The sequence below is a fragment of the Lissotriton helveticus genome, chromosome 8 (genome assembly GCF_964261635.1).
Source record: "Lissotriton helveticus chromosome 8, aLisHel1.1, whole genome shotgun sequence".
In the NCBI taxonomy this organism is placed as follows: domain Eukaryota; kingdom Metazoa; phylum Chordata; class Amphibia; order Caudata; family Salamandridae; genus Lissotriton; species Lissotriton helveticus.
The window spans coordinates 548,348,146-548,636,503 of record NC_136069.1 but is presented as its reverse complement, the minus strand read 5'-3'; the positions used below and the strand labels follow the sequence as shown (position 1 = coordinate 548,636,503).

Genomic DNA, 288,358 nt, shown 5'->3' with positions numbered 1-288,358 from the left:
AGTGAAAACAAGTGTAGTCTGTTCAATTTTTCAGCGCGCCCAAAGAGCAGAGCTGGAGCATCAGAGGTGGTGTTCTTTTCCAGCCCCCCTCAGCCACCTATGGTTGGCAGTCAAGGGCCAACAATCAGCGGGAATCAACAGCAGCTGCTCTTGGGAGAGCAGGGCAGAGAGCAGAATCAGCTGCTCAGCAATTTACAACATAACAAAGTGAAGCAGTACATCAAAGGCAGACAAAGATAACATTCAGGATCAATGCATCATCGAAGCCACTCCACAGGTTCCAAGACTCAGGAGATGACTCAGCAGCATACAGTATGCACTGGGTGGATGAAGGCGTGAGGATGCATAAGCGATGGCCTCAGCCCACCACCATCTTTTTTCCCCACCTCAAATCACAACTGCAAAGGTTCCATCTATCATCCGTGTTCTACTTTGTGTTAATCTTAGCAGGTTATTTTGTGCTGCATAGATTATCATTCCCCAATTGATGTTAGTGCTATCAATCATAAAGGATACTTCACTGTATATTGTAGTAAAGTTATCTGGGATAATTTAGTCTTCGAATTTGTTAGAAGTGGCCGGGGGTTTAATTGTTGTTTTTCTGGTTTGTACGTAAGGTCTTTATAAGTGTGGGATACCATGAAGTTACACTCTAGTGTAGTCAATAAATGTTGGCATTTTTAAAAGTGTTTCTGTAGGATCTGGAGAACTAGTGCTTGCTTTCCTAAGGTATTGTAAAATATTTCTAACTTTTATTTCTGCGACGTGATGACAAGCATTGAAATAATACTTTGCTTATTTCAAGTACATATTTTCTATGCATGTGCTCTCTTGACTGTAAGTATATACCAAGTGGGATTATAAGATTTTTTTTTTTTTTTTTAAATGTGATGAAAGTGGCTCTTTCCACCATAATATCTGTGAATTTTAGAGTTATATAACATTTACATATTTGTTAATTCTACATTTCTAATTTGTAATAATAATTAATCTTGCATGAAATGTATTTTACATTTTATGCTTACAGATCTGATGCTTTTCTTTTTAAGAGACGTTTGTTGAGGTCTTTGTAAAGTTTTGCTAGTTACGGGACAGGTGCTTGATCCTTACCTGTTGACATTTTTTTAATGTTTGTTAGAATTATATGGGTTAAAAAAGGTTTGATGATTTCTAGTGCTTCTTTAATGTTAGTTTCAAACGGCCAAACGGGGAGGGAAGGGGTAAGGGCTATCTAATCCGTGGTTCAACGACTCGCTAACCGTAGCTAAGAAGGGTTGCAAGTAGCTTGAGCGTGCCTGGAGACGTTCATATGCGGATATCGGGTGGCCGTTAAGCAGTACCAGAAGCACATTCGGAGAGCTTGAGCGGAGTTCGTGGCCAATAAAATTCTAGCTAGCTCTAAACCCCATAAGACAGTCTTCTCTCTGCTTAAAGGCATTAAGAGCGCGGGTGGAACTGGGGTTTCTCCCATTTCTTCTAACCATCAGTGTAACGAGCTGGCACAGTACTTTGTGAATAAAGGAAAGAAGATCTACCTGGGCCTATCTTCGGTGGCCTTGCCTGCTGAGGGGGAGGCACCAGGGGAGGGGGACCCTACGGGGAGAAACAGCTTGTCATCTTTTCCTCCCTTTTCACCCACGGAATTGAGGCCCTGTATTTAAAAATCAAATTGGGCTCACCGGCCGACCCCTTGACACCCGCCCACTTTCGCCAGTTTCACTCCGTGATCTCTCCTGTGAGTATAGACCTGTTCAACCTGTCTTTGTTTTCAGCATCCGTACCGGGGCATGGAAATACGCTAAAGTCATCCCACTGCTAAAAAAACCTTCTCTGGATCCTGTTGAGCCAGGCGATTATCGGCCTACCTCCCAGCTGCCTTGTTTGGCAGAATCTCACGTGAATTCCATCCTGTCCAAGTTCATCAAGCAGATCGCTATCCCGGATCCGTCACAGCACGGTTTCCGAGCACGTCACAGTCCGCATTGCTGGTAGTGACGTAAGCCATCCGGGATAACTTGGATGTCGGGGACTCTGCAGCCTGGGTCCTTTTGGACTTAAGTGCCGCGTTTAATACTGTCTCCCACGCGATACTTCTCAAGCGCCTCCAGGAAAGTGGGATCAGGGATGCAGCCATGGATTGGATCCGGTCTTTCTTGAATGGGAGGTCTTTCCAAGTTTCTGTGCCACCTTTTCACTCATAGGAGTTTTCTTTTGCATCAGGGGGTGCTGCAGGGCTCAGTATTGAGCCCTCTATTGTTCAACATCTATGTCAGACCCCTGGTGGAGGTGGCGAAGGCAGGGGGTTGTCGTATGCTGATGACACCCAATTGGTGATCGCTTTCTCTAAGAAATGCAATTCCAATTCGGATAGGTTCAAGAGGACCTCCTTGCAGTCCCTGACTGGATGGCGGCAAACTGCTTACAGTTGAACACTAGCAAGTCCGAGATTTTTCTGTTTGGGAAGGAGCTATGGTCTGAGCTGTGCTGGCCGGATCGTCTTAAACCCGCCCCCACCCCAAGGAGGTTGTGAAGAACTTAGGCTTGTGGTTCGACAAAGGCTTGACCTTCGACACGCAATCGAAAGCTGTTGCAGGGGTCTGTTTTGGACTTCTGCGAGGCCTGATACAGCTGCTGGGTTTCTTTCCTCCCAAGGTGTGTCATGCCATTGTCCAGGCGGCAATCTTGTCCAGACTGGACTATGGTAATTCCCTCTATCTGGGCGGGAAGGCCAGCATCAAGCGCTTGCAGAGGGTTCAGAATGCGGCAGCTCGTATTCTGGTTGCTCAGTTGCGCACGTGCTCCCCAAACTTCATTGGTTGCTTGTTGAAGAGTGCATTCCGTTTAAGGCTCTGTGCGTATCACACAAGATCTTGACCCACCAGGCACCTTTGGGGCTATCTAATCGTTAGAGTTCTATGTGCTTAGGCGCCCATTGAGATCTGCCGACCTAGCGTTGGTCTGTACTCCCTGAGTTTGGAAAGCCAGAGCTGGGGGGGCGTACGTTCCGCTGACTGGCGACGAAACTTTGGAACTCTCTCCCTGCGCCCATTAGAGCACTTCAGAATAATTTGGTTTTTGGAAAAGCCTTAAAGACCTGACTTTTTCTTGCTTCCTCTGTTTAACACCCTGTTTCACTCTTGGGCTCTTGTCTTCGGTCTCCGGTGGCGCTGGGACGCCCCGTCGCTGGGGCAGCTATGCGCTATACAAATCCGAAATAAATAAATTTTTAAGCTATACACGCTCAGGGTTTTTTATTGCAAGGTTAAATTTACTTTCTTGTGATATTTTGTTTGTGGAGTTTGAGATTTAGAAAGGTGGTTCTTGTATTTTAATCTTTAGGTTTTTGTTTTTGCTCCACTGGCATTTCCTATATTAAGAACATATAAATAGAGACCATTATATCAATTTTTGTGTTTACGTTTGGGTGTTGGGATTTTTTAGTTATAATTAATTTAAGATGTATTACTTACTTCTTCGGGGATGATTATGATGTTGTTAGGAAAGCATTCCCACCGAATCAGGTTAGGGATTGCTTTCTGCACAATTCGTATTCAGGGAGACCGACCGGCCGATTACAACTGTACAGATGCTTAAACACTCTGTTTGTTCGGACTTGCATTTACTTGAATGGGAGCCTGGGTCCCGAACGAGAACACCCGCTCCCATTGGAAAAAGTGTTGGGTGGGGATAACCTTGCACCTTGTAGCGGGCACCCCATGCTGCCTGCTACATTATGCATTTTTGGGAAGAGGGGTCCCTTGGGTATACCCATGCGCCACATTTGGTCACCTCCAAACAATGATTTTGAAAACGGTTTTGTCTCTGTCAAACCGATTCGGAACGGCTGAACAAATTGGTCATCGTACTCGCTTGTTTGGAAACCGTCTCCATTGGGCTGTACAATTCGGCTCCAAATGACCCGGGCTGCCAGAGTCCCATTCAGAACCGATTCAGACAGCCTGGATGGCTTCCTTGCATCGTACTCGGTCATTCGGAAAGGTGACCGATTCAGTAGGAAACTAAGGGTTCCGAATCAGATTCAACAATATCGAATCCCATCAGGAGCCCATCCTAACGACTTCGCAATTGGCCCCTTAGAGTTACCCTGATTTTTGGCTGTTGGATTCTCCTTCTTCTGTGTGTAGAGTCCAGCAGAGTGTCGCTGTCTTCAAGTCTTGGTGTTTTTGTTGTAAATTAATGTACATTTTTGAGGGCCTTTTTGTGCCACCGTTCCACTCACAGGAGTTTGCTTTTGCATCAGGGGGTGCCGCAGGGCTCAGTATTGAGCCCTCTATTGTTCAACATCTATGTCAGACCCCTGGTGGAGGTGGCGAAGGGCAGGGGGTTGTCGACATGTCCAGATGCATACACACTCTGTTTGTTCGGACTTGCATTTACTTCAATGGAAGCCTGTGTCCCGAACGAGAACAAACGCTCCCATTGGAAAAAGTGTTGGGTGGAGAAACACCCATGGGCCACATTTGGTCACCTCCAAACAATGATTTTGAAAACTGTTTAGTCTCTGTCAAACCGATTCGGAACGGCTGAACAAATTGGTCATCGTACTCCCTTGTTTGGAAACCGTCTCCATTGGGCTGTACAATTCGACTCCAAATGACCCGGGCTGCCAGAGTCCCATTCAGAACCGATTCAGACAGCCTGGATGGCTTCCTTGCATCGTACTGGGTCATTCGGAAAGTCGACCGATTCAGTAGGAAACAAGGGTTCCGAATCAGATTCAACAATACCGAATCCCATCCGTAGCCCTTCTTAACGACTTCGCAATGGGCCTCTTAGAGTTACCTTGATTTTTGGCTGTTGCTTTCTCCTTCTTCTGTGTGTAGAGTCCGGCAGAGTGTCGCTGTCTTCAAGTCTTGGTGTTTTTGTTGTATATTAATGTACATTTTTGAGGGCCTTTTACAGTGGCGATTTAATTGGAAAAGTGTTTATAGTGGTCAGTTAATTGTAACTTTAATTACATTGATTGTTTTGTTCAATGTTTGAATTTTTTGGCCAGTTCAGTCTTTTTCATGTGGAAACTAATCAGTGTGCATATGTTGATGCTATATGTATGTATACATTATTTTTGCTAGTTATGCTTATTGAGATCCAAGTTAAGTTTTAACATATATTTATTTTATATAGGTGTTGTATTGATTGCTTTGTCTTTTTGTAAACTGTTTTATTATTATCCATATTTTATTTTGATGTTTATTTAATATAATTCACATTATATTTATATTGCTTTGTTTGCGTTTATACATGTTATAAACTAATTGGGCTATTTTGTGTGTTCTTTAATATTCTTATCATCATAAAATATTATTTTTCAAATGTCATCTAAATATAGATAATTTGTATATATTGTTACCAAAATGTTGGTACCTGATACTGTTGTTTTTTTATATTTGGGTAGCATTTGATATCTTTAAGGTCATAGTAATATTTTGTAGATCTTTATTTTGGTTATTGACATTAGGGAATTATAGATAATATTAACAGCAACATTTGTGTAGACAATATTTATGTTGTTTCTTATTAGTACAGGATAACAATACTTATTACCAATATTTTGTGTTGATATTTTTACAAGTCGATATTGTTGTTGCTGATATTATACCTTAGAGCCATGTGCGCTACAACAACTGCTGTCCATTCAAATAATCATAAAGAGGTAGGGAGATAGAGTAGTCTGCTGCTTACTCAGAGAGACAATGTGTGTCCGAAGCTCATAACTACGCGAAGCACAAACAAAAATACAACATTGTCCAGTCAGTGCTTTTACTTTAAAATAAAATAGTTCAAATTCACAAACAAATGTATATTTGAATATAGTTCTATATTCCTACTGGTCTAGACATCTATGTAAAAAGATCTCAGTATAAGATAATAATTTTCTATTTTAATTTACAGAGTGTTTCTAATCTAAAGCCCCTTCCTACTGTATTTGTCATGGTTCCTACACCGTGCAAAGCCCTTTCCCACAGTACCTGTCGCATACTGTCTTTGAAGTTAGTGTTACTGGAACTGCTTCACAGGTGAGGTAACAAAACTACTGCCCATTTGTAAGCTGCTAATCAAGATGGTCAATGTCAGGAGCGGAACCCAATCCTCTCTCTCCTAAACAGATTTTTAATTATTTTTTGTGATTACATCAGCTCTTGCATTCATACATACATATATATGTAGAGGAGAGGAGTTGGCCCAATGGCTAGGGTGGTCAACCTCGAATCTGGGGAACTGGGTTTGAGTCTTAGCAATGAAGCTGAATATCCTGTGATTCTGGGCAAATCACTTAATCTCCCTGTGCCTAAGAAAAATGAACGTGTGTCCTCATGTATTGTAACTGGTGCTATATAAAGCGCTCTGATACCCGATTCGGGTCAAGTTTGCGCTATATAAAAACTCTGAAAAAAAAAATATATATATATGAGTGTTTTAAATTATATACATATATATATATATATCAACCAAACACGAATAAATGTCAATGCGCACTCAGAGAAGGTAAAGCAATCACCAATTTATTCCAGATTACCGCTACGCGTTTCGACACCCGGCGGTGTCTTGACCACACGATACTTTTCGTGAAACACAAACGTGCATAAATAAAGTTAACATACAAGTGTAAACATAAACGAGGTTCAAAATACCATTGCAATGTATCTGTAAACGGAGGCGCCATCTTTAAATGGAGGACACGCTTAAATGTTGCTTGCGTGCTCATTGTTAAACAAATACTTTTTTGTATAAGCAGCAACCAAAATTGTCTTTCCGCATTCTGCATGTTACACATTGTGTTCAGTAAACATAATGTATCATTGGGCTGTTAATCCCGATAAACATTTATTCAGGCTGCCTTTTGCACCGGTTTACAGTCTCTCTGTGCCTTATACAGTAATAAAAACCGAACCAAAATATCGGCTCAATTTAATCCATCCTTTCCCAATTAAATGGAATATACTGAGACCCACTGCAATCACTGTAATGCATGTATATTTTAAACAAAACAAAACAGTACGTTATCATTCAGCCAAAAGTATTGGGACACGCAGATATCCCATACTGGGTTCTGCTACTCACATTCAACTCGGACTAGTGCCATAGATGTGCGCAATCATGATCTCGGACTAGTGCCCACTTTACTATACAATTCATCAAGTACAGTCCTCCTTATGTCATAGATAGTTGGCTTTAACCCACAGATATCATTGTTGTGCAAAAGAGATCATGATTGCGCACATCTATGGCACTAGTCCGAGTTGAATGTGATACATGCCCAAATAATAGGGTTGTATAACAGAATATTGAGACCAACAAAATAATCCATACCATTATTTCTATGATTAATTATCAAGAAATATTTCAATTAATTTAAAACACTCATTACAAATAAAAAACAACAATTCATATTTTCAATAAGTTCCTACTATAATCCATGAATGACGCATTAAAAATCTCAAAATACACTTCAACATTAAAATAATAATAATCAATCAATTCACACAATTAATTATCAGGTACAAAATGTATTAACATAAAATAAAAAAACCGTCATCAGCATCGGTTGGGCTGTGCTGATGACGGAACCGCTCCGTCATCAGTACAGCCCTGGGGGAGAGCGCTGGCGCTCCCCCCCCTGCGCGGCGATTTTTTTTTTTTTGCAGGGGTGGCAGCGGAAGACTTTCCGCTGCCACCCCCTGGCCCCCCCACGCTTCCTGGTGACGTCAGCGCGCACAGCGCGCGCCGACGTCATCAGGAAGCGCTGGACGCGCTGGAAGCCATTTGCTTCCAGCGCGTCCAGAAACAAGGTGGGTGTTTGGTGCTGCGGTGGGGCGGGGGGGGCGTTTTTCGGTGCCTTGAGGCATCGGGGGGAGGAAACTGTGTTTCCTCTCCCCTGATGTCCCAATGCACGGCATTCCTGGTGCACGATCGCGCACAGCGTCGCGATCGTGCACCAGGAATGCCCCACTAGACACCAGGGATTGTGTTTGGGCAATATTTTACTGTGCAGGAAGCGACCCCTTGGGCAAGGGTCGCTTCCTTTTGGGGCCATATTATTTATCAGACTTTTCTGCCCCCCCTGGGGCAGATCGGCCATTTTTTTTGGCCGATCTGCACCCAGGGGGGGGCAGAAAAGCCCACTAGACACCAGGGATTGCTTGTGTTTGTTTTTTTTTGTGCAGGAAGCGACCCCTTGGGCAAGGGTCGCTTCCTTAGGGGGGCAAATAATGTTTTAGACTTTTCTGCCCCCTTGGCCGATCTGCACCCAGGGGGAGCAGAAAAGCCCACTAGACACCAGGGATTGCTTGTGTTTGTTTTTTTTGTGTGCAGGAAGCGACCCCTTAGGCAAGGGTCGCTTCCTTAGGGGGGCAAATAATGTTTTAGACTTTTCTGCCCCCCCTGGGGCAGATCGGCCGTTTTGTTTGGCCGATCTGCACCCAGGGGAGGCAGAAAAGCCCACTAGACACCAGGGATAGTTTTTTATTTATAAAGGAAGCGACCCCTTGGGCAAGGGTCGCTTCCTTAGGGGGATAAAATATTTTTCAGACTTTTCTGCCCCCTTGGCCGATCTGCACCCAGGGGGAGCAGAAAAGTCCACTAGACACCAGGGATTGCTTGTGTTTGTTTTTTTTGTGTGCAGGAAGCGACCCCTTAGGCAAGGGTCGCTTCCTTAGGGGGGCAAATAATGTTTTAGACTTTTCTGCCCCCCCTGGGGCAGATCGGCCGTTTTGTTTGGCCGATCTGCACCCAGGGGGGGCAGAAAAGCCCACTAGACACCAGGGATTGTTTTTTATTTATAAAGGAAGCGACCCCTTGGGCAAGGGTCGCTTCCTTAGGGGGATAAAATATTTTTCAGACTTTTCTGCCCCCCCCTGGGGCAGATCGGCCGTTTTTTTTGGCCGATCTGCACCCAGGGGGAGCAGAAAAGCCCACTAGACACCAGGGATTGTTATTTATTTGAAAAGGAAGCGACCCCTTGGGGAAGGGTCGCTTCCTAGTGGCCCTAATATTTTTTTAGACTTTTCTGCTCCAGGGGGCCCACGTTTATAATGATTTATAATCTTCCCCCCTTGGGGACAGACACCCCATTTGTGACATTCCCATGTGACATAGCATGTTGTAATGTGTGTTGTTTTTGTTTCTTCTAATGTGTTTTGTTTTTTTTTCTCTTTAGATTGTTGCAGTGTGCGGTTCTGTTACTGGTGGTTCTGTTGTGCTGCTGTTTCTGTAGTTGCATGTGTTTGGTAAGAGACCTTATTTTTGTTCAACTGTAATGTAATTGTTTATTTTGCAAAGTGTGTAGTAATACGAGTATGTGTTGTTGCTGTTTGTTGTGATTGTAAAACATGTTTTGCATTTGTTTTTGATGTGTCCTTCTGTAGATGTAAGTTTTTTTTTCTTCTTTCTAGTGGGATATCGTTGCCTATTTGCTGTGTCTTTGCAGAGTAGGTGCTGGTGAGTGTAGTTGTGTCTTGTAAGTGAATTGTATATTTTTTCTAAATCTATTTTTTGGTGAAAAAGTCTTACATTTTTATCTTACTTTGCGCAGTGTTGGGGTTGTTGAGTTGTTTGTGCAGACTCCTTTATTTGTAAGGATAATGGCTAGCCGCCGGATTACTGCTCAGCAAGTTGTTGGAATGCTTTTTGATTCTTCCTCTGACCATGGTCCAGAGTCTGACTCTGATTCTGAACCAGAGGTGGGGGGTGAAGATTCAGGTAGTGAGTTTTCTCTACGCATGGCTTCATCTGATGATGAAGACACTTTGAGTGCTGATGAAGCTACTTTTGGTGTGGATGATGTGCCTGTGGTTGGGGAGGACATTGCTGTGTTTACGGTTTTGGAGGACATGCTTGTGCCTGTGGTTGCGGAGGACAGTGATGTGCCAATTGTGCGGCAAGAGACATCTGGGCTGCAGCCTGGGGCTGCTAGACTTCCAGTTGGTGGTGTGAGACAAGGGTTAGCTGGGCGGCGGCCTGCGGCTGCAAGACTTGACGATGAAAGTTCTGACCTCTGGGTTGCACCAGGCATGGTGCAGCCGGCATTGCCTGAATTTACTGGTGTTCCAGGGTGTAGGGTGAACACTGAAAACTTTTTGCCTATTGATTTTTTCAAGTTGTTTATGGATGATGTGTTTTTGGCAGAGATTGTAGAGCAGACTAATTTGTATGCTGAACATTTTTTGAGGGTGAACAGTGCCAGCCTTAAGCCCCACGCTAGAGCTAACCGGTGAACTCCCACACATTTGGAGGAGATGAAAAAGTTTTGGGGTTTAACTTTTTTGATGGGCTTGCTTAGGAAACCATCAATGGCTTCATATTGGTCTACTAGTCCCTTGATGGCAACAGCTATATTTCCGGCAGTCATGAGTCGTGATAGGTATTTGCTTCTGCTGCGGATGATGCATTTTGTTGACAATAGTCTTGCTTTGCCACGAGATCACCCTGATTGTGACCGTCTTTTCAAGATTCGGCCTGTCCTTGATCATTTGGTTGATCGATTTTCTGAGATCTTTTATCCTGGGAAAGAAATTGCAGTGGATGAGTCTTTGCTGTTGTTCAAGGGCCGCTTGGTATTTCGGCAATACATTCCTAGTAAGAGGGCACGCTATGGAATCAAACTGTATATGCTGTGTGACAGTGAGACTGGATATGTCTCTAATTTCAGGGTGTACACTGGTAAGGAATCCAGGATTAACCCCCCTGGTTGTCCGTCGACTTTTGGAGTGACTGAGAAAATTGTGTGGGAACTTGGTCGTGGATTTTTTAACAAAGGCCATCATTTGTATGTCGATAACTTCTACACTGGTGTGCGGTTGTTTAGGGAATTGGCCAAAGTGGACACTGTTGCTTGTGGCACAATCCGCTCAAACCGTAAAGGTTTCCCAAAAGAACTTGTTTGTCGAAAGCTTGCTCGGGGACAGTGCAGTGCTTTGCGTTGTGAGGAGCTTCTAGCTGTGAAGTTTACAGACAGGAGAGATGTCTACATGTTGACTACAATACATGATGAAAGCACTGAACCACGGAATGTTTGGGGTCAGGTTGCAAAAGTGCGCAAACCTGTGTGCATACTGGACTACAATAAGTACATGGGTGGTGTTGACAGAGTTGATCAGAGGTTGGAACCGTATGCTGCTCTTCGTAAGGCTTACATTTGGTACAAGAAGTTGGCTATCCATCTTTTCCACTTGGCAACCTTTAATGCTTTTATTGTGTTCCAGAAATCTTGTCCCCAGTCAAAGTTGACTTTTGTAAAGTTTCAGGAGTCTGTAATAGGCAGCCTTGTTTTAGTGGAACAGGCAAGTGTTCCTAGAGTTGGAGTGGTGGAGGATGTTGCCAGATTGAAAGATCGCCACTTTGCTGATACAATTCCTCCTACAACCTCAAAAGACTTTCCCAGTCGGAGATGTAGAGTCTGTTGGCGAAGAGGTTTGCGGAAGGAGGTTCGCATGTACTGCCCCGACTGCCCTTCAAACCCCGGGCTGTGTGTACCTGCTTGTTTTAGATTGTACCACACGCAAAAGAATTTTTGGGAGTATCAATGAGTGGTAAAGTGAACTGGTTGGTCTTTATTCTGTAATAGTTATTGTTCAGTTTCAAAGTTTGTATTTGTGTAGTCTTTTTAGATTTAGTTGTCGAGTTAGTAGATTTGTATCAATTTGCAATTTGTTTTTGTTTCTCTTTTATTTTCATAAAAAAACTAATGCATGATGTTGGTTTGCGTGTAGTGTCCATTGTCTGACTGTGTGCATGGTTTGGCGCTTGACTGCCGGTGTCTGTGGACTGATGCTTGTCTGGCGGTGTCTGCGGACTGGTGCTTGACTGGCGGTGTGCGTGGTCTGGTGTTTGGTTGGCAGTGTGCGTGCTCTTGCGCTTGCCTGGTGTTGTGTTTGGATTTGTCTTTGGCTGGTGGTGTTCGTGGAGTGGTGCTTGACTGGTGGTGTGTGTGGAGGGGCGCTTGGCTGGTGGTGTGCATGGAGTGGTACTTGGCTGTCTGTGCACGGAGTGGTGCTTGGCTGGCGGTGTGTGTGGAGTGGTGCTTGGCTGGGGGTGTGTGTGGAGTGGCGCTTGGCTGGACGGTGTGCGTGGAGTGGTACTTGGCTGTCTGTGCACGGAGTGGTGCTTGGCTGGTGTTGTGTTTTTGGAGTGGCGCTTGGCTGGTGGTGTGTGTGGAGGGGCGCTTGGCTGGTGGTGTGCATGGAGTGGTACTTGGCTGTCTGTGCACGGAGTGGTGCTTGGCTGGTGGTGTGTGTGGAGTGGTGCTTGGCTGGGGGTGTGTGTGGAGTGGCGCTTGGCTGGACGGTGTGCGTGGAGTGGTACTTGGCTGTCTGTGCACGGAGTGGTGCTTGGCTGGTGTTGTGTTTGTGGAGTGGTGCTTGGCTGGTGGTGTGTGTGGAGGGGCGCTTGGCTGGTGGTGTGCATGGAGTGGTACTTGGCTGTCTGTGCACGGAGTGGTGCTTGGCTGGCGGTGTGTGTGGAGTGGTGCTTGGCTGGCGGTGTGTGTGGAGTGGCGCTTGGCTGGACGGTGTGCGTGGAGTGGTACTTGGCTGTCTGTGCACGGAGTGGTGCTTGGCTGGTGTTGTGTTTGTGGAGTAGCGCTTGGCTGGTGGTGTGTGTGGAGGGGCGCTTGGCTGGTGGTGTGCATGGAGTGGTACTTGGCTGTCTGTGCACGGAGTGGTGCTTGGCTGGCGGTGTGCATGGTCTGGTGCTTGGATGGTGGTGTGGGTGGACTGGCGCTCGGCAGGCGGTGTGTGAGTAGTTACTTTCTGTTGGTCACTACACACACTGCTAGTTGAGTGACACTCCACACAGTCCATCATTTTGTGTAGTTACAGTGTCCGAAATGTCGGCGTGTGAAAGTGATGGGCCCTTGAATGGCGCTGTTTGCTGGTGTGAGTGTTGGAATGTGATGGGTCCGCGGCTGGCGGTGTGAATGTTTTGTATGTGTCACGCGTACGAAAGGTGTATGAATGGCCTGTAAAGAGGTTGGTGCCTTGACGTGGCTTTACAGCTCACGAGCTGTGAGTCAGTGGTTCAGTTTATCATACTTTCAATTATACACAGTGTATTTCATTTTTGTGAAATTACTTGCGTATACAATTGTATGTACTGAATCATCACTCACCCTCGTGCCAAATCCAACCAGTATGTGTGTGTGCTTGCGGATTAGATGGGTGTGCAGTAATAATTGTTTTTTTTCTCTTTCTGCAGTAGGGTGTACCTTGCCCCTTATTGTGATTGTTGTTATGTGTTGCTTTTCCATTCGGATGGTGTCAATGGTCTGGTTTGTATCAGGTATGTAAGGTGCGTGAATGGCCTGTAAAACGGTTGGTGCCTTGTCGTGGCTTTACAGCTCACGAGTTGCGAGTCACTGGTTCAGTTTTTATGCATTTATTTATTGACAGAGCATTTCATTTTTTTGAAATATCTTGTTAATAAAATTTTATGTACTGAACCATCACTCGCCCTCGTGCCAAATCCAACCTGTATGTGTGTGTCTTTGAGGAATAGATAGCCGTGCTTGAATGTTTGACTTTTGAGTAACTCTGTTAAGGTGTGGTATCCTTTTACTCGGGAGAACAAGGGGAACGCAGGGTGGTAGGACTTTTTTGCCGGCACGGCGATCCCACGCCAAAATGTTTGGAAAAGTGCTATTTTTACCTATTTTTAAGGTTTGCAAGGAGTTCTGGGTAGGAAAACATTGGTGGACCCACACATGCCATACCTCCCTGGACTCTCCCGGGTGTCTAGTTTTCAGAACTGTTTGGGTTTGCTACTTTCCAAAGAATACCACCCATCCCGGGCCAAAAACTCAGGTGCCTCCCCCCCAAAAAATCAAAGTTATATTGCTTCAGGGTATTTTATATTCACCACCGTTAGATTTGGACCTTTTCCTGTTGCAGCCACTATGGCTACCCACGCAAGTGAGGTACCGTTTTTATCGGGAGACCTGGGGGAACGCTGGGTGGGAGGTAATTTGTGTGAGCCCAGTGATGCCACGCTTTCCCAGACTACAACGTGTGAAAAAATTGATTTTTTTTCTGCTAAAATTGAGGTTTGCAAGGGATTCTGGGTAAAGGAACGTTGGCGGATCCACGCAAGCCATACCTCCTTGGAAGCCCCCGGGTGTCTACTTTTCAGAAATGTGTGGGTTTGGTAGGTTTCCATAGATGGCTGTCTCGCACGGGGCCAGAAACCCAGGTAACCCCTCTTGCAAAAGCTGGTGAATGTAACAATGGTGAAAATCTTAAGTCCACCAGCTTTTGCAAGAGGGGTTACCTGGGTTTTTGGCCCCGTGCGAGACAGCCATCTAGGGAAACCTACCAATCCCACACATTTCTGAAAAGTAGACACCCGGGGGCTTCCAAGGAGGTATGGCTTGCGTGGATCCTCCAACGTTCCTTTACCCAGAATCCCTTGCAAACCTCATTTTTTGCATGGAAAAAAATCAGTTTTTTCACACGTTTTAGTGTGGGAAAGCGTGGCATCACTGGGCACACACAAATTACCTCCCACCCAGCGTTCCCCAAGGTCTCCCGATAAAAATGGTACCTCACTTGCGTGGGTAGGCATAGCGGCTGCTTTAGGAAAAGGCCCAATTCATACTGTGGAGACGAAAACATTACCTTTAGCCAAATAATCTTATTTTTTGAGGGGGTCACCTGAGCTTTTGGCCCGGGGCTTGGCAGGCATCTTTGGAAACTACCAAACCCAAACAGTTCTGAGAACTAGACACCCGGGGGAGTCCAGGGTGGTATGGCATGCGTGGGTCCCCCAATGTTTTCCTACCCAGAAACCCCTGCAAACCTGAAATTTTGGTCAAAAAACCCACTTTTCCATACTTTTTTGGGTGGGATCTCGCTGCCGGAACAAATGTCCTACCACCCAGTGTTTCCCTTGTTCTCCCGAGTAAAATGATACCTCACTTGTGTGGGTGGGCCAAAGGCATGTGACTTAGGCTGGGGTGCTTAATTTGTAAAACGTAAATATGAGTAAAAACTACTTTTTTCAAAATTCATTTTTGGCATGTTTTGCTTTGGGGCACCCACACAAGTGAGGTATCCTTTTACTCGGGAGAACAAGGGGAACGCAGGGTGGTATGACTTTTTTGCCGGCACGGCGATCCCACGCCAAAAAGTTTGGAAAAGTGCAATTTTTACCTAATTTTAAGGTTTGCAGAGAGTTCTGGGTAGGAAAACATTGGGGGACCCATGCATGCCATACCTCCCTTGACTCCCCAGGGTGTCTAGTTTTCAGAACTGTTTGGGTTTGCTACTTTGCAAAGAATACCACCGAGCCCCGGGCCACAAACTCAGATGCCCCCCCCCAAAATCAAGGTAGTTTTGCAATAAGGTAATGTAAATTCACCACCGTACGATTTGAACCGTTTCCTGTTGCAGCCACTATGTCTACCCACGCAAGTGAGGTACCGTTTTTATCGGGAGACCTGGGGGAACGCTGGGTAGGTGGAAATTTGTTGATCCACGCAGATTCCAGAACTTTCCACCACAGAAATGTGAGTAAAATGTGTTTTTTTGGACAAATTTTTATGTTTTCAAGGGATCCTGGGTAACAAAACCTGGGGGTAGGCAGACGAGTCACCCCATCCTAAATTGCCCTGGGTGTCTAGTTTTCAAAAATGTATAGGTTTGTTAGGTTTCCCTAGGTGCTGGCAGAGCTACGGCGCAAAAACAAAAGGTAGTCTTTTTGTCCGAATCGTGCTAAATTTCACTGGGAAATTGAGGTGCAACCATGCTGCGTTTTGCGGTTTCATGTCGCAGCCACTATGCCTACCCACGCAAGTGAGGTACCATTTTTTTTGGGAGACCTGGGGGCACGCTGGGTGAGTGGAAATTTGTTGATCCACTTAGATTCCAGAACTTTCCACCACAGAAATGTGAGGAAAATGTGTTTTTTTGGTCAAATTTTTATGTTTTCAAGGGATTCTGGGTAACAAAACCGGGGGTAGGCAGGCGAGTCACCCCATCCTGAATTCCCCTGGGTGTCTAGTTTTCAAAAATGTATAGTTTTGCTAGGTTTCCCTAGGTGCTGGCAGAGCTACGGCGCAAAAACAAAAGGTAGTCTTTTTGTCCGAATCGTGCTAAATTTCACTGGGAAATTGAGGTGCGACCATGCTGCGTTTTGCGCTGTTTCATGTCGCAGCCACTATGCCTACCCACGCAAGTGAGATACCATTTCTTTTGGGAGACCTGGGGGCACGCTGGGTGGGTGGAAATTTGTTGATCCACGCAGATTCCAGAACTTTACACCACAGAAATGTGAGGAAAATGTGTTTTTTTGGTCAAATATTTATGTTTTCAAGGGATTCTGGGTAACAAAATCTGGGGGTAGGCAGACGAGTCACCCCATCCTGAATTGCCCTGGGTGTCTAGTTTTAAAAAATGTATAGGTTTGCTAGGTTTCCCTAGGTGCTGGCAGAGCTACGGCGCAAAAACAAAAGGTAGTCTTTTTGTCCGAATCGTGCTAAATTTCACTGGGAAATTGAGGTGCGACCATGCTGCGTTTTGCGCTGTTTCATGTCGCAGCCACTATGCCTACCCACGCAAGTGAGGTACCATTTTTTTTGGGAGACCTGGGGGCACGCTGGGTGAGTGGAAATTTGTTGATCCACGCAGATTCCAGAACTTTCCACCACAGAAATGTGAGGAAAATGTGTTTTTTTGGTCAAATTTTTATGTTTTCAAGGGATTCTGGGTAACAAAACCTGGGGGTAGGCAGACGAGTCACCCCATCCTGAATTTCCCTGGGTGTCTAGTTTTCAAACATGTATAGGATTGCTAGGTTTCCCTAGGTGCTGGCAGAGCTACGGCGCAAAAACAAAAGGTAGTCTTTTTGTCCGAATCGTGCTAAATTTCACTGGGAAATTGAGGTGCGACCATGCTGCGTTTTGCGCTGTTTCATGTCGCAGCCACTATGCCTACCCACGCAAGTGAGGTACCATTTTTTTCGGGAGACCTGGGGGCACGCTGGGTGAGTGCAAATTTGTTGATCCACGCAGATTCCATAACTTTCCACCACAGAAATGTGAGGAAAATGTGTTGTTTTGGTCAAATGTTTATGTTTTCAAGGGATTCTGGGTAACAAAACCTGGGGGTAGGCAGACGAGTCACCCCATCCTGAATTCCCCTGGGTGTCTAGTTTTCAAAAATGTATAGGATTGCTAGGTTTCCCTAGGTGCTGGCAGAGCTACGGCGCAAAAACAAAAGGTAGTCTTTTTGTCCGAATCGTGCTAAATTTCACTGGGAAATTGAGGTGCGACCATGCTGCGTTTTGCGCTGTTTCATGTCGCAGCCACTATGCCTACCCACGCAAGTGAGGTACCATTTTTTCCGGGAGACCTGGGGGCACGCTGGGTGAGTGGAAATTTGTTGATCCACGCAGATTCCAAAACGTTCCACCACAGAAATGTGAGGAAAATGTGTTTTTTTGGTCAAATTTTTATGTTTTCAAGGGATTCTGGGTAACAAAACCTGGGGGTAGGCAGACGAGTCACCCCATCCTGAATTGCCCTGGGTGTCTAGTTTTCAAAAATTTATAGGTTTGCTAGGTTTCCCTAGGTGCTGGCAGAGCTACGGCACAAAAACAAAAGGTAGTCTTTTTGTCCGAATCGTGCTAAATTTCACTGGGAAATTAAGGTGCGACCATGCTGCGTTTTGCGCTGTTTCATGTCGCAGCCACTATGCCTACCCACGCAAGTGAGGTTCCATTTTTTTCGGGAGACCTGGGGGCACGCTGGGTGAGTAGAAATTTGTTGATCCACGCAGATTCCAGAACTTTCCACCACAGAAATGTGAGGAAAATGTGTTTTTTTGGTCACATTGTTATGTTTTCAAGGGATTCTGGGGAACAAAACCTGGGGGTAGGCAGACGAGTCACCCCATCCTGAATTGCCCTGGGTGTCTAGTTTTCAAAAATGTATAGGTTTGCTAGGTTTCCCTAGGTGCTGGCAGAGCTACGGCGCAAAAACAAAAGGTAGTCTTTTTGTCCGAATCGTGCTGAATTTCACTGGGAAATTGAGGTGCGACCATGCTGCGTTTTGCGCTGTTTCATGTCGCAGCCACTATGCCTACCCACGCAAGTGAGGTACCATTTTTTTTGGGAGACCTGGGGGCACGCTGGGTGAGTGGAAATTTGTTGATCCACGCAGATTCCAGAACTTTCCACCACAGAAATGTGAGGAAAATGTGTTTTTTTGGTCAAATTTTTATGTTTTCAAGGGATTGTGGGTAACAAAACCTGGGGGTAGGCAGACGAGTCACCCCATCCTGAATTTCCCTGGGTGTCTAGTTTTCAAAAATGTATAGGTTTGCTAGGTTTCCCTAGGTGCTGGCAGAGCTACGGCGCAAAAACAAAAGGTAGTCTTTTTGTCCGAATCGTGCTAAATTTCACTGGGAAATTGAGGTGCGACCATGCTGCGTTTTGCGCTGTTTCATGTCGCAGCCACTATGCCTACCCACGCAAGTGAGGTACGATTTTTTTCGGGAGACCTGGGGGCACGCTGGGTGGGTGGAAATTTGTTGATCCACGCAGATTCCAGAACTTTCCACCACAGAAATGTGAGGAAAATGTGTTTTTTTGGTAAAATTTTTATGTTTTCAAGGGATTCTGGGTAACAAAACCTGGGGGTAGGCAGACGAGTCACCCCATCCTGAATTGCCCTGGGTGTCTAGTTTTCAAAAATGTATAGGTTTGCTAGGTTTCCCTAGGTGCTGGCAGAGCTACGGCGCAAAAACAAAAGGTAGTCTTTTTGTCCGAATCGTGCTAAATTTCACTGGGAAATTGAGGTGCGACAATGCTGCGTTTTGCGCTGTTTCATGTCGCAGCCACTATGCCTACCCACGCAAGTGAGGTACAATTTTTTTTGGGAGACCTGGGGGCACGCTGGGTGGGTGGAAATTTGTTGATCCACGCAGATTCCAGAACTTTCCACCACAGAAATGTGAGGAAAATGTGTTTTTTTGGTCAAATTTTTATGTTTGCAAGGGATTCTGGGTAACAAAACCTGGGGGTAGGCAGACGAGTCACCCCATCCTGAATTTCCCTGGGTGTCTAGTTTTCAAAAATGTATAGGTTTGCTAGGTTTCCCTAGGTGCTGGCAGAGCTACGGCTCAAAAACAAAAGGTAGTCTCTTTGTCCAAAGAACGTAAAATTTCACTGGGAAATTGAGGTGCGACCACGTTGCATTTTGTGCCGTTTCCTGTCGTAGGCACAAGGCCGACCCACACAAGTGAGGTACTGTTTTTATCGGGAGACCTGGGGGAACGCTGGGTGGGTGGAAATTTGTTGATCCACGCAGATTCCAGAACTTTCCACCACAGAAATGTGAGGAAAATGTGTTTATTTTGTCAAAATCTTAGCTTTGCAAGGGATTCTGGGTAACAAAACCTGGTGGTAGGCAGTCGAATCACCCCATCATGAATTCCCCTGGGTGTCTACTTTTCAAAAATGTATAGGTTTGCTAGGTTTCCCTAGGTGCCGGCAGAGCTAGGGTGCAAAAACTACAGGTAGGCACTTTGCCAAAAAAGGGTCAATTTGTAACTGCTAAATTTAGGTGTGACCACGTTGCATTTTGCGCCGTTTCCTGTCGCAGGCACAAGGCCGACCCACACAAGTGAGGTACCTTTTTTATCGGGACACTTGGGGTAATTCAGATTTGTAAATCAACTGTTATTACCAATTGAGCTTTCATGCATTTCTCCCTTTCAATGAAAGACATTGTGTAAAAAAAAAATCTTTATGAAAAATGACCAATAATTCTCATGCTAGTATGAGTATTCCCAACTTTGAAAATGTGCAATTATATACTGTTTCTGAACTCTATAATTTGTACCCAATTCAGAAATACATAGGTGTCTTTCATACAGATTATTCCATGTATACATTTTCCAAGACAAAGTGCACTATACCCAGTAAATGAAAAAATACCATTGCAAGTTGCTGCTCAGTTTTTGGATCTGGGTTCGTCGGGTTCTTGGTGAAACTACAAGTCCTATATATCCTCACAACCAGGAAGGTCTAACGAATGTAACGGTATATTGCTTTCCAAGAGCTGTCAAAATTAGAAAAAGTTATAGGTGAAAACGTTGAGACAAAAGGCTGTTTTTTTCAACAAAATTTCAAATATTCCAATATCTAACTGTTAGTTTCTATAACGAAACCTTCATGGATTTAGACAAATGACCCCTTTCTGAATTCAGAATTCTATCTACTGTTCGAAAATGTAAAGCTTTCCAGGATCCATTATTGCTTTCAAACTCATTTCTACCATTAACTGGAAGGAGGTGGAAAGCTCTAAAAATAGCAAAAATAGGCTATGTCCCAGAAAAATGCCAAAACTGAGTGAAAAATTTCGGTTCTCTGACAAAAGTCTGTCATTTCCTGAAAGCTGAGAAAATGGAGATTTCAGCCCCACAAACCCTTTTGTGATACCATTTTCAGGGAAAAGCCCAGAGGCATTCATTTGCAGCCCGTTTTTCCCATTTTTCTGAAAAAAACAAAAAAATCACTATATTTTGGTTATTTCTGGGACCCCTCCAAGGGAATCCACAAACCCTGGGCGCCTTTAGAATCCCCATGATGTTGGAAGAAAAGGACGCAAATTTGGCGCGGATCCCTTATGTGGTCAAAAAGTTACAAGGGCCTAAGCGTGCACTACTCCAAAACGCCAAAAAAAGGCTTAGCACAGGAGGGGAAAAGGCCTAGCAGCGAAGGGGTTAAATATCTCCCCACAGTACTCCCCAACAAACTCAACAACCCACTACTAAATAATAAATTACTAAATAAATTTAAAAAATTTAATTACACATTAACCCTTACATACTATATAAAAAAGTAAAACGATAATCACAATAATACGTATACCTAAAACAATATAACTAATATATATCAGAATAATTAAAAACAATATCTGATGCAATATTATAGACAACAATATTACATACATTTAAAATTATGATATTTTTGGCACGCAAATGTTGCACCACAATATTATTTAACAACATTTAGGTTATTCACCAGCTAAAGGCAAAACACTGAAATATTTTGCGCATCTAAGTTATATTTTATCGGAGAGTATGTGAAAGCCAGTGCCCCCAAGCCTGCAAGTACTCTCAATTTGTTTTCCTTTCATGCATAACTTTAAGTGTTTGGAAACTGGAAAACAAATTGAAAAATAATGTGGTGAGCAAAGTTGTCTATTCATGCCTTACTCGCATAGATTTTTTTCATATTCATGAATCCTTGATGTGCCCAGCTGCAAGCCTGGGAAATCGTGGCATGCCCATCATACAGAATATTTCTGAGGCTGAATTCAAAAAACGTAAAATTGAATACTGTGTTTAAAATTAATGGGAGTCAAGTGCAAGCCAGAAATAATACATACAAATCGTACTTTCACACACTCACCTCAAAAGAACATTATGTTATCATGGCTTGCATGATTTGAAAACACCAACATTGTTAGCCTTCTTGAGCACATTTATTTGAAACAATTTTTATTCAATGATTTAGAAAAAGGTATGTCTTTTATCAAAAAGGGCAGGTCAGTACCAGGAAACGTAGGGCTTTATTACGAGTCACCACCGCACCGGTGGTCCGACCGCGATATTTTAAGTTTGGCAGTCGAACCACCATATGACCACCGCTACCGCCCCTGGCTATGCTGTGGCAGTCAGGTGCTCATAATATGCTGGTGGTGATGCTGCTCCTCCACCATGCATATTTTGAGTTTCCCGACCAGCACCCTTATATGGCGGTCAGCACCACCATGTAAAAGTTGACAGTGGGGAAACAGAGGGAGCCCCACAGGCCCCCCCCTTGCCCCATGCAGGTAGGTGCATACAGGGGGGGCACATGTTGTACCCCTCTGTGTTCAAGCACCCCCCCCCCCAGTTTCAGCACAGCATGGACTTTACAGTCCATGCTGTGCTGAAACGCACTGTGGCGGCCCAAAGGTAGGGCACTTTAAAAGACTCATTGAGCCTTTTTACTCTACCGCCTTAGGCCTGCCATGCTGCCTGCCCAACTGACCACAATTTGTATCATAATCTGGTGGGCGAGCAGCATTCGGGATGGACTGTGTTTGAGCGGGCGGTGGTGTACTGCCCCATTCCCGCACCATCAAACTCGTTATGAGGCCCTTAGCCAAATAAATGTATTTTACATTTTAAAACATAGATGTGCCTAGTAATCTAATGAGGTGTGACTATCACGCAAACCTGTTTTACAAATTGTGTGCTGCAAGCATTTTATATTGTACAAAACACCGTATTTTCTCATAATTTCTCCAAAGAATCCTGATGCCCAATGTTTAGTTTTCCACAAATCTGAGCTAGAGAAAATTAACTCAACTGTTTCAGAGAATATTCCGTGCAGGTCTTCTGCATCAAAGGTGCCAGTTCAGACACAGCACACACACAAAGATTGAAAACTATATTTGACTCCCATACATATTACTTTATACATTTTTATTGATTTTTAGTGTAAAATACAACCAGTACTTAGCATTTTTGGCACAAACATACAGCTCCAGGTAAGTAAAGTACATGGCTTTGACCACTTTTACTTTACACAGAACTTAAATTGCATAAACCATTTAGCATTATGCATTTTTGTGGTGTTTAGACAGAATATCAGAACCAAAAATATTGTAAGACTAAATATTGTGTTAAGAATATTGAGGATAAAAATATTGTGAAGTAAATTTTCTATAGGTAAGCAAAACTTTACTATATATAACTCTACATATATGTACCTTGACGATATATATATCTTGAAGGTACATAGTTGTGGAGCTAAGGATAATGAATGTATGCTTACCTATTTGCATTCAATATTTGGTCCTCGATATTTGTGACACAATATTCTGCCCACAAAATTATTTTGGTTCTGATATTCTGCCAGTGACCCCATATTTGCTAGTCATTGCCCACCTGTCTAAGTTGTGGTCCCTGAGGGCTCTCCCTCTCCTTCCTTTCCTTTCCCTTTCCATGATGCTAAGCACATTGGTTCATGGTGATCCCTCCACACTCTCCATATTTGTTTCTACTTTCCTTCCATCCCTTACAATCTTAATAATATTTTTGTATCTGCCAAACACCAATCAATGTTTAACCACCATTGCGCTATAGTAGTTTTTTTTTTCACCGCCTGACAATCAGGCAATTTTGTGACGAGCGACTAACAGCTCTTAGTCTCAAAGAAAATTAGGAGGAGTGTGACCAAGATAGGGGAGTGATGAGATGCTCCTCGCCATCATCCTTGCCAGCCATAGCTGTTTAGCTGCCCCAGGGAACCACTGGATTGCAACAGATGCCTCAAGTCCCTAGGCAACATGAGATGAAAGGGGCACCAGCATCGCTGATCCTGCTTACGGTGCCTGCAGATGATTGCCAGACCTTTGGGCTGGAGGCAGTGGGTCACTGCAGCGATCTCCAAGATGATGGCCATGCTGAATAAGACAATGCGATAGAGATGAGGTCTCTCTGATCCTGGGGTCAGTCTGAAGCAGACGTTGCATGAGAATTTGGTTCCTTTAGGGCTGCAGGGGCGGACCATGAGGGGATGCCCCGGGGCCTGAGGAGGCTGGATTGACACCTGACTGAGGTGAGGAGTGGGTAGAGTGCAGGCCTGTCCCTATCAGTGTTGGGAGGCAGCGCAGCAGGCTGCTTGCATACAACTTACCCCTGAGCAGTCTCAGAGTGGTGCTAGTGATGTGCTGAAACTGGGCACCTTGTTTGAAGTTGAAAGAGGTTGCACCTAGCTGTGACCAGAAGGCTCCTTCTGAATACCCATCTGCTGGTGGCCCAGGGGGGAAGTAGCTCCAGTGATACAGTGGAGGCCCCGCCAGTGAGCAACATCTGAAGAAATGGCATGTGAGCACCTGTATGAAAACTTAGCAAGCCCAGCTGAGACTGCACAGTGGTAACCAGGCATTGGATGCATTGGATAAGACATATTATACAGCAGAAAGGGGCCTTCTTTCTCCCCCCCGAAAACATACCCACAGCAACAAGCCACTCTCTTAACATATTTAGACCACCCTTGGCCTGCCCAGAAATGCAGCAGAAAAACACCCTGACCTCAGCAATGTGGATGACAAAGTCTGAGCTCCTGGATAGTGTTTGCATCTTTAGGGCAGAGCTCAAGGATGAACTTAAGCAGGATCTCACGCTCTGCGGCCCACTAGTGGGGGTCACCCTTGGATCGCATGCTCCAAAGACATTCAAGGGAGGGGTGTTGATTTTATCTGCAAATGGACCTTGAGAATCACATTTGGTCACTTGGGACTCATATTTTTAACTGAGAGGTGGACTAAGGGGAGGGAGATTCACAAACTGTGCTGCTGAGGTCTGGATTAGATTGGGCGTGACGCATGGTTGGGGGGCTCAAACCGGGCCACAGAGATGGACCTCCTGCCCCTCTGGTGTTCACGGGAGCTGTCACCCTCCCCTTACTCATTGGGGTTGGGCGGTGTCTCCTGATGGAGACAATCAATCAGTCACTAATGGATTTGTAACACGTGGCAAATAACCTGTGAGGTTCTCAAGGCGCTATTGATTTGCTCTGGTTTGACTATGTCCTGTTATTTTCTTGTTTTCTATGGTTGGGGGATAACAGGGAAAGGAAGGAGTACCACCAGGCCCACCATGCTGACAGCTTTCCATTGCCCACCAGCACTCTTACACAAATGCAACTACCGCTTTCACAGTGCAATGTTACAGATTGTCTCACTTAATGCACAGGGTTTGAAATCCCTGAACAAACGAGGAACTATATGGAGCACCTTTAAGGGCCCCACACCTGATATAATCTGCTCAGAGGAAACTCATCTACTGTATGTGGACCAGGGTAAGCTGAAACACAGCCCCTACCTCACAGCTACTACTCCTCAGATGCCACCAAACAAACACGCAATTCGATAAATATTTTGCTCCTCAGTTGATCCCCAAACTCACTACACTCTTCAATGACTCTGCAATGTGTCCTTGAGAATATGCCCCTTTGTGTTTTAAAGACCTGAGAAGTACTCAGCATTTTCCCACTAGGGGTCCACGCTGTGAGCCACGCACCCTTTATATTCACACTAGGGGGCCGCGCTGAGAGCCATGCACCCTTCGTGTTCACACTAGGGGGCCGCGCTAGTATTGTGACTACAAACACTTTTGAAAAAAAAAGCGTTCACTTTCATTAATTTACATTCGCCTCAGGAACCCCATACCCCGAGGCATGCCCACAACTACATAATTATTTATTTATTTTAAAGGGGTTCAGGGTCTTATGGACCCCCTCCCAGGCCACTTCTGGCCCTGGGGAGCCCATCCCCGGGGCCTGGCCTCTCTTTTGGGGACACTAGGGGGAGTCACAATGCCCCCATGGTCCCGCCAGCTCCCGCGCCTCCTGCGGGAGCTGGCATTGCTTTTGGGCAACCGTAGGTGCTAACATGCAGCTTCCCTTGCCCAAAAGCAATTCTCCTTTCCATTATTGAAGGGAGAGGAGGCTTTCCTCCTCTTGCTTCAATGATGCAATCCAGGGTTTGCTATCACAGGGTAGAAGCCATTCTTCCGCCCTGTCAAATTGCAATGTCCTGGTTTTGCGTACCCAGGGGGTCAGGGTGTCAGGGTGTTTCTGCCCCGCCCCCTTTTCTTCATTTTTCACTTCCTTTTACTGTTTTCTTGAGACTCGGTTCTACCGAGTCACAAGGTGGCTGCCAACACTTCCTGGTTTGGAGTGTTGGCAGCCAATTAGAATGAAGCTTGTTGTTGGGAAGGTTTGCAAGCCTAGATATCGATATTTTCATTTTTTTATTTTCTCAGCAACTACTGAATGGATTTATACAATTTAAAAAGAAGGTCGCTTTCTGAGCCAAGCACTACCTTTTTGCTAATTTTGGTGTTTTTTCGTTCAGCAGTTCGGGTGTAGCCTTGGCTAAAGTTTCCTATGGGAAATTGATTTTCAGACTTTTATTTTTTTAATTTCTGAACAACTACTGAACGGATTTACACCACTTTAAAAAAAGGTCGCTTTCTGAGCCAAGGGCTACCTTTTTGCCAAATTTGCTGTATTTCCGTTCAGCAGTTCGGGCTATAGTCTTTGCTAGAGTTTCCTATGGATATTTACATGAAGAAAACACTTTTTGGGACCCCTCAAACTTTCAGGATAGGAGCAGACGTGGGGAGACCTTTTTTAGGAGAATTTCACAAAGATTCATCAAAGGACGTTATTAACAAATCAAAAAAAATGCTTTTCCTAGGAAAACTAGGTTCTAACTATAACTACCTACTGGCGAAAAAAAAAAAAATATATATATATTATTATTTTATCAATTTTATTAATTTTATTAATTCTATTTTCCACTGGAAAAATTTTGATTTTTCACAGCCTGTTGGGCAGAAAATATGGATTTTATTAAGGACACGATTATGCAAATCTCCTTTATTGCGCAGCTCACAGCAACAACAATGTAGAGATCTAGAACTTCAAAAAATATTCCAGCATAGTATATGGTCCATGCACATGTAGTCTTCTTCCTTCTTTGTGCAGCGAACAAGATAACTTTAACATTTAGGGGCCGATTACGGTGAATCGCTTGCGCCGGCCCGGAGGATGCGGATTCACCGCTGCGGTGACTGAAAAGATCCCCGCCACATTAGGATGGCTGGGTGGGTCTGCGGCGGACAGCAAGACCGTCTGCCGCTTTTCCGCCGGTCGCCTTCGCGACCGCCGGAAATAGTGCATACATATGGTGGCGGTGTCTGCGAGACACTGACAGCCATATTATGATGCCCGCGGTCCCATGCCTTTCCACGGCAGCATTGCCGCCGTGGAAAGGCATACGGTCTTTCCTTTGGGGGCCCATTGCGGGTCCCCAGGGTGAAGGGTGGGGTGGGGGGTGCACATGGGGGGTACCTATGGTACCCCCCTGCATGTGCATGCACAAAGCGGCAGGCACCGCGCGGTGCCTGCCGCTTTGTGCATGCACATGCAATGCATGCATTTTTAACCTTGCCGCGGGTGCTGCTTCAAGCAGCACCACCCGCAATGTTAAATATACAGGATGTGACTGCCAGGGTGGCGGTCACATCCTAATTCCGACGGAGGGACCTCCGCTGCCCCTGCGGACGGTCCCTCCACCTTCGGGGTGGCGGACGGACGCAGGTCCATCCGCCATCATAATAGGCCCCTTAATCTTTAAAGCTCCAGTGAAGTCATCCATAAATTCTTTTAAATATTTAATCTGCAAGAGAAAAAACCAACATCCACTTCAGTTAAATTCCCAGGGTAGGATTATAAGTGGAGGGGTAATCTTAGCGTCCGTGTCCTTAATACATTTTCTGCCACGCAGGCTGTGAAAAACTAAATTTTATGGCATGACACGGAGGCCAACATTATGCAAGTTTAAAGTGTGTTCAACACATTATCAATAACATGTGTTACTGGTTTAAAATAACAGCTTTTGAAAATACATCCATTTGACCAGTCCGCAGCCCTAAGGATGTCTTGAAGGCCACCACCCAGAATAAAAGCTTTGGAATCCATCTAAAAGAGTGTGCACCAAAAACCAAAATATCTATACCAGCTTATTTTATAACATCTCTAACCCATCTTGCTAAGGTGGGAGATGAAACCGCTCTATGGTGAGTCCATTGAGATATTAATATGTGCTCAGCAATTCCTCTTAACCTTAAGGTTCCTCTTTCATACTCCAACAAACACTTCTCTACACACAAGGTTTCATTCTGTGGATAAAAATGGGTAGAAAACAGAAGTTTACAGTGTTTTTTAAGAAGAAACAAACTCGCGCTGTTTGGTAAGCCGTACTGGAGATATCTAAGGCTTTAAAATCTGACGTTCGTCTGAAAGAGACACAGCACAATATAGCAGTGAGTTTATAGGATAGTTTCTTTAGTGAGAGTGTAGAATTATCTCCCCAATTAGTAATTACTCCAAGAACATCCCTCACATCCCATAAGGCAGAATATTTGGGAAAAGTTGGATTTAAAACATGCATAATTTTCATTCGTTTTTTAGTTAATAAGTTTTGACCTACCGAGGTACTGTCTACCAAGCAGTGCCCTGCTGCAATGGCCGATCGGTAGACATTAACAATTCAAAATGCCAGGCCTGATGCAAAAATTTCAGATAAGATGTTGATAACTTGAACTTGATCAGCTGACGTGGGATCGTAGTTCCGTTGAAGGCACCAACAAACCCATTTAAGTAAAGCCAGTCAATAAGCTTTCCTTGTGCCAGGCACCCACGATTCTGATAAGAGTCTGAAAGCACTCTCCAAAATTCTGGGAGCTGCCACTGTCTCCTGAAATCCTCCATGCCATCAGTGACAGAAGGCCGAGAAGTACAAGGGGTGATATTCTCCCTGTGGACCTGAGATTATTTCCTCGAAGTTAGGAACAATGATTGGAAAATCAACACTCATTTCCATCAGGATTGGAAACCATGCCTGGGATTTCCAGAGGGGAGTTATTATTACTACTATTTTCTTGTTCCTCCGAACTTGTAGTAGAAGTCATGTGAGCATGGCAAAAGGAAGGAAGGCATAGGGTCCTAAACTGTGCCAATTCTGAAGGAACGCATCTACCCCAAAGGCCTGAAGGTCCAGCCTCCAAAGGGTCCCTATATCAAATGAATGGTCAGAAAAATGTCCCTGTCTACTTTCCAGTTGAATCTTTAAAATTCCTGGAGAACCAGTCTGCTACCCCATTGTTCAAAACCGGAAAATGTTCGGCAATCACTGAGATGCCCTTGCCGAGGCAATATGTCCAAAATGTATTGGCTAGATCTGAGAGCCCTTTGGAATGAGGGCTCCCCATCTTGTTCACGTATCTCACCGCAGATACATTTTCCGTGTGAAGCATGACTGAATACTTCATCAAAGCCTGGACAAAGCTCTGGATTGCAAACAATCCCAGTAGTTCTAGGCAGTGCATATGTAACTCCTTCTCCTGAACTGTCCAGAGTCCCCCTGTCGATGGGTCCCACATGTGGCACCCCTTCCCTCTAAGCTTGCATCCAAGTCTATTATTATGTCTGTTTCTTCCCCAATAATGGACCTGCCGTTCCACACCTCTGCATTCCTCAACCATCAGAGTATCTCCTTCCTGGAGTCTGAGTCCAGGTGAACTGTCTGAAAATAGGATTGACTCGATCTCAAAGCTTTGGCTTTGATTCTCTGAAGGGACCAGTAATACAGGGGTCCCGGATATATGGTTTGGATAGTCGAGGATAATAGGCCCAGTACCCTTGCTAATGTCCTTAGCGGGAATCCTTGTTTCTTCAGAATTTTCCTTAACTCCTTTCTGAGTTTACAGAGTTTTACCCCTGACAGTTTCAATTCTGCTTGAATTGTATTTACTGTAAAACCCAGGAACTGGGTGGCCTGGCTTGGAGTTGTGGATGATTTTTTGGTGTTTATAACAAACCCCAGGTGTTCCAAGAGTTTTATTGTGAGGTCTGTGTGTTGTGATGCTAACTCCTTAGATTGAGCCATTATCAAAATGTTGTCAAGATATAGAATTAGTCTTACTCATTTGCTTCTTAGCAACCTGCCATGGGGCACAGTGCCTTGATGAAACACCAAGGGTCTGATGAGAGACCAAAGGGGAGGCTGCAAAACTGCCATAGTTTTCCCTCCCAGAAGAACTATAGACATTTCTGATGTGGGGGACAGATAGGGATGGTCAGGTTTGCATCTTTCAGATCTAGTCAAGTTAGCCAATCTCCTTTCCTTAAGACATCTCTGAGGAGATGGATTACCTCCATTTTGAAATGGCGGTAAACCACCCATTGGTTTAGGTCTTTTAGATTTATAATAGGTCTCATCTTTTCATCTTTCTTTTCTACAAGCATTGCTGACAAAGCCAATTTCTTTTCCCTCTTAAATTACCCCATTGGCAAATTGATCTTTTACCTCTCGTGTCACCAAGGCAGAGTCTTTTTGGAAGAATAGTATTTCTCGGGAAAGTCTCTCCTGTATAGGCAAATCTATTAATTCTATCTTGCAACCTTTGACCGTATATAGTACCCAAGGGTCTTGGCTCACCATGTTCCAGTTCCCACAAAATTGAACTCGTCTTCCTCCCACCTTTATAGTGATATCTGAAAAGTCTTTGGTTAGTCTTACCTGCCGAAAAACCTTTTTGCCTTCTTTCACCCCTGAAGCCTCTTCTGCAAAATCTTTGTCTTTGGCGGTAGAAGGTTGATTTACCTGCAAAGGCAGATTGGGAGGGTCTTTCTCCTCGTCCCATGAAGGGTTTTGTTGAAAAATGTCCACCACCGGGGAACCGACCACGTGTTATCCCAGCCCTTCCAAAAACCCTGCTGTTGAAAACTCTTTCATTATCTTTTTGGGATTTTTGAATGGAGTTAAAAACTCCTACATATTTGGCTATCTCCTAGATAAATTCCCCCTCAAAAAGGAGGCCTTGAGAGGAAGCTCCCTCTTCTTTGCTAGCAAGTTTGACACGTTTTGGGTCTATTTTTAAAAAGACACTCTTTCTCCTCTTGTTTGAGAGTGCAGTGTTTGCATTGCTGAGTAGGCAAATTGTCCTTTGCACCCACTTGCACAGCTCTTTTTGGTCTATGGGTGTGTAAACAACGTATGATTTTTCAGCTACCTCAAACATTTTTGTCAGAGGGCCCGTGAAATCCAAGGGGCCGATTCACAGAACTAATCAGAGATAAAATCCTGAACTTATTACTTTTGGTATTCACAGAAGGCATGTGGTAGTAGTAAAGTTAGGACTCCTAACTTTACTATTACTAGACTGAGATGAAATCCTAAACTTACTACTTTTGGTATTCACAGATTGCATTTAGTAGTAGTACAGTTAGTAGTCCTAACTTTACTACTGCTAAATGCCATCCTTGAATACCAAAAGTAGTAAGGTTTTTAGGATTTCATCCCAGATTAGTTCTGTGAATCGACCCCGATGAGTCTATCTTGGCAAGATTTTAAAACGTTGTCAATGCCTTTTCTTGGATCTCTCCCACTCCTGCCGATGAACGCCACTACCTTATTATCCAGATCTGGTGTTGAGACTACCTTGTCAGGGAGAGAAGGGTGAGGGCACTCAGATCTCAGCCGGGATCTGACTTCTTTGGGAATCTCTTTACGGAGCCTGAAAGAAAGGTATTCACCAATATGTTGGGAGCGATTCCCATTTTAGACCCTGAGACCCTTAATGCCTCATCTGAAGTATCCACATTCCTTACTTCACCTTCTTCCTCTGAATCAAAGTCAGAGGAACAGGAGAGGTTAATCTCATTCTCCGGGCCAACGCCACTGTCGTTGTGAATTGATGGAATTGTGCCTTTTTCTTGCCCATCCATTGTGCCTGAGGCACTGTCCTTGTCACCGCCACAGCGTGAAGACAAAATGGTAGGGAGGGGCTCCTAGCGTTTTTAGTACCTTAAGGAGGGTGGTCGCTGGTTGGTCTTTTTCTTTGCCCTCTACTAGATTCCATGGGCTCCTCCTGAGTTCTTGAGGATGGCCATACTTTTTTTGATAGGGCTTCCAATGTTTTATTAATGGTGTCATCAAGTGATCCCATTACCCTGTCAAGGGCTTTATTAATTAGTCCTTATCATTTATCCTCCATTGAACTTGTTGAAAATTCAGAAGACATAATTAGAGAATAGGTCAGTCAGTAACAGCTAAAGGATTAATGATGTTCCAACTGACAAAACAGGTAGAATGTTCTGTAAGTAAAATGGCTGTTTTAATTTGTATGGCAACCTAAGTTGGTTTGACAAAATGGATGTCATGTTTTGCTAAGGTTCTTTCCTTTAACTGAGGGTATTCAGTGATTACTATCTAGGTCCTTCCATTGTTTCTATGGACCTTGACCTGCTCTGTCCTATCTCTCTCGTTTTAACATTTTTTATTTTATTTATATGAGCACTGCAGTCCAGCCGGTAACCAGTGAGAAGAGTAGAGGGTTAATCGGCGCAAGATGAGGTTAGTTTGACTATTTATTTAAATGTTTACACGTTCTAAAGATCCTTTAGTTGACATGCAGGAGCTAAATGCTTAAAATGCTTTTTATTTGTAAGTGCGAGACCTCCGTGCAGCATGTTCGTTAATCTGGCCCATACGGAGATCTCCGTTGTTTGCTGTTGCTATGATAACCCTGTGCTGCCCCAACTGAGCTTCAGCTGAGGTCGCAGGGTTATCATAGAGACGCAGTAACAACGCGTCTGTCAGCACTGGATCACCATTTGAAAAACGCAGGTCTCATGAGAGAAGGGCTTTCCTCGGCCTGAAGGAGCCAGAAAAAGCCACAAAAGAAGAGTTGGATGGAGGCGGGAATGTCTCCGCCTGACTCCCTAAGGGGGACAAGTATCACGAGGTGGAGACGGAAGCGCTCCATCTCTTTAAGGCTATTTTAAGGGCGCAAGAAAGAAAGGCCTACATTTGTAAAAGGCAGACTCAACCATTGAAGGTTCCAGCATAAGTCATAAAGAGAACATTAAAAATCTAAATTAATTCTAAATAATTCTTAAATTTAATGTTGCTTAGAGGGTTTGGAGGGGGAAGGGGAAGTAGTCACCCAATCAGCCACCACCCAGTCTATTCAAATGACATGTTCAATCAGGTACATATAAAGACAAAAAAAGTATGAGTACTGATCTTGTGAGCAGCAGCAACAAAGAAGGAAAAAGACTAGGTGTGCATGGACTATATGCTATGTTAAAATGTTTTTTTAAGTTCTGTATCTCTTCATTGTTACTGATGTGAGCTGCACAATAAAGGAAAGTTGCATAATGTTGGCCTCCATGTCATGCAATAAAACCAGGGTGTCAGGAGGAGCATCAGATTATCTTGTGGATGATGTCCTCAGTGATGTTATCAGTGATGTCATTTGAGATGTAATCAGTGATGTCATCAGTGATGTCACTGACCATGTCATGAATAATGTAATGTGTGGTGTCATCAGCAGTACATTGCGCGGCGGGAGTTATAGTTATAGTAGCTCAACTAACAATAACGGCCCAATTTCTCTGGTTTTGTACAAGTTAAAAGTCCAATTAACTATAACGTCCCAGAAACCTGTGTTTTTTTCAGTGAATTTTTATGGGTTTTTTTTAACGATAATTTTTAACTATAATGTCCCTGAAACCAGTGGTTTCATCAGTGAATTTCTTTGTTTTTTAAATGCTAATTTCTAACTATAAAGTCCCTGATACCTATGGTTTTTTTCAGTGAATTTCAAAGGTTGTTTAAATGCTAATTTCTAAGAATAATATGCAAAAAATTCTTATTCTTAGTTTTTTAATTTGTATAAAAATAATATAATGTTTTCTCTTTTCTAAAATATAAATATACATTTAAAAAAACAATTAAAGTGGATTTCCGTACCCATTGTGTACCAGTCTCGTGGGTGTGCGAATCCAAGAATGTTGCTGCCATATTGGTGAAGTTGTGAAGGATGTTTGTTTGGTATGCAAAGGGTGCGTGAATCCTAGCTCCGCGCAATGTCACATACGTATTTCCGGGGGTTGCGTCAGGTACGCGAAGCCACCACAACATTTTATGTTTTAAAAGTATATGTATAAAATGTTAATACGTATAATATAGCAAGATAGCAAGAGAATATTTATTCTAATTATAAATTCAATGAAAAAACCATAGGTTTGAGGCCTGATATAGTTAGAAATTAGCTTTTAAAAATCCTTTGAAATTCACTGAAAAACCATAGGTTTTCGGGGTGTTATAGTTAAAAATTAGCATTTAAAAAACCTTTGAAATTCACTGAAAAAAACATAGGTTTTAGGCTGCAGCAGTCGGCAGTAGGTGTTTCTGTAGGGCGGTGACGTGGGCAGGGGGAGGGCAGGGTGGGGGAAATAATGTATGGATTACGGAGTTTTACAGGTAAGTAAACATTTAAAAAAAGAAAACGAATTTCGTTGCGCGCACTGCATCACATTTGGGGTCACATATTACATCATTCATGACAAGGTCAGTGAGTTGATATATAAGTGTCTGGATGGAGGATTTAGTAGCACTGTGATTGACTGTCTAAGTGACTAATTTAAAGTGTTTCTTTAAATATATGGGATAGTGATCAAACAGTGTGAATATCTATATCACTCTATCTCTTGTTGCATAAACTACTACATACGTTAGTTACCAGCTATTTGAAAGTCTATGGATCATTTGTATCAACACCCTGATTTGAGATTCTCATATAGCGATTTTTTAGAAATCGCAATTTGAGAATTGCAAATAGGGATGTATGTAAAAAGTTGCAATTTTTTAGCGATTTCCTAATATTCCTTAATTGCTATTAGCAAATTGCGAATCGCAATTAAGGAATACTTTCCCATTTATTTCAATCGGCCAGGAGGCCCATAGGAATGAATGGGAAGTTATTCTCAATTTGCGATTCGCAATTTGAGAATCGCAAATTGAGAATAATTTCAAGGGTGCAGGGGTGTCAAAAGGACACCCTGATGCACCCCTGAAATAAGCATGGGTGCACATGTGGTGTACATACATGCCCTAAGGGCATGTATGTGCTTCACATTGCACTTTGAAAAATCCAAAAAAGTGCATTTTTCGAAGAAATCGTAAATTACCACCAACTTGAAATTGGTGGCTATTTGCGTTTCCTTAAGGCCAAATTGCACTTTTTGGTGCTTCTTACATTGCATTTAAGAAATCGCAAAATTTACGATTCCTTAAATGCAATCACAAAATAAGGAATCACAAATTTTGCGATTCCTTATTTTACCTTAATACATACTATTTGGCAAAATTGCATTCGCAAACCGTTTGCGAATGCAATTTTGCTTGATACATATGGCCCTATATTACTTATTAATTAGTTAAGTGAGTATTTGTATGGGATAGTGAATGTGTGTGTAGTTGGGTGGGAGATGTGTGACTGTCCAAAGATGTGTAAATAGTTGATTTAGTAGGTATATGAGGTTAAGACTGTATGTGGAAACAGTTGTTTGGATGAGTGAATGTCTTTATGGGTGTGGTAATGAGCAAATATATTTCTCAATGATACATGTCCAACAATCGATGAATATAAAAGGCAGTGTATGTGACAGTTGTTGTATATTAATAAGTACATAAGACTCACTGATAGTATGAGTGACGGTATCTGTAAAATAGTGATTTTATAACACACTAAGTATGACTTTCTATCTGAGTTACTATATGAATATTTGAAGTGGTGTTTGTCTAAGTGTGTAGCTGAGTAAATGTAAGTATGATCAATTATTTGCATAAGTGAGTAGGATGACTGCATAAGTCAATATAATGTGTGCTGGTGTGTAATGTCGATGTTGGTGTATAAGTATATTTAATAGTGTTCTATTGATCATTGTTACCATGTATGAGTGAATCTGTAGGTAAGTGTTTAGATGTGTGTGTAGATGTAGTAATTACTGAGTGGGTTTTTAGAAACGTATTGCTGTGACAATGGTTTCAAATATGATACTCCCAATTTTATAATGAGTGTTGAAAGGTTATACTAGTGTATGGTCAGATGTATCAGATTGTCACATGGATGATGTAATCAGTGATGTCATCAGTGATGTCATTTGAGATGTCATCAGTGATGTCACCGACCATGTCATGAATGATGTAATGTGTGACATCATCAGCAGTGGATTGCAGGCACGCTAGTTATAGTTAGTACCACTAACGAGAGAAATGTCCAGCTAACTATAACACCCCTAAAACCTATGTTTTTTCAGTGAGTTTCAAAGGTTTTTTAAATGCTAATTTCTAACTATATCAGGCCTCAAACCTATGGTTTGTTCAGTGAATTTCAAAGGTTTTTTAAATGCTAATTCCTAACTATAACATATCTGAAACCTATAGTTTTAAATGTATTAATTGTTATATTTATCTTTTGATACTGATTTACTACATTTTTTTACACTATTTATTTTTAGATATTTTATTTTTTGAATTAAATTATAATTACACTATACATTACATTACAAAATATACCTTCTCAGAATGAATTACTTTAGTTTAAATACTTGGAAATAGGCAATTCAACATTGAGCTCAATGTGAATTTTTTAGTTAAATGCAATTAGTTACTTTATGCATTACTTTTCTAACCACAGGACTGGGTCCTAGATTCAGTCCTTGGACATCTCCTGTAAACAGTTGAGTAATAGCATTTTGGTTACAGTAGTGATTTTTAAGGAATAATATTGTATTTTAAAAGTTGACAGGAAATTCACTTAGCAGGTAAGTAGTGTTATTGTTACTTTTTCTTACTCAGTGGTGGATCCTTGATCCAGCACTGGTGCATCTCCTGTAAACAGTTGAAAGAATGCGTTTAAGTCATACAGGCGATTTTTTGGGAATATTTGTAGTTTGTGAAAATAGACACTTAGAAACTTTTCTGGTGAAAACCAGATAATGAATTCCTAAGGAAGGAAATTCAAGTTACTGGTAAGTACAGTTAGAATTACTTTTCAGGGTCAGTGCTGGGCTAAAAGATGCAGCACTGGGTTCTCTCCTGATAACAGGTGAGTAAATCTGAATTCGATTTTCCGATATTTTTAGGTGAATATTTTAAAGTTCGAAAACTCTACACTTAGAAGAATTTCCAAGTTAAACCAGTCAATGTTAGCCTATGGAAGGAAATTCAAGTTACTGGTAAGTATTTTTAGAATTACTTTTCAGGATCAGTACTGGGCTAAAAGATGCAGCACTGAGGTCTCTCCTGATAAAAGGTGAGTAAATCGGAATTCGTAGTACATCCAATAAGCGCCACAGAGACGCGTATCAGAGAGATATAAAAAGAGGCACGACCTGCACCACCTCTCTGCAACGCAGCGCAATGGCACTTCCTGGAAGTCCATGGGGGCTACTTGGCCCCCACTGTCCCTCAGGTATGAAGTGAAATTTTTTCCTCCATTTAAAACGCGCCACAGGGCGTGTTTGCACACATCATTCAGGCCCCATCCCCTCCCTTCACCATTGTGTAAACACACCCTGTCACCATTCTAATTCTTGGGAGATTAAGTCCCCTTTAATCCTAAGGATCCCTAGGGTCAAACTAGTCCACTAGGTACATCCAGTAAGCGCCACAGAGCTGCGTTACAGAGAGGTGTAAAAAGGGGCATGGCCTCTGAACACCTGTCTGCAACGTAGCTCCCTGGCGCATACTGGAGATACCTGTTGGGCTATTTGGCTGTCAGGGCCTCTCAGTAATGAAAGAGAATTAATTCCCCAACTTAAAACATGCCACAGGGCGCGTTTGCACAGTGATGAAGGAAGGGGGCGTGGCCTGAGGTGATATGTGTGCAAACACGCCATGTGATGCGTTTTAAGTTAGAGGATTAATTCCTCCTCAATCCTGTGGGTCCCTTGGGGCCAACTTTCCCACCAGGTACCTCCAGTATGCGCCAGGAGGCTGTGTTGCAGAGAGGTGTTCAGAGGCCATGCCCCTTTTTACAACACTCTGCAACGCAGCTCCGTGGCGCTTACTGGAGGTCCCTGGTGGGCTAGTTGGCCCCCTGGTTCCCTCAGGATTGACAAGGAATTATTTCCTCAACTTAAACCACACCACAGGGTGTGTTTGCAAACATGTGAACTCGGCCCGCCTCCTCACTTCACCACTGTGTAAACGCGCTTTGTGGCGTTTTAAGTTGTGGATTAACTCTCCTTGAATACTGAGGGTCCATGTGGTGCAACTAGCCCACCAGCTGCCTCCAGTAAGCACCACAGAGCTGCATTGCATAGAGGTGTAAAAAGGGGGGTGGCCTCAGAACACCTCTCTGCAATGCAGCCCCCTGGCGCATACTTGAGGTTCCTGGTTGGCTAAATGGCCCCAGGGACCCCCAGTATTCAATGGGAATTTGTTCCACCTCTGCAAACCCACCAGGGGGCGGATTTGCAGAGTGGTGCAATGAGGGGGTGTGGTCTTCGGTCGCGATCGCGTAAAAACAAAAAAATGTAAGAAGGGGGGCTGTATAGCCCCCCTTTTTTTTCTATTTTTTTGGCCCTGGGGACACAATCCCCCAGGGCCTGCCCCAAATTTTGGTTTTTTAATTAAAAATTCGGGAAGGGGGCTGTGTGGTCCCCCTCCAGAGGCAATATTCGCCCCCCAGGGCATGAGCCTTTTTTATAAATATTCTTTTTTTGGACGGGGGCTTCCTTGCCCCCCTCCTGTGGCCATGCTGTGGTAGCAAGTCTCAGCCAGGCCTACTAGTGCAAGGAATTCGCCCTTCTCTGCTTAGAGTCCTTTGACCAATAATTAGAATTTGGCACAGAAACTGGAATAGAAAAGACAAAGTTTATTAAACCTCATGAGGTGGAAATACATTCACACAACACCCTTCGGTAGAGAATGAGGTTGCACACTGACTAGAAGGAGCTTGGTCCTTTTATACCCACACAGGGGCTCAGATGAAGGCGGTACAAGGTACAGAATGCGGGTTTCTCATTCATATAAGGTCATACAGAGAGTGTGCTAGCAACAAGTGGGACGGGATGACAGTTAGCTAATTCTGGTGGACACATCTTGACAGTTACAAGTTGGCGACAGTTGTAAGCTCAACTGGGCATGTGGAAAGCAGAAGTGGATGAATATATCTTGTCTCTAGGCAGATTTCAAGAGCAGTTAACAGGGAGGTAGGACAGAGCACATGGCAAACAAAATGGCCGACAGAAATATAAAATGGATTCTGTAAACCGACAAGATAGTCTCTAAATACAAGATGTCTTCTGCTAATGCTTAACCTAATCATTGCTAAATTACAACAATGCCACTTATGGCCCGGGGACCCCATCCCCCGGGGCTGGTGTTTTTTTTATTTATTTACAATTTGGGGAGGGGGTAGTGCCTGGGTGATTGGAGGAGTCCATGCTTACTGCATGAGTGATTGAAAAAGTGCATGGGTAGTGCCTGGGTGATTGCATACGTTCAAGGGTAGTGCCTGGGTGCCTGGAGGAGTGCATGGGTACTGCCTGAGTGATTATAAAAGTGCATTGGTAGTGTTTGGGTGATTTCATAAGTGCATGGGTACTGCCCGAGTGATTAAAAGAGCACATGGGTAATGGCTGGGTGATTGCATGAGTGCCAGGGTAGTGACTGAGTGATTGGAGGAGTGCATGGGTACTTACTGAGTGATTGAAAAAGTGCATGAGCCATGCCTGGGTGATTGTATGAGTGCAGGAATAATGTCTGGGTCATTGGATTAGTGCATGGGTACTGCCTAACTGATTGAAGGAGTGCAAGGGTAATGTGTGGGTGATTCCAAGAGTGGAAGAGTAATGTCTGGGTGATTGGAGGAGTACATGGGTACTGCATGAATGATTGAAGGAGTGCATGGATACTACCTGAATGATTGGAGGAGTGCATGGGTACTGCCTGGGTGATTGAAAAAGTGCATGAGTAGTGCCTGGGTGATTAGATGAGTGCAGGTATAATGTTAAGCATGAGCACAAAATCCGTTCCGCTCACGGATTTTGCGGATTTTCGGTAAATTCGCAATCCGCGAACTCCCGCGAATTTACAGAAAATCCGCAATTCCGCAAGCGGCGGATCCGGGGGGCAAAAGTTCAAGCCTTCAAGCTTGAAGTTGTTGTAACTATTTTAGGATGGCGCCGGCAAGCTGCCAGCGCCATCCTAAAATAGTTACTAAGTTAGCTTCAACAGGAAGCACTAATAGATAAAATAAAGCAGGTGCTCGAGCACCTGCTTTATTTTATCTATTAGTGCTTCCTTATGAAGCTAATTTAGTAACTATTTTAGGATGGCGCTGGCAGCTTGCCGGCGCCATCCTGAAATAGTTACAGGATGATGGACAGCTCACTCAAGGGACCCCTGCACCCTTGGGCACGATTGCATAGTAACACACACATGGTCGCTGGAACTAGTTGAAGCTCAATTCAGTGACGCATTCATCATCCCAAAAACAATCGTGAGCGTTGAGGAGGCTGGGCAGGTGTGCTACCTTCCCAAATCTACCGTCGGAAATCAGCAGTGATGCTGGATAGAGGCCTTTGCATCCTTGACTTTCACGAGCGCAATCCCCGTGCTGTTCCTGTGACCAGGAGCTTCTTTCTCTTCATTTGCTGCTCTGATCTTTCTCTGACCTTTTATACACACAAGAGGCATGTGAACTCGCATGGAAGCCCCGCCAACACACTCGCGGTGTGCACAGTCTTCCCGCCATTTACCCACTATGATGGACAGCTCACTCAAGGGGCCCTTGGGCGCGATTGCATAGTAACACACACATAGTCGCTGGAACTAGTTGAAGCTCAATTCAGTGACGCATTCATCAGCCCAAAAACAATCGTGAGCGTTGAGGAGGCTGGGCAGGTGTGCTTCCTTCCCAAATCTACCGTCGGAAATCAGCTGTGATGCTGGATAGAGGCCTTTGCATCCTTAACTTTCACGAGCGCAATTCCCGTTTTGTTCCTGTGACCAGGAACTTCTTTCTCTTCATCTGCTGCTCTGATCTTTCTCTGACCTTTTATACACACAAGAGGCATGTGAACTCGCATGGAAGCCCCGCCAACACACTCGCGGTGTGCACAGTCTTCCCGCCATTTACCCACTATGATGGACAGCTCACTCAAGGGACCCATGCGCCCTTTTGCGCGATTGCATAGTAACACACACATAGTCGCTGGAACTAGTTGAAGCTCAATTCAGTGACGCATTCATCAGCCCAAAAACAATCGTGAGCGTTGAGGAGCCTGGGCAGGTGTGCTTCCTTCCCAAATCTACCGTCGGAAATCAGCTGTGATGCTGGATAGAGGCCCTTGCATCCTTAACTTTCACGAGCGCAATCCCCGTGCTGTTCTTGTGACCAGGAGCTTCTTTCTCTTCATCTGCTGCTCTGATCTTTCTCTGACCTTTTATACACACAAGAGGCATGTGAACTGGCATGGAAGCCCCGCCAACACACTTGCGGCGTGCATAGTCTTCCCGCCATTTACCCACTATGATGGACAGCTCACTCAAGTGACCCCTGCGCCCTTGGGCGCGATTGCATAGTAACACAGCTGGAACTAGTTGAAGCTCAATTTAGTGACGCATTCATCAGCCCAAAAACAATCGTGAGCGTCGTCGAGGCTGGGCAGGTGTGCCTTCTTCAAAAATCTACCGTCGAAAATCAGCTGTGCTGCTGGATAGAGGCCTTTGTATCCTTGACTTTCACAAGCGCAATCCTCGTGCTGTTCCTGTGACCAGGAGCTTCTTTCTCTTCATCTGCTGCTCTGATCGGTCTTTGACCATTTATACACACAAGAGGCACTTGAACTCGCACAGAAGACCCCCCCCCCCCCGAGTGGGGCAGAGGGCAGAAGACCACAAAAACGAGTTGGGCAGAGGGCAGAAAGGAGTGGGGCAGAAGGCAGAAGACCACAAAAACGAGTTGGGCAGAGGGCACAAGACCACAAAAACGAGTTGGGCAGAGGGCAGAAGAGCACAAAAACGAGTGGGACAGAGGGCAGAAACGATTGGGGCAGAGGGCAGAAGACCACAAAAACGAGTGGGGCAGAGGGAAATAGGGCACAAACACGAGTGGGGCAGAGGGCAGAAAGGCACAAAAAACGAGTGGTACAGAGGGCAGAAGGGCATAAAAAACGAGAGGGTGGCAGTGATGAACCAGAGGGCGCATCACGGTCTCGCCCAAAAAAAAACCCGCGAACACGCAAAGCGCCCCGCGAACATGCCAAAACGCCCCGCGAACACGCAAAGCGCCCAGCGAACACGCCAAAATATAAAAATCCGCAAATTCACACAAATTCGCAAATTTTGCGGATCGCGAATTGGCAAATTCGCGAACCGCGAATTCGCAAAATTCGGCCATGCTTATATAATGTATGGGTCATTGGAGTAGTGCATGGGTACTACCTGACTGATTGAAGGAGTGCTTGGGTAATGCGTGGGTGATTCCATGAGTGCAAGAGTTATGTCTGGGTGATTGGAGGAGTGCAAGAGGACTGCCTGAGTCATTAAAGGAGTGCATGGGTAATGCCTAGGTAATTGCATGAATAGAGGGGTAATTTCCAGGTGATTGGAGCAGGGCATGGGTACTGCCTGAGTTACTGAAGGAGTGCATGGGTAATGCCTGGGTGATTACGTTAGAGCATGGGTAGTACCTGGGTAGCTGGAGAAGTGCATGGGTACTGCCTGAGTGAATGAAGAAGTACATGGGTAGTGTCTGGATGATTGCATGAGTGTACAGGTAATAACTGTTTGATTAAAGCAGTGCATGGGTACTGTCTAACTGAATGAAGGTGTGCATAGGTAATGCCTTTGTGGTTGCAGAAGTGCATGGGTAGTGCCTGTGTGATTGGAAGAGTGCATGGATACTACCTGAATGATTGAAGGAGTGCATGGGTAGTGCCTGGGTGATTCAAAGAGTGCAGGAGTAATGTCTGGGTGATTGGAGTAGTGCATGAGTACTGCCTGAGTGATTGAGAGAGTCCATAGGTAATGGCTGGGTGATTGTTAAGTTCATGGGTAGTGCCTGGGTGATTAAAGGAGTGCATGGGTACCGCCTGAGTGATTTGAAAAGTGCAATTGGTAGTGCCTGGGTGAGTGCAGGTATAATGTCTGGGTCATTTGAGTCGTGCATGGGTACTGCCTGACTGATTGAAGGAGTGCGTGGGTAATGTTTTGGTCATTCCATGAGTGCAAGAGTAATGTCTGGGTAATTGGAGGAGTGCATGGGTACTGCCTGAGCGATTCAAGGAGTGCATGGGTGATGCCTGTGTGATTGCATGAGTGCAGGTTAATGTCTGGGTGATTAGAGGAGTGCATGAGTACTGCCTAAATGATTGAAGGAGTAAATAGGTATGGCCTGAGTGATTCAATACGTGCATAGGTAGTTCCTGGGTAATTGGAAGATTGCATGGGTACTAACTGGTGACCGCATGAGTGGATGGTAGTGCTTGGGTGATTGCATGAGTACAGGTACAATGTCTGGGTCATTGGAGGAGTGCATGGGTACTGTCTGACTAATTGAAGGAGTGCATGGGTAATGCCTGGGTGATTGCATGAGTACACAGTTATGTTATGTTATGTTATGTTATGTTATGTTATGTTATTTGTACACTTCTATAGCGCACGGCCACTCCACTGGAGTATCCCGGCGCTTTGACGAAGACTCCCAACCGAAGATGGGAAGAAAAAACAAAAAAAAAAAAAAGAAAAAATGTCAATGTTAATGTCTGGGTGATTGGAGGATTGCATAGGTACTGCCTGAGCAATTGAAGGAGTGCATATGTAATGCCTGTGTGATTGCATAAGTGCATGGCTACTGCCTGAGTGATTCAAGGAGTACCTGGGTAATGCCTGGGGGATTGCATGAGTGCAAGGGTAATGTCTGGGTAATTGGAAGAGTGCATAGGTACTGCCTGATTGATTTAAGGAGTGCATGGGTAATGACTGGATGAATCCATGAGTGTAAGAGTAATGTCTGGATGATTGGAGGCGTGCATGGGTACTGCCTGAGTGATTGAAGGAGGGCATGGGTCATGCCAGGATGATTGCATGAATGCAGCAGTAATGTTTAGGGAATTGGAGGAGTGCATTGGTACTGCCTCAGTGACTAAAAGAGTACATATGTAATGCCTGTGTGATTGCATCAGTGCATGGGTATTGCCTTAATGATTGGAGGAGTGCATGGGTACTGCCTGACTGATATAGTTGGGTAGTACCTGAGTGACTGCATGAGTGCACAGTTAATGTCTGGGTGATTGGAGGAGTGCATGGATTATGTCTAACTGATTGAAGGAGTGCAAAGAAAAATACCTGGGTGATTGCATAAGTGCATGGGTAGTGCCTGGGTGATTGGAAGAGTGCACGAGTAATGTCTGTGTGATTGTATGACTGCAGAGGTAATGTCTGAGTGATTGCATGAGTACAAATATAATGTCTGAGAATTATAGGAATTCATAGGTAATGCCTGGTTAATTGTATGAGTATGGGGGTAATGTCTAGAGGATTGGAGAAGTATGTATGTAATACCTGGGTGATTGGAAGAGTGTATTGGTAATGTCTAACTGATTGCATGAGTGTACCTGGGTGATTGAAGGAGCACATAGGTAAGTCTGGGTGATATTATAAGTTTATGGGTACTGACTATGTGATTGCAGAAGTGCAGAGATAGTGCATGTGTTATTGGAGGAGTGTGGGAACAGTGCCTAACTGTATAGATGAATGCAAGGGTAGTTTTTAAAAAAATGGAGGAGCGCAGTAAAAGTCATTGTAAACATTAGTTCATATTATCATGCTTAATACATTATTTCATCTTACCTTTTTTATTAAAGAAGATACAAAACTCAGTGGATTTATTTTAGAGTAGGTTTGTTGTAAAATGAATTTAAAATCTTTTCAAACTTTAGTTTTACCTTCTGTAAAAAAAGGAAAAAGTGTTATTGCATATAATATTATAGCTTTAAGAACAGAACATAATTTTAGAATTATATAACATATTCAGTTTCTCTTTTTTGCTGTTCTCAGATTCTACTGAATTTCACCATACACAGTGCTATAAATGTAGATCATCATACAACAGAGGGGAAAACAATTCCATAAATGAGATTGTAAAAAAAACAAATTGCGTTGAAACTATCTTTTTTTTTTTTTTGCAGAGTTTTATATAGCGCGAACTAGAACCGAACCGAATCAGTTATCAGAGCGCTTTACATAGCACCAGTTACGTTACATGAGGATACTTTCATTTTTAGGCACGGGGAGATTAAGTGATTTGCCCAGAATCACAGGGGGTTTTTGGCGTCGTTACCGAGACTTGAACTGAGTTCCCCAGGTCCGAGGTCGAGCGCCTTAGCCGTTAGGCCAACCCCTCTCCCCTATCTGTTTAGCTATCTACAGTTTGTAAATTACATTCTTCAACAACATAAAATCTTTTACTTCTCTCAAGTACATTTTGTAAAATATACACTCTCATTTACATCACGTATAATATAAAGATCAAATATATAAACCACTACTTTCAAACACAATTTTGCAAATGCAATAAGAATTAACAACTACAATAATCCAAATAGTAATTGTTCACATCTTCCCAATAGGCGGAATAATTTTTCCAAAACCATTTGCATTGAAAATATCTAAAATAAACTTGTTAATACATGTTTACATCTTCCCAATAGGCCAAATGATGTTTTCAAAACTTTGGCATCAAAAGTATCAGATGTAACTTGGGTAATTCATAAGGCAACCAACATTTGAATTCCAAATGGGCATCATTACAATGAGTCCATCCTTTGTTGCAGTGTCCAGATGCTGTATTAGGCCGATCATGAAAAAAATAGCAATTGCTTTAAAAGTTCTTCCTGAAATTGATACTTGACTTGCCACAAAGTTTTTAATTTTGGTTTCCAATTTTCTTCCATCTGCTCTACAATGTTGCACCATTAAAATGACATATTGTCCAAATCTTTCTATAAATAATGGTGACAACATTTCTGATTTGCAATGAGAACATTTCATATCTCGATCAGTTGTTTTTACTAATTTGTTAAAAGACACTGTTTCGCAATCTGGTATCGTCAAATATATGAATCATTCAGTGTCTCTATCAGTGGTCTAAGAACATGAACACTCTTCACATTTAAGGACATAGGGATATATGCAGTTGGCACATTACAGTCTGACTGTGGCCTCGGATTTTGCTCTAGGGGTTACAAGGAAGACATGGCAGGTTTAGAAGTAGCATTGCAGTACTCCTCTCCATACCATTCCGACAGAAATTCGCTAGTGGAGAGGAAAAACCAGGACTTAAAGCAGTCTTTAACAGCAAGAGTATTAGGTTCGGGTGGTAGCATGGCCAATCACCTATATGGGGTGCAGCGTGCCCTCAATAACATACCAAGAATTTCTCAAGGGGGTGTCACTCCTTATGAAGTCCTATTTGAGACGAGAAAGTGGGTACTTGATCTGGTTATGAAGTCACAGTAGCAGATGAAAAACCATTTGACATCAATAAATCTCTGGCTGTTTTACAGGATCAGAATTAATCCAGAGCACTACTAAGCAATTTGCAAGTAAAACGGACCACCACTGGGGAAGTCAAATAAGTCGCGGCAAGACCGGTCTGGGTCCCAAATCTCGGTAATCTGGTCAGAGAAACAATTGAGGACAAGAAATAATTTGGGTCATCCTACAGAAACCAGTACCTGTCCTGGGTGTCGAAGGAACAAGAACAGTACTTCTTCCGCCTCTTGCCGGCAAAAAAGAAAATAGATTTGTCTCCATTGATCTGATCGATACCAAATGGTAGGCCTTGTGGGCTCCTGGGTAGTCAACGCTCTCCTCTCACTACCAACAGGAAGTTCAGACAAAATGACTTATAACATTCGAAGAGTTATCAATTCGAAGTAATACAATCTCCAACAATGAAATGGAACTCGTACCTCTGGAAATAGAACTTCAAACTACAAATGAAAGACATACATCAATTCGGCCTACCACAGAGGTGTACATCAATATGCCTCAACAAGAGACACCTGCCGGTCCAACACAACCTGCCGAGCTACCAAAGATTGATCAAACTCATCTGGCTTCTTCATCAATTTTGATACCTTCTCTCTTGATCCCATTGAACCTAAGACAGCTCCAGTTTCCCGTAAGCAAAACATTCGTGAATTCTACACTATTCTGAAAAAGACTTATTTAGTATCACCTTGGCTCCAGCTCTGGATCATAATTGGAATATAATTTTTTCTGTTCTGGATTGGCCTAGTAACTGTCTTAGCTTACTTGTCAATGGAAAGTATCTCCCAGAACGCTCTGCAGTATCCGATAAGTACTTGGCCCTGAAACCTCATACATCATCTCATCGTGACAAAGAGACTTGTTTTCCGAGAACATTACAGCTGTTCCAATTCCTATAGTATAGTTTGGGACAAGATTAATTATGATGTATTTGGGCCCTACTGAACCTTTAAAAATACCACATTTATTTAAAATATCTCTCAATGATGTCATTACTGCCTTTACATTTTCCGATGATTGGGATTTTTAAACTGTAAATAATATGTTGGGAGCATTGCCCAACACCGCCGAAAGTTACTTTGAAAACATTTGCACAGGAATTCTCATATTTTTCAGGGTTTAACACTTCTGACCGGACCTCATATTACTATAAGGTTGCATGTACACCTGCACAAAAATATGTTGACAAACACCAAACAGATTTATTCTTCATCTTTAATTGCCCAACTGTCTGAACAGGGTGGTGACTTATGGAAGGACACTATAGACCCAAAAGAATGGAAAGTTCAGGGAACAGAAGCACGATTTAGAGTGTGCCTCATTCCGCAACAAATAATATTTCTGAATGACACTGTGCAACAGACTTCCTACCTTGGCTTAGCCAAGAACAAGAATTTGAACACATCACAGTTTCCTACCTCTTCACTCATCACTGTTACATCGCATGGAGGGGATACAAGAGATAACATCATGCAGTACAATACTTCAGATCCCAAATGGAAGTGATGGCTAGTTTGGCCCACAGACACAAACAGATGTTAATCAAGATTCAGGGGTACAACAGAAGAGTTTAGTATGAATAGGCCAGATCCACGATATGTGCAAAGAGAACATCCTGGGGTAGTGACTTCATACAGTGTTGTGAAGTTGCGCCTCGATTGGCTAAAAACCTCAACACCATCCCAGGTAAAACAGCACTTATCCCTATTCTCAGATAAAGTGGATTTCAAGGGATTTTTTACTAGGTTCCTGAAAGCCAAGTCCTAAACGTTTCTATTATGCTTTTTATAATGAACTCTGGAAAATCTCTCAACATGAATCTGCAGAGAGACTTAGTAAAATAGATAGAATTGACCTACAAAAGGCATTAGTTGTAGTTGACAAAGGTATGACTACATTAACATCCAGGATTTATTCACTGGGCAACATTGTACCTTCTGTTATAAATATACAGGAACAGGACTTGCCCATACTACAACAAGCACAATCTCAACTATGTTATATTATGTTATTAAACTGGACGCTGCAGTCCAGGTTACGTGCCTTGGTGATTTCTCAACAGTACGTTTCTATTTTCAGTGTACTATCTAACTGAAAAAGAAATTATAATAGCACAAAGAGGATCAAAATATACAATGCTGCGTATTGAAAAATTCGACAAGTTACCTTTTACTGTGGCAGAGTCACCACCCACAGAATGGTTAATTCATGGCCATATAACACTACCGGTCACAACTTTCCAGTTTCCGTATTGCCTAGAAGAACACCACGCAGGCAGATGGATAGAGAATTAATCAAGGAAACTTGGGAATTGCGTACAAATTTCGATGTAGGAATGGGGACACAGAAGTGTTTCTTAGCGGTTTCAACTGCAAGAATTCATTAAGTAGATCTCTCATATGCCAGGATATCATGTTTCATGGGGCCTGCAATGGTTCAGTTGCTAACGTATCCTGCCACTTGAAAGTTTCCCCAGCTGGTGTGATAATCTCATATTTGAGTGGGAGTCACTTGATGCTGAATGATCCATGTTGTTGTGGAATTCTCTCGGGCATCGAATATTTTGTCACTGTAAGCTGCAGGGTTACTTGCTATATGCAAGTATTTTTTCCACCGCCCCCCACAATCAGGGAGGCGCCAATATGGCCTTGTTGAATGTTTTCTTTATACGGTTTGATACTCCGAGCCGAATGAAAGCCATGTTTTTACAGCAATCTGTGCCCTTAATCTCCGCCTGAGAAACTTATGATCGTCAGTTTGCAAGGTCATCGGCCGAGACACAGGCACTGATACGAACAAACTGCCCTTTCCATTTCACAGAAATGGTACAATGTATCTTTAACAAGTCTGATACAACAGGTATTGTCCAATTATTTAAGACCATAGTCTCTGGGCTGTTAAGCACCTTTCAGACAATCTTTGGAGTTGGTTCCAACTTTATACACTCTGTATTGGGAAGCATTTTTGGAGGGTTTCTGCGGATCCTGTTTCTAATAGCAGATATCCTGGTGTACTTTTTCTGTTTTGCAATGGACTTCCTAGTCACCAAGGAGTTGGAACGCACGCTATTGGAGCGCTGATACCATGATCGCATGGTAATCCATCTGGGCACACCTCATCTTCAAGAACTAAGCAGCTTTTGTCATTTAGACCAGTCTGGTTCTACTGTATTCTGCCTGTCCTCCAATGCCTGTACTGCGGACAAGAATGCGTGTTGGATCTCTGTCTAACACTTCCAACAATTGCGCCACCGGACATTGATGCTTTACTGGACCCAATAATGGCCCATGTTCTGCAGTGTCCTCAGCCTATACTAGTTTGGATGTCTGCATTCTTAGAGCCACCACAGGATGATTGAGCTCCTGTCAGGAAGGATACCGGTTCCCCAACAAGTACTCAGGCCTTGGATGACATTAGTACATCCCCAGCAGTGGCTGTGGTGAACACAGAGGAACATCTGTGCTTGATTGACCTGATCAGTGAGGTGTTGCAGGGACTGTCATCTGTGATTGCAGGCAACAGTGATGTTGCATCTCCCAGCCAGGACACATGAACATTTGGCTCATCGTGTGTTGGGAAAATTGGTCCTTTTTCAAAAATAACTCAATTTGTAATTCTAAACTGCATGGCTTTCAGTCTTTCATTGTTTCGGACTATATAAACAAACTTATTTTATGTACAGACTTCTATCGCATGCACTATTTTTCCCTTTTTTAAGCATTTTTTTTTAGAAATTTTACTTTTTAAAGTATTATTTTTAATGGACTCATTAATAATTGCGTACCACGTTTTGCGGTACGTAGAAATTTTAGTATGTCGTCCAGTCGGATGAGGAGTGGGTGTTATGTTCCATATATGTACCCCGATATAGGCTCAGATAGTCACCTAACATTTCACCTATATTCTCCCCTACCATTACACTGCATAACTGTTCTTAGTACTGACCTTTTGACTAGTTACAGTAATGTCCAAAGATGACATGGGGTTTTCTCCAAAAAGTTTAAGCTTCATTCATTATGCATGAGGATTCTTGGAACCACAGTAGGACAGCAGGCCTACCTTCTCCCGCATAATAACTATGTATAAGGGTCATTCCTTCTGTCATCCCAACCCGACATGACACATCAAGGTATACTTTGGGTATATATACATCATCTCTTGCTGAGATAGTCAGATGAGCAAAGGACTTTCATGCCGACACAGTGATGCAAGACGCTGAGGCTCGAGACCAAGACGGGGTCCCACAGCCTCTCACTTCAGGTAATGGGGTTGACTTTATCCTGGAGGGATTTTTGGCCTTTATACCCACATACATGCTAGTTACATTCAGATACATCTAGTTAGGGATGCATCATAGGAGTACGCGTTTAAGGCTGTCATGTATTGTATATACTTGCCTGTATTTATTGTTTTAGCATGATGGTAGAACTCTACTATCATTTTACTCTGTTAGTGCTTCTAATCATTTATAGTTGTTACTGTCTAATGGTTATTTCAGCTGACCTATTTTACACTAAAATTACGCTGGTTCAATACATGCTTACTAAAACGTCCCCACTGTTTATTCTGTGTATCTCTCTGAGACAAAGTGAGCATGAGAGACTGAGCGAAAAGTAGTACATGATCTCTAATGGGACAGGGTTGTCATGTTTGATAGTTGCCAATAACTATTCTCTCCTTGGTAAGAGGGTTTTCTAGTGGCACTGTGAGCTAGATGGTATACAGACTAAGCTATTCGGTAGGGGTGTCTAGAATCATTCTGTCTCCAATCCAACAGTAAATGTTGTCTAAACCCGCAGATCCCATATAATCATAAACATCCTACACAACATTACCTACTATCAGTCGCTAGTTTCCAAACGAAAAGCGGTTTTTGATTTGCCAATAACTTTGGCGTCTTTGACAAAACTTCGTGGAATTTTCATAATTAATGGGGCGGCCAGGTCAGCTACTGCGTTGAAAGTTTTGGGTTGATTCGTCAAGAGGGTGCCGAGAAAAAGGGGGGTCCTAAAACGCATTTATGTTAATTTCCATAGGAAACTTTAGACGCAGCTACAGTCCGAACTGCTGAAAAAGCAAAAATAAGGAGAAATAAAAGTATTCTAGCGCCTGCTCTTGCAAGGCATTGTTTTTTTTGTTTGCTGCCTCAGATTTACACATCTTTTTAAATCAGGAGCAGTGTCAAAAAGCAATGGATGTTGCAGTGAAATTCCCACAGCAACACCCATTGCACTCTCCGCTCATTCTGAAAACTGTGTGAAAGGGTACCATATTTGCAAAGCAGCATGAAGCCACAAAAAGGGTCTTATCCCCACTTTGTAAATATGGAGCTGGACATTGCGTCACAGAAATGTTGGTAAAAGTGGTGTTCCTATGGCACAACCCCCTTGTAAATATGCCCCATAGTTGTTTGTATCATTTCACAAAATCCCCGTCTTACCATGCCTCGGAGAACCCTGATACCCCCTATATTTATCCACTTGTGTGAAATTTACAGGTGCGGAGATATTGTGGCAGAAATTGCTGCATGTGTAAAAGGGCTTACATGTGCCAAGAACCCCTTAGTGAATTTCTGCCAGGCAGAAGTAACGAAAATTCTGTTGTAAAATTATGTTTACAACCGAATTTATTGTTTTGAATAGGCTGCACAGATTTTTAAATTAACGCGTGTAGTCAGTTCTTCTCAGATTACCATGTTCTCTTCCTTTCAGTCTTAAGCGTAATTGATTTGTCTCAGTGGTGTGGCCTACTATACAGTACTAGCTCTGAAGGTCGGGAACCAAACATCATTATTAAGTCTATCTTAAGAACTATCATTCAAACTCTAGTCGGCAACACATTCTGGATGCCCACTGACTACCTGTACATGGTTTGCTTATCCTTCACCCTAATTATGAATAAAAAGATCCTTGGTATCATGAAAGGTTTACTTCATTTTATTAAATGCTCACACATTTATATATAGTGACCGTTCTCATTGAAATTGCAATACTTCAGCACAGATTTATTTCCAAAAACTATGACAACGTTTGCCGTCATATTTTTTATGGTGTAGGATGTTTAATTGCAATCTTATAATATGCTCCTCTGACAATAACAGAATGTTCTCTAATCCTAGTCATTTTTAAATTGGAGAATGAGATGCTTATATTTAGAGTAACATAATTGGATCCACGAATATAATGTTCAAAACACAAACTGTTCTAAGGAACGTCATTGAAATAAAAAATAGCATGATACTGAACTGTCCCTTTCTTGAATCAATCTTCAGAGGGCACAATGTTTAAAAGGCTTGCTAGCAAACAAGTGGAGCTTTCTGCAAACTACGAGCAAGATGTGCTATTTCACAAAATACTGTTTGTAGTTTGCGACGAGTATTTTTATGAGCAGTAAATAATTGTCTGAACCGAACTATTTACCAAAAGGTCGGTTCAGAAAGTTCAGATTCATGGTGGGTGACAGTGCAACCTTTCTCATTAACATTAATTAGGTAGGATGCAAATTGAAACATACTCTAATGGGAAACCATCACAGAGAGGGCAGCCTGTTGAGGTCAACAGAGGGCCATGTCTTTGATCGCCTTTCAAAAAGTAAACTTTTTCTTTTTAAACACAGCTCGTTTTCATTAAAGAAATGGCCTGTTTTTAAATAGAAACGTTATTTTTTTCTTTTGTTTGTTTGAGATTTGGCTGTAGTCAGGACCACTGCCTACTCAAAAAACTTTTTATTTTAATTCACAATGAGTAAGAGGTACTCAAGGGACCACCTACTCTTTTCCAAATCAGTGCCAGCCAAACATGGGGGTTTGTAATATTTCATTATTTAATTGCCATATTTGACTTACCTATAAGTCCATAGTAAATGGTAAAAAGTGAACCCAGCACCTGCAACTTAAATGTCCCCTGTGGACTACAGAACATGTTGTGCCGTCTATTACAGTCACAGTGAGAAACACGGCTTCAGGCCTACCACTGTATCCTGACTAATGCAGCTTTTAAACTGCCATTGGACCTTGACTGATTCAAACCTTCCTTTTAAATATGAATTAGTCACCCATGGGGCAGGGTACATGGTATTTAAAAGTCAAAATGTAATGTTAAACATGTCCTTACTGTGAAAATGACCCAAAAATGATTTCCTTGATAGCAAGGCTGGATGTTTCATAGAAAATAACATTATAGCATTTAATAATGTACATTTCAGCTAGAAAACAGCTTGAAATATAATTTAAGGACTCTTTTTAATAAGTGTTCAAAATTCAATTTAATGACAAAAATGAAGGTTTAATAATTAGGAAAGTGAATTTTACTCACTTGAGGTCCATTTGCATGAGAAGAAATGTCCCCTGGCAACAGAATAGCCCCCTGATGAGGTGAGAAAACTGCTCCCTGAGAAAAGACAAAGGCCTGAAGGACGACGATGTGGCCATTATTAACCTGGCATTTCCCTCCGATTATTTGGTCTTTACTTTAAATCGATCAACCAGAGGGGGGGGCATCGCTCTCGCAGTAAGAGCCTGCTTTTCATGTCGTTGGTCCGCCTCTAATATCGCAGGCTGCGAGAGTGCCGCTTTCAAAATTGCGGTCAACCCTCAGTTCTCCCTGTCAGGAATGGTAGTCTACCGTCCGCCGGGAAGTGAGGTGTCATTTAAGGCTGCCTTCCCGGATGCTGTTAGTTCACTGGCGATGGGATGTGCCAATTTCTCTATTCTGGGAGACTTTAATTTGCATTTTGAGAATCCGAGCATTCCCACGGTGCTTTGTATACTAGCCGATTTGGAGGCACTGCAACTTCATCAATTAGTGCAGCACCCTACGCATACTGGTGGCCATACGTTAGACCCGTTCTTTACGAACTTGACCGGGGCCACAGTTACGGCTGTTACTCCGCTCGGCTGGACGGACCACTCTCTAGTGGCCATTGAGGTCCCCGTGCCGGGAATCTTGTCATCTGCGTCAGCAAGGATGGTCTCCGCACGGCATTGGAGCAAATTGAGACTCGAGGACTTTCATAGAGTCCTCGCTGCAGTGCCGCTGGGACCACTGGAGGATGCAGATGCAGGTTATGACCGGTTCTGCTCCTGGTTCACCACTTCTCTTGACTCCCTGATTCCTATTTCAACTAGGAAAATTAGTTCACGGGAGTCTAGCCCATGGTACGACAGTGCATTACGTGCACTCAAGGGCAGCTGTAGGCGAGCAGAGAGGGAATGGCGGAAGGTGTACGACAGTGGTAAGAAGGTCATCTACCTCGCTGCCGTTAAAACTTACCATCGGGCTATATGCAAGGCTCGGGCAGCGTTTTATGCTGCGGAATTTGGCAACAGTCCTAATCCAGCTAAAATCATCTTTAAGGTGGTAAAAGATCTGGCTATGAAGCGGGCCTCGGCAATTACTACGAGCTCTACGGCACATTGTGAGGCTCTCGCCCTGTTCTTTTTGGAAAAGGTACAGAACATCTACCTAACATTCCCTGAGGCTAGGCCATCGGCAGGTACCCCATGTAATATGGATGGTGATTTCATGCTGTCTGTGGTGCCCCCGTTAACAACTAAGGGTTTTGACATTCTGGCCCAGCAGGTGAAATCCGGGTCGCCCACCGATCCGCTTAAGCCAGCCCTTTTCAGAGACCATTTGTTCATGGGTCGCACTTCGATCCTCTCTCTGATGAACATTTCACTAGTCTCAGGCACGGTTCCAGCTAGTTGGAAGCGGGCTGTGGTTTCACCCATCTTAAAGAAACCCTCCCTGGACCCGGAAAAGCCGGAAAGTTATCAGCCTATCTCCTTGCTCCCTTGGCCGACCAAAGTTTTGGAGGCCCATGTGAATAAGACTCTTTCCGACCACCTCTCCCGTCTGAACATCTTAGATCCCACCCAGAACGGTTTCCGTGCTGGACACAGCACGGAGACCGCCCTTCTCACCATGGCTGAACACCTTCGCACAGTGATGGATGGAGGACAGACGGCGGCGCTGGTATTATTAGATCTGAGCGCCGCCTTTGATACTGTCTCCCATCCAATCCTGTTGCAGCGCCTGGTGGAGATTGGAGTGAGTGGGTCTGCCCTCCAGTGGTTTCGGTCTTTCCTCGAGGATAGTTTCTTCAGCGTTGCGGTGCCACCGTTCCAGTCCAAGTTCCATCCTCTGAAACAGGGAGTACCGCAGGGATCCTCGCTGAGCCCCACGTTGTTCAACCTATACGTGAGACCGCTGGCTGAGGTTGTCAGGCAATGGGGTATGACCATGGTGTCATATGCCGATGACACTCAGCTAGCGGTTACGATCAGCGGGGATGTAGATCAGGACGGTCCCAAGTTTCAGAGTGGACTTAGGGCGGTGGCAAGCTGGATGGAGACCAACTGCCTCCAGCTTAACGCGAAGAAAACCGAGGTCATGATCGTCGGCAGACGGGCGGACCTGTGGGGAGATAGGTGGTGGCCTCCGGAGCTTGGGCCGGCCCCCCTTCCGGTGACGGAATTGAAGAACCTGGGAGTGTGGATGGATCCCACTCTCAGTTTTGAGGGGCACACAAAGAAAACGGCAGCTTGCTGTTTTGGAATCCTCCGGTCCCTGCGCCCAGTCCTAAAGTTTTTTGATTCACGCACCCGGCAGCTGGTTATACAGGCGACTGTTATATCACGCCTGGACTATGCCAGCTCTCTTCTGGTGGGTGTTAACCAGGCCGAAATCACCCGCCTTCAGCGGGTGCAGAACGCCGCTGCAAGGGCAATTGTCGGTCTCCCCCGTTTTTGCCCTGTCTCTAGTACTTTGAAAGCTCTTCACTGGCTGCCAGTCAGAGCCAGAATTCAATTTAAGGTACTATGTCTAGCTTTTAAGATCTTAAAGGGTACGGCTCCTCAAAATCTGATGGATCTCCTGACCTGGTATGTCCCCACTCGGCACCTGAGATCTATGGGGCAAGCTCTCACCACTATCCCCAGATACAAGTTGTGCCGTGTTGGCGGCCGGTCTTTTCGGGTCAAAGCAGCCGAATTGTGGAACTCCCTTCCGGTGGGGATTCGGTTGTCGGAGGATCTCTTGTCCTTTCGTAGGGCGATTAAAACTTTCTTATTTTAAACTTGCCTTGACTTTTCTTTAGCTGTTGTGTTTCCCGTGGTTGTTGCGTGGTACCTTGCCGTGCGCCGGGACGCCCCTTGGCTGGGGCAGCTGTGCGCAGTACAAATTCACGTAACATAACATAACATAACATAGCCTGGGGGGGGGCAGGGGGGACTGCCTTGACAGGATGACCCGAGGGCTATGCCTAGGAACTTGATAAACTCCAAAGAAAGTCTACCCTGTCACAGGCACATGTTAACTAACACCTGGCCAGGAACCTTCTGTTTTCCCCAGCAAGACAGTGGGATGGATGAGCCCACTAATAAGGTATAGAGTGACCACAGAGCATAGGTTTCTCATTTCCCTGGCCACACCTCTCGGGTGGGCACACAGGCTCTGCACAGGGAAAAAAGGTTTTGCCTTGTTGGGGTTAGGCAGGGAGGGAAACTCTGAGATTGTTTATTGTAGGGCACACAGGAACTGCTTGAAATGTGGCTAGGAGTACTCCTGGAAACCTTTGCTCTATTGGCTAGGGAGGTGCCAGAATTGACTGTCACCCACAGGCAGGTGTCAGTCATAAATGTGCCACCTACTGCCCCCCTCTTACCAGTAGCGGTCGGTGGTGGGAGTGGTGCTAGGCGGTCACGTGGGGTGGGGGGTAGTAAACTATGGAATATGGCCAAATACAGGTAAGTAAACATATAAATAAATAAAACCAATTTCGTTGCACGCACTGCATCGCCAAATTCGATGCAGTGCGCGCAACGAAATTTGTTTTATTTCTATATATGTTTACCTGTATTTGGCCGTATTCTGCCCCTGCCCCTCCCCTGCCCCACGCCACCGCCCGGCAGCACTCCCATAACCCACCACGACTGCCTCATACTGCTGCATGAGACCTGAGAAAAAGCCTTGAAGGACTGGAGCCGGTCTCCCTCTTTTACCAAGGACATAGATGAGGACTTCAAGGGTCAAAAGGCTGACCTCCTGTTTAAACTACAGGGATGAAACAGGCCGCAAGAGGCCCTTCCTGCAACTGACTGGCTTGACTACAACGCCGGTTCATTTGGACGAGGAGTACTCTCTGTCGCTCTGGGAACAGACCACTGATTCTGTTAACCTCTCATCGTATTTGGATGATTACTTGAAAACGAACGTCATAAATGATATATTATGCTGAGAAATCTTCTTCCTGAAATACGGTGTATATGGTAGATTATCATGTGGATGGATATCTGAATAGCAAAGTTCTTTTGTTATATCTGATTATAGCCCTGAAGAAGTCAGAGATGCGGAGGCATCACAACTGACGAAAAACATGTTGGCTATGGAGGATGTGAAGAGGGTCTTTTGCGATGAACAGAAGATTTTATTGGACTTCAAGAATAAAATCGCCATGAGAAAAGAAGATAGACTGGACTTCTTTATATTATATCTGGAGTTGTGCTCAGGACATTCTACATTTGTCCTTCCTGCAACTGGCCAGCTATCACGTTCCAACCAGACCATACCTCAACCCTTTTATTGGCCTCAGCTCAAGTTAATCTTGACCCCCAAGTAATCTGACCCTGTGAAGACCTTTTCAGCTACAGATTGCAGCCTGCTCCATTGGAGGAATTCAAGCTTCAAAAAAGTGACTACATGTGAAATTAGAAATCCTTAGAGGGTGAAGGACCCAAGAATATATGGCCAGTGTGGAACCTTACTTCATCACTAAATTGAAATTTCTATTGTTTGGATCTTTCCAGCCTAAATTAAACAGCTATACTGGGACTTTTCTTTAACTGCTATCTGACCTCCTGGAACTCTTCTTGGCCACATCCAACTGCTTTGCACTGCAAAGGATTTTGGACTTCCATTTAAAAAAATGTCATTTTGGGTTGAACATTGTTTCTGTGGCCGCCTCACACTCCATATAAGTCAGTCTCAATGTGTGACTACATTCTTGTCTACCATGATCAATTGAGTGCAGTTGGCACTTACCATTCCCTGACATTAGTTTTAACCTAAGCGGCTAAACATTTATATTTTCTGTTCCCCTTATTGGATTTTTTGTCATTATGTTTTTATTTTATTGATTAAAATCTACTTTCTTTTTCTAAATTTGTTTGGTATTTTTTGGGTGTTGTACTTTGAGTTATTGATGTTTTGGTATTGGGTTTATATTTTACTTATTGCCTCTAAGTTAAGCCTGTCTGCTCTCTGCCACAGCTATCAGGGGTTTGCTCTCAGGTTAATTTAATGACTTTAGTGGCTCAACCTGATAAAGATTGTGAGTATTACTTGAAGTAGGTTGTCCCCCCCACAACTAATTCTCTCAAGTTTCTACATGCTAGTTTCCATAAATCCAGCACTAAACTTGACACCTTAATGATTTAATGCCTTGCTTCTTTCGTAATCTTGCACAGAAGCTCCCAGTGACGCAATGGAACCTTGAGGCTTAAACACTGAGTCCCAAACCAGAGACTATAGAAGCACTACCAAAGACCCATCAACAAGTACAGAAGATTTAATACTGTAATGACTGGTGAGCACAATCCATCCGTGTGACCACCTGTTTTTCTTTATCCTCATGAGACCCACTCATCTTACTCTCTAAGAGCCTGTGTATGTGTGAATCCGAAGAAATACCCATCACTACCCTCAGTTGCCTTAGATCCAGAAGGAATACTTTGAGACTCACTCAATTATCAAGGAACCTGCATTACAAAGCTGGATTCAACCACCTTGGAGGCATGTGTGCTAGCTATATTCTGAGGATCAAAGAGATTCTCCATCTTGTCATACAGATCAAAAGTGAATGAATTTCAAGCCTATGTTAGAAGGTATTATTCTTGTGGGAAGACTGTGATATTCCATCTTCATAAACATGAAGTTTGTGATCAACTAGTGATACCAAACATTATTTATATAATGCAACATGCATATTCTAATTTGCTATTGTATTTCTTTTCTGTTATTCACTTTTTAATTTCTTCCCAGTTGTGTGCACTTTTGGTCACTGTAAACATATTTACTCTTTAGGTTTTAATAATGAGATACTTTTAACAAAAAACTCTAACTATATATCTATATTTATTCTACTTGTGTCAATCTAGTCTTAACTTCTGTTTTCTTTGAGTTATGCCTTGCCTGAGCAATCAAACTAACCAGTTAAGTTGAGGAGGCTTAAGAGGTAAATATTCTTTTCCAGACCATGTACTTAGTTTGTTGTCTTGTAAGGAACACTTACGATCATCTATTTCATATTGCAAAGTAGCCCTTATGTCTTCAGTATTTGTGGAAATGACCTGGGATCAAGCTGTTTGGTAAGGACCTGGCCTAAAGCACCTGAGAAGTTTGAATAGAGCTAAATGTTTGTATCTTATAGTGGGAGCCAGATTAGGCATCTTCTTCAGCAGCAATCAATAGACATTTACCCTACTGTAATTACCATGTAACATAGACCCAAGCTAACCTTCATACAACTACAGTACAACGAGATGCACATTACAGTTTGCATGGGTTTTAAGACATATTATGCAATGCTATGTTTTTGAAGAGGAGATCAGGCATACATTTATGCTCTCATAGCTCTAAGCTAGAACATCAAATAGAAATGCTGAGCACTAGAAAGCAGTCGGTTGAATAATCATGTTTTTCAATCAATTAGGCTTTGCTGTATCATAGATACATATGAGAGGTTTGAATCTGCTGTGGATATAGCATGAGTGGCTTGTACAGAGATTTGCCTGGAAAAGGTGTAATTTACCTCATTAACCAAAAGCACAATGCACAATGCACTAGATCTTACTTCATACCCAGCCTTAAACGTTTGCTAGCAGTACTCCTTGTAGCTGTCTCAAAGAGTGTGAAATATGATTGTTAATTAAAGTGCTTGATAATAATTCAGTTACGGTATTTGGAAACTAATGAGATCACATTATTAAGAGGGCCTGGATATCTAGGTATATACAATTGCCATAATCTGGAACAAATAATACCAACAAGATCACAGCTAGTATCTGTTTAGGGTCATAGAGGTACCTAAAAAGGATTCTAGTGAAATAAACAAAGTACACAGCCTCTCTCATCAGAGTTTTATGTGAGGCCAATGACAAGGCTGAATTCCAAGATCTTCTACACCTAGCAAGAGTAGTTGAAGGATCTAATTTTACACAGACGTGTGCTCAATTTAAGCTAAAATGTTTCTGACATAGACTATCCCAGCCTTGGAGGAATTGGTGTTAGTAAAATACTGATTCAACCAGACATCTTCACCATTTTGGTTCCGGTTGCTGAAGACCTTGCTCTTTATTTACTGCTAGAAATCAGCAGGAAATCACACCTTCTTACAATTAAATCTATCTGGATCGGGCCCATAGATTCTGTGAGCAAGGCTCTGCAGTTACTGCGCCTAAGGGTATTTACTCACAGAAGAATTAGTGTATCACAAGCGTACTTTACCAGGTTGAAAGAAATGCACTGACAAGTGCGACAATATAAATATAAATGTTAACAAATGATCATTGACAAAGAAGACCCTGGTGGAATGCCATCTGTCCTCTCTAATGCATATAACGGGAAAGAAAGGAAGGACACCTGTTCAAATCCATCATAAATACATGACAACTGGCTCTCATTAGGAGTGGACATGTAATTATGTTAGGGCCAGTAATAGGAGGTATCAACCCACATGGAATTAAAAAATTCACAGTAACACCTGGATCCTATTAATTTCATCAGGACTCTTCTGCTGCTGAAATCAACCAAAATATCTGGGTGAATCTAGAAGGGGGAAAAGGCAACGACTTGGTGAATGGGCTGCAGTACTAGATTCCTCATCTCTGTAGGAAACATCAATATACAACTTGTAATACTTGGTAACTTCTGCCATTCTTCCGTGTAGTGGGCCACCAGGACTTTTGACCTTCCCTCATCCGGATATGCACCAATTACATCCTCAGGCCAGGCGTGGCTATAAAATAAATGGGCGCAGACTGCACATGGTCTTACTGTTGCACTGTAGCCCCATGTGAGCTTTTGTTTTGTGGGCAGTAGAACAAGGGAAAGGCCTAATCAGTGAGGCCCTCTATCACAATCAATCAATCATTTGTAAAGTGCACTACATACTCGCAAGGGTCTCAAGGCACTGGGGGGGGGGTGCTACTGATCGAACAGCCAGGTCTTGAGTATCCTCCTGAAGGTCTGCAGGTCTTGGGTCTGTCATAGGCTCAGTGGGAGGGTGTTCCATGTCTTGGCGGCGAGTTGGGAGAAGGATTTCCCACCGGTGGTTGTTCTTTGGATGCGTGGGATGGTGGCGAGTGAGAGGTCGGCGGAGCGTAGCTGGCGGTTGGGGCTGTAGAAGGAGAGCCGTCTGTTGAGGTAGGCTGGGCCAGTCTTGTGGAGTTCCTTGTGTGCATGGGTGAGGAGCTTGAAGGATATCCGCTTGTTAACGGTGAGCCAGTGCAGGTTTCTTAGGTGGGGGTGATGAGGCCGTGGTGTGGTACGTCGAGGATCAGTCATGCTGAGGTGTTTTGGATGCGTTGTAGTCATTTGATGAGCTTGGTCAGGGCTCCCGCGTAGAGGGCGTTTCCGTAGTCGAGTCTGCTGCTGACGAGGGCCTGGGTGACTGTCTTTCTTGTATCTGTTGGGATACATCTGTAGATCTTGCAGAGCATGCAGAGGGTGTTGAAGCAGGAAGAGGAGACAGCGTTGACTTGCTTGGTAATTTAGAGCGTTGAGTTGAGGATGATTCCCAGGTTACGTGCGTGGTCGGTGGGTGTCGGGGCTGCCCCCAGTGCCGTCGGCCACCAGGAGTCGTCCCCGGCTGAAGGGTTGGAGCCGAGGATAAGGACCTCTGTCTTGTCCAAGTACAGCTTTAGATGGCTGGTCTTCATCCAGTCGGCGACAGCCTTCATTCCTTCATGGAGGTTGGGTTTGGCTGTGATGGGATCCTTGGTGAGGGAGAGAATCAGCTGAGTGTCGTCGTCGTAGGAGATTATGTTGAGGTCATGCCGTCGGGCTACGTGTGCGAGCGGGGCCATGTAAATGTTGAACAGAGTCGGGCTGAGGGAGGATCCCTGGAGTATGCCGCAGTTGATCTCGGAGGTTTTGGAACGGAATGGGGGGAGGCGGACGCTCTGGGTTCTGCCGGAGAAGAAGGAGGTGGTCCAATACAGAGCCTTGTCTGGATCCCTGCGGCATGGAGGCGTGCGCATAGTGTATGGTGACAGACGGTGTCGACGGCGGCAGAGAGGGCTAGGAGGATGAGCGCTGCGGTCTCGCCTTTGTCCAGCAGGGTCCTGATGTCGTCGGTGACGGCGATGAGGGCAGTCTCGGTGCTGTGGTTGCTGCGGAACCCTGACTGAGAAGGGTCCAGGATTCTGTTTTCTTCGAGGTATCGGGTTAGCTGTCTGTTGACGGTTTTCTCAATGACCTTGGCCGGGAAGGGGAGCAGAGAGATGGGCCGGAAGTTCTTGAGGTCTTTTGGGTCTGCCTTAGGTTTTTTGAGTAGGGCGTTGATCTCGGCGTATTTCCAGATCTCTGGAAAGGTTGCGGTCTCAAGGGAGAGATTGATGACGTTGCTCAGGTGGGGTGCGATGGAGCTGCTTGCTCTGTTGAAAACGTGGTGCGGGAATGGGTCCGACGGAGAGCCGGAGTGGATTGAGCGCATGGTCTTGATGGTGTCATCAATGCTCACGCTGGCCCAGGCTAGCAGGGGGTCGTGGTCGATGGTGTACGGAGGGTCTGTTGTGTTGCTGTCTGTTGAAACTGTCTGGGTGTTGAAGTTGTCATGGTTGTCTGCTATCTTGCAGTGGAAGAAGGTGGCGAGGGAGTCGCACAGGGCTTGTGACTGTGGGATGTCGTTGGTGTTGGACCTGGGGTTGGAGAGCTCCTTCACGATGTTGAAGAGCTCCTTGCTATTGTGTGGGTTGTTGTCAAGGGGGTCTTTGAAGGAAGTCCTCTTGGCCGCCCTGATGAGGTGGTGGTGGTTGCGGCTGGCATCCTTGTGTGCTGTGTGGCTGTCGGGAGTTTGTTCACTGTGCCATTTCTTCTCTAGTTTCCGGCAGGCTTACTTGGAGGCTAGGAGTTCTGGGGTGAACCAGCTAGCCCTCTTGCTGGTGTCTCTGTGGGGGAGGGTTCTTCAGCGGGGCGAGGGTGTTGGCGCAGTCCTCGATCCAGCGTCTGAGGCTGTGGGCAGCGTCGTCAGTGTTGGAGGGTTCGGTGGGTCGGCTGACAGCAAAGTTTGTGTGTAGTTGGTCTTTGGTGATTTTGCTCCAGCAGTGATGGGGGATCTGTTGGGTGCGGAGGTGTGCAGTGGGTTTCTGGAAGGCGAAATGGATGCAGCGGTGGTCGGTCTAGAGGAGTTCGGTGGTGTGGCTGATGGAGATGTACGGGCTTGAGAAGAAGGCTGGGTCGAGTGTGTGGCCGGCAGAGTGGGTGCGGGTTGTGACGAGTTGCTTCAGTCCGAGTTTGGCGAGGTTATCGATCAGGGTTGTGGAGTTGTTGTTGTTGTCGTTGTTGTTCTCAAGGTGGAAGTTCAGGTCTCTGAGGAGGATGTAGTCGGTGGAGGTCAGGGCGTGCGTGCTGATCAAGTCGGCGATGGAGTCGCTGAACTGGGGGTGGGATCCGGGGGGTTGGTAGACAAGGGTGCCTCTAAGGGTGGAATTAGGGTCTGTGTGGATCTGGAAATGCATGTGTTTGGCAGTGCTGAGCACCTCGTTGGTGCTAGTCGAGACCCTGCAGCTGTTCTTGTGGACGATGGCGATTCCTCCTCCGACTCCGCTGGTGTGGTCTCTGCGGGTGATCTTGTAGCTGTCTGGGATGCCTATGGCAATGTCGGGTGCCGAGGAGTCGTTAAACCAGGTCTCTGTCAGGAAGGCGACATCCGGGGATGCTGTGGCAAGCAGGTTTCAGAGCTCGACGGCATGCTTGCGTGGGGAGCGGGTGTTTAGGAGTATTCATCGGAGGTGGTTGGGGTCTTTCTTGGCGGGTGGTTCGTCGGCTCCGAGGCTGGTGTAGCTGCATTTCCGGGAGGTGAAGGGGGCCGTGTGTGGGTTTCGGGGCAGCCTTGAAGCAGGTGTGAGTTGAGAGCGTGCAAAGTGCTGGGGTCATAGTGGCAACAGTCGTCGTGGCGGGTTCGGGGGCCAGGGGTTCTGGTGCTGGGCACAGTCCAGCCGCGGACGGCCCAGATGGGCTTGTCTTAGGCGTGCCTTCTGCGCACCAGCGGCGCGGCCGCGCAGCGGCTGGCATATATGGGGAGGTGGGATGGAGGAGCAGCTGGGAGGCAGGAGGCGGGGGCTGCGAATGGGCAGTGGCCAGTGAGGGGGGTGGGGATGCAGGGGACGCAGCGGCGAGGGCAGTGAGGGACAATGAAGGTAACAGAATGAAAAGGGGCACAAAAATCGAGGGTCACACGAGTGGCATCACCACCCCCTTTTGAAAATACAGAAGGCAAAAGGGCAAAAAAAATGAGTGGAATAGAAGGCAAAAGGGCCACAGAAACGAGGGAAAAACGAGTGGCACAGAGGGCAGAAGGGCGCAAAAAAACGAGTGTAACAAGGGTAGAAGGGCACAAAAAAAGAGTGAAACAGAAGGCAAAGGGGCACAAAAATGAGGGAAAAACGAGTTGCACAGAAGGCAGAAGGGCACAAAAAACCCACAAAAAAAACAAGTGGAACAGAGTGAAGAAGGGCACAAAAAAGGAGTGGAACAGAAGGCAAAAGGGGCACCAAAACGAGGGAAAAACGAGTGGCACAGAAGGCCGACGGGCACAAAAAATGAATGGAACAGAAGGCAAAGGGGCACAAAAATGAGGGGAAGACGAGTGGCACAGAGGGCAGGAGGGCATAAAAAAACGAGTTGAACAAAGGGCAGAAGGGCACAAAAAACGAGAACAGAAGTCAGAAGGGCGCAAAAAACAAGTGGAACAGAAGGCAACGGGGCACAAAAATGAGGAAAAAATGAGTGGCACAGAGGGCAGAAGGGCACGATAAAAAAACAAAAAAAACAAGTGGAACACAGGGCAGAAGGGCACAAAAACGAGTTGAACAGAAGGCTAAAGGGGCACAAAAACGAGGGAAAAACGAGTGGCACAGAAGGCCGACAGGCACAAAAATTAAGTGGAACAGAAGGCAAAAGGGGCACAAAAACAAGGGAATAATGAGTGGCACAGAAGGCAAAAAGGGCACAGAAATACCGGAATAACAAGTGGCACAGAGGCCAAAATACAGAATACAGAAATACAGGGGCATCTAAGAACAGTAGGCCGAACCGGCAGAGAGGCACGGGGGCAGCAAGGGGAACAGAAGGGAAAACCGGGCAGAGACACGGGGGCAGCAAAGGGTACAGAAGGAAAGACCGGGCAGAGAGAGCACGGGGACAGAGAGGGGAACAGAGGGAAGAAAAAGGGGCATGGACCACGTACATGCAGCAGGGGAAGACAGATAACAGCAGTCACAGGCACAACAATGAAAATACAGGCAATACAATAAAAGCAATAAAATACAGAATACAGAAATACAGGGGCATCTAAGAACAGTAGGCCGAACCGGCAGAGAGGCACGGGGGCAGCAAGGGGAACAGAAGGGAAAACCGGGCAGAGACACGGGGGCAGCAAAGGGTACAGAAGGAAAGACCGGGCAGAGAGAGCACGGGGACAGAGAGGGGAACAGAGGGAAGAAAAAGGGGCATGGACCACGTACATGCAGCAGGGGAAGACAGATAACAGCAGTCACAGGCACAACAATGAAAATACAGGCAATACAATAAAAGCAATAAAGCGGATGATGAACAAACCTACACATGGCCTACCACTGGCCACCAGGGATGAGGCGCAGGTGGTAGCCTGCGGGTGGTGGAGGGCCTCGAACTTCCTCATCAGCAGCAGCTGTGGCAGGGAGGCACAGGCACTGCTGTGCTGAGGGGGCCCTCATTACCACAAGGATGGCCCACCAAACTAGCAATGAAAGTGAGCCTCCCCCATGCTCCTGAGCTGCTACCGCATGCACCTGCTGCTGTGCAAGGCCTGCCCCAGCCTTCCTGCGGGCCCTTGCCATCCTTCGTGCTGGTAACTCCTGGACGTGGCCAGCATGCCACTTCACTATGCAGCTAGGGGCTCGCTGGTCCAGGACACTGTCTGGACATCCCAGCAGGACTGCTGACTGCTCCGGGTCAGCCCATCTTCTAAACCCCACCGTGCACTGGTCCAACTCACTGTGAGTGTAGTTTCCAGCCCTGGACTGCTTGCTGCCTCACCCTGTTTCCTCCAGTTGGCTGGTTCCCCTCTGCACGTACGCTGCTCCAGCTGCCTCTACAGAAGCTAAGAGTCCGCACCACTCCGAAAGAACTGAGGCTCTCTCACAAAGGGAGGGGCATGGCAGGTCTGAAAATACCAACAAAAAGAACAGAACAAGGATGAGAGTGAGAGAAAAAAAAGAAAAAGTAAGCATTGAAAAAAAAAAGATCTTCTATAAAGGATATGGATGGCAAACAATCAAGAATTGGCCCCTCCATCAAAACAGAGCAAGCTGATGCCATCTGCATGAAAATAAAATTATAACGCTGAGAAACGTGGATCACCACCCATGAAACCTTGAAGAACACCAAATGGCGAGTGCCCTGCACAAGGCTGCACATGCTCCAATTGCAGAATCAGTAACCACTTTGCATCTGTTTGCCAGAAAAGGATCAGAACAGAAGCTCCTGTGGAGGTAGACCAACAGCGAGAGCATTGCATCAACTGTCCCTGAACAATTTGGCACTGTCAGAAGCAATCAAACCCTCACAATGCCAAATTCGCCGGCTGGGGGATTAATCGTTCACAAGAGTTTTGAAACATTACCAGAGACCACAGCCGTAGTGCATCCTCCATATTGCCAGATCCAAAGTGAAATCTATTATCGATACAAGGGCATCAGTTAATATCCTGGGAGCCCAGCAATGCAGTCACCTCTGACCTAAGCCACCACTTACCCTCCCACACACCAAGATCTTTGCATATGGAAGCCAATCACCACTGAGGACACATTATGGTGCAAGTCAAATGAAATTACCAAGAGGTCACAATGACATTCCATGTCATAGATAAGGAAGCTGACACACTGGTGGGGAGTCACACTGCCGAAGATCTAGGCCTTGTGTCATTCGTCAGTAACATGAAATCTCACCAGCTTGACTATCTCCTTGATCAATTCCTTGAACTGTTTAGTGGGCATGGGTGTTTGCAGGCACCACCAGTTAAGCTGTACATCAACCCTCCCTTCACACCAGTGTCACTATGTCATCACTGTGTCCCCTTCCTTCTCCGGCCACTAGTGGAACATGATCTGGAGAGGCTCTAGAAACATGGGGTTATTGAGACCAATGCCTTGGATCTCCCTAATGGTGATTGCTGAAAAAACCAATCAATCTGGGAAAATACATCTGTGCCTCAAGCGAGAACGCCACATAACACTGACTATGGATATCATAGCTGATGTGAACAGTTTACAGTGGTTCTCAAAACTGAACCTGAATGCTGGCTATCACTAGTTGCAACTGGCTGAAGAAAGCAGATATATTATTACCTTCAGTACTCACATGGGGCTACGTCTTCACAAATGATTAAACATTGGCATATCATCAGTAGCCAAAGGTTTCAGAATGCAATAAGAGAGACACTATCCGAACAACCAGGCGTTATGAATGTCATTGATGACATTCTCATACATTCAACCACAGCTGCCGAACACCACAGCCACACTAAAGCACCTCTGGGAGCACAGAGTTACATTGCACAAGGAAAAGTGCTCATTCTTTCAACCATCTATTGAATTCTTTGGCTATGTATTCAAGACGGGGTAGAAGTCGACCTCTGAAAATCGCAAGCCATCACACAAGCCCACGCACCTATCACAGTCTCAAAAGCACGTAGTGTCCTTGGCATGGCCACATACTGTGGTAGGTTTTTCCAGGCCTAGCCACCTTAGCGGACCCTCTGAGAGCCCTGACTAAAGCGGAAGCAAAATGGGTGTGGAGCCAAAAGGAAGAAGACACCTTTCAGAAAATGAAAAGCACACTTCTCAACAACATCACTATGGCATATTTTTACCCTGTAAAGCCTACAGAACTACTAGTAGATGCCAGTCCAGTGGGGTTCGGAGCAGTCCTCACTCAAAAACATGAGCCTGACAGATGTGTGCCACTGGCGTTTGCCAGCAAAACATTGACAATGATTGAAATACGCTACACCCAGGCAATCAAGTGGACGTGCAGGCACTTTCACCTTTACCTGTGATTCAAGCCTTTTAAAGTCCTTACAGACCACCAGCCTCTTGTTCTGCTCTTTTGAGGAGCCACCCCACATCCACCACCATACAATGAGAGGAGGGCCATCCAGCTAACACTACAGAATGTATGTGATATATCAACCTGGGGCCAAGAACCCCATTGACTTTCTCTCCAATCATCCTACTTCAACAGATGATCCTAATAACAACAAAATTGACACAAACAAGATTATGTCAATTTGGTCTCAGAAACTGCATGGTCCAAAGCACTGAGTCTGGATGACATCAAAGATGCTACAAAGACAGACGCAGTGATTGTAAAGGTGGAAACTGCCATTCAAAAGAGGACCTGGTGAAATTTCCGGTATGATGCCAGTGACCTCCGTGGCCAAGACAAGGAGAGACTGGCGAAAATGTGGAGAGTACATGATCAATTTGGCACCACACAGGAAGGCTTCCTGCTATGAGGGCACTGCCTTGTAATCACAGCTGCATTACAACATCAAGTGACGCTACTGACGCATGAAGGGCACCAAGGCACCATGAAAATTAAGTCCCGCATGTGACACAAAATATGGTTTCCTGGGCTAGAAACCATGTCAAGGAAATTGTTCAACAGTGCCTGCTGTGTTAACGTATGAGCCCTCCTGAGAACCTGGCACCCTTAATCACTGAATATCCATGCACCATCCTGGTGTCCAAACTAAGTCTTAACTTTGGGAGTTTACCGGATGGGAGGACCACAATGGTAATAATAGACAGTTACTCCAACTATCCTATCCTCAAGGTAGTCGAGGCAACTGCCTTCCTGCATGTGGTCCTCCCCAAGAGAAAACATTCACCATGTTCGGTCTACCATCCGAGATCAGACTGACAATGGGATGTCTTTACAAGTTGCGGAATTCATAGACCTTCTCAAACAACTAGGAATACATAATTACCGCATCACCCCGCAGTGGCCTCTGGCTAACGGTGAGGTTGAAAGGTTTATGCAGACTTTGAGTGAAACTCTCCAAAAGGGCATAGCTGAACAAACCAATCCTGAATAAAGTCTCCAGTTGATCCTCCATGAAAACCACGGAACACCTCATTACACTATTCAACAAGCCCCATAGACTCTGATGTTCAATGGCCCCCCACAAGATACCATCCCAACATATCCAGAATGTGCGACACTGGCATAAGACCTACATGAAACCCATGCTCGACGCACACAGGGCAATGCTCGCACAAGGCAAAGGCGAAGAGCAAGGACATGAACAAATACTCCTGGGGACATGGTAGACATTAGAAATCGCAGGCCAGGGTGGCAGTTCAGGACACCTTATGAACCTGTGGTTTAGACAGAACTGATGTCCACTGTATTCGTTAATCCAGGCTGGGGAAATATTAGGACTGAAACAACTGCCTTCTCAGTGAGGCTCAATCTAGCCTAAACTGTGTCCCATTTAACCTTTGCAATCTATGTTGGAGTTAATTTATATCTTGACCTTACAAACAGTTGGGCGCTTTAAAGTGTATTTTAAGCAACATGAAAAATCCACCTCTCTGCCTCTCACAGAAGCTCATTATACATACAGCAACCAGTGAATGAAGGTAATTCGAAATGACAGATAGAGAAAGTGCATCACTGTATGGAAAGAACAACAAGACAACAAGTAATGGAAAAGCCACATTAGATAAATAAAATATCCCTGAGTGAACATGTCACGTCCCATCCTTTGACAGAGTTGCAGTTCGGTGAAGCAGATCAGAAGAAAGTGGTCAGGAAAGCAGAAAGCACAACATTTGCTTTATTTCTGCAGGTCTCTCTTCTACCGAACTTGATCTAAAACAGACAGATATAGGTCAGCTTATGCAAGAAGCTTATCGATCAATCTCAAAAAGGGGCTGGTGCATTTTCAAGCACTGGGTGAAACAGCTCGCTCCCACATTCTCAGCACGTCAGCAGTGTAGTCTCAACTGAATTGTTTTGATATCAGTACCTCCATTTTGCAACACAGTTCAAAGGAATAAGGATCCAGACCAGGCTCTGGTACATCAAGACATTTAAGCTCATTGCCTGTGTGTCCTCTCAGAAAGCCGTGAATTTTCGGTGGAATGTAGTAAAGTATAGTGCACAATTATGGTTAGGTTTCCTTAAAATGCATTTCATAATTTGCTTACAATGTGAATACCATTATAATTCTGAAACCAGCATAGCAAGGTATTTTTTTTATGTCAGCACAATGAAAGATTTGTGTTCACTGTTATTTCCTAATAAAACTATTAAGGAGATGTTATCCATTACTGCCTAAGGATGCTCATTTTTAAGTTAGTCATGGCATAGTTGGATCCAGACTGGATTACTTTATTTAGATTTAGGGTTGACAAATTATCAATTACCAAACACCATCCTATAGTTCAGAACTGTGCGGCGTACATTTTGATCAGTCTTTTTAATCACTCCTATATCTTCTTGCATTTAAAAAATGCCTGTGAAAAATATGACAAGGTGAACTTAATATTCCTATCAAATATGCGGGGCTTGGAAATTCCTTCCCATTCACTTCAGTTTCGTTGGTAATCAATTTTTAAAGGCGCTGAACACCTGACCTTTTACCTTGTAGTCTTTTATTCGACTTGCCTATCTAGCACTTGTGATGCCAGGATGTGGTTTTGATAATGTGCTTTATAAAGCTCACCATTATACAAATAATAAACATTAGTATTTCCAATAGGAATCGTCTTTGGGGCCTATTGACTTTGCCAACTGGTTTTGGTGTGCTGTACTATGTTTGAACACTGCAGTATTGTCAAAATTAAAACGTTAAAAGAGAGCTGCAATGGTGCTGACATTATTACACTGATGCATTAGAACACATGTGTGTGCCTTAGGAATGATAAGAGAGACAGTTACCTTAAATGTGTATCTACTGATCAAAGATAATGAACACTACTTGGATCAGTAGAAATAAAAAAAAAAATTTAGCATGAAAGTGGCAATTTAAAATAAGGACGGTGTTATTGTGTTGAGGGTAATGGAAGAGAGGGTGGGAGAGAAAGAGGAAACTGGGGTGTGTGTTACGTCAACTGGGGGTCTGGCCCAGTTCTAGAAGATTTGGCTATCCTGCTCACACATGCCCGAATTTAGTTCAGTGCACCAATACTTTAGAAAGAAAGTTCATGTTATTGTAGCCCCATGCATCCTTACGTGAGATATGTGTCGGTGTGGTGTTGGTACTTTCTGGGTTACTAACAGTACCGTACAGTGGTTAGGGATGCAGTGGTAACTCAAAGCCAATTCAATTCATTAGAATATGATAGAACACACAAGTACTGCATAGGAAAATACACCATTTTAAGAAATTAGATTACTGGTTGACTGGGGGTGCAAGCCCAGCTCAACAACCAACTCGAATCCTAGTCAGGGTAGGTTACAAGCAAACCCCACATTAACCTAGGCTCATCCCGCTGTAGCCTGGCACACATTAGTCAGGCTTAACTTGGAGGGAATGTGTTTAGTATTTGTGCAACACTTCCAACAGTAAGACAGTTAAAGCACCACACAAATTGAATCCCACACCAGGTTAGAAAAAAGTCCTTAATTTAATAAATGAAACAAGTCAAAAATGACACAAAATTCAATATGTAGAACTGGAGATATAGAATGTTTGAGTTTTTAATGACAATGGCACCACAAAGTGTTATTGATGTTATCTGGTCACAGTGGACCGGGTCAAAGTCACAAGTTCAGTACCTTAAATGCTGGTTGTGGATCACCATGTGGATCCACGTCAAAGATGCTCTGCTCAGCCTAAGCCATGTGTTGTTCTGGGATATGGTGAGTCTGGTGTGTGAGATCCTTTTGCATCATTTTGGAGGACCTCATTGGCGGGGCTTGCGATGCAAAGTCTGGCATCAGGGATGTGGCGCACAGCTGGAGATGTGTTAGCTTGGAGGAGTTGCAAGACTGCGATGTGGAGTCTGGCATTGCCATCGAGGTTGCCATCAAAGAGAGATGCAAGGACCTGGGCTGTGGATTAGCCATGCTGTCGGGGCGAAGCATCGGTTCTTAGGACTGCAGTGGTGACACAGGTCTCTGTGACTGGTCCAATCCATGCAGTAGTGATTCATCGGTTCAGCTCGGAGATGCACCCCTCAGCCATAGAGATACATCAGGTCTGGTCAGATCCATAATACTAGTCCAGGATATCTCAGATTAATGAATTTAACTTAACAGTTTTTGTGAGTGCTATATGGTCCTGCTCTTTCTTCTCTGATATGGTACTGACTCTGCCATTCTAGGAGTCACAGAACATGTGAGAAGGCTTCTGTATAATGTTGGATTGGCTGCTTTGATCCTACTTGAACTAAGTGCAGCTTTTGATACTGTATCACACATCATTCTACTAAAAAGATTGGAGAACCTGGGTCTCCAAGGGGCAGCTCTATCCTGGATGACCTCATTCTTGCAAGATCTCACCTTCCAAGCATTTTCGCCCAGCTTTACGTCAAGGTCTCACTCTTTTACTTCTGGAGTGCCTCAAGATTCGGTCTTAAGCCAAAACTTATTTAACATCTATGTTCATCCTCTGGCAGATACTGTGGAAAGCTGAGGCCTGTTTTCTCATGCTGATGAATGTCAGATCATCTTTTCCTAGCCATTTGCTCAGGGCCACAACTCCTATGCCTTGATCTCTTGTCTGGGTAAGAGTTCCACCTGGATGAAAATCAACTCATTAAAGTTGAATGAAGACAAGACCAAGGTGATGGCGATGGATAAGAACCCCCTATATGGGGCCCCTAACACTGGTCTTAGCCCTTTGTACCCTTCCAGGGCAGGTCACTAAATTCAAGAAACTGGGTTTTTGGATCGATATCAAATTTTCAATGAAAATCCAAAACACCATGGTAGCCTTTACCTTCTTCGCGGTCCTGGAATGGGTGAAACAAATCATTTGAATGCTTCCATTTCAGCTCAGAGGACAGTCATCCAGGCCAACATATTATCAAGACTGGATTATGGAAACATCCTTTACTTAGGGGCAGGCAAGGTTTCTTTTAGGTACCTGCAAGTCATTCAGAACTCTGCTGCCAGGCTCCTATATGATCTTCCCAAACGTGCCTCTGTGTCAAATCATCTTCACACACTTCACTAGCTTATGATGGACAAGCACATACAGTTCAAAGCCCTATGCTATATGCATAAAGTTAGGTCAGATAGTGGTCCACTCAAGATCTGTGACTGGGGGTGAGAGTCTGAAAGGTTTCAGCGCTTCAACCATCATCTCCTTGTGTTTCCTTTGTTCACTAAAAATTGGCAAGGTATGCCCAGTTGTGGGTCCCTTGCGCACTTTGCCACTGGAATCAAGCTGGCCTGGCTGCTGAGGGGTGTTACCCCAAACCCGGCGCCCTGATGCTTGTTACCAGTCCAGGGAAGACCTGTCTTGGCATTTCGGTCTGAACTGTTTACATGAGGCACAGGGTCAAGACTGATTTACCTATGGCTGAGTCTGAATTGGGATGGCGAAGTGAGCTAAAGAATGATGATGGATTCAACCCAGATCTGTGACTCGGGGTTAGTGTCTGCAAACTGTCAGTGCTCCGTCCATCATCTCCTTGTGTTTGCTTTGTTCTTCCTAAGTTGGCAGAGTATGCCCAGAGGTGGGTCCCTTGCTCACTTTACCACTGGATTCAATCTATCTTGGCTGATGAGGGGTGTTTCCCTGAAACTGGTCCCAGGATGCTTGTTTCTGGTCCAGGGAATACCTGGTTTGGCAGTTTTGTTTTGGACTGCTCCCATGAGGCACAGGGTCAAGACTGATTTGCATATGGCTGGGTCTGAACTGAGGTGGCAAAGTGAGCTACAGATGCTTGGCTTCATTTTATTGCATGTTTCAAAGGGATGATTTATTTCAATAAGAGCTTATTTTATTTAGCCTTTTTGTGCCATCATAAGACATCAGGACTCTGCATGTGAGGTGCACTTCACATGGGTTTCTCTGGCCAGGTCCTACCCCTAGGACAATGCTTTTTTCTTGTCCAGTGACCAGACCTCTTGTTGTGACCTTCTTCATTTCACGACCTCTCCTAGGACTCCTTCCTTTGACTTTTTGCAAATCTTCTTCCCGACCTCCCACAGGTCTTCCTCTCCGACCTCTCACAGGTCATCTTCTCTGACCTCTCACAGGTCATCTTCTCTGACCTCTCGCAGGTCATCTTCCCTGACCTCTCGCAGATCATCTTCTCTGACCTCACAAAGGTCTCTTTTCTGGCCTCTCACAGGTCTCTTCTCTACCCTCTCGCAACGTTCTTCTCTTGAGTACACACACCTTGCACCTCAAGACTCCGTCAACGTGACACTCTCATCAGCCTCCACTCAGGCAGGCTTTGTGGGTCTATCACACCCTGTAATGAAATGGGCCCTCTTCTTTGCACGGTTCTCACTCTCGGGCTCCAGCCGGTGTAATCTGCTTCTCTGGGTCAAACTTCTGTTCTTGCAGCCTCTGTTTGTCAATTGAGGGGGCTCTTTCTTCTGGCACCCTGCACACCTGTTTCTTCCTCTTGCAATGTAGTCGTTTCGCCATAGGGCATGCATTTATTTATTTATTTTATATGCTTCTATAGCGCATGAATAAACCCCCGAAGGGGTATCTCCGCGCTTTGCCTTTCAGAGGGAAACAAGGACTGTGCCAAGTCATTAGGAAAAAGTTGCTGGAAGAAGGGAGGGGGTTTAAGTACTGTTAAAGAGATATGTTTTAAGGGATTTGCGGAAGGATAAGTGATTGGTTATTTGTTTTAATGTGAGGGGGAGGGAGTTCCACAGAGCTGGTCCAGCATATGCCAGAGCACGTCCTCCTTGTCGGCATTTCTTTATTTTGGGGACCTGTAATAGTTGCAAATTACTAGAGCGCAGAGAGCGGCTTGGGGCATAGGGTAGAAAGGCTTTGGTAAGGTATTTTGGGCCGTTCCCTGCATACATTGCACATTCTTCAGTGCTGCATGGACTCGCTGCCTGGGGCTTTGCTACATGGCTGTTCTTGCCATCAGTTTATTCTTGTCAACTTTCCTCGGCTTGCAACCTTGAACTTGTTGGGGTTCCCTGCATCAGGACATATAGAACTTCTCCTTCACAGTTAAAAACACGGGTTGCTCTTGGATGCTCCCCCCCATGCTTCAATCAATGCCCAGCATCCTTCTCAGCTTTTGAGGAGCCTTTTCTCTGTCTCTTGAGTCCTTACAGCTGCAGTGACCACCTATGGCAACTAGGTTTCACTGCTGCCCTCCTCATAGACCCTTACAGTAGACCTGGGTGGTGAACCCCTCTCCATTTGCAGAGTTTTCTGCACTCTGCGAATCTCGCAGAGTGCAGAAAATTCTGCTATGCGTAGTGCAGCTGAGTTTTTTCCCCACTTGTGCTCGCGAACGGTAAGTTGGTGAGCGCAAGCTGCCGCTCGAGTATAAATTCTACCGAAGCGGCAGGAAGATCAGCACCACTTGCAGAACTCCGCAGAGTTTTTTGGGCACTTCGTGAAGTTCCGTGTAGCGGAACTCTGCGAACTACGCCCAGGCCTGCCTAACAGCTTGATAGGAGCATCTGTGGGCAGCATGGGGTGCTTTACTACATGTTGTACTCAGTCACTCATTATCTGTATTCCCCAGCTGCCTTCCCAGTGCTGTGAGCCATTCCTCTGGGCACTGATTGTTCTCTTTAGTTTTTTTTGTTTGTTTTCAGCACAGTACCACCAAACAACCACCAGGTGGTACTATTTCAGTTTTTCTAGGCCCCAGAAGTTTCCCTGGAGCAGCAGGTCTCTTTTTTTACTCTCATACAGTTTTTTGTTGTTGTTGCGCGAGGAGGGGCTATCTTTGCTGCATCTGGCACAGTCCCTGGCACTCCTCATTGCCCCTCTTTCAGACAATATTTTCTTTTATTTTTATTTAAAATTTTTGTATTTTGTAGCCACATGTATAAATAGGTTACATCAACAAAAAAAGAAGGAACTAAAATGAAATACCAATGATCATTAACAGAACACATGAGAACACCGAGAGCCGAACAAAATTATAGACATATCCATAGATTCCTGGTCCCATTGGAGAATAGACTACACCATTTTAAATTTTAACCAGGACCGAGGACCTTTAGCTTTGGATTATGGTATCTCCAATTCGTAAATTTCCCTTAGTAAAACCCAAAATTCATTAATATTTGGACTCACTCTTTGAATCCAAGAACGAGCAATACATAAGCGGGCACATGCCAAAATAATTGAAACAAGTGATTTCATGAGACAACCCCCTTCTGAAAATACCCCTAACACATCAGACCAAAATGTTTGCGACATTGGACAGGTAATGAACATGTGATGCAAATCTGCAGCATATTCTTGACACTTCGGACAATCTGACTTAAGAGCTGATTGAGTGTTGGCCCACTTAGAGATTCACTCTGAGGTATAATAAAGCATAAATATAGTTCTATATTTCAGATTAACTGAAGTCACTACATAGTCCATAATTTCCAAAGATTCCTTTACCTCATCTTTAGTTATATTAAAATTGAAAATCTGACTTAGCTTGGCTGCTATCTTTATACTGTCATCACTAACAGCTGCAATAAGTTCCTGATACTTTTTGCCAATATTTCCTCGCCGTGTAGTATGAAAAAATACAGATAGTACCTCAGAAGGATTGGATAGCTCTAATAAGCCCCGACCGCAATTGAAAAAAACCCTCACTTGAAAATACTTTAAAAAATGGGTCTGTAACAACCCAAATTCTTCTTTCATGGATAAAAGAGATCCCTGTTTGTCATACAAATGACAGAGCTGAGTTATACCCTTCTGCTGCCACTCTTTCCCAACATAGTCATGAAATATGTTAGGCAGCATAGGGTTTCCCCATAATGCAGTATATACATGCATATATACATACATATTATTCCACCATCTAGTAATTGGGTCCGGAATTGTAGTCTTTGTTCTCTTTTTTTTTTTCATGGCCCAGGTGGGCTTCGACGTCCCACCATTCGGTGTCCTTCGTGACGTCTGCGCGCTTCCTGCGGAAGCTCCCACCTTTGGTAGCCATCTTCGGACTCTTTTTTTCTTTGCTTGTGTTATTATTGTTTTTCCTCTAATTTCTCAATTTATGTCCATTTTCCAAGCCCCTTCCTCCTTCCTCATCTTCTGGCAGAGGAGGGTGGGTTCACTAGTCCTCAAGCTGCAAAACTACACCGAAAGGTAAGAAACTTTACGTTTTGCAGCATGAATCTTTCTGGATTCACTATGCTGTGCATAGACTTTGAAGCGGTTTGTCCTTATTGAGGTGGCTGTGTGGTAGATGAGCACTGGTTAATGAAAATGTGCTGTAAGACCTTCAGTACCACTTGCGCTTCCTTGTTCATTTGAATATCCACACAGTAGTGCTTCGTGAACGTGTGCACTGAAGACCATGGTGCGGCTTGGCAAATGTCTTCAATTGGTATGTTAGCTAGAAACGCAATTGTTGCTCCTTTCTTCCTCGTTGAGTGAGCATGAGCTGCTGCTTCTAACTGTTGCCCAGCTTGTTTGTGGCATAGTTGTATGGTTTGTGCAATTCATCGTGCAATGGTATGGTTGGTAACCGGCCGTCCCAAGAAACTGCTTGGGAAGGTAACAAAGGGGCATATTAACAAGCCCCTTATCGCCGCGTTATCGGCACTTTTCTGCCGATAATGCAGCGATATCTGCATCGCCCTATTATCAAGGCAGAGTTAAGTCAATTAACATGGCTTAAAGCCACGTTAATTGACTTAACGCTACTTTGATAATAGGGCCCCTTTCATGATAAACTCATTGTCAAAGGGGGTGTGCAGTGGGTGTTGCGGTGGGCGTTCCTTCGCAACACCCATTCACTTTGACGCTGCAACCTATTATCAAGCTTGGCGATAATAGGTGGCAGCGCCGAATTTAAGAACAGATCAGACCTGTTCTTAAGGTGGTGAAACGAGGAAAAATGCTTCATTTCTCCTCGTTTTTGCTTTTTCCATGTGTGATACCTTGTGCAGCACACATGGAAAAAGAAAAATGCCAAGGTTTGTTTATGTACAGGAAGGTGTCCCTTCCTGTACATAAACAAACCTCTTTTTAAAAATGCCAAATTGTAACTTACATGTGTGCTGCATAAAGCAGCATACATGTACGTTACAAAATGGCATTTAAGCTTTGTTTATGTGCAGGAAGGAACTCCTTCCTGTACATAAACAAACCTTCCCTGCCTGCGCTGGCGTTAAGTTGTAAAACATATCGCCATCGCAGGGGGAAATGCTAGGCTGCACCATATCATTGGTAATATGTTTCAGCCTAGTGTTTCCGAAGTAGCGAATAGAGGCGTTAAGCCGAGACGGCTAACACCTCTCTTGGCCACTTTGTTGCTAATATGCCCCAAAGAGCTGCTTTGTCTTTCTGCACTTCTTTGTTCTTTCTATGTAGTGCATCACTGCCCTTCTGGCGTACAGTGTATGCAGTGCTCTCTCTGTGCTTGTTGTTGGTTTTTGGAAAAACTAAGTATTTGGATTGTTTGGTTGACGTGGAACCAGGACACCACCTTTGGCATGTAGTGTGTGTCTGTTCTCATTACAATCCTATCATGGTTCTTGAACGTTAGGGCTTGCACTAGCTACTAAGAAGGCCGTCTTTAGTGTGAGCATTTGCAGTGTAGCCTTGTGCATGGGCTCGAATGGTGCCTTCATCAATTGTGTCAGTACTACGTTGAGGTTCCATGCTGGTGCTGGCATTCTGTTTGTGGGTGCAATCCTATTCACCCCTTCCAGAAATCTCTTTACAACTTGGGAGGTGAAGAAGCTCTTTGCCGTTTCTCCTCTAGTATAAGCCACAATTGCCGCTAAGTGTACCCTTAGGGATGTGTAGCTTAGTTTGATTTGCAGCAGATGAGTTAAGTATTTTAGCACTGTTGATTCCCTGAGAATCTCTTCCACTTTGCTATGTAGCATTTCCTTGTGGTAGGCCTTCTTGCCTCACTGAGTACTGCCATTTTGCTCACTGGTAGCTTGAGGTGTGCAAACTCTAGGTCTTCAGGAGCCAAACTGCCAGGCTGAGGCTCTCTGGCTCAGGGTGTAGCACCCTCCCGTTCTGTAATGTTAACAGGTTCCTACTGTTTGAGAATTTGTGCGCTGGTGCCTGCGCCATCTCCGCAACTTGCAAGAACCATGACTTTCTGGCCCACTGAGGTGCTATCAGTATTAGCGTCATGTTGCTGTTGTTGCATTTGCTGAGTACCCTGTGTATCAGTGGGATCGGCCATATCCTGGTAATGTCCCTGACTACCTTGACTCGAACCAGCTTATAATAATTAGGGTCAGACGTTTTGTACAATAAAAACCCAGTATTTGGTCCGCAAGCCAGCTGGCATGAGAGCCAATTAGTACTATTGGGCCCCTTAAGTACACTCTGTATTCGACTGGGAAATAGCCGCAAATAAAACTGCTAATGACACCATCTAAACGCTTAAAAAACGTCAGCGGCACCCTTAAGGGAATCATACGTAAAAAATACAAGAACTTCAGAAGAATATTCATTTTAACAACATTGCAGCTCCCGTATACACTAAGCAGAAGCCGGTGCCAGCATCGCAATTCTGCCACCACCTTCTTCAGCAGTGGTTCATAGTTTAGTGTGATCACATTGTCAACTTGGCTACTAAGACAGATTCCCAAATATATTGCCGTTCTTGTAACCCCTAATGCTGCTGGAGACCTTTCTAGCTGAAAATTCTAAATCGGCTGTGTCTTTTTCAAATTTAGGTTATAACCTGAAAATTAACCATATCGCTGGGCCTCTTGTGTAATTTCAGCTAAAGCGATGACTGGACTAGTAGAATAAATTGAGATATCATGCGCGTATGAGTTAGTTTTAATTCCAGCCCATTAAGAGGAACCGAAGAAATATCAGCATTACGCAGCAGATGATTGATAAAGGCTCAATATAAAGTGCAAATAATAAAGGGGATATGGGCAACCCTGCCGCATACCCCTTTGAACAGCAAAATAAGATGAGGGATGTTCAATTACCTTTGACCGAGAACTATTGATGACTTGTTACCCATAAAGCTCCCCAAGATACCAGGTCAAAGGCCTTCTCGGCATCCAACATCAATCAATCAATCAATCAGGTGGTTTATAAAGCGTGCTACTCGCCCATGAGGTTCTCAAGGCGCTGGAGGGATAGGCAGCTCCAGCTCAGTTGAAGAGCAAGGTATTGAGGTCCTTCCTGAAGACGTGCAGGTTCGGGGAGCATCTGATGCTGACTGGGAGCTAGTTCCAGGTCTTGGCTGCAATGTAGGATAAAGCTCTTCCTCCTGTCCTGCTTCTGCGGATGCGGGGGATCTCTGCTAGGGCGAGGTCGGCGGATCGGAGATTTCTTTTGGGTGCGTGGAAGCAGACACTCTCGTTGCGGTATTTGGGTCTGGTGTTGTGGAGAGGTTTATGGGTGTCGGTGAGAAGTTTATCGGTCATTCTCTTCTCGACGGGGAGCCAGTGGAGGTCAAGAAGATGTTGAGTCATGTAGGATATAGGGAGGGAGCACACTCCTGACCTCTCAGCCGGGTCGCCCCTTCGCATTCTGGTACATGCAGTTCGTTTGATTCAGGACAAAGTTCGTAAGTGTTTCACCAAGGTTGGTGCAAGTCGGTGCTTGGTATAAGGTATCTCTAGACACGAGACATGGCTCGTGTTTCTGGATAGTATCCTTCATCAGAAGAGATCAGTTTGGGGTGGCTAAGAGGCTGCCAAACAATCCAGGCTTCATTGCATCTCGGGCGCGGAGGTGCTTCGCCTATAGCTCGTCAGCTACGGAGGCTCACGGGAGCCCTAAACAGGATACAGGGAGGGAGCACACTCCTGACCTCTCAGCCGGGTCGCCCCTTCACATTCTGGTACATGCAGTTCGTTTGATTCAGGACAAAGTTCGTAAGTGTTTCACCAAGGTTGGTGCAAGTCGGTGCTTGGCATAAGGTATCTCTAGACATGAGACATGGCTCGTGTTTCTAGATAGTATCCTTCATCAGTAGAGATCAGTTTGGGGAGGCTAAGAGGCTGCCAAACAATCCAGGCTTTGTTGCCTCTCGGGCGCCGAGGTGCTTCGCCTATAGCTCATCAGCTATGGCGCTCACGGGAGCCCTGAACAGGATACAGGGAGGGAGCACACTCCTTACCTCTCAGCCGGGTCGCCCCTTGGCATTCTGGTTCATGCAGTTCGTTTGATTCAGGACAAAGTTTGTAACTGTTTCACCAAGGTTGGTGCAAGTCGGTGCTTGGCATAAGGTATCTCTAGACACGAGACATGGCTCGTGTTTCTGGATAGTATCCTTCATCAGTAGAGAACAGTTTGGGGTGGCTCAGAGGCTGCCAAACAATCCAGGCTTCGTTGCCTCTCGGGTGCAGAGGTGCTTCGCCTATAGCTCGTCAGCTACGGAGGCTCATGGGAACCCTAAGCAGGATACAGGGAGGGAGCACACTCCTGACCTCTCAGCCGGGTCGCCCCTTCGCATTCTGGTACATGCAGTTCGTTTGATTCAGGACAAAGTTCGTAAGTGTTTCACCAAGGTTGGTGCAAGTCGGTGCTTGGTATAAGGTATCTCTAGACACAAGACATGGCTTGTGTTTCTGGATAGTATCCTTCATCAGTAGAGATCAGTTTGGGGTGGCTAAGAGGCTGCCAAACAATCCAGGCTTCATTGCCTCTCGGGCGCGGAGGTGCTTCGCCTATAGCTCGTCAGCTACGGAGGCTTACGGGAGCCCTAAACAGGTTTCAGGGAGGGAGCCCACTCCTGACCTCTCAGCCGGGTCGCCCCTTCGCATTCTGGTACATGCAGTTCGTTTGATTCAGGACAAAGTTCGTAAGTGTTTCACCAAGGTTGGTGCAAGTCGGTGCTTGGTATAAGGTATCTCTAGACATGAGACATGACTTGTGTTTCAGGATAGTATCCTTCATCAGCAGAGGTTGGTGCAAGTCGGTGCTTGGCATAAGGTATCTCTAGACACGAGACATGGCTCGTGTTTCTGGATAGTATCCTTCATCAGCAGAGATCAGTTTGGGGTGGCTAAGAGGCAGCCAAACAATCCAGGTTTCGTTGCCTCTCGGGAGCGGAGATGCTTCGCCTATAGCTCATCAGCTACGGAGGCTCACGGGAGCCCTAAACAGGATACAGGGAGGAAGCACACTCCTGACCTCTCAGCCGGGTCGCCCCATCGCATTCTGGTACATGCAGTTCGTTTGATTCAGGACAAAGTTTGTAACTGTTTCACCAAGGTTGGTGCAAGTCGGTGCTTGGCATAAGGTATCTCTAGACACGAGACATGGCTCGTGTTTCTGGATAGTTCCTTCATCAGTAGAGATCAGTTTGGGGTGGCTAAGAGGCTGCCAAACAATCCAGGCTTCGTTGCCTCTCGGGCGCGGAAGTGCTTCGCCTATAGCTCGTCAGACTTTTCCTGCAAGCACACACGCTTGGTTGAACCGCATTGACCACAATGCTCAGGGGCGAACCCGCAGGGAGGTGAAGGGGTTTACTCCCACATTGGTTTCCTGTTTAAAAGGCTCCCTCGAGCCGGTTGAGCTGACGAGCTCATGGAGAGGCACCTGCGCGACTTGAGAGGTACTGTGACCCGAGAATATTTTGGCAGCCTGCTCAGCAACCCCAAATATGATGGTTCTTGATGCCTAAGCTCTACTGACGACAGATAATGATCCAGAAACACGTGTCTAGAGAAGGCAAACACACTTGTGTAATTATTCGAGACTTTTCCTGCAAGCACACACGCTTGGTTGAACCGCATTGACCACAATGCTCAGGGACGAACCCGCTGGGAGGTGAGGCGGTGTGCTCCCACATTGGTTTCATGTTGAGTCATGTGTTTGTGCTTAGGGGTCCCGAGGATGAGTCTGGCCGCGGCATTCTGGATGGTTTAGAGCTTGTGTGGAAGGGTCCTGTTGATACCGCTGTAGAGGGCATTTCCGTAGTCCAGTCTGCTGGTTATGAGTGCATGGGTGATGTTTTTTCTGTGCTCGGGGGGATCCATTTGAAGGACTTTCAGAGGTTGCAGAGGCAGTTGTAGCTGGTGGAGGTGATGGCAATGATCTGGCGGGTCATGGTGAGAGAGGAGTCAAGGATGTTGCTGAGATTTCGAGTGTGGTCTTTCGGGTTGGGAGGGCTCCAGTGTTGTTCCAGGAGGTGGTCGAGGGTCCCAGGATGAGGACCTCTGTTTTCTCTGTGTTGAGCTTCAGGCAGTTGTCCTTCATCCAGGCCACAACAACCCTCAATCCTTCCTGGAAGCTGAGCCTGGTGTCTTCGGGATCCTCTGTGAGGGAGAGGATGAGCTAGGTGTCTTTGGCGTAGGATACCATATTGAGCCCTGACGATGGCAGCAAGGGGGGCTATGTAGATGTTGAACAGCATGGGGCTGAGCGATGATCCCTGTGGTAATCTGCAGTTGATCTCTGTGGGTTTGGGGATAAAAGGTGGAAGTCTTGTCCTCTGAGTTCTGCCGGAGAGAAAGGATCGGATCCAGTTGAGTGCGGTGCCTTCTATCTCTGCATTGTGTAGTCTGGCTGTGAGGGTGTGGTGTGAGACAGTGTCGAAAGCAGCGGAGAGGTCTAGTAGGATGAGGGCTGTGGTGTGTCCCTGGTCGATTAGCATGCAAATGTCATCAGTGGCGGCGAGGAGGGCCATCTTGGTGCTGTGGTTGCTGCAGCATCCGGACTGGGAGGCGTCTAGGATGGAGTTCTCTCCGATGAATGTGGTCAGCTGGGCATTTACGTGCCTCTCAGTGACTTTGGCAGGAAGGGGAGCAGAGAGATGGGGCAGTATTTCTTCAGGTCTGTTGGGTTGGTTGTGGCCTTCTTAAGGAGGGGCTTGACTTCAGCCCACTTCCAGTCATCAGGGAAGATGCCGGATTGGAGGGAGGCGTTGATGGACCATCCTAGTTTGGACATCTTTGGTAGATGTGTGGTGGGCAGGGGTCTATGGGGGCTCCAGACCGTGTTTTCATCATGGTCGTAGTGATGAGTTCCACTGTGGCGGGAGTCCAAGTGCTGACAGTCTGCTGGTGGTCGGTGGAGGGGGAAGGCGTGGTGAACGGCATCTGGACCCTGAAGTGGTCGTAGTGGGCCTTGATCTTCTGATGGAATTATGAGTTGCATTGTTCCTGGAATGGTGTGATGTCCGTGGCCTCACTGGGGGGGTTTTGTGAATTGCTGTATTACGTTGAAGAGTTCCCTGTCATTCGTTGCATCGGTGTTGATTTTGCTATTGATCAAGGTCCGTTTGGTGTCCCTTAAGAGCTGTTGGTATTCCTACAGGGCGCTCCTATGGTTGTTTAGGTCTTCTGTGGTTTTTGACTTCGCCATTCTTTCTCGAGACGTCTGCAGGTGCACCTGGTGGCTTGGCGTTTGGTGGTGAACCAGGCGGCCTTCAGGGGGCAGTGTTTGCCCGGGTGGGGGAGGGGGGTAATCTTGTCGGGATGCAATCATTTTGGAAAGAAGTTTTGCATCAGCTTTAATCAGCTATATGGGCCGATAGGAGCTCATATCATCTATTGGTTTCCCCTTTTTTGAGAAACAATAATATTAGAAGTATATCAAGAGGAGGGAACATCTTCCCTTTGCATAATTTTGTTACATAATGTAAGAAAGACGGGAATCAATTTTTAAAGGAATTCAGGTGGAATGTTATCCTCAAGAACTGCCTTACCGGCAGGCAGAGCTCTAATCGCTCCCTTGACTTCCCCAACATCAACATCTTTTTGCCTTGGCTCGGAGAGCAGTGGATTTAAAACAGGCATTGCACTCTCCTTTATGTAATCCATGGCAGTTTGTTGGCTAAAACATATTGTATCGCCATATAAGCCAGCATAAAATAACCTGGATTGTTCCACTATAGATCAAGATGTAGACCTAGTTTAAGCCAAACCGTCTTACCCTTTAATTTATTTAATATGTGATCTGGCCCATTTGATCAGCAATCTGGTTAGCTAACACACGGCCCACCCTTTCCTCGTATTCATATTGTTTGGATTTGTACTTATGATAATTATTTGCTACTTAGTTCCTTAACCTTATCCTGAGCATAGCTCTTGCCTCAACAACATGCTGATAATTCAGTTGTTCACCTGCATCCTTTAGTGCAATGGCTCTTGCATGCTGTTACTCCAGATCTAAATAGAGCCTGTGTTCCTGCTCAGGCATGCAGGCACCATTCCGATTCTGTTTTATAATATATTGCAACGTAACCCCTCTTACATGGGTCTTCAGACAGTCCCATACTATTATAATAGGCGCTGTACCCCAATTATTTTCTATTTACTCCCCTAGTGCTGCTCGCATTAGTTCCACATACTCTGAGTTACTGGTGGCTGTGTATCAATCTATTTTGCAATCGCAAATAGTGTGAATCACTAAATTGGACTGTTTGCGAATGCAAAATAGTCTTTCCAGACGTATGAAAGGCTTTGGCAGTGCATTTTAGGTAATCACAAATTTTGCAATTACCTAAAATTGTGACTAAAAATAGGGAGTCACAATTTGAGATTCTCTGAGCACATGTCCAAGAATTTTCTAAATACAAACTGTGCTTTTAGGAAATGCTATTGCCATTGTTTTTAAGTTAATAGTATCCATGTGCAATTTTTGTAAATACACAAAAAAATCATTTTTCAAAGTGCCATGTAGCTCACACATGCCTCTAGGGCATGTGTGCGCTTTACATGTTCACATTTTTTGAGGGGTGCTTCAAGGGGGCCTTAGGCCTGTGGGCACCCTTGGTTTTGCATTACCTAATTTGCAATCAACAATTAAGTAATCACAAATTAGGTAATATAAAACCATTTACACTTATGGGCCTTTCGACCCAAAGGAACAAATGGATTAGTTGGCTAGATGTATCAAGCATTTTTCTGCTTGCAACAGGAAAAATGCATCTTAGTATATATCATTCCCAAATTGCGATTCGGTAACATGTTCAAATCACAGTTTGGAATTGTGCATACATACTAATTCAGTATTAGGAAGGGGCATGCTTAGGGCATCCCTTCCAAATACCGAATCGCTGTAGTATGTAAGTCGAAATGTGGTAGCTAAACATTAGCATTTTACCACCTACTTCAAGTAGTCTTTGCAAGGGTCCCCTTCCCTTTTGTAAATTCTCATAAAAATGTTTTTTAAGAGCTGGCAGTGGCCCCGCGGACCACTGTCTGCTCTTAAAAAATGAAATGAAAACTTTTATTCTTTAAACAAAAACTGTTTCCCTTTAAGGAAAGTGGGAGGCATTTACAAAAAAATTGATTGCTCTATTTAAAAGCTATCACAGACATGGTGGTCTGCTAACTCCAGCATTCCACCAGCCCTGTGATTTTACAGATTTCGAATGGGTCGCAAATTGCAACCTACCTCATTAATGGTCATACGGTAGGTCTATTTGCGACACAGTAGGAATCACTGAATGAAACTCTATGAGTTTCATATATTAGGAATAGCGATTACCTAATTGAGATTCTCAGTAAATCTCAATTAGGTAATCGCTATTCCTAATAGTGATACATCTGGCCCTACCAGGTCCCTTTAAGAATAGGCGTGCCCAGTTAACTTAGCCAATCAAGACCAGGCTTATATAAACCCATAGGAAACAGATTAACAAACTGTTTTGAACCGCCACTGACCAGAGAAGAGGAATCACCAGGAGGCCATCATTGCCCCTTGAAGGTATGCTAGCTGTATGCCCCTGTTTTTAAACAAATTTAGCCAACAGTAACCCTGTTTATTAGTAAGACCTCATTGTTAATATATTCTGCACTCCATTTCAAACAGATATGTTTTGAAATTGCCAACAGTGAGGCTGACCGCGATTCATCACCGCGCAGATCCTTGTTATTTCGGCAATATTTAAAAGTTCCAAAGGTCTATTTGGCCTATTAGAGATAGGTTATAATATAAACTGTAGCTCCCTTGATGTTTATAGCTAACACACCTTTAACCATTACTCTAGTTACTTACTGGCGCACTGTTTTCCTTACCAGATTCGTGCCCTTCTTTTAAATCGACAGCCAGAGTGCTGCACAATTGAATGTCCGACCAGCCCCATTAACAGCGGAAACTCTGAACTAATATTTTTAGGTATGTGCTAAGTTAATTTATGCAACCTTAACACAGTTGGTTGGGTTTATTTCTCCATCTTGAATACACACTGTTGCTTAACTTTCGCAGATAATATCCATGATGCTATAGTGCATCTGTTAATCTGTAATGTCTCTGCTCAACAGAAAGTGACCTGCCAGTGCGCAAGATATTTGTTTAAACATAACAGGAGATTCCATTGGCAAATTCGATTTTATTATCTGCTCTCCGCTAGGATAATGTTTGAATTTTATTAACCACATTGTTCCTGTAGTAAGGACAATACAAACGTTTTCTTTCCCCCCTCCTTGCCTTTTATATAAACTTTATCCATTCATGTCTTTTTGATCTTAGCGTTTTCATAGTGATTGACACGCTCGCCCTATTACCACAAATATCACTAAGACAAATCAGAACCTGGCGGTGCAGTGCCGTAAGCTCAATTCTTCAGGTGAGATCACTTATAAACTTATAGAATCGCATCCTTGTTCTCTCTACCTTTAGTCAATTGGCAGGCACAATTGAAGCGGGGTTATAAATACAATTTGTGTGAAGGTTTTATAACACTGACACATGTGCACCTTAATGTTTAGTTCTTATATATCAGAAGACACTTTTGCCTTGAACAAAATGGATATCGAAATGCGGCCAGCCCCCATACTGTGTTTTGCTGCTATAACAAGATTACAGTACCGCCCTATGGACAAGCGGTTATTTTTACTGTTAGCTCATACAAAATGTTATCATCTAATAATTGGCAAGATTCAGTCTTAGTTACCTACATCTTGGGTATCTAGTTCTTGGCCTAAATGCGCTATCTCTTTACTTATACGCTTTGTCTTGAATTCTGTTTCCATGAAGCCCACTCTAGGGTACTTCCTAATGTAAATTCAAAAACTGTCATTGTTTTTTTTAAATTAGATCTATGACTATGTATGTACCGGCAATTAATAATGTACTTAGGTAGAAAAGTCTGTAAAAATCTGTATTAAAGACTGTCTATTCTAATTTTAATTTTAGATTAATTATATGATGGTACTTTCCTGACGAAGACACTTGGTGTCAAAACGCGTTGAAGAAACCGTCACTACTTCACCCTTACCATCATTTTTAAATGTTATGTTTATGTCTGTTTTAATTATTATGTATATGGTTTTTTAGAAAATATGTGCATTTTTTGTGTAATATGTATTAAGAAAATTATTAAATACTCTGATGATTTTTCATAAAAATGTTTTTTTAGTAAAGTGTCATTTTTAATTTGCCGGTTTTCACTATACTTTGGAATTTTGGTTTGCCTGGGGTTGTTACTTGTCATTACGTCTGGCCCTTGGTGCACACTATTGAAAGGTGTTGTAAAGTGTAAAATTTACTTTGTGTAGATCGAAAGAATCTTGTCAAGACAAGGTGCTTTGCCCTAGTTTCAATAATCTTCAAGAATAGACTTCCAACTAGGGCGGCCTTCCCCTTCAGGTTACACACATAAAAGGATGTCAAGGCAGGGGAGGTTGCCATTTCATACAGTTAGAGCAAAAACATTATTCATTTGGACAGGGGAGGCCAAACTGATGATCCACTGTGTTCAAACCTGAGTTTCCAACACCTGGTCATGCATAGTAGGGGGCTACATTTGTTGGAGAACACATCCCCAAAAAAATCACAAGGTTCATATGAACAATAAGGGGCAGATTTTCAAAGAAGCCATGCAACACAGGAAAGCAGCCAGAAATGCTGTGCTACATTGTGTGACAGGGAGGGAACAGGAGACAGGGCCGGACTGGCAGTTTGGAATGCTGCCGAGCTGCTGCCAGATTTTACCTCAGTGGGGGCTGATTTCATCCATGGAGACCTGCGTGTGCTTCGAAATACGAAGCACCATATCTACAGAGAAATGGCTTTCTCCTCCCCTCTCCCTAGCACTGATGCTGATTTCAGGCACTGTGCACCAGGCACACACTTTGGCGCCATAGAGCTAAGGTGCGTGCTTAAGTCTAGCATAGGTTTTGTACAGGAAGGGTACCTTTTCTGTACAAAATGCTATGCCTAGACAAGTTTAAACTCTTTTCCCACTTTTAATGTGTGCTGCACAGTGCAGCATGCATGCAAAGTAGGAAAAGAATGGAGATATGAAAAGTTTCTCCTCTTAACACCTCCTTTCAGATGACGTTAACTTTTGGCGCTAAACCCTATCTGCAATTGTTTGTGGACAGGGTTTTGCATGAAAAAGCATTGGTGGGTGCATGGTAACGCCCAAGTAGCACCCATCAGGGCTGGACTGGCTACCGGGCGGTTGTGTGTGCTGCAGAGCTGGGGGCTGATTTCGTTGATGGGGACCTGCGTGTGCTGAACAAAATTCGTTTTGCTTTTTTTATTTCAAAACGCACGCAGGTCCCCATCAACGAAATCAGCCCCCACTGCAGAGAAATCAGCACGCAGCTCTGCAGCACACACAACCGCCCGGTAGCCAGTCCCATGTAATTCCCCCTTGGCTCTAAGTAAAGCAAAGCAATGTTTTGCACTCTGTTGTGTTACTTGTAGGGTAGTTTCCAATGCAGAACAAGTTTTGCGCTGCAAAGTAAATTGGTAAAAAAACATTTTGTTCTGAGTAGCGTTACTTGTGTGATGCTAACACAGTACAAAATGCTTGAAAATCTACCTCTAAGGGGCAGATTTCTAAACATGTTATGCAGTGTAGCAGCCAATAATGCTGCACTGCTTTGTGTGACAGGGAGGGAGCCTGAGAGCTCCATATCTAGAGAGATATGTCTCTCTCTCTCTCCTCCCTTCTCCCCAGCGCCAGCACTGATTTCAGCTGCTGTGCGCCAGGCACACACCTTAGCGCCATAGTGCTAAGGTGTGTGCCTGAGTCTAGCATAGGTTTTGTAAATACTTTGCCTAGCCAAGATCAAACACTTTTGCCACTTTATATGTGTAATGCACAGTGCAGTAAACATGCAAAGTAGGAAAAAAAGGAGAATAGATAGCGTTAATCCTTTTAATGTCTCCTTTGGGATGTTATAACCGTTTGCTGCTAAACCCTGTCTACAATTGTTTGTAGATGTTGTTTTGCATCAAATGGCATGGGTGCACACATGGGAACGCCTATGTACCGCCCATGTAACTCCCCAATGGAGCTAAATAATGTAAAGCAATGCTTTGCGTTAATTGTAGGGTAATTTCGGAAGCAAAACAAGATTTGCATTGGAAAGTAATTTGGTAAAAAAAACATTTTGTTCTGGTAAGCGTCATTTTTGTGACGCTAACCCAGCATAAACGTTTTGAAAATCTACCTCTGTCTCACAAACTTCTACATTCTTGATTGAGGTAAGCAAAAACAGCTTCATTTTATTTTTATTTAAAATTACGGTATCAAATGGTATTCACAGGGCCTAGATGCACTATAGCTCTTCTAGGGGGACCCGAATCAGCCCAAAGTTTCTGAATATTTGTGGGCTATAGAAGACACTGGTCCCCCGTATCATTTTCTACAAGGGGGCCCATAATTTTGCATTATGCCACTGGGTTTTCATGTCTTAAAGGATAAGCGTTTCGGTTTTTACAAAATACACTTTTGATTGAAGGTAGTGATGGAAGGGTTGTTGATCAGTGCTGCAACCAAAATGTAGCATAAGATTTAATGCTTTCATTTTAATTTAATCTGTAAATGCGGAGACGCAGGAACATATTTTTAGACAGCAATCTGCAAAGGAAATTACTGATTTTCTGTACTTTTAATAAGCATAGCTGTTACTATTGCCAAGGTAACACAATAAAAGGTTTAACAAGGCCTGTTGCGCCGCTTAATCTCACCAGTATTTTCTGCTGCAGTACACAGCATTAGAAAATGATGATTTAAACAGGTGAAATGATTGACAGAATGGGTCAGAGTGGTCCGAGTGGTCGAAGTGGAGGTTCTGACTTCAATGTTATATCACCGAATTCATAGGGACTGTGAAAAATTCAAAAGTTAATGAGCCACTGCCATTCATACACTTCCGGTGGTCCATGTTGGAGCCAACTGGTGTGTGTGGCTATGGATGACAAAATCACGGCATGGTAGTGTAGTATCATTTACAGATAACATTTTTTCATTAAAATGGTCTCTTGAAAGTACTACTGAATTTGCAACAGGCATGTAGTTTAATGCTAAACTGAAATGGCTCATAAACTGTGTGTGGAAATCGAGTTTCAGTGAACATTTGACTTTAGCACAACTCAAACATAAAATATATTCACAGAAAAAACCATAGGTTATAGACCATATATAGTTAGGAATTAGCATTTACAAAACCTTGAAAATTCACTGAAAAAACCATAGGTTATAGACCATATATAGTTAGGAATTAGCATTTAGAAAACCTTATTTTACTCACACAAAACCATTGAAATTCCATATATAGTTAGTTGCACTAACTATATATCGCGCACCTGCAATCCACTGCTGATGATGTCACATATTACATCATTCATGACATGGTCAGTGACATCACTGATGACATCACTGATGACATCTCAAATGACATCACTGATGACATCACTGATGACATCTCATTTGACATTACTGATCACATCACTGATGACATCATTCATGTGATGATACAATGAACCTCTTCAGACTCTAATATAACCTTAGATACACTCAGTGTAAACAGACACTCACAGACTGTCACTCATCCATGGAGTTACTCACACACCTAGTCAGTCTTGCAAAGAATCAATCACACCTCGATTTCCTCAACTATATAGTTATACACACCTTACTTATTGGAACATATAATAACACATATTTACTCTGTTATACAATCCCTGATACAAGTTCACAATAATCCATACAGCCACTCACACATTCACTGGCTCTTATGCACAGTTATTTATATATGTCAACTATCACATGTACTGTGTTTTACATATGTACTTACTTTGACATGTAGCACTGAGATATCCATTCACTCACCAATACACTCATGCACACAGTCAACCGCCCATACAGATGTTTCCACATGCACTTTTGAACCCATACATCTAGTGAATCAACTGCTCACACATCTATGCACAGAGTCATACACCTCCCAGACACCCACACACACACTCAGTCTCCCATACAAATACTTGGGCAACTAATCAATAACCCATATAGTTAGTCATATAGCTAATGATCAACACATGCATCAGATTACAAAACAACAGACACAATGATGCACAATTTAAAACAGTTTAGTCACTAACCCATGCACTCAGTGAGACACATTTAATCACTCACTTATACAGTCAGTCATGCACCTACTAAATCCTTCATCCAGACACTTATACATCCACTCATTCTTCAATATGTAAGACATATTTTAACTTTACAGAAGCATACAGTCACTGGATGTTGTCATCAGTGATGTCATCAGTGATGTCATTTGAGATGTCATCAGTGATGTCATCAGTGATGTCACTGACCATGTCATGAATGATGTAATATGTGACATCATCAGCAGTGGATTGCAGGTGCGCGATATATAGTTAGTGCAACTAACTATATATGGAATTTCAATGGTTTTGTGTGAGTAAAATAAGGTTTTCTAAATGCTAATTCCTAACTATATATGGTCTATAACCTATGGTTTTTTCAGTGAATTTTCAAGGTTTTGTAAATGCTAATTCCTAACTATATATGGTCTATAACCTATGGTTTTTTCTGTGAATTTCATTGGTTTTTTAACAGCTAATATCTGTAGCTGTAAAATGTATTCTTCTTTAAATCCAAAAATATATTTTATATGTTTATGAATAATTTTTTTTTTAAATATTTTTTTTTCTTCGTTCCCGCTTCGCGAATCGGGAAGCTTCCCGTTAGCTGACCTTGATGCCGCGAAATAGACCGCGAGCCGGTAAACGTTTCTTTACCGCAAGTGCCGCGTTAGAAAACAACATCGTGACGCCTCCCGTCCGCATGACGTTCCACGTTGTCGCGTGATACGTCATATGACGTGCTACGTTAGCGAACTGGTACGCGAAGCGAGTGCCAAAGCGCAGGTTTCTGGAAGCAAACCGGGAGGCCCTGCAAAGCGCTTAACGTAAACACAGCAAGTCATGTGACTTGGTAATAACACTTTTCATTGGTTCATTTCACTTTTGGTTTCCTAATGATGTAAGACTAGGTCATATAATCTAAAATGAACACTTTTGATTGGTTGAGAACTCTTGTTTTTCCCAAATGATGAAAATCCCTCCTTCTTTCCTCACTCTGACTTTCATCATTGTGAGAGAAAGACCCTTTGTGATCACTGAGCAATGGCTTCTTTAGTAGCTTCAGCTGGTGCTTCCCCACCACCTCCACCACATCCAAGGAAGAGTGGACCACCTGCTCAAGTTGTAATTCAACAAGAAGAAGAAGAAGAGGAACAGGAGGACGAGCACGAAGAGAGGCAGTTTTTGCCTGAGCAGCCCAAGACGTCTCACCGGAAAGAAAACTTCATTTGGCAATTTTTTAAAATTCCCAAAGGTCAGAAAAAAGTAAATGCAAGATACGTAACTTGCCTTATATGTCAAGATAGACTGTCCAGAGGGACCGACAAAAAATACAGTTTCGGAAACTACACAATGCATCGCCATATGACTAGGTGGCATCCTAACAACTACAGTGCTGCACAGTTTCGGAACGACCTAGATAATCTCCCTATTATGGCCAGAAGATCTGTTGTACAGGAAGTAACGGGACCAGAGGGCAGGGAGATGGTGCCAAATATACAAATGAGATTTGGTGAAGTAAAACACACCTGCGTATTTTGCGATGGATTCATTTCCTACGGAGAAAGAAGCATCACTCTGATCAACAGAGCTATTGACTATCATATGCAAGTTTGTCCGAAACGCCCAAAATAATAAATACTTCTTTTTTTTGTTTTGTTGCTCCTGTTGAGCCCTTTACAATGAATCGTTTTCATTGCCCCCTCCAAGAAAAACCCAAAAAAATATAAAACTGTTCCGAAAAATTCAAAAACAGTAAAAAAATGTTCAGAAAAATAAAAAAAAAAGTTCTTTTCAGAACTACCTCCCCGTTATTAAAAAATTGGTACAATATTTGGAACTGTGCCAACCTCTATTTCTCTTAGTTCGCTTCCTAGTTCGCTCGCTGGTACGCGAACTGGAAGCGAACCAAAAACAGTAAGTATAAGGGAAGGAAACACACACTTATGTTAAAAGAAAGACAGCTATAGGGGAGTAAACTAGAGATACTATTACCCATAATCCACTACTGATGATGTCACATATTACATCATTCATGACATGCTCAGTGACATCATCAGCAGAGGATTGCGGGTTTTTTGGCAACATGCCTTATCCACGGTTTAATAACGCTGCCTTTTGCTTTATATAAGTTTTCAAATTGTATGAAATATATACCAATAGGTCTTTATGAACCTTTAGGTAGTGCTTTTGTTCATGAGGTCTGGTCGCTTCCATACACATACAGATGTTTCAAAGATGATCAAGAAGTTTATCTGAATGGAGAGGAATGCACTGAGACGCCAGATCATTCACTAATGTGTAGGCACATACAGTTACACGATTCATGCAACAAACACCGACCAAATATGGCTTGCGTGTTGCAAGGCACGCCAGTTCCTGCTATCATCCCCACGTTCAAGTTGTTGGAAAATGGTAGTTATTTGATGCTCAATAATGAAGATTGTTCTGAGTTAATTAAAAGTATTCCTTTTATCGTAACAGTAAGTGAACGGGTTATTTGCTGCAGAAATGTTCTATTTCCTCCCACACATGAACATAGGGAGTTTTCAATCTGGCCACAAATACCAACCTTGGGACACGTTTCAACGGCATGACAAGAATAAGAGCTCTTTTGTCTCAGAGAGAGGTGGCCTTGAGTTCGGCCCGTGAAACTTTCGTACTTCACATAGCGAACACCCGTACACAGGTTTGCCTTTCAATTTCAGCAACATGTTTCCGACTATCTTTAACGCATCCTCCACAAAATCCCTGGCACACTTTTTTAAAGTTGTTACCAGTGGTCTCGTGACTTCATTTGAGAAAATCTTTGGAGTCATCCCTGCTCCCTTTCATTCCATTTTCTCCACTCTGGTTCGTGGATTGCATTTTTACTTGCATTACCAGCGGACGCTCTTGTGCTTTTTTACATTTTTAAATATGGATGTCCCTCCTATGCAACCTCCGACCCTGCAGCTGCTGACACTGTTCCGCAATCGCATGCTAGAATATTATGGCACAATGCCGTTGGCGATATTAAGCACGGCATATGGATTATCTTTTCGGTTCTCCTACTTCACCTGTGTCCAGCCTGTATTTCACTGCCTGACCTGTGATTTCGATTGGGCCATTGATTTGTGTCTCTGCGGACCGGTTTCTCCTGACGTCGACTTTAATCAGCTGATGACTCCTATCATTACTCACGAGTTGATTTGTCCTGGCGAAAGGATTATGGCTGTGGCATTGATGCATGGACTACTTGGTCCCTGGAATTTACTGGCGGCAGCACAGTCTTTCTTGGAACACAGCTTTCTTGAAAACCCACCGAGCTGTCCTCTGATGGTGATAGAGGATCCGGTGCTGGGAGAGCACGTATGTTCTTTTCCGCTTTTAAATTGGATGGCTGAACTGTTTTCGGATGAAGACGGTGACTTCCTATTGGAGGCTGTTGCAGCTTATTTTGCATACACAGTTATGTCATAGACCTTTTTCATGTTTGATATGCTGAGTACTAGCATTTCATTGACAATTCATTGACTTATTTGTCAAGTTTTTATTATTTACCTTGCCTATTGGCTTAAGACTCGATAAAGTACTTGGCTGTTTTATTTTTCTTTAGCATTGAATTTTCCTAGTTTTTAATGCTTTACCTTGCGGACCGTCCACATATAAACTTGCAATCTGCTCTCATGAGATGGCACTTCTATTATCTTATTCAGTTCGTTTCCGGATCATGAGGAGGTGTCATCTAGGTCCTGGATATCTTTACACCGTGTTAAGTTAGCATGGGCTCATTACCGGTTTAAACGCCAGTTTTCCTTTTTTGCAACTTCTGCACACGACACTTAGTTGTTGCTTTAGCTTTCCACCTAGTAGTTCATCGTGGTTTACATGAGAATAATATGTTATTGGTCTACTATCTGCTTTACTTGTTAAACTATATCTGTACAGCGAGTGCTAAAGTTTCAAGAACAACACGATACAGAATTGTTATGAGGTCTGATCTCCACGACTTCATACTCATAACATAAGTGCAGCTTCTGCCAATTCTGGGCATGAGGCGGGTTTTATATTGCTTTGCCGAACACACATACACAACAGTTGATGCGGTTCACATGAAGAGAGAGCTGGTGTATGCTGATGTGATTCCTTCAAATCTAAGACACTAAAGTATGGACACGCCCTAAACCAACACAAAGAGACCTTCTTAGCAAATAATATAATATGTTTATTAGGGAGGGTGAGATATAAGCAGCCGCGGGCCGTGGAGGGAGTTACGATGGGGCAGGGAGGCGGGGAGGGGGAGAAGCAGGGTGGAGCCCTCTCTACCTTGCCCCTCCCCCTCCCCGCCTCCCTGCCCCACCGTAACTCCCTCCACGGCCCGCGGCTGCTTATAAGTGTTGCTAACTCTTATTCATTTACAGCATGTTAACATACTGTCACCATTCGCTTTTTATGTACTAGTAACTATGCTGGTAATTTTGCTACTGATAATATGTGTACTTGTATTCTCCACCCTGCTTCTCCCCCTCCCCGCCTCCCTGCCTCACCGTAACTCCCTCCACGGCCCGCGGCTGCTTATAAGTGTTGCTAACTCTTATTCATTTACAGCATGTTAACATACTATCATCATTCACTTTTTATGTACTAGTAACTATGCTGGTAATTTTGCTACTGATAATATGTGTACTTTTATTATCTAAGGTACTACGCCTGAGAAGACGGCATTAGTAAATAAACATTTCAAATACACATGTGTTCTTCTTAACTCCATGTTCTGGTTTCTAAGAAATATATAACGACCGACTGTTCATGAGTTCCACGTATCCTGAGGTACTATAAGTTCATATTCTGGATTGTCTAAACATTGAGAGTTTGTTATATCCAATGTGACACTGTACCTAGCTTGCTAAATAGTTTTTGATTACTAACGTGAGTTTTGGGACACCCTAATTCGCCGAGGTTCCAATCCTCTGTCCACAGTTCTGTGTGAGAACAGAAACCCTGCGACAGGGGCACCCCCGACCCTTGCTGGAGCTTCATCACACTTGCGATACAACTCCAGCAATGCGCCACCTTTACGGCACAGATACATCACGCATCTGTGCTGTTTTTGCCCCATGATGCGCCGCATTGTAAATGCAGCACACCATAGGTGACGGAACAGCGGCACAGAATGACTAACACATCCCTGGTGATGCGCCAGTCATCATAAATCTATCCCTATGCTTCTTATCTTGTTAGAGATGAACCGCCATATGTATCATCAAAGTTATTTGCATTTCCTAAATAGCGAACTTTAAGGAATAAATAGCGATTCTTTACCATTCCTAGTTTGCGATGAGCTATTTGCTAATTAGCCGAATGTAGCCCAATGAAGCCCAATGTAGCCCAATGTAGCCCAAAGATGGCCGCCAGACACACAAAAAAACAAATGTAGCCCAAATATCAGCCAGATGTAGCCCAACTATAGCCCAGTGACAGAATGACCAATCAGCTTCGCAAACCTCCGTTACGCGAAGCGGAGCGCTGTTACAGATATATATCTTTTTTTGAACGTTAATTTCTCAAAATCCACTGGAGCACATATATTGAGACCTAGCAAAGGCACATCGGGCTACCAGTCCCTAATATTTTGCCAAGTTTCGTGCAAATCCATTCAGCCGTTCAATTATTATTTTTATTATTTTTTTTTGCCCCGCGGGGCCCTTTTAAAACCTCCACATCAAACCTAGGGGGTCAGCGAGGATCTACTATGCCCCCTTATAGTTATTTCCCCCTTTGTTTTGACCTCCTCTTGTCTCTCGATCCTACCGAGAGACAAGATGGCGGCCGCTACGGACTGTTTGGAATGTTGACAGACGCCGGAGAACCAATCAGCTTCGCTTCACAAAGCTCCGTTGCGCGAAAAGTCAGCGAACCAGAGCGCTAACCGGTCCGCTGTTACAGTATATATCTTTTTTTAAACGTTAATTTCTCAAAATCCACTGGAGCACATATATTGAGACCTACAAAAGGCACATCGGGCTACCAGTCCCTACAATTTTGCCAAGTTTCGTGCAAATCCATTCAGCCGTTCGGGCTAAAAGTGAGGCCAACCGCCCTATGGAAAACTCAATGTTAAAAACACGTTTTGGGACCCCCCTTTTTTCTCGGCCCCCACTGGACGAACCCCCCCCAAATTTTCAAGGGCTGCTCAGAAACAAAATGTGCCATTTTCCTGAAAATTTCAGCCAATTCCGTCCACAAACGCCAAAGTTATTAGACATAGAATTTTCAAAAAACCCATAGAGAAAAAATCCTAACTATATATACCTACTGGCGACCGCCAGTAGGTAATGAATGTGTTTTGATCCTGTTAAAATCAGTTTTTCCATTACACAGAATTACAATGAAAGTTTCATTTATGTTTTTTTTGGTGCTGATGTATTTTTAAATATTTGTCTGTTCCCATGAGGCACAGGGTCAAAAAGGATTTGCATATGGCTGGGTTCAAACTGGAATGGCATGGTGAGCAAAAAAAACGATGGATTTAGGCCCAGATCTCTGTACTGGGGTGAATGTATGACAATGTTCTGCATTCTGTCCATCAACTGTTGAGTTTGCATTTGTCACCCCGAGTGACGTCCCAAGCTATCCTGGCTGAATGCTTGGTTTCAGTCCACGGAGGACTTGGCTTGGCAATTCGGGCTGGACTGTTCCCATGAGGCACAGGGTCAAGACTGATATGCAAATGGTTGGGTTCAAACTGGAATGGCATGGTGAGCAAAAAAAACGACAGATTTAGGCCCAGATCTCTGTACTAGAGAGAATGTATGACATTGTTCTGCATTCTGTCCATCAACAGTTGTTTTTGCATTTGTCACCTCGAGTGGGAAGGGTATGCCCAGACGTGGGTTCCGTGCTGTCCATGCCACTGGAATCAAGCTATCCTGGCTGAAGAGGGATTTAAACCGCTCCTAGGATGCTTGTTTCCTGTCCAGGGAGGACCTGGCTTGGCAGTTCGGCTGGACTGTTCCCATGAGGCACAGGTTCAAGACTGATTTGCATTTGGCTGGGTTCAAACTGGAATGGCATGGTGATCAAAAAAACGATGGATTTAGGCCCAGATCTCTCTACTGGGGTGAATGTATGACATTGTTCTACATTCTGTCCATCAACTGTTGTTTTTGAATATTTCACAGTGGTGGCCTGTAATTTGAGTGGGGGGGTAGGCAGCCCACACATGCACACTCACTCACGCCCATGCATTCACACATGTGCACACATTCACCCACCATTCACAGGCACCTACACTCACATTCCCTGCATGAACTCACAAATAAACATTAATTCATACACATATATATATATGTGCACATGCACATCAGACATTAAAACAAATATATTTACTACATTGCAGCAGTGATCTCAGGTGTGTAGGAGGAAGCCTTGTGGTTCTTGAGGATTGGGGCTGCCGCTTCCTCTCATTGGTTGACATTCATCCAATGAGATTAGATGGCAGTCCCTACCTTCTCAAAGAGTGGGATGCGGTTTGTGAGACTGCTGACCCCAGCCCCCTCTGTGATGAGCCTTACTGTTAGACACTCAGCTCTGGACACCTAAGGACTTAAAACGGAAATGCCCAGGTCAGAGGCTATCAAGGAAGCTCCCCCTCATCATGAGGGAGAGGACCACCAAGCACTTTGATGAGCTGAGGAGGTCACACACACAGGGCTGTGTCACCTTTAGCCTGGTAAAGCTCAGCTCAGGCAGGTGCCTGAATGTACATTTAGCGTTAGTGTGGCACCTGGCTACCTGACCAGAACATGAATAGTGTCTGTCAGACTGACCTTTGCTCAGCCTGACAGACAATCTTCTAGTTTGGAAAAAAGGTGTTGGTGCGGACCAATCCACCTGTAAGGGTAGGGCACTGCTGCTAGTTCATTTACAAGGATTCTAATTTTATTGGGTGTTAGAAAACGTTTGACATCCAGCGGCCTTTCAATTAACAATCCCTCTATCCCAGCGAGATTGTCACTTAGTTCACATTACAAAATCCTCTCGTTTTGTAGTCAGAGAAAGAAATGGAAATAAGCACCAGTCTCCTCCTTAAAAAACATAACAATTTGTCAGAAGGCATTCCCTTCCATTTGACCTCTGTTTCCAAAGCACATCAAATATAACAAGTAAAAAGATGTAGGGTCTCGCTTTGGCCCATTCAACCACTCTGAAAAAAGTGGCAAAAGTTGCCATATATAAGGTATTTTACTACTATGTTTTTCTTAAAATTGTTCAGAACTGCGATGAGTTTCCCGAGGTGTAGCTCCAGAATTTTTTTGCTATTACACAAAATATTCTTTGAAATAATAGACTGCAGTGCGCTGCATTTGTACAATTGAGAGCATTATAGTAACCGAAGCAAGACCTGAGCCATATGCTTAGCGAGCCATTAACCAGTCTGTGACTGGAGGGAAATGTGCTGAGAAGCTAACGGAGGATTTATTGCACTAATTCAGTGCACGCCTGTAGTTCCATTTGGTCCCCGAAAATACACTTTAATACTGCGATCCGTCTGATTTATCATCTGAGCTCTTTATTGTGGTAACATGACATCCAGTTATAAACAGTAAAAGAAACATTTTAAGCATCAACATACCTTGCATAGAACATTTCTGTTGTTTTACCGTGTGGTATTCGGCTGAACAGTAGACTTAGGGGTAAACCTTTGTATAGCGTATATTTTCAATGTGGATTTAACTTAGCATAGGAAACATATAACACCAAATAAATGGAGATTAAACACACATAAACAACCGCTTTGCTCGTTTAGAAACAGATTGCTGTGTCAAAATCTAAAAGGAACATAAAAAGGCATGGGCCAAGTTAGTTCATGCCAGCTAGTGTCAGGAGACCACATTTATGTCCGTTATATTATTTTAGATGTTGAGCCCTTAAGGCTAATTAAAACATTATTATTTCCTCAGTCAGGAAACAAAACCATTTTTCTTGTCCTAACTATGATAAAGAAGTTGCCCCCTCAGGATAATGTTAAAATTGAAACTGCAAATCAATAATACTGCACCATTTCGTACAGGCAAATCACATTATTAAATGGTATTTTCAGGACGTGGTGGTGTTCCATTCATTGCATTTCAATGTGAGCAGATGTGTGTAGTGAGCAACCCGTTAAAGCAATTCTTAGGGCTTTCAATATGTGTGAACTAAGCTCCGTGCTGACACCTTCGTTTAAAGGGATTTCTGGTGCATTTCTAAAGAGAGACAGAGCATTTGAGTAGATTTTTTATTATCATGCTGATGGTGCCAGATATATCTTATAATTTGATATTGGATCTTTTGAGGTGCATAATACAACCGAATAGGGTACTGATAATTTACCAGACTTCCCCTCCTCTATGGCTGGAGTCAGAGTTGCACACATGACCTGAGCAAGAGATGGTGAGTGGAGCTTCTACCACCACGCCTCAACTGTCTGCTGCTGACAGACCATACGATACTTTTAGACATGGTATACACTATCAAAACGCTGCAAAAACGTCTACAGTGCCACTACCACAAGTTGTCGTTCTCATTCAGATTTACCCCTCACTCAGAGTGCCCTCAAAATAGAGAGGCATTTCGAAGTATTGAAATTGCAATATAAAAAACGCAACAAAAAAAAGCGTCAGCAGCTGGGAACGCCAAGTTCACACATTAGTGCACACCTTATAAGACTGAACAGCTTAGTCTATAGTCGGGTAGACTTTGATAGCCTTCTGCTTGGATATGTAGAGCGATGGTACCATTGATGTATCAGAAGAAAGTGTTTGTTTGCAATACCCGTTTCATCACACCGTTTTAGGTTTAGCAGAAGAAAGCCCTGGAGTGGTGTTTGTATTACAAATTATTTAGGACTACAGCAGTAAATAATTGCTCATGGTGATTTCTGTGGAATTCCTCTGGAATGCATTTCTGATCATCTACATTCACACTGAAGCATGTGCTGTTTCCATTGTTTGATGCTGTTGGGAAAGAATGTGGGTGGCCAAAAAGGGCTCAGGAGTTGTTTTAGTGCTGCTAAACCTATCAGAGGTATTTGATACTTTAGCTTCCGGAGATAGGCACATGATCATGCAACACACAAAGTTTGGTATTATACATCTCTATTCCTCAGTGTGCAACCGTTAACTGAAAGTTCTACATCATGAATTCTATCACCCACACTAACGCACTTATGTCACTGTTCTACAGAGTCCATCAGGAACAAAAAGGGTTCTGTAATCACTAACACAAAAGACATTACAGATACTATCAGCCATAGTGCACTACACCATTTGTCCAATGTGGTTGAAGCTGATAAATCAATCATTATATGGTTAAAAAACTACCTAAAGGATGAATAAACGAAAATGTAACGCACGGAATTTCTAGAACCATGGATGTGTTCTACATGTGTTCTACATATGATGTTTTACAAAGCTACACCTCTCATTGGTCCAATTTAACATCTATATGCAGCCACACCACAAGCTACTATAGGACAGGGCCAGCTTTAGCATTGGTGGTGCCCTGTGAGCCAGTCTTAGTTAGCACCCCCAATGACTTCTTCATGGATTCCTTCACTACCACCCTCCAACAATGTCTCTCCATATCCCTCCGTACCATGCATTTAATTTTTTTTTAGTGCTACTCATACCAATGTAGGGTGTCAGAGCCTTTTACATCACATACATATTATACAGAGGCAATAAATCATACAAGTGTGTAAATCAGTGTACAGGAAATGTTACATAGGACAATATGGACTACTATGAGTCACATGCCATGACAGTGTTAGGCCTGGAAAACGACTATTTATTGAAACAAAAGCACTGACTGACTGAGCTATCGAAATAAAATTCTGTGGTCTGTATGTTAAACATGCAGAGCAATTATGTGGTCTGTATGTTACATGGGCAGAGCTCATTAACCCTCTGAGCCACTTTATGAAGAGTCAAAACTGGACGTAAGCAAAACTCAGATCTCTCCAGCAGGTACACAAATCACCAAATTTATCTTCACATGTTTATTACATTTAATTTTTTTAAGTTCTTAACTCAAAAATTCTTACAGTATATAAAGTAAAAAGTTTGGCTTTCGCCTGGGACTCCCGTCTTTCTTTAGATGAAAAGGTAAATGTGTTAGATGTGAACTATGCTTGTGAAATTTCCAACATTCATGAATAGTGCATTGAATGAAATTTACAATATCTTTGAAATTTTGCCTTCCTCAATTTTGCATAATTTGTTTCAAGTGAACATGCAACACATAAAAAACTCTGAGGAGATAAAAGTGTCATCTGGTGACTCTGTGACTGGATTGCAGAGAACATTTGAAGAAACAGATTCTACTCAAACTGGACTCCGGCCAATATTTTTCAATACCGTCCTAAGGAAGATGAGGATAATCATATGGACTACCAAGGGGGGGGGGGTTCTGCTGACAGAGCAGGGGAGAGTGTTGGGCACACTGAAGTGCACATGAAGCTTTGACCGGCTAAACAGTCATGTGCTTTTTAACATGTTCTCCAAATAGGCTGCATTATAGTCTGCATGGAGACCATGTCCAAGCACACAGATCCACAGTCCCCGTCTGAGCGATGAACCAGGGCACTCAGACCAATCCCAGCACAGCACTGCATTGCTGCATTGTGATTTGCTCATGGAAGCCTGGCTGCTTCCTGTTCGGTGGAGGAGAGACAATCTGGGACAGAGCGGCAAGGCAGTAAATTAATTTTTCTTTTTTACAATTATTATACCTCCTTATCCTCTCGCCGCACCACCCTGGATCCGTGCTGGCTCCCACTGGTCAGGTTCTGTCATACGTTAACCATTTATTGCGCAAGAAAGAGTCACACATCAGCAACGTAAACCCTTAATCTCACATTATTTAGGTGTAATAGCTTTTTTGAACTGGATAATGAAGGCTGTTTTTGCTCACCAATGTCACTGGGGATGATTCCAAGCAAAGGGAGTGTAGGACTTGGCCCTTTTTGGCTAAAGTCCCTAAACTTTTTACTTTCCCCTAGACCTTTCTTCCGACATGGTGTTGCCAACTTAGATGCTTAGGACACTTTGCCCCAGCTAAATGGTAATTGGTTGTCCATGATTGGTATGTTTTCCTTACTAGTAAAGTCCCTAGTAAAGTGCCCTATGTGTGACTGGGCTGGTAATGCAATGCTACCAGTGAGCCTGCAGCACTAATTGTGCAACCCACACAAGTAGCCTTTAAATGGGTACACAGGCCTGCCATTGCAGGGCCTGCATGCAGTTTGTTAAACTGCCATGTTGTTCTGGCAAGTGCACCCTCTTGCCAGACCTTACCCTTCCCTTTCTATGCACATCAGACACCCCTATGGTAGGTCTGGGGTACCCCCTGGGCAGGGTGCAGTGCATCTGGAAGGTAGGACATGTACTAAGGTGTGTACCATGTCCTGACAGTGAAATAATCTCCAATTCGTTTTTCACTGTTGAAAGGCCATCTTGCCCATAGGATAGAATAGGAAGGCTGTGTAATATGTTTGCCAGCCTATCTTCCCAAAGGCTTAAGATGGAGAGGTGAAGTTTAGTATGCCTGAGCTCACAATGTAATAACACATCTTTTTAAGAATGTTGATTTGGCATTATGTGATTATAAGCCACTCCTTAGAAGTGACTAGGGGCCAGATGTAGGTCACGAAATACCGGTCGGTAACGGCCGAATTCGGCCGTTACCGACCGGTATTTAGGATTTGGCATGTAGGGGCCAACGTTTTACAGAATCGGTAAATTTACCGATTCGGTAAATTTACCGATTCTGTAAAATACCGAATCGGTAATTTTACCGATTCGGTAAATCCCAGATGTAGGTGACACTCCTAAGAGTGCCACAGGCCCTTAAGAGTCGGTATTTTACCACCCAATCCTATTGGGTGGTAAAATACCGAATTCAGGTGTGCATGCACATCTGTGCATGCACACCTGTGCCATGTGACACACAGACATGCCCTTAGGGCATGTCTGTGTGCCACATGTCACACATGCCTGTATTTGGGGTACTAGAGGGTGTCAAAGTGACACCCCCTGCGCCCTTGCAGGATTCGGTCTTGCCCATTGATTCCTATGGGCTTCAAGGCCCATAGGAATCAATGGGCAATACCGATTCGGTATTTACCGAATCGGTAAATACCGAATGTTACCGATTCAGTAATTGAAAATTTATTTTTACCTACATCTCCCACCTTCTATTTTATCGATTCATAAATACCGAATCGGTAAAAATCGGTATTTATGAATTGGTAAACTAGAATTACCTACATCTGTCCCTAGGTGTTTGTGCTCTAAACATTTCTGTATGTCTCTGCCTGGCTGTGGATTGAAAGCCTTGATTTGAAAGCAATAGGATCTGTGGAATGTCTTGACCCATGGGAGGAGGTGGGACATCAACAGGCTGACCTGCATCTGGAGTGTAGGGGGAGGAGTAGCCCAAGAGGTGAAAGGCCTGGTTTGCTGCTATAAAACAAGTGTCTCATCTCCTGCTGAGTGATTGAGAATCCAGACCCCCACTAATCAAAGGAAAAAGGTGTCACTGGCAGGGAGGCACCCATAACTGGGTTGAACAGGGGTCAGTACCCCCTGAAACACAAACACTGTAAAGCCATTGAGGGGTATAACTATGAGAGCTGAAGCCCCTCAACTTTGGAGAATGTCTTGATCAAGATTGAACAAGACTGGAGCTACTTCGTGGTCATGAAGAACCTTTGTCAAAGAATAAACAACTGAAGAGACTGAGATAAGGACTGACCCTTGCTGTGTGTTCTGAGGCTGGCCTGCAGTCTGCTGTTTTAATCAAGGAGAGGCTAAAGGGATTTAGCTGTGTGCAGTATCCCCCTGCTTGAAAGGACTTGGCTTTGCTGTGTCCTGAAGTAACTTATCCCAAAGGTCCCAAGGTGAGGCGGCTCCCTGTTTCAGAAACACAGGAATACAAAAGGTTCCATGAGAGTCTTACCGGCGCTGTGTATGCGTGCCTGTTGCAGCCTGAGACCCTCATAAGCTGTGCCCTGTGATCGCGGGCACCTGGAGTCCAAGCAAGGATCAGCGACACGGTGTGCATGTGCTTTTTGCAGCCTGAACCCCTTTGTGAGGATTGTCCAGTTATCATGTGCACCGGAATTCAAGTGAGTCCCATCAACACTGTGTGCATGTGCTTTGTGCACTGTGAGACCTTCATGAGGATTTGTCTTGTTATTTTGTTCACTGGAATCCAAGTGAGTCTCATTGACGCTGTGTGCGTGTGCTTTGTGCACCGTGAGACCTTCATGAGGATTTGCCTTGTTATCATGCGCACCGGAGTCCAAGTGAGTCTCATTGACACCGTGTGCATGTGCTTCATTAAACGTGAGACCTTTGTGAGGATTTACCTTGTTAACGTGCACCCGGAGTTTAAGTGAGTCTCAGCTACACTTTGCACGTGATATTCATGCAGCCTGAGACCTTCGTGTGGAGAGCCAGGTGATTGTGCACCCCAAGCTCAAGGAAGTCTCAGCGACACTGTGTGCGTGTGCCCTCTGCTTCGGCTCGTATTGTGGCCCGTATTGCCAATGGCGTGGCAGTACAGAGGCCGGAGTGCGGAACTGCACTTTTTGATTACACCGTACCTGTGTTAGGGGCAGCTGTTGAGAGGCTGACTGCAAGACAGAATGAGTGGCTGAGAGGCCAAGTAAGGCACAATGATCGGTGCCAGAGTGTATTACGCATTATTCCATTCCTGCACAACAGAGTACCTGACTGTCGTATTACATATTGCATCATTTCTGCATAACAGAGTACTGCGCATGGCATTATTCCTACTTAACAAACTACCTGATTAGTGTATGATGCATGCCATTATTTCTGCATAACAAACTACCTGATTGTCGTATGACGCATTGCATTGTTTCTGCATAAAGAACTACCTGATTGGCGTATTTCGCATTGCATTATTCCTGTATTACAAATTACCAGATTAGCTATTACGCATTTCCTTATTTCTGCATAACGACGTACCTGATGGTTGTATTACGCATTGAATGGTTTTTACCTTGCAAAGTGCCTTATTGTTGAATTATGCATTGCTTTCTTTTTACATTGCAGAGTGTTTGAATGCTGCGTTACACCTTACATTATTTTTACATTGCAAAAGTGCCTGAGTCTAGTCTTACAAACTATATAACATGATGTTAGGTTTACAGGAGAAGGTTTAGAAGTGCTCATTAATACCGCCAGAACTTACAAGGGCTGGCTGGCCTGACAACCGCCAGAAGAGATAGTACATATATTCATATGTTGGATTTATATTGTGTGGTCTTGTCGTGTATCTTTTTATATAAAGTTTATACTTGTTTTTATAAAACTCCTGTGGAGTCTATTTGTGGTGATATCATTGGGTTGCTGTGAGTTTGGTTGTACATACTTTATACATTTGCCTTGAAGATAAGCCTGGCTGCTCGTGCCGAGCTACCGAGGGGGTGAGCGGGGGCTATCTCAGGAGGTGACCTTCCTTACTCTGACATGGAACCGCAGGTCCCTATGTGCCCGAAGGTACCTACGTCAGCCAACCAGGGATCCCGGGTCTAACAGGGAGGAAATGATCTGAGATGGAAAGTGAATAAGAGCATGTGATCATTGGTGCCTTCACAGGAAATCTTGTAGAGGTCTTCATTCTGATGATATGTGTATGAGATTAATATCCTTCAATGAACTGATAAGAACAAACCCTTGACCCCAAAGGGACATGGTGTTACTGACCAAGAAAATCTACTTCCCCCAGGCACTTGGAGAACAATTTTGTGGGGCAGATTAATGAAAATTTGGCGTAGGGCAGTGCAGCAAAGTTACATTGCTGCACTGCACTATGTCATTGTGAAAGGGCAGGAAGCACTGTATGTATTCAATACTGTGAATTCCTTTCCTTTCCCCCTGAGCCTGTACAGTTTTGGCAGCCTAGCCCCAATGCAGGCAGCAGTGTACCATGGTGCAAGCATTGCCCGTGTTCTTGTTAGGATTGTTTTTGTGCATAAAGGGGCACCTTCCTGCACACAAAAAATCATGGGAGACTTTTTTCTCTATCTATGTATGCTGTAAAATCCAGCACACATGGAAAAGAGACAAAAACGTGAATACATAAAGGGACATATTTACAAGCCCCTATTGCCACAGGAGCATCACTTTTATCGGCGTTCCTCTGGCGATAGGGGCTTTTCCTTATTTACGAGGCAGCGTTAAGCACTAAAGGGTAGATTAGGATAGCGGTTTTTCAGCATCCTCCGCGCCGGCGGAAGCCACCGCCGGCCCGGAGGATACAGAAAAACCGCAGCGGACCCACCAAAGACCCACCGCCACATTAGGATGGCTGGTGGGTCCTGGTTTCCGTCCGCAGCTTTTTCGCCGCGGTTGGCTTACAACCGCGGCGGAAAAGCACTAATATGGTGACGGTGTCTCTCAGACACCGTCAGCCATATTAGGATGCCCAAAAAGGAAATGCTTTTCCACGGCGGGTTTTCAGCCGTGGAAAAGCATACGGAGCTTCACTGCGGGGGCCAGTTGCGGGCCCCCTGGGTGAAGGGGGGGTGGGGGGTGCACATTTGCATTTGTATGCAGTAATCGGCAGGCACCGCGCGGTGCCTGACGCTTTCTGCATACAAATGCAATGTATGCATTTTTAACATTGCGGCGGGTGCAGCTTGAAGCTGCACCCGCTGTAATGTTAAAGATTGAGGATGTGACCACCACCCTGGCAGTCACATCCTAATCTGCACAGAGGGACCGCCGCAGCCCCTGCGGACGGTCCCTCCTACTCTATGGTGGCGGATGGACTCAGGTCCGTCCGCCATCATAATCGGCCCCTTAATGTGGCTTTACGCCAACTTGTAAATAAGGTACCCTTTCACGCTATACTTTAGTACAAAAGGGATGGGCAATGGGTGTTGCAATGGGCGTTCTACTGGAGCACCCATTGATATTGATGCTCCCCTCTTTTTACAAGGGTGGCATAAATAGGAGGCAGCGCCAAAATTAAGACCAGGGAAATCCTGGTCTTAACATGGCAAAACAAGGAGAAATGCTTTATTTCTCCTTGTTTTTGCTGTTTTATGCAGCACACAAAGACACAGCAAAATGCCATGAATGATTGTTTATGTGCAGGAAGTTGTCCCTTCCTACACATAAACAATAATTTTAAATATGACGCTTTGCAACTTGCACATCGAAGTTATAAATCACTATTCTGGATTGTTTATATGCAGGAAGGTGTCTCATCCTGCATATAAACAATCATTCCCTCAAATCAGGCCCTCGTATCTGTGCTGGTGCTAGACAGCTGAGTTCAGCGCCAGTGCTAGGGTCAACGTAGGGATACACCATATTTTATGTAAATATGGTGCATCCCTGCATTTTCAGAATGGCAGAGCGTGAATATAGCTGTTTTGCAGCCGCACCTGTGGAGGGAGATGCGGTGGGGCGAAAGTTGGGGCGGGGGAGGGGCAGGGTGGGGGATTCTAAAAACCGGTGTATGGATAATTGGAGGTAAGTAAACAATTTAATTAATAAAACGAATTTCGTTGCGTGCCCTGCATCGCAAAATGCGATGTAGGGCGCGCTACGAAATTTGTATTATTAATTAAATTAAAGAAACAACTGTATTATATAATTGTTGGTAAGTGAAGAGGCTCGAGACGAGTGCTCACGGAAAGAAGCTGGCTAGGGAGCTTTAGCGTGGCACGCCTCAAGCTGTCTCCGCCTCATCACTTACCAACAATGATGTAATACACTTGGGGCCTTATTTATGAAGGCCTTGCGCCGCCGGTACGTCACTTTTTCCCATTTTAAAAGTGATGCACCGGCGGCGCAAAGCCTTCATAAATAAGGCCCTTGTTTCTTAAATACCAGAGGATACTATGAATGGAAATGTATGAAATGTATGATATACAGTGGAAAGCCACAGCGACAACCTACATATCTTGAAGACTATTACTCTAGTCCTGATGACATTCACATGTGTGAATGCCTTTGATGACATACCACAAGGGTGGACTTACATTTGTGAACACTAGTTGTGTGGTGCACTCCATGTATATCTGTTGAACTTTTACAACCTGTGCAGGCCGTACCTTTTGAAACAGCAGGAGCAGTGGTGCTGCATGCAATGTTTTTCATCACGATCCATAACCAAATGGAGAGGTGATAAGTAGGGAGATACAATTATTGCTTTGGCTCGCTGTTTCATTGTTGTGCATTTATACCTGCTGGATATTTCAAAACAGGTAGGTCAACATGTTTCTGCAAATAACCCTCCTTCGAGGTGTTGCAGCATTGTTCGGGATGATGAGGATGGGGGATACATCCAAACTCAGCGGCTGGCAATAGGTGACGAACACACATTGCGCAACAGTTCTTCAGCTGAGTCACATGTAAAGTGAAACTATATCTTGAATGTTCAACCGGAAAATAAATGTTTGAATCTAATCTTTGTCTTTTTGTTCATGTCACAGTCCCAGTAGACATCGACTTACTCACCTCTCGTCAACTAGAAGTAGGCCTTAAAAGTTTGCAATCATGTCATTAGATCTGTTGAGCAACCTGGGCCCATGCCGCACATCTATCAACTTACATATACAGAAATGCTATGTGAAACTGTGTTCTGCATCAGAGGGACTGGCCAGGCATGCCACATTTCCATGTAAAAGTTGAATGCTATTCTCCACTTGGTCTTAAGCAGTGCTGATCTGCATAGCTAGCTGACTTGCAGTGTTGTGCATCAGCAAAGTGTTCAATAAATGGTACTCAGTAACATTTGGAACACAAACCACCAACTACCAGACCTGCAAATATCTACAAAATGTGTCATCATGCAGATTGAATGCATCTTGCTGGAAATCATCCTGTTGTAGATACCATTAGAGATAGTGACTGACAGTTGTCATGGACAAAGGCCTTGTGTCGTGCTAACATGCAAATCTGATACTTCTAAAGATTGTATACATGCATGTGTGGTTTCACACATAACATTTGACATGTTAATTATTCACTGCCAACATTGTCACATAAACCACATCATGATACAGTGAGATAGGACACGTTTGCCATGCATCACATAGCAATGCTATGAGGAACAAAGGCTTGTAAACAGAAAGTAATGAGCAGATGACAATATACACTCAGTAAGTAACATGAGCAGCATCACATTGAATAGGTAACATACACACATCTGAACACTTGATTACTACAGAGATGTCAGGAGTGGGAATACCCTTCGATAAGAAGGCAGCTTAACCTGTATGTGCATACAGACAAACTCAGTGGACATGGTAAGATGGAGGGCATTGGATTGGAAGGCAACTCTGCATGGTAAGAGTTGTCTCTCTCTGACCTACATTTACAAGTGCATAGTAGAGATGGCCACTAACTTGTTGTCACCCCAAGGTGAAATGTAAATTTTGTGTGTCCCATTACATAAGCCCGGTGTCAGGGAATGTTGTAACCTAGACCTTGAGGCACTCACACAGGCTGTGTCTCTGAGGAGATGTACTGCAATTATTGTTGACATTAAGTAACACATATATCATGTGTCAATGCCACCATCATGTACATTGTACATCACAGCCATGGTAACATTGTGTCCCATTAAGAATCACAGATGTAACACAACATGATTCCTACATGGCTTGGCCACTACACAGGGTGCACGTGAGGGGGTCATTACAATGAAGTAGCTTTTGCTGTTACATATGCAAATCATTGCATACTCTATATGATCTCCTCAGATTGGACATAGAGGCTCTTAACATGGCAATGGCCACACAGTGCTGAACAGATGGTACATCCACGTCGCAGCTATGTTTGCAAGCAGATTGAACGATTTGCTCATGTAGCCAACATGATAGTTCTTGCTGTTGACCCTTGTCCTGTGTGGGTCTTGGAATGGCCACCTGTGGACCTTGCAGGCACTCTTTTCCCTTTAGTCAAGGATGCAATTGTTACATGCAGGAATGTTTGTCACCGTGAATCTGTGTATTACCCTAAAAAAAATGCTATGACTCCTACCACCCCATCTATGTGCGTTGATGAAAACATAGCACAAAGAGAATTTAATAGGGCAAACATATGTCAGGGTAGAACTGCATGTAATATTATCCGTGCACATGCAGTACACATAGAGGTATTCCATGTTAGAGCCCTATACTGGCAGTAAATGCACATATGGCCATCTGGTGTAAATGCCTACACACATAAAATGTTCACGTAAGCCATCTCTTTTGGGGAATGATCTGATGCACGGCAAACATATTCTTACTTGGAAGTTGTCACACTTGTTTGGCCTACTCAAGCTGGCCTCATGATGATCTTAACATTGGTGAATATATTTCCCAAACACTTTTCTGCATGTGTTATGTGCATGTGCCACACACATACTGCCAGACACCAAGCCCAGATAGCAGATTTGTGTGCACTGCAACATGAGATGCTGGTCTTTATTTCTCTTTTCTGCTAAATTATGGCATGCACATATGAACTGGAGCCATATAGGCCAAGCAACATGCTTTTCATATTTAGGCAGTCAATATGTGAGCTGGGTGCCAGATACACTGTAGACTGACTGTAGCAGCCAGTGTATGGTACTCCCTGAGCGTGTATTATATCCGCAACACATCTTATGTCCAGAACGCAGCCAGATAGTACAATATTCAAGTATGAACATAATCATGTATGAAAATGTATATCTCTTTTGCATTGGAGTGCAATTTCTGTGAACCATAAATGCCTACTACGTTGATACCTACATCAATGCTAGCATTATACAAACTGCAATGCATACTGATAATGTGAAATATGCACGTGACAATATGTCTGGGTATCTCACAGCAAATTATTGCCTGTCCTAGTGTCCACATCAGGATGCAAGGAGTCACATATATGCACACTGTTATAGTACACATGCAAAACACCCCAAGTCTACAAGCATGTCAACAAAGATATTTTGTGCAAGAAACGTGATCCCTGGGATTGTTTACCCACATTGCACCAATCAGTACACTGCACCACACAAAAGGCTAGTTGCATCAATGAAAACACACAGATTGGTCCATTGCGGGACAGATTGCACCTGGAGTGTTGGACAGAAGCAATACATCAATGTCAAAGTGTCAAAAACAATGCACTGTGCATTGTCATGTGTTGTGTCTAACTGACGCTTTGGCTATGTCTCTAGCCATGTGTCAGAAAAAACTACGCTTTGATAGGAAAAGTGATGCTTTAGTAGGAAATGTGAGGCATCCGCCAAGGAAATTATGCAATGGCTAAGACATGCTGCAAACCAGGAAGTGTGAAGTTCTTTTTGCTTTTATTTACAGTCTTTTTCACTGTCCTGGCTGGTGGAAAGTGGTTGATGTGTGCTCTTGTGATATATCGCATATTCAATGTATCAACTGAAGCACCAGTGGGCAGATGTTGTCATTTGGGAAGCAGATCTCCTCGATCACCTGAGAATTGAAGTTGGTGGGCCTTTTGGCAAGTCCCTATGATCCATGAGCTTGTAGCAGTGTAGCTTTAGCAAACATCTTTAATTGCTTTTCAACTGGAATGGCCGGATATGTAGATGGGGTAGTATGGCATGATACAGGCTAACTCAGTTAAATCAACAGAACATGTCACAGGCACCTGTTCACAGTGGCATTACAGTAGCCAAAATAACCAAAACAGTTCATGCAGTGCAGGGGAGGCCTATTGCTGCTGGGGGACCCTTCTGGCACTGTGCAGGGAGGGTTGACACCTGGCCTTCTAGGTCATTACTGACTCTAAACTGTAGATGCCACCGCCATGTTGGTTGCAGGAGAGCATACTCACAGTTCATCAGGACATAGGTTGGACAGGATTTTTGGCTTCCACCAAAATTGTTACACATACATGTATTTTCTAAAAAATTATCACATTTCCTTAAAGAGCAATTACAGGGCTTGTATGATAATTGTTCTTTTACAGTGCCCAAGTAACATGAGGAGTAAAGTGACTTAGACAAACAAGCAAGGGTACTGTCTGATGTGTGTAGCATTGTTCAGAACATGTATTGACTTGAGAAGGCCCCAGGAATCTCATATTATAGTGTGGTCTGTCCAATTGGTCAGTTCACATAGCCATCAAATCTAGGCACCCTTGCACCATGTAGCAAGGTAGGCTGCATTTTACTTTCTATGCACTCTGAGCACCAGATACATGATGTGCCTGATATTATCTGAAAAATGGAATATGTCATACATATGTTCATCATTAGGGCTTTTTCAGTTTGCCATTTGCTACGTGTCCAACCCTACAGACCATATCAGACATTTGTAAATTCAATGTACTGTGCTTCATATGTACACATTGTATACATGTTTAGCTTTCACAGAGCAATGCACCATGTTTTTGTCTTATAGATGAACCACATCCATGCACCCTTGGCGAGGTCTAGAGGATCAGAGAATGTTTCACCTGAATGTTTCTGCTCTCTGTAAGGATTGTGTGTGTTCTCGTATATTGTTTGCATTGAGATGTAGAACGGGAATCACCAATATGCGGAAACAAGCATTTCCCTACATGTAGATTCACTACAGAAGTAGGACAAAGTTGCATGTGCAATTGATAGGGGCAAATGGCAATGTGAATACATTGGCAATGTATACATCCCCACATGATAGATGAGTCATAATGAGCTAATGTTGGGCCAGCTTTGGTGTGGATGGTTATGGCACATGTGCTATCACCTGCCCCCAAACCCACAGATTGTCATATGTTAAAATGTCTCTCACCCATACTATGGACAGAAAGTGATAACGTTACCCAAATTATGAGATAAAATGTTGCATGGGATACACTGTTATTTTCCTGACATAGCATGTTTACCTAAGTCCAAATTAGAGTCGGGCACAAGTGTGTTTGGGGTCAAACAACCAGACAATGCTACCAATTGCCAACAGTACATTTTTATGTAAAAATGTGCACAGTGAACATCTTTTCCAATTTAGTAGTCCTCCTACTGTGTGTTCACATCATACCAAGCCCATGCATGTGGAATATGTCTGTCATCGCTACAGAAATTGTACAGTGTAAATGATTGAAGGTATGGCAGACATACATGCCATTCAAATTGCAAATTTTGTGTGATGCATACATGCACCAGTAGCTTGGCATCAAGCCAAATTTCAGATTTCAATGAACAAGTGAGATCTTGTGTGCAGGCTCTGCATACCGAAACATTATTCCTTCCAAGTATACATTTTGCATATGTATTTATGAATTTGCATAGTTAAAAAATGAATCATTCATTATAGCAATACCAGAGGTCAAGTTACATATCCAAATTTGTTGTTGTAAGTCTATGAGTCCATTGTCTAAATCAATTACTTGCTTGGCTTCACCCCATAGCCTACAGTTGCTAGGTAAGATGAACAATGATCTCACTTTTACCATTTACCATGGCATGTATAGCTTGATTGAGGGATGTGTGCCCTGTCTCTTAACATTTTATATGTGTGGGTGCATTGTACAATTGCTGTCATGTGTGGTTATAATCACACTCAATGCATGTGAGGACTCTCATGGGTAGAGGAACATATTGACTGAACACATGGCATTATGGCCTAATACACCATTTGTCAATTACCACACAAACCAAATTACTTTGTAGTTGCAACTCGTGCTTACTTACATCCATGGTGTAGCACTGACCTTCTACAGCCCTCTGTGGCAGAGCAGCGATGTTGTTTAGGAGTAGTCTCACCATTAATCTTTGTATGTTCTAAGTGGATGGCCTATGATGGCTCTTATACATTTAGAGGCAGACATATATGCATGAGGACATTGTCATGATACCTATGCTGGTTATATGTGAATGTGTGAGCATATGTTTGTGGCTCACATGCATCACTGGCCCAAATAGTAGACTTGTGTTTTTGAGAGATCTATTTTACTGTGTGCAACACAATGTAGCAATTATAATTGTCCCACAACGACTGTCAATATTTGACAGTAATTTGGTACGGATTGATATGGCAGTGGAGGTGCATGATGCTTGCACTTGTCATATCTGAGCATGTGATAGGGCCAGTAGCACATTTAGCAAGAGTTGTTGAGTAGTGTGTTTTGTATGTACACACCAACCATGGTCAGCTTTGTCCTATCCAAAACAGGCATGCAACAGGCTGGTTCATTGTTGTGTTTTTATTTACATGTGAGCCAAGGGGCAAAGAGCAAGTGGAAATCCTTGCAGCAACAACCCCAGCATAGATTTCGAGCCATAGGATTTCCAGCCAAAGTTCATGGGGGATACATATCATGTACATGCTAAGGAGAGGAGTGTTGCAGCGAGGAGGCGGTCTAAATTTCCGTTATTGAAGTAAGGCTATATTAACATTTCCATTATTGAAGTAAGGCTATGTTAACAGTTCACAAATGGCTAAGATCAACAGGTGGAAAATCACTTAGGGGACACCAGTTGACAAGTACACTGTTATAATCATAAGCACATCTCTAATAGGAAACTGACCATGTGGTACAGACAATTTTGTATCGGGCAGTTAGTCTTTGGAAAGTGTTACAGTCCACATCTTTGTCCTCTTATGTGTGTGGTGCATCCCCTGAGAAGGGTGTTGCTAATGCGGGAGCCAATGGAGGCACACACATCAGAGGCTGAACATGTGGACCCCTTGTCCCCAGCAGTAACTGCCTGTGCCACCAAGGAAGGCAGCACAGTGCTAAGAAGGGCCTGAGGGCTTGCCTGCATGGAAACAACTTTGCGGTGTAAGGTACCCACTGTTGTTATTTTGGAGTCCTGCTTCCACTCCACAGATTCAAGGATGGTGCAGATAGCCCTAGCTGGTTGGCTACCTCATGGATGCCACTTTGGCAGGGCAGTTGTTATTGTCTCTGCCTCATGACATCAGCAATGAAAGCCTGGGACTGATCCGTGGAGCAGAGTGTAGGTCTTTGACTGCACGCCATTGGAATTCATTTTCGGGGTCCTCAGAGTCCAGGGCTGGACTTGGGCTGGCACATGGGGTTTGTCTGGTGGCAGATGGATCCTCTGGAGACCCTGTGACGCTGTAGGCCCTTCCTGCAACCGGAAATAGTTTATCAGTGGAGGCCAGGATTTCCTGGAGGGTGTCTTAGTCCAGTATTGGCAGGCTGTCCTTCTCAGCAGGTTCCTCATTCAGGACAGGCAGCTGGATAGGAGGTGTTGTTTCATCCTTTGCAATGGAAAAAATATATATGAATGATGATCTATGTTGGCATGAGTTATCTGGTTGACATACAGACTTTCTTCTAAATCACTTTCAGTTCAACATTGACTCGTTGGACATATGTTACTCATAGGTATTGAGGCCAAGTTGCACTTTAGTAGCCTATTAGATGGCAGTACCTATGCATTGTTTGCACAGCCACTCTGTAACATGGGTGCCTTCCCATGACATGACACACATTGAAACACATTTACACAGCATGCTGGGCCGACCATGCCTGCACAGCTGATTTGAGGTAAATTCCACATCTTCCTGGGTGATTAGCTTACTTTTTCTAGCAGTCTATACTGATTGTGCTTTGACGTATTGACACAACTAATGTGCACAGTTCATAAAGCCCCCAGGATCCCTACATTCCCTGTGGCCAGTACTCAGCCCACTCCTCCTGAAAAGGGTGATGTGGTTTTGGTCATGTATTGTATTTGATCCTGCAGTCTACCTTTCACACAGTAAACCACAGTGCTGTGCCGTGTTGTACTGTCTTGCATTTACATTGTGCATTCCAAGGGTTCCATTTTTGACACTCAACCACACAAAGTTTGTTCCATAGTTGTGGACAGTGGACACTATGTAGCAACTTAGGGGGGATGGTCCCTATCAAAGTAGCTAGGTTGCTAGCACTAATGCCCACCCCATTGATAATTGCCAGAGGTGGGTATCTGCAGAGTTTCACACATCTTGGACGTAGGACTGCTCACTTGTACATGTACATTCTTCCTCTGGTAATCCTCATTTAGGCACAGGGACTCAACTTACTGGCATACAATGATGGCACCAAGATCATCATGTGCCTACAACATCAACAGTTTGCATGAGCATATCCAATTGAATGACATGAGAACCTTTATTTGAGAGCTATGTGTTAATCTGTACCCCACATGCTAGCAGTGCTGTAATTGGTGGCATACCTACCCAGGTTTGCCACACAACTAGGCCCAGCGACTTCACCCTCTAACAAAACCTTACTCTTGCCACTTGTAGTGGCCCTCTAGTTCATCCTTTACCTTCACATATCCCTGTTTTACTGCCTCCAACTTTGACATATTTGGCACAGTGAGTCCTTTTCCCTTCATACTCCCTCCTGCCACGTGTGATATCTTCATCCAGGTCCACCTCACATGTATGATATAGTACACCATTGGTGTCTTCAATGGCATGCCTTCTCAGCTGCAGTACACGTGTGACAATGTCAGACACAGCACTGCATACATGTTGTTCATGCTGGTTTGCGTTATACACATGCCTTCTCAACTCCTTGCAATGCAATGTCTCCCCATTCTGACACTGTGTCATTTCAATGTGCTCAGCCACACCTACAAAGCACCGCACTCCGAGGAGTCCACCAGTACAACACACACAGCTTTTCATTCAACAATCATGGTCCTCTGGTGTCTCTCACTTGCATTCACCCCCACACCCAGTATGAATTGACACATGACAGAAGTTTAGGTGGTCCTTATCATGGCAGGTGACACCTATGTGCTCTCACCCTGCATGTCAGGACAGCTGCATGAAATGTAGATTCATGCTAGTGATTATACACATGGCTTGTTACATGTTCCTATGTGTTGATACTTGCATGCCCCACACCTGTGCACCCTCTCAGGTGAGTAGTCTTTACTCTGACAAAGCCATTCTATTGCATAGCTTTACGGTCCTGATTTGTGTACATGGGCCCAAGTAAGGCAGACCAGCCCCATGGTGCAAAGTGGCTTGCATTGCCGCAGTCAGGTTGGGCATGTATCCCTTCATGATGTGTTGCTCAAGTACATGTTTTTTACTTTGTTTTGTGGGACCTGTATTTCTGGTGAATCCTGTTCTACATTCCACTGCAAGTCCCAGTATACAAAGGTAAACCTGGACTGGTGCTGCACATTACAAATGGAAAGGACAAACTTGACGGAAGTGGGCTGAGCTGTGCAATATGTGACTGGGCAGTGTGACTCACATTTAGGTGATGTTGAACAGTGCATGAATGAGAATTCTACCCTTACACTTGCAGACAGCACAGTGGAGTACAGGAATATAGCTTGGTGCGCTGCACAAAATGACAATTTTACCCCTATTGCCCTATATTGGCACTTACCCTGTAGGCTGTGGTGGTCCTTATAGCCAGCATTGTCCTGTCATGGAAATCTTGCCACCAACTCTTCTGGGATGCAGCTACCACCCGCTCCTCCAAGGCAACCAGCTCCTCATTGCACCACAGGGCCTCATCCTCTGGTTTACATTGCTGCCTGCAACGATTTGGCCAGAGTCTCCTTCATCCTGTGCTCATAGTCATGCCAGCATTTCTTGCAGTTGTTGCCTGCCCTCTTGGCTTGTCCCTCACAGATGGCCTCTTTCTTGCCTAATGGCAATTTGTAGGTGACAAAGAGGTGGTGTTCGTGCTTTGTCACCTCGGTGATCAAAATGTCATTCTCCTCCTCACTGAAATTGCACTTCTTCTTCCTCTGGGAATTTTTCTGGACATCCTGGCTGGTGCTGGGGTTGTTGGGGTTGTTGCCCTAGCTGCTCTTCTCTGCTCACTGCTCCATGGCTACCTTGTATGAGGTGTGCAATTTTTCTGGCCTCGAAGTGAACATTTTTTATGTGATTTCTGATGCTTGACACACTCAACAGTGACATGTAGGTGGTTAGTGCCGCTAAAAAGCCTTATATCAGGTTTTCTGCACATGCATCAGTTTGCGTTGTGACATTCTGCCCATGGATGCATCAATTTTCTTTGATGCAAAGTGCGGGCTACGCCATGGAGTGCCATATTGTAAATATGGCACATCCATAGTGTTTTAAAATGACACACCTCAGCACAAGTATTTCTGTTGCAGTGCTGTCTTGATTACAGTATTGTCATTTTTTATGTGATTTCTGATGCTTGATTCACTCAAAAGTGATGCATGGGTGGTTAGCGCCACTTTATGTGCCTCTAAAAAGCCTTACGCCTCTTTTGCTGAACAGGTCAGTTTACGTTACGACATCCCGCTATGGATGCATCCATTTTTTTTAACCCACAATGGGGCTAGGCAAATCGTGGCCTCCATTTGTAAATAGGGTGCATCCAAGGTGTTTTAAAATGGCGTACTGTAGTGCAAGTATTTCTGACGCATTGCTGTCTTGATACAGCAATGCGTCTGTTCTTGTAAAAGAAGCCCAAGTATGTAATGACCAACAAAATAAAATAGACTCAAGACTCTGTGCGTTCAGTGGTTCTCTTCATCCGGCCTCTTGGATTGGGTGCCTTGTCAGCAACATTGAGCTGTGGAACTGTTGAAATGTCAGTTCCAGAAGTGTTTCAGTGTGAATGCCTGGAACTCCATGCCTCCTAAATGTGCCACTGAGGCTACAGCCCTCTTCACTCTCAGGTGGCAGCAGGATTTTGGGGATACATAGATTGTGTGTCTGAATATTCTCAAGGTCTGTGGTCACTTTCAGTAGCCCACGTGCAACATGCTGACAGCAATGCCCCATGTCAGTCTGTATGTTGACAGTTTGCCTTGCTAGTGTGTTTGTGGCCACTACCAACTGGTTGATGAAATGCGTGAAGGAATGAAAGCATGCCAGGTACTTCTTTTGTCTCTGCACATGGTGCTCCTTCTCCATGGCAGCAATCTACTAGTCATGCCCTTTTTCAATTGTTGCATCGACCCTGATATATTGTAGCAGATGCCTTTTAAAAGTCCTTATTTGTTTTATTTGTAGGCACTGTAAAGGTAAAGAGATGATGGAGTTCTCCAAGCCACCAAGCATAGGAGAATTCTCAGACATATCATCTGACATATTATCATTCTAGACTGTTAATAGTTGGCCTCTGCACTGTCTTTGTATCCTACCCACAGATGTTGTGGTGTCCCTCATCACTTTTCACAAAGTCAAGTTTTGGTGAGACAGTTTCTCTCCTAGTAGTTGGAGTTGAGGTGATGAGCCGAGAAGATGGTAATGTTGTTTCCTCAATTTCCCCATGTGTGTGAGTAGCCTTTTCAGCATCAATTGTTTCTAGCATGCCCTGGTTGCGGTGCATGGAAATGCATGTATATATTTAGTGTAAATAAATTGTTCATGTTTGTTCACAATATTGTTGTAGCTATGCCTTATGTGTTTGTGTCATGTTTATGATGTACAGATGTGTTTGGTGTAGTCATCAGCAAACAGTACAGCACGCAACTTATGTGTACTACAACTCCCATGACGCATTCCCAGGGCAGGGAAAGCATCTCAATGGAGGTATTTATGCTGTGAAGTCTGATGTATGGATTTGCTAACATTATGTTATGTTGAGTAAGTAAAGGGAAGATGACTTACCCTGGATGGTGCCTGCAGGATTGGAGGTATCAATGTCAGACACTCCCACCACATTTTCTGTTTCCAGGGTCCCATCAATGATTGTCTCCATTGGAGTGGGAGAGAGTGTTTAAACAGTTGGATCCTTCTGTTGGGAGCTCTAGCTCCTGTTCTGAAAATGTCACCTTCCTCTCCCTGCTCCCTGAATCCTTGTCCCCAGCTTCTTTGAACATGGTGTTCACCAGGAATGGTGTAATATACTGGCAGTAGTGATGGAGGAGCACTTCTTATGTCCAGCACATTCCTGGATTTCTGGGTTGTGGCCACACCCTGTATTTGTAAAGTTTCTGATCTAACATCATCATTCTGCATCCAGAATGTGACTTTTCCCATTTGGCAATTTCCTACTAGGAAATCACAATTTTGCTATTTCCAAAATAACTATTTCCCAATTACAAATGCAGATCCATCGGAATCATTGTTGTTACATACATACTTTTTTGTAGATTACTATATAGCAATTTCAATGTATTTGCAATTTGGAAATCACAAACACGAAATTTTGTACATATGGCCCCAAGTTTTTATGCTCATTACACCAATTGTTACAGATTTGTGATTTACAACTGCCTTTAGGTCTTCCAGGAATGTTGTAATCATGGTGCCTTTAAATGTCTCTAGAGGAATGATAATAAGGCCTGTGTCTTTGCATTTACTTCACGGAACGAAAAGTAATAATACAATCAAAGTGATTGTAGCACAAGGGCCACCTAAGTTGTTGTGCTGATAAAGAATGGGACAATTATTAAAATCTGTAAAATCCGGTGATTGGTATTAACGGTTTTAGGATATCGTGCCTCCAGCTAATACTGTTGCCATTCTTAAAAAAAGCATTGGAAATGCAATAGGTCTCGGATATATTTGAGTTAGAGCTAATGGCATTGTAAATGGCAATGTCTTTTAGCCATGTGTTATGGAGTGTATGCATGTGGTGTGTAATGGAATTATGTGGTTTGGATTGGAATTGTTCAACCTGCACACTCACAAACTGTTCACTCTGCACACTCACAAACTGTTCACTCTGCACGCTCACACACTGCTCACCCTGCACGCTCACACACTGCTCACCCTGCACGCTCACACACTGTTCACCCTGCACGCTCACACACTGCTCACAATTCACACTCTGCACTCGCACTCTGCACTCGCACTCTGCACTCTGCACTCTGCACTCGCACTCTGCACTCGCACTCGCACTCACAAATCACTACTTTGCACTCACTACACTCTACTCTGCACTCACTACTCACTACTCTGCACTCACTTCTCACTACTCTGCACTCACTACTCACTACTCTGCACTCACTACTCTGCACTCACCACTCTGCACTCACCACTCTGCACTCACTACTCTGCACTCACCACTCGGCACTCACCACTCGGCACTCACCACTCGGCACTCACTACTCGGCACTCACTACTCGGCACTCACTACTCGGCACTCACTACTCGGCACTCACTATTCGGCCCTCACTACTCTGCCCTCACTACTCTGCCCTCGCTACTCTGCCCTCGCTACTCTGCCCTCGCTACTCTGCCCTCGCTACTCTGCCCTCGCTACTCTGCCCTCGCAACTCTGCCCTCACTACTCTGCCCTCACTACTCTGCCCTCACTACTCTGCCCTCACTACTCACTACTCTGCCCTCACTACTCACTACTCTGCCCTCACTACTCACTACTCTGCACTCACTACTCACTACTCTGCACTCACTACTCACTACTCTGCACTCACTATTCACTACTCTGCACTCACCACTCTGCACTCACCACTCTGCACTCACCACTCTGCACTCACCACTCGGCACTCACCACTCGGCACTCACCACTCGGCACTCACCACTCGGCACTCACTACTCGGCACTCACTACTCGGCACTCACTACTCGGCCCTCACTACTCGGCCCTCGCTACTCTGCCCTCGCTACTCTGCCCTCGCTACTCTGCCCTCGCTACTCTGCCCTCGCTACTCTGCCCTCACTACTCTGCCCTCACTACTCTGCCCTCACTACTCTGCCCTCACTACTCACTACTCTGCCCTCACTACTCACTACTCTGCCCTCACTACTCACTACTCTGCACTCACTACTCACTACTCTGCCCTCACTACTCACTACTCTGCCCTCACTACTCACTACTCTGCACTCACTACTCTGCACTCACTACTCTGCACTCACTACTCTGCACTCACTACTCTGCACTCACTACTCTGCACTCACTACTCACTACTCTGCCCTCACTACTCTACCCTCACTACTCTGCCCTCACTACTCTTCCCTCACTACTCTGCCCTCACTACTCTGCCCTCACTACTCTGCCCTCACTACTCTGCACTCACTACTCACTACTCTGCACTCACTACTCACTACTCACTACTCTGCACTCACTACTCACTACTCTGCACTCACTACTCACTACTCTGCACTCACTACTCACTACTCACTACTCACTACTCTGCACTCACTACTCACTACTCTGCACTCACTACTCACTACTCTGCACTCACTACTCATTACTCTGCACTCACTACTCTGAACTCACTACTCTGAACTCACTACTCTGCACTCACTACTCTGCACTCACTACTCTGCACTCACTACTCTGAACTCACTACTCTGAACTCACTACTCTGCACTCACTACTCTGAACTCACTACTCTGCACTTACTACTCTGCACTCACTACTCTGCACTCACTACTCTGCACTCACTACTCTGCACTCACTACTCTGCACTCACTATTCACTACTCTGAACTCACTACTCACTACTCTGCACTCACTACTCTGAACTCACTACTCACTACTCTGCACTCACTACTCTGCCCTCACTACTCTGCCCTCACTACTCTGCCCTCACTACTCTGCCCTCACTACTCTGCCCTCACTACTCTGCACTCACTACTCACTACTCTGCACTCACTACTCACTACTCTGCACTCACTACTTTGCACTCAATACTCTGCTCCCACTACTCTGCACTCACTACTCTGCACTCACTACTCTGCACTCACTACTCACTACTCTGCACTCACTACTCTGCACTCACTACTCACTACTCTGCACTCACTACTCTGCACTCACTACTCTGCTCTCACTACTCTGCTCTCACTACTCTGCTCTCACTACTCGGCACTCACTACTCGGCACTCACTACTCGGCACTCACTACTCGGCACTCACTACTCTGCACTCACTACTCTGCACTCACTACTCACTACTCTGCACTCACTACTCTGCACTCACTACTCACTACTCTAGACTCACTACTCTGCACTCACTACTCTGCACTCACTACTCTGCACTCACTACTCACCTTTCTGCACTCACCATTTCTATTTTTTTTCTATTTTTGGGCATTTGTAAAGCGCCTGGTGACGCCACTGGCGTGTCCCCGCGCTGTAGTAAGTGAGCAATGACCACCCTCCCGCCCATAAGTAGTTACCTGCTAAAAAGGTGAGTTTTGAGCTTTTTTCTGAACAGGGTTTCAGAAGGTTCAAGACGTAGTTCTGGAGGCAGGATATTCCAGCATTTGGGAGCGAGAAATCTAAAAGATCTCCCTCCCATACGAGCCTTCCTAACCCTGGGAACCGTCAGAAGTCCGGTCTGAGACGACCGTAGCTTACGGGTAGGCTCGTAGTGGGACACCAGATTCTGAAGCGGTACAGGGGCTTTACCACTCAGGATCCGATGACATGTGGAGAGGGTTTTAAACTCAACCCTCTCCTCCATAGGAAGCCAGTGGAGGGCTTGAAGAGCAGGAATTGATGGTGATCTCCTAGGGAGCCTGAGTACAAGCCGTGCTGCGGCGTTTTGAAGGACTTGAAGGCAGCCCATGACCTTTTTCGTGGCCCCCAGATAGAGCAGGTTACCATAGTCAAGTCGTGAGGTGACCAGGGCGTGCACCAGGGTCCTTCGAGCGGAAATGGGAAGCAGATCTAAGACTTTCCTTAAGGCTCTTAGGACCCCGAAGCACATCCCCGTCACCCGGCTCACCTGGGGACCGAAAGCCAGGTCTTTGTCCAGCCACACGCCGAGGTTCTTGGCCTCCTGACAAGGAGCCGGGACCTCACCCAGACAGGGCGGCCACCATGCCGACGATCACGCAGAGGGCCCTCCCCCCACCACGAGCACCTCGGTCTTGCTACCGTTCAATTTTAAACAGTTAGCGGACATCCACTTTGCAAGATCTTGCAAGCAATTCCTGAAGATGTCCGCTTCAAGACCGGGTGCATGCGATAGGGAGACGACCAACTGCGTGTCGTCGGCATACGACACCAGGCGGAGGCCGTGACCCTCCACTATGGCCGCTAAGGGGGAGACATAGATATTGAATAAGGTTGGGCTCAGGGACGAGCCCTGAGGCACGCCCTGGCCCAACTTGATCTCCCTCGAGTAGCACTCGCCCAGCCTAACCTGGAAACACCTGTCAAACAGGAAAGACCTGATCCAGCCCAGCGCAGCACCTGCAACCCCTCCTCCACTCAGACACTGTAGCAAGATGGAATGTGCTACAGTGTCGAATGCTGCGCTTAAGTCAAGCAAGATCAGAGCCATAGTGTGGCCCTCATCCACGCCCTGTCGCAGTGCCTCCACCGCCACAAGAAGTCACTCTGCACTCATCACTCTGCACTCACTACTCACTACTCTGCACTCACTACTCAGCACTCACTACTCTGCACTCACTACTCTGCACTCACTACTCACTACTCTGCACTCATTACTCACTACTCTGCACTCACTACTCACTACTCTGCACTCACTACTCACTACTCTGCACTCACTACTCACTACTCTGCACTCACCACTCTGCACTCATTACTCTGCACTCACTACTCTGCACTCACTACTCTGCACTCACCACTCACTAATCTGCACTCACTACTCACTACTCTGCACTCACTACTCTGCACTCACCACTCACTAATCTGCACTCACTACTCACTACTCTGCACTCACTACTCTGCACTCACTACTCAGCACTCACAAATACGGGTCAAGCTAGCGCTATATAAACTTTTAAAATAAAAAAAAAAAAAAAATACATGCCAAGTGTGTACGAAAGATGCAGAAATGGGGTGTGTTAACATAAGACATTTGAAGAATGGAATATCAAATTGATACATCGAAAACTTTCTAATGAGTAGAGTTGTGCGTTGGATTTACAATATTTACCCATGCAGTGTATCAGATTTCTTTCGCCCTTATCTACCCACCACCAGCCTAGCCACGTTTCTCAGGTCCATGAGTAACTGCTCTAGAGCAGTTTTTTTCTTTGCATTCTTGGACTGGTCTCTTGTTTATCCCACTACTATAAAATCAGAACGACATCCCTGCATGCTAGGAAAAAAACTGGCACGGGAGCAGCTAGCTATTCGCGCATGGACCGGGTTAACTTTCCAGCTATGCACCAACCTCCGGTTTAGAAACAAAAAAACCTTTTAAAACGAACTTTTATATTTTACCTTTCGCACTTCATCCAGCACCACGTCAAAGGATTTCTTGTCCATTGTTGGACATCTGCTAGCGGACTCGCAATTGTTTCAATGGCTCGACAAATCAATATTCTAGGAACGGTGGTCAAAAACACGATCACCGAAGACTGGATAAATTAAAATAATAGACAGCACCCGTGCAGTGCCCTCCTATGTTCGTGGCACATTAGATGCAAGATGCTTCGTTTCTCCAGTCACTAGCCGTGTGGTGCTTAGGTATTCTAGGAAGCAATACAAGAAACTCTAAACGAGTTGTGTTTTTGTATTCATCGGTGCAGGACATTCTTGACAAAAAGCTGTCTCCCTTTCTGGACAATGGACAGCAAAAGCGTTACCAGGGTTTCAAAGCGATGGACACAGAGACTGCTAGCTGTCCGAAAACAAACAGTTCAATGTGGGAACATAAAAACAAAGGCAGCTTTAGGAGAGCGAAGCAGAATGAAGAGGTGAGGGCAGCTGTCAGGATAGAGCTCCAGCACTATACTTCGTTAAGGTGGTTCCCATTTCCAACTGCGTGGCGCGAGACAGAAGGCGCGAGACAGAAGGCGCGAGACAGAAGGTGCGAAAACACTTTCCAGGAACCACTTTGCTCCAGACTGACAGTGCACGAGAAAATAGCTAGTTTATTACCAGAGTAGTAAAGCAGTTCCCAGACCTGGAGTTAGCTGTGCTTCCGGGTTGCGTAGGCGGCTGCAAGTGGGATTGTCGATCAAAGTGACAAAAAATACTACATATAGGTATCTGATGTAGACTTAAGGCCAGTGATCATAGCAGACCCCCTTCCAATATGGCAGCCTACCTCACCAGAAGCGTTGGTGGACGCCTACAGCAAAAGTAAATAAACAAGCACGAGCACGGAATCGAAACCGGCCGACGCAGGAATAGAAACCAGTGGTGCGCGCGCACCAGAGGAGCGGGGGCAAGGGAGCGCGATGACAAGCCGAGACGAGGTAGGAGATTTGTGCGTGTAAGGGGGGTTCTGTGTGTGAATGCGCGGCGGTGTGGGGTGGGGGGGCCTGTATGTGTGTATGCGCGGCGGGGGGGGCTGTATGTGTGTGTGTGTGTGTGGTGTGAGTCTTCTTCCAAGGAGCCATGGGAGACAGGAAGCGCGCGCGACCTGATCCCAGTTCCAAGGTTGCGCGTGCACCTCACTTGTCTCCTGTCTCCCTTGACTCCTTGAAACCGAGAATGATTACAATAGAGTCTCGGAACGACTTATGTTCGCAGTTCCGAGACCTAAAAACTGCTTTAATTACCAACAGCTCACGCTTTGCTATGGCAACATTGTGTTCTGCCTTAAAGCTTGCAGGAATAGTATGTCAGTTGATGCATTTGGCAAGTATGTTTTGTCTCTTTGTGATAAAAGTCCCCCATAGCCATTTGGGACGCATCTGCTTCTACAATAAAAGGGGTTTTGGTATCTGGATCAGCCAAAATAGGGGCAATGGTGAACTGTCTTTTGAATTTTTGGTAAACTTCATCAGCCTCTGTGTCCCATAAAAAGGTTACACCTTTATGCAGTAGTCTGGTAATGGGAACAATGGTTTTAGGAAATCCATCAATAAATCGCTGGTAGAATTTGGCGAACCATAAAAATTACTTGTCTTGTTTTATGCTAGTGCATGATGGCCCTTGCAAAACTGCTTTTACTTTTGTGGGTCTTTTTTAACACCTTCAGGACTAAGGACATACCCTAGAAATTCCACTTGAGTAGGGTGAAATTCACTCTTTTCCAACTTGACATAGAAGTTGTTCTCTTGCAGTTTTAGAAGTATAGCACATACTTGCTTTACATGGTCTGGCATGTATCGAGAACAGATTTATATATCATCAATTTATATGATACAGCAAACATCAATGAACTCACAGAGCACCTCATCATGATGAGGGATCACCTCATGATTGCTACCCAGAACCAAAAGGCAAAACTGGGGTGGCAGAAGTTTTATATCAGAATCAATCAAACTCTGGAAACGCCTACCGAGCCACATAAGAGTCCTGCCTACTTTAACGGTCTTTAGGAAAGATCTTAAAACCTGGGTATTTATTAACTAGGGCTGGGTTGTTTTCTTGCTCAGTACACCTAGCGCCAAGACATCTCTGGTATATGTGTGCTCAATAAATTGTTCTAACATAACATCAATAACAAAGTTGAAATAATAAACAATTGAAAGGTGGCAGGGGTGTTGCAGAGTCAAAGAGGCATGACTTGGCATTCAAACAAACCAAATTTGGTTTTGCATCTTCGACTCATCACCATTTCGGTCCCGCACATAACCTGGTCTAACAATGTACAAATAAGGGGCAATGGATGTTTGGTTTTCACTGTGATGTCTTTGAGTGCCTTACAGTCAATGCAGGATCTCAACTCACCTCCTTTTTTGAGCACATGAAAAGAATGGTGAGGAGACAGTTGCATTGGAGTGTCTCATAAACCTGTTTTCCAGGTGCTAATCTAAAAACTTAGCCCCAGGTATGAATTTAAATCTAAAGTGACTACTCTAGTTTTCCAGTAATTTGTTGGTTGCACTTAATCAACCATGGAGGGCCTAGGATCAGCTGAATTTAAGGGGCATCCAAAATGTCAAAATGCACTTTCTCTTGATGTCCATTATTGCATGTCATTACTAAGGTTTCGGTATTGAGCTTAATGAGGCCAGATGTTAGTTCTTTACCATCAATTGCTTTAACCACTTCTTGTTAATTTTTCTGTTGTCTCTGTATCCCTAACATGAGTACGGAGGAGGTGTCAATGAAATGTCTGCTAGCCCCTGAATCTATCCAGGCTTGTACTTGCCATGCATCCCCTGACTAAGCGCATAATGTAACTGTTGGTAAACAACCTTTACAATGCAACTTTTACCACGCAGTGCCTTTACAACGCAACTTTTACAACGCAAACCATTACAACGCATTGCGCTGGGGGACGCTCTAGGATAGGGAATAGGTTTAATGTACTATCCAACACCTTCCCTACTATCCACTGGGACTGGAGTTGGAATAGTAAATTAAACAATTCACTATCCAGCGCCTAAAAGCACTATGCGTTGTAATGGTATGCTTTGTAAAAACCACGTTGTAAAAGCTTGCGATGTAAAAGCTTGCGTTGTAATGTCATACATCCGTAACTGTTATAGTCAAATAATGATGCATTGCACATGGATGTTTTTCAGAGATCAAATTGAGGGACCCACTCAATAGTCTGACCTTCTCACCAACTGAGCTGATTTATTTTCTGTAGATCACTTATGGCTACTGAGGCTGTCACTATACTCGCTTTTTCCTTGGTGGGCTGAGATGGAAATCCTTTATAAAATATTCTGCCTTACCACAATAAAGGCACTGATTTAACTTTCCCAGTTTATCTTTATTCTTGTTAGATAATGATTCTCCCTGTGTGCTTATTTGCCCTGAGGTATCTTGGTCTTATCAGTTGTTTCACCCTTGTTTTTATTGTGAAACTGGATAACCTTGTGGTCCACGTGTCTTCCACATTCAGATTTTCTTTCCATCAATCCATAATTAAGTTTCACTGTGAGATTTATCAAATCTGCGCAATCCTCATGTGGTTCCAAAATCTGTGACAAGAGATCCTTATGTTCATCATTTATGTCTCTGTAGAGGAGCAACACCTGCTTGTCTTCTGGCCACTTTGTTTCTACAACAAGCCAATTTAAAGAGGGTGTATAGTCAATAAATCTGAAGAGCCTTGCTTTAATTTCAGTAACTCATTATCTGTGGCCTGACCAATGGTATGGCGAGAAAAAAGACTTTTCATGGTGTCGCTAAAAATTGTGGAAGTTGTATAGTAAGGGGTCATCTTGTTCTACAAATGGGATAGACTACAGGGCTGCATCGCTTCTGAGGTATGAAAGGACAAAGGCTACCTTAGTGCTGTCATCAGCAAAAGCAACAGGTCGGGACATGAAGTGCAGAGGACACTGATTCATAAAGATTGTGAACTTATTACTATCTCCAGTTAAGCGCTCCAGAGGAGTCAAAGGAACTTAAACAGGAGTGACAACTTGAAATTTCATAATACACAGAGTCGTATTAGCAAATGCTGTGACATCTCCAGAAGGTGGGAAGGTAGCAGATTTTAATATTGGCTTTGGTTTCCCAGGAATAGGAGGAGGACGCACCTACAGATAATTTTTCTTTTGCACTACTTGGCCCTGTAAGATTGCCATATTTTTTCTAAAGGCAGCATTTTCTGCCTGATTATGTTCCAACACAGTGGCGAAATACTGCAACGTTACATTCTGTGAATCCATATCATCTGGGAAAAACAGTTAACTTGGGCCTTGTCTTCTGTCAGACTATGAACACAAGCTTCACCATGTTGCTTCATAATGTTTGTTGCAGAGACGATATGGAGCCACCTCCACTATGCCATATGTGTCCTCTACTAAAAGTAAAAGCTCTACCAGAAAAGCAGTTGAGCTCAGGGAGGAGGGCCTGGTCCACTGTGTGTCTGACTGATGTGAAGTCATCCACTGCACTCTGTTGTCAAAGCTTATGTAGGAGAGGGATTCTATTAATACTTAGGTCCTGCCTTAAGTCCTAATTACTCCTGAGCCCCTGATACTGTTGTGTGTGTAAGATTATTGAATTCATACCTGCAAGGCAGTAGACGTGATGGTATCTCTAGGGAATCAGATGACTGCTCTGCCTCTCAATCAATAGTGATCTCAAAACAAGAATGGATGGACCCTTCAGGCCACAATGAAACAAAGGAATACAATCTGAGACCAGAGATTAATAAATGGTATAAACACATACAGCACAGAATAACCATGTCACGTAGTTATGACTGTATGTACTCTTTCAATGTAAAACATAAACACCTAGCTCAGATAGCTTTGCATGTCTACTCACTCAATTATTTCTAACCATGGTGTTTTCTTCCCACCCTCTTTTCTGTAGTTTTTTTATGCCAGTATCCCATGGTTAAGAAATGTAATAGTTATTTGATACAAATTTGAGAAATGCAACAGTTCTGTGTTAAAATTTCAGTTTAGGTAACACTTTTTGAGTTAATGTTCTGATTGCATTCCACGCAAGGGTTAGTTCTGTAGTAGATATAAATAATTGCTCTTTATTCCTGTATTTTGCATTGGTAAGTGCTTACTGTTCTTGTTTTGTCTTTCAGATGCAGTTTTCCAGATGCAAGGTGCAGTGAGTGAATCAGATTTGGGATGCGACGAGATTAAGGAGGGAAGTCCTCCTCGCCCGAAGGAATCAGGTAAGATGCGATGCAGCAGAAACAGAGAGCAATCCCCGCTCTCCAAGACACTAGAGCCAAAGCACTTGTGTTAGGCTTGGACATGGCTTAAATACAAAGTTGTGCCCAACCTCACCCACGATGGCTGCTGAGGTTTGCTAAACCCTCAAGAGAAGTCAGCAAACTTCTGTGTTTGCTGGTGCTAATATTGTGGCCCGTAGTTGAGTATGTGTAGCATAAGTAATACTATGATTTACATTTTAGTCAGATTGATTAGTGCTAGTAACACTGTAATTTAGATTTTCAGCCAGCGTGGGTCAGTGCACAATAAGGTTATAACAACATGCACTTCAAGGATACTGAATGTATTACCTGGTAATTGGGGGCGGGGGCTGCGATCCCAATCAGGAGGTGGTGCAAGAGCTAATGAGAGAAAAAGCTAATAAAGGTTGGAACGCAGCAGGGAAAGGGAGGTCCTAATGATCAGAAGATAGAGCTCTCACACATCCAAATGAGTGCCATGCTTCATCATTGGGCTTGCTCCTCATCGGGCCGGCACTGCAATGTCCGACTGGTCCCGCAGGAGAGCTCTTTGTCGGAGATCTTCTGTTTTTACTGCAATGATGTGTGAGGAAAAAGTAAGTTCAGGATACTGTGCTAGAATAAGTGCTTTGTGAATTAAAACTGCTCAAGGGTTACCTTACCTTTTTTATTAACGTGGCTCATTTGACAGCGATAAAAAGAATGAGCGAGTGGTGGTAATTGAGATCTATGAATCGTGACAGCCTCACAGTGAGTGTTTTGGGTCAACATGTTTCTTGCATTGTTGGCCAAGGATCGATGCACAGTGTTTCTTCAGGACCAAGAAAATCCCTACCTTACACCTACATGGGGCATGTGACATGAAGTAGGTATTCTTAATGAGACTATTGTTTGCTATACAAGCTGTATGCAAAAAAAGAGTGAAATGTTAAAACAAATGTATAAGTTTAGAAGGGGTGTCACCTAGCAATCATATAGGTTGACAGTCCCAACAGCATCCACATTAAGCCTTATATGTAAATGTATCAATGAGTAGACATACCATGCCAGGAGCGCAAAAGCTTCCCTCATGTGATTAGTGCACAGATGACACTGCAAGCCAGGCACATGACTCAAACGTGACAAATGCAGTACACAAAACGAACCACACAATTAAGGCACATGTGGTTAATCTCTACCAAAAGGTTAGAGTAGGGCTCTTACCCATAGGTCTAGGCAGAGTACTGCATATATCTGTGGATAAAACTCACAGTATACCCACTAACCCATTGAGGGAAGAGTTGCAAAAGTCAGCAAGAGTAATGCTGATACTGTGATAGTGATCATGTGGTCCCATTGAAGTTGCTCCCATAACATACCCCTCACTGCTCGCCTGGGAGTGAAGAATGAAGGCATGGGGAGGGCATTGTAACGGTTGTCAAATTGAGAACAGGTGCGGGGCAAATCATACCAGCTGCGGCAGGACTAGATCAAGATGAACTGCCGCGATATTTGAAATATAGCGTAGATGCGCTATAACTTCATCCAGGTGCTTAGGACTCTTCAAAGATTGACTGGGGAGAGCGGCCAGCATCCTCTGTAGAATGTGAAGGGCTATGTAGGTTAAATGCACAAGTGTGTTTTTAATTCAGGAGCGGTACTTGTAAAATGACTAGACCGCAAAGTGCGGCTGTCATCTTGGGGTGAAAAGAGCCTGGCGTTAAAGTTATTTATGGATTAATCCAAAAACAGGAGGTTTATGTGGTACAAAAGAGTACATACATCAAATTGGCAATCCCGTTGTAAGGATGTAGCACAAAGGGTATCATATAGAGGCAAATGATTGCAAAAAATGAATGGACATTTATCCTTATAGGTCATGAGGCCAAAGAACAGAGAGGTGCCGTAATCATGGAAATTACACTTTCATTAATGAGGTGTTTGAATATTTTTTTTTTATTACGAAAGTTACTTGTAAAACCATAAGGGAATCATGTAATGAGTACATGTAAAATGTACATGAGTGAATCAACTTTTTTTTCTGAATATTCCAGATCCAAGATGTGGTGATTGTGATTGCCTAGATACCAGACCTGAAAGAGATTAGTTGCCAGCAGGACTTTGGTCACCCTTTGTGGCTTTTAAAATAGTTGATCATTCGAGGTTTTCTTACAAGAGATGAACATACATCTATTTAGTGAAATCATTTATTTAGTGAAATCATTAGACAGCCAGGATCGATAAATACAGGCTCATTTGTGTATTTTGGGGTATACTTAAGGTATGGGCATGACCATCCATTTCTTATATTTGTTTGAGAGGAGGGTATGTATGAAGTGGAGAAGTGTGGCTCACTGGTTAGAGGAGGTAGACCTGGAAGCAGAGTTCAGCCCGGGACCAGGGTTCAATTCCCGCCTCGGCGGGGTCTTAAGTCCTAAAATGTCCATGGACTCGACAATTCTCGCTCCGGTGCCTACTCGATTCACGGGTTCACACTCTGCGACTCTGGGCAATAGCTTGCTTAATCTCCAAAACGGCCCCTCGCGGCGGGATGCCTGGCTTTCACCTTGCGGATACCCTGCCGGGGTTATCTCACAGGGGAATACCAGGACGGGTTCCCTAAGCAAGCGCTTAGAAACCGCTTGGTGATTTGCGCTATATAAATTCCTGTACATTTACATTTACAAGATGTCCTGGGGCATGGGTCAGTAGCCTAGGCAATGTAGAATTCTCCTGTGATGAGGATTCTGGGGAAAGGTGGTTTCTGTGTGGTGTGGAAGGGGACTAGATGTCTTTCTCTGTGCCGGGGATGCTGAACTGGAATGGAGCTAATTGAAATAAACCTAAGTAAGGTTACTGCGCAGGGGGCAGGTACAGGAATCTCCACCCCTGGAATAATATTCCATTTTATATATTGTAAAACAATACATTCATTCAACTGAAACGCCTACAGTGAGTACAATCTTCTTTATTTCAAGTGGTGTGACTTTACTGAACTTATTCGGGTCTACTTAATAATTTCCAGTTAACTTTAACTCTAATTTCAAGTGGTCAGCGTTTGTGGTAATTTATGCGCACAACGCGGCCTGCTTTCAAAATGTTCCTTTGTAACCTTGGCCGTGCTGGAGCTCGTGGATGCAACACAGCTTCATAAACATTCATCCATTTCCATGCAACTTCAGCCTATGCGGTGGCTCGCACACGCAACGCAGCCTGCGTTCAAAGCGTTGCTCTGTAATCTTAGCTGTGTTGGAGCACGTGCACCAACACAGCTTGTTGAACATGAATCCATTTCCAGGCAACTCCAGCCCTGCCGCGGTTCACACATGCAACGCAGCTTGCGTTACTAAACGCTTCAGTCTGCGTTTGGAATTCGTACAAAGGTGACACGTTCACCAAGTAATCAGCTAATTAGCCCAGTGCTGAAAAACTCTACTGAACTCTTGTTCAACCACCCTCAGAAGTGAATAAATGCACTTCTGAAAGTGTTAAAAAGGAAAAGATTAAGAAGGAGGAAAAAATAATATTAAATGGGAAAAAAACTGAACCTCTTACCTCTAAGATCCACTCCAAAGACATTAGCAACTTTAGGAAATTGGAAGCAAGACACGGGAAGTTTTCTAATTAAACATAGTAGACAGATTAGATCCCTCAACAACTAGAGTGCATACCATTTACAAAATAAATCTACTTCAAAATATCCAATGATTTGTTATGGTAGTTTGTTACTTTCCTTAATTTTTTTAACTTCTTACTTTAAATTATTATTTTAGATATTTATTTTAAAATGTTCTTGCAGGTATAGAAAAAAATAAAAGAAAGGAAAGGAAATGTCAGACCAGAATATGTCTTCCCCACCACTGTTTTTGTCAAACCCCGGAGACCTAACAATACATTGGAAACAATGGGGAAATTTTTTTTTTATCTTGTATATTAGCTAGGTGGAGTTGTAAGGACCAGTACGGCGTCAGGCAATATTACTTCCTCATCTAGGTGTTCAAGGAAGAAGAATTTATGAAGAATTGCCTGAAATATCTCTGGGAATGGGCAGGGCTGGACTGGGAACCACAAACGACACTGGCAAAGCGCTCGGCTGCCCTTGCCCCCCCCCCGGGGGTTGGGGGTGCCTCTGAGCTCTTTGCCGGGGCCGGTTTTCGGGGGATTTTGTTACAGGGCCGATGCTGCAAAAACGGCCCTGTAACAAAAACGGCCCCTAGGGGCCCAAAACCGGCCCCCACCCTTGCGGAGGTCCAGGGGATTGCCCTCAACGGCCAGTCCGGCCCTGGGAATGGAGGAAGGACGACCCAACAATATTTAAGAATTGTCAATTTGGATGCAAGAATTACATTTTACCCCTAAAACTAAAGTAGTATTGGAACACCATACATCATTCACCAGACATGATGGAGATATTGCTTCCTATATGGCTACCTTAAGGAGTCTAGCTCTGACATGTAGGTTTGAACAGTTAAGTGACTCTTTGAAAATAATTCAAGTTGTACATTGTACTAGTAGCAAAAGAATGAAAGAGATACTTTTAAGGAAGAAATATATTCTGGTAGAAGCCATACAGATAGCAAAAGGAATTGAACATACAGATATGGAGTTAAAAGAAATGGAGGGCACATCAAATGTAAAACAAGATAAGATAGAAGTTGTGAGAGAAAAATGGAGGAGTAAAAGGATGTTGTAGCAAGCAGTGATTCAAGGAAGTTGCAAATAGGGGAGAGACATGTTCCAGTTAGATACATTAAATGTTTCTGAGGGGGCATTTTGCAAACGTGTGCAGGACAAGGATGCCTTCAGAGGAAAAAAATACAAGAAGTAGATGATATTTGTGAGAATGTGCAAGAAAAGGTATTAATAATTGAGGAAATGAAAAATTATTTTAAAGATGCAAATGTAGATTTCGTTTTGGAAACTTTAAATGTGAAAATGTAAAGCATCAATATTTTAGATACATTATGATGTTTCTTTTGAAGGAAAAGACATAACCGTATTAGCAGATTCTTTAACTCTATACACGCTAATATCTTACAAATCCTATGTGAGACTTGGCCTATGAGAAATGGTTCACGGTTAAGTGACAGTGACATTTGTGAAGTAGGTTATGCGGGTAAAAGAATAGAAATAGTTGGTATGTGTTTGATGAATAAGGGGAGGCTGTGTAAGGGATAGTGTATTTCCAAAATTGTCGATCTAATCTGCTGGGGTAGCGCCACCAAAGGGACTGGAACATAATAATAGATCCAAATGCAAAAGAAGCTGTAATGGTGATAGAGAAAATGAATGTTAAGGAAGTTAATTGTTGTGCTGAAATGGAAAAAAAATACTCCAAGGAGTTTAGTTCTAAGTTAGGTTTGTTAAAAGGGTTTTCACATAAAATAAATGTAACTTATAATGCTAAGTCAGTAATCCAAAAGAAGAGGAATGTTCCTAACTTGATGATAGAACCACTGCCTCAAGAATTAGAAAACTTATTCAAACAGGACATCATGGAGCCCAATGAAGCATCAGAGTGGTTGGCCCCTATTGTGATAGCCCCGAAGGAGGGAGGGAGAAGGCACCTCGGCATAGGCTTAAGTGATCCTAATGAGAAGATTTGGGTTGATAGGCAACACCTTTCGAATATATCTGAACTGTTATCTACAATTGAAGGTGGGCAGATTTTTAGTGTCTTAAACATGTCATCTAGCCTATCACCAGATCAAATTACAGGAGAAATCAAAATATTTGACCTCTTTTGCAACACTGTTAGGTGCGTTCAGATACAATAGAATGCATTTGGGCTTAGCATCGGCCTCAACTGTACTTAATTGCATAATAAAGAATATTTCTGGGGTTATGATGCACGTGTGGTGTTTCCAGGATGATATCTTGATTGTGGGGAAGGATGCATGTGACCACAATAAGACATTCCGAGAGGTGATGGAACGTTTAGAGAGGCATGGTTTAACTATAAAAATTTACAAGTGCCAATTTAGGAAATAACAAGTTGATTACCAAGGACATGACATAAGTATGAATAGAATTAGACCAAAGAAGAGCACTGTGAGTGGTGGCCATGGCTCATAAACCAACAAGTAAAGAAGAACTGAAATCCTTTTGGGGGTTAGCAGAATATTGTGCCAAATACGCTGAAAAGTTTTCGGAGGGTGTAGAGCCTTTAAGAGAGGTCATGAAGAAACATGTTGTATTTGTATGAGAAGTATAGGCAAGCTTTTGGGAAGAACAAAGTAAATATCAGTAAGCCACCTACGTTGGGACGTTTAGATTTCACAGGAATAACTCAGCTTACGACTGATACTAGTGGTGTAGGAATTGGAGCAGTGTTAATGCCGATTGTGAAGGGAGAGGAAAGTGTTTTTGGGTTTTCTCCCAGAAGGGTGTAGAATTTTCAGATTCAGTCATTTAGAGAAAAGCTTTAGCTTGTAAAAATGTATTTCAGAATTTTTGTGAGGGGTCTTCCATTTAAAGTTTGGACAGATCATAAACCATTAACTTATGTGTTCAAGGGGAAAAGAGGGTTAGAAGAAAGTGTGACTTCAAGAATATCTAGGTGGTTGTTATCTATTATGGATAATAATTTTATGGTGAAATATGTAAAGGGCAGCAAGAATGTAATAGCTGGTTGCTTATCAAGGATGCCAGCAGAAGAAAATTGTGATGAAACATGTAATTACGTTGTGGTAGAAGGGGACAAAGGTGAAGTGACTTTATGCAGTGAGGAATGGGATAGTGCGGTGGAAATGGATTCTGTATTAGGGGAGATGAAGATTATTCAAGGTTGGAGTGATGAAGATGCAGTGGTTTAAGGAGTTGAGAGAGTTCTTTAAGGTAAAAGACTAGATTAGTGTGTGTGATGGAAGGATCAAAAGGAGGCAACTGTTAGTACATCCTAGTGGACTTTGCAAATGAATTATGGATATAGCACATGAAGAGCATCCTGGGTGGAATATGTCCAAACGCAAGATCAGAGAAACATTTTGGTGGCCTGGCATGGATGGCGACATAAATATTTTAGTGAATGATTGCCACATGCTTGATAAGGTTCTTAGAGAAGATTTTTGTTCAGGAAGAGTTGCCTGATCTATTGTGTCTGAGAATGGAGTACAATTTTTATATCTGAGGTATTGATGGATTGTCTAAAAAGTATGGGGATTACACATGAAAAACACGCTCTTTTCAGGCCGATGGTTTGGTAGAAAGAATTAATCATCTGGACTTGAGAAGTATGATATGGACTCACATTATTATTCAGCATTCTGTAATGGGGGTGCCTCTGTTTGTGTCTTTAAAACGGGAGGTAGCCGGTAAAAAAAAAGAATGTCCAGTGTGGTTGAACAGTAAAAGTAAAGTTTAGGTTGATCAAGAGGAGAGGAGGAAGAAAGTGGAAGATGGGCAGAAAGAAATTAACAGGCGTATAATCCGAGGAAAGGTGTGAAAAACAATGGATTGGGTATTAGTGCATAGGAATACATGGGTTAGTAGAGGTAAGACTGAGTATAAAGGACTTTTCCAGGTTAAAGGTTATGAGGAATGTGGTGAAGTTTGGAAATGGAACAACATGGGGCTTGGGGAGGATGTGTAAGGTTTGTAAACCATGAGTTCAAAGTTTCATCTAAGCAAAAAAACATTTATAATTTTGCCTTTGCTTTTATGTTTCATTGGTGAGTCTATTATCTCAAACATGTAAATGCATCTTATATTGTTCTTGCACTGGTGTATGCTGGTGAGGTAGTTTGTATTTTTTTCTTCTGTAGGCATATAAGGGGAGGTGTGTGGAGATGTCCTGGGGCATCGGTCAGTTGCCTGGGCAGTGCAGATTTCTCCTGTGATGAGGATTCTGGGGAAAGGCAATCCCTGTGTGGTGCTGAAGGGAACTGAATGTCTTTCTCTGTGCTAGTGATGCGGAACTGGAATAAAGCTAATTGAAAGAAACTTAAGGAAGGCTCTTCTTTACAGTATAGTTTATTTCTCAGCACGGGTATTGATAGTATATTTTAAATTATTAATTCAAATGGAATCTTTAAGGATCCTCTGATGGTTAAAAGAGAGATGATGTGGTGATAGTAGGCATAGCATGAATAGTTATAAGTGTGAGTCTGACAATTTAAGATATTCTTGAACGTGAATGACTGGAAATAAGGGAATACATAATGTATGTCGGTTATAGTTTTATATAGTATTTAGGTATTGAATATAGATGACAAAAAATGAGTATGATGGTAATGTTGCTTCTGTTTTCTAGATTCTGCATTTGATGTCTAAATATAGGATCAAATAAATGCCAATTCTGGGAAGAACATTATTATAATAAGTACTGAGGTAGGTTGTCTTAATGTTTTTTCCACTGAAAAGAGTCAACAAGAAATTTTGTTCCTAATCCATTTGCATGGATCATTTCGGACATGAGAAACTAATTCATAAGTTGCACAGTGACATGAAATAATGAATATGTGTTTTAATAGCCAGTTTTACAATTTTGTTCCCTATGTCTTCCTATGTGCAAATAATAAATGGAGCTTTTGAGTATTTAAGATTTTTAGGTTTGTGATTGTTTTGTAAAAGGTGATGTGTTCATATATAATTGTAATATAATTTGTTATCAGATTTAAATGGTTGAGGTATTATTTTCACAGAGTTCAAAGCATACCTTTCGAATGAATTTATGTATGATTGTTTTGATTGATTAATGAGTGGGTATGAGTACCTGGGGAAGCAAATTTTCTTTATGAGAATAATGTGCTTCACAGTGCATCTCAAAAGATCTGTGAAGCCAATATGATGTAATATGGTTCTGTCAGGACACCTTCTGCAGAGAGAGAGACAGAAGTCATGATTACAAAACACAGTACCATAAAACACTTATTCTGTAAATATCCTAAAACATGCTTTTAAAATTGGAGAAAAATCAACAGTTACAATAAAATGATATTGTACAACTATTAGAGCAATGACTGTGGAGACAATACACTTAATGCTACTGTAGTATGCACCTACTCAAAAAAGTTAGGCCTGCGAGGGCACTGTTAAGGCCATGGTTTGGAATCATTCTGTCTATTACGATGAACACCTTTGTAGGACTTGAAACCACTGATGTGACAAAGAGTCAGAAATGTTTGTATTATTGAAATAACCTAGGAGACATCCTGTGTGAAAATATTGCTGCTAGTTAATGGAAAAATGGGCCGCTCTAACAAACAGAAACGAAACAAAAAATGATCATATAATATGATCAACACTGGTTGCTGGAAGAAGAGGGAGATGCAGTGGCAATTATTCACCACAATCTCGAGAGGATTAGTTTCTCCAAAGATGATGTTCAGGCTTCTAGGTTGGCAGCATCATGATGATTATAACAGTAAAATTAAAAAACACTGTCACTAATTTCCCATGGATTCCTGCTCTTCAGTCTCTTCATTCTTACTGATATATCCTGAAATTTTTGATCATTTTAATATTGATCAATCTATAACAGTAATACTCAAAGTACGGCTTGGGGCTGCATGCAACCCTGTTAATCTTTAAATGAGGCTCCCATTTTCAACATCAGCATTGGGCTGCTGTTTACTTGACTCAGCATGACCACTAACAAAAATGTTAAATAAACTCACAAGTATTTGTTTGAAGGTTAATTCAAGTTAAAGAAAGGAAGTAACTAGGGTGTCCTACACCACTTAACTTTCTTTAGAAACAACTTAATTTTTAAAGACATCTTGCAGCAAAGGTGTAAAAGCATGATATTGTCGGTTCAAAATTAAAAAAAAACATATTTCATTAACATGCAGAACTGTTTCCACTTAGTGGATCAGTGCATTGAGAATTATTTTTTTGTAGAAGTGATAGATTTCAAACATGAATTTAGAAATCTTTCTTACCCCAACCCTGACAACGATCCCTATAGTAAACAAAGAGCCAAGTCAGTTGTTATGTGCACTCGTTGGGTGGCCTCGGTTCCTATTTACATGACAACAATACAGTGTATTGAATCAAACACAGCAGCCATCCTGAAGTCATGTATTTCAAGGTCCTCTTATATGTGATAATGAAGAAGAAGGAGCGAAAGTGCAATAAAACAATTGTCTTGGATCACACAATGTGGTGAAGAGGAGGAGCTGGGATTAATCCCAAGTTTTCTAGTTTCACATTGTGCAATTCAGTCACTAGAAATTTTATTCTTTCCTTCCCTCACACCCACCTTACATGCAACCACCCCATAACCCCGCCCACCACCCTGCTGGCATCACTGTGGCCCTCAGTCACATCACAAACCAAACATTTTGGCCCCTGGAAAAATGCATGTGAGCACCCATGAGGTATACTTTCGAAATATAAACATCCAATGTTAAAGATCATGTTGTAGTCTTTAAAAATGTTATTTTCAAACTAAGAGTGTTTGTAAAAAGCTATCTGTGTCACTGTGATAATTAGTTTAGTTGTAATTTAATAAGATACTCCAGATCTCCACTAGGGCAACTCCTTTCACTTTTTTTTTCTAGACTCTCCTCAACTCTTTTTGTCTTCGTTGAACAGCAGACTCTCCTAAGCTTCTTATCCTCAAGGATAGGCTTCAAAAGAATCAATCAGCAATGGTTAGCTTGGCCAAATGGCATCCTCAGGATTAGAATACACCCCTGCAGTTTGTGGCATATCACCAAGGCTCAATAATGTCTCTAATGATTTACATTATCTGCATGAAAGATATGATAAAACACCTGCCAATAGGAAATTAAAGATTAAATGATCTGCAAATAATACCTAGCTTTCGTAAAAGCTGCCTTTTGGCATTAGACATTTTAGAGCCTGAATGTCAACATTCAAGTCAAGATATTGAATGCTTAAATACAGCGTTTTCCAATAAAAATTAGTTTATGCTCAATGCTTGTAAAAGAAAGCTAGCACAAGTTCATGATTGTCTTTATTAGAAGAACTAACAACCTATCTTCTCAACGATCTGACACCATTAAATTCCAGAGGTTTCAAATTGATGCTAACCTCTGTTTCAGAACAAACATTATAACAGAGTTTACAAGCAGTAAGTGTAAACACAATTGCAAATTCACATTATTTGAAACATTGTTTTTACTGATTGGCAAAGAGCAGATCTTGCAAAATTTAAAAAGAGGTCTTTCAAAACAGTGGCTGAGAGGGGCCAGTCAGGACAATCACTTTTTTCAGAGTTGTCACCACTTGATAGCTTCTACTTTGATTTGCTCCTAGCTCTCCACCCTTGCTGCAGAGGTCTAAGGCCTTCTAATCCATGGTCCTTAAGCCCCATAAGTAACTATCGGTCATCACCCACAAGCCACCCTGAACTACAGGGGGGCCTTAACCCTTCCAGGTTCTCAGCTACCTTGTTGTGCTATACCTCCATGGGAACACCTTCAACGCCCTGCCTCTGTCTCACTTTTTTAAGGCATTGTGTACTACAGTTTGCCCACCAGCTCACCCATTAGGTACATCACAATATTGTCTTGGCCCCTTGTACCCCACCATGGCAAAGACCCAGAGCTCCCAACTATCCCCAATAACTCTCTCAAGGTACTTCGCTCAACTGCACAATATTTGCCCCAACCATGAGGTGCACACTGTCCCATACAGATCCTGATCCTACATCTACTTTTCAAGATCATCCTTGCTGGTCATACCACACACCTCCCACTGCCTTTTACCAAGAAATACATGGAAGGCTGCTAGCTATGAAAATATACTGCTCCGTAATATTTGATTTCAAAGTATTCTGGCGCACAGGAGGTGATTATTGAGTTCACTTCAGTGTGTCAGGCAAAGCCCTAATTGAGCATTACTGGGAGGGAATGGGAAAAATGCTGCCCATTGCTGAATGGCACCAATTTGTCTGTGACAAAATATCAAAGGCTTTCTTTCTGTACTTGCCTTATAAATGTATGAACATTCAGCACGTTTTATACCACTCATTACTTTCAGGTCTGAAATGGAATTGAGATTCAATAGGCAATACTGGTACATTCTTGAATGGAAAAGACCCTGCTGAACCTCTGACATAATGATATTTCTTTACTGTGGTGATGGTAATTTGGACAGTGGGTTATCCATTGGTGTAGAGACCTCCTACTAACTATATACACTTTTGTTGCAAAAATCTGTGGATTTCCTGTCACTTCCACATTCTAATCAGATCCCCACTTTGGATGTTTCTGATAGTGTATTATAGAACACCGCTTACACCTGATTTCTTGGGGTCATCAATTAAAATGAGTGAAAGCAAAACAACATTAACATTGGTGGGATTGTACAACCCCAAAAAACAGAACACAGAGTCATTGCATGCCACTATTATTATGACCTCTTTGATCTAGGAGGTTGAGACATTGTTAGGCTATTTTTCACAATCAGTGCAGCTTGTTGGCAGTGAGACTCCATCATTGTCAATTGTTAGCTATCTTTCAAACCCAACTTCGATTTGACAGAGAACATGTACAAATATTTTTCGCAATCCCTTTTCAACTCATTTTGCTATCATAGAATCGTGTGTATTACATCGGATTAAAATAATAGCTTTCATTTGTATCCAATCCTAATAAAAAGATCAATGTGCTAACATGACTTTGATTCTCATAATAAACACTATAGTAAAATGTAATTGTTTTGGAATGGCATTGACAAAACAGAGCATGAAGAGAAGAACTTAAAAACTAAACCAAAGTGGTATTGCTTCTCTTTCAAATATTCTTATGCTGTCAGTCATTCTCTAGAATGTATTCCATCCCCATGAGATTTCTGTTAATTCAATGGGTGAGGAAATAATGGTAACTAATGATTAATTTTAGGGTAAATAGGAATTACCATGCATATTTCTGTATGTTTTTTCACTGGTATTCTACCCTTAGCCTTTGCCTGCTTGAAGCAGGTAAAACCTCCACCAGAAATGCCACTTTTTATCTAATTTGTGAGAAAATGGGTTGTTGGTTTACAGGGGTGTGAGCCCAGGTCCAGCAAAGGCCACAAACCCTTGCAGAGTGAACTACAAAAAGTCACTAAATTAACCAATGCTCAAACCTGGTACAAAAAGCAGTCAGATTTAACTTAGAGGCAGTGCTTAAGTATTTATTCAGCACTCAAACAGTAATAAAGAGAAAACACAAAGAAACAACCCAAACCGTATGATGGAGTACAGTGTGGATATAAGAAGTGGGCTAGGCCCAGTCATCGCTTACCTTCGTACTTAAAAAGAATAATGAAGAAAAATGCCTAAAAAGAAAAAGTTCAGTGGAGAAAGGACTATAGGAAGTGTCCTAGGAGGGTGCCTCACATTCACGGCTGCTCCAGCGAATCAGTAGTGGGGAGGGCGAAATAAGGGATAAAAAAAATTACTTACCTGCCGCTGACTCTCTTCCGTCCTCTTCCTGGCTTCTGTTGGAACAGGAAGCAGGAAAGGCTCCCATAAGCCAATCACATTGGTCTAAGCACCATGGTTTGGTGCGGAGATGGGAAATGGAAGTCTGGACATGTTCTGCAAAGTGCGAACGAATGCTTGGCTGGCCCCAGAGGTCAGTAGGCAAAACGTTTGAGGGAAGACCACATTAAGGCTGACAGGTATAACATGTGTCCCCCCGGGTCAAAGTGGGGAGAACTAAGTAACCTACAGCATTGCAGTGGTCTGACCCACGTTTGTGTTCCACTGCAAAGCCTATTCCCTGTAGGGAGATAAGGGGCCTCTGGTCTGCCTGGAACTGAAAGTGAATCCCAAATAAGTATGGTCTGAACTTCTTCAATGCCCAGACCATAATAAAGTTTTCCCTTTCAATCGCACCACACCTCTGTTCCCTGGGAAGTAACCTTCTAGAAATGAAAGGTACAGGTTGGTCTCAGCCCTCATCTATGATCTGTGAAAGAACTGCCCCAATTCCATGCTCTGAGGCATCTGTGGGTACTACAAATTGCTTGCAAAATTCATTGGCCTTGAGCATGGCCTATTTGGGCTAGTCAAAGTCTTTCTGGCAAGCCTCTGTCCAGATCAACTTCCTTGACTGCTTCTTGGAAGTCAGCTCAGTCAAGGGGGCAACACAGATGCCATACCTCCTGACAATTCTCTAATCATATTCTGTGATTCCCGTAAAGGATCTCATCTCAGTTTGAGCTTTTGGGGGCTCCCAGGTCAGGATATTCTCTATCTTGGACTGGAGGGGCTGCACCTTATCCCACCCACCATCTGTCCCAAGTACACCACATACCCCTGCGCTATCTGGCACTTACTGGCCTTGATAGTCAGGCCTTCATTTTGCAGGCCCTGAAACACTCCCTGCAGGTTAGAGAGATGATCCTTCCAGCTGCTACTGAAGACAACTATGGCATCCAGGTAAGCAGCCCTGAAGGCCACCATAGAAGTAAGAACTCGGACCACCAACATTTGGAAGGCAGTGTGGCATTTTGCAGCCCAAAGTGCACCACTTCAAAATGAAAGTGGCCATCTGGAGTGGAAAAGGCTGACCTCTCCTTAGCTCTTCAGTTATAGCAATCTGCCAGTACCCTGAAGTTAAGGCAAAGACACTCAGGAACCTGTCAGACCCTAACCTGTCAATGAGCTCATCAGCTCTGGGGAAGGGATGAGCTTTCATCTTAGGGACTGAGTTGTGCCCCCTGTAGTCCAGAAAGAATAGGAGCTCTGGGGCAATACCCTGTGGGGCAGCCTTTGGTACCAGCACCACTGGGCTGGACCAGAGACTACTGGAGAGATCACTAACCCTTAAGTTCAATATCTTACATACTTCCTCCTTGAGGCTGGCCATTGTAGGAAGGTGGATATCTGACTATGGTTACCCCCAACTTTTTGCCTGGTGTTTTGCTGTTTTTTTTTTACTTAGTTGGCCTGGGATCCTGCTATTCAGGACCCCAGGCTTCCTGCTATCTCTGTTAAAATGGACTCCATGTACTTTAGGTGCATTTACCAATTGGTACTGGGCCACCTTATCAGTCCCTGCACAGTATACCTTAGGTATCCAGGGCATAGGTGTACCCAGGGCCTACCAGGGGCTGAAGCATGTATTATGCCACTCTGGCTGGCCATCTAAATCTGACACAACTGGCTGCATGACAGCTGGGGCAAGGTGGTGTAAACACCCTTTGCTGTAGATATAGTATACCTATATCTAACCCTAAAATGGACACATATATTCCAATCAGTCACTTCTATGGAAGGCCTTAACAATCCTGAAGGCAGAGTGCTTGGAAGTATGTGAGATGGTGCTCTGGCATGAGCTGAGCCCGTTTGCAGCTTGCTGAACCAAGTCCTAATAGCTGTTCCATGATAACGGTATACCATATACTCTTAAGTGCATTATAATCCTCGCGGTTAAATGCTAACTCTGGTATAACATTATCAAAACATGTCGAGTAAGGTGTCATACGATTTGGAATACTAACCCCTCGCCAATTCTGGCAACGGGGGTAGCATTCCACCCTTCTAGAGGGACACGACATGTATGTAACTGTGAACCCCGGTTAAAGTTAACTTGAGCCTCAGCATCACAAAATGGATGCTGCCACCACAGACACAAGTCTGACCTCCTGCTGCTGGGAGTCCTTCCAGCGAGGATGGCTTGGACAAAGGGGTTCCTGCCTTGGGAGGTGCTAGCACCACTCCAGACAGGACTTTGTGTATTGAGGTAGGGAGGCCTGAAAGGAATAAAACATGCCTGGGGCACACAAGGTGCCCTGTGCATACACCGGTTCAAACCAGTTGCTGGGGCATCCCAGCCCCAGCTCTGGCGGGAAACCGGACAAAGGATAGGGGGTGTAGCCACCCCCCTTCCTGGTCCCACCCAGGAGAGGGACCTAGTCAGTAGTGCAGCCCCTTTAGGAGAATAAAGGTAGGAGCTGGTCCCATTCCAAATTAGATTATCCTGAACTATTCAACAAGAAGAAACTCTGCCTTCGACGTTCTGCTCCACAGAAGACTGAAGAATCTCCCTTGTGGGCAAGGAATGTCCACCCTGCAACTGCAGGCACCATCAAGCGTCCAGCGGCTTCACTTTGTCGTCTTCCATCAAGGATCCAGACTTCAGAGCCCGACGAGACCCGGATTCCCAGACCTCTCCGACCTCAACTCACATCTTCAGCAAAGCTGAGACCCGTGGGTGCTACGAGACACGTGGGACCGGCCATCTGGGAAGAAACTGCACTTCGCTTCCAGCACGACTCCCGAGGTAAACTCGACCAAGTGCTATGGGGACTGAGAAGCCCCAGCCCCGAGCATCTCCTGCACCGAAGATCAGACCTCCAGCCTCCACGAGATCTGCGTGGGGCCCTTCTGTTTGTTTGCTGCTCGACGCGTTGTCTGGTCACTTGCCGGCTGGCTAGTGGCCTCCTAGACGACAAACCTTTGAATTTTCACTGCTGATCTGGTTGCTCCAGATTGGCCCTTACTCCCTTCCAAAAGAGGGGCACCCCGGACTCTCCTAGTCCACACCAGACGCTTTCTTCACTCACCGCGTGGGTTGCCTTTGCCAAGGCTTGTTGCCTCCAATCCCGGATCCAACACCGCCGACAGCGAGAGCCTGCGTGGGACAGCTTGTGCCTCCATCCTGGTTGTCGAAGACACCTCCTGGTCCACGTGGCTGCAGAGTCAAGCGTCCACTCTTCACCTGATCGTACAACGACATCTGGTTCCTTCCTGGTTCCACACCGGTCACTGGCTAGTGACTTTGAACATTGTCCCCTCTGCTTTCAGGTCCTCTTCTTCACCGATCCACCCTTGGATCGCACCGGACATCTTCCTCCTGGTCGCCTGCAGCATCTTTTCTTTCAGGCTCCATAGACTTCAACGCGAAAACCCAACGCACTTTGACACCTATGCACCCGCAGCCCGTGGGTGAGGTAACAAGAGCATTTTGGTGCTCAAGGGTATTTTAACTGTCCTAGTGTCCAGTTCCACAGTCGTTGTTGTCCTAACTAGTCAGGATTGTCCGTACTCACCTTTAACTTGAACTGTACTGTCCATAGACGTTGTTACGCATCTAGCGTGCGAGTTCACACTCTGTACACGCGTTCCGTGGGCCTCCTATTACTTACCTGAAGTTAGTGTAGCGTGGTCCCATCGATCCTACAGCCTCTGGACAGCTCCATTCCTCTTATCGACTTTCACATTCCACTTACTTAGTATATGGTTTGTCGTGCCCCTAGGGCACCATTGTAATTTTGTGCAACTTATCGTATTTTTTCGTAAGAGATTGTCATGTGCTTAGCCCTCTGACCTCATAAAGAGTTCAGAGGTGTTGTTATTAATAAATAGACTATTTATTTTCATAACAACCTGTGTGGTGTCCTTTCATCTGGTATTCAATGGGTTATATTGTGGTAAAACATCTGGCTTCACATGCCAAAAGAGTTTAGCCTAAGACTGCTTTGTCCATGCTACCATTAGGATAGCTGGTCTATAAGGTTGACTTACAACTAATCACCATAAGGGTTGTTTGGACTGATACAAGGTGATCACTAGAACTAGTGAGCATCATATATCAGGCCAACTTCTCACATTGGTGTGCAGCGGTTGGGATTTGAGCTTGCTGTTGTTTTTACCACGTATAATCTTGAAATATCATTTGAAAGATCACATAAGGTACTCTAGGTACATATAACAAGCTTAGAAATACTCTGAGTTCTACTGAACCAGCTTTTGTAGTAGAAAGGGCCTAGCACACCCTGACTACAACTCTTAGCAAGGGATCAGTAGGAAAACCCATAGTGTAGGTAGGTGCATCACTTACACCTCACTAGAAGCATGTCTACCCATGGAGAGTCTTCAGAGACTCCCCTAGTGGTTAGTGACCCTCCACAGGTCCTTTCCAGATATGCAGCTCTCAGTTTCCAGGAGATGAGACAATTGTGTACCTCCAGGAAATTGAAACAGGGTTTTAACCCTACCACTCCTTTTCTGTTAGGTCTCTTAGAGACATATGATGCCAGAAGGGCTGCCAACACAGACCCCTCTAATTCAGATAGGAGCATGCCCCCCTTAGAAGGTACTCTTGGTGATCCAGATCTCCCTGAAACAGAGAATGTAGAGGAGGAGGAGGAAGAAGAAGGGGACACCTCAGGGGATGAGGCAGACAAAGGTCCTGTGGTAGTCAGCAGACTCACAAGGGCCAACTTAGACATGCATAGGGAAGGATCTGGGGGACCCCCAGTACTGACCCTAAGCAGGCCTAACCATGGAGTTAGAAGAGATAGGTCTCATTCTAGGGACTCCATTAGATCTGTGCACTCTCGTGCCTCTCATGCATCTGCTCAGAGGAGGATGAGTTCCCCTCAGAGGAGAGAGCATGAGGCCAAGATGAAGGAAGTTAATCTGAGGATCCAAAGGGAAGAACATGCCCTGGCCAAAGAGAAGCTTGCCTTTGCTAGAGAGCAACAGTTGAGTGGGGTAGTACCCACTGGTGGCAGCAATATCCCTAGGGATAGAGACAGGAGTTTTGATAATAGACACCTGAGTAAAATAGTGCTCTCCTATAAGACAGGAGATGATAACCACAAGTGGATAACTGCTTTGGAGAGAGCCTGCAAAGTACAGCAGGTACCCCAGAGTCAGTGGGCAGCTATATTGTGGCTCACCTTTGAAGGTAAAGGTAGAGACAAGCTCCTCACTCTTAGAGATGAGGATGCAAATGATTACCAAGTCTTGAAAACTGCTCTGATTGATGGGTTTGGCTTAACCACTGAACAGTACAGGTTAATGTTCAGAGACACCCAGAAAACTCAGGCTCAAGATTGGACTGACTTTGTTGATTGTGACACTAAGGCTTTGGAAGGCTGGCTACTGGGAAGTAAGGTTACTGATTACAAAGGATTGTATAATCTAATTATGAGAGAGCAAGTCTTAAATAATTGTCAGAACCAGTTATTACACCAGCACCTGGTAGACTCTGATCTGACCTCTCCACAAGAATTGGGTAAGAGGGCAGACAAATGGGTCAGAACCAGGATTAGGCCTAAGAACCAAGGTGGTGACCAAAAGAAGGAATCAACCAAGCCTCAAGAGAAGGGTGGGAATAAATCTACAGATCAAACCACATCAGGGCCCCATAAATTCTCTGAGGGGGGTGGGTCTCAGAATCCTTCCAATACCCAGAAGAAACCTTATTGCTATACCTGCAAACAGGTAGGCCATTGGAAAACTTACAGCAGTTGCCCAAGGGCCAACAACAATTAGGAGAACATACCCCCAAGTAACACTCCCAAACCTCCTGTTACTACTAGTAGTAATCCCCCAGGTGGTGGGAGTGCCCCCAAGAATTTGGGTGGATTTACTTTGGGAGTTCCTGGGGACTCTGGCCTAACCAGGTCCCCTAACTCAGATACTCTTGTCTGTGAGACTGGCATGGGGTTTGCCAACTTCACTGATTGTCCCAACACTGTGGGCAAATACAGACAGGAGCCCCTCATCAATGGTCTGAAAGTTGAGGCCTATAGAGACACAGGGGCTAGCATCACCATGGTGACTGGGAGCCTAGTCCCCTCAAGGCAACTTTTACCTGGTGCCACATACCAGGTGACAAACATTGAGGGAGTGCAGAAACATCATCCCATGGCAGTGGTAAATCTCAGCTGGGGAGGTGTCACTGGCCCAAAGAGAGTGGCAGTGTCAGCAAACTTGCCTGTAGATTGTCTACTGGGGAATGATTTAGAAATCTCAGCCTGGGTTGAGGTGGAACAAGAAACCCATTCTAAAATGGTACATCTTCCTGAGCAGGTTAAGAGGGCTGTGCCAGTCTCAGCCCAATCTCAAGTAGATTCCTTCCCTGAAAAAGTTAGCAGGGCTGTGATGGTAACAGCCCATACCCAAACTGAGTCCCTTCCTGAAAAGGTTGGTGATGTTGTGATGGCCACAGCCCAAACTCAGACTGATAATAGTGTTGTGAAGCCTGAAACTATGGATCACTCCACTCAAACAGAGAGCACTGAGAAGGAAGAGAAATCTCCCTCCCACCAGACTTTAGGAAAGGATCATCCTCCTCAGGGAACTGATCTTACCCCTTATGAAGAAACTGCTCCAGAGGTAGTCAGGCCTAGCCTGGCAGAGCCCCTGATGTCAGTGGACCCTTCCAAGGTGGGACCCAGTCTGGAGCAGGTAACCTGCCCCTCTCTACCCTGCCTCAGTCAGCCCAGGGCTGTAGAGGTCAGGGAGGCCAGTGGTGGACCCCAAAGGGCCCCCTGTCCAAAAGAACTCCCCAATCAGCAGATTAAGGGCACTGAAGCTAGTAGTCCTAGCCAAGTGAAAACAAAACAAACTCCTGAGGGATCCCCCTTAAAATTAGTTAGGGACCTCCCACAGATGGACACTGTTGGGCACAGCCAAACCTGGGACCTAAGGGCCCCAAACCTGGCCTGTTCCTCCAGTAAGCCAAACAGAGGGACCCAGCCTCCAGCTTTAGGTAGCCAGAGGTTGACCCTGAGAGCATACAGCAACTCAGTCCTGGAAAGAAAGGCATATATGGTGGATAGTGATTGGAGGAAGTTGAGCCCAACATTAGTGGAGCCTCACTTCAGTACTCCATCCCAGCACCAGCCTTTTACTTTGCCAAACCACACCACAGGTAGAGATTCCCTATGGTGGAGACCCTCAGATACCCTTAGGGTGAGGGATTGCTCAGTGGACCATGAGATAGGGGGTAACCATGCCAGTGCATGCACTTCCTCATATGGCCACTCAGGCAATATAGGCTTACCTGGTCAAGGATAGCCTTATCTCCTTTCGTTTGGGGGGGTTATGTAGGAAGGTGGATATCTGATTATGGTTACCCCCAACTTTTTGCCTGGTGTTTTGCTGGTTTTTTGACTTAGTTGGCCTGGGATCCTGCTATTCAGGACCCCAGGCTTCCTGCTCTCTCTGTTAAAATGGACTCCATGTACTTTAGGTGCATTTACCAATTGGTACTGGGCCACCTTATCAGTCCCTGTACAGTATACCTTAGGTATCCAGGGCATAGGTGTACCCAGGGCCTACCAGGTGCTGAAGCATGTATTATGCCACCCCTGGCTGGCCATCTAAATCTGACACAACTGGCTGCATGACAGCTGGGGCAAGGTGGTGTAAACACCATTTGCTGTAGATATAGTATACCTATATCTAACCCTAAAATGGACACATATATTCCTATCAGTCACTCCTATGAAAGGCCTTAACAATCCTGAAGGCAGAGTGCTTGGAATTATGTGAGATGGTGCTCTGGCATGAGCTGAGCCCGTTTGCAGCTTGCGGAACCAAGTCCTAATAGCTGTTCTATGATAACGCTATATCATATACTCTTAAGTGCATTATAATCCTCGCGGTTAAATGCTAACTCTGGTATAACATTATCAGAACATGTCGAGTAAGGTTGGAATACTACCCCCTTGCCAATTCTGGGGAGGGGGGTACCCCGGTTAAAGTTAACTCGAGCCTCAGCATCACAAAATGGATGCTGCCACCACAGACACAAGTCTGACCTCCTGCTGCTGGGAGTCCTTCCAGCGAGGATGGCTTGGACAAAGGGTTTCCTGCCTTGGGAGGTGCTAGCACCACCCCAGACAGGACTTTGTGTATTGAGGTAGGGAGGCCTGAAAGGAATAAAACATGCATGGGGCACACAAGGTGACCTGTGCATACACCGGTTCAAACCAGTTGCTGGGGCATCCCAGCCCCAGCTCTGGTGGGAAACGGGACAAAGGATAGGGGGTGTAGCCACCCCCCTTCCTGGTCCCACCCAGGGGAGGGACCTAGTCAGTAGTGCAGCCCCCTTTAGGAGAATAAAGGTAGAAGCTGGTCCCATTCCAAATTAGATTATCCTGAACTATTCAACAAGAAGAAACTCTGGCCTTCGACGTTCTGCTCCACAGAAGACTGAAGAATCTCCCTTGTGGGCAAGGAGTGTCCACCCTGCAACTGCAGGCACCATCAAGCGTCCAGCGGCTTCACTTTGTCGTCTTCCCTCGAGGATCCAGACTTCAGAGCCCAACGAGACCCGGATTCCCAGACCTCTCCGACCTCAACTCACATCTTCAGCAAAGCTGAGACCCGTGGGTGCGACGAGACACGTGGGACCGGCCATCTTGGAAGAAACTGCACTTCGCTTCCAGCACGACTCCCGAGGTAAACTCGACCAAGTGCTTTGTGGACTGAGAAGCCCCAGCCCCGAGCAGCTCCTGCACCGAAGATCAGCCCTCCAGCCTCCACGAGATCTGCGTGGGCCCCTTCTGCTTGTTTGCTGCTCGACGCGTTGTCTGGTCACTTGCCGGCTGTCTAGTGGCCTCCTAGATGACGAACCTTTGAAATTTCACTGCTGATCTGGTTGCTCCAGATTGGCCCTTGCTCCCTTCCAAAAGAGGGGCACCCCGGACTCTCCTAGTTCGCACCAGATGCTTTCTTCACTCACCGCATGGGTTGCCTTTGCCAAGGCCTCCAATCCCGGATCCAACACCGCCAACAGCGAGAGCCTGCGTGGGGCAGCTCGTGCCTCCATCCTGGTCGTCGAAGACGCCTCCTGGTCCACTTGGCTGCAGAGTCAAGCGTCCACTCTTCACCTGATCGCGACGACAACATCTGGTTCCTTCCTGGTTCCACACCGGTCACTGGCTAGTTACTTTGAACATTGTCCCCTCTGCTTTCAGGTCCTCTTCTTCACCGATCCACCCTTGGATCGCACTGGACATCTTCCTCCTGGTCGCCTGCAGCATCTTTTCTTTCAGGCTCCAAAGACTTCAACGCGAGATCCCGACGCACTTTGACACCTATGCACCCGCAGCCCGTGGGTGAGGAAACGAGAGAATTTCGGTGCTCAAGGGTAGTTTAACTGTCCTAGTGTCCAGTTCCACAGTCGTTGTTGTCCTAACTAGTCAGGATTGTCCGTACTCACCTTTAACTTGAACTGTACTGTCCATAGACGTTGTTACGCATCTCGCGTGTGAGTTCACACTCTGCACACGCGTCCCGTGGGCCTCCTATTACTTACCTGAAGTTAGTGTAGCGTGGTCCCATCGATCCTACAGCCTCTGGACAGCTCCATTCCTCTTATCGACTTTCACATTCCACTTACTTAGTATATGGTTTGTCGTGCCCCTAGGGCACCATTGTAATTTTGTGCAACTTATCGTATTTTTCGTTAGAGATTGTCATGTGCTTAGCCCTCTGACCTCATAAAGAGTTCAGAGGTGTTGTTATTAATAAATAGACTGTTTATTTTCATAACAACCTGTGTGGTGTCCTTTCATCTGGTATTCAAGGGGTTATATTATGGTAAAATGGCTGGCTTCACATGCCAAAAGAGTTTAGCCTAAGACTGCTTTGTCCATGCTACCATTAGGATAGCTGGTCTATAAGGTTGACTTACAACCAATCACCATAAGGGTTGTTTGGACTGATACAAGGTGATCACTAGAACTAGTGAGCATCATATATCAGGCCAACTTCTCACAGCCATCACTTTATCAGACAGCTTGTATATTTTGTTTTTGACAAACGGGCTGTCTCTATCAATGTTCTAGGTACACAGATGTGTAAGCCAAGGTGTGAGGGGAAACAGAGAGACAGACTGCCCCAACAATTGGTGTCAGCCCTCTGCTGGGTCAGGTTAGGGGAGAGGTTGACACTGTCAACTAACCATTCTTTCTATTTTGATGACAGGAGGTCAGGAAGCGGTTCACTCTCCTCCTCCTCTCCATCATCTTTTACCAGCTGTATGTGGACGTCAAGCCTCTCATAGTGTGGTTTTACATTGTTGATATGGAGGACCCTTAAGAGGTGTCTGGAGGGTCATGAGGTCCACCAGGTAGGTGGGTCCCCTTCCTGTCAACTATCTCATGAGACCCAGTCTAACTGTATTGGAGTGCTCTGGGCTGTACTGGCTCGATCACCAGCACTTTCTGCCCAGGCTGGAATTCCACTGGGGTAGCCGTCTGGTCATACCACTGCTTCATTACCTCCTTGTTAGCCTCTAAGGGCCATATTTAATAAAAAGTGGCACAGAGGAGCAGGTTACCTTGCCCGCTGCTTCACTGGGAAAGGAAAGAAATGTGCCATATTTATGGCACATTACTGTACTTTATCCAGCACTGGTACACACTAGGATGCCTGCATTGCATGCTGGATTGATTTTGTACAGGAAGGTGCACCTTCCTGTACAAAGCACCTCCCTATGCAGCACACATAGAAAGAGGAAAAATCAATGAGAAATAAAGATATTTCTCCTCATAATGGTTCTCCTTGGGAGATGTATCTTTTTAGTGCATTCCCATGTTTACCTGCTTTTGTAAATCTGGGGATGCATCAAAATCCAAGGATGTTGTTTGGCAACACCTATGGAAACGCCTCCCTGTTTCAGAGTAATACATCACAGTGATTTGCTCTGCATTACATTACTCGAGACTTATAAAGCCACGCAGGGCTACGCATTGTGGCCTCACGTGGCTTCATAAATCTCATTTCTTTTTTGCATTGCTGTTGCACCATGTTGCGTAGTACAAGAGGGCTCATGAATATGACCCATAGTTCTCAAAAGCGTTTTTCTAAAACTTGGCCATCTGGTTCCTGAGGGCTAGCATGTAGCTAACCTCATCCTGGGAGGCTTCTTGAGAGCTTCCTCCCTCCCTTCCTTAACTAAACTGAGAGGTCCCCTAACAGGGTGACCATACAGGAGGTCAAAGGGGGAAATTCAATTCCCTTTTGCGGTACATACCTGTAGGCAGACAGAAGGCACGGTAAGAGGGCATCCCAGTTCCACCTTATGGGCTCAGGTAGCCTCATAATCATACACTTCAGGGTCTGTTGAATTTCTCCAACAAGCCAATTTATTTGTGTATGGTAGGGTCTTGAAAACCTGTAAGTAACTCCACACTCCTTCCATATTGACTGCATGTATGCAGACATAAAGTTGATGCCCCTGTCAGATGCCACTTTCTTGGGGAAGCTGACTCAGGTGAAAACCCATCAGGGACCTGGCCACTGCAGGTGCAGTTGCACTCCTAAGGTATGGCCTCTGGGTACTTAGTGACATGGTCCACCATGACCAGGATAAAACTGTTAACAGAGACTATCTTGGGGTGCAGAGGCCCTACAATGTTGATGCCCACCCTGTCAAAGTGGGTGTCAATGACAGACAAGAAATTCGGGCGAACTTTCAGCGTTTTCCCTATTTTCCCATTAGCCTGGCAGGTGAAGCAAGTCCAACTGGACGGATGTTAGGAAATCTTCATCCAGCATCAATACAAGTAGGGACATACCTGGCAAAGGTCTTGTCCTGCCCCAGATGACCTGCCAGGGGTATCATATGAGCAAGACCCAATAAGGAAGGCCCTGCAGCATTGGTGAACTAGGAGTGCCCATGCAGAGGTGACTTAGGCTCACTATACAGGAGGAAATTCCTCCAACAGATGAGGTGATTTCCAGAACTTGCTGCCTGATATCCTCCAAAGTTTTGCACTCTCTAACTTTCCCCTTTGTATTCATTTGTCAAAATAACTAAATCAAACTTGCATTTCCTTCTTCACAGCAACACCGGAGGTCGCAATGACATCAGTATCTGACAAAGGGTAAAACAGATATATAGACATATTTTACACAAAGTTTAAGTCTAGCTGTTTAGTAACATATTGGTTTACCTTTATTTTAACACATATATAAAAAAACAATAGTTTAAAAAAATAACTCAACATCTGAACTTACAAATAGAACATAACTACCAAACACCCATCAAACTTCCCATTGTTATCCAAACTCATGGGGACATAAAATCTGCTGCAAAACTAGTGCAATGCATAATCCGGAGAAATCAGATGACCAGGAAAGTAAGGAATATCATTGGATTTTATAATTTTCAGCAAAATGAATAGGAAGTATACACCCACTCCTCCTTCTTGGATCTTATTTTCCAGAAGTTTATTATGAGCAGCTGGTAGATTTTGGCTGGAGACTGTTTTTGAAGTCATGGTGGAGTAGTGTGGCTCACTGGTTAGAGGCGGCAGACCCGGGAGCAGAAGTCGGCCCGGGACCAGGGTTCAATTCCCGACGCGGCAGGGTCGTGGACTTGGGTCAGCAGACTCGATAATTCTCGCTTCGGTGCTTAATCTAATCAGGGGTTCCACTCGGCAACTCTGGGCATTAGCTTGCCTAATCTCCAAAACGGCCCCATCAATTCCGGGGATGCCTGGCTCCACCTTGGGGACTCCCAGCAGGGACCATCCCACAGGGAAAGCCAGGACGGGTTCCCCAGAGTTATACAGCGCCAGGAAACCTACGGACGGGTAGCAGTGCGCTTTACAAGCTCAAATACATACATACATACATACAAGTCATGTGAGATGACATTCATGTTTTATCATCTTACAACTTATCATAGCAAATGTCACCACTGCTGATTACGCAGAAGGAAGCTGGAGGGGCAGCCGCAACAATTCCAGTCCAGAAAGTGCCTTCAGAGGTAGAGACTACTACCACAGATATGGCTCCAGAGTTTTCCAGAACTGCTATGTATGGCATGGAGTGTAGTGTTGTTATAACAACGGGTGAGCAGTGTGTGACATCTATTCGTAAAGCTGTCAAAAATCATACAATGTACTTTTTCCCCATTTTATATTTTTTTGCAAATTTGTCTAAGATGAGTTCATAGTGAGCAGCAAGAAAGCAACGCAAAGCTGAAGGGCCCTCGACTTCAATAGCAGCACAACAACACCAAAGCAGAGTCCATTCAAAAGTCCAATTGCAACTTCAAGATTTGACTCCACAGTTTTACCCAATGGCATCCTACTGTGTGGATTGTGGAGTTGTAGTAAGTGCTGGAGAACAGTCACTACAATGCAATGCTGCAAAAATTATTAAATGTTGATTTATTTTTATTTTTGGCCCTTCATAGTTGTTTTTTACATTAGCAGGCAAATTGTTATCTGAGTATCTTATATCTATGTGTTTCACTACTTACATATAACTTGCTGTATAGACAAGTCAAACCATCCCTCGACAAATAAATACACAGGTAACTTTTGGCAGTTATCATAATTTACTTTTTCACATTGTGAATATAGGTCTCGAGTCTGTGTTTAAATCTTCCAGTACAAACATACTCTGTTTTTTTAGAAAACCCTGTGCTAAATGTTGTAATCTCTTCTTTAAAACTATAAACTCTAATATATGTGTCTTGTCTGGAACTCCTCCTCTTAACAACTCTTTATTTTTTCTAGAAACCTGCTCAGGACCAAGGAAACCAAACTGCCCCCCACCCCAAACTTTTTCACATCTGCCACAATACCATGCAAAAGTGCTCTATGTATTTCTCCTATTTATAAAGCAGGAGTTTTCACATAATACAGTCTCCTACCTAAATCTTGTATTGTTGAGTGATATCACTTATTTTGTGTTTTAAATTTCACCTTGGAAAGATACATATGAATTTTCTGAATATATCAATAGATTGCTGTCTAATAGTAGAAACACTACTACAATTCCATTTGTATACAGTACCCTGACTAAGCCATCCTTGTACCTCTTCTACAATAACTTCTTCTCCATTTCAAGGTACCATCACCTCTTTTGCTATAGGACTACCATTCTTCATTTCATATCATCATCCTCTTTAACCCGTTCAGTGCGTTGGACGTCACAGTGGGCGTGTGGGGAGGACGGCCGGGGGCCATCCAAAACATGCCTACTAATTAAATCATCTGCACCTCAGTGGAATTCGCGCCGCAATCATAGGTTAATCAATAGCATGAACTAATCGGTTGTCCTGGAGATACTGTGATTGCTAGAGTACATGTGTATTTTCTGAGTAATTGAATAACTCAATGGAAAGAGAATCACTGGTTTGACGACTGCCTGAATAGTGGCTGGGTGATTGCATGAGTCCCTGAATACTGCCTGACTTACTGTGAAAGTACCTTCATTGCTGTTAGATAAATAAGAGTTGTCACTTTTTCTCTGACTCATTGGTTATCTCCTTCTGTCAGTACCAAACTACCTGTTTTGCTGTATATATGCTTTTCTTATGAGCTATGTTTCAGTGAAATCTAGGTAACACACTTGATATATAATTGCATGTATGGCTCTCTAGAAACATACATTGATTTGTACCCGATCATGCACATGCATCAGTAAGTTTCTAAAACAGAAAACAACATTTTTGAAAAATTTCAATGCACAAAACCTTTTGTGAATGGCATACCTACATTATTTCTCAAATGCTTCTTCTGCTTCTAAAACAGACATTCAACATATCTCAATCCAAAGCTACACTTAGAATTAAGCAAGCACAAGAACTCTCAATTAATTCTGCACTATCAATCCTTCTCAATTTTAATCAAACTATGTTTAAAGGAAACCGCTACCCTCACCATATATATGACATTTTCCGCAGCCTTACTCAACATAGATCACCATGTAAACATAGATGTGATTTCTTAATAGATGTACACATTCAAGCCATCTTTCCAAAAATACATACCTCTCTGCATCTTTAAATAAACTCAAAGGTCCCACCGTATTTCTAGTTATGTGCAAGCACAAAACCGTACCTTACCATCTAAACCTATGCAAAGCAGTCATATACCTTAAAAACCAAAATGATAATACTTCCCAATACATATCTAACAAGTATTACATCTTTCTAATTAGTACAGGTGGACAACATGTTCTCGTCTTTTATTTCTCACTAAACTATTAGGGGGTCATTAGGATGGCGGGCGGACTTTGCCCGCCCGCCATCCTGACGGGGATTGGGAACGCCAGCCATAAGGGCAGGGGTCCCGTGGGGGGCATTAGGATGTGCCCGCCACAGTGGCGGGCACATCCTGCATCTCTAGCATTGTGGCGGGCGGTGCTCTCAGCACCGCCCGCCACAATACTAGAAATGAATTTCAGCATTTGCATAAACAAAGGGGCAGGCACCGCGCGGTTCCTGCCACTTTGTTTATGCAAATGTGGGGGGGTACCACAGGTACCCCCCGTGTGCAGCCCCCACCCCTCCTTCACTCTGGGGGCCCGCAGGGGGCTCCCAGAGTGAATACCGCATGCCAATGTCGCCACGGAAAGGCATTGTAAAATGCCCATTGTTATATGGCTGGCGGTGTCTGATAGACACCGCCACCATATTATTCCTATTCCGCCCGGCCACAAGGTGACCGGGGCGGAAAAGCGGCGGACGGTCTTTCCGTCCACCGAGGTCCCCCCGCCATACTAATATGGCGGGGGGAAACGAGTGAGGATGTCGGGCGGCGCCAGTCTGGCGGGGGCAATCCGCCCGACATTCTAATGGGCCCCTTAGTGTTTAATAATGTTACTAAAAGTACTACAACTCCCAGAATGCAAATAACAGATGTATCCATTCTGCACATGATTTTTTTGAGATTTAAAACATTCTTAGTTACTCATTGCAACTTTCCACAAGACTATACTGTTATTTTTCAATAAAGTATACAATTTATTAAAGAGGCACTACTTATTTTTTCTGTTACTTCCAAAATATTCACCACTAACCTCGTAAACACATACCCTCTAATAGATACAGTTCATCTCATACATTTTTTCACATCACTGTGATACTCTCATTAATCAGACTCCCATATACATCTTCATTAATAATTTACATATTTAAAATAATAAAGTAATTTAAAGGTGAGTGGAGGGGGTATCTGAAAATAGATAACAGAAAATAAAAATTCACAGGGTTCGCCCAAATTAATATTATTTCTTTTGCACAGAGTTTCTAATTAGCCTCTCTGGTTTATGAGGAGAAGATTATACCCATCACTGATAGTGATAGACCTTAACCCTTTCGCTGTGGGGGTATTTCCCCCACGGTGCAGGGGGCGGGGGGTGAGCTGTTATCCGACATCCAGCATCCAGCATCCAACCAACACACGCCACAACCGCAGCAACGCAACCCACCACCACCCTCCGCACCTGGACTCCGATCAGCACCGAAGACACCATCCGCACAATGAACTCCGTCCACTCCGGATCTCCGACTGACCCGTGCCCTCACCACATCTTCAACAAGGCCGACGCTGTCATCGCACCCCACCTGCGGGACATTATCAACACCTCCTTCGACACCGCCACCTTCCCGGAGAGCTGGAAGCACGCAGAACTCAGCGCTCTCCTCAAGAAACCTACAGCGGACCCCACCGAACTCAAGAATTACCGTCCCATCTCGCTCCTCCCGTTCCCGGCCAAAGTCATCGAAAAGACAGTCAACAAACAGCTGGCCGCCTTCCTCGAGACGAATGGATCCCTCGACCCCTCACAGTCTGGCTTCCGAGCCAACCACAGCACCGAGACCGCCCTCATCGCTGCCACCGATGACATCCGAACCCTGATGGACAACGGAGAAACAGCGGCTCTCATCCTCCTGGACCTTTCCGCGGCTTTCGACACTGTCTGCCACCGCACCCTAGTGCAGCGCCTCGGCAACATCGGAATCCAGGAGAAGGCACTGGAATGGATCACCTCCTTCCTCGACGGAAGAACACAGAGAGTCCGCCTACCACCGTACAAGTCAGAGGCCACCAAAGTCATCTGCGGCGTCCCTCAAGGATCCTCGTTGAGCCCCACCCTCTTCAACGTCTACATGAGCCCCCTCGCGGCCATCGCACGCCAACACAACCTCAACATAATCTCCTACGCCGACGACACCCAGCTGATCCTCTCCCTGACCAACGACCCCGCCGCCGCCAGAGCCAACCTGCACGAAGGGATGAGAGATGTAGCCGAATGGATGACGACCAGCCGCCTGAAACTGAACTCAGACAAGACGGAGGTCCTCATCCTGGGCTCCTCGCCCTCCGCCTGGGACGACTCCTGGTGGCCCCCCGCCCTGGGCACCGCACCCAAACCGACGGACCACGCACGCAACCTGGGCTTCATCCTGGACTCCTCCCTCTCCATGACCAGACAAGTCAACGCCGTCTCCTCGTCATGCTTCAACATCCTACGCATGCTACGGAAGATCTTCTGGTGGATCCCCACCGAGACCAGGAAGACTGTCACCCAGGCCCTCGTCACTAGCCGACTGGACTACGGCAACGCCCTCTACGCCGGAACCACCGCCAAGCTCCAGAAGAGACTCCAGCGGATCCAGAACGCCTCAGCCAGACTCATCCTCGACATCCCACGAAACAGCCACATCTCCGGACATCTGAGAGACCTGCACTGGCTCCCCGTCAACAAAATAATCACCTTCCGTCTCCTCACCCACGCACACAAAGCCCTACACGACCAAGGCCCGAGCTACCTCAACAACGGAATCAACTTCTACACTCCCAAGCGCCACCTCAGATCAACCAGCCACGCCCTCGCCGCCGTCCCCCGCATCCGGAGAGCGACAACAGGAGGAAGGTCCTTCTCCTACCTGGCCGCCAAGACCTGGAACTCACTCCCGACCGACCTGCGCCTGACCCAAGACCATCTCTCCTTCAGGAAGAAGCTCAAGACCTGGCTGTTCGAGCAGTAACGGCACCTCCCCCCTCCTAGCGCCTTGAGACCCTACGGGTGAGTAGTGCGCTCTATAAATGACTTGATTGATTGATTGATTATGACAAGTCCAGCTGGTCATAAGCACAGCTCCACCGTGACTCATGACGAGCTGGTCTCGTCACGAGCACCGAAGGGGTTGAAAAGAATAAACCATATCCCACCATAATGTGATTAGTGATTTAAAATTCTTCCTTGTATGTGCTAACTTACACCTCGCTAGTGCAGAAAAAGTGTGAAGTATGACTGCGTGAAGAAAAACGCAAAAACTTTGGAACTTATAACCCAACAGTACTAACCACTGACCGTCTGGCTGCCGACAGCTTATTGTAAATGTCCTCAAATAATTCACGAGAATCCTATCAATGAGCCAAATATGTCCACGACATGGACAGGAATTCAATTTCAAAATGTCTGTGACATAGGTGTCCTATAGGTGGCACTGGTATCCAAGATTACATCTTGGAAATGCCATACCACAAGGACTCAGTGTCTTGGAGAAAAAGCAGTGGATGGACAAATAGAGAAGATATAAAGTTGTTTAATAGGCGTGCTTCAAATCTTACCTCTGGTTTAATAGCCAACATTGTATTTGATCCACGCACCCAGATACTACAACTGCAAGATGATTATTAAGTGATACTATTGCATTGTAGAAGCCTAAAAACGGATAAAAGAAAACTATATAGACTACGACCCAACCTATGTGTGCATAAATAGTTTCTGAATGCAATGCTAAATTGCACTAAAGCTATGCACCCAAGGGCACTACTTCCTAGGCGTCCTAATCGATATAATACCTACAACTTCGCGGGTGGGAAGTGTTAATAATTCTATGTCTCCCCCACCTATACAAAGCTATTCAAAGCTTCTGAAATACTGAAAGCTGAAGAATGTCACTTCACCTAAGAGAGAATAACAACTCCTGCCTCCTCTTTGAAGAGCTACCAATATAGCTAATCATAATTGTCGCAGGACCTACCTTTCCATAGTAGAGGTCAATTTTAAAGTAGAATTTTGAGAGCACCATCTAAGAATATATGGTTGACAGATAGTACAATGAAAACCAGAAAAAGCTTTTAACTCAACATCAACAAAATAAACTCCAGATGGTATAATGTTATACTTATTTTGCTCCCAGCGCCATTAGGAGGGGTGTATGGAGGACAGGAGCCTACCCTTGTAGACCTCTAATCTCATGCCAGTATGATGAGTGACAGAAAGAAAAAAAGGGGAGGAAAGAGGAAACCAAGCGATCTCATGGTGGAATGTACATGGATAAAGCTTTCTTATGGGACAAACAAGAAAAATGTCAAACTATTTCTTCATTTAGTCTATATTTTACCGTATTAAGGGAAACAATCCAATAGGTTTCCCTTTCCTTGCGTATCTCACAGGTAGAACACCTTTGATTAGGACTAACTTTTTCTAAGATGAGCCATTTAAGATCGTTTTTAGTAGGTTCTTTATCGTGGCAGAGCTGAACCATGGGAGGTTGGAGCTTCTCAGTCCTAATTGCTGACTCACAAAAATGAGTTCTAAACTCTCTCCCAATTTCACCAATGTACCCTAGACCGCATGGGCATAAAATAAGGGACAATATATTTTTGCTTTTGCAGTTAGTCATATACTTAAGAGTACCAGTACGACCTCTAAATTCCCATAACTCGGTAGTAAGAGCTAATTTGCATGCATGACAAGTACCAAACCTATGGTCACCTTTAATAGGAGTCAAACCTGAGAGGGATCTTTGTAAGGAATAATTTTCTTGTTTATTCCTTGCATGGACCAACTTAGTTTTTCCTCCTCTTCATTGATGTTTAAAATCTTCCAATTCTTGTAAAAAATCTTTTTTATCTCAAAATTGAGATTGGAATAACACAAACCAACTTCTCTTCTGTCTTCTGGTTCTGTCCCTGTTTAAGGGCATCATGGTTGTACTATTTAGCTCTTTTAAAAGATTTCCTAACAGGATGTCTCGGGTAACCTTTCTATGCCTGGGCGGTAAATTCCGTTCCGCTCATAGAATTCGGGTAATTTCACATTCCGCGGAGAACGCGGAATTGCCAAAAATTATGGGGCTTTGCGGAATTTTTTGCTTGTTCTCGCTTCCAAAATGCGTGTTTGCAAGATATTTACCCCAAGCACGCAAACAGCGTTCGCGAACAGGAAAAAAGCATCGCGAACAGGCAGAACAAGCAATTCCGCGTGTTTGTGGAACTCTGCTTCCTCATGGAGATTTTTTACGGTTTTGCGGATCTTTGTGTAGCGCGACTACGCAAATTCCGCAAATTCCGCCCACCCCTACTTTCTCTACGATTCTCCTTGTGAGTTGTTCAATATACATGTCATACTTGAATGTGGAACAGTTTTACCTGATTCTTAAAAATTCCCCAAAGGGAATTGAATCTTTTTGACAGTTATGGTGAAAGCTATTATGTTGCAAAAATGGTAGTCTTCAAAGTAGGTTTTCTATAGAAACTGACTTGTAAATCCTATTACAGATGTCTAAAAACTCAACTTTCTACTTGCTGTATTTAGCTGTGAATTTTAAGTACTTATCACTCAAATTAATCCATGAGACACAATATTGTAAGGCTGAGTCGTCCCCTGAGCATACAATACAATTGTCAATGAAACAATACCAATGTTTAACATTTACAAAAAGGTGCAATCTCATTGAAAATATGCTTGCTTTCATACTCTACCACAAAGATGCTCACTATACTCTGGGCACAGGATGCTCCCATACTGATGCTTTTGAATTGTTGATAGGTGTTTCCAGTAAATTCAAAGAAGTTGCAATATTTCCAAACATTCCAAAATGAAAAGATCTGAACGGTCCCATGGACTTCTAGTAGGAAGAGCTGTCACTGACTTTATAGCTATATCAAGAGTGCCTAATACTTCCCTCTCTGAGTTGAAAGGCTTGTTCTTAGTTTTAGCTATGATTTTGCAAGAGTCTCTAATATAGGACTGATAATTCCTAGTCAGGGGGCACAAAAATGCATCCACATACTTGGATAGGGGTTCAGTGCTGGCATTGATGGATGAGATGTATTTTAAAATTAGCAAATAGTTCACGATTTCTTGGCATTCTTAAATGCGATTAGCAAATTGTGAATCGCAATTAAGGAATACCTTCGCAAATTGAGAATAATTTAAAAGGTGTCATATGGACACTCTGATGCTCCCCTGAAATGAGCATGTGTGAGCATATGGCATGTATGTGCGCCACATGGCACTTTGAGAAATGCCAAAACGTGCATTTTTCTCAGAAATCGCAAATTACCCCCAACTTAAAGTTGGTGGTAATTTGTGATTTCTTAAGGAGAAATCGCACAACTTGGGTGCTTGTTACATTGCATTTAAGGAATCACAATTTGCGAGCCCTTAAATGCTTTTGCAAAATGGAGAATCGTAAATTTTACGATTCTCTAATTTGCGATGTCTTCTGGGATGATTCATCCCAAAAGGCCTTTTTCCATTCGCAAACGGGCTGATTCTGAGAATCGGCCCGTTTGCGAATGGGAAAAGGGCTTGATACATATGGCCCTAGGCTCTGAATCTTCCAAGGTGTTTTGCAAAAATAATTTTCTAAGCCTTACTATCCTGAAAAATACAAAAACATCCTGATGCTACTTAAAAATGCTGTTCCTAGTGCTAGGCACAAAGGACAAGCCCCTACTAAGCAGAGAACACTCCTCCTAACTTAATGTCAGGGGAGATAAGTTGAAAATATGGATAATGTCATCTGAGCCTTGTGCTTTCCTCGTGATCTCCAATATTGCTGGTTCCTTGTTTTCAGCAGTATGTACATGTTTATGATTAAATAAATTGAGTTATGATCAGCCCATGGAGCTCTAATAAGCACACATAGAAGAAATACCTGTCATGTGGGAGGTTTGCTAGATTCTGATTGTTTTTTCCTCCTAACTCCTAGACCTACAAAGTATTTTTAGGGTGTACCTTTTCCTTGTTAAGGTCCAATGCAATGCATTTGCTTCTCCTGTTTCCACACAGTTCGCATGCTCCGCAGAATCTTCAGATGGATCTAAACCAACACCAGAAAGACCGTCACTCAGGCCGTTGTCACCAGGTCCCTCGACTTCGGCCACTCCCTCTATGCCGGCATCTCCACCCATCTCCTCAGAAGACTCCAGACCATACAGAATGCTGCAGCCAGACTCATCCTGGACCTCCCCAAACAAACCCACATCACCCCCCACCTGAGAGACCTCCTCTGGCTCCTCATCCAGAAAAGATGCCAGTTCAAGGTCCTCACACATGCCTACAATGCCATCCATGACTTCGGACCTGCCGACAACATTCGTCGACTGAACTTCCACCAACCCTCCAGATACCTCCACTTCTCCTCAGTCGCCCTCACACACACACCCTGCATCCATTCCTGCCACACCAGTGACTGCTCCTTCTCCTACATCGCTGCCAAGACCTGGAACATCCTGCCCCTCCAGCTCTGCACAGCCTCCTTGCTGGCAGACCTCAGAAAGAGGCTCAAGACCTGGCTCCTCGGCGGAGACACAGGGCCCAGATACCCCTAGGGTAGCAGTCTTGCACTTTACAAATACTGTTTGATTTGATTGATTGATTGTTTGAATGGAGCCAAGATAAAACAATTCATGGTTTAACAATGACATTGTGTTACATCCTTCAGATAAGGGTGAGAATGTGCTTGTCCTCTCCAGGGAGATGGACTTCACCATGTCATGGATAGATTGTGTTATATTTCTATTTATAAAACAACTGTGAATAAGTATAATGCAGATTATATATAACTTCCATTGGACAGGCAGAAAACAGGTGTGATTGACTGGGATGAATTTCAGTTCCTGAAATGTGAGAATCCCAGAATCCCCATCTGTTATTTATTACCCACAATTCACAAGGATCTTGTCAATCCTTCTGGACGCCCACTTGTATTTGTGATTGGTAGCCTATTGAAGAATACACTTTTTGCACATTGATATCTTCCTAAGACAGTATGCCTCCTCCCTACCTTTGTATATACTAGATGTCAGGGATTTCCTTTCATGTATAGAAGGCATCCACTGAGAGAAGAATTACCTACTGATCACATTAGATGTGAATAGTCTGTACACTAACATTGTACATAACTCTTGAGTATAGGCTTGTCAACAGTTTTTTGAGATCAAGAAAATATTAGACAATATATTTCTTATTTGACAAAGTCTGGAGAGTGAGGCACACAAATTCAAGATTAAACCAAAGTTATCTCAAACTGCATTTTAGTCACTATCAAGTTGATTTCCTTGACTTCAGGGTTACTGCATGTCGAGAGCCCATCAATTGTTCAGGAATTAAGCTTCAGGCAATAGCTTGCTACCTGCAAACAACAAGCACCCCAGGGAATCTTATTCAAAAGTACCCCATGCGGTGAGCTCTTTAGTGCACCATGGAATTGCAGCACTGAGGGATATTTCTTGATAGAGTAGGAATAAAGCATGGAACAACATCCCTCTCAGCATCAGAACCTCCTCCTCTCTTCTTAAATTCTGTAAGAACTTGAGCCCTGGTTTTTTACATTAACCAACCTACCATAGACACACACACCTGCCCAGTGCCAGGATACCCTCACGGGTGATAGTATGGTTCACAAATACGCATAATACAGCATGATGTAGATTTAAATGTCGGGATTACTCCAAAGCACGACTGAGAGATGCAGTAACACTTGTGCAGACAACCAGGATTGAATACCTTCTTTACCGAGATGCCAGAAGGAGATTATGAATGGAAGGATAAAATTGAACTGAGTTTATGACGCATATAACAAAAAGGCTTGAAAGATAAGGCCCTTCTTTCATGGATACTGCATAAGATATGCTTTATTGTGCATGGTTAATTAAAACCTTTACAATATCAAAGAAAGAAAATTCAATTTATGAAAAAAGAAAAAGAAAAAACATAAATCAGATTTAAACATGTTAAAACCAAAGATTCCGTCCATAAAACAAACAAGAATACATAGTAAGGTGGCAGTAACACAATTAAGAAAAAGGCTAACATATTATCGAACGATCTATTTATCCTGGAAAGATTTTTAAAATGCTAAACTACCTCCCTAGCGGCCAAAAGAAGATAAAATTATGCCATCATACAAAAGAAAGTGGTTAAGTTATAATAACAGATCAGAATGTCCCTATTGTATGATCTGTGTCAGTCATTGTAAAGGAGAGTCAGAGATGTCGCTCTGGACGTTTGTCGTCTGGGGTACCATTGAGCTCGTCCCTTTGACCGTTTGCAGTGCTACTCAATTTGTTCGGTTCTTTCTGAATTTTGAAGCAAGCCTCAGCTGTTTCAAGAAATTTTACCATTCGGCAACTCAGTTGGATGTCATCCCCTTTGAAGCAGGCTAGCACTGCTTGTCTACAGGACCGTATCTTACGGTTGTTGAAAATTGGTCGCAGGAGGACGTGTCGATTTTGGGTGAGCTTGGCACAAGTAGTGATCAAATGGACTATATTTTCCTTGCCGTTACCACAGAGTCGACATGTTGTTGGCAAATGTGGCCGTAACCATGGGGGTAGGTGGGCCGCTGACAGCAGTAGCCCTAAACGATATTTCAAGAATTTCTCCTTTATTTTTTGGGTAAAACCTATCTGTAGGTATGTTTGAGGCAAAGGCGCGGTGTATGATTGGACTGTGAGCCAACCATGGGCCCGCTCTGTTAGGGCGGCTTTGTCTCTCAGCAATGATTCATTACGGACTGTCTTGTTGACCATCTTTTTGAAAACTGCTGTTGAGCATGGAAGTACCCAAAGTTGCTGTAGGCCAAGGTCCTCAATGGCTGCCTCCAGGTAGCGCCTTGCTGGGCATGTTTCTTTGTTTTGAAGTTCCTTCCACAAAAGAGCATTTAAGGTTTTCGGGTCTCCTCTGCTTAATTTATGCCAAGTTTTTATATAAGCTCCCTTGCGTGCCAGCTCTTCTTTTTGTAACCCGAACTCTAGTCTCATTTGGGCAGGCGATGAATACTTTGGGAGGCCAAAGATCATACGTAGCGCTTTTGCCACTGTTAGGTCTAATAAAGGAGCGTCCCTCCCTCTCATGGCTTCACTACCGTAGGTAATGGCTGGGATTAGCTTTGCCTGTATAACCTTTATGAGAGGATGTAAGCTGGGACCAGAGACTGTGTTTTTTAAGTTTCTGAGTGCCACCGCAGCGATTAATCCTCTCCTTTTTATGGCTTCGTGTTGCGGCAAGTAATTGCCCTTATGATCTATGATGACCCCCAAGTATCGATATTCGGAGACCTTTTCTATCTTTCTGGATGACAAGAGCCAGTTACGTGTTGCTTTCTTCTCGGAAAGGTTGATGCACATAACTTTTGATTTTTCGCGGTTGATGTTAAGCCTATTGGCAGCAGAATATCTTGAGGTGATGTCCAACAGCCGCTGGAGGCCAACCGGGGTCTGGCTGATAAGTAGCAGGTCGTCTGCGTAGAATAAGTTTGAGATCTGAGAACCCCCTAGCTTTGGAGCGTGGGAGTTGCATTCGTTCAGTAGTGTAGATAGGTCTCCCATAAAAAGATTAAAAAGCATTGGGGCAAGTACACAGCCCTGTTTTACCCCTGTGTATGTTGGAATCTTTCTTGTAAGGTAGTTGCCTATGCCCAGCCTAACTTGCACCCATGTATCGCTATGAAGGAGAATTAATTGATTTAAAAGCAGCGGGGGAATGTTCAACTTATGTAGCTTTTCCCACAGAAGGTTTCTATCGACATGGTCGAAAGCCGAGCTATAATCAATGTAACACAGGTAGAGTGGGCGATTCGCTTCCTGGGCTGCATCAATTAATAAAGAAAGGGCTAGGATGTTAGAGTTAGTTCCCATGCCTTTGCAAAAACCTGTTTGGTTGTATGGGATTGCAGAAACCTCGGCTGCCCAGGATGTCAGTTCCTCTAGAAGCAGACCCGCAAAATATTTTGCTTCGTTGTTGAGCAGAGCCACTAGCCGATAGTTCTTTGGGTCGCTTTGGTCTCCCTTTTTAAAGATGGGCGAAATAATGGCTCCCCTCCATGATGATGGAATTAATGATGTTTGCAAAATCTTGATGAACATTGGTTTAAGGGCAGCCGCCCAAAAGTCAGGATCTTGCTTAAACAATATGGGGGGATCCCGTTAGGTCCCGGGGCCCCCTCGCGTCTTCCCTTCGAAATTCTTTTGCAATTCAAATCGCATTTAATTATAATTGTCTTGTCAAGTTGCTTGGACCCGTGGCGGTCATAGCTGAGTGTTGAACAATCCTCAGTATGTTTTATAAGTTTAGGCGATCCTTGGATGTTGATATCGATACCCTTGAAGTGCGTGCTAAGAAAAGTTATCCAGTCTTCTTCTGGGACAAAGGAATTGACGCCTTGACTCCGCGTCTTAGACAAGTTGTTGATCATTCTCCAAAATAGGGCGCTATTGTTTGATTTAGCGTCATATAAGAGTTTGGCCCACAAGGACTCTTCTGCTTCTCGCTTAAGACGCCAGAACAGCCTCCTGCAATCCTGTTTTAACAACCTCAGTTCATCCTTGGCAACAGGGTCTGTCCTTACCCTTCGTAATTTTTGGCCGATGAGAGTTTTTAGATTTTTTAGGTGAGCATTGTTTTTAAAGGCGTGACTGTAGTGCTGAATTTGATTGGGAGCATTGGCCCCTCCTTCGAGCTGTTTTTTCCTCTGTATTTTTCCCATATTTTTGCGTAATATTTCTGCAAAGTTTTCCCAGCTGGTAATTAGATCTGTTGTTTCATTATGGGCTTCACCTAGAACTTGTTTGGCGTAGAGCAATAGGCCCGGAGGATCATCTGTTCTGCACTTTAAGCGCCTATCATTTGCTGCATAAACCAGTTCGTTTCCGATGGCACGCATTTGTCTGTGCGCTATAAAAGCCTCTAGTACCACTTCCTGTGGTAAATGGTCACTGTAGTCAATTGAGCCAATGTGAAAGTCATTTGTTGCTTGAAACAAACTGCCTGAGAGGAAAGTGAAATCAATTGTTGAACTGGTCGTTGTGTTATGAAATGTTGCTGCTTGGGGCCGATCCCCTGGGAATCTCCCATTAAGCGCTCGAAGACCAAGTTCTTCAAGAGTTATTAAATCTGTTGTTTCATTATGGGCTTCACCTAGAACTTGTTTGGCGTAGAGCAATAGGCCCGGAGGATCATCTGTTCTGCACTTTAAGCGCCTATCATTTGCTGCATAAACCAGTTCGTTTCCGATGGCACGCATTTGTCTGTGCGCTATAAAAGCCTCTAGTACCACTTCCTGTGGTAAATGGTCACTGTAGTCAATTGAGCCAATGTGAAAGTCATTTGTTGCTTGAAACAAACTGCCTGAGAGGAAAGTGAAATCAATTGTTGAACTGGTTGTTGTGTTATGAAATGTTGCTGCTTGGGGCCGATCCCCTGGGAATCTCCCGTTAAGCGCTCGAAGACCAAGTTCTTCAAGAGTTATTAAAAGTCGCTGAGCTGCTTTTGTGCTTCTTCCCCCTGAAGAGTTGTCCTGAGGGTATTGTTCCAATGCAAATTAGTCCTCGCCAGTGATGACTTCAGTGGCCGGCTTATTGAGCATGTTCTGGTTGAAGTCGCCGCTAACAATCAGATTATTTGTATTCTCTGCGGTTAGTAGCTTAGTGAGCTCTTCTTTCAGTTGCACGGCCCCCTTCTTTTTCCTTTGGGGATGTAGATAAAGGTTTATTAGAATTATCTCCTCCGTCTTTCCCTGACCATGAATAGAGATTCGTAATACTTGCATTGCATTCGGAGAGTCTAGGTTGTATTGAAGCGGCTCCACCTTCCGCGTGCTTTTTAATGAACTGTATATGGCAAGGCCACCTTTTTTGTGGCCAAATCTTGCATACTGGGTTGGAGGGATAAAATTCATGGCAAAGCCTGGGAGTAGAGGCGGGGAGTCTGACCAAGTTTCTTGCAGGGCTATGATGTCGAAGCTTTGCATGTAAACTTTTAGTTCTGAGTCCGCGATCTTATCCCCAATGCTGTTGATGTTCCAGGAGCAGAATCTGAAGTTTTTGAAGGACTTCCCAGTTACTGACTTATCATGTCAGTGTTTTTCGGACTTATTATTAATTGTCCTGGACAACCATGTCCAGTCTGGATTGGTACGCTCTACAGCGGCAAGTTTCCTTCTAACGCCGAGTTCTTTTCGTTCTGAGCCGTTGGGGGTGTTGCTGCGAGCCCCTCGCAGTACTGAGAATGAGTGAGGGTCATGGTTGGCCTGGTTTTGTGCCTTCCGATGTAGGAAATCACATGCCAAGAAATCTGGGTATCTTGGTTTAACAAATGGGCGAAGTATTATGCCCCAGCTATTAAGCTTCGCTTGTTCAATGAGCACGCTCTCGGCCAACTCTATTGTGGCCCATGTTGTCTTGGTAACTTCCACCCCTGGATGTCCTGGTGAGACTATAAATTCTACTAAGTCCAGGTCGTTGGAGGATATGTTTGTTAGGCTATCTATGGAGTTTAGCAAGCGTAGAATGTTACCCCTGTTTAGGATATCAAAAGCGCCCCTTGAAGTGTATTCCGGGATTAGTAATATTGAGGGGTTGCTGAGATACGTCTTTGACCTGTTAAGACCACTCTGTGGGCTTGCGGGGGTGGTTTCAACCCTGGTGGGTTCCTCTGTTTGCATTCTCTGGTCATCGGCCTTTGGTTGTTCAGCTCCTTGTAGATCCTGGTTTAGATGGTTTCCTACTGATGTGACATCTCGAGGCTGCTCTTCTTGTGCCCCGTTGCCTGCGTTGGGAGGTGGTTTTTTGTTTCTTGTGGTGCTCTGGTCACTGGTGGCTTCTTCCCCACATTTGTCCAGGACCTTGCTGTTGTCAGGATTTGTAACTTCTGCGCTGCTCCTCAGGGCTGGGCCGTCAGCTTTCTTTGTAGTCGTCGTGTTAGAAGAAAGTGTTTTCTGACTCTTTTTCCTTTGGACCCTATGCCAATGATCCTGGTTGGGGAAGGGACATGCGTCCAATTCCGTATCTGTCTCAGGACTCGTTGGAGCTGACTTGTCCAGCTTTGGGTCTGAGTACAAAATACTGACTTGGTTAATCCCAGCTTTACCATCACCTAAAGCCCATTGCTTTGACTTGCGGCCCTTCCTCTTTTGTTTTCTGCCCCGCTTTGGGGAGCGACCCTGATTCCGTAGGGCTTCATTTAGGTTCGGATCCAGAGTGAGAACTGGGTCACTGTTTGCTGATATTGGAGTGTCTCCTCCCCAGGTGTGTCCTTTTGCTCTTAAGAGCGCTGCATTTTCCTTATCCCTTGTCACCTTTTCATCTTGTGATTGAGGGGGGGGCCCTCGGATGATGTCAAGATTCCCCGGTTGATTGTTTCCCTTGCACTATTATTCCTCTCAAGTTGAGCCATTGGTGAGCTGCTTTTAACTGCCTCATTGATTCCTATAAGGAGATTGTCCATTGCTTCAGGGAGTGTGGCCAGCTTATTCACAATTGCTATGCCGGGGCAGTTTGATTGAATGAGTGCTGTCTCCTCTTGCGCCCTTTTGACCAGACTGTTCAGTTCGGCTAGCTTGTTGTCGATGTTGGAGACAAAGACTGACAGTGAGTGCAAGACTGATAGCTGTAAGTCCATTTTATCCGATTGGTATTGGATGGCATTGACAGACAGTTGCATTGTGTGCAAGAGAGATTCCCATATGTCTACCTTAGCGTGTGGTGTTGGGGCCGTGGTGCTAGATTGTGTGGCGTTTCGTTTTGGGTTTGTTGCAGCTTCTTTTGGGCTTGTTGCAGCTTCTTTTGGGGCAGCTTCTTTTGGGGCTGAGTGAGACGGTGAAGTGTACAAGGCGACCAATTCTTCCCACTCTTCTTGCGTGGGATACAAGGCCTCTGGGACCGAAGCTTTTGGTTTAATGGGGTCTGAGCAGACCGGCACAGGAAGGTTAACTCGAGGAGGGGTTAGGGGATACCTGAACTGAGCCGGGTGGTGGACTTGTGCCTGGGCCACGAACGGCTCCGGAGCCGTGGAGAGATGCCCGGCGGGCGACTGCCCCTTTATTTTGTTATCTTGGGCTGCGGTCGTTCCTGTGCCTTTGCAAGGTTCTGGTTGCTCTTGATTAAGATTTTGTGATGAGGATGTGTTTTTCTCAGACTTAAGGTCCCGTGGTAGACCTCGGGAACCTTTGCCATACATTTGTTACCGGACCTGAAATCCACGAATTCCATGAATTCAAATTATTTGGTGAGCTGGCTACTGAAGGCGCTGTTGCTGGGGCTTCTGAGTCGTCGCATCTGCTGGGCACCTTAGACGTCATTTGAGTTTCCTCAGAGTCTCTGGCGATGTTGAGCCAGTCTTCTGGGAAGCATTTTACTCCCTTTGATGTGATGGTGTCCTTTTGGATCCTGTCTGTTATTGGACCTGTGGTATTGGCACTCCGGTGGAGATTTTCTGCTTACTCAATGATGCCGTTATTTTTAAATTCTGCGCCTGGGCCGGGGTAAGGCCCGGGTTAGGATCGAGGACAGAGCCCCACTCCCTAGTGGTCTTCGGCAAGGTCACCCCTCTGTGATACTCACTGCAGGTTCCACTGTGATTTTCCATCTATGTGGTATTCTTCTCCTCCTTCTCCTTCTCTGTTTTCTCTATCTTCGTCGTCCATTGCCTCTGGAGGGGGTTTTCTCTTCACCCCTCTCGTTGGCTCTTTCATTTGCTCTTCCTGGGTTTCTTGTACTGAGGCGTAAGAAACCGGTGATATCGGAGTTGGCAGGTTATTGGGCTGCCGGGTGTTCAAGCAAAGGACCGAGCCAGCGTCCTTTATGAATGAAAATTTTGTGTAAATTTTTGGTTGGAAGCTTGACCCTTTATGATTTCGCGAAAGGTCAGGGCTAGGGTGGCCTGGAAGAAAGGGGGTCAGGGGGATCAGACGCTCATTTCCACCACCTTCTTTTTCGCCTTCCACCGCCCCTTTCTTCGATTCATCTTTGCCAGCACTCATAGAGTCTATATTTAGTTTCTTGTTGGCTTTATTTGCTCTCCTAGATCTTTTAGTTGGGTTCAGGGGCACTTGAGGATCCCTTGATCTCCCGGATCTCATAGTGATCTTCTTCTCTTGTCTTGTCTTGTCTTATTGTCTCCCTTTCTATGTTCCTACTCCCGGTTGTTGCTTCTTTTCCTTTTTTCCTTTTTTGTTTCTCCTTGCTGTTTTTTTTCCTTTGCCCTCGCCCATACAGCGGCACCCTTGTGGTGATGGGAAGGCAGGGCAGTGGAGGTAGATTTCCGTGCTGTTAACCCAGGATTGCAGAAGGTTCCAAAGGGTACCAGAGGCTCACAGTCTGCTTTCCCTGGCTACCGCTTTCAGCCGCCTACTCTTCTGCTACCTCTGGCCGCTTTCCCTTTGGCACTGTCTCTTTAATAGATCCTGTCCCGATGCAACAAACGAGGCATCTAAATAACTGGGCTGAGAAGAAAGAAACTGTACCAGAACTCGTCCCTGCGCCCTGCTCCCCGCTCGACACTCTCTGTATCTCGCTTCCCCCAGCACACTCACCGGGCAGCGGAACAGCGGAGCAGCGGGGTGGGGTGGTGGAGACAGCAGAAAAGTCCTCGGCTCCACACCACCTTCACGAAAACGCCACGGAGCCTCGCTTCTTGTAGGTACAGCAGGGCAGCGAGTAAAGTTCACGGACCACGGACCTGAAAGTGTCCGGTGTTCAGGGGCCTGGAGGTTCAGGGTTCAGGGGCCACACCACAAAAGTCTGTTTGGATAGTGTGTACAAACAGCAACAGCAAGCGGCAGACGAACGCCGCTGCGGTCTCCTCGCTGCTTCTCTCGCTTCTCTCACACGTGTGCCTGATTTTCCAATCAACAGAAAGCATGGGAAAACAATGATGTGATCATGGATACTGGTTTTTACTAAAAGCATACATGGTAATTGGTCAACAGATCTCGACCAGTCTGAACATTTCATTAGGTAAGAGCACCAGTCTTAAAGACAAATTCAGTAGGAATATATTAATAGCAAATAACCACTCTGTCAAATCACAGGGCTTCTTTTTTTTATTAAAAAATATATATATAATTTTTTATTTTTTACGTAAATCAAAAACATAACGCAGAGATGAGATGCAAATGCAGCAAAGAGCAAAAATGCAAATACATACAATTCAAGATACCATATTTCCCTTACATCATTCAAAAAAGAAAAGTGAACAAACCTATGGACCTGAAATTAAGCAATCCTAAGACTAGGCTACTAAGATCTTCCCGTTTTTGGTATTTAAAGAACACAGGGTGCCATGGAAATATCTAGGATGTTATAAATGGTAATGCAGTACATACACCTGTGCCATCAAAATTCATACAAATTCATCACAAATTTTTAAAATACAGACAAAAAGGACCCTAATCAAACGTTTGGTATTCATACTGCCGGGGCAAGTTGAGCCATTCATATGATAATTGCCCCAGATCCTCTTTCCTTTAATCTTACTTAGTACTGAGCACTGCCATTGCAGGACATCTTCTTTCAATATATGCCTCAGAAAGCCCGCTATTTCTCAACTAATAGGTTCTATTTTTGGGCATGTCTCAAAAATATGAACTAGATCCACACCATATGTCTTGCACCTGAACCACTGGGTCCCTTCCACTCCTTCCCACTTTGCTATTTTTGCAGGCATGATGTACAAATCGAAGAGGGTTTTAAAATGTTGAGCCCGCAGTTTTGTAGAACATAGTATAGAGTTGCCCATCTCCAGTGATTACAAAAAATGAGACTCCTGGACCCAGAGCCTGTCGTTCCACTTCCGTCCATGCCTATCCACACCGACCGTCACATCTTTCAGAATACAGTTATATAATTGTGAGATCATAGTACTAGAGGGCCTTATTAATAATTCCACCAGGGATACTTTTGAGAAGCCAGCGGCTCCGCCTGCTTTTTTAAGGAGAAAATCCCTTAATTGCAAAAATTTGAAGAGGTCCCGATGACACATGTTACATTTTTCCCTAACCATTTCGAACGATGCTATATGGTCCTCAGCCAGCATATCCTCTATCCCAAACCACCCTTTTTCCACCTTGGCAGACAGTCATCCTGCAAAACCTTTGGTAGTTGATCATTACCAACCAATGGGGTATATCTACTAAACACACCCATTCCCAGCTTTTTCTGGACACATGCCCAGAAGCGGAATGCGGTAATCAGAGTCTTGAACCGTGTTCTTTTAAAATAACTTGGTTCATAGACCTTTAAGACCTTTAAGAGGTATCCATTAGCCCGTGATCTGATCATCATCTCATAAATTAATGAAATAAAACTGGGGCCATATTCTTCTCTAGACCTAGTACTGAAAAGGGGCAACTAATATTGCAGAGATGCGGCGAGGTTAAACAATTTAAAGTTGGGAAGCACCAGCCCGCTTCTGCCCTTAGGGAGGGACAAATACATTGGATCTTCTGGTTCTACCATACAACCAAATGAATCTCGGCACTTCTCTCTCAATTAACCTGAACCAGTCATTATGTATTTCTAAAGGAATCGCTCGAAAAATAAACTGTAATTTAGGTAAAATCATCATTTTAAGTGCATCGTTCAAAAATAGACAACTTTAAATTATCCCAACACTGCAATCATTCTTTGTTTTCCCCTTTATAGGAGCCAAGTTTATGTCGACAATATCATCTAACGTTGCAGTGATGTGTATTCCTAATAAAACTGCGACCTCCACAATACTAATATCAGTGGCAGTGATAATCTATGTGTCAAGATCTGAGTCTTTATCTTGTTCAAAGAAAACCCTGAATGTGTCCCAAACTTTTCTGCAATGGTTTCCACCGCAAGCAATGCCCTATCAGGGTCGGTCATAATAATTGCCACATCATCGGCATAAGCCAATAAATTCATATCCCAGCCATGTAGAGTTATAGGCAGAATATCTGGAGGTGCCTCCAGCCGTCTAGCGAAGGGATCTATATATGAAGTGAATAGCAAGGGAGATGAGGGACACCCTTGTCTAGTTCCCCTGCCAATTGAAAAGGTCCCGGACTCTTCACCCATTATCTGCAATCCTGCTGTAGGAATAGAGTACAGAACCCGATAAAGGATCCCCCTAGACCATTGGCTTCCACGACCCTCGACCCTCCATAGATACCCACATAACACCCTAGTGAAGGCCTTCTCAGCATCCAAAAAGGCCACCCACATAGGTTTTGTGAGGACCTCAGTAGCATCCAAAAGTGAAATGACACACATGGTCAACAGTCCCCCTCTCCTGAATAAATCCGTGCTGCAATACTAAAACCAGATGGTGCATTACCTTATTCAATCGAGGAGCGAGGATCTTTGAGTAAAGCTTAGTGTTGCTATTTAAGAGTGTTATAGGCCTGTAGGAGCCCAGATTCATGGGATCTTTTCCTTTCTTTAAAAAAATAACAACATTGGCAGTACCCCATGTATTTGCTGGTGCCGCCCCTTCCTTCACCTCTTTAAATAATCTAAATATTTCCTGGGTGATTTAATTGACAAAGGATTTATAACATTTTGACGGAATACAGTCAGTTCCTGTGGCCTTACCTGATGGAAGAGCTTGAAGAGCAAGATGAAACTCCTTCTGGGAAATGTCCGACCCCAGCAGGAGGTACTCTTCCTGGGGGACCCTCACCTTTGGAGCAAACTCGCCCCATTCATCCTGCCTATGAGGCTCACTACAGGTAATGCAGTATTTAATTCCTCATAGAAAACCACTGAACACCTCCCTAATATCTGTGGGGATTGAGACTATGTCACCCTCCCTGCTCATAACCTGCTTAATATGTCCTGCAGCAATTTGTTGCCTGGCCCTGACTGTTAACAATCAACCAACATTCTCGCTACATTCATAACACTGCTGCCTTTAAGCAAGATATCTACCTGCTGTCTTCTCTGCATTTAAATAATAATTTAAAGAGGCTTTAGTAACGGCTATTAGATTCATAATTGAGGTGCTATTGCCTCCTTTATTCACAGTATTAATTAGTTCTATTTTGAGAAGGGTGAATCTTTGATAGAACCCTTTAACCTGGCTGCTCCTTTTTTCTGTTTAATCAAACTATATCGAAGCGTCTTGCCAGCATCCTAAATCATTACTTGAGGGCTTATTGTTGCTGAAAAACTCTGCATTCCACCCCTTCATATACTCAACGTACTCCTGATCTGAAAGGAGTGCTCTCCCAAAAGTCCACCTCTTGTGCTCCTTTCTTAGCCCTTCCAGGGAGAATTAAAAATAACAAGGGGGTTGTGATCTGACATTACCCTCGGAAAGAGCTCTAACCGGGCCTCCTGGAGAAGGGATGGTGAGATTAAAAAATAATCAAGCCTTGCAAACTTGCCATGGTGTGCCGAATATTAAGTATAGCCTGGCTCCGAAGCCCTCAGACTAGGCCATACATCCACCAGACCGATATCCCTTAAGAAGTTTTTCATTGCCCTGGTTGACTTCGGTATCCGCCCTTTGTGGGATTCCTCATTCTTCTCTGTATCTCCTATAGATCAATTAATATTAAAGTCACCCCACGCTACGTAAGGAGAAGGCCAAGATGGTAGCTCTCTTGCTAAGAAATTTAACAGCCCACGATCGTCCAAAACTGGAGCATAGACGGAGCATAGTGTAAATGTTTCTGACCCAGCGCTGCATTCCATAATAATCCATCTACCATTCTTGTCTACAGCCTTTCTCCCATGCATAATGACCACACATTTCATAAGAATGGCAACCCCCTTATTTCTCGCTTCTTGCGTTGTATGGGTGGGAGTTTTAAGCCTAAGGAGTTAAGAATACTACTGTCATTGCAAGCTAGGTGTGTCTCCAGAAGACGCAACAAATCTGCTTGTAGAAATTGAACATTGTCGCTAATCATCCTCCTTTCAGTCCCATTGTTTAGACCACAGATATTTATAGAGGCTCTGCATATCTTAACCATAGTGGCAATGTATCCTCTTGCCTGTACATACACCCTTCCTCATTGCACTGTCTAAATAGTAAATTTTCTGATTGACTTTCATATATACATTGTTCATCAATTTTTAATGGTTCCCAAAATTCTAATAAGCACAAGACACTCTTTAGCTGCAAATTGCATACTAACTTTTTACTGAGTAATCCCCCTGCCCAAGACCCCCCCTTGTACCCCCTTCTCCCTTATCCCTCCCCCTACCCTTGAAAGCATCCAGACCAACCGTGTGATAGAGTTAGCGGGAAACGCTGTAGCCCCTCACCCCCTTGCCTCCATATGCACCAAGCCGTGATTATGACCTAAATTATCGAATTATAGCATGAAGACAGCCTCTGGAGCGCAGATTCCTCTCTTTAATTTAGAGGCCCATAGTGAGAAGAAAAAACAGGAGCTGCCAAGAAAGAAGAGAGATAAACCCAGAGAAAGAAAAGAAACAGATATAGCTATAACAACGCTCCCATATACCTGGTATCTATTGAAACTCCCCTGTCTTAAGCACTTCGGCCCGGACACCTTTGGCCGACTGGGTATACAGTTCTTTTCTCTGCATGAGCCAGCACCAGATACTCTTTGGCATGTATCTCAGAGGTAAAAAACTTTACCAAGCCTTTCACAATAGCTTTCAGGCTGGCGGGGGGGAACAAAATTGCCTCAAAGCCAGCGTCTTGGTACGGTTTGATTAACTGCCATAAACGCCATCTGCGCTCAATTGTAATGTGGCAGTAGTCCCTGCGGACAAAGAAAGATGACCCTTTGTACTGCCTTCTTGCATCAGGATATGCTTTCTCGAACATTTCCTGTATCAAATAATAATTACTGAAAAAAAACAAAATGACCCTCAGCTGCGTTGATTCCTGACTGTGGTTTTTATTTCAGACAAATGGAAATCTTTGAGCCCCCTGTATTTCCCGCTCCCTTCCCGCTGAGAGATTGGGAAAGGCAGTTCTAAGGCGGTTCAGAACAAAGAAACAAATATCATCCCGTTCCAGGACCTCCTTAATGCCCAGGAAATGCAGGTTATTTCTTCTCTGGTGGTTTTCCAAGTCCTCTAGTTTCCACATGATGTCCGTAAGTTGGGCTTCATGATTCGTCATCTGTTCTCTTACAAAGACCATATCTTTTTCTACCAGAGAAGTTCTTTCTTCCATAGTATCCAACCGTTCTCCAATCTCCAGACAGGTACTCCCCACTTTCCGTACTGTGCCCTCCAGTTTCTTTGTGACTTGACTTGCTTTCTTTCCATCAGCCCTGGCTATTGTCCGATGTTCTCTAATTGATCTAAAATCAGACTCAAAGCAGGGTTTATATTTGCAGCAGCCTTACCCTGTTGTTCGACTAAGGAGCTTCCAGCCTGCATAGACAATTAATTCAGGTGTCCCATGATCCTTGAATGGGAGAAGTACCATTTCAACCCTGCGCCAGAGCTGTGTTTTCCTTTCTTTTTTGGGGCCTCAGAGTGGCCTTAAGATCCTTTAGAACTCCTTCTAGATTTCTGGGGTTTAAGAGCAGTCTTGGGTGCCTCAAGCATGCGCGAGCCAGAGGCTGATGCTCTGTCCTCTGTATCACTATGTCCGGACTCAGAAGTTCCTGAGTGCGAGTACTCCATAAGAGAAAATAATTTATCTATACCATCAGATATGATATCAGCTTCTAATAAACAATCAGAGGCTGTACTGTAAGAGTCTTCAGGCTCTAGAGGCTGCACATAGGGTTGCTTGTGTGCCGTACTGTGGAGTTCGACCCTAGTGCCACCCTGCGGTCTACCTCTCGGGTGCCTTCTGGATTGGCTGCTGTTTCATAATCACTGACCCCAGTTTGAAGGGGCCTCCTTGAGGTATTGCTTAGTGATGTTCATTATCCGTCCCACTTTGTTTCCTTCTGTTACTTCGTGCTCCAGTAATGTTGCTCGTATTTTCACTTGAATTTGTTTTGGGTGTCTCAAAGTCAGTTTTATGTAGAGATTCCCTGCGCATCTGACCCCCTAGACTCTCCTTAGCCTTAAAGAAGTCTGTGATGGCTGTTTGAGGTTGGAAATGGATGGTGGTTGCATTATCTACATCCGATATTGCCCCTAGATCCTCTGTGGTGTTAGGTGCAGTTGTTTTCTTACCCACGCTCCATTATATTCCTCCACTTCCCGGCCCCCATATTATCCTGTTGTTTTCTTAAAGTACGGGACGGGGACTCGCCTGCCTTACCTGCAATAGCTTCGGGATTTGCTGGTAGGGACTCCAGGAGTCCAGTCGCGATCCCTGTAGCTGGGCTAGATTCCGCCCCAGAGTTTTGTTTTTACTTGCCTCAGTGCTTTTGGAGGCATTCCTTTGCCTCCAAGTATCCTGCTGGTGTCAGTTGCAGCAGCCCATGTCCTACAGGCAAATACGTAACGGACAGAGGCAGCGTGTTGTGCAGAGATCGGGTGAGCCTAGCAGCCAAGACGCTAATCACACCAGGTCTCTGCCTCTTTGCCGTGATAATCACAGCGCGCACCCCGAGGACTCCAGTGCAGGAATGCCGGGTCTGCCGTAAGCCTCCGCTCAACATCAAGAAGACACACAAACTCCAGTATCCACCAACTAGGCTGCATCCATGTCAGGTCCCTCCGCCGTTCTCTTCTGCAGGTAAAAGCCAGCAAACCGTGAGGGATCTTTCATGGTGCTTCGGGAGAGTGAGGAGAGTGCTCCGCTACAGCGAAAACTACGCTAGCACCATCTTGCTTTCCCAAAAGTGTAAACTCTTCGAGTCACAGGGCTTCTACACTAGCCAGCGTTACAAATCCTACAGATTTAATGACTCTGAATATGATGTTCCTTTTGAGGGGACCAGAAAGAAAGTGAATATATTACATGCTCTATTGCTTACATATCTTATGCCGTAATATGTCCGTATAAGAAATTGCACATTATTTGCACTACACACCCATTGAATAAAAGGGTTCATGCTACTCAGAATGTGGAGGAACATTATGCTTTAGCAATGCATTTCAGAAATAGACAAGTTGTTTTCATTGTTTTCATTGACTATGTTCGCAGATCTGTAAGAAGGGGAGATTGAGAAATTACTCCGGAGGAGTCTAGAATGTTCTAATATAATAATGTTGGATTCTAAAATCCCATGGGCCTTAATACAGAAGAGCATATTAAAATATAATTAGGAGTAGCCTAATCTAACATAGTGAAATCACAAACACCATCAGCAAATATGTAAATAATATCCTGCAATAAATATGTAATGTATGTATACTTATAAAGCGCACTGTTACCTCGTTACGTGGTGTCCTGGCGCTGTATACCGCTGGGGAACCCATCCTGGCTTTCCCTGTGAGAGGGCACCCCAAGGTGAAGCCAGGCATCCCCGGCGTTGCTGGGGCCATTGTGGAGATTAAGCAAGCTATTGCCCAGAGTTGCAGAGTGGGACCCATGGTTAGCGTAGGCACCTAAGCGAGAATTATCGAGTCCGCAGACATTGACCCAAGACCCTGCCGCGTCGGGAATTGAACCCTGGTCCCGGGCTGACCTCTGCTTCAGGATCTGCCGCTTCTAACCGGTGAGCCACACTTCTCCACAATCTATTTCCTGGTCATTGGTTTAAGCAATGTTTTCAGAGAAGTTAAGATTTTTTTTTCTTTCTCAATATTATTGTAACATGTGTCTAGTGACATTGGCTGAATATTTGCTTTATTTCAACAGTTAGGAGGGTGGGGGTAGAAGGGCATACTGTAGAAATTTGAATTGAATGTCATAATTGGGAAGAATAATGATAATTGGAACAATACCCACTGAGGTTTAATGTGTTGTCCATACGTTGACTAAATCAAGAGGTGTATCTAAAATGTCCAGTTTGTGATGCATGTGTGTACATTTCAGATTGAGTTTTTTAGAGGAATGGACATGGCCTTTGATTTCACAATGCCCCTTCTATATTGTCACTTGTATCACTAGTAAATGGTAGTTCACATAGAGAACAGTGTAACTCATTGAATATGTATAAGAGCATAAGTGAAGGACTGTTTTTTTATTTTAAAATTGATTGAACCAGTGTGACTATTTAGCTTGGAAAATAATAAAATAATGTTTGGGTCCAGTTTACTTGGGCATATCTTAGATACCATGCAGAAATGCATTTTAGTAATTAGGTGGTTACTGTGTTCATCAGTGGGGTTGAATGAATGTTGATAATTTGAATTGAATTGCCACTGGGCTTGTTTTGACGAGTCTTGGTTTGATGCAGCCCACATGGGTTGTATAGGTGTAAGATAGCCAATGCAGCTCCTTTGTGGATATGGTATTATATTAAGCACACAACAGGGATGTTTTTATTGTTGAAATTGAAATGTAGGAAACAACTTTATTTAAGATTATATTCTTAACATCAGGGAATAATATTGTACCAACTGTCACATGTGAAGCTTTGATTTGTTTATCTATCCTGCATTAATAACGTCTGCAGGATGAATTAGTTTGCTTATGCTTTCATTTCCTTCATTGTATATATTTTAAGCATTGACATTTAAAGATGGCACACATACTTTCTACAGTTTAATAAACTCCTTGTGTCGTAGTTTATGTTTACACATTTTGTGTCTACATAATCTGCACTGTTGAATGTTTGTACCACCCTAGAGCATGGCTACATGACAGAAATGCGTAGGGCATTTATCTTGCCAGACTAAATACATGCTAGAACACTTAGACTTTAGAGTGTGGGTCTTGTCTGTTCTAAAGGGGACTGTGTACCTGTATATATACATATATTTAGTTATTGATTGACCTAGTTTCCATAGGAAACACATTTTTAGACTCGCCTATATCTTTGTCGTCGATAATAAATCTTGAGAGGTCATCAGTGATGACAACAAAGAGGGGGGAACCAAACAGGGCTGTTTTTAATGGGGTCCGGTGTACATGCCCTGACAAGACATAAGACAATGAGAGGTACACAGTTCACCGAAGGGTGTGGGCGAGGGAAGGAGGAAGAGAGAGAAAAAAGAAAAAAGAAAGGAAACCAAGTGAAAGACAGAGCAGAAGGGGAATGCCCCTTTCGGAACTAAAACCCTCACACACCCAGCAAGCTAGGTGTCATGCTTCATCATATGGGTTTTGCTCCTCGTCAGACTGGTGCTGCAATGTCTGACGGGCACCCACGAGGGGGCTCTTTAGCAGAGATCTTTTGTTCCTGCCAGTTGTTGCATCTGGGTATGAGGGTAATAGAAGTATGCCGACGATACCCAGCTGATCCTCTCCCTCACCAACGACCCCGCCACCGCCAGAGCCAACCTACACGAAGGGATGAAAGACGTAGCCGAGTGGATGATGAACAGCCGCCTGAAACTGAACTCAGATAAGACGGAAGTCCTCATCCTGGGATCTTCGCCCTCCGCCTGGGACGACTCCTGGTGGCCCCCTGCCCTGGGCAGCGCACCCAAACCAACGGACCACGCACGAAACCTGGGCTTCATCCTGGACTCCTCCCTGTCCATGACCAGACAAGGCAACGCCGTCTCCTCGTCATGCTTCAACACCCTGTGCATGCTACGCAAGATCTTCCGGTGGATCCCCACCGAGACTAGGAAGACGGTCACCCAGGCCCTCGTCACCAGCCGACTGGACTACGGCAACTCCCTCTACGCCGGAACCACTGCCAAACTCCAGAAGAGACTCCAGCGGATCCAGAACGCCTCAGCAAGACTCATCCTGGACATCCCCCGACACAGCCACGTCTCCGGACACCTGAGAAACCTGCACTGGCTCCGGATCAACAAGAGAATCATGTTCCGACTCCTCACACACGCACACAAAGCCCTGCACAACCAAGGCCCAGGATACGTCAACAACCGACTCAACTTCTACACTCCCACCCGCCAGCTTCGATCGACCAACCACGCCCTCGCCGCCGTCCCCCGCATCCGAAGAGCCACCACAGGAGGAAGGTCCTTCTCCTACCTGGCCGCCAAGACATGGAACTCCCTCCCCACCCACCTTCGCCTCACCCAGGACCACCTCGCCTTCAGGAAGCAGCTCAAGACCTGGCTGTTCGAGCAGTAGCGGACCCCCCCCCCCCCCCCAAGTGCCTTGAGACCCTCTGGGTGAGTAGAGCGCTATATAAATGCCTTGATTGATTGATTGATTGGTGTAGTCAAGTGATGTGTGAGAGAAATTAAAAAAGGTTAGGTAATCCACGGATTACTTTAATGATGTGGTTAACTACCTTATTAATATTAGTGAGGGAGAAATACACACTGAAACAATGATCCAGTAGTGTATCTACTACCCGGAGGTCGACATGTTTCTTGCATTCATTGCAATTCTTCAGGACCTATTTAGATGAAAAAACTGTACTACACATATTTAGGGGGTGTATACAACATGCCTCAGGTGGTGAGTGCATGCGCAGGCCGCCTGGTCCTGCTCCCTATTGTCCGACCTAGAATACAGTGACATAGAACATGAGAGTTAATGCTCACTATGTGCGTAATTCTGGGTCACAAGCGCTTGGTTACATAAGTAAAAGTATGCACAACCCAATATGGCTAGGGGAGTATATATCGTGATTGTGTAGGGTTAATTAAAAGGCGTTAGACAATGTCATTAAAAACGTGAAGATGCCACATGTAACACTGAGCCACAGCAGATGAGCGTAGCTGTCAGAATACAGATAAAAATTGAAAATGAAAAAAGACAACTTGGTTGCTCACCCTAATGTATCTGTTTGCGTGCTTCAACGGTCCGTTCCCATGTATTGGCACCTTAGAGTAGGCACCCTGCAAATAATTGGAACATAACATGGGAGAAGTTGAAGCCTGTATTTCTCGGGCAGCATATTAGCAGTGGCATCCAAGTACTGGAAGGTGTGCAATCACGGATAGATGAACCAGAAAGATGTCGCCATCCTGATATCAGGTGTATACATAAGTAGCTACACGGCTGAGTAGTGCTGCCGATGTTTGGTGTGCCATCTGGTGTTTGTGAATGCGCTATGGGAGGCTACAGTGATATACAGCCCCCCAAGTGTTCATATGCTTTCATGGCAGTTCCTTATTCGATCGGTTTCATATGCTTTAGTGGCACACTTACTGCTACTTATGTATACACCTGATATCAGGATGGCGGCAGTTTTTTTTTATCGGCAAGATCCGCGCACTCTGCGCGGATTTTGCCGATAAAAAAAATATGTATTTTTTTTTGGGCCTTGTGGGTCCTTGTGGGACCCCCTGAGCAGGCCTAGGGGGTCAGGGTGTTTCTACCCTGACCCCTTTTTGCGTTTTGCAAGTTTTTTTTATTAGGTTTATGGTGCCTCGGTTCTACTGAGGCACAAGATGGCTGCCAACACTTCCTGATTTGGAGTGTTGACAGCCAATTAGAATACAGCTTTTGCACGGCAGGGTGCGCTTAGGGTGCGCATATCCACTGCGGCCATTGACATATATGTACTTTTAATTGTGATTTTCACTGGAACTACTGAACGGATTTACACCATTTAGGCAAAAGGCACGAGTCTGAACCAAGGACTACCTCTTTGCCAAATTTGTTGTAATTCCGTTCGGGATGTAGCCGCGATGAACGGTTCCTATGGAAAATTGCATGGGGAAAACACGTTTTGAGACCCCCCTTTTTTCTCGGACACCTCTTCACAAATCACCCGAGACTTTTAGGATAGGAGTGGACTGGAGCTGGCCTTTAGTTTTGAAAATTTGGCGACGAAACGTCAACCGGCGCCAAATTTATTTCAAATAGAATGTTGCAGATTTCCTATGGAAAATAGGTCCTAAGTATAACTACCTACTGGCGACCGCCAGTATGTTATTTCACTGAAAAAAACAAAGGTTAAATGACATTATAGTTAGATAATAGTATTCACAGAGACGTTATAGTTAGGGTCAGATTTTAGCCACACAAATCCTGAGAAATTCAGACGTCATAGTTAGCTGAGTTAATTATAACTGCGCCCAAGCAATGCACTGCTTAAGACCTCAGATAGTACATCACTCATGACATGGTCAGTGACATCACTGATAACATCTCTAATGACATCACTGAAGACATCAGTGATGATATCATCCACAGCAGGCCTGACACACTTATTCACGCCCCTATGGAATCTTTTTTACACCCACTGCCACTCCCACACAACCATCCTGCTGAATTTGTTTTTTATTATCATTTTTTGGGCCGTGCTGGTTCCTGTAGGAACCCCCTGGCCAGGCATAGGAGGTCAGGGTGTTTCTACCCTGCCCCCTTTACTTTTTTCTAAATATTTTGGTGAAAAGACTTGAGAGTTACTAGGATCACTGTCATCCAAATAACTTGTCTGTCATGCGTAGTAACCAACCTGCAGGCCACAAATTGTTTACTGGCTCTCCCATCATGTGCTCTGAGACACCTGTTAGACATGTCAGCCTTAGTGTGAGAGCCAGAGTTGTTGCCTACTGACCTCCATTGTTGGTGCTGAAAGTCGCTTTTTTTGGCCTTAGAACTCTGTGCACTTTACCACTGCTAACCAGTGCTTAAGTGATTGTGCTCACTCCTCCAAACATGTCTCAATTGGTCTTCACTTGATATTGTGTATTTTATTTCTGTATAAGTCCTTTATGGAGTCATATACCATATACATAGTTCCTGTAAATTAAATGATATTAGTGGTCCTATAGCACGTAATGTGTCACCCGATAAAGTAGCACCTTAAAATGTTCCCCAGTCCTGGCACTTCAGCCTGAATTCAGTTTTAAAGTGCCATGTCAACTTGATATTTAAACCCCTTGCTAAGCCTTTTATTCCTTATAAGGCATTGCTAGGGTAGGCCCTATGTAGCCTATAGGCCAGGTAGTGTAATGAAAAGAGTGGGCATGCCTGCAGCCTGTTTTAGTTCCTCCCAGTCACCCACTATATGGATTAGGTGGGTGGATTAGGTGTGTCTTAGTTGGCCATCTGCTGGCAGGTTAGAGGCAGAGCTGAGCACTGCCACACTTGCAACTGCATAGGAGTTGTTCTGCCTTCAGAGAAGTGGCAAAATTACCTCATATTGTTACTGCAATCAGGTTGGTGTCTGGGGAGTCAGGATGTTCAAAGTGGTAGAGGGGGTGTTGGTGGATTAGTAAAAAGGCAGTGAGAGTAGGGGTTGCAGTACAGTGAAGAAGTTAAAATAAGGGACCATTTGGAGGCCCATCAATCTTCAATGAATGCTGTTCCTTTAAGGACAGCCCGTCCAGCCAATAGAAACTATAACAGCATTCTAACAGCTGAAGTGGGTTTACCAAAATCTCACTTTTCTCTTGAATGTATATATAATTGTGTATTAGTGACAAAAGGTCTCTGACAAATGACTACAGCTGCCTGTAGACCAGACCTAAATAGGGATGAAAAGCACCGACTTCTTCCTTTAGAAACTTAGCCACATAAACTTCCAATTATACAATTAGAAAGTATAATTGGAAGATTACATAATTTCATAAAGTTTCTAATGTTTTAGAATTGTAAGTGCAGTGCTCCAGAGTATGATGGTTTCATCACAGTGAACATGTTGTTTGTGTCTTCTTCAAAAAACAAGCAAGCTATGTATTGTGCTCACTTATAGATAACTCTCTGAGTAGCTTGTTACCAAGTAGCCAAGCTGGGGTGAGCGAACATCTTCGGCTCCCTATACAATCAGCTCTAAATAAAAGTGTTTGCACTCAATTAGCCAAGTACATGTATACATTTTCACACTCTTGCTGACTAGAATTATACAACCAAGAATAATGTGCCATTTGGAATTCTGTTATATATTGCAAAACTGTAAGTGCTGCCCTTCCTATGGCTGCACTTTTAATGACCGCTGATTCTGTAGTGTTCCCAAAGTGTAGTGGTGAGCCTCTTCATTAGTCAAAGTTTACATGAAGATCCATGAGCATTCACTTTACCCTTTCTTTTTTTACAGATGTATTACACTCTCTAGGATGTCTTTTTGAACAGTGAGCTATTTCTTCGCATTTTCTTATTTTCTTCCACCATCTCATTCCAATTTAATACTTTTACAGTTTTGAAATAGTACAAAATGTTCAATGACCTTTTTTCTATGCATAAACGGGGTATGACTCACAGTTCTTTTGTGTTCTTTAGAACACCTTCTAAATGAAACAATTTACATTTGACAGTCTGACTAATGTCCTTTGTAAGTTCACTTTTGCAATGTTCAATTAGATTATATGTACCGAATTCGATAGAAAAACTTTTATTGTAAATGTGTCTTTTATTTAGGGGTAGCTACAGCCAGCTATTCATGATTTCATGTTTATTTATGCATTTGCATACATATCTTTACATAATATGTATTATTTATCAAACATGGGTCGGTACAATTTTTGGGTTGTTGAATTTATGATCATCTAGATATATGCAATGGTTTCTTCAAATATTTTCCATTCAGTGACAAATGACATTTGTTAGATTACTGAAAAGATTAACATGTGACTTTTGGCTTCTATTTGAATAATCTGTGTTAGTTATAACGTTGGAGGCAATGGGCATGTTGTGCATTGGGGCAGTGTGCTTCTTCAGGCTCACCGTACAATAGGGTGTGGAAGGGGTAGCAGGTCTGTTATATTATTTAAATATAGGGTGGGACAGTATTTTGGAGCTCTGGCATGCATACAAAGTAGCGTGTTGGAGGTGTGACACTTTTTAGTGGTAGAAATCACCTTAATAAAAAAACATTATACGCAGTAATGCCACATACCCTAAAGTGTTTGATGTGGAATGTCAACAGTGTGAATAATAGGATTAAAAGGAGAGTGGTACAACCAATGATGACTAGAGGTAGGTGCGGTGAATAAAGTTAGGCCCACCAGTGATGCATCCTCCTAAATGGTTTGGCTAGCATTATGGTCCTGGACTTCTGTAAGTTCTCCAGGCAAAAAATTATGGAGAAAGTTTCTAAGTCACATGTTTTAGGGTTAGGCAGGAGGAATGCACTCTGACACTTATCTTTTTTCCCCAGGACCTTAGAGATACCACTTAGGAGTAAATGTTCACTCACGTAGAAAGGATCAGCAGGGCCTGGGGCACGTAAACAGAGCCCTCTAAGGAGCACTTCCAGCACTTAGAGCTCTTTTCATAGGTCACAACAGCATGGTTAGTTTGTCTTCTGTGTTCCACAGGTCCAGAAGTATTCTGAAATTGGTGCTCACGGGTACCTATGGTTGGGGTTAATTCCTGGCTCATCATTGACCTTTGGGGCGAAAGCTTCCAGGGTTAACTCTTCCAACCTTAGCAGCAGTTCCTGGGTGCCCTACTTAAAGCAATTCCAAAGTGCTGCTATCTACCTAAAACCAAGATAGCAAAACCTTTCTTCCCCTGTGCAGAACTCCTGTGCCCACCCTAGAGGAGTGACCAGGGCAATGAGCAAACCTTCTACTGGGGTCACTCGATTCTAACCCATGAGCTTCATCTGTTCGTGACAGGGTTGGCCCTTTGAAGATAATTAAGTTCATTGGCACTGCCTAGTTGGTTATCTTCACAAAAGGGGGTGGTGATGGACGGAGCATCTGAACTCATCAAACACTCACACCCAGTCAAAAGATCTGGGTTTAATCCATCACCGTTCTATAGCCCACTGTGCCACCCCAGTTCAGACACGGCCATAAGCAAATCAGTCTGACCCTGTGCCTCATGGGAACAGTCAGCCCGAACTGCCAAGCCATGCCTTCCCTGGACCGGAAACAAGCTTCCTAGGACCGGTTTCTGGCATTTCAGCCGTCTTCAGCCAGGCTTGCTTGAATCCAGTGGCAAATTGAGCAAGGGACTCACGTCTGACCATAACCTGCCAACTTATGGCGAACAAAGCGGTAAAAAAAGGGGGTGGTGATGGACGGAGCATCTGAACCAATCAAACACTCACACCCAGTCAAAAGATCTGCGTTTAATCTATCACCGTTCTTTAGCCCACTCTGCCACCCCAGTTCAGACATAGCCATATGCAAATCAGTCTTACCCTGTGCCTCATGGGAACAGTCCAGCCCGAACTGCCATGCCATGCCTTCCCTTGACTGGAAACAAGCTTCCTAGGACCGTTTCTGGCATTTCAGCCATCTTCAGCCAGGCTTGCTTGAATCCAGTGGCAAATTGAGCAAGGGACTCACGTCTGAGCATACCCTGCCAACTTATTGCTGAGTACAGCTGCAATGCCGCACTGTGACCCAGGTCTCACCGACGATGCCGGCTGATGCCGCCACTGAGCCGCTGCTCGCACCGTGACATGTGGACACTGCACTCCGCACCGCCTCGCTTCACGACAACGCCTTGATATCCCCGACGCCACCGCTCAATGCCATACTTGATGCCGCTGCTTGCACCGTGGTTAGGGGGCACCGCTCGTAACACTATACGATGCACTGCCCTCATTTCACACTGCAGCCTTGGACTACTTACGCCTGAACCATCGACTCCTGTTGTCGTCTGACAGCAGCAATACAGCGACGCCGCTGCTGCACCGCAACCTGCCAGCACTGCGACGAGCACCGCCTCACCTCACACTTTGACCCTGGTCCCACTGATGACTCCATCTGATGCCGCCACTGAGCTGCTGCTAGCACCCCAACTTGAAGGCACCGCACGCCGCACCACTGCACTTCGCACCACAGCACCTGACGCCTGCCAACACCAGCGCTCCTGATTCCAATTGACAAGGAGAGGTCATTGACGACCTGCATCCCTGAAAGGTACTGTTGATGGGTCTTCCCGACACCTCAGCTGACCCCCAACGCCGCGGCCAGCCAGAACTGTCTGGACTTCCTTGTTCATGACACCATGATAGCCCAGACGGAGCTATCAACATCAAAGAACTGTGTTTTCAAGACATCTTGCAATGCAACTATTTTAAAAGTACTGTACTGTGGATTCTTATCGTATTTGGTCTTGTTTAAGTATATAAAAGTATTGGATATTTTTCTAATCTCGTGTGGTGTCCGTTTGTAGTGCTTACACTGTATTTCTGTTGGTTATGTACAAATGCTTTACACACTGCCTGACAGCTCCTGCCAAGCAACCACGGTTGTGAACAGGGGTTATTTTATGAGTGTAACTCCCTTAACCTGACTAGAGTGGTGGTTCCGGCCTGACTTCAGTGCAAACCTTAGCCAACCTAGAATCCCATTTCTAACAGTTACAAAAAATGTAAATGTGCGAATCAGTTTGATGTGAGAAATCATCCCATTTGCAATAGGGAGGTTATTAGTGGAGTGAATACTAACAGGGTGGCCCAACATGCATTAAATGCAATTAAGGTGAAACCTTAACAGAATAAACCGGTGCTGTGGAGTTGTTATAAACTCCAAGTAGGAGAGTATCCCCTCAATCTGCAATGGGCCTTCAATGTATTCCCTGACAGTCGATTTATTACAGTGTGAATTTGTTCTCCCCTCATTAGCAATGGTTATAAAACGGGTCTTTAAAGCTTTTTTCGGGACGGAGACACATTTTCCTTGGAATTCAAATAAACTCCCTAAATCTAGGGTATGTAGGGTGCCAAAATGTTGTGGCCCCCCTCGCAAATTACCTCCTAATCCATTTTTAATTTTACCAACCAATATTTTGAATGAAGCAATTTTATTACACAAAACTAAACATTGACAATTATTAATGTAATTAAACTTTTTTCCAACTTTAATAAACCAACAAAACCTTACTCAGAAAAGCTCACTTAGGAACACAGACATTGGGTATATATATTTGTCGCTGTTCTCGAAGCTTCTACTGAATAGCATTCTACTAGGGTCTGGAGTTGGACTGAGCAGAAACTCTTTTTTTTTTTTTTTTTTTTTTTAAACCTTTATTGTACAAAGAGTGCTCACAAATACGGGCCTACAACCCAACGGGCTGGCCACCACATAGCAGAAGCATAATTAGCAGTACAAAGTTGTCCACAGGATATGACAGCAAGAACACAGGAGATACACCAAAAGCCATAGAGCAATCAGCAGGGACAGGATATTGGAAGGTTGAATTTCTTTTTTTTTTTTTTTTTACGGGAACGGGGAGTACAGGATCATGACGGGCAGTGAGTCAAACAACAAGGGAGGGGCCGTGGTGAGCCGCGATGCGGCGATCATAAAAATACAGGATAAAGCCAACACGAAGTAAACATATCAATAAATACAAGCACAATTGGAGTACCACAAGGAGAGGCAATAGCGTTCGCCGTCCAGCGCCCACCCACCACAGCAACAACCCGACTTAACAAACATAAGTAAAAAAGACCCCATCGTAAAAAGCAATGCGATACGCACCCCAACGAAAGGAAGGAAATCCCCCATGAAGAGGGAGGGGAAGGAAGAAAAAGGAGAAAGGAAGGGACTCCTACCCAACCACGCGCCCCCCGGCGACAAAGCAGGAAAACAGAAACCGGTACACGGCATCCATTAAAGGTCGATGACAGAACACATAGCGAGCCATGATCACAATACGACCGGAAGGTCAATGCATCAAAAAACACCCCAGGGGGACACATGACGAGACAGAGTCCCGAAAAAGCGAATACTCAAGAGCCATAGAACAAAAAAAGGGAGAAAAAAGGGGGGGGAAAAGACCCCCCAAAGTGACAGACCCCCCCACCCACCCCACAAGCCCACCCTGCACCCCTGCAGAAGGCTATGGCCAACCCCCCAGCAGCGTGCCTGTCGCCCTATTTAGAACCCGAAATATAGAAGAGCAAAGACAAGACGGAAACAGAAGACAAAAACGGGGGAGGGGGGGGAAGGGAAAGAGGGAAGAAAACACACACGGGAGAGGGCCAAGGGACAGTATTATCTGCACCCACCCACCCGCCTGAGAAAAAGGGCAGAGCCCTCGGGAAGTCAAAAATTATCAGGATACACTCCAGGAGCACCATAAAGTCACACATAATCATACCGTTACATGCCGATCATCCAACCAGTACAAGACTACCGTACACAGAGGCAAATTTGTATCAGCCCTGTCCTTGTTTGTCCAAAGTTGCAGCCGTCCGATCCACTAAGAACCAGACCACGGAGAACCGAAGGCATAGAACAGGGAGATCAGACGGCAGTCCAGATAAGACACATGGAGTAAAACACGGAAGATCCAGGAAAGTCATGGAACATCGCACACAATGCAGGCACAGTTTCAGGGACAGTTCAAGAGAGGCCGACCCAGCTGGGTTGGCACAGGAGCCATGGCCGGTCAGTCGAGGCAAAAAGAGGCAGGAAGAGTCCTCGAGTCCAGGCCAGACGGAATCCGGCCCCCGGACCAGCGGCAAAGGAGACAGCACAGGACGATGAAGGGCAACGGAACTCCGTACACCCACAGACGCGGCTGTCGCCAGGGCCATATTTCCTAGGATAGTTCCAGCCGCACCCTGCAACGGTGAAGCCACACCCGGTTTTGGGGGCCCGAACGGCCCGAAGGGAGGATCCACCTCCAGGATGAAGACGGGTGCAGCCACAGAAGCTCGCCAGGAGTGCAGGGCGTCCAGGATATCCTTAAGTGTAGGAAAACCTTTACAGTATCCGGCACCCGGGCCATGCGGCGGGCCTCCAGCGCTCGTCCAGGCCCGGCTGAGACACTCAGGGTCGGCCGCCATCTTGGAAGCCCGGCGAGGCCGCGGCGGCCATCAACCTCCGTCGGGGCAGCAGCGAGGCAAATGAAGACCAGCCGACCGGCGGCATGGCGCCCCGGGGCAGGAAGGGGGGCCACCAGAAGATGGGGAATCGCCGGGTCCCCAGTGCCGCCGGTCCCGTTCTCCGAGTCCGGGCGGAGGAAATCAAAATGGCCGGACCGGAGAACAAAGGGGGAGCAAGCCAGATATACTAGTAGCCCCGTCAATGGAAGGCAGCGCCTCCACCCAAGGCCCCCGGCCCACCGGAGCCGGCCAGCAAGCACAGCCGGCCTACACGCACAACGGCCTCCACGACCATGTCCACTGCGCCATCAAGGGCCGATCATCATGCTCCGTCCCGTCCGGGCGCCGCCGAGAAGGTCCAGGCCAGCCCGCCCCGGAGGCCCCGAAGCGAGCGGGAGCGCTGCACAGGATCCACGGCACCCAGGACCACCGGAGCAAAAGGTGAGTGCCTGCAAGGCGTCTTAGCACTACAGCACAGCAAAGAGGGCTTCCCGGGGCAGGATAACGGCAGGATAGACGATAAAAACAGGCAGGCGAACGGAGCCGAGCTAAAACGCGGCCATCTCGGACGCGAGCTTGGCTCCTCCCTCTGAGCAGAAACTCTTGACATACAAACTCACAGAAAGCTTCATTACTGGAGGTTTCTCATGCGCGCACTCTAGTGGAATAACATTGAGCTACGTAGTGTGCATGTCAGAGGTAAATGGAGATGACCTTCACTACTGTACCTTACATGAACGTAGTTTCCACTGGATTTTTTTACAAATTGACAGCTGCCAGAAGATGAGCTTTTAAGAGACAAACTGTTATATAATTCTGATGTCTCTGGTGTATCTATTTGTGAATGTGTACATTACATTAATATAGTATTGTCTCTATAGAGCCTTTAATGTGAAGTTTGCATTCCTTTGAGTTGATTTTTTTTCTCTCTTTTGGAAACAATTTAAGAAAGCTTGAATGTAATTTTCTTTAAAAGATCAAATCACTATTATTTTGATCCATTGTTGAGGGGCTCCTAAAAGGAGTGGGGCTTACAAACATGTGCCTACTTTGCCTATTTGATAATCCAGAACTGAGTCTTTCACAGTGGCATGTTGATAAATATTCAAGAAAATAATAATTTATTAATCCTAACCAAAAAGTTATTATTATGCTCATTTAGGCACATTCTTTTAAATATTCTCAAACTTAAAAAGTAAATCTCCCCACTGTTGAGAAAAAATCACAATTTTCAGTACAACGTGACCCAAGCTAGCACAGACCATTGGATCAAAGGGGTGATAGAAAATAAGTCATCAAAATATAATGCATTTCAATAATGAGGTTTACCCAATGTCCATTCGCAAGTGTGCAGCATAATTTTCTTGGGCTGTTCCAACTTTTTTAAACTGTTCATATTAAATAAACAAGTGAACAACTCAACTCAGATTAAAAGCTGACAGCAAATAAAAATGGGAGAGCTTAAAACAAAAATTGGAAATTCACATTATCCTAATAGAGCTAGGATTTCCCGAGAAATAATGCCAGGTGGTAAATAGCAAAAAGTTTAAAAAATGCACTAAAGTTAATTTTTCAAAGCTGCATGTTACACACACACACATGCCCTTGGGGCAAGTGTGTGCACAACATGGGTGCACATCACAATGTCAGGGGTGCAACAGGGTGTCCTTTTGACACACTTGCACCCTTGCAATTGCATGCGCAATTTGCGAGTACCTATTGGTACTAGCAAAGTGCGCATGCAATTTCCCATTCATTCCTAAGGGCCTGTAGACTGCCAGTGACAGGCTGTCACTGGCAGTGTCACCATCATTGTAATCGGGCCCTATGTTTTCAAAGTTTTCTTGGGACTGACTTTGTTAAGGAAGGCAGGCTCACTGGTTTTGTTTGTTGAAATCCAGCTTTGGCCATTGTCCTTGCAGACAGCAAGCAGTGCCAGTGGGATAAGTAGTATGTGTCAGTATATAAATGTCTTTTGAGATGTCATGGGTGTAGTCACTGACCATATCATGAGTAGTGTATTATGTGACATCATCAGCAGTGCATTGCAGGGGCACAAGTTATAGTTATCTCTACTTACTATAATGGCGGAATTTCTCTGGTTTTGTAAGAGTGAAATGTCCAACTACCTATAACATCCTTGACACCTATGTTTTTTTCGTGAATTTTTAAGGTTTTTTAAATGCTAATTTATAACTATAACGTCCCTGAAAGCAATGTTTTTTTCAGTAAATTTCAAAGGTTTTTTAAATGTGAATTTCTAATTATAACATAGCAGTCTCGTTTTCAGAGTGGAGGAGAAAGGTGAGCTTGGCCTCTAAACACCTTTTAGCAGTCCCACTGTGTGGGATTTCCTGGAGGTAACAGGAGGGGTACTAAGCCCCCAACCTCAGCCTTGGGGGCCAACTACCCCTTTCATTACCTACAATAAGTCCCACAAAGCAAAATTGCTAACTTTTTAGATCAGGCCCGCCCCCTACCTGCACCACTGTTCAAACACACACCCTGGTGCGTTGTAAATTAAGGGATTAACTCCCCCGGAATCCTGAGGGTCCCTGGGGGCCAACTAGCCCACCAGGTACCTCCAGTAAGAGCAACAGAGCTGTGTTGCAGAGAGGTGTTCCAAGGCCATGCCCCTCCTTACACCTCTCTGCGACGCAGCTCAGTGCTCAGATGTCGAAACACCAATTAAAAAAAGGGATCTTTCTGAACTAAGACCTCCCTTTTTCCAAATTTGGTGTAATTCCGTTCAGCAGTTCGGGCTGTGGCTTTGTCTAAAGTTTTCTATGGAAATTAAAATGGGGACTCTGCGTTTTGGGACCCACCTTTTTCTCAGCCCCCCTCCCTTGACGAATGACTCCAATAGAAGCTGACTGGATTGGGCCACTTTTTTTGAAAATTTCGTGAAGATTAATCAACTGGCGCCAAAGTTATTGGGAAAAGAAAAACGCTTTTCCTATGGAAACTAGGTCCTAACTATAACTACTTACTGGCGACCGCCAGTAGGTAATGTAAAATATATAAAAATATAAAAATATAAAAATATGTATATATATACATATATATATCTTACAAACCTCGCTGCAGGAGAAAGGAATGAGCCGCACTCTTCCCTGTTTTCAAAGCTTTTATTTTCACGGTGGCATTTCCTTTCCTAATGCATTTCGGTCATGTCTTTGACCTCCATCAGAGGGGGGCCGCCACAGCTCGAGGTGAAAAACAACCCAACAACACGACAATTGCCTCTTGAAAAAGCTTTATTCGACTTTAAAACACATAAAATCAAAAAAGCAACATATTCATTACAATCACAATATAAATTAAAATGCATACATTTTAGCATAAAGTTAAGCTTTTCCGTTTTTTAAAAATACTTTTCAAGAAACCCAGCATGACAGCTACACAAGTCACATCATTCAAGGATAGCAGGAATAGCAAAGCTGGGCGGCATTGCCTCCAAGTACCATATTTTGTTAAAAATGGTTTGATCCATCTGGACCTTTCCAATATATAAAATTTACAGAAGCATATAGCATGTAACGTGGATTGAGTAGATACATTGTCACATGGGCATTTACACAGATTTCTTCCCCAGTCATTTACTTTCGGGAAAGAAATTAAACGAAAAAATATATCAAACCTAAATCTTGTCAGCAGATATCGATCAAATGCCTCCAAGCACCATATTAAATAGGGCTGAATGCTATATGTGACTACGGTGAGCTGATGCTGCATTACTAGCTTTTTATTCATTTCCACACCTAGTCTCAGAGATTCAACGTGGTACCAACACAGCTGCTTCAGAGCTTTTCTAGATATCTTAAGTAATGAATCAGGTTGTTGGTAGAACTCTGGTCTTCCTAGATCCCTGGTGAATTTAAAAATATACATCAGCCAGGGTATCTTGTTGGTCTTATCCAAGCTCATACAGTCTTTAATAATATCTCTATTTAGCACGAGCTCGGGTGTGGTCCAGATTCGGTGCCAGAGCAAAACAGGTTGCATACTGATCAGGTCAATAATATAACAGATCCCCAACTCAGCATGACAATTGAATACTGGGGAGCTTGCAGGAGTGGCCAGAATGAATCTTAAAAACGCATTCTCGACCTTTTGTATCTGACTGCACTTTTCGTTTCCCCAGATACCTGCACCATATGTTGCTGTGCTAATACACTTGGCCTGGTAGATTTTGAGCAAAATTTCTGGAGGTCTCTTACCCATTTTTTTCGCGAATGACATAAGTGCCGCAGTAGCTCTCTTAAACATCAGGGAACTATTTCTGATGGCTAACCCCCAAGACCCAGTTTCTTCAAGTACAATGCCCAGGTAGGAAAAGGATTTAGTAGTTGCTATTTTTTCCTTCCCGGCAAACAGACGACAAACTTTATTCCCAGATCTACCACTCGTCATTACAAATGTTTTTGACACGTTAAGTTTTAGACCCCTACCATTCATAAAATCTAAATAAGTGTCCAGAGCCACCTGTAATCCTACTTGGGTCCGTGACATAATCACGGCATCGTCTGCATATAAGAGGGACGCAAGTTGTTGGTGGTTTGCCTGTGGAGAGTCGCGCACTTTAGCCACTAATTTCTTTTCTAAATCATTGGTGTACAGGTTGAAAAGAAATGGGGCTAGAACGCACCCTTGCCTCACTCCCCTCTTTACAGGAAAGGACTTGTTACATTCACCTTGTGTGCCGAACCTCACTTTAGCCTTGGCTCCGGCATAAAGTTGTCTCAAAAATGAAATTAACGTTTCATTCACCTTCAAATCCCTCAGGATCTCCCATAAGCGGTCATGTATGACGCAATCAAACACCGCGCCTAAGTCAACGAACACGGCATAAAGCTTGCCCTCCTTGGATTGGGTATATTTTCCTAGGAGCATAGTGAAATTTAAAACCTGTTCTACGGTACCACGGCCCTCCCTAAAACCATATTGTACAGGGGATAAAATATTTTCGTCATCCGCCCATTGTTGAAGACGATTTAAGACCACCCTCCCGATAACTTTCATAAAAGAATCCAGGAGGGATATTGGGCGATAACAGGCGGGATTTTCCCGGTCACCTTTTTTAAATATGGGAATGATTATAGAGTCCGCCCAGGTTTCAATAAAACCCTGATCACAGCTCGCATCAAAGACTCGCTTAAGTAAGGGTGACCATAACTCGGGCTGATGTTTAAATAAATCAATTGGAATACCATCAGCACCTGGTGCTTTATTACCCCTGCTCTGGGCTATGGCAACCTGTATTTCAGTTACAGATACCTGTAGATTAATTGATGCGAAACCGACCTTGCCATGTCCTGTTGAATTTTCATCTATAATAGCCAGTTTATGCACTCCTCCCGGATTATAGACCTCAGCAAAAAAGTCTATCCAGGCATCTTCTGCTATTGCCACTACCAATTTTGCATTGTCTGCTAGATTAAAAAACGGGGCCTTCACTGCCGTCCAAAAGGCACAGCTATCCCTTTTCAAAGAAGCCTCATGTAGGTTTACCCACGCTTCGTTTTTGATAGTACGTTTCCGTGCCTTTCTTGCCATATTGTAATTTCGCCTACACTGGGTTATTTCTGCTTGGTTTCTTGGGTTTTTACTCAATGCTCTCTTGAGTTGTACATGAGTTTTCGAGCATATTGAGTCAAACGACCTATTTTTAGTGGATTTCCTATTTCCCGCTGGGCGAATAAGGTTCGTTTGAATAATTCTAGTAATATCAGAAAAACAGTCCAAAACCTCTGTATGTACAACCTCGTCCTCAAGACATCTGGTGATGGGTACAAGTGCTTGTTTAATTATTTTACTATTTATTACTTCTGGATTGGTTATTGACCACTTAAGGGCATAACCGTTCTGTCTATTTAAAACATAAATATTTGTCCAGGCCAATCTTTCAATCATGTAGCAATCTCTATTTACAGGAAGATGTAATCCAAAACAAAGAGGGAGGTGGTCGCTCAAGCCTATAATGTGGGTATCAAAGTCGGTTAAACAATTTGAATGCGAATTGGTAATAGTTACAAAGTCTATCAGAGTACTATGCCCTCTTCCCACATAGGTGGGGCTAAATTCTACTGGTGGGCTACATAACAAATTGACAAAACCCAAATCGTATGACGCCATCATGTCGTTAAAGGCGTCACCTCCATTATTGTGCTGAAAATGGGGTTGATTATCCGAATTATACATTTCATGGTCCCCACATCCACTTAAATACTGTTTACATAGATGATGATTGAAATCACCTCCCCAAATCAGAATAGAGTCCCCAGCTGTATTGTCCATGAGCGTTCTGATTTCCTTATTAAGGGAATATATCATGTTATTTACCAACCCTTTTTCCATATTGTTATACATGTTGGTGATAATTACTTCAACCTTGTCGGTCACCTGTATATCCACAATTTGAAACTCGCTAGATGAGCCTACTAATTTCAAAGAGGATACCTTTAATAGGTTTTAAACATAAACAGTCAATCCACCTTTACACTTCCCATGTCTAGAAGGGCTTGCTGGTACAAAGAATGTTTTGAAGCCGTTAATGTGAATTGCTTCACGCGACCAGGTCTCCTGTAGGCAGAGAATATCTATGTCTTTAATAAAATCCAACCAATAAGGATTGTTTAGCTTTGAAAGAAGACCAGCAATGTTCCAAAAAGCGACCCTAGTTCCTTTCTGCGGAGATTCTTCAGGAAGATCTTTGGGCGTATTTTCTGGAGTGCAGACAATCTCGCTTTGTGCCGTTAGATGTTCAGTCCTTATCAAGATAGGAGCCTCAAGGTGCTCCTTCATGGATTTTTCCTTATATGGTCCGCACACACTCTGTTCCCCATCTTGTACTACCACTGATTCTAAATCCGTACATAAATCCTCTCTGTCTGCAATGGTTCGTCGTCAATCGACTCCCTCTAGCCCCATCAAAGCCGAATAGCGGTTTACCCCTTCAAAACTGGGGGTTTGTCCATTCGAACCTCTATGTTGTTGATATGAAAAGGATTTAGGATATTCCCATCCCTGTCTAGTTGGTCTTTGCACGTATCTATTATAACTCAGTTTGTTTTCTCTGCTGGGATTAGATCCATTCAGCTCTCTATAAAAATATTCTAGTGGGTGAATCTCAATAGACCTTTTTTGTAACTTAGCATGAAACAACACCTCACTCAATATACGTTTGACAGGGTCAGGTCTTTTAAAATTCAGGACAATACAGTCCCCTAATTTATTCTTTTTTGTTCTCCCTTTCCAAGATACTCTGCGGACCATAATTAAGTCTTGCCAGATATTATTTCCCTCAGATGTATTATTAGTGATCCAATAAACTACCTTATTTTTTAGTTGAACAAAATTTTCCCTTGAGCCCTCATTCAAAGCAGGAACAATCCCTAGCACCAGTACCAGAGGTGCTGATTCTGGCGGAAGATTTATTACTGGTAGGGACGCCGTACTTCTTAGGTTTAGTTCAGTGGTTTCCTTCCCCCTATCCTTGTTCTTATCTAAATCTGGTGTTTGTGTTGTGAGTAAGTTTTGTTCTTGAGGTCTACTCACTAGTGGGGGCAGACCTTGAGTAGTGTTTCTTTTGCAACCTGAGTGTGTCTTGTTTATAGAAAGTGAAGTAGACGCTTTAGGGTGCGAATTAATACTAGGCGTGTTCCCCTTTGCAGAAACAGACTTGGGTAGTGTTAATATATCAAGTCTGCGTGTATTATCATTAGCGAGCTCATTAAGGGCATCAATCTTACTATCAATAATTTTGAGTCTCTCAATCAGGGGTAGAGTAAATGAAAGTAATAGATGTGTCAGGTTTTGGAAGGATAACACAAGTTCTTCCCCCTCCTTGAGTTCTGTAGTTATATTTGCCTTCTGTTTAGTATTGGCGCTAGCGACAGGGGGGATTGTGGTGGATTTTTTCAATTTTTTAGATGTATTACTAGGTTTCTTTAACATAATAGTACTCGGACAGCTGGAAGTTCTAGAAACCTTGGGTTTTCTGCCAACGTGACGTCCCCCACTTCTCTTCCTTTTCCATTTTAGCTTCGAGCATGGTGGAACATTATCCAATACCAGTGGAATATCTGGTGGCTGGAGGCTTTTCCTTGGCTCAATAGGATAAAACCCCTCTGATGAAGCAGTGCTACTAGAAGAGATATTCAGGGAAGGTGCAACTTCGCCCCCAGATTTTTAATCAAATTGTAAGTCCAGTTTTTCTAGGTCAATGGGGCTACAGGAAAGTAGGGTAGTTGTACGGTGTTGGCTGGTGAGACTGCATTTATCAGGCCACCTATAGAGGAGCGTTTAGCACTCAAAAGTTCAATAGACAGTCGTTTCTCTGTCAAAGCAATTTCTCTGCCCAAGACTCCGGCTGCTCTGGTAAAAAAGTCATCTAGAGTCCCAGTAGGTCTGTCCCCTGCGGGGGCAGGTGTTAAACAACGCTGATCCTCCATGGCCACTGAGGATATCAGATGTTATCAGAAGCGAGATGAATAGAATACGAAACGCTTACCCGGGGAAGTAGCAGTTAGAGGGCTGGCCCAGCCCAGCCTTGGTCGGCTCTGGACGGCCGTAGACGGCCCGCCCTTAGCCCGGGCTTTGCCCGGCGTCCTGCGAGACGGGGCTGTCCCAGTAATTATGCGCCTCCTAGCGCGTTGATTGGGCATACGTGGCAGCAGGCCGCCCGGGATGCTGGGAAATGTAGTCCCGCACGCCACTCAGCGGCCGCACCGTAGGTCTTGAAGGTGCGGCGGCGGGCGGCGGGAATACAGCGGCGGAAATGCCACGGGTCTCCGCTCCTGCGATTCCCATCAGGACCCGGCACAATCCTCACACACTGTGTCCCTCGACGAGTTCCCCCGCTCAACAGGGGCTGTCCCAGTAATTATGTGCCTCCTAGCGCGTTGATTGGGCATACGCAGCAGCAGGCCGCCCGGGATGCTGGGAAATGTAGTCCCGCACGCCACTCAGCGGCCGCACCGTAGGTCTTGAAGGTGCGGCGGCGGGCGGCGGGAATACAGCGGCGGAAATGCCACGGGTCTCCGCTCCTGCGACTCCTGTCAGGACCCGGCACAATCCTCACACACTGTGTCCCTCGGCAAGTTCCCCCGCTCAACAGGGGCTGTCCCAGTAATTATGCACTGCCTAGCGCGTTGATTGGGCATACGCGGCAGCAGGTCGCCCGGGATGCTGGGAAATGTAGTCCCGCACGCCACTCAGCGGCCGCACCATAGGTCTTAAAGGTGCGGCGGCGGGCGGCGGGAATACAGCGGCGGAAATGCCACGGGTCTCCGCTCCTGCGACTCCCGTCAGGACCCGGCACAATCCTCACACACTGTGTCCCTCGGCGAGTTCCCCCGAATTGCCTCTTAAATATACAGTGTTTTGCCCCCTGGTGGGCGCCTCGTTAGGCTAATCTTTAGGCATGCTGGACCATGTAGTGCGAAATATATAGATATATCGATATAGATATATATATATATATATATATAAATATATATATATATATTACCTAGTTACAGTAAGGACCTAGTTTCCATAGGAAATCCGCAACATTCTATTGGGAATAACTTTGGCGCCAGAGGACAAATCTTTGCGAATTTCTCAAAGAAGATGGCCCGCCCCACTCCGCTCCTTCCCTGAAAGTTTGGAGGGATCCGTCAAGTGGGGGCTGAGATAAAAGGGGGGTCCCAAAACGTGTTTTCCCCATGTTATTTTCCATAGGACGATTAGACACTGCTACAGCCAGAACTGCTGAATGGAAATATAAGAAATTTGGCAAAAAGGTAGAGTACGGTTCGCAGATTACGCTTTTCTTTAAATGGTGTAAATCCCTCCAATAGTTGCTGAGAAAATTAAAGTTTAAATCAATTATATATCTATAAGCGCGCACGGGTGCGCGCCCTGGTGCACCCCTGTGCGCGAGCGGAATTCTGATTTGCTGTTTGACATCTGTCAACATTCGATTCGGAGGATATCAGGAAGTGTTGACCGCCATTTTGTCAGTGCGAGTCAACATATTGTAGAGAACTAAGGGGCAGAACGTGGAAAGGGGGCAGGGTGGAGAATCTCTGCCCCCAAAGGCTTTCTTAAGGTTGCGAGGTGCGCGCACCCGGTCGCGCACCTCGATTTACAAGAGTGTGAAAAACTATAGTAGAGATCGTGGAAAGGGGGCAATGTAGAGACTCCCTGACCCCCTAGGATTTCTCAGGGGGTCCATTAAGGACCCCCAAGGCCAAAAAAAACATTTTTTTTCTAAAAAGTTGCGAGGTGAGCGCACCCGGTCGCGCACCTCGATTTACAAGAGTGTTAAAAACTATAGTGGAGATCATGGAAAGGGGGCAATGTAGAGACTCCCTGACCCCCTAGGTTTTCTCAGGGGGTTCATTAAGGACCCCAAGGCCAAAAAAACAATTTTTTTCTAAATAGTCACGAGGTGCGCGCACCCGGTCGCGCACCTCGATTTACAAGAGTGTGAAAAACTATAGTGGAGATCGTGGAAAGGGGGCAAGGTAGAGAAAAAAATACTGCGAGGTGCGCGCACCGTGCGCGCTCGTCCACAAACAAACACAAAAAAAATATAGTTAAATAACATGTTTGAGAGTTTAGATGTTGGTTGGCACTAAAAAGAGCCATTGTGTTTATAAAGTGTTTTTGGTACCTACAAGTAAGTACCGATGCAGAGTGGTAAATTCAGAAGAAAGACTCTGTTCCCGTCATCTGTGAAATGTACACCGTCTCCTCTGTAAATGCCTTGCATGTTGTAACGCACCATTCCATAGTCTCTGGGGAAAGCAGAAACAGACTTATTCACATGTTTTCTAGCTTTCTCAATCTGTGGACAATATTAGTTGGACCAATTCCATTTTTGTCTTTGGCATATATTTGAATATACAAAGGCAGTTTGTGGAAAAAGTGACATCAATTGCCCAAAGGTGTCCTTTAAAAGCATTTCCAGACCTACCCCAGTCAAAGTGCCCAGGTCATTTACACCACAGTGCACACTAATGAGGTCAGGGTGTGGCAGATGTAAAAAGGATTTTACCAATGGCATCAATTGGTGACATTTTAATCCTCTCTGGCCAATCCACATAATATCCACATTTGGTAAATCAAGGTTGAGAAAGCATCTATTTGCTGCATACCTTTTATTCCAGTATATATAGCTGTGTCCTATAACCCAAACTTTTAGCATTTTGAAGGCAGATCCAGTAGTACTCAGATGGGCTCCGGAAGTGAAATGGCAGTTAGAAGCTGAGAGTTTAGAAAAAAATGTGGATGAGGTTCAGTGCACTTGAAAAACTAGAAATGATTGGTTGTTTCTTAAAATTCAAGATTGAAAACTAGGGTGCATGGTAATGTTTTTTTAAAAGGAAAAATGCTATTGGTTGAGAAAAAATCATCAAAACTAACAAAGCAGTGGATAAGCAGGTGTATTTGAAGGTCAAACAGCCTTGTTGGTTTTATTTGCAACATTGAGATATGAACTTCTGACCTGTGTCTTCAGCCAGGTGCAGTATGAGGTGTTGCCATGGTAACAGGCAGAGAGGGCAGAGGGGGGTGGTTGAAGTTTATGTGACTTTGAAAATATTGAAAGGTAGAACCAATTGAAATGTTAGTTTGATTTTGAATTTGTGTGGGAAGAAATTTGATTGGTTATGTACATGAATATGGGTCTGAAATGAGAGGGAATCTGTGCCATTATTCTGAGGCTGCAGTGACAGAAGCATTATTCAGAGATTCTGCATAGGAAAATCTGGTTTGTGACTGCCACTGTTCTAAATCTTCAAAAGCATTTTTAAAGGTGAGCCTCTAACTCTTTTTCACTGCATTTCTCCTTTTATTATGCCTTAGTCACTATAACTGTTTCACTCCCTCACTGTCCTTATTTTTTCTCTCTCACTGTTTTCTTTTCTTTCCACTACTCTTCCTTTTCTTTCCACTCTCTTTCTATAAATGATTTCCTCTCACTTAGTACTTTTTATTTTTTCTTATTATGTTTTTTTCCTTACTCCTCTTCACTCATCCTGATATCTATCCCTTACTGTTACTGCTTTTCATTCACTCTCAGTACTTTTTCCTTATTCTCCTTCCTCGCTTTCTTTCCTTCAACTCTCTTTCTTGACTTCCTCACTTCCTCACTTCATCTCAGTTATAGTGCAAGCACTATACTGTCCTTGTAGCCTGTCTAGAGACAAACTATGTTTAACATACTCCACTTCACACATGCCCAGAAGGGCCTAACTAACAGAATGCACCTACTTCTCTAGTATCACTCTCAGACTATTTTGACCAGGATCACAGAGAGTGTCTGGGTAAAAGAAAGAATTATATTTGCATGTTTTTCTTTAATCTGTAAAGATGGTGCAGGGAGACAGTAAAATGGTATGAGCACAGACAGACATACCTTTTCATTTATTCGTTGTCTTTACTTTTTCCCTCTTTTTCTTCCTTACAACTGTTAGAATTGTCAGATTGTCACCTTGCAGTTTTGTAACCATTTTTGGTATTCTGTAGAAATGCCATGGAAAATGTTTGAAGAGCAGATAGTAATTATTTTACTGATTTGCTAGCTATACTGTCATGTGTCTAAGATCAAACTGTGAGTAAAGCTTGATTTTAAATGAATCTGGGTGAATAATTTGCTTAGTTGATGTGTTTAAAAATATGGGAATACATGTATTCAGGAAGACAGTTAGGCTTTAGGATATGTACTGCTAGATAATCTTAGGCAGCATGTCTGTCAGGCCTCTTAGTTCCCAAATAGGCTCCATGCTGTGCAATAAAGATCCAGGGTGTGCTGTTGAAATGAAAAAGGAATGTTATGTCTTGCTTCTATATATATATGGTCTGTTTTTTGCCAGTAGAGACGGTGAGATGGTATGAGCACAGACACAGATAGTGCAAGCAGACACAGACATGGTAGGTTACATGTAAAATCCTGGTGAAAAACTTTAAAAGTGCTCATTTTAATAAAACCATTTATTACAGTCATTTCTTTAAAACAGAGAACACAGCCCATGTGTTGAATATAAGAAAGATTTATTGGCATGGGCTGGAAGCCATTTTGTATTTCTGGCAGCCATTTTCTTTCCCATGTGCTCTCTCCTACCTTTCTGTTAACTGTCCTTGTAACCTGTCTTGAGACAAACTATGTTTAACATACTCCACTTCACACATGCCCAGAAGGGACTAACTAACAGAATGCACCTACTTCTCTAGTATAACTCTCAGACTATTTTGACCAGGATCACAGAGAGTGTCTGGGTGAACGAAAGAATTATATTTGCACGTTTTTCTTTAATCTGTAAAGATGGTGCAGAGAGATGGTGAGATGGTATGAGCACAGACAGACATAGTGCAAGCAGAGTCAGACATGGTAGATTACATGTAACATCCTGGTCATGTGTCTAAGATCACACTGTGAGTCAAGCTTGATTTTAAATGAATCTGGGTTAATTATTTTGCTTAGTTGATGTGTTTAAAAATATGGCAATACATGTATTCGTGAAATCAGTTAGACTTTAGGATATGTACTGCTAGAGAATCTTAGGCAGCATGTTTGTCAGGCCTCTTAGTTCCCAAATAGGCTCTATGCTGTGCAATAAAGGGTGTGCTGTTGAAATGAAAAAGGAATAATATGTCTTGCTTATATATATATATATGGAACAAGCTCAAGAGGATGTAATAAACTTAGAAGAATTGGAAAAACAACTAAATCTTGAGCAAAAACAAATATATGATGAAGTGACAGAGCAGATTGAGCATGGTTTACGTCATAAGAAAAAAGAATGCTCATGTATGTCATTTCAACCTGTCCGACTATACATGAGTGGAGAAGCCAGAACCGGTAAAAGTTTTCTAATTTAAGGAATTGCAACATATCTACAGTACAGAACTGAGTTGTCACTCACCTGTGTTGTCACTGTGTTGTCACTGCTCCAAATGGTGGCGGAGTGGGCTAAAGAACGGTGATGGATTAAACCCAGATCTTTTGACTGGGTGTGAGTGTTTGATTGGTTTGGATGCTCCGTCCATCACCACCCCCTTTTGTACCACTTTTGGCCACCATAAGTGTGGCAGGGTATGCTCAGACGTGAGTACCTTGCTCACTTTGCCACTGGATTCAAGCAAACTAGGCTGAAGACGGCTGTAATGCCAGAAACCGGTCCTCGGAAGCTTGTTTCCGGTCCAAGAAAGGCATGGCTTGGCAGTTCGGGCTGGACTGTTCCCATGAGGCACAGGGTCAGAATGATTTGTATATAGCCATGTCTGAACTGGGGTGGCAGAGTGGGCTAAAGAACGGTGATGGATTAAACCCAGATCTTTTGACTGGGTGTGAGTGTTTGATTGGTTCGGATGCTCCGTCCATCACCACCCCCTTTTGTACCGCTTTTGGCCGCCATAAGTGTGGCAGGGTATGCTCAGACGTGAGTCCCTTGCTCACTTTGCCACTGGATTCAAGCAAGCCGGGCTGAAGACGGATGTAATGGCAGAAACCGGGTTCGGAAGCTTGTTTCCGGTCCAGGGAAGGCATGGCTTGGCAGTTCGGGCTGGACTGTTCCCATGAGGCACAGGGTCAGACTGATTTGCATATAGCCATGTCTGAACTGGGGTGGCAGAGTGGGCTAAAGAACGGTGATGGATTAAACCCAGATCTTTTGACTGGGTGTGAGTGTTTGATTGGTTCGGATGCTCCGTCCATCACCACCCCCTTTTGTACCGCTTTTGGCCGCCATAAGTGTGGCAGGGTATGCTCAGACGTGAGTCCCTTGCTCACTTTCCCACTGGATTCAAGCAAGCCGGGCTGAAGACGGGTGTAATGCCAGAAACCGGTCCTTGGAAGCTTGTTTCCGGTCGAGGGAAGGCATGGTTGGCAGTTCGGGCTGGACTGTTCCCATGAGGCACAGGGTCAGACTGATTTGCATATAGCCATGTCTGAACTGGGGTGGCAGAGTGGGCTAAAGAACGGTGATGGATTAAACCCAGATCTTTTGACTGGGTGTGAGTGTTTGATTGGTTCGGATGCTCCGTCCATCACCATCCCTTTTTGTACCACTTTTGGCCGCCATAAGTGTGGCAGGGTATGCTCAGACTTGAGTCCCTTGCTCACTTTGCCACTGGATTCAAGCAGGCCGGGCTGAAGACGGCTGTAATGCCAGAAACCGGTCCTCGGAAGCTTGTTTCCGGTCCAGGGAAGGCATGACTTGGCAGTTCGGGCTGGGCTGTTCCCATGAGGCACAGGGTCAGACTGATTTGCATATAGCCATGTCTGAACTGGGATGGCAGAGTGGGCTAAAGAACGGTGATGGATTAAACCCCGATCTTTTGACTGGGTGTGAGTGTTTTATTGGTTCGGATGCTCCATCCATCACCACCCCATTTTGTACCGCTTTTGGCCGCCATAAGTGTGGCAGGGTATGCTCAGACGTGAGTCCCTTGCTCACTTTGCCACTGGATTCAAGCAAGCCGGGCTGAAGACGGATGTAATGCCAGAAACCGGTCCTCGGAAGCTTGTTTCCGGTCCACGGAAGGCATTGCTTGGCAGTTCGGGCTGGACTGTTCCCATGATGCACAGGGTCAGACTGATTTGCATATAGCCATGTCTGAACTGGGGTGGCAGAGTGGGCTAAAGAACGGTGATGGATTAAACCCAGATCTTTTGACTGGGTGTGAGTGTTTGATTGGTTCGGATGCTCCATCCATCACCACCCCCTTTTGTACCGCTTTGGCCGCAATAAGTGTGGCAGGGTATGCTCAGACGTGAGTCCCTTGCTCACTTTCCCACTGGATTCAAGCAAGCCGGGCTGAAGACGGCTGTAATGCCAGAAACCGGTCCTCGGAAGCTTGTTTCCGGTCGAGGGAAGGCATGGTTGGCAGTTCGGGCTGGACTGTTCCCATGAGGCACAGGGTCAGACGGATTTGCATATAGCCATGTCTGAACTGGGGTGGCAGAGTGGGCTAAAGAACGGTGATGGATTAAACCCAAATCTTTTGACTGGGTGTGAGTGTTTGATTGGTTCGGATGCTCCGTCCATCACCATCCCTTTTTGTACCACTTTTGGCCGCCATAAGTGTGGCAGGGTATGCTCAGACGTGAGTCCCTTGCTCACTTTGCCACTGGATTCAAGCAGGCCGGGCTGAAGACGGCTGTAATGCCAGAAACCGGTCCTCGGAAGCTTGTTTCCGGTCCAGGGAAGGCATGACTTGGCAGTTCGGGCTGGGCTGTTCCCATGAGGCACAGGGTCAGACTGATTTGCATATAGCCATGTCTGAACTGGGGTGGCAGAGTGGGCTAAAGAACGGTGATGGATTAAACCCCGATCTTTTGACTGGGTGTGAGTGTTTGATTGGTTCGGATGCTCCATCCATCACCACCCCATTTTGTACCGCTTTTGGCCGCCATAAGTGTGGCAGGGTATGCTCAGACGTGAGTCCCTTGCTCACTTTGCCACTGGATTCAAGCAAGCCGGGCTGAAGACGGATGTAATGCCAGAAACCGGTCCTCGGAAGCTTGTTTCCGGTCCACGGAAGGCATTGCTTGGCAGTTCGGGCTGGACTGTTCCCATGATGCACAGGGTCAGACTGATTTGCATATAGCCATGTCTGAACTGGGGTGGCAGAGTGGGCTAAAGAACGGTGATGGATTAAACCCAGATCTTTTGAGTGGGTGTGAGTGTTTGATTGGTTCGGATGCTCCGTCCATCACCACCCCCTTTTGTACCGCTTTTGGCCGCCATAAGTGTGGCAGGGTATGCTCAGACGTGAGTCCCTTGCTCACTTTCCCACTGGATTCAAGCAAGCCGGGCTGAAGACGGCTGTAATGCCAGAAACCAGTCCTCGGAAGCTTGTTTCCGGTCCAGGGAAGGCATGGTTGGCAGTTCGGGCTGGACTGTTCCCATGAGGCACAGGGTCAGACTGATTTGCATATAGCCATGTCTGAACTGGGGTGGCAGAGTGGGCTAAAGAACGGTGATGGATTAAACTCAGATCTTTTGACTGGGTGTGAGTGTTTAATTGGTTTGGATGCTCCGTCCATCACCAACCCCTTTTGTACCGCTTTTGGCCGCCATAAGTGTGGCAGGGTAAGCTCAGACGTGAGTACCTTGCTCACTTTGCCACTGGATTCAAGCAAGCTGGGCTGAAGACGGCTGTAATGCCAGAAACCGGTCCTCGGAAGCTTGTTTCCGGTCCATGGAAGGCATGGCTTGGCAGTTCGGGCTGGACTGTTCCCATGAGGCACAGGGTCAGACTGATTTGCATATAGCCATGTCTGAACTAGGGTGGCAGAGTGGGCTAAAGAACGGTGATGGATTAAACCCAGATCTTTTGACTGGGTGTGAGTGTTTGATTGGTTCGGATGCTCCGTCCATCACCACCCCCTTTTGTACCGCTTTTGGCTGCCATAAGTGTGGCACAGTATGCTCAGACGTGAGTCCCTTGCTCACTTTGCCACTGGAGTCAAGCAAGCCAAGCTTTATACGGCTGTAATGCCAGAAACCGGTCCTCGGAAGCTTGTTTCCGGTCCAGGGAAGGCATGGCTTGGCAGTTCGGGCTGGACTGTTCCCATGAGGCACGGGGTCAGACTGATTTGCATATAGCCATGTCTGAACTGGGGTGGCAGAGTGGGCTAAAGAACGGTGATGGATTAAACCCAGATCTTTTGACTGGGTGTGAGTGTTTGATTGGTTCGGATGCTCCGTCCATCACCATCCCTTTTTGTACCACTTTTGGCCGCCATAAGTGTGGCAGGGTATGCTCAGACGTGAGTCCCTTGCTCACTTTGCCACTGGATTCAAGCAGGCCGGGCTGAAGACGGCTGTAATGTCAGAAACCGGTCCTCGGAACCTTGTTTCCGGTCCAGGGAAGGCATGACTTGGCAGTTCGGGCTGGGCTGTTCCCATGAGGCACAGGGTCAGACTGATTTGCATATAGCCATGTCTGAACTGGGGTGGCAGAGTGGGCTAAAGAACGGTGATGGATTAAACCCCGATCTTTTGACTGGGTGCGAGTGTTTTATTGGTTCGGATGCTCCATCCATCACCACCCCATTTTGTACCGCTTTTGGCCGCCATAAGTGTGGCAGGGTATGCTCAGACGTGAGTCCCTTGCTCACTTTGCCACTGGATTCAAGCAAGCCGGGCTGAAGACGGATGTAATGCCAGAAACCGGTCCTCGGAAGCTTGTTTCCGGTCCACGGAAGGCATTGCTTGGCAGTTCGGGCTGGACTGTTCCCATGATGCACAGGGTCAGACTGATTTGCATATAGCCATGTCTGAACTGGGGTGGCAGAGTGGGCTAAAGAACGGTGATGGATTAAACCCAGATCTTTTGACTGGGTGTGAGTGTTTGATTGGTTCGGATGCTCCATCCATCACCACCCCCTTTTGTACCGCTTTGGCCGCAATAAGTGTGGCAGGGTATGCTCAGACGTGAGTCCCTTGCTCACTTTCCCACTGGATTCAAGCAAGCCGGGCTGAAGACGGCTGTAATGCCAGAAACCGGTCCTCGGAAGCTTGTTTCCGGTCGAGGGAAGGCATGGTTGGCAGTTCGGGCTGGACTGTTCCCATGAGGCACAGGGTCAGACTGATTTGCATATAGCCATGTCTGAACTGGGGTGGCAGAGTGGGCTAAAGAACGGTGATGGATTAAACCCAGATCTTTTGACTGGGTGTGAGTGTTTGATTGGTTCGGATGCTCCGTCCATCACCATCCCTTTTTGTACCACTTTTGGCCGCCATAAGTGTGGCAGGGTATGCTCAGACGTGAGTCCCTTGCTCACTTTGCCACTGGATTCAAGCAGGCCGGGCTGAAGACGGCTGTAATGCCAGAAACCGGTCCTTGGAAGCTTGTTTCCGGTCCAGGGAAGGCATGACTTGGCAGTTCGGGCTGGGCTGTTCCCATGAGGCACAGGGTCAGACTGATTTGCATATAGCCATGTCTGAACTGGGGTGGCAGAGTGGGCTAAAGAACGGTGATGGATTAAACCCCGATCTTTTGACTGGGTGTGAGTGTTTGATTGGTTCGGATGCTCCATCCATCACCACCCCATTTTGTACCGCTTTTGGCCGCCATAAGTGTGGCAGGGTATGCTCAGACGTGAGTCCCTTGCTCACTTTGCCACTGGATTCAAGCAAGCCGGGCTGAAGACGGATGTAATGCCAGAAACCGGTCCTCGGAAGCTTGTTTCCGGTCCACGGAAGGCATTGCTTGGCAGTTCGGGCTGGACTGTTCCCATGATGCACAGGGTCAGACTGATTTGCATATAGCCATGTCTGAACTTGGGTGGCAGAGTGGGCTAAAGAACGGTGATGAATTAAACCCAGATCTTTTGACTGGGTGTGAGTGTTTGATTGGTTCGGATGCTCCGTCCATCACCACCCCCTTTTGTACCTCTTTTGGCCGCCATAAGTGTGGCAGGGTATGCTCAGACGTGAGTCCCTTGCTCACTTTCCCACTGGATTCAAGCAAGCCGGGCTGAAGACGGCTGTAATGCCAGAAACCGGTCCTCGGAAGCTTATTTCCGGTCCAGGGAAGGCATGGTTGGCAGTTCGGGCTGGACTGTTCCCATGAGGCACAGGGTCAGACTGATTTGCATATAGCCATGCCTGAACTGGGGTGGCAGAGTGGGCTAAAGAACGGTGATGGATTAAACCAGGAACCTTTGACTGGGTGTGATTGTTTGATTGGTTCGGATGCTCCGTCCATCACCACCCCCTTTTGTACCGCTTTTGGCCGCCATAAGTGTGGCAGGGTATGCTCAGACGTGAGTCCCTTGCTCACTTTGCCACTGGATTCAAGCAAGCCGGGCTGAAGACGGATGTAATGCCAGAAACCGGTCCTCGGAAGCTTGTTTCCGGTCCAGGGAAGGCATGGCTTGGCAGTTCGGGCTGGACTGTTCCCATGAGACACAGGGTCAGACTGATTTGCATATAGCCATGTCTGAACTGGGGTGGCAGAGTGGGCTAAAGAACGGTGATGGATTACACCCAGATCTTTTGACTGGGTGTGAGTGTTTGATTAGTTCGGATGCTCCGTCCATCACCACCCCCTTTTGTACCGCTTTTGGCTGCCATAAGTGTGGCACAGTATGCTCAGACGTGAGTCCCTTGCTCACTTTGCCACTGGAGTCAAGCAAGCCAAGCTTTATACGGCTGTAATGCCAGAAACCGGTCCTCGGAAGCTTGTTTCCGGTCCAGGGAAGGCATGGCTTGGCAGTTCGGGCTGGACTGTTCCCATGAGGCACGGGGTCAGACTGATTTGCATATAGCCATGTCTGAACTGGGGTGGCAGAGTGGGCTAAAGAACGGTGATGGATTTAACCCAGAACTTTTGACTGGGTGCGATTGTTTGATTGGTTCGGATGCTCCGTCCATCACCACCCCCTTTTGTACCGCTTTTGGCCGCCATAAGTGTGGCAGGGTATGCTCAGACATGAGTCCCTTGCTCACTTTGCCACTGGATTCAAGCAAGCCGGGCTGAAGACGGCTGTAATGCCAGAAACCGGTCCTCGGAAGCTTGTTTCCGGTCCAGGGAAGGCATGGCTTGGCAGTTCGGGCTGGACTGTTCCCATGAGGCACAGGGTCAGACTGATTTGCATATAGCCGTGTCTGAACTGGGGTGGCAGAGTGGGCTAAAGAACGGTGATGGATTAAACCCAGATCTTTTGACTGGGTGTGAGTGTTTGATTGGTTCGGATGCTCAGTCCATCACCACCCCCTTTTGTACCGCTTTTGGCCGCCATAAGTGTGGCAGGGTATGCTCAGACGTGAGTACCTTGCTCACTTTGCCACTGGATTTAAGCAAGCCGAGCTGAAGACGGCTGTAATGCCAGAAACCGGTCCTCGGAAGCTTGTTTCCGGTCCAGGGAAGGCATGGCTTGGCAGTTCGGGCTGGACTGTTCCCATGAGGCACAGGGTCAGACTGATTTGCATATAGCCATGTCTGAACTGGGGTGGCAGAGTGGGCTAAAGAACAGTGATGGATTAAATCCAGATCCTTTGACTGGGTGTGAGTGTTTAATTGGGTTGGATGCTCTGTCCATCACCAACCCCTTTTGTACCGCTTTTGGCCGCCATAAGTGTGGCAGGGTATGCTCAGACGAGAGTACCTTGCTCACTTTGCCACTGGATTCAAGCAAGCTGGGCTGAAGACGGCTGTAATGCCAGAAACCGGTCCTCGGAAGCTTGTTTCCGGTCCATGGAAGGCATGGCTTGGCAGTTCGGGCTAGACTGTTCCAATGAGGCACAGGGTCAGACTGATTTGCATATAGCCATGTCTGAACTGGGGTTGCAGAGTGGGCTAAAGAACGGTGATGGATTAAACCCAGATCTTTTGACTGGGTGTGAGTGTTTGATTGGTTCAGATGCTCCGTCCATCACCACCCCCTTTTGTACCGCTTTTGGCCGCCATAAGTGTGGCAGGGTATGCTCAGACGTGAGTTCCTTGCTCACTTTGCCACTGGATTCAAGCAAGCCGGGCTGAGGACGGATGTAATGCCAGAAACCGATCCTCGGAAGCTTGTTTCCGGTCCAGGGAAGGCATGGCTTGGCAGTTCGGGCTGGACTGTTCCCATGAGGCACAGGGTCAGACTGATTTGCATATAGCCATGTCTGAACTGGGTTGGCAGAGTGCGCTAAAGAACGGTGATGGATTAAACCCAGATCCTTTGACTGGGTGTGAGTGTTTAATTGGTTTGGATGCTCTGTCCATCACCAACCCCTTTTGTACCGCTTTTGGCCGCCATAAGTGTGGCAGGGTATGCTCAGACGTGAGTACCTTGCTCACTTTGCCACTGGATTCAAGCAAGCTGGGCTGAAGACGGCTTTAATGCCAGAAACCGGTCCTCGGAAGCTTGTTTCCGGTCCATGGAAGGCATGTCTTGGCAGTTCGGGCTAGACTGTTCCAATGAGCTACAGGGTCAGACTGATTTGCGTATAGCCATGTCTTAACTGGGGTGGCAGAGTGGGCTAAAGAACGGTGATGGATTAAACCCAGATCTTTTGACTGGGTGTGAGTGTTTGATTGGTTCAGATGCTCCGTCCATCACCACCCCCTTTTGTACCGCTTTTGGCCGCCATAAGTGTGGCAGGGTATGCTCAGACGTGAGTTCCTTGCTCACGTTGCCACTGGATTCAAGCAAGCCGGGCTGAGGACGGATGTAATGCCAGAAACCGATCCTCGGAAGCTTGTTTCCGGTCCACGGAAGGCATTGCTTGGCAGTTCGGGCTGGACTGTTCCCATGAGACACAGGGTCAGACTGATTTGCATATAGCCATGTCTGAACTGGGGTGGCAGAGTGGGCTAAAGAACGGTGATGGATTAAACCCAGATCTTTTGACTCGGTGTGAGTGTTTGATTGGTTCGGATGCTCCGTCCATCACCACCCCCTTTTGTACCACTTTTGGCCGCCATAAGTGTGGCAGGGTATGCTCAGACATGAGTCCCTTGCTCACTTTGCCACTGGATTCAAGCAAGCCGGGCTGAAGACGGCTGTAATGCCAGAAACCGGTCCTCGGAAGCTTGTTTCCGGTCCAGGGAAGGGATGGCTTGGCAGTTCGGGCTGGACTGTTCCCATGAGGCACAGGGTCAGACTGATTTGCATATAGCCATGTCTGAACTGGGGTGGCAGGATGGGCTAAAGAACAGTGATAGATTAAACCCAGATCTTTTGACTGGGTGTGAGTGTTTGATTGGTTCGGATGCTCAGTCCATCACCACCCGCTTTTGTACCGCTTTTGGCCGCCATAAGTGTGGCAGGGTATGCTCAGACGTGAGTACCTTGCTCACTTTGCCACTGGATTTAAGCAAGCCGAGCTGAAGACGGCTGTAATGCCAGAAACCGGTCCTCGGAAGCTTGTTTCCGGTCCAGGGAAGGCATGGCTTGGCAGTTCGGGCTGGACTGTTCCCATGAGGCACAGGGTCAGACTGATTTGCATATAGCCATGTCTGAACTGGGGTGGCAGAGTGGGCTAAAGAACAGTGATGGATTAAACCCAGTTCCTTTGACTGGGTGTGAGTGTTTAATTGGTTTGGATGCTCTGTCCATCACCAACCCCTTTTGTACCGCTTTTGGCCGCCATAAGTGTGGCAGGGTATGCTCAGACGAGAGTACCTTGCTCACTTTGCCACTGGATTCAAGCAAGCTGGGCTGAAGACGGCTGTAATGCCAGAAACCGGTCCTCGGAAGCTTGTTTCCGGTCCATGGAAGGCATGGCTTGGCAGTTCGGGCTAGACTGTTCCAATGAGGCACAGGGTCAGACTGATTTGCATATAGCCATGTCTGAACTGGGGTTGCAGAGTGGGCTAAAGAACGGTGATGGATTAAACCCAGATCTTTTGACTGGGTGTGAGTGTTTGATTGGTTCAGATGCTCCGTCCATCACCACCCCCTTTTGTACCGCTTTTGGCCGCCATAAGTGTGGCAGGGTATGCTCAGACGTGAGTTCCTTGCTCACTTTGCCACAGGATTCAAGCAAGCCGGGCTGAGGACGGATGTAATGCCAGAAACCGATCCTCGGAAGCTTGTTTCCGGTCCAGGGAAGGCATGGCTTGGCAGTTCGGGCTGGACTGTTCCCATGAGGCACAGGGTCAGACTGATTTGCATATAGCCATGTCTGAACTGGGTTGGCAGAGTGGGCTAAAGAACGGTGATGGATTAAACCCAGATCCTTTGACTGGGTGTGAGTGTTTAATTGGTTTGGATGTTCTGTCCATCACCAACCCCTTTTGTACCGCTTTTGGCCGCCATAAGTGTGGCAGGGTATGCTCAGACATGAGTACCTTGCTCACTTTGCCACTGGATTCAAGCAAGCTGGGCTGAAGACGGCTGTAATGCCAGAAACCGGTCCTCGGAAGCTTGTTTCCGGTCCATGGAAGGCATGGCTTGGCAGTTCGGGCTAGACTGTTCCAATGAGGCACAGGGTCAGACTGATTTGCGTATAGCCATGTCTTAACTGGGGTGGCAGAGTGGGTTAAAGAACGGTGATGGATTAAACCCAGATCTTTTGACTCGGTGTGAGTGTTTGATTGGTTCGGATGCTCCGTCCATCACCACCCCCTTTTGTACCACTTTTGGCCGCCATAAGTGTGGCAGGGTATGCTCAGACTTGAGTCCCTTGCTCACTATGCCACTGGATTCAAGCAAGCCGGGCTGAAGACGGCTGTAATGCCAGAAACCGGTCCTCGGAAGCTTGTTTCCGGTCCAGGGAAGGCATGGCTTGGCAGTTCGGGCTGGACTGTTCCCATGAGGCACAGGGTCAGACTGATTTGCATATAGCCATGTCTGAACTGGGGTGGCAGAGTGGGCTAAAGAACGGTGATGGATTAAACCCAGATCTTTTGACTCGGTGTGAGTGTTTGATTGGTTCGGATGCTCCGTCCATCACCACCCCCTTTTGTACCACTTTTGGCCGCCATAAGTGTGGCAGGGTATGCTCAGACATGAGTCCCTTGCTCACTTTGCCACTGGATTCAAGCAAGCCGGGCTGAAGACGGCTGTAATGCCAGAAACCGGTCCTCGGAAGCTTGTTTCCGGTCCAGGGAAGGGATGGCTTGGCAGTTCGGGCTGGACTGTTCCCATGAGGCACAGGGTCAGACTGATTTGCATATAGCCATGTCTGAACTGGGGTGGCAGAGTGGGCTAAAGAACAGTGATGGATTAAACCCAGATCTTTTGACTGGGTGTGAGTGTTTGATTGGTTCGGATGCTCAGTCCATCACCACCCGCTTTTGTACCGCTTTTGGCCGCCATAAGTGTGGCAGGGTATGCTCAGACGTGAGTACCTTGCTCACTTTGCCACTGGATTTAAGCAAGCCGAGCTGAAGACCGCTGTAATGCCAGAAACCGGTCCTCGGAAGCTTGTTTCCGGTCCAGGGAAGGCATGGCTTGGCAGTTCGGGCTGGACTGTTCCCATGAGGCACAGGGTCAGACTGATTTGCATATAGCCATGTCTGAACTGGGGTGGCAGAGTGGGCTAAAGAACAGTGATGGATTAAACCCAGTTCCTTTGACTGGGTGTGAGTGTTTATTTGGTTTGGATGCTCTGTCCATCACTAACCCCTTTTGTACCGCTTTTGGCCGCCATAAGTGTGGCAGGGTATGCTCAGACGAGAGTACCTTGCTCACTTTGCCACTGGATTCAAGCAAGCTGGGCTGAAGACGGCTGTAATGCCAGAAACCGGTCCTCGGAAGCTTGTTTCCGGTCCATGGAAGGCATGGCTTGGCAGTTCGGGCTAGACTGTTCCAATGAGGCACAGGGTCAGACTGATTTGCATATAGCCATGTCTGAACTGGGGTTGCAGAGTGGGCTAAAGAACGGTGATGGATTAAACCCAGATCTTTTGACTGGGTGTGAGTGTTTGATTGGTTCAGATGCTCCGTCCATCACCACCCCCTTTTGTACCGCTTTTGGCCGCCATAAGTGTGGCAGGGTATGCTCAGACGTGAGTTCCTTGCTCACTTTGCCACAGGATTCAAGCAAGCCGGGCTGAGGACGGATGTAATGCCAGAAACCGATCCTCGGAAGCTTGTTTCCGGTCCAGGGAAGGCATGGCTTGGCAGTCCGGGCTGGACTGTTCCCATGAGGCACAGGGTCAGACTGATTTGCATATAGCCATGTCTGAACTGGGTTGGCAGAGTGGGCTAAAGAACGGTGATGGATTAAACCCAGATCCTTTGACTGGGTGTGAGTGTTTAATTGGTTTGGATGCTCTGTCCATCACCAACCCCTTTTGTACCGCTTTTGGCCGCCATAAGTGTGGCAGGGTATGCTCAGACATGAGTACCTTGCTCACTTTGCCACTGGATTCAAGCAAGCTGGGCTGAAGACGGCTGTAATGCCAGAAACCGGTCCTCGGAAGCTTGTTTCCGGTCCATGGAAGGCATGGCTTGGCAGTTCGGGCTAGACTGTTCCAATGAGGCACAGGGTCAGACTGATTTGCGTATAGCCATGTCTTAACTGGGGTGGCAGAGTGGGTTAAAGAACGGTGATGGATTAAACCCAGATCTTTTGACTGGGTGTGAGTGTTTGATTGGTTCAGATGCTCTGTCCATCACCACCCCCTTTTGTACCGCTTTTGGCCGCCATAAGTGTGGCAGGGTATGCTCAGACGTGAGTTCCTTGCTCACGTTGCCACTGGATTCAAGCAAGCCGGGCTGAGGACGGATGTAATGCCAGAAACCGATCCTCGGAAGCTTGTTTCCGGTCCACGGAAGGCATTGCTTGGCAGTTCGGGCTGGACTGTTCCCATGAGGCACAGGGTCAGACTGATTTGCATATAGCCATGTCTGAACTGGGGTGGCAGAGTGGGCTAAAGAACGGTGATGGATTAAACCCAGATCTTTTGACTCGGTGTGAGTGTTTGATTGGTTCGGATGCTCCGTCCATCACCACCCCCTTTTGTACTACTTTTGGCCGCCATAAGTGTGGCAGGGTATGCTCAGACTTGAGTCCCTTGCTCACTTTGCCACTGGATTCAAGCAAGCCGGGCTGAAGACGGCTGTAATGCCAGAAACCGGTACTCGGAAGCTTGTTTCCGGTCCAGGGAAGGCATGGCTTGGCAGTTCGGGCTGGACTGTTCCCATGAGGCACAGGGTCAGACTGATTTGCATATAGCCATGTCTGAACTGGGGTGGCAGAGTGGGCTAAAGAACGGTGATGGATTACACCCAGATCTTTTAACTGGGTGTGAGTGTTTGATTGGTTCGGATGCTCCGTCCATCACCTCCCCCTTTTGTACCGCTTTTGGCCGCCATAAGTGTGGCAGGGTATGCTCAGACATGAGTCCCTTGCTCACTTTGCCACTGGATTCAAGCAAGCCGGGCTGAAGACGGCTGTAATGCCAGAAACCGGTCCTCGGAAGCTTGTTTCCGGTCCAGGGAAGGGATGGCTTGGCAGTTCGGGCTGGACTGTTCCCATGAGGCACTGGGTCAGACTGATTTGCATATAGCCATGTCTGAACTGGGGTGGCAGAGTGGGCTAAAGAACAGTGATGGATTAAACCCAGATCTTTTGACTGGGTGTGAGTGTTTGATTGGTTCGGATGCTCAGTCCATCACCACCCCCTTTTGTACCGCTTTTGGCCGCCATAAGTGTGGCAGGGTATGCTCAGACGTGAGTACCTTGCTCACTTTGCCACTGGATTTAAGCAAGCCGAGCTGAAGACGGCTGTAATGCCAGAAACCGGTCCTCGGAAGCTTGTTTCCGGTCCAGGGAAGGCATGGCTTGGCAGTTCGGGCTGGACTGTTCCCATGAGGCACAGGGTCAGACTGATTTGCATATAGCCATGTCTGAACTGGGGTGGCAGAGTGGGCTAAAGAACAGTGATGGATTAAACCCAGATCCTTTGACTGGGTGTGAGTGTTTAATTGGTTTGGATGCTCTGTCCATCACCAACCCCTTTTGTACCGCTTTTGGCCACCATAAGTGTGGCAGGGTATGCTCAGACGAGAGTACCTTGCTCACTTTGCCACTGGATTCAAGCAAGCTGGGCTGAAGACGGCTTTAATGCCAGAAACCGGTCCTCGGAAGCTTGTTTCTGGTCCATGGAAGGCATGGCTTGGCAGTTCGGGCTAGACTGTTCCAATGAGGCACAGGGTCAGACTGACTTGCATATAGCCATGTCTGAACTGGGGTTGCAGAGTGGGCTAAAGAACGGTGATGGATTAAACCCAGATCTTTTGACTGGGTGTGAGTGTTTGATTGGTTCAGATGCTCCGTCCATCACCACCCCCTTTTGTACCGCTTTTGGCCGCCATAAGTGTGGCAGGGTATGCTCAGACGTGAGTTCCTTGCTCACTTTGCCACTGGATTCAAGCAAGCCGGGCTGAGGACGGATGTAATGCCAGAAACCGATCCTCGGAAGCTTGTTTCCGGTCCAGGGAAGGCATGGCTTGGCAGTTCGGGCTGGACTGTTCCCATGAGGCACAGGGTCAGACTGATTTGCATATAGCCATGTCTGAACTGGGTTGGCAGAGTGGGCTAAAGAACGGTGATGGATTAAGCCCAGATCCTTTGACTGGGTGTGAGTGTTTAATTGGTTTGGATGCTCTGTCCATCACCAACCCCTTTTGTACCGCTTTTGGCCGCCATAAGTGTGGCAGGGTATGCTCAGACATGAGTACCTTGCTCACTTTGCCACTGGATTCAAGCAAGCTGGGCTGAAGACGGCTGTAATGCCAGAAACCGGTCCTCGGAAGCTTGTTTCCGGTCCATGGAAGGCATGGCTTGGCAGTTCGGGCTAGACTGTTCCAATGAGGCACAGGGTCAGACTGATTTGCGTATAGCCATGTCTTAACTGGGGTGGCAGAGTGGGCTAAAGAACGGTGATGGATTAAACCCAGATCTTTTGACTGGGTGTGAGTGTTTGATTGGTTCAGATGCTCCGTCCATCACCACCCCCTTTTGTACCGCTTTTGGCCGCCATAAGTGTGGCAGGGTATGCTCAGACGTAAGTTCCTTGCTCACGTTGCCACTGGATTCAAGCAAGCCGGGCTGAGGACGGATGTAATGCCAGAAACCGATCCTCGGAAGCTTGTTTCCGGTCCACGGAAGGCATTGCTTGGCAGTTCGGGCTGGACTGTTCCCATGAGGCACAGGGTCAGACTGATTTGCATATAGCCATGTCTGAACTGGGGTGGCAGAGTGGGCTAAAGAACGGTGATGGATTAAACCCAGATCTTTTGACTCGGTGTGAGTGTTTGATTGGTTCGGATGCTCCGTCCATCACCACCCCCTTTTGTACCACTTTTGGCCGCCATAAGTGTGGCAGGGTATGCTCAGACTTGAGTCCCTTGCTCACTTTGCCACTGGATTCAAGCAAGCCGGGCTGAAGACGGCTGTAATGCCAGAAACCGGTACTCGGAAGCTTGTTTCCGGTCCAGGGAAGGCATGGCTTGGCAGTTCGGGCTGGACTGTTCCCATGAGGCACAGGGTCAGACTGATTTGCATATAGCCATGTCTGAACTGGGGTGGCAGAGTGGGCTAAAGAACGGTGATGGATTACACCCAGATCTTTTGACTGGGTGTGAGTGTTTGATTGGTTCGGATGCTCCGTCCATCACCACCCCCTTTTGTACCGCTTTTGGCTGCCATAAGTGTGGCACAGTATGCTCAGACGTGAGTCCCTTGCTCACTTTGCCACTGGAGTCAAGCAAGCCAAGCTTTATACGGCTGTAATGCCAGAAACCGGTCCTCGGAAGCTTGTTTCCGGTCCAGGGAAGGCATGGCTTGGCAGTTCGGGCTGGACTGTTCCCAAGAGGCACAGGGTCAGACTGATTTGCATATAGCCATGTCTGAACTGGGGTGGCAGAGTGGGCTAAAGAACGGTGATGGATTAAACCCAGATCTTTTGACTGGGTGTGAGTGTTTGATTGGTTTGGATGCTCCGTCCATCACCACCCCCTTTTGTATCGCTTTTGGCCGCCATAAGTGTGGCAGGGTATGCTCAGACTTGAGTCCCTTGCTCACTTTGCCACTGGATTCAAGCAAGCCGGGCTGAAGACGGCTGTAATGCCAGAAACCGGTAATCGGAAGCTTGTTTCCGGTCCAGGGAAGGCATGGCTTGGCAGTTCGGGCTGGACTGTTCCCATGAGGCACAGGGTCAGACTGATTTGCATATAGCCATGTCTGAACTGGGGTGGCAGAGTGGGCTAAAGGACGGTGATGGATTACACCCAGATCTTTTGACTGGGTGTGAGTGTTTGATTGGTTCGGATGCTCCGTCCATCACCACCCCCTTTTGTACCGCTTTTGGCTGCCATAAGTGTGGCAGGGTATGCTCAGACGTGAGTCCCTTGCTCACTTTGCCACTGGAGTCAAGCAAGCCGGGCTTTATACGACTGTAATGCCAGAAACCGGTCCTCGGAAGCTTGTTTCCGGTCCAGGGAAGGCATGGCTTGGCAGTTCGGGCTGGACTGTTCCCATGAGGCACAGGGTCAGACTGATTTGCATATATCCATGTCTGAACTGGGGTGGCAGAGTGGGCGAAAGAACGGTGTTGGATTAAACCCAGATCTTTTGACTGGGTGTGAGTGTTTGATTGGTTCGGATGCTCAGTCCATCACCACCCCCTTTTGTACCGCTTTTGGCCGCCATAAGTGTGGCAGGGTATGCTCAGACGTGAGTACCTTGCTCACTTTGCCACTGGATTTAAGCAAGCCGAGCTGAAGACGGCTGTAATGCCAGAAACCGGTCCTCGGAAGCTTGTTTCCGGTCCAGGGAAGGCATTGCTTGGCAGTTCGGGCTGGACTGTTCCCATGAGGCACAGGGTCAGACTGATTTGCATATAGCCTTGTCTGAACTGAGGTGGCAGAGTGGGCTAAAGAACGGTGATGGATTAAACCCAGATCCTTTGACTGGGTGTGAGTGTTTAATTGGTTTGGATGCTCTGTCCATCACCAACCCCTTTTGTACCGCTTTTGGCCGCCATAAGTGTGGCAGGGTATGCTCAGACGAGAGTACCTTGCTCACTTTGCCACTGGATTCAAGCAAGCTGGGCTGAAGACGGCTGTAATGCCAGAAACCGGTCCTTGGAAGCTTGTTTCCGGTCCATGGAAGGCATGGCTTGGCAGTTCGGGCTAGACTGTTCCAATGAGGCACAGGGTCATACTGATTTGCATATAGCCATGTCTGAACTGGGGTTGCAGAGTGGGCTAAAGAACGGTGATGGATTAAACCCAGATCTTTTGACTGCGTGTGAGTGTTTGATTGGTTCAGATGCTCCGTCCATCACCACCCCCTTTTGTACCGCTTTTGGCCGCCATAAGTGTGGCAGGGTATGCTCAGACGTGAGTTCCTTGCTCACTTTGCCACTGGATTCAAGCAAGCCGGGCTGAGGACGGATGTAATGCCAGAAACCGATCCTCGGAAGCTTGTTTCCGGTCCAGGGAAGGCATGGCTTGGCAGTTCGGGCTGGACTGTTCCCATGAGGCACAGGGTCAGACTGATTTGCATATAGCCATGTCTGAACTGGGGTGGCAGAGTGGGCTAAAGAACGGTGATGGATTAAACCCAGATCCTTTGACTGGGTGTGAGTGTTTAATTGGTTTGGATGCTCTGTCCATCACCAACCCCTTTTGTACCGCTTTTGGCCGCCATAAGTGTGGCAGGGTATGCTCAGACGTGAGTACCTTGCTCACTTTGCCACTGGATTCAAGCAAGCTAGGCTGAAGACGGCTGTAATGCCAGAAACCGGTCCTCGGAAGCTTGTTTCCGGTCCATGGAAGGCATGGCTTGGCAGTTCGGGCTAGACTGTTCCAATGAGGCACAGGGTCAGACTGATTTGCGTATAGCCATGTCTGAACTGGGGTGGCAGAGTGGGCTAAAGAACGGTGATGGATTAAACCCAGATCTTTTGACTGGGTGTGAGTGTTTGATTGGTTCAGATGCTCCGTCCATCACCACCCCCTTTTGTACCGCTTTTGGCCGCCATAAGTGTGGCAGGGTATGCTCAGACGTGAGTTCCTTGCTCACTTTGCCACTGGATTCAAGCAAGCCGGGCTGAGGACGGATGTAATGCCAGAAACCGATCCTCGGAAGCTTGTTTCCGGTCCACGGAAGGCATTGCTTGGCAGTTCGGGCTGGACTGTTCCCATGAGGCACAGGGTCAGACTGATTTGCATATAGCCATGTCTGAACTGGGGTGGCAGAGTGGGCTAAAGAACGGTGATGGATTAAACCCAGATCTTTTGACTCGGTGTGAGTGTTTGATTGGTTCGGATGCTCCGTCCATCACCACCCCCTTTTGTACCACTTTTGGCCGCCATAAGTGTGGCAGGGTATGCTCAGACTTGAGTCCCTTGCTCAGTTTGCCACTGGATTCAAGCAAGCCGGGCTGAAGACGGCTGTAATGCCAGAAACCGGTACTCGGAAGCTTGTTTCCGGTCCAGGGAAGGCATGGCTTGGCAGTTCGGGCTGGACTGTTCCCATGAGGCACAGGGTCAGACTGATTTGCATATAGCCATGTCTGAACTGGGGTGGCAGAGTGGGCTAAAGAACGGTGATGGATTACACCCAGATCTTTTGACTGGGTGTGAGTGTTTGATTGGTTCGGATGCTCCGTCCATCACCACCCCCTTTTGTACCGCTTTTGGCTGCCATAAGTGTGGCACAGTATGCTCAGACGTGAGTCCCTTGCTCACTTTGCCACTGGAGTCAAGCAAGCCAAGCTTTATACGGCTGTAATGCCAGAAACCGGTCCTCGGAAGCTTGTTTCCGGTCCAGGGAAGGCATGGCTTGGCAGTTCGGGCTGGACTGTTCCCATGAGGCACAGGGTCAGACTGATTTGCATATAGCCATGTCTGAACTGGGGTGGCAGAGTGGGCTAAAGAACGGTGATGGATTAAACCCAGATCTTTTGACTGGGTGTGAGTGTTTCATTGGTTTGGATGCTCCGTCCATCACCACCCCCTTTTGTACCGCTTTTGGCCGCCATAAGTGTGGCAGGGTACGCTCAGACTTGAGTCCCTTGCTCACTTTGCCACTGGATTCAAGCAAGCCGGGCTGAAGACGGCTGTAATGCCAGAAACCGGTACTCGGAAGCTTGTTTCCGGTCCAGGGAAGGCATGGCTTGGCAGTTCGGGCTGGACTGTTCCCATGAGGCACAGGGTCAGACTGATTTGCATATATCCATGTCTGAACTGGGGTGGCAGAGTGGGCTAAAGGACGGTGATGGATTACACCCAGATCTTTTGACTGGGTGTGAGTGTTTGATTGGTTCGGATGCTCCGTCCATCACCACCCCCTTTTGTACCGCTTTTGGCTGCCATAAGTGTGGCAGGGTATGCTCAGACGTGAGTCCCTTGCTCACTTTGCCACTGGAGTCAAGCAAGCCGGGCTTTATACGACTGTAATGCCAGAAACCGGTCCTCGGAAGCTTGTTTCCGGTCCAGGGAAGGCATGGCTTGGCAGTTCGGGCTGGACTGTTCCCATGAGGCACAGGGTCAGACTGATTTGCATATAGGCATGTCTGAACTGGGGTGGCAAAGTGGGCTAAAGAACGGTGATGGATTAAACCCAGATCTTTTGACTGGGTGTGAGTGTTTGATTGGTTCGGATACTCCGTCCATCACCACCCCCTTTTGTACCGCTTTTGGCCGCCATAAGTGTGGCAGGGTATGCTCAGACGTGAGTCCCTTGCTCACTTTGGTACTGGATTCAAGCAAGCCGGGCTGAAGACGGCTGTAATGCCAGAAACCGGTCCTCGGAAGCTTGTTTCCGGTCCAGGGAAGGCATGGCTTGGCAGTTCAGACTGGACTGTTACCATGAGGCACAGGGTCAGACTGATTTGCATATAGCCATGTCTGAACTGGGGTGGCAGAGTGGGCTAAAAAACGGTGATGGATTAAACCCAGATCTTTTGACTGGGTGTGAGTGTTTGATTGGTTCGGATGCTCCGTCCATCACCACCCCCTTTGTACCGCTTTTGGCCGCCATAAGTGTGGCAGGGTGTGCTCAGACGTGAGTCCCTTGCTCACTTTGCCACTGGATTCAAGCAAGCCGGCTGAAGACGGCTGTAATGCCAGAAACCGGTCCTCGGAAGCTTGTTTCCGGTCCAGGGAAGGCATGGCATGGCAGTTCGGGCAGGACTGTTCCCATGAGGCACAGGGTCAGACTGATTTGCATATATCCATGTCTGAACTGTGGTGGCAGAGTGGGCGAAAGAACGGTGTTGGATTAAACCCAGATCTTTTGACTGGGTGTGAGTGTTTGATTGGTTCAGATGCTCCTTCCATCACCACCCCCTTTTGTACCTCTAACGACACAAGGCAAATTTCTTTCAGCTTTTTCCTTGAAATTGAAGTTAGAGAAATAGGGGAGTCAAAATATTCGGGGTGTACAATCTGTGTTAATAAATCCTTAACATATGTAAACCAATCAATGTTATGGGCCCCCTGGAGTTTTAAACAGTCCTGAATTATTTCCCTGTTAAGCTCAGTTACTTGAGATGTCCATACCTTATGCCATAGCAGGACAGGGCTTACTTTAATAAGGTCTGAAACATAATCCAGTCCTAATTCCTTATGGCAAACATAAGTAGATGTTGAATTAGGAACAGCTAATAGAAATCGCAGAAAAGCATTTTCACAAGCTTGAATTTCGCGGCAATCTGTGATCCCCCATATGCCTGCTCCATATATTGCAGTGGACACACATTTCGATTTGTAAATGTCCACCAAAATGTGCACCGGCCGCCCCCCCAGTTTGTTTGCAAAATGGCGAACTGCGCCAATAGCACGAGCAAAGGCTAATTTCCTGGTGTTGGCAGCTGACGACCAAGTACCCTTGTTATTAAAAGTGATCCCTAAATAAGAGAATGTGTTTGTTAGTTCTATCTTTGACTTCGCTAAAAAGGTATTACATTGGACATTTAACTTTAATGAGCAGCACATACTAAAGGTTTTTACGATGTTAATTTTTAAACCTCTAACTCCCATATAATCTGAGAAGATAGTAAGCGCTCTCTGTAAGCACACTTGAGTCCTGACCATGATTACCGCGTCGTCCGTGTACAATAAAATAGGGGCTGGGGTTCCTCTAATTTGGGGAAAATCAATTTTTTCTCGCGTTAAATGGTTGGCCACACTGTTTATATAAAGATTAAATAAAAAAGGCGCGAGAATGCAGCCCTGACGGACTCCCTTATTTATGGGAGAGTTACGTGTACATTTGCCCTTACTTCCAAAACTTATTTTTGCCCCAGCCCCCCGTTACATTTCTTTAATAAAGTTCAGGATGTTAGGATCAATACCAAGTTGTCTCAAGGTATCCCATAAGATTTCATGACTCAGGCAATCAAATGCCGAGCTCAAGTCGACAAATGTTAAAAATAGATTATCCTTTTTTACTGCCACATGCTTGCCCCTAATTATTGCGAGGTTTAACACTTGTTCCACAGTACCTAGCCCTGCTTTAAAAACGTACTGGAACTTTGAGAGAGCACCTGTTTCTTCTGCACCACGACTGTAACCTATTTAAAATGACTCTACCTGCCACTTTCATCAGGCAATCAAGTAAAGAAATGGGCCTATAGCACTTTGGATTGTTTCGGTCCCCCTTTTTAAAAATTGAGACCACAATTGCTTCTTACCAAGTCTGAGGGAACCCTATTTTGTTGCTGACATTCAGGACATTGGTCAGAAGGGGTGCCCATAGTTTAGTATTGGACTTATAAATATCTATCAGGACCCCATCCGGCCCTGCAGCTTTGCCGGCCGAACTTTCAGCAAGTGCTAATTCAACCTCTGATAAAGAAAATTCTATGTTTACTGGGAGCAAATCCCCCGAATTAATCTCCAAGTTTCCACATGCTTCTGCATACCTATGGTCCACTTGCTCTTCTTTTTTATATAATTCAGTGAAGTAATTTACCCAGGTGTCTTCATCTATAGCGATTTCTATTGAATCTGTTTTTTATCGACAAAGAAAGGGGCATTTACCGCCTTCCAAAAGGCAGTATTATCTTTCAGAATGCAGGCTTGATGTAAGGCTCGCCACGCCTCCTGCTTCAATTCCTTTTTCCGGTTTTTAATTGTGGAGTAATAGATGGCTCTAGCCTTTCTTATCTCGGGGACATTTTTCGGTTCACTTTTAAGGATCGTCTTTAGAGCCGAATGCGCTTTGCTACACGCTGAATCGAACCAGCCCTCCTCTTTAGTTCTCGAACCTTTCCTTAATGTTCCAGTTAGGGCTTTACAAATTTCATTAGAGATGTTCTGAAAGGCTACAAGATCTGAAGAACAATTTGTATTTTCAGTTAGGCAGGTCGTGAAATCTTTATGCCGATTTTTTATTAAGCTTTCAAGAAAGGAGGTAGGCTCTATTCTATTCCATTTTATAGAATAACCATTCACTTTTGCTAGGGCTATCCTATAATTGTAAAGATTTTCAGTTACATCATTAGTCTTACTATTTCTCGAGTTAAAATTTAGAGAAATGCTAATAGGAAAGTGGTCGCTTATTGCAATGTCTCCTGTTTTAAAACTGAGAACGTTGCCGGAATAGCTGTTGGAGACCAAGACGAAATCTATCACCGAGCTGCACCCCCTACTATTAAACGTGGGCCAAAAAGCAGCTTGTGGGCAAGATAACTCATTAGCAAAACCGAGATCCAGTTGGGATGCAAACTTATTAAGGAGGATTCCAGTTGTGGAATGCTCAAAATGGGTGCAAGGGTCACCCTTGAGGTTTTCCAGCCCACAAATGCCTGAGTGACTATGAGAACATAGATGGCAATTTAAATCTCCCATCAATATAACACAATTCCCAGCCTGGCTATTTTCATATGAGATTTGTGAAATTTGTATAAGTTCATCAAATACCTTATTTATTTCAGTTTTTGGGATATTGTTATAGAAGTTGATCAAGGTAACAACTTGATGACCTCCCATTGTAAGTAGCAGGGACTGGTAATAATCAGAACCCATATTATATTGCCTGACCGTAACATTTGTAGTATTAGATATATAAATACAAAGACCTCCAGAATTTCTACCCCTCCTTGACTGCTTGGCGGGTGAAAAGAAAGTACGAAAGCCATTTATATGAATGTCTTCCCGCTCCCAGCAATCCTGTAAACAAATAGAAAAGTTATCTATAAAGGGTAGAAAGGCTGATTCCTTAAGTTTAATTGATAGGCCCGCTATGTTCCAGGATAATAAGGAGATTTTATCGCCCTTATCTATAATCTTGCTTAGGACAGTTTCCTGTTTTGAAGGAGTTAAACCGCCTCCACGGGCTATTAGCGCAGGGCATCCCTCAAGGTCCCGTTGATAATCTAACATAGCATGTTCTTGATCGGCCCCATGTACTCTGTCCGCCAGGTTACCCATAATCTCTACAACATGCCCAGTAGTATTAGGGGTGCTATCACCCCCTTCATCTGGTGCGATACATATACTTCGGTGATCTTCGCCAAGGTTACCCGCTACATCGCTTCTCTTTATCAGGTCGCAAATTTTTACATAATTTTGATCGCCTTGCCCCTCATTGGCAACAATTGTATTCTCTTTGATCGACCGTAGTCAGTCCACCATTTCTAGGCAGCTAAACCTATTTACGGCGGGTACAACTCTCCAGTTATTTGTTTCTTCACTCCCCCCATTTGCCATCCCACTCCGCGCGCGGTGCCTAACCCGTGTCCATTCGCCTCCACTGTCAGATAAGTCAGTCATAGGGTAAAAATATGAGAGTGGTCTAGCTTCTATAGCTGCCCTTATGTTTTGGTTTCTCCATGTGCAAATATAATCCACCGTGCGTGGGTCTTCGAAATTGACCAACACGCAATCCCCCGGGATTGTTTTTGTGCTGTTCCCCACCCATGCAATTCTGCGTACCATTAAAAACTTACTCGTCACATGTGGGGGTAGGGGACGATTAAAATTAAGCCAATGTGACACTTTGTTCTTCAAAGACAGAAAGGATTCCTCAGTGTGTTTTCTCAATTCAGGGACCCCTGTCAATACTACTAAGTATGGACTAGTTTCTGGTGGTAGGTTAATAGTCCCCCCTGAGGTTCCCCCACTGGCAAACCCGCTCTTGGATTTTTGGAGGATACATTACATAGATTTGTTTCTAATCTAGGGAGCTTGTTAGGTCCAGTGGTTTTATCGGGGATTTCCTCGTCGATGCATTCGTATTATTTAAGTTCAAATGCTGGGCAGGGAGAGGAGATGTGCTAATCACTTGTATGTCAGGTGCGGCATGTGGGTATACTGGGGATGGCGTCTTTACCTTCACGATGTCTAACAGACCCCCCGTAGTCAAATCCAGCTGGCATAGCTGGTGTTCTAAACATGAGAGTCTAGTTTCCAATGGAGTGAGGAGTGATTTGAGTAGCGCCCTCAATTTTTTTGATAGTGAGTCGTCGGCTTCCTCAGTGTTAACTGCAATATTTGCTACATCTCCGGATACTAAGTTTACACTCTGTAGGTCCGAAGGCGGGGTAACCTGCCTATTCGGAGTATTTGGATCACAATCCCCCATTTGCTTATCAGATATATCTTTAACACCCATGGCTTTTGCTACTTTCGGTTTTCTACCTCCCATGGCGGTAGTGTTAACCCGTTTTCTTTTTGATATTGCAACCTCCTGTCTCTCCCGTAGTTGTCTGGTGTTATTTACTAGTGGCGGAGTGAACCTTATTATTTCTGAGGTGGCCTCTGGTACTGTTGGTGAATACAAATCAATCTCAAGCTGCGTATGTGGCTGCTCCTGAGAGCTGGGCAGAGTGTGCACAAGGGCTGATACCTCCAGAGTATTAGTTCTTCTTGTGTGCTCTGGGGTGCGGGCGGTTGCAAAAGTGTCCCATGGATGATCTCTTAACCATAGCTAGGTCTTGGGACACCCTACGTTCCATTAGAGTAATCCCTTGGTCAATTACTGAGTTAGCTCTTATTATGAAGTTATCTAAGGTACCTGTTAATAGGGACCGTGCCATAGTGGCTTTACTTCTACTTTCACGTGTGGACATGTTATAAGAAGCTTTTAAAAAACAAAACTTACTACTATAGAAATATGCATGCAATATCTCTGTGACAGGCTAAAAGCGGATGGGCCGGTCCGGTCTCTATCGGTCTATAACGGGCCCGCCCTTGGCCCGGGCTTCGCCCGCGCACATCCCGCGTTGCGTAGTATGGGCGTGTTTATATGCAGCAGTAGGCGAGGATTATGCGGGAAGAGGCACCAGCTGTGGCAGAAGCTGAGGCTGCTGGTCCTCGCAGTCCCGCGTTGGCGAACTTGTAGTCCTCAGTCCCAGCCGTCCCAGTACAATGAAGCTTCCTCTGTGCTCTGACTTCCTTGGGGTATCAACTGCTGCGAGCGGCTCCCGCAAAGCGGGGGCCGCCAGCAGTTTTAAGGCAGCAGCAGGCGGGGAATATGCGGAAAGAGGCACCAGCTGTGGCAGAAGCTGAGGCTGCTGGTCCTCACAGTCCCGCGTTGGTGAACTTGTAGTCCTCAGTCCCAGCCATCCCAGTACAATGAAGGTCCCTCTGTGCTCCGACTTCCACGAGGGTATCAACTGCTGCAAGCGGCACCCACGAAGCGGGGGCCGCGAGCAGTTTTAAGGCAGCAGCAGGCGGGGAATATGCGGGAAGAGGCACCAGCTGTGGCAGAAGCTGAGGCTGCTGCTCCTAGCAGTCCCGCGTTGGCGAACTTGTAGTCCTGAGTCTCAGCCGTCCGAGTACAATGAAGGTCCCTCTGTGCTCCAACTTCCACAAGGGTATCAACTGCTGCGAGTGGCACCCCTCAGTAATGGCCGCCGCTTTAGAGGCTCACTCCATTTCCGGGCTTTGTATTCACTGACGGTAACCACGCTCACAGTCATGTGACTTGCACAACACGCCCATATGTAGGTGACGGCCCGATACCGGATCACCTTTCCGGACTCGGCGGCGAGGGGTAGGTCCATTTACGGAGGCACGGGGATCAAAAAGTAAGTGTCTGTCACGCACACCGACGAGCGGGACCGGCGTATTCACATTGCGCATCCTGCACCCGCTCTATGCCATGACATTTTGATTGCTTGCTGGTGAAACGATGAGTGAGCGGTTTTGTGGCGAAAACTTTAATTAGAGTGATAACTGTATGAGTCACATGTGTGAGTCTGAGCCACAACATCATCTAATTTGCAACTCTTCCCCTGCATTTTTTGTAAGACAACGAGGGTGAGAGTGGTAACTGTGCGAAATGTGCATGGGCAAGTTCAAGCCTAAGTATTATGTAACTCACCAGTCTTCCGCCCGCATTTTCCTTTGAGACATAGAGGGTGCGAGTTATCGGGACCTGCTACATTCTCCGATATCAGCTCCCCCGTCCCCTTACAACTCATACTGAGGGGCATCCATGATTTTGCTGAGTGTAATACATATCAACGACATGCCGTACTTTACCAATGCATGTGGCTTCTCCTATTACAGCCTGCAATAATAAGTGCCCTGTCCTAAGTAAATAAGTGGTCCCCATTACACAACGTGGGGAATTAGTCAACCGGCTGGCCACCACTGCACGGATATTCTTAAACGAACGCATGATCAGCGGCAAATCGCCGTTTTCAACGCGTGTAGCATTCCCAGCATTTAGCCGCACTCTTGAGAATAAGAGAGAGAAAGAGAGAGAGAAAGAGGGGAGGCTTTGAAACTGTATTAACCAAGTCAGCCTTTGCGCTAGCCACTTTTTCAAGTTGAGTAAGTACATTTCGTATGCTGCTTTATTTTAACACTTACAACTCTTTAAATCAGTTTGAGCAACTGTACACAAGGAAGACGAGTAAGCTCAGAGGTCAATAATGGCACTTGTCTGCCATACTTAGCCTGAAAGCAAAGAGGTTAAATCCGATGTACTACCCGCCGGGTGCTGTTGTTGTAGCTCACCATTGAACAGATAGGTGAGTGCCAAGAATTTAATGACACCATGAGAATACTGCCTTCAATATTGTTTTTATTGTGTTTTCCCACATGGGCATGCCACTCACTATGCTCACTAAGGATGATAACAGATACTGTTTTTAATTCACATGCTAGCGACACCCACACTGGCATGTTACACTGAGTGTTTTAGGTCACGCACTGTTGTTTGTGGAGTATAACCTGATGTGATTTGCTTTCTTTTGTCTCCCAACCTAGGCAAATACAGCACAACACAGGTACACTGTCCTTTTCCGTTTAATATTTTTAATACGGAGGAAAAGACACCTTGTAGACAGTTTTTCACGATTTAAACATTTTGTGACATTGGTCCTGAAGAATCGCTAGTCAGTGTACAAATAGCGAGAAACATGTCGACCCAGTCCTACACAAACTAGCCTAGTCTCGCAGGAGCAAGGGACCCCTAGAATAAACCTGATCTTGGCACCCTCAGCCCCATTTTAACTCACAGCAACATCTACATTACCCTGACCCTATACCCGCACTTCACCCATACGGCAGTTGGATAGAAGATCTCCGCCAAAGAGCCCCTCTTAGAGGTGTTGCCCATTGGCTATTGCACCGCCGACCCAACGAGGAGCACTGCCGATGATGAAGCATGACACCTACAAGGGTGTGTGAGGCCATTACATCCAACATATTGGATGCCCATCCGTAGGTTTCCTTTTGGCTCCTACGACATCCACACAACTGAACGGACCTAAAAAAAACTCTCCATTATTATGAAGAGCCCGGTACCATTTTTTGATACTGTCACTTTGGGCGAACACCGTGGCTGGACCTACCAGTCCCCTATGTGAGTGGTGATTTTGCCTTCTCCTGTACACCAGGCCCTTTTCTTCCCCCCTCCTTTTGTAAACACTGCATGGGTACTACCTGGGAAAATGAAGGTGTCAATAAGCGGTATATAAGTGGTTAGAGGACTGCATGGACAGTGCACATGTTATTGTAGCACTGCATGTGTTAGTGTCTGGGTCATTGCTTGAGTACATGGGTAGTGACTGGATATTTAGAGTGCTGCAATGAGAGTGCATGATGAATTTTTGAGTTCTTGGGTTTTGGCAGAGTGATTGGATAAGGACTTGGGACTGGCTGGGTAATTGAAGAAGTGCATAGGTAGTAACAAGGAGATTAGTAAACTGTATAGGTAGCAGTCAAAGTAATGTAGAAGTGCATGAATAAGTGCCTGGGTAATTGCATGAGTACATGGGCACTGACTGGATGATTAGAGTACTGCAGTGTGAGTGCATGGTGAATGTATATGTGCTTGGGTATTGGTGCAGTGATTAGATAAGGACATGGTACTGTCTGGATGACTGGAGTAGTGCACGGAAAGTGACAGTGTGATTGCTGGACTGCATGGGAACTACCTGTGTAATTGGAGGAGTGAGTCAGTAGCGTGGAGGTGGTAAGAGGACTGCATGTATAGTGCACATAAGATTGTAGCATTAGATGAGTTAGTACCTGGGTCATTGCATGAGTACATGGATAGTGACTGGATACTTAGAGTGTTGAAAGGAGAGTGCGTGGTGATTTGTAAGTGCTTGGGTTTTAGCAGAGTGCTTGGATAAGTACATGGGACTGGCTGAGTAACTGGAGGAGTGCATTGCTAGTAACAGGGAGATTAGTAAACTGTACAGATAAAAGTGAAAGGAATGCAGAAGTGCATGAATAAGTGCTGGGTAATTGCATGAGTACATGGGTGCTGACTGGATGATAAGAGTACTGCAATGTGAGTGCATGGTGAATTTATAAGTGCTTGGGTATTGGCGGTGTGATGGGATTAGTATATGGTACTGACTGGGTGATTGGAGGAGTGCAATGGTAGTCACAGTGTGATTGCTGGAGTGCATTGATACTACCAGGGTCATTGGAGGAGTGAATCTGTAGAGTGGAGGTGGTTAGAGGACTGCATGGATAGTGCACATCTAATTGTAGCACTACATGTTTTAGTGTCTGGGGTTTTGTACACGTACATGGATAGTGACTGGATACTGAGAGTGCTGCAAGTTGACATCATGCTGATGTTTTAAGTGTTTGGGTTTTGGTGCAGTGATTAGATAAGGACATGGTACTGGCTGGATGATTGGAGGAGTGCACGGAGAGTGACAGTGTGCTTGCTGGACTGCATGGGTCCTACTTGGGTAATTGGAGGAGTGAGTCAGTAGTGTGGAGGTGGTTAGAAGACTAAATGGATAGTGTACATTTCATTGTAGCACTACATGTGTTAATACCGGAGTCATTTTACAAGTACATGGATAGTGACTGCATAATTAGAGTGCTGTAAGTTGACAGCATGGTGAATTTATAAGTGCTTGGGTTTTGGCGCAGTGATTAGATAAGGACATGGTACTGGCTGGATGATTGGAGGAGTGCATAAAGAGTGACAGTATTATTGCTGGACTGCATGGGTCCTACTTGGGTAATTGGAGAAGTGAATCAATAGTGTGAAGGTGGTTAGAGAACTACATGGATAGTGCACATTTCTATGTAGCACTGCATGTGTTAATGCCTGAATCATTGTACAAGTACATGGATAGTGACAGGATACTTAGAGTGCTGCAAGTTGACAGCATGGTGAATTTATAAGTCCTTGGAGTTTGGCACAGTGATTAGATAAGCACATGGTACTGGCTGGAAGATTGGGGGAGTGCACAGAGAGTGACAGTGTGATTGCTGGACTGCATGGGTACTACTTGGGTAATTGGAGGAGTGAATCAGTAGTGTGGAGGTGGTTAGAAGATTACATGAATAGTGTACATTTCATTGTAGCACTACATGTGTTAATACCTGAGTCATTGTACAAGTACATGCATAGTGACTGCATACTTAGAGTGCTGTAAGTTGATAGCATGGTGAATTTATAAGTGCTTGGGTTTTGGCGCAGTGATTAGATAAGGACATGGTACCGGCTGGATGATTGGAGGAGTGCACGAAGAGTGACAGTATTATTGCTGGACTGCATGGGTACTACTTGGGTTATTGGAGGAGTGAATCAGTAGTCTGGAGGTGGTTAGAGGACCCCATGGATACTGCACATTTGATTGTAGCACTGCATGTGTTAATGCCTAAGTCATTGTACAAGTTCATGGATAGTGACTGGATACTTAAGTTGAAAGCATGGTGAACTTATAAGTGCTTGGGTTTGGCACAGTGATTAGATAAGGACATGGAACTGGTTGGATGATTGGATGAGTGCAGGGAGAGTCACGGTGTGATTGCTGGACTGCATGGGTACCACCAGGGTAATTGGAGGAGTGAATCAGTAGTGTGGAGGTAGTTAGAGGACTGCATGGATAGTGCAAATTTGATTGTAGCACTGCATGTGTTAATGCCTGAGTCATTGTACAAGTGCATGGATAGTGACTTGATACTTAGAGTGCTGCAAGTTGACAGTATGGTGAATTTATAAGTGCTTGGGTTTTGGTGCAGTATTTAGATAAGGACATGGTACTGGCTGGATGATTGGAGGAATGCACGGAGAGGGGAAACAACTTTTACAATGCAGTCATTATATCACACTACATTTACATAGCAGTCATTACATCATTACAGCGCAATATCCTTTACATCGCATTTCATTACAATGCAGCCATTACATTGCATGTCACTAAACACATGTCCTTACAATGCATGCCACTACAACGCAGGCATTACATCGCAAGTCATTACAACGCATACCATTACAACGCATGTTACCCTTATACTATCCAACACTTACCCTACTGTTGCACTCACTGGAGTTAGAATAGTAATTTTTACCCCTACACTATCCAACACTTAAATAGTTGAGTAGGGGAGTAAAATGGCCACTGCTGCCATTTGCGGACACCAAACTTGATTCTGGCATTGATGCCTGGAGAAGGTAAGCGCTGCGTACAACTCACGGGGAGGCCAAGCGATGTGTTAACATGCCGCTCACGAATGGAGTGTAATTATGATCTCTCGTCCTGTAGATTTAATTATTCATTGAAACTGGCAGAGACGTCCACTGGCAACCAAACTTATCTCATACGGTAAGCTCTCCATATCACCCACGACCGCCTCGTTGATAGTACTCATTCACACCGTGTCCCATATTTTACTCCATGGGACCGACCGCCAAATAACCACCTTTTAATGCAGCTGAATAGTATCACGCATCACTGCCCAACATCGTACCAGATCACCAGATCACGTCGTGTCCCGCTTATATTCACGGGCACCTCCGCTCATTCTCCCCCGTATTAACCTGCAGGATATATTTTTTCTATACCGCATTAGACACGCGGGAGACCTCGATCTCGCTCACATGCCTTTTTTTCTGATATCGTCCTTGAATAACTGATCACGTTGTGTCCCATCACACACCATCATGGGACCCACTGCGCACTCTCTCCCCTTCATTCCGTCGAATATATATATTTTTGAAATACCCTACAGGGTATCAGAAGAGCCAGGTCTTGATTACGGGCATCTACTGCCATCCATGTAAATTACGCCACCCTTCATGTAGGCACAGAGTAAACCTTGTAACGATAATGTCTAACTTAGCCTATAACTCAAATTACATATCTTAGTTTATGTGGATACTTTCTCCCCTTGCTGACACATTGAACTAATTCTTACTTGACCTTTTCGTCTTCCCTTCCCTTTATCATCATCTGGACCCACTTCTCCACAACTGAATGTAAATATACGCGCATTTCTTCTTTTATTTATTTGATTTTGGTTGCAATGTTTCCATCGATTTCTGACTTATCTGCTGATAATAATCCGCTGAAGACAATAATGTTCTGCGCGATATTTGTGACTCCAAACACGATGGTGTATGACCAATTGTGTTCCCCTATTCGTATCTTGTTTCATATACCCATTATGTGATTTCAATCATGACCTTTCTGCAAATATAACCATATGCCTCTGGCATAATGCTTGGACAATATTGCCTTAAACGTATGGTGGTATTGCACAACATTAATGATACATGACCTACTCTAAATGAAACCTGTCTCCATACATATGTGGATATACACTGATGTTATTATGTTGTCTTACACTTTACAAATTGCACGTTCTTGGTACACACTAATGATTTTTGTATTATACTTCACTGTACATACTGCACTTTCCTGGAATATACCTATGTATTTATTATGTTTTATTGCTAACCCACATTGTTCTAAATGTTATACCCTGTACATATATACATACAGCCCTGATGAAGCCCCAGGCCAGAAGGCCTTGTAAGGGGACGAAACACGTGTTGGCTATCTCTCTTTGAACAATCCTCCTACAAAGGAGCTCTTACACCTGTATAATAAACACTGCACATCACAAGCCAAGTCCGGGAACTTTTTCCACAATCATAAATACTATTATTCATATTTGTCCTGACCTGCCTTGGACTATCCAACACTTACCCTACTGTTGCACTCACTGGAGTTAGAATAGTAATGTTTACCCCTACACTAGTGAACACTTACCCTACTGTTGCACTCACTGGCGTTAGAATAGTAATTATTACCCCTATACTTTCTAACACTTGCCTTAAATGCAATGTAATGGTATGCATTGTAATGGTATGCGTTGTAAAGGTATAATGCAATGTAATGGAATGCGTTGTAAAGGTAGTTTCTAAAAATGTGATGTATTGGCTTGCAATGTAAAACAATGCGTTGTGAAAGATGTTGCAATGTGAAAACGGTGTTGTAAAGGCATGCATTGTTAATGTATGCTTTGTAATGTCATACATTCGATTGCGATGCCTCCTCCTGGGCGGATGAGGCGGTCCTAGCACAGGATCTTGTATCCGTAGGGAATGACAGTGGCGATGTTGGGTGAAGAGTTGTCTTTAATCCAGGTTTCTGTGAGGAAGGTGACATCCCGCAAGTGGGTGTTGAGGAGATCCCAGATTTCGTGCTTGTGTAGGGAACGTACTTTGAGGTAGATGCAGTTGAGTGGTTTGTGAGCTTTGATGTCTGGTAGGCTGGGAGATGCTGCTGAGGTACGGAGATGGGTGAAGGTGCGAAAGCAGTGTAGACAGGAGAGAGGACCTTGGGTGTTTTTTGGTGTAGAGAGCTGGCAGTTGTTGCTGCCTCCAGGGTTGAGAGCCTGGAGAGTGCTGGAGTTGTAGTGGAGATGGGTTTGAGGACCCGGCTCCCTGGCACTGGTAGCTGAGGGGAGCAGATGGGCTTGCATTTGACATGCCATAGGCGCGCCAGCTGTGCAACGTTCGGCGGCCCGCATTAAGTAGGGATCTGGGGAGGGTGGGTCAGCAGGGAGGTGGGAAGGACACTCTGGAGGGGGAGAGGCCATGGGGGCAGCAACCTTGGGGGATGCAGTAAAACAAGGAAAAGGGAAAGACAAAAGGAAGGTAACAAAGAGGGCACAGAGTAAAGAGCCAAGAGGAAAAAGGAGGGCACATAGAAAAGAGGCAAGAGAGGTAGAGGTAGACCAGCTGCAGAGCAGAGTGCTCTTCCAATGGACAACCAGGGACGACGTGCTGCAGGACTCTGTAGGTGGAGGAGGGCCTTGAACACCCTGCAACAGTGAGCTCAAGTGGCAACACTCAGAGGTGGAGCTGTGTGGGGGAGAGCAGTCACACTGACCAGGTCAGTGGTCTTGCTCTTCCTGCCACGCAGCAGCTGGCATTAAGTAGGGATCAGGGGAGGGCAGGTCAGTTGAGAGGTGGAAAGGACACACTGGAGGGGGAGGGGGCGGGGAAGCAGCGGCAGGGGAGATCATGCTGCAAAAAGAAAGAAGAAACACTTTAAAACAAGAAAAGGGAAAGACAGAAGGCAAATAAAGAAGAGTGCACAGACGAAAGAGGAAAGAGAGAAAAAGAAAGCACAGAGAAAAGAAGCAAGAGAGACAGAGATGGAAGAGCAGAAGAGCAGAATCCTCCACCCTTTCTAAGAAACAGAACTGACCTACACGGAAATGGAGATCTGTCCATGACTATGCTTTGGTCAACTGTGAAAGCCACGATCAGCACTTGTGTCTCCTTGCCCCACACTTGACAGTTCAAGTAATGGGCCATAGCTCCAGCCCTGATTTGCCCATTACACAATAAAGCACATTGCTGGATACATGGATAGACAGCTAATCTTTGCAATTTGAAGTTTGAACTCATTTATAGTTAAATTCCTACAGTAAGTTGTCAGACCCATAGTATAGTATCAACTCCTAGCTTGCCAATTACCCGTAAAGTGCTTTGTGATATTTGTGTGCTCTTTCATAATAGTCTATAAAGCACTGAAAAGAAGAAAGGCATTTCTTAAAAATGACAATTTCTTTATTATTCAAAACTGGTTAGCTGCCAAAGGTTTCATTGTCGTCCTGTACAATACTATGGCACTCCCATCCCTTTAAAACCACCAGCTTCAATCACTCTACATATTCAGCCCCATATAAGGGCTGTAAACTACACTGAGACAAAGTTTTCATTGGTTAGGTGACAAACTATGGGACATTTGTCCTATACTTAGGCCAACAATGCTTTGTTATACCAAAAGAGAAAAAACATTGACAATTATACAAAGGAACACCAACATAATTAATCGTTAGCTTGAGACTGGGCTATCAAGTACCTTATTGTAACTGGCCAGGCAGGCAGAATTTAACTGACCACTGCCATACAGACTGCTGGATTAACTGTTCTCAGGCAAAGTGAAAGTGTTTTAGTCAACCTACAATCGAGAACTGCTTAAATAGTGGTGTAGGAAGGTGGAATTCGACTGCATGGTTACCCCCACGTTTTACCTGGTGTTCCGATGGTTTTTTACTTAGTTTGGCTGGGATCCTGCTATCCAGGGTCCCAGCCTATCTGTTTCCCTCTGTAAACTGATTGCATGTACATTAGGTACACTCCAAATTGGTTACTGGGTTCCCCCTGTTGAGTACCAAGTACATGGTACCTTAGGTACCAAGGGCATAGGTACACCAGAGGCCTAACTGGGGTTGAAGCATGTATTATGCCTGGGAAGCCTTCCAAAATGACACCACAGGTTTGCTACTGCAGCCTGGGTACGGAGGTGCTTGCACCCCTTACTTAGATATAGTATACCAATATCTACCTTTTAAAACAAATATAAACCCATACGTCACTACTATGGCAGGCCTTGACAATCCTGGAGGCAGAGTGCTTTGATATGTGGGAGAGGATGCCCTAGCATGAGCTGAGCCGCGCTGAGCTTTCGGAATCCCTTCTGTGATTCGGCCATGCCATATACTCTTAAGTGCATTATAACCTTGCGGTTAATGCCAACTTTGGAATGGCAATAAACAACTAAACAAAAGCCAATACTGCAATTGCTATTTGGAAAAACACATAAATTGCTGCGCACTAAGAATTAAACTAAGCACGAGTTAGGACAGTTTTGTCAGAATAAATCACATTTATTATTTTTGAAAATGTATAATTATTCGTTGGTTTAAAGTTCACCATGAAATTCAGAACAATTTACCACACGGACAATACAAAAAACTATTTTCATAAAAATTACATTTGCATAAAAAGTGCACATAAATAGAAAAACAACATTCATACGTGATTGATCAATATTCACATTCAAATCTCACTCTTTCACACATACCAGGCACACACAAATATATATTTACAATCTAGAATGTCCTCAAGCTGAGCTTCGAACCTGTAGTATGAGTGCGCACTAATATGAGACAAGCCGGGAGAAGACACTCTACAAAACAAATTAACAGGTACAACTAGTCACTCAACCTGTATACACTCTGGTACAATTCAAAATATACCTCTCACAGACACTCATCAAGTGACCAGCACCCGGACGTACGTGATTCGTGTCGATGTTGGGATTTATAATCTGAAAGGGAGAGGGGGGTCTGTTAGTGAATTAAAGCGTCGGAATTGCCTGGGTAGGTCGAAATGGCAAGAAGAAGGCTGAAAGGGCGCTTACTTGATAAAATCCTCGGTGTTCGGCAGAAAAGTAAAAGAGGCGGGCGGGGCCGAAATTAATCAGAGACCTGTCGGGAAGGAAAGCAAATGTGAGGCGTTTGTACGCGAGCACCCGGAAGATTGTTTCAGCGAGCTGGTCGCTCGGGCGACTTACCTTTTGCTTGCCGGCGTGTTGCCTCAATGTAAAGTCCAATCTGTGTCAACAGTTGACACGGGATCGGGCTGGCGTGCAAGGTGCGCCTATGAACGCAATTCCACTTCCGGGTTGAGGTGCCTCTGGGAATTGTAATTTGGGGCTGGCTCCTTCTGAACTACATACATTCACGAGCTATACAAACCATGGGCAGGGGCGCTAGTGTGTACATATCTGCTACAAAATTCTGGGGTAAATTAATTGAGTCTGTACAGTTCAGACATTTCATTCAGGCCTTCCAATACAGTGTTAAATTTTAGAATCAACATCGCTTCTCGCTGAAGCAGTTTTTTATCCAGATCTCCACCTCTTAGATCTTTCTCGACTTTCAATATCATCGTCCATTGTAATTCTGATTCGGTATGTTCCATACTTTGCCAATGATTAACGAGTGGCGCTGTAAGGGTCTTCAACCTTATTCGTGACTTGTGCTGGGTTATGCATGTTCTGACTTCCTGATTGGTTTTGTCTATATATAATAGGCCACATGGACACTGTCCGAAACTATTTCAATTTACCACGGATGTACAATTTTTTTTAAATACTAGCCTTAGGATATCAACTGAACTAGTAATCCTTGGAATTCAGACAGATCAAATCGGCAAGAGACTGATGGAAGAAGAAGGCTTTTTATTTATTTGCATGTCTGTATTTCGGTTTTGTATAGCCTCTCGGTGGTTGGATGCTGATCCTCCAGATTTTCATCACTGGCAATCTAAACTGTTATCTATTTATCAACTTGAGAACGCAGTGTATAAACGGAAGAGCCGGAAAAGAAAGATGCTTGGTTCAAAACTCTGGGCTCCTATCACCAACTGGATCTGACTTTTGTTTGCATCTCTGTAATTAGTATTTTTTTTATTACTGTTTTTGGTTAAAACTATCAATTAATTGTTTCTGCCGGATACTTCTTTATTTGTTTTTCAATGAATTATTGAATGTCTAACTACCTGCTGACATAAAACCAATAAAATTAAAAAAAAATAAAAGGCAACAACTACTATGGCTTGTGGTTTCTTGTGGGCCTTGGTAGGTGCAACAAACACAATTGAGTTGTGAATAAAGAAACGTTTGAACCATATAAGGTAGTTTGGTTGAGATCCAGGAGGAGAGACCACCCCCTCCCCCGCCCTTACTGGATCTTTTTGCTTTGGTGACATTTTTTTTTGCCTGGCACTGATTCAGCTAAAGTACCATTCGCAGTCAAAGTCTCCTGAAACCAGCAAATCTTCTTGGTAGTAACAAATGCCACTCAAACTTTGTTGACGGCTATTTTCCTGGATATAATGGTTATCCCGCTGGCTTTATGCTTCACATCTCTCCAGGTCTAGTGGTACAATTCTGGATAGGAAACGGGGTGCCTTTTTAGCTAAAATGAGGCGGCAGAAGTGTAATAAGTTTTGTAACCTGCTGTATTAGGGCTGTTCAGTACTGCTGGCAGACAGTGCCAATTAATGCCACCACCTACTGAGGGTTTAATGTTCCTCTACTGATTGATAATAACAGCTCGATTTCTCCCCTGGTAACTGTCATATTTTTTGCTTTCCTTAGGACACTGGGAGTAAATTTGTAAAGTGCCTCCGGTCTTCTGAGGAGGACTTGCGTATTGTGTTTCTCCGAGTTCTCCTGTCCCAACTCCTTCTGGCATTCTCGCTGCAATGCTACACTCACATGCTTCTTTTGGGGAATCATATCTAGGCCACTCACTTGCAGATGGTCCATTTTATCATTGATCAGATTCGGAGTAACTGGTGCATAAAAATCCATGTCACTATATACCCCACTCTAGCCAGCCTGGGATCTAGGGCTAGGGCGCTCACAGGGATTGATTACATAATTTAATATCCTGCAAGGCTAGCAAACTAAGAGCATGAATAGCCCGACACACATCTAGTTGGCATGCTTGATTTAATGGTAATGAACATACTGAATCAGGGAATAGATCTTTAAAAGTACATTTCGCTAGTGCTTGGGGTGACAATACATTACAATTCTCAAATGTCCCCAGGGGTTTAGTTCCCACTACTGTGCTGTTGGATTCAGTCATAAAAACGCATGCACATGGGTTTCTTTGCGCAATGCTCCTACCATGTGCACCACTTTGCTCTTCACCATCAGTTCCAGTGTCGTTATCTTCAAGTACACTTAAGGGAGTTCCTGCCTGCATCCGGGGTTAAAACTCCTTGTTCGCCTTATCTTTTTTGTGCGCTTCAGAGGCAATCTAGCTTTCTTAATTCTCTTAACTTTCTTCTTCTTTTTGCACTTTACTTTTGACTAGGAGGTGGTCTTAGGGCATGGCTCTGCAATGAGGGTGGGCAGTTGGGGTACAGGGTTTTTACTTAAAAACTGAATACCGTTGAATATTGTTTCTGTTGCATTCCTCTTGCTCTCCAAATAGCTCTCCTGTTTCAATCGTGGAGCCATTTTGCTTTGATGATTTTCCTTCCCTTCTGGCTGGTTTACTTCTATTATGACTTCCTTTTGTTCCCATTCAGTGGCCAGCACTGTGCTATTTAGTAATGTCTGGTCATTTGCACCAGGCAGCATGGCATTCTCATGGTGCTTTATTTCATGCCATGTGGATTGGATGGTAAGGGTCACACGGCGGCCTCTACAATATGATTTTCTACTACTATCCCATTATCCCCATTTAGTGCCTTAGGTTTCATCACATTTAAAAGCCATTACACAACATGTGTGGATGCTGAGTGGTTTCACTTTAAGGTTGCCAGCACTGGTGGACTTCTCTGCAGTTGCATGCAGCGTATATTCATTTGGTGGCAACAAGTCTGGAGTTGAGGCATCTATGTTGACATATCTAAGATGGTTTGCAATGTGGACCCATTGTGTGGGTGCACTCCCCTAATGGGGGGGAACTGATAAGGAGTGGTACTCCCTGTTTGACAATGGTTATTGGTCCCTGGTCCTCATTGTCATTTATAGGATCTTTCTTGCTCTCAACCATTGTGCAACTACCTGTGGTTTTTCCAATCCCCTCCAGCTTGGGTGCTTCAGACCCTGCCCCATTACTCATGGCCATGAGACCGGGAGGGCAATTTCCTAGGGCACATCACCAGCATCACACATTCCTATACACAGATTCTAAGGACACATAACAGATGCTTTCCCCATTACAGAAACATAACAAAAGGAACACACATCCAGATCACCTACCATAAAAAGAATGCAAAAAAATATAAAGCTACCACAACCTAATCTTCTAAAACATATTGTAATCCATAAACTTGGCAGAAAGCTTCCTAGCATTACTACTAGCCTAACTCTGCCATCACCCAAACTTACTCCATTTGGACATAGGAATAAAAAGAATCTTTATTCATTAGCAAACATGGCAAGATGTTGCCAGGAACAGGGGAAAAGTACAAAATTAGTTGTGCCCTCTATACAGGGATATCTTACTCCTATTCCACACATTACCCCCTTCAACCTAAACTGCTCATTCTTTGTGACGGAGACAGACCTAGAAAGTATAGATTGTGATTTATTATAACTCCTATGATGTCTGCTTCTTCCATAATCATACACTCCAGGCAGATTCTCAGAAGGGTCCCTCTCTATCCATCCAAATAAAATATATTTCTCTGTTCATATTTTTCAACTCTATGTATTACCCCAAAAAATTATCTTCCTGTGTAGGATCCTTGACAATCTCCTTGAACCACAATGGTGCTAGACGGGACCTCATTTCCATCCACTGTACAATGCAAATGGTGAAACCCATAACGGAATTAAGCATGGCCATGTAAGCAATGTAGATTGGAATGCTCTGTTCCCATTTATTTCACCACTTGCAGCTAGTTGGACAGCTTCCTTAACGACATAAGTAAAATGCTAAACTTGCCCATTGGATTAAGGTGGTAAGAAGTAATCCCTTTATGCTCCACACCACACCTGAAAAGATCATTTGAAACCCTAATGCAGGTCAACCTGTGGCCTATTATAAGTAACCAAGTGCTCAGTAATGCCCTCATTATAAAAGGCATCCTATAAAAATTGATTACAGTACTCAAAGTCACACTTTCATACACATTAAACTCTGGACATTTATCATAATAATTTACAACCACATTAGCCTAAACTTCTCTCCTTGTCAGAGCCTAGAAGGGTCTTATCAAACCAGTCCCGAATTTCCACCAAGGCCCTTCAGAAAGGTCCACAGGCAAGGACTGAATCACACAAAATGTTGCCAACATATCACTACCACCACATAATTTAACTTTCCCCAGCCAACGATCCACTACTTTATCCACGATTTGTCACTAAACATGTGAAGATTAATACCACGACCCTTGTCAGCATAATATCAGGAGGGGAGGGAATTAATTGTTGCCTTCTAAAAGTCCGCCCTTTGGTGAAACATGCCATAGAACTTAATGTCCTACTGGAATCAAATGAATGGAAGATCCTTTTCATTACAGAAACCTGGATTCTTCCTGACTCGGAGGTGAATCTAGAAATAAGTTGCTAATCAATCAACCGAGAGCTGGGAACAGAGAAGGGGGAAGTTACTGTTATCTTTAAAAAAAAGGGAGTGAAAGACCATACAAATGGATCAAATCCAGGAGGTGGAACTGGTGGGTTTCACCCTCAAAACGAAAGGCAAGACTAGTGGCTATGGGTCTCCTTTTGCCCTCAATGGGTAGAGGACCAGTCCACCACCCAGCAGAGGTTATGGTTCTTTCCCCCCTCCCAACCCAGAGAAGGAAACCCCTTTCCATAATTAGAGATTCTCTCATATCTGGCAGGGATCTCTAAGTCTACAGAGGAGATACTACACAGGTGGCTACACGGTAGGGTGAGGGATATGTTGAGATGCTGCCATGTTGTTTTGGGGCAGCTCAGAACCTCTGTTTCTTTTATCAAACACAAACGTACGGTGTAAATGTGTTATTGACAAACAATCAATCATCCTAATGTGCATTGATCTCCTTCCTTGTGTGCTAGGTTACTAATGTATTTCCATGTCCAAGTCTGCCTTGCACTCCAGTGACGGAAAGTCCTCAAGGTCATGGGTTTGTGTGAACCGAGCTAGCTGAGGGTGTGGCACGGCTAACTCTGCAGTTGCCCCACCTCTAATTGGGTAGGGCAGAAAAGCAAGTTTGATTGGGGAGGTAAACTGTCAATGTATGGTATCTGATTCACTTTGCCAATCTATAAATGGCCCCTAGGTCTGCTTCACAGTGTTAAGGGGAACAGAACATTGACCATTCTCTTTGTCAATGTTTGATGGCAGATACCGATCTTACTTCTTCTCTCCAATCCTAATTGAGACTTTGATGTTCAGAGGAAGTACTTGAAGATTGAGTAGGATGAAGCAATAATGAGTAAGAAGGGCTTCAGAGAGTTCAGAGACATCAGGCGTCAAGTCAGATATCTTTTCTAGGGTGGTGAAGGGCAAGCCCTGGCACTCTAGCCCCAGGCTACTGATCGGCGTAAGCTTACAGAGTTTCAAGACTGACCCGAGGTTGCCTTAGCAGCTGCTCTGTTAGGCACTATTTTTTCTTGTAATCTAGGAGGACTCAGGTAGTGTGTAGGAATACTAGGGACCCATGGCAGACTTGGGGCTTATTTCAAACAGGAGTTCTGGAGCGCAGTTGGTGGTAATGGACAGTTGCTAAATGCTGAGCACTAGAGCCAAAACAGCCCCAGCTGTGTAAGTGGAGGGCAGAAAAAAAGGGTTTCTGAACCAAAGTCTTACCGCTGGAGGATAGGAGGCGAAAAATTAGAGTCTGCTTCAAAAGATATATGTTGCCAATCACTGCATATCCCAAGACCCATCCTAAAGAGAACAAGCCCAGCACTCCAGCCCGGACTACTTTTTTTTCCACAGACCCCAAGTTTCAAAATATCTTTTAAACTCCATCTCTGAGACCAAAATTCTCCTTAATCTGCATTTGATAGGAGTATGGCAATAACAACGTCCATAACTGGAGTATAATATAGTGGGTGGTAAGAGGGTGAAGGGATGGATCTGTGGTCTATTCTGTGTGTGGGGAGTTGAAGTTAAGGAAGGTGGTTAAGCCCTCTGGGGTGGTGTGTAGTTGGACCACCTCCGATGGCCATGACAACCCGGTAAGGAGTGTAATATCCAAGTGCACTGGATGCTAGAGACTATCTACCAAATTCAGAGATATCAGAATCGTACAGAATAATGGTTTCCTGTATAGTGTTTGTTACACGAAAGAGCAACTTCCAAGCGCTGAAGAACACAAGATGGAATGAAGAGGTATGAGAGAGAGAGTGCCATCAGGAAAGAGGAAAGAAGAGAATCTGATGTCATGTTGGTTCCTGGTACAGCTTCTATCAGCCCATACATTTGCCTAAAATCCGTGCGTGGTACAGTTGGGAGAAGGAGGCAAAGTTGAGAAAGAAGAGGCAACACGGGAGAGCGAGAAGAAGGGGGAGCTGCTGAGTCAATAGAGCAGCAATGTTTTATGTAGCTTGTGTAAGAAAGCATTGGTTGCAAGATATTTGCTTTAAATATAGCCTTGCTGTTAAGTGTTTGCTTAATCTGAAGTCTTGTGAAAGGGCCAGTAAATGCTGGGCCAAATTAGACAGAAAGGCAAGCTATATTGCCTCCCATGCAATGAACAAGATGTTTAAGACTGGGCTAGGCTGAAAGACTACAACTAATTGTGCGGGGTTTGAGTGCTCCACTATGCATTTAGATATTTGTATTTCGAAAGGAAGGGTAGTTTCTACATATTTCCTCAAATATTAGTTCATGTACCCTCTTTTGAGACGCCCATTCGTTAACCCTTCACTACAAACATAAAGAAATGCCTAAATAGTTCAAGTTATGGGTATAGTTAATTAAAGGAATGTAAAATATCACTGCAGTCTGATAATCTCTGTCTGATAATCTCCTAAAATGACACTTTTGTTGCGACACATTTTTTTTTGTGGGCGTTCAATATTGCTGCCTTTAAATCAGATGCCTTTCCTTTTTAAATAAGACAGACTGCTGACTCGGAAAAGGAAGCCACATTCAGTTCTCGATCACTGCTGGTGGTCGTGTTGTAATGTACATGCGTTGAGAAAGCAAATGGAACGCCTTCAATTGGGTATAAACAAAACATCTCCTACAGGTTCAAAAAAGGCCTTCCAAAAGTATTTCGGGGCAGATTTACAAGCCCCTTGCGCCACGTTTACGCCGCCTTGCGTGACGCAACAGCGGCATACAGGTGGCGCATCCCTGCGAGGCATTTACAACGTGACGCATCTAGGGAGATGCGTCACGTTATAAAGCCCAGCGCCACAATGGGGGCGTTCCCACGCAGGGTGGGCGTTCCGGCGCCTGTGCGCCTCGCAAAAGTGCCTGCGTGAAATCTACAAGATTTCACGCAGGCACTACCTCGACGCTGCCACGTCAATTCCTTACGCCTGCTTGAAGCAGGCGTAAGGACTGACGCAGCATGTTAAGTATTGGGCGGCCCTGAGCATTGCTGGAGTTGCGCGCGCTTGCGATGCGACTCCAGCGATGCGCCGCCCTTACGCCACGAGATGCGTCACGCATGTGCCTACCCTTGCGCCACGGCGCGCCGCATTGTAAATGCGGCGCATCTGCCGTGACGCAAGGGTAGTTTTGCGTGACGCATTTGTTCTGGCGCATCTCTGCTGATATGCAGAGATGCACCAGAACTCGTAAATATGCCCCTTCTTCTCTAATTAACGTGGTTCGGAGGTCATTGTCTATTCAGTTCTATTCTTTTATTCCTTTCCGGGGATGTGAGGAGGGATTATCAGGTTTGTAGAAAGCACCACGTAAATACATAAATGAAAAAACTAAATAAGTAAAGAATATAATTCAACGTATTACCGAGATCTAGAAAAGGGGGTTTCCGAGTATATGTTAAAACTGAAAGGTGACCTGTGACGCCCCCACCCCTTCAGAATGTTTACTAAATTGCCATGGAGAATGAGGTCAAAGTACAGTAATACACCGATGAGGTTTGCCTAACCCTCTTATGGTTTTTGCATATCTCCATAGCATCAGCATAAACCCCTGATGACATCACACCATCTGCACTATGATGTCACTAGGCTAGAGGAACATGAAAATGAAATCAACGTACTCGAACGGGACAACTCCGCTGTAGCAGATGGTTGAAAAGGACATCGTAAAATCAGCAATCACCTCAGAGACTACACGACGATCTGTCCACGTTACTGGTTAAATGAATTAAACAGGTAGAAAGAATATTTAGAAAACTCAACTGCTGCTGTGAATTTCGGTTCCACTCCCACACAGCCTCGAGGCACATGGTCTTTCCCAATTGTGATGAGGAACTCATTGTGACATATTCTGGGCATATATAAAGGTCAGTTACTAGGGAGCCGTTGCATTGAAGACCCTGACATGGTCAGGAGACAACTTCTGCTGGAACCAGAGACCAACGAGAAGAGGGACTCCCTCAACGCAAGAGGAGAGGGTTACGCTGCCTGCCTCAAAGAGAGAATGTGAGTCAGTGAAGTAATAACGCTCAAAACAGACTTGAAAGTTGAAACCCGATTTGATAATCCAAACTTAAACCTAGTTTTCGAATTTGCATCACACCTGCACATGCTCTAAATAGTTTTAGGCAATAGTTTTAGGCAAATCCTCCCTTCTTATACCACTTTATGGGGCCTTCTTCACCCGAATTCTGAGATGCCACATATTTTTCTTCCAATCTTCTCAATCCCTGCCCTTCCCTAATCTGTGTCCATTTCCAAAACCTGCCTTATTACAAAACTGCTTTCCTTGTTCCAGTGTATCCCTCCCCGACTCACATACCTTACTCTCTTCAATCACCAAACCTTACTCCTGTTACCTTCAATCCCCTCCACTTGTCACACATGCCGCCAAAATCATATTTCAGTCCCACCCTTAAACCTAGTCCGTTTAAGTTTACTCCCCTACATTATGCCCATCACCCCTATTACGCGCACCCCATTTCTATCATCTACCCCATTCCTTCTGACTGCCACCCACTTCAATTTGTCTCCCATTTTGCACACTCCATCCGCCATTATTTGCCAACCTTCCACACCTCGACTCCTTACTTCAAAGCACTTCTCTTATCCCAAACCTTAATTTACCCAAACCTCACCTGAGCCCTATTTTCCAACAATTGCACTTCTCAGTTATCATTACAAGTTTGGGTAACATCGGATATATATGTTTTCATTATTATGTTGTTTATGGAAGTGTTGTATGCTTTTATGGATTATTGACGAATAACGATGGTTTTGACTGGCTGCATCGGATATTGCGCATAAGCACTGTTTGAGCCTAATCTCGAATTCGGAGTAGTGTGAAATTGCTGCACTTTCGGTTGTCAGGCATAACAGATTTAATGGGGGAAAAGTGCAGATTTTCAGTGTGTCGACTCATTACTTCAAAGCACTTCTTTTACCCCAAACCTTAATTTACCCAAACCACACCTAAACCCTATTTTCCAACAATTGCACTTCTCCATAATCATTACAAGTTTGGGTAACATCGGATATATATGTTTAAATTATTATGTTGTTTATGGAAGTGTTGTATGCTGTTATGGATTATTGACAGATAAAGATGGGTTTGACTGGCTGCATCGGATATTGCGCATAAGCACTGTTTGAGCCTAATCTCGAATTCGGAGTAGTGTGAAGCAGATTGTAATGGGGAAAAAGTCCAGATTTTCAGTGTGGCAAACCCGCATTTGAACGTCATTTCTTATTCTGACCTCATCATTTACTCAGGTGGGGGAGGTGAAATCGTTGGGGCAAAAAAAATACTGTTAATCGAGTTACCCTGGGGAGATTTTTACTACGCTGTAATGCTGTGGCATTTGTAACCACGCCATTGACTTCAAAAAATTTTTTTGATAAAATATGTGATGTTGGTGGTTACACCTTAAATGAGGCTGCTGGACTAAATATGTGAGCAGGGAAAGCTTTTATCAATGAAACATAAATGTACACTGGAAGAGCGCCGGGCGTCTGGGCTCCGTTGTGCTCCGTGCCGCTCTAAGGCGCGAACCACCGTTCGCGCATGCGCATACACACCGCGTTCTAGTTCGGGCGTGCTACGTTACTCGCACGTCCCGAACTAGAACACTAACACTACATATCTCCCTTTTTTTATACAACAATATAATGCAGTGAAAGTTCGGTAGTCCTCTCATTCAAAGTCTCTGAGATGGGCAGGTCTGACGACCACCTTTCCAGCACGTGAGCGTCTTACCGGTGTGGAGGTTTCTTGGGCACCAGGCGAGGGACTCACTGCTTCTTCTCTCTGCAGACTTGGTTCACTTCTCTTGGGCGTCATCTTCTTTCCTGCTGTTGCCTCCTTCACACTCAGCCTTTCTAGGTCTTCTCTCTCCATGTGCACTCCTTCCCCTCCTAGATCTTCACCATCTACTGTCCTTCCTACTGCATCACTCGTCTGTCTCTGGTCTTGCAGTTCACCTCCTTTTTCCGCTGGCCATTGCACAAATTTTATTGATCTTTGCCATGCGATCATGGGACCACACTCTTCCGTCACTGAGCAACGCGGCTCTATCATATACTTCTTCCACTTGCAGGGGTGGGCTGTACTTGCTTTCTCCTTTCTTTCTAAGTACCGCCTGCTTGACTCTCACCCACTCCCTTTTTCCAGCGTTGTTTCTGTTACATTTCTTCTGTTGTAATGCTCTGTGTACACATTTCTTCTGTTGTAACACTCTGGGCCTTCTCCAGATTGTGCTGGACCTCGGCCGGGGACCACTTGCTGCTCTCTCCAAACTACATTGTCTTTCGTAAACGGGTGCCTGCCTCTTAAGATTTGGAAGGGGCTATACCCTGTCGACGAGGGAGTGATCCTATGTGCCCACATCATTCTCTGGATTTCTACCTCCCAGTCCGTGCCTTGCATAATGGCAGCTTGTATGGATCCCATGAGGACCTGGTTAAATCTTTCCACCTGTCCGTTGCTAGCTGGGTGGTACACCAAGGTGTGCTTGGACTTGATACCATTTCTTTCCATGTATCGGTGCCACTTATCCAATGTAAATTGCGGGCCGTTGTCAGTCAGAATTGTTCTAGGGATTCCCTCTGTCAAGAACACAGACGTGAGGAACTTGATCACTGCACCTGAGTCCATTTCTTCGTGTACCCTAATTTCAGGCCAGTTGGAGTATTTGTCTACCAGCACACATAGGTATTTTGCTGTACCTTGGTTATACAGTACTGGCCCTAGAATGTCAACTGCGACTTCTTCCCAGGGGTTGCAGGGCAGACCAAATCTTCCCAACGCTGGTCTTAACAGTTTGAGCACTTTGTCTGCGCCTTGGCACTGGATGCAGTCTCTCATGTGCCTCTCCACCCGGATGTCCATTCCCGGCCACTAGTACATTAGTTTCACTCTCAATTTGGTCTTTACAATGCCGAGATGACCTTCATGCAGTTGACTCAGGAGGGTTGGGATTACTTTCTCTGGGGGTACCACCTTGTCACAGCGATACAGGAAGGTACCAGAATCGCTCATTGATAACTCCTTTCGCACTTCGTAACATTTTCTGAGTGTCTCTCTTAGTCTTTTCTTGTCCGGCCAACCTTTGATGAGACAGTTCTTAACCTCCTGGATGTCTCCGTCCTCCCCATACGCTTGTGTCCACTCTTGTTTGCTGATAGCTCTTTCTGTGTCCTCCATTACTGCTACCATCTCTTCGTTCTCTGCTAGGTGGATCGGCGCATCCTCCATGGCTGAGGCCCTGCTAAGATAGTCAGCTACTTTGTTGCGCGTGCCTGGTATGTACACCACATCATACGTGTACTCCAGCAGTTTAAGAGTCATTTTGGCTATACGCGGGGTGGCCGTGGCATGCCGCCTTGAGGTGAGCACCTTGACTAATGACTTGTGGTCAGTCTGTAAACTAAACCTCGTGACCCACAGGAACTGCCTGAATTTTCCCATGGCCCATGTGGCTGGCAGCATTTCCTTCTCAATCACGCTGAACTTCTGTTCCGTGGGGGATAACGCCCTGGAAGCAAAGCTGAGGGTTTCTACGGTGTTGTCTTCTCTTTCCTGCGAGAGGACAGCTCCTAGCCCTTTTCGCTGGCATCGGTGGTCAGAATCGTTTTTCCTGTGGGGTCGTGTCCGTGCAAAGGCACCGCCTGGCTGATGTTTTTCTTCAACTCGTCAAACTCTCCCTGCGCTTCATCGTCCCAGAGGAACGCTGTTTTGTCTCTTATTAGCTGTCTCAATTTGTAGGTTTTCGGAGCAAAGTGCTGAACGAACTTACTGTAGTATTAGGCCATTCCCTGGAATGACCGCACTTCATCCTTGGTGACCGGAGCCCTGGCATCAAAGATGGCTTTCATGTTCTCACTTTTGGGAGTAATCCCTTGTCCACCTATTTCGTGTCCCAGGTAGGTGACGGACGTCATACCTAACCTGCATTTTTCCCATTCAGCCGTTAGACCCTTCTCTTGCAGCACACTCAGTCTTTGTTCAGTTTATTGTCATGGTCCTCACGATCCGTTCCCATTATTAGGATGTCGTCTTGGAAGTACTGGATGCCTTCGACGTCCTTGAACAGATGGTGCATGAGCTTTTTAAACACCGCTGCAGCTGACGCCAGTCCGAAGGGCATCCTGCGGAATTGATAGCATCCATAGGGCGATATGAAGGATGTGAGTCTCCTGCTAGATGGATGCAAGTCAATTTGATGATAGACGGACGTGAGTTCCATGGTTGAGAACCACTTCACACTTCTTGTTTTGGCCAACATCTCCTCGATGTGGGGCAGCGGAAATTTCTCGACTATCAGGCACTTGTTCAGCTCACAGAGGTCCACTCATAGACGTACCTTGCCGTTGGGCTTCCTGGCTACCACTAGGGGGGCCAACCATTCCGAGCTGTCTATGGGCTTGATTATTCCCTGTTCTTCCAGCCTGCGTAGTTCTTGTTGCACTGCTTCTTTCACCGCTATGGGCACATTACGGACCTTGTGGGACACCGGTCGGGAGTTCTCCTTTAGTATGATTTTGTGCATGAACTTCTCCAGCTTACCAACCGTCCCTCCGAACACTTTGGGAAAAGTCTTCCTTATTCTCTCCAGGTCCGGCCAATTATCACCATCTGTCAGCAGCACTTGCTCTTTGCCACCTGGGTCTAGTTTAATTCTTAGATCCCCCTGATCTCTCCATCCCAAAACTGAGGGGCCTCTCTCCGCCACGAACAGTTTGCATGTTGCTGTCCTTCCTCTGAATTCGAATTTCAGGCTCCTGTATCCTACCATGGGGATCAGGTTGTTTGTGTACGAGATTGGTCTTATGTCTGGTGGTTCCAGTTTGGGACCCAGGCTGGGCATGAATTCTTCCTCCCACACAGCTCTCTGAACAATGGTGTACGGAGATCCTGAGTCTATTGCAATTCTGATCTTCACTCCCCCTATGAGCATGTCTGCGCGTGGTTTATCGGAGCGTTTAATGTCTATGCCCAACACCTGTTCTTCAATGCATAGCACCTGGTCGTCTTCATGTGTTTCCTCGCCCACTTCATCTTCTGGCTGCGGTTGTGCTATGTAGTTTACCACCGACTTCTTCCCTTTCCTGCGACAAACTTTCTCGTAATGTCCTATTAGCCCGCAGAACATGCACTTGGCCCTGAACGCTGGGCAGTGCCTGTCCTGGGCTGTGTGGGATGTGCTGCCGCATCTGTAGCACGCGGACTTGCCGTCGGCGTATTGCTTCCCCGACTGGCCTGGCTTTCCCGCCCATTTGTTGGTTCCTCTACCATCCCTGGGTGCCATTTTGTATCTCCTTGAGGGTTCCACGTCGTCCACCTTGTTGACCATGATCCTCTGCGCATTTTCCCTTTTTGCTGCTTCAGCGCAACGCTTTGAGAGCTCTGCCTTATTCACCATCGCAATCACCTCCTTTAGCGTCGCTTCTCCGTGCGCCCACAACTTGTCCTGTACGGTCTTATTGGTGGTGTGCATCACAATTTGGTCTTTGATAAAGTCATCCTGGAAAGCTCCATACCTGCACATGATTGCCAGTCTACGTAAGGCCGCGACGTGGTCGTCTATGGACTCTCCTTCACCTTGCTTCCTCTGTTGAAAGTTGAAACGATCAATGGAAACGCATACCGCCGGGCGATAGTGAGTGTCTAGGTCTTCCAAGGCATGCTTAAAGACGTCCACTTCCGCTGCTTGTCGAGTTGCGGGTACTATGTTCGTGAACACTCTAATCCCTTCAGGGCCCAAGTTTTGCAGAAGTATTCGTTTTCTCCTTGCACTCGAGAATTCTTCTCCGTTTTCATCTTCCAAGGCTTCTAGGTAATTCTTGAAATACTCCCTCCAGTCCTCCCATTTCATTTGGGGTTCACCTGGTTTGGGCAGAAACGGAATCGGCGCCGTGAGCAAGGAGGCTTGGTTGCTCATCTTTGCATGTTCTTCTGGTTCGTCTGGCTGGTTCATGGGGCTACCTGGCGCACTGGCGTTCCCTCCCTGGTTCCTAGGGCTGCCTGGCACGTTGGTGTTTCTTTCTCACGACGTGCTGGTGCAGGTTTCTCTTCCTCCCCCTTCACCTCGTCCACCTTGTTCAGCCAGGGCCTTAGCTGTGGTACTGCCCTTCTCCTACCGTGTTTCTAGGCACAATGTGGTGCAGCCTCGCTCCTGGGCATGTGGTGAACACTGCCCCATCTTTGTGCGCCACTGCCACACTCTGCCACTGCCGCGCTGTTCCAGTTCTTCCCACTGTCTGTGTCCACTCGTGTGGGTGGCCAGCTTGGGTCTTGCAGCGCCCACCTGGGTCCTCCTACACCTCCACACTCCGATGAAAGTTTCAGTCTTTTTTTTTTTTTTCAGGGAGTGGTGTGTGGGAGATCCCACTCCTCGTCGCCACTGTGATGTTGGTGGTTACACCTTAAATGAGGCTGCTGGACTAAATATGTGAGCAGGGAAAGCTTTTATTAATTAAACATAAATGTACTCTGGAAGAGCGCTGGGCGTCTGGGCTCCGTTGTGCTCCGTGCCGCTCTGAGGCGTGAACCGCCATTCGCGCATGCGCATACACACCGCGTTCTAGTTCGTGCGTGCTACGTCACTCGCACGTCCTGAACTAGAACGCTAACACTACAAAATAGAAACTGTAAAACACCGATCACCCAAATTGTGGTCTTATTAATGTGTCTACAAAAATAATTTACTTATTCTTTTTCTAGCACCAGCGCGAAATTATGTCGCATCTGGAGCTCAAACAGTAAATTTACCCACAAATATAGGTAGTGAGTTTGGCTGAATCCAGGAATTAAATACAATTTGAAATTTTTGCAGGGCGCTAAGGTTAAGATTAAGCCAATCCATATTACGGAGTTTATCTCTCGGCAAATTATGTTTTTGGAGTTTTTGTTTCCATTCGGAACCTTCATTTGAAAAGAAGGATGGAAAAGATACTTTGGGAGGATGGAGGGTTGTCTGGTAAACTTGTGGGTGTTCCCTGGAGCCTCCTAGTTTCAAGCCTTTAGATGCTTTGGCTTTTGGTATTGCAGGGAACACCAAGCTAGGTATGCAGGGCATGAGTCGAGAGTACACACGGGGGACGGCGTCCACCCACTATTTTCACAGGGTGAACGCCGTCCACCCTGCCAAGAAGTTGGGACCCACTGAATAATGTGCTGAACTTGTACCAGTGTAATTTCCACTCCCGGGCACTATCAGTAGCGCCCGCACTTTGTCTGCTTTTTATCTGCAAGAAACAACAACGTGTAGGCGGGGACTGGGCTCTCTTATTTTACACTTCTGCTGGACCCATAACAAAGGCCGAATTTGAGGAGTCATCAGGTCTACTTTTGTTCAAGTCTTTTGGCTGGAGCAAGCTTCATTTGCACCTGATGCAAATGAAGCAGATGGGAAACAAAGGCTCATACCTTGTTAGCACTCACACATACTTGAGAGGCAGCTTTTCACTTTGTTCAGTCCCTGTTTAGGAGATATGCATGCACTGTAAGAATGTTAGATGTGTTGGACTTTCCCAGTATTTACACTAAAGAAATTGCATTTATATAGAGCTTGCTTTCCCTGAGGAGGCGTTGAAATAATTTAAGTACCACTATATTTTCTTGTTTAGCCCTACTCATTCCAGTGTAGATTGTCAGAGCTCTTTATATCAACATGTGCATATCACATGTACAACAAATTATATGTCTGTAAATTAATGTACGGGATGTGTTACATAAAACTAAGGGTATGCAAGGTGTAGAAGTCACATATCATCTTCCACAGCTCACTGTGCTATTATCCTCGCAATGCGCTCAAACGTACACATGATTGACCTGCTAAACATATATTTGAGGGCTTTAGATCTGAAGTCACTTCTTGTGATGCCACTTCCTGTTAAGTCGGGGCTTGTGATGCCACTTTCTATGATGTCTATTCGTGTGATGCCATGTATGATGTCGTGCGCCGTGAAGCCCAGGATCACACCAGAACATGGGCTTCTATGGGAATTCTCAAGGGCATATTATCAAGCCCATTATCGCTGCTTTAGCAGCAGTTTTCCGCCGCTGCAGCGGCGATAATTTAAATGCAGTTTTTGATAATATGCCCCTAGGTTAATCCCCCACTTCTTTTGTTAGGACAGTGACCTGTGGGTACACCTCCTGTAACTGATTTGTAGTTGGTGCAGCAGGTAAGACTGGGCTGGGCTGAAAGACTAGAATTAATCACACGGGGTTTGAGTGCTCACGAAGTAGAAAAACATCCATGCAATTAGATATTACGAAAATAAGCGACGTCTTAACATATTTCCTTCAAATATTAGTTCATGCACCCTCTGTTGACATGCCCAATAGTACACACGTCACTACAAAAATACATAAATACCTGAATAGTTCAAGTTTTGGGTATATTTAACGAAAATGTAAAAGATAACTGCAGTCTGATAATCTGTTAAAAATGCACTTTTCTTGCCACACAACATTTTTCTTTTGTGGACGTTCAATATTGCCACCTTTAAATCCAATGCCTTTCCTTTTTAATAAAACAGAATGCTGGCTCTGAAACGGAAATCACATTCAGTTCTCGATCACTGCTGGTGGTCGTGTTGTAATGTACATGCGTAGAGAAATCAAATGGAACGCCTTTAATTAGGTATAAACAATAAACCATCTCCTACCGGTTCAAAAAAGGACTTCCAAAAGTATGTCTTCTCATATTAACGTAGTCCTGAGGTCATTCTCTATTCAGTTATATTCTTGTATTCCTTTCTGGGGATGCACTGAGTGATTATCAGGTTTGTAGATTGCACCAAATAAATAAATGAAAAATGTAAATAAATAATATAATTCGAAGTCTAACCGCGATCCAGAAAAAGAGGTTTTAGAGCATATGTTGAAACTGAAAGGTGACCTGTGACACCCCCACCCCTTCAGCATGTTTACTAAATTGTCATAGAGTCTAACCCTTTTGTGGATTTTGCATATCTCCATAGCATCAGCATAAACCCCCTGATCACATCACACCATCTGCACTATGATGTCACGAGGCTAGAGGAACATGAAAACAACGTACTGGAACGGGGACAACTCCGCTGTAGCAGAAGCCAGGAAAGGACATCGTAAAATCAGCAATCACCTCAGAGACTACACAGACTACACAACCAACTGTCCACATTACTGGTGAAATTAATTTAACAGGTAAAAAGATTACTTGGAAAGCACAATTGCTGCTGTGATTTTCCGTCCCACCCACCCAGCCTTGAGGCACATGGTCTTTCCAATTGTGATGAGGAACAGATTGTGACATATTCTCGGGTTGTATTATAACGCATGCCTTTAATTTCCACGCATGCGTTACAACGAGAATGCCACTACCACGAATATGCTTTACAACTAAAATGCCTTTACCACGCATAGTTATACAACGATTTTCGTTGTATAACTATGCTTGATAATGGCATTTTCATTGTAAATGTTTTTTCGATCCCTGCCCCAATTTCTTATATATTCCCGAAAATCATTAAAAATTAGTATATTTAAAAAAAATAGTCACTGTTTGTCATAGACGGACTTCTCCTTCAATGTTAAGTGGTCCCTTTTCTTTTTTTTTTGTAAAGGCAGTACGTAGACGCACGTATGTTATTACGTCGTTAGGGAGGCTGGCTTTTTTCATGAAGAACGAAAGGCTCAAATCATCCTCATTATGGTAAGTGTTCTTTCTTTTTTTATACCCCCTAGCCCCCTTTTTTTATTCTAGCCATACCACACATTCCTTTACTATATATTTCGTAGTAAGGAAATGCGTGGTAAGGGCTTTACGTGGTAACCACGCATGCGTTGTAAAGCATGCGTGGTTAAGTACAGCGTGGAAACGGCCGCGTTTTAGTGGCTGTTTCCCCCTCTGCTGGAGCCAGAGACCAATGAGAAGACGGAGTCCATGATTGAACTTCACAGACTCTCTCAATGGAAGAAGAGAGTGTTACGCTGCCTGCCACAAAGAGAGAATGTGAGTCAGTGAAGCGATAACGCTCAAACCCGGTTTGATAATCCACTTTAACCCCAATTTTCGAAATATCTTCACACATATGCCCCCTTTAAATCGTTTTAGGCAAATCCTCCCTTCTTACAGCACTTCATGAGGCCTTCTATACCCCATGCAGGAAGACAACATCAGCTGCACGACAAACAATGTGTATAGGAATATGCGCTCCAATGTACGATATGCGACAAATATTGTAAATATATAATCCAGAATCCTGGTGCTAGCCGATATTTGTAGAATTAGATAACATGTGTTAAGAAAAAATGCAATACAGTTTGTGTTATAAACATGAGGCCTTCTACACCAGGGGCCTCATTTATGAAAAGTGACGCATCGCTGCGTGAAAACAGCGATGCGTCACTTTTCACTGCGCTCTCCCTGCGACATGATTGATGAGTCATATTTATAATATGACGCATCATGTCGCAAGGAGTTACAGATACGTCAGTATTTCTGACGTATCTGTAGGCGCAAAAGTAACGCATTGCTGGAGTGTGTCACAAAAGTGACGCAACTCCTGCAATGCTTCCTTTCACATGGGGAAAGCCCCAAGTGAAAGGGCTTGCGTCAATCTTACGCCTGCTGTGAGGCAGGCGCAAGATTTTGACGCAACAGCATCCTAAAAGTGACGCAGTGAAATCTCATAGATTTCACTGCGTCACTATTACGAGGCTTTTTGCGAGTGAACGCCCCCTCTGCATACATTATACCTGACGCAGGTATAATGTGGCGCAGGGGTTTAAAAAGTGACGCATCTACCTAGATGCGTCACTTTTTAAATACGGCGCAAGAAGGTGCATTTTTTACGCCGCTGGTGCGTCACAAAAAGTGACGCACCGGCGGTGTAAAAGGCACGCACAGCCTCATAAATGAGGCCCCAGAAACCTTCAAAGCCACCTATTTTTCTTCCAATCTGTTCAGTCCCTGCCGTTTCCTAATTTGTGTCCATTTCCAAAACCTGCCTTATTATAAATCTGCTTTCCTTGTTCCAATTTATACCTCCCCACGCCCATACCTTACTCTCTTCAATCACCAAACCTTACTCTCATTACCTTCAGTCACCTCAACTTCTCAAACATTCTGCCCAAATCATATTTCAGTCCTTCCTTTAAACCAAGTCCATTTAATTCTACTCCTCTACATTACGCCCATCACCCTTATTACTCAAATGTCATTTCTAGAGGATGTAGCCTTACGGCTAGGAGCTGGCGACCTCGTAGCTGGGGCACGGGGTTCGAGTGTCGGCAACGACGCTCAGCATCCTGTGATTCTGGGCAAGTCACTTTAATCTCCCCGTGTCTAACAAAAAAGAATGTGTTAATCTGAAGAAAACTGGTGCTCATGTAAAGCTACCTGATATTTTCGGGTCTAGTTCGCGCTATATAAAGCTCTAAAAAAAAAAAAATTCTTCTGACTTCCACCCTTTTTGCACACTCAATCCTCCATTATTTGCCAACCTTCCACACTTCGACTCCTTACTTCAAAACACTTCACTTGTCCCAAACCTTAATTCACCCAAGTCCCACCTGTGCCCAATTTTTCAATGGTTCCACTTCTCCATGATCATTAGAAGTTTGGGTTAAATCGGATATTGCGCATAACCACTGTTTGAGTCTAATCTCGAATTCGGAGTAGTGTGAAATTGCTGCACTTACGGTTGTTAGGCATAACAGATTGTAATGCTGGAAAAGTGCAGCTTGCTTTTATCTGTGGCAAACCCGCATTTGCACGTCATTTCCTATTCTGACCTCATTTACTCCCAATTTTCAAGTTAAATCGTTGGGGCAAAGCACTGTTAATTGAATTACCCTGGATAGATTTTTACTACGCAGTAATTCTGTGGCATTTGCGAAAACGCCATTGATTTCCCCCAACATTTTTGTAAACCCCAATCACCCAAATTTTGGTCTTACATGAATGTGTCTACAAAAAAATTGGACTTATTCTTTATCGATTCAAAAAGGGGGTGGTGATGGACAGAGTATCTGAGTTAATCAGAACACTCCTACCCAGTCAACAGATCAGGGCTTGATCCATCACCGTTTTTTAGCTCACTGCACCATCCCAGTTCAGAACCTGGCTATATGCAAATTAGTCTGTCCCTGGCCCAGTGCATCATGGGAACAGGGCAGACCAAACTACCAAGCCAATTCTTTACTGGAAAGGAAACAAGCTTCCGGGGACCGGTTTCTGGCATTACAGCCGTCTTAATTTTGGTGCTTCCCCGATATTTACGCTGTCCTTGTAAATATGGGGCAGCGTCAAAACCAATGGGTGTTGCATTGGAATGCCCACCACAACACCCATTGCCCCCCCTTTCACGCTAAGTATAGCGTGAAAGGGGAGCATTTTTTTTTTACAAGACAGCATTAAGACACGTTAAGGCGAAGCCGATATAGCCCAGGAATGTCACTAAAAGTCACGCTTCTGTGGCAATAGGGGCTTGTAAATATGCCACATAGATTATTGAGTGCTTAACAACTGGTGAAAAATGACAAAATACTTTGGGGGTTGTTCAGTGCTTGATGGCTGTGTAACATCTGCAAATAACTGATGGATTACTGTCAATACTAGTTAGAGTTTAATCCTGGATATGCTCTCTTAATAGTGCACACAGAACATTCATAATTTTTTGGTAGATCTCCCACATCCATCAAACTCAAAATATTCCCTTTCGCCATTTTTCTAATTTCGCATGGAAGCCAACTGAGCTAATCCTTTGCTTAAAATGGTGGTGAATGTATGTCTGTCCATACATTTGCTTTTTATTTTAACTCATCTTATCCAGTTTAAAATGGGGAGTGACTGGCCCATTGGGGCTGAGGGGCCACGCCCCTGCTTCCTTCGCCCCTCATGAACAGTGTCTGTCAGGCTGCACAAAGGTCACCTGACAGACACTGTTCACTTTCAGTTCCAGCTGCCAGAAGCCAGACATGCACATTTGGCGCAGGCTCCTGGCTGCATGAGCTGAACTTTTCTGGACTGCAGATGTCACAGCTCCTGTGGGCCTGATGTCTTCAGCTTAGCAAAGGTCCCTGAGGCCCAACCTTCAATGAAGAGGGGTAGTGTCATTAATTGCCTCGCACCTTGGCACTTCAGTTTTAAGCGCCGAAGTGACCAGGGTAGAGTGCCAATCAGTGACAATTCATCACAGAGTAGGGTGGGGTCAGCAGTCTCAATGACCCCATCACACTCTGTGATGATGTTGGGACTGCTGCATTCCCTCATTGGCTGACCTTTATGAGGGAAGGCAGCAATCCCAAGCCTTCTGGAACCTTCGAGGCAGAGCTGGCTGCGGATAAGTGGTTGATTTTGTTTTAAACCATTTGGTGCGTGCATGCTTGTATGTATATATGAATGTTTGGTGAAGAGTGTTGTGAATGAATGTGTTTGTGTGTGCGTGTGTGTGAGTGAATACATTGCTTTCATTGTTCTGTGTATGTGTGCATGACAGGGTGTCCTGTCCGCCTCCTTCTTCCAAAACGTGCCTCAAAAATAAGATTTAAGCAATCCATGAAACACAGACTAGTCAATCTGTTCCTTATAACTTCCCTAGTGATCTCCTGTGTGAAGAATCCAATCACCTGCTGACGTTTATTTTTCTTTTCTCTCCTACAGAAACACTGGAGCTGTGCTCCCATCTTGTAAAACATGACTATATTTATCTCATTGACTACCTTATGGGTTAACCTTATCTTGACAGACTTCTGGACAAAGGTGTATATGTCCATTTTACAAAACACTGCATTGGCAGCATTTGATGCCTCTTTTTATGGTGTTTCATACTGAGGTCTGTGAAAAAAAGGACACCTGCTCCAGAGGTTTTCAAATATATCCATGAGTGTGCTACTTGCGACTTATCTACAACATCAAGAATGAAGCTAAAGTGTTGGAGAACAGTCGAGAGAATGAAGTCTATAGAACCTAGGAATCCTCACTAATGTGGGGAGTGATGAGCTGAGATGAGGGGCCTTGTGCAGTTTCTTAAAGAGCAGCTAGATTTTGGCAAGTGCCCTTCGCAAGCAGAAATTATGTAAGCTGTTAGGCTCTAAACAAGAAGATCTCAAAAGCAGCAAAAGAGGGAGGTACAGTCCATCAAAGCATAAAGTGCCTAGAAGAAAGAGCATAGTGCTGGTGCAACAGCCAAGAAAGAAGCGACTGATCCACAATGAAAAATAAAAACATCTGAACAGTATAGAACAATCAAAGTACATATTTCCAGAACTTGATGAGCTGAAATCAACTTCGCCTGAACAGACTAGGGTGCAAACTAGAACTGTATTCTCTCCCCCAAGAAAACACCAACCCATTCCAAATGTACTGCCTTAGAAGTTGAACCTTCTTACCCAAAATCTCCACTATTAGATCATTGTTTGCTATTCTATGTGGTTTGGTTTAAGCAGTGACAATGTAAAATTCCACACTAAGAACAGATTGCACCCTCATAATGCTTGCCGCCACCGTACACCTATCATCGTTGCCTTTCAGACATTCATCCCATTCATCCTTTTCATGCTTCATACCTTTGAACTCATTTTAATCTTGGTCCCTTGTTTGAGTTATTTATACCCACAATTATACTACTCTATGCCACTCCACTTTACGCCACTGAACTCTACGCCACAACACCACTCCACACAATTGAATTCTACCGCACACTACACCACTCCACTCCACACAACGCCACTCCGTGCCACTCTACTCTACACCACACAATTCTATAGCACTCTACTCTAACCCACTCCACACCACTCCTCTACCCATTCCACTCTACGCCACTCTACACCACTCCATTCCACTCTACTCCACGCCACTTCACGGTATGCCACTCTATGCAAATCTACTCTACTTCACCCTAGTATATGCCATTCTACTCTACAGCACTCCACTTTACTCTATGCCATTCCAATACACACCACTCCATTTAACTCCACACAAGTCTAAGCCACTCTACTCTACACCTCCCCGCTACTGCACTCCACTTTAACCACTCCACTCTATGCCACTGCACTCCATTCATTCAACTCCACTCCAATCAATGCCACTATACTCTATCACTTCACTCTATGCCCACTCTACTCTAAGCCACACCATCCCACTTCACTCGACACCACACCACTCTACTCAACGTCATTCCATTCTAAGGCACTGCACTCTACTCTACGTCGCTGTACTCCATGCCACTCCACTCTACTCTACACTGCTCTACGCTAATCATTGCCACTGTCATCTACGCCACTCTCCTCTGTTCCACTCTATGCCATGCCACTAACTTTTAGCCATGCTGAACAGCTGCCACGCTGCTGATCAATATGGCTAAAAGACTAGCAAAACCAATAGGTCTTTCATAGTCAAGAGCTATTGACTTTGTCCATGGTTGTTTGTGTCTGCTGCTCCCTCAGGGCTTTTAAGGTGCCTCCTGCTTGGGCAGCAGTGTCAGCCTACTTCAGCTACTGATTAGTTTTTTGTGCCATCCACATTTGCCTTCCACCTAGCACAGCATACAACACAGGGCAGTGGGACAGCCCATTTCAACAGCTTATCAGTTAGACAGCTATTATTGTTTTTGTATGCTCACAGTATTTAGGACAACACTAAAGTATACACAACTGTGATGGATAGAATGCTTGAATTAATCTCAGTCACTGGTAATTATTACTCAGGCCACATCCCATTCCATTATTTTGCACACCATGCCATCTTAGTTTGGACCTAGCCATATGAAAATCTTTTCTGACCCTGCTCCAATGAAAACAGACCAATCTGAACTACCAGGCCAGGTTCTTCACAAGATGAAGTAGGTTTAGGGCCATCAATGTGTTCTCGGATCTTCTGCATTTTGTTTCACTGAAGAAGAGGTTGATGGCATTGCACCTTTCTGTGGCGTGATAAATAGGTGAATCTGGCAGAAGGGATGCAGTTCTTGATTGCCCTGAAGAACTTTCTCCTTCTCTTGGTGGATTCATTGATGGTGATGGTTTAGTACTATACTTAGGCTGATGTGATGACCTGTCTGCATGTTGCACTGAGGACCTTCACTATCAAGAGCTCCTCTAGAGCTCTGCTTTTCTTACCTGTATCATATGGATTGTATATTGTTAGGATTTTCTTTAGAATGCAAGGGCGCTAAAGGCTTTGGCTTGCACTTGCATTTTGTAATTTGGGTGTGGATGTTTGTAGGAAGCTGGATATACTGTACCAAAAATAGATATAGTATGCACAGAGTCCAGTGAGTCCCCAAAGGAATGGGAGTGGTTAAAGTAGATAACAATGTGTGTTAGAATGCGAGGGCGCTAAAGGCTTTTGCTTGCACTTGCATTTTGTAATTTGGGTGTGGATGTTTGTATGAAGCTGGATATACTGTACCAAAAAGAGCTATAGTATGCACAGAGTCCAGTGAGTCCCCAAAGGTAAGGAATAAGTTAAAGTAGATAATAGCTTACTCTCAATTTAGTGGTAACTGGGCTGAGCAGCTACACTTATCAGAGGGTAGTGTTAAGCATTTGTTGTACACTCTCAGTCAGGTAATTATTACTCACACTCAAAGACTGAATCCAGACCAATGGGTTGTACAAAAAGTTGTTACTTTGTTGTTTTATTTCTCTTACTAAGAATCATTTACTGCAGGTAAGGTTCACAGTGGTTTAAAAGTAGCAATACTTTCCAAGAATGCAGTAATGTTTTGTAAATGCACTTATATACTTTACAGTATTAAGAATGTTTTCAGTAGATGTCAATCAAGTACAGTTGTATGTTTTTGCAGTGACAACGTTTGACAGTTCAATGCAACAGATATAACTACAATGCAAATCTACGGAGGAAAACAATGTCAAACAGTTTGCTGGTAAGTACCTACACTTACTTCCCCAGGCTTTGGGGGTTTAGAACAACACAGGGCAAAGTTCAAGACCAGGTAGGTACTGTACCACCAGCGGCACTAGGGTGTTCGGATGCAGAGGTCGCTGGGCACAATGTTATCCAATAGAGCCTGGGGGTACCTCGAAGAGGCACGGTTTGCAGGTAGGTACCCATGGTCTTAGGGCAAATGCCCTGGGGGTTGTCGTGGGCACAGGGAGCGGCTACAATGCAGCACCAAACCTACATCACCAGCAGCACAGGGCAGTCGGGTGCAGGGTGCAAATCAGCATCTGACGCCCAATGTTCTCCAATGTAGGTCGTCGGTTTCGGAAATAGGCTCTGCAGCCTTGCACCATGAAGCTGCAAGGAGGCAATCAACGACTGGGCAGGTAAGTTGGCTTGCTGGGGGACACCTGGGCAACCTCAGATCTCCAAAGTCCGGGACAGAGGATGCAGGCATGCCTTTTCATGTTGTGGTTTTCTCTTCTGGTCTTGTTGCGGTCGGGGGACCCTTCGAACAGGAGCTGGTTGCTGACAGCATCAGGGGTAGCTAAAAATGGCAGCTGGTCTTTGAAGATACCCCTTTGTGGATCCTGCCCATCCTGAGGGAGCAGGCATGACACCTCTGCCCAGGATGTGCTTTGTTTCTGGACACAGAGAACAGAGGCTCTCTACGCAGGGGCCAAAACCTGTCTAGAGTTGGTAGATGGTGAGTAGCCATTCAGGAACTGTGCAAGGGGCTTGTTGTTTTCCAGGAGGCATCTCTAAGAAGCCCTATGAGTGCATTTTACATTAGATCCAACACTGGCATCAGTGTGGGTTTAATGTGCTGAGAGATTTAGTATCAAACTTCTCAGTCTTCAGTAAAGCCACCATGGAGCTATGGAGTTCGTTCTGACAAACTCTCAGCCTACGTACTCAAAATGGCTTCACTGCACTTACAATGTCTGTGAATGGCACAGACACTGTAGGGGCATATTGCTCATGCCATGCAGCTATGCCCTCACCCGTGGTATGCTGTACCTGCCTTTAGGGCTGTAATGCCTGCTAGCGGGGTGTCTTACTCATGTTGCAGGCAATGTGGGTGGACATTGCACACAAGGATGTGAGCCATGTCAACTCTTTAGTTTGGTCTGCACCAACACATGCAGTCTGCAGTGGCAGTGTGTGGGTGTTAAGGTGAGGGGTCTCCAAGGGTAGCATACCCTCAGGGGGCCATCTCTGGTCACAAGGCACTTGGTACCTGGGGTACCGTTTACAAGGTACTTGCATGTGGACCAGAGGTGTGCCAATTATGGAGACAAATGTACAGTTTTGGGAAAGAAAATAGGCCCTGTAAGCCCAATTGGCAGGTACCCAGGGCACTCTCAGTCAAGTTTGCATCATCTATCTGGCAAAAAGGTAAGGGGGTAACCATGAAAAAAGGGGCACTCGAAGACTAAATTCAGACCATTGGGCTGTAAAAAATGTTGTTATTTTTTGGGGTATTTTGTTTCTAGAACCAAAATCACTTAGCGCAGGTACGTTTCACAGTGGTTTAAAAGTAGCAATAATTTTCAAGAATGCAGTAATGTTTTGTAAATGCAGTTATATACATTATCATATTAAGAATGTTTTCTGTATATTTCAATCAAGTACAGTTGTATGCTTTTGCAGTGATAGGGTTGGCAGTTCAATGCAATGCAATTCTCTTGAGGAAAACAATGTTAAACAGTTTTCAGGTAAGTACCTAAACTTATTTTCTCTGGCTTTAGGGATTTAGGACAACACAAGGCAAGGTTTAAGAGCAGGTAGGTACTGAAGTAACAGCGGCCCTTGGGCGTCTGAGTGCAGAGGTCACTGTGCCTAATGTTATCCAATAGAGCCGGGGGGTACCTCGGAGAGGCACAGTTTGAAGATAGGTACCCACAATGTTAAATAAATTGCAGGTAAGTACTCAACTTACTTTGACAGTTTAGGACAACACAGGGGAAGATTCAAGACCAGGTAGGTACTGCACCACCAGGGCGGTCAGAGGCAGAGGTCGCTGCGCACAATGTTATCCAAAAGAGCCTGGGGATACTTCAAAGAAGCGCATTGTGCAGGAAGGTACCCACAGTCTTACAGCAAACGCCCCGGGGATTAAAGTGAGCACAGGGTAGCCACAAAGCAGCATCAAAGCTACACCACCAGTGGCACAGGGGTGGCTGGGTGTAGGGTTCAAATCAGTTTCAGGCAACCAATGCTTTCTAACGGAGGTTGTCATTTTCGGAAAGAGGCTGCAAGCTTGGACCAGGAGGCTGGATGAAGACGACCTATGGCTATGCAGGTAAGTTGGATAGCTGGTGGACACCATCAGCTGGGCTCCATAAATCCAGGTCCAGGGAAGCCATGGCTTGGCAGTTCGGGCTGGACTGTTCCCATGAGGCACAGGGTCAGACTGATTTGCATATAGCCATGTCTGAACTGGGGTGGCAGAGTGGGCTAAAGAACGGTGATGGATTAAACCCAGATCTTTTGACTGGGTGTGAGTGTTTGATTAATTCAGAAGCTCCGTCCATCACCACCCCCTTTTGTACCGCTTTTAGCCGCCATAAGTGTGGCAGGGTATGCTCAGACATGAGTCCTCTGCTCACTTTGCCACTGGATTCAACCAAGCCGGGCTGAAGACGGCTGTAATGCCAGAAACCGGTCCTCGGAAGCTTGTTTCCGGTCCAGGGAAAGCATGGCTTGGCAGTTCGGTCTGGACTGTTCCCATGAGGCACAGGGTCAGACTGATTTGCATATAGCCATGTCTTAACTGGGGTGGCAGAGTGGGCTAAAGAACGGTGATGGATTAAACCCAGATCTTTTGACTGGGTGTGAGTGTTTGATTGATTCAGATGCTCCGTCCATCACCACCCCCTTTTGTACCGCCATAAATTAAGGGGGCGGAAGATGCACGGGTGCCTTTTGGAATTGGGTTTTTGCAACTGGTTCCAGTCACAGTCAGGCTGCAGACATCGAGGGGGAGAGGTGTTCCTGCATAGGTCAGCCACTGATACAGACAAGGTCCAGATTGCTGGGGAGACTCACATGATAGTTGAGTCACTCGAAATCAGGCCGTGGGCGTCTGGTGCAGAGTGTGCTGGGGAAGGCGATCAGCCTGGATTGGGTGTCCATGAAGTTGGAGTTTCTTTGTTGGACAATTTGTGTCCTCGGAAGCTGAGTCTTTTTCGAAGGCAGGGCAGGTCCCCAGGGTTCTTGGAAGCTGCTTAGCTGCAGGACTTGCTGGTTTTAGCTCGCAGGTTCTCTAAAGCAGAAGACAGGCTGGTGAGGATGGGGCCAAAGCATTTGTTGTCATTATCTTCACTGCAGCACAGCTCTTTGGTTTTTTTTCTTAGGTTTTTGTATTTAATGATTAAGGTTCAGGGGTGCCCCTAAATAACTAGATTTAGGGGTGTTACAGAGGGGTGAAGGTTGGGACCAATGGGTCCCTTACCTGGGGTCTCTTCGCTCCCTCTTATGCCACCCTCCGGGGGTATATGCCTCGTCCTTATTGGGGGAGTCCCCTCATCTTTCAAGATAGAGGGGACTGAAATGTGTGCTTCACTTCGCCTCCTTCACCTGAGGGTTGGGGTGGACAAAGGTGGGCACACCTGCCTTTCTCTGTAGGTTTTTCCACCGATTCTCCTGCCCAAAGTGGGGGTCAGAACCGCTGGGAGCCAGCTCCTGATAGCAGCAGAGGCTGAGGCTAGCTAAAAAAATGTAGCAAGCCTTTGAAGCGTCCAGTTCATGGAACCTGACCATCCTGGGGAGGAGGAATGACACCTCTGCCCAGGATGTGCTTTGTTTCAGGACCCAGGGAGGTGGCAGATCGTGGGTAGCCATTCAGGAACCACCCCAGGAATGGTCATTTTCCGGGGGACAGCTCTAAGATGCCCTCTGAGTGCATTTTACATTAAATGCAACACTGGTATCAAACAAACTCTCAGCCCATGTATTCAGAATGGCTTCACTGCACTTACAATGTCTGTGAATGGCACAGGCACTGCAGGGGCATATTGTTCATGCAGCTATGCCTTCACCTGTGGGATTGTATGCCCTGCCTTTAGGGCTGTAATGCCTGCTAGAGGGGTGACTTACCTATGCCACAGGCAGTGTTGTTAGGCATTGCACACAGGGATGTGGCCATGTCGACTCTTTAGTTTGGGCTGCAGCAAAATAAGCAGGCTGCAGTGGCAGTGTGTGGGTGTTATGGTGAGGGGTGTTCGAGGGTGGCATGCCTTCAGAGGCCCTCTCTGGTCACATGGCCCCTAGGTACATGGTGGGTACCATTTACAAGGGACATGCATGTGGCCCAGAGGTGTGCGAAGTGTGTATTCAAAGGTACAGTTTTGGGAAAAAAACATAGGTTCTTTAAGCCTGATTGGTAAGGACCCAGGGCACACTCAGTCAGGTTGGCATCATGTATCTGGCAAAAAGGTAAGGAGTAACCATGCAAAACTGGGTACCTAAAGACTGAACTCAGACTATTAGGTTGTAGAAAACGTTACGTTGTTATTTTATTTCTAGAACTAAGAATCACTTAGTGCAGGTAAGTTTCACAGTGGTTTGAAAGTAGCAATACTTTTCAAGAATACACGAATGTTTTGTTAATGAAGTTATATACTTTACATTAATAAGAATGTTTTCTGTAGATGTCAATCAAATACAGTTGTATGCTTTTGCAGTGATACGGTTAGACAGTTCAGTGCAATAGATGGAACTACAATGCAATCCTTCAGAGGAAAACAATGTTAAACAGTTTGCAGGTAAGTACTCAACTTACTTCCCCAGGCTTTGGGCAAGGTTTAAGACCAGGTAGGTACTGAACTAACAGCAGCACTGGGGCGGCTGAGTGCACAGGTCACTGGGCCTTATGTTATCCAATGTAGATTTGGGCTACCTCATGATGCACAGTTTTAAGGTAGGTACCCACAATGTTAAACAGTTTGTAGGTAAGTACTCAACGTATTTGCCCAGGCTGTTGGGGATTAGGACAACACAGGGCAAGGTTCAAGACCAGGGAGGTATTGCACCACCAGCGGCACTAGGGCGGCCGGATGCAGCGGTCCATGGGCACATTGTTATCCAATAAAGCCTGGGGGTACCTCGAAGAGACACGGTGTGCAGGTAGGTACCCACGGTCTTAGGGAAAATGCCCTGGGGATTAAAGTGAGCACAGGGTGGCCACAAAGCAGCACCAAAGCTACACCACCAGCAGCATAGGGGTGGCCGAGTGTAGGGTTCAAATCAGTGTCTGACAACCAATGCTTTCCAACAGAGGTCTCCGTTTATGGAAAAGTGCTGCAGGTTAGGACCAGGAGATTGGATAAATGCGACTAACGGTTAGGCAGGTAAGTTGGATAGCTTTGCGATACCATCAGCTAGGCTCCCTAAAGTCAGGGGGCGGACGATGCAGGGGTGCCTTTTGGTGTCGGGGTTTCTCAACTGGTTCTAGTTGCAGTAGGGCAGCAGGCGCCGAGGGGGAGATGGGGTCCTGGATAGATCAGCAACTGATGCAGATGAGGTCAGGATCGCCGGGTAGACTTCACAGGATAGGTACATCACTCAAACTCGGGCCGTGGGCGTCGGGTGCAGAGTGAGCTGGGGACGCGGATCCGCCTGGATCGAGAGTCCTCGAAGTTGGAATTTCTTTGTTGGACAATCCATGTCCTCGGAAGACAAGAGTCTTTTTCAAAGGCAGTGAAGGTCTCCAGGGTTCTTGGAGGCTGCTTAGCTGGAGGAATCACTGGTTTCAGCGCGCAGGTTCTCTGACTCAGAAGACAGGCTGGCAGGGATGGGGCCAAAGCAGTTGTTGTTATCCTCTTCACTGCAGCGCAGCTCTTCAGTTCTTCTTCCATTTTCGTATTTAAGGAGCAAGGGTCAGGGGTGCCCCAAAATACCTAGATTTTGGGGTGTTACAGGGGGGTGCAGGTTCTGACCAATGGGTCTCTTACCTGGTGTCTCTATGGCCCCCTCTTATGCCACCCTCCAGTGGGGCGGGGGGCATTTGCCTCATCTTCATTGGGGGAATCCCCTCATCTTCAAGATGGAGGGGCCTGAGATGTGTGCTTCACTTCGCCTCCCCCACCTGAATGTTGGAGTTGGCAAAGGTCAGCACACCTCCCTTTCTCTCTAGGTTTTTCTGCTGATTCTCCTTCCCAAAGAAGGGGTCAGAGCCGGTGGGAGCCAGCTGCTGAAAGCAGCAGAGGCTGGGGCTAGCTAACAAAGGCAGGCAAGCCTTTGAACTTTTCCCTTTGTAGAACCTGCCCATCCTGGGGGAGGAGGCATGACACCTCTGCTCGGGATGTGCTTTGTTTCAGGACCCAGAGAGGTGGCAGATGGCAGGTAGCCATTCAGGAACCATTCCAGTGATGGTCATTACTCCAGTGTGAATCTCTAAGATGCGCTCTGAGTGCATTTTACATTAAATCCAACACTGGCATCAGTGTGGGTTTAATGTACTGAGAAGTTTGGTGCAAAACTTTTCAGTCCTTAGTAAAGCCATCATGGAGCGGTGGAGTTCATGCTGACAAACTCCCAACCCATGTTCTCTAAATGGCTTCACTGCACTTACAATGTCTGTAAATGGCACATACACTGTAGGGGCACATCGCTCATGCTGCGATGCCCTCACCTGTGCTATGTGTACCCTGACCTTAGTGATGCAATGCCTGCTAGAGGGGTAACTTACCCATGCTGCAGGCAGTGTGGGTGGATATTGCACACAGAGATGTGGGCCGTGTCAACTCTTTAGTTTGGTCTGCACCAAAACACGCTACCTGCAGTGGCAGGGTGTGGGTGTTCAAGTGAGGTGTCTCTGAGGGTGGCATGCTCTCAGAGGCCCTATCTGGTCACAAGGCCCTTGGTACCAGGGGTACCACCTAGAGAGGCTTGCATGTGGCCCAGAGGTTTGAAAATTGTGGGGGGAAAAGTACATTTTTGGGAATGAATATAGGTCCTGTAAGTCTGCTTGGCAGGTATTGTGCCCACCATGTCAAGTTGGCATCATGTATCTGGCAAGGGGTAACCATGCAAAAAGGGACACCCAAAGACTGAATTCAGACCATTAGGTTGTGCAGGAAAGTTTCACAGTGGTTTAAAAGTAGCAACACTTTTCAAAAATGCCGTAATATTTTGTAAATGCAGTTATATAGTTCACAGTATTTACAAAGTTTTCTGTAGATGTCCATTAAGTGCAGTGGTATGCTTTTGCAGTGATAAGGTTAGACAGTTATGTACAATAGTTAGAACTACAATGCAATCCTACAGAGGAAAACAATTTTAAACATTTTGCAGGTAAGTACACAACTTTGGGGGTTCCGGTGTGCTTCGCTTCACCTCCCCCATCTGAGGGTTCAGGTTGACAAAGGTGGGCACACCTCCCTTTCTCTCAAGGTTTTCCTGCTGATTCTCCTGCCCAAAGTGGGAATCAGAACCAGTGGGAGTCAGTTGCTGATAACAGCAGGGGTAGCTAACAAAGGTGGCAGCCTTTGAAGCTTCCCCTTCGTGGACCCTGCCCATCCTGGGGGAGCAGGTATGTCACCTCTGCTCAGGTTGTGCTTTGTTTCAGGACCCAAAGAGCGGAGGTTCTACCCAGGGCCAGAAACCTGTCTAGCGGTGGTAGATGGTGGGTGGCAATTCAGGAACCACACCAGGCTTGTCATTTTCTATGGGGCATCTCTAAGATGCCCTCTGAGTGCATTTTACATTAAATCCAACACTGGCATCAGTGTGGGTTTAAAGTGCTGAGAAGTTTGGTATCAAACTTCTCAGTCTTCAGTAAAGTCATCATGGAGCTGTGGAGTTTGCGCTAACACACTCCTAGCCCATCTACTCAAAATGGCTCTCCTGCACTTACAAAGTTTGTGAATTGCAAAGAACACTGTTGGGGCATATTGCTCATGCAACTATACCCTCACCTGTGGTATGGTGCACCCTACCTTTATGGTTGTAAGACCTGCTAGAGGGGTGAGTTACCCATGCCACTGGCAGTATGGGTTGGCATGGCTCACAGGGATGTTAGCCATCTCTACTCTTCAGTTTGGTCTGCACCAAAACATTGCATTGGCAGTGTGTGGGTGTTTAGGTGAGAGGTCTCTGTGGTTGGCATAATACATACTGCAGCCCTCAGAGGCCCTCTCTGGGCACAAGGCCTGTGGTACCAGAGGTACCTTTTACAAGTGGCCCAGAGGTGTGCCAATTGTGGAGAAAAAGGTACAGTATTGGGAAAGAACACAGGCCCTGGGAGTCTGATTGTCAGGGACCCAGGTCACACTCGGTCAAGTTGGCAACATGTATCTGGCAAAACATTAGGGGGTAACCATGCAAAAAGGGGCATTTTGCTACAATGCTTGCATAGTTTTCAAAGAAATTGTTGAGTCCAGGCAGGCTGGCACCGGCCGTGCAGAGTACAGGCAGAGTGCTCACTTGACAGACTCAGTTCAACACAGTTGACAGTTCAGCACAGATTCCCCCATTCACAGCTGGTGCTGGGATGTAAGGTCAATAATGCTCCCCAGGGGATAAAAAGCCTACTAAATCAAAAGTGAATTGCTGAGTTAATGTTTTGGGGGTGAGAGGCCCCCGGACAAAATATGAAGTGTGGGCAGCCCGACCTGTCATTAGGCTTAGCCTATGCCTAAAGCCTCTAAAGCCCCAACAGTCTGTCTGCATTCCTGGTGCACTGAGCTTTCCCATCCCCATAGTAAGTGAGAGGAAATTTAAATTGGTCTGGGCGCAAACTTCAGATATGGGCAGAATGGGGGTAAATTCTAATTTCATTTTTCTTGCATACTGCCATGCTAAATGGCTGACATATCTGAAAACTAGACATAAGGGGAGTCCAGTGTGTGGTGACAGCTTGACGGTCATTTATACATTTGTCAGTCTGCCCCTCCATCAGGTGAAGGAGTAATCTACTCTGCGTTCATCTGGCGGAACAACGGGTCATCCGCCCTAATATAACTCCCCCCCAAGCCCTTGTCTTGAGTGATGCTCCTTACATTAGGATTAGCTCTTGGCTGAAGCACCCACAACAGATGCACAAAGGAGGTGTGAGCAGTCTGAACCTTCACTATCAACTGCCAAATCTGATAGTAATTCAGGAAGAAAGACACTGGGCTGTTAACCTTCCAAGGAACTTTCACAACCTGACAACAGATACCGCAGTCCCATAGAGTGGAGAAGTGTGACTCACTGGTTAGAGGAGGCAGACCCTGAAGCAGAGGTCAGACCCGGGACCAGGGTTCAATTCCCGACGCGGCAGGGTCTTGAGCCCAATTATCCACGGACTTGATAATTCTCGTTTCGGTGCCTACTCGAATCATGGGTTCACACTCTGCAGCTCTGGGCATTAGCCTGCTTAATCTCCACTACGGCCCCCCGCGGCGGGATGCCTGGCTTTCACCTTGGGGATGCCCAGTATGGGTATCTCACAGGGAAAAGCCAGGACGGGTTCCCAAGGCAAGCGCCGAGATGCCTACGGGTAATCGAGCGCTATATAAGAACGCATAATAATAATAATAATAATACTTCATTGTGTGAGATAGGCTGCACCCAATTTCAATTATTTATCAGTGAATCCAAGTTTATCCAATGATTTATTTATGGTGCAACTATTTACAAATCTTTTTAACTATTTTCCAAGTATATTACATTATCTCAAAAACAACTTAGAGACCTCCTTTGTTTTCAATCAACTACCAATGTATTTCGGACAAACTGTCCTTCAGTGGAGATGATCTTATTTTTCTGAAATACAAAGTATAACTATTCTCAGCTGAAAAAGCCTGATACATGAGTACCAAAACAAATACATTCCACTTGACCGATTGGCATGCTTTTAAGGCTTGTGGACAGATGGCCTACCAGCCCAATGCAACCAAATATTGGAAAAGGTTTCATTTAGGTTGAAATTAGAGTGTGTTGGGAACTAGAACAAACATTTGCTGAACTTTCACAACCCTACAGCCCATGAAATGACTGTTCCATCAGCAGCCCTCTATATCAGAAAGGACCTTAATCGAATTTATAAGGGGGACGCTTGTCTCAACTTTTCCCACTTCAGTGCCTGGGTTCCCTTTCTCCAGTCTCAGGAATGTCAGCAATAAATGTCCACTGGTAAAGCATCCTTATAGCCATGTTGTGTATATGAACAGTCAAGGGCTTCTAAAATGGAAACCACAGACCTGTGTCACTCTATTTACTCAATCACTGCACACCACCACAGTAGCATACACACACATGCTTAAATGCATAGGATCTTGGTGCTATGACCCAAGATCACAGTGACCAGCAGAACACTAATGCTGCCACCACTGTGCCACATGTGTGAAACACCCAACAGGAACAGTAGTCCAGCTGTCAACATGAAGATTTTGATTGGTGTGCCCCTTGAAGTCCAGGACCAACATAAGTCCAGAACCTCTTGCAAGCCGATGGCAATCCTAGTCTTCTGAATACACAACTGCATTAGTGACCCACCATGCAAACTTCAACTATTTCCCACAATCAACATGTAAAGTTGGCAAACTGAGCCTTTGTGTGACAACATCACTGACAGCTTTCACAACTATACTCCAAAACAATAACTCACTACCTCTTGACCCACTGTTTGACACTGTCTCACCCCAATTCATGAATTTTAACAAAAAAGAAATCCTTTCTGTGTATTAGTCTTTCTAAAGTGACCAACAGGCCTACACATTTAACTCATTTGCTGTTACTTTTAAGTTTTAAGCAGTTTTTCAACATTAGTACGCCACACTAGAATGTCATTTTAGTTACTCTCAAAGTTTTTTATTTAAAATGTTTTTTTCGTAAAAACTTTTTTTATATATAAAAAAGAAGAACATGTATATTCACAAACTTTATATCACGCTTTAAATCATTTAAAAAGTGTGCTCTGTTACATTTATAACTACTATCTAACAATTCCGGGTTACGGTTTCTAGTTCAGAGTCACACCTGGTTCAAACAATATTTGTATATTCACATTAAATAAATCAAAACAATACAATTCATTAATAATTAATAAGTCCTATTTGTCGACGCGTTTCGGTGCGTAGATTGCATTTGTGGCACCTTCCTCAGGACAGACGAAATTAAAACAAACGTGATAGCTTCTTTCTAAAAAGGAAAAAATAAGTATAATCAATATATTTTCCTAAAGAGAGTTTTTATTCTAGTTGTGGGCTAATTTACAAGTGGTTGCTTTTAAATATATTGGGTCCCCTTACTTGAAATTTTAGGGATTTAAGGACTGCTTTATTCCTATATGGCGTTACGTTTCTCCTTGGTAGCGCCAAAATCTTATTCTTTTATTGACTTTCTACAAAAAGAAAAGAAAAGCAGGGAATTAAGCTCCATGCTGGAGATAATGGTATTGGCTAGTGCATCCATATTTCATAATTTACTCACTTATAGAGATTTTATATATCCCTTTAAAATATGGGTATCTGTCAAAGCTGGTACTGTTTTCCAGTCTGGCCCTCAAGCGATTTGGTGGTATTACTTTGCCACATACATTTGATGATGTTACTGCGCCTATAGACAACACATTAATTAATTAAAGAGTTTTTGGCCTACTTATTTGGGTAGGTTTGGCTTAGAGGAGTAATTTGGCTGATACTCACCTGGCAAATATTACTCAATGCTTACACTCTGGCTCTTTCTTTATTACACCCTCTCCAGTGGTGTCTGTCAACCTGTATTTGGAGTGACATAGTGGTGTGTTTAAGTATCATCACCTCCATTATTTTCACCATGTTCTAATAACCCTATCTTCTGTGCTTCTAGGGCAATTGGTATGTCCTACATACCTTGTTAATTTGACAGGTTTGGCATAAGTCCAGAGTGCGCCTTGACTTTTTGTTTGGAGCGAGGTCTGTTCTTTTACCTGAAAGATTAATAGATCATCTTAGAGTGGAAACAGCGACGTGTTGATATTCCGTCTGTATATTACATCTGCCGCCTTAACATGGGCATCTACTATTTACTTTTCGCCCAATGTCTCGCTCTCTTGAAATAAAGCCCCATAATCCTTCGTTATTATTCCTGGGAGCGGGTCCCTTACCCTGCGCCTGTTCTTACAGAGCGTTCAGCCCCAATTTGTGTTCATTATTCTCACTGGCGGTAAAAGTTCCCCGCTATTCGCCTACTACTTCGATGGTGCACTGACTATTACCGTCCTCCTGCTCAAATAGTGCAGCCCCCATCAGCTTTTGCATTCCCTGGACTGTTGCCGTCCTCCTACTCTGGTAGCGCAGCCCCCGTCAGCTATTACATCCCCCGCACGCTTACCTTCTCATTTGCCGGCACCGAGAGAATCGCTTGCGACCGCTTCCTGCTTTGGCTGCTTTCGATTGAGCTAGTTACATTGTATCCGCCTTAAATACCCGTACGCATCCTAAATTGGTTAGCAATTATCTCGTTAATTGAAGTAAATTGCTTTTGCAACAGGAACAGTAGTCCAGCTGTCAACATGAAGATTTTGATTGGTGTGCCCCTTGAAGTCCAGGACCAACATAAGTCCAGAACCTCTTGCAAGCCGATGGCAATCCTAGTCTTCTGAATACACAACTGCATTAGTGACCCACCATGCAAACTTCAACTATTTCCCACAATCAACATGTAAAGTTGGCAAACTGAGCCTTTGTGTGACAACATCACTGACAGCTTTCACAACTATACTCCAAAACAATAACTCACTACCTCTTGACCCACTGTTTGACACTGTCTCACCCCAATTCATGTGCATGCTATTTACAATGCAACTGACCCCCCAAAGCTTTATTTTAATATATTGACAACCTTCTACATCACCTTTACACCGTGATTCCTCTGAGCACTCTTGGGCTTGTATCGATACACAAACACCCACATACAGAATACAATATACTCTCTACTTCACGCTGACCAGATACTTATTAACCCCTTCGACGCTCATGACGAGCTCAGCTCGTCATGAGGTACACCTCTCGTACGCTCATGACGAGCTGAGCTCGTCATGAACCGCGGGTTTTTAAAAAGTTCAGCGCACAGCTGGAAAATGCGCCGCACGGATGGTGTTAATATTCACAGATGCTCCACTCACAGCACAACAACCTCATACTGACCTCTGGACACAGATTCTACTTCTGGCCCTCTGTATCCACATCCCTCTGATCATGCCTGAATGCACATACCAGTTACACTACCGTCACCATGATTCACTGTGGGCTCATCCATCTCTACATATAAAATGCTGTACCTTATCCCTGCTTGCTGTACCACAGTGCACAACAATATCTCTACTTCACACAGTCCCAGCATCTTCTATGAACTCAGAAACACACGTCCCTCACTCTTAGACTCTTAGCAGGTTCAGGTTCCGAAATTTAGCAGAGAGAGAATGGGAGGGCACTCCTTTCGTGTTCTGGCAGATCAACAGTAGAACAGACCCCCACTGATGATCAGGATGGAGAAGTCAGAGCTGGCATTCCACAAAGAGATGAAAACTCACTTGTTTGTCAAAACATTTTCAATCACACATTATTATCTTTTCTCCAGAGTCATCCAACATGTCTGCCTCATTCCTTACAATCACTGTCCTAAAATATTCCATATCTGTCACCTCCAAAACTCTTGCAGTCACCGATTTTGATAAATATTTTTACTTAAACATTTACATCAGGATCACACTGGCTACTCTGTGTGCAATGCCCCTACCTCTCTTATTCGCCCCAAACTCGTAAAACTACAACTATTGCACAGCCTCTTTCTCAAGGCATACTCTCAACTTAAAGAGCAATCCAACATTACCAGCCCTTCACACACTCACCTCAATCATGCATGACAGACTTCAGCATAGGCTTTCTTCCAAACAAATCATTGAGAGCTACCTGTCCATACTTTAACTTGGTGACACTTGAACAACTGACCATTCTCATCATTGTCCCATTTCAGGCACACACTGCCATCTGCCATCCACGATACTTTCAAGAATCTAGAACAACATCCTGGATCAACTAAACCCCTTTGTCTCTGGTTATATTTAGAGACTACTCAACTAAAGAATGACAAAAGAAACACACTCTTCTAACAACTGCTTGTTGACCGTACCCTAAACATTATTCCATTCAATCACACTGCAATCCTCTTGACTGCATACAGATCTCTCATCACATCACTCACTCTCAAATATCCTTGTGCTTATCCTCCTTTGACCACATATGCATCCGCTTGTTCCTCACAGTACCTCCACCCAGAAATCATCTAATTGACTCATCACCAGACATCCCTAAATCACCACAACACTGCACAACAATCTCATTATTTCACCTGATCCCAATTTCTTCAGTAACCTCACATCATACACTTAACATTAGAATCACACTTCCCTTTGTGAACCATGACATTACGAGCACATTACCCTGGATCTTTCATGGTATTAAATCTTTCAAAACTAAAGTGCGGTCCCAGAGGTGTCGCTGGAAAAAATTTTAAAGTCATGAAATCTTAAAAACATCTGCTTTTTGCCTTCAACACTGCTCACCTCAAACATAATCATACTACTACCGGAATCACATTTTCATTCCAGACTTTTCAAAACCTTCATCTCTTACCGTAACATTACTGCTCCCCGACTACACGTATCTGTCACACCCTCTACCCTTATTGCTAGTGAAGCTGTTGAATAATTTCACTCAAAAATGTGCATGACGGCCACACTGCAACATTCAACAATCTACTTCACTCCGATATGAGCCAGTCACCAGCTTTTTGTTCAATTCTCTTCAAACAAAATCACCTGTCAGTTATTCTTATATTTATCTTATTTCTTTACATAGGATGCTTTACTGCACTTGTGCCCACACATCTCAGTCCTCCCAATAACTAACCACATAGACATAATTCTGCAGGCAGCCTCTCTATCTTTTAGTGACTAAACAGAATATACCAGTGATAGAATATATATTTTGATGTTTCACCTAAATACGAACATATTTTTCACAATACATGCCCAGGGGTAAGAAAATCCAAAGCTAACTGCAACCATGATTTCCCAATAACTTCTGTTAGCGACATAGGTGGTTGACTTACAGTTTTTACCGCCACTACTGGCAAATGCACAGCACTCTTTTAATTTTTTATTTTATTTGTGTGACAAAAACAGAATCATTGGCTCATGCTCCTATAAGCCATAGAACGCTAAGGATGCCTTTACAGTTGCACATGTAATAACCGAAGCAATCAATATACATAAAAGTATTGTTTTATGATGTCATGATGAATTTTATGGATACTGGACGGAAGTCCTTCAAATAGTTTGACATTTACTTTTGCCACTGTTATTGATAAATA

At 44.9% G+C, this 288,358-nt stretch overlaps 1 long non-coding RNA gene across 1 annotated transcript; it reads right to left on the bottom strand.

Moving 5' to 3' along the window:
• Positions 1-115,622: 115,622 nt before the first annotated feature.
• Positions 115,623-247,652, bottom strand: LOC144771708 (uncharacterized). The gene is made up of 4 exons (XR_013599437.1): positions 247,602-247,652; positions 247,449-247,515; positions 247,285-247,355; positions 115,623-117,920 (listed from the first exon to the last, which is right to left on the bottom strand). It is a non-coding gene; the product is annotated as an uncharacterized LOC144771708 (long non-coding RNA).
• Positions 247,653-288,358: the final 40,706 nt, after the last annotated feature.